Consider the following 288,358-nt stretch of genomic DNA (forward strand, 5'->3'; position numbering starts at 1 on the left):
TAATCGTTATATATATATATATATATATATATATATATATATATATATATGTGCTAATTGGTGCGTTAGACCATTAAATAATCCCCTAGTGTGCTGAACATACCCACTTACCAATGGTATAGTGGCCCCCTCAGGAACCCATGGACCCTGCATGTCAACAGGGGACTGTACAAGCTGGTAGAGGCTCTGTAATAGCATGGGACATGTGCAACGGCAGTGGTATGGGGCTTCTGATACGTCTAGATACAACTCTGACAGGTGACACATATGTAAGCTTCCTGTCTGATTACCTGTATAGATTTGTGTCGATTGTGCATTCCAATGAACTTTGCCAATTCCAGCAGGACAATGCGACCCCCTTCCCCCACCTACATCCAGAATTGCAATGGAGTGGCTCCAGGAATATTCCTGCATACTTGCCTAGATTTGATTTGTGTCCTTTCTTGTGCAGTTGATGGATTATAGCTTTAGACCAATGTTCTGGTAGTTCTTATTTGTTCCAAATTTTCGTTATGCACTGGTGTAATGGTATCTTCACTGATTCTGCTGCATATGTGCAAAGCTCTGGAAGTTTTTGGTCTCGTCTACTTTGCTGTCCAAAGCCTTGTGGTTTGCTGGTGGTTTTATATTATCTGCCGATGTTTTAAAGGGGCATATGTGTTTATTTGAAGTATTTCTAGTGGATCTTCGCAATTTAGCAATATCTTAAATGTCTCTGTTAAAATTTCTGTATTTTTTATTGCTGTGGGCCATCTTATTATTTTTATCCTTTAACATTAACGTTGTAAGGTCATATCTTTGTAGTTGCCTGCTAAATATTTTGTAATAATCCCTTGAGTGTGTCTTCTCACATTTTGTTTCCATCATTAGAAATTTAGCTTTTGATATTGACGTTAATCCTTCCTATTATTTTCTGGGCTTTCTTTGTTGCAGTTATCCCATATCACTGAAGGGGATTAATTTCTGTTTTATTTCTAATTTTTAATTTTTATCTTTCTTTATTTCTTTCTTCTTGGCACTAGGGGATCGTTTATTGTCTGAGGTTTGCCCCCCTTATCCTACACTTGTTACATCACTGGTAACAGCTGATGTCACCAGTGGCAGTATAACAGACTGTAGCATGAATTTAGTTACAATCATAAGAAATTGTTTCTTATGCAAGTTGTTAACCTTTGGGCCTGGCTAACGTTTTCATTTGTAGTTTAACTAGTATTTCACTTCAGAACGGATACTGATCGTTCTTCCAGCTATTGGGTTTCAGTATAAACTGCAATATACATATCATTCTTTACTTTGGTATTTACTGAGATAGGTGAATAACTTAGGAGTCCGATGATTAGTGGCACACTTTTCCATATCGTTTCTGCTATGTACTTCGGAATCCATGACTTACACAGGTCTTTGTACATGTAATCACAGCTTAGTTAATTAAACCAAGCAAAGTGAGAGGTTTACAGCTCAACTTCTCCACTTGAAGCCATTGGCATAAAAACTTTCTGCTGTCAAGATGACACTTAATGTGGAATACCTTCCGACATAACGAAAAGAAAGATACGCCAACTTCATGCCTACACCAGGCCTATAAAGTTTTAAAACTTGCTGGCATATTAAAGCTGTGGGTCATCCCAGGACTCGAACCTTACCTCTTTGACTTCTGTGGGCAAATCCTCCATCGGCTTTTTTTTTTCATAAATAACTCAATACATTTATTTCTTTGCACATGATGTAGAAATTTTAAGTTGAACTCTTTGATTAAGTGTATTTCTGAAGTCCACTTGTGCTTCTATACAATAATTTGCACTTTACTTCCTCTACCCCCAATAACAAACTTCTCAGATCGAGGTGTTGGACAACGAGTTCCACAACTGCTGTTATAGAATCAATGTTCCTGTTATCCAAATATGCCTCTGCTGTTTTGAGAATACATATAACTCCTTGAAGGAAGTACTCAAGCAGTATTGCTATCACTGTGTGGGATATTAATTTATTGGGAGAAATATCAGATACATATGAAGGTTCATACAACCATTTTCCCTCTTTAGCTTCCATCAAACTTTGGTCCTCAACGTTATAAACTCCATCTCTGCTGAGTGGTGACACTATGTATATCTCGCTGAAAATTCCTCATCCTGACTTCTTTTTCAAAGAATTTTGCCACTCTGGCTTCTGAGAGATGCTCATTTATTTTTGGATTCCTCATCTTTTTCTCAAGATTGTGGTGTATTTACACATTCACCAATTCCAGCGTTTTACTTTGTTTTCGCAGGATCTGCCCTGCTAACAACTAAGAATGAAGATTTCTCTGGATATAACTCAAGTAATTGCATCTAGGTATCCAGGTGTCCAAATGTTGCAAACATCGTGTAGCATTCATTCTGTGGATGTAAACAACCCACATGTATCAAGAGATATTATCTGAGTAGCCTCTTTGATTGGTACAGTCCAAGCACGGTAGGTTATTCCATAACTTTCTTAGATACGGATCATAGTTTTCTGCCAGTCAGTTTATTGACTAAACTCCTTGTACCAGCTTTGGGTGACCAGTAAAAGCAACTTTCACTATTTTCTCTACTTCACACTTGTAGTGCAAAGAATATTCTAAATGTCTTGACAGCTGAAAAGCTATAGTCGAACGCAACAAATTTCCAGAAAATTGCCTCTTACAACTTTTGTATTAACTTAGATACAATTATTAAGGCATTTCACTAGCAAGTTATCGACATTAAAACCACAAAACCTTACTCTTTTCTAAGAACTAAATGCTGCCAGCAACGTAAGTCGTACATTTTCTTTCTCAGGATATACAAAAAAGAAAACAAAAGACGCAACGCGAAGGAATTATCCGAAAGGGACGGAAATCGGTAGATGTGACGTGTATGTACAGACAAACAAATGATTGAAATTTGAAAAAATGGATTGACATCTACATCTACATGGATAGATTGCAAATCACAATTAATTGCCTGGCAGAGGATTCATCGAACCATCTTCCCCAATCTCTATTATTCCAATCTTGTATAGCGCGCGGTAGAACGAACATCTATATCTTTCTGGGCTAGCTCCGATGACGGTGATCATTTCTCCTTATGTAGGTCGGCGTCAACAAAATATTTTCGCATTCGGAGGAGAAAGTTGGTGAATGAAATTTCGTAAGAAGATTCCGCTTCAACGAAAAACGCCTTTATTTTAATGATATCCACCCCAAATCCTGTATCATTTCAGTGATACTCTCTCCCCGATTTCGCGATAATACAAAACGTGCTGCCCTTCTTTGAACTTATTCGATGTAGTCCGTTAGTCCTACCTGGAAAGGATCCCCCAATGTGCAGCAGTATTCTAAAAGAAAATCGACAAATGTAGTGTAAGCAGCGTCTTTAGTAGTTATGTTACATTTTCTAAGTGTCCTGCCAATTAAACGCAGCCTTGGTTAGCCTTACCCCACAACACTTGCTATGAGTTCCTTCCAATTTAAGCTGTTCGTAATTGCAATTCCTAGGTATTTAGTTGAATTTAGGGCCTTTAGATTTGACTGATTTATCGAGTAACCGAAGTTTAACGGATTCCTTTTAGCATTCATGTGGATGCTCTCACACTTGTAGTTATTTAAGGTCAATTGCCGATTTTCGCACAATACAGATATATTTTCGAAATCGTTTTGCAATTTGTTTTGATCTTCTGATGACTTTACTAGTCTATAAATGACAGCGTCATCTGCAAACAACCTAAGACGGCTGCTTAGATTGTCTCCCAAATCGTTTATAATAGGCAAGGAGCCTATAACACAACCTTGGGGAACGCTAGAAATCACCTCTGTTTTACTCGATGACTTTCCGTCAGTTATTACGAACTGTGACCTCTCTGACAGGAAATTACAAATCCAGTCACGTAACTGAGACGATATTCCATAAGCACGCAATTTCTCTACAAGCCGCTTGTGTAGTACAGTTCAAAAGCCTTCCAGTAATCCAGAAATACGGAATCAATCTGAAATCCTTTGTCAATAGCACTCAACACTTGGTGCGATTAAAGAGCTAGTTATGTTTCACAAGAACATTGTTTTCTAAATCCGTGTTGGCTGTGTGTCAATAGACCGTTTTCTTCGAGGCAATTCATAATGTTCGAACACAATATATGTTCCGAAATCCTCTATCGATGTTAATGATATGGGCCTGTAATTTAGAGGATTATTCCTACTACCTTTCTTTAATATTGGTGTGACCTGTGCAACTTTCCAGTCTTTGGGTATGGATCTTTCGTCGAGCGAACGGTTGTATGTGATTGTTAAGTATGGAGCTACTGTATCAGCATACTCTGAAAGGAACCGAACAGGTATACAGTCTGGACTGGAAGACGTGCTTTTGTTAAGTGATTTACGTTGCTTCACTACTCCGGGGATATCTACTTCTACGTTACTCGTGTTGGCAGCTGCTCTCGATTCGATTTGGAATATTTACTTCATCTTCTTTTGTGAAGGCATTTCGGAAGGCTGTGTTTAGTAACTCTGCTTTGGCAACACTGTCTTCGATAGTATCTCCACTGCTATTGCGCAGAGAGGGCATTAATTAAATTTTGCCGCTAGCATACTTCACATACGACCAGGATCTCTTTGGACTGTCTGCCAGGTTTTGAGACAAAGTTTCGTTGTGGAAAAATATTATGATCATCTCGCATTGAAGTCCGCGCTAAGTTTGGAGCTTCTGTAAAAGATCACCATATTGGTGATTTTGCAACGTTTTAATTTTGGCGTGTTTTCTTCGTTGCTTCTGCAACAGTGTTCTGACCCGTTTTGTGTACTAAGGAGGATTAGCTCCGCCGTTTGTTAATTTATTTGGTATAAATATCTCAATTGCTGCCGATACTATTTCTTTTAATTCAAGCCACATCAGGTCTACCGTTACATTGTTAATTTGGAAGGAGAAGTATATTTTTCGTTTATTTTTGGAGGATTTGGAGGTTACAATATTCAATCTCCTACGACAACCCTGTGTTCACTAATCCCTGTATCCTTTTTGATGCTCGTTATTGGCTCAGAATTATTTGTTGCCAAGGGGTCAATTTTGTTTTCACAACTGTTTAGTATTCGCTTGGACTCATTAACTAACAGCAAGAAATAATATTCAGAGAATGCGTTTAGCACAACTTCGAATGGTGCTTTAAACGTAGCTTCGGAATTAAACATGTATTTTAGCCAACGTAAATTAAAGTCATCACCAACTATAACTGTATGAGTGTTTGAAATCAAATTCAAATTCTCTTTCAGCCTTTGTATCATCTGAATTGGGAGGTCGGTAAAAAGACCCAATTACTATTTTATTCTGGTTGCCAAGAATGACCTCTGCCCATACTAACTCACAGGAACTATCTACTTCAATTGCGCGACAAGGTAAACTACTTCTAACAGACAAACACGCCACCGCCAACTGTGTTTAGCCTACGATTTATTAAAAAGAAAAAGTTTCACAAATGGAGGAAATCAGTAACGTGGGCCCGCCTCTGGCTCTTATGCAAGCAATTATTCGGCTTGGCAATGATTGATAGAGTTATTGGATATGCTCCTGACGGTATGAAGGCAAATTCTGTCCAATTTATGAGTCAGATCGTCAAAATGCTTAGCTAGTTCGAGGGCCCTGCCCATAACGCTCGAAACTTTCGCTGTTAGGGAGACATCCTGTGATCTTGCTGGCCCAGATAGGGTTTGGCTGGCACGAAGGCAAGCAGTAGGAACTCTCACCGTATGTGGGCTGGCGTTATCTTGCTGAAATGTAAGCCCAGGATGGATTGGCATGAAGGGCAACAAAATGTGTAGAATATAGTCGACGTACCGCTGTGCTGTAAGTGTGCCGTGAATGACAACCAAAGGGTCCTGCCATGAAATGCAATGGCACACCAGACCTGGTTTTCAGGCTGTATGGCAGGTGCAGGCAGACCGGTATCCCATCATTGTCCAGGGCGCCTCCAGACACGTCTTCGCTGGTCATTTGGGGCCTGGAATCTCACTGACTGGAGTAGATTGAGTCCCGCTTCGAACTGAGCCGTGACCAGTGAGGACGGGTCTGGAGATTCCTTGGAAAGGGCTGGATACCAGACACCCAGGAGTGATGGTCTGGTGTGCCATTTCTTTTCTTCGCGGGACTCTTTTGGTTGTCATTCGCGGCATCTTTACAGCACAGCGCTACATCGACTATATTCTCTGCCTTGTTTTGTTCCCCTTCATGGAAAGTCATTCTGGTCTTATATTTCAGCAAGATAATGCCCAACTCTACACGGTGAGAGATTCTACAACTTGAAACTTCCTGGCAGATTAAAACTGTGTGCCGGACCGAGACTCGAACTCGGGACGTTTGCCTTTCGCGGGCAAGTGCTCTTCCAACTGAGCTACCAAAGCACGACTCACGCCCTGTCCTCACAGCTTTACTTTTGCCAGTACCTCGTCAGGGCTTCTGTAAAGTTTGGAAGGTAGGAGACGAGGTACTGGCAGAAGGAAAGCTGTGAGGACGGGGCGTGAGTCGTGCTTGGGTAGCTCAATTGGTAGAGCACTTGCCCGCGAAAGGCAAAGGTCCCGAGTTCGAGTCTCGGTCCGGCACACAGTTTTAATCTGCCAGGAAGTTTCATATCAGCGCACACTCCGTTGCAGAGTGAAAAAATCTCATTCATATTACAATTTGCCTGGCGCTTGACAAATCCCGCCTTGGCCTTGGCCAGAAAGGTCGTTAGATCTCTTTCAAATAGAGAACGTTTGGAAAATTACGGGCAGGATCCTTCAATCAGCTCGGGATTTTGACGACCTAATTCGTCATTTGGAGATAATTTGGCATGATATCCCACAGGAGGACATCCAATAACTTCCTCAATCAGTACCAAACCGAATAACTGATTTCATAAGGTCCAGAGGTGGAACAGCGCCTTATTGACTTGCTTAATATGTGAATCACATTCTTTTGAATAAATCATCCATTTTTTCTGAAATTGTAATCATGTGCTTGTCTGTACATGTACGTCACATCTACCGATTTCCCTCCCAATCGGATACTTCCTTCTTGGTGTGTGTTTTTTTATTAGAGTTTATTTCGTATTTTTCTGCCTCTCCAAGACGACGTGTTTGCTTTAAGACACTGCCCTTTGATTTATAAATTATAGATTGCAGCAATCAGTCGCCCTTTTTAGATTTTATTATACAAATCCAGATTTCGGTTAGTAGCTAGCCATTCTAAATGCGCTATTTTTTATTCTAAATGCATGTAAGCCCCTGAAAGAACTATGACTGACGCCCGAACAACACGGACTTACATGTATTCAAAAATGGTTCAAATGGCTCTGAGCACTATGGGACTTAACTGCTGAGGTCATCAGTCCCCTAGAACTTAGTACTACTTAAACCTAACTAACCTAAGAACATCACACACATCCATGCCAGAGGCAGGATTCGAACCTGCGACCGTAGCGGTCGCGCGGTTCCAGACTGTAGCGCCTAGAACCGCTCGGCCACCCTGGCCGGCTTACATACATTGAGAATAAAAAATAGCGCATTGAGAATGGCTAGCTACTAGCCGAAATCTGGATTTGCATAATAAAATCTAAAAAGGACGACTGATTGCTGCACTCTATAAGTTATAACTCACATACAGTCGCTCAGTGCATCCACTTTCCCAATGGAAGGTAACCTGACTGCTCTTTAATGTCAATACATCTTTGAACTCCAAAAAGGGAGAAGGTAGATTTGGGTTTAACGTCCCGCCGATTATTGCTAAGACTGAGCTAGCTATCCAGTAAAGCCTCACGTCTCACTCACCCTCTCTCCTCCCTCTAACAACTTTAATTCCGAAAAGTCCCTCCGTCGTACCTACCAAACGTTACGGAAGTTCTCTTTCCTGTCTTCCAGGACTAACACTACTTGAAGAATGGATATTACGAAGAAATGCTTTTCCACAGGCGGCGTGTACGATGACTTGTAACTTCATGGCAGACTGAGACTGAGTGCCACACAGGGACTTGAAAACATCAATCAGCCGATTCTAATGATGAAGCATTAAACTTTCAGTTAAATGACGATGATACGTTCAGCGAAAAAGTAACATTCTTCCTCACGATTGCATCACATTTTGAGCACAGTGTATCTCATGAGAATTTCGAGGCGCAGTTATTTTTTGGAGACCTTGACTCCTGAAATGAAGGGACGTTGGCGGGAGAAGAGACCGATGTCATAAGGTACGGGTGTCTCGGGCACCACCGCGCAGGTTCGGCCGTCGCCGACTCTAGTCGAGCGCGCGCCGGAGCCGAGTGAGTAGCGTTCATCTCGCTTCGTGATAAACACGCATCATCGCACCGAGCTGGAGGTAGCGCGCCCGTATCGTGGCATCTCGAATGGGCACCGCTCCTGCACACGACCTGGACTCTGCCGTACCGGAAAAACAGCAGTGACCCCGTGGTTTATTACGCAGGTAAGACGACGTCAGCGCAGGAAATTTTCCACTCGTTTGGAGCTGATTGTACGTACGGGTACGTTTATGTGGAATCTGCGATAAACGACGATAGCGAAGACAGTAGCGTAGCGGCGGATAGTGTAAACGGCATTCCCACTGCAGTGTCTATATTGTAGCGTGGCTCCGAGTCACGCTTAGTGACAGCGATAAGGACGTCGGTAATCGATTTTCGAATAATAGCAACGATAATCGCTGGAGGAGCAGTTTCTTTTCACTAGTGCCGAAGATGGATGTTAGGAGTTTTATTGATGAAATACTTGACAGGCCTGCATTGCCGGACCGGAAAGACAAAGCAGGTCATAAGCAGGTTCGTTCTGGACAAATTTTGGAATGAAGTTGCAGTTAAATTGAACATCATGTGTGTAAAAAGCGTATTCCTGCAATAGTAATTATACTGGCAAAACACTGGATACCAAAAAAGATAGCTTTTGTAGAGATCACGAATATTTGTGGTCCTTGAATTTGGTCTTCAGGTGGAAGCTTTGTTAGGTGCACAATTACTGGTTGTGAAGTTGATTCCACTGTAAGATAATGCCGAGTAACGTACCTTCTACGTCAATTATTGAAGTATACTGCTAGGTAATCCACTTAACAATACCGTCGGCCACATCTATTTCGTACTCGCATGGCTATTATTCTCCATTTAAAACACATTATACGAGAGGAGAATTCAACAGTTCGTGATCGTGCTACTCTAACGTGGAAACAGTCGTTGTCAGCTTCCCTTGGTGACATTAATATTTAAATATATAAAGACACTGTGTAACACAGTAGAGTAGAGCATCATGTTTGTAATTTTTGAGCATAGAGTCAGAATGAGCTGTGGAAGTAATTCGAATATGTTTTGCGTCTATACTCACGAAGCAATTAAAAAAATTCAAATATTTTAGTAATCATAAACTACTGATATAATCGATTATTGTAGTTTTCATTTTTGACGACTTGACAATCTTCTCATAGACGATTTGACAATTTTCTCATATATGTTTAGTTACCATTCTTGCTATTTTCACGACATTTGCAACGTTAAGGAAGGGCTAGACTGATGGAAGACTGGGCTATAGACAGGAATATGACAAAAAAATTCGAAATTCAATAAAGCAAATGCTCTATTTTCTCAGTTTATTGTGTATTAATGGTTATTCAGTGCTTGTTTCAAGAGCAGTGTACCGTTAATCTCTCGTAGTTACTTTCTTAGCCATTGCAGTGTGAAATTTACGTAAAAGCTTACGTGAAACATTTAGATTTATAGTGGCTTCCATTCAAAAGCCAAAACCGACTCGGTGCTTAATTCTTCCCTCCACGCTGTTCTTTCATGTGAACACTCTTAAAGCTTTTTAAATAAAATAAACGTTATTAACATTCTACATCTTTATTCTTTACGTCTACATATTTATTTTTCAACATAGTCTCCATGGCGACAAACACTTTTCTCCAAACGAAAACTAGTTTGTTGATACCGTCACTGTAGAGTGTTTGACTTTGTTCATGCAGTCACAACCTCACCTCTGCTTGTACCGCTTTATCACTATCAAAGAGGATGCCTCGAAGGCGTTCTTCAAGTTTTGTCAGGGGACAACAGTCGTATGGGGCCAAATTGTGACATTCTGGAGGCTGATCGATGGCAACGATTTTTTGCAGATGTCATAGAGCTCGTGTGTGATCTGGCGTTGTCATGGCTGAAAGAGAGAGTGCTCCACGTGTGGAAGAATTCTCCTAGGCTTAGAAACTCGGTAACGACACGCCATTTCTCACGCACCGACGTAGTTACGTTAAGTTCGTGTTACACGAACGACTTTCTGGTCAAAATCGACTACGCGAAGTGCATGCGGTTTCCGTTCCTGCTCGTAAATCAGTAACTTACCATGACGCGAGCATGTCTGCAACGTCAGTGGTCAATGGACTGCGCCCGCGTGTGGAGTTCTAATTTCGGTGTATGCTGCGTACTGCCCATGCGCGGAAACAAGGGACTATGACGAAGTCTGCTAACAACTCAAGTTAATATACTCTGGCCTAACTCCCTCATATTACAGAAATGGATTGTGTGCTTTCGTGTCTTCTAAGCATTTATTCTATTGTTTGCTTTGTTTTTCGTAGCACATTGAAAAGCTACGCAAGGTCCTTATATTTTATTCCACTAGTATTCTACAGGAGAGGCGAAATATCTGAAACAAAAATGGTTTATGTTTTACAGAGAAAGCCTACACAAGCATAAATAGGAATATAAATATACCAACGCGTTTCCAAGAAAATTATATAAACAGTGAAAAAGTCGGGATTATTTGCCGCCGGCCGGGTGGCCGAGCGGTTCTAGGCGCTACAGTTTGGAACCGCGCGACCGCTACGGTCGCAGGTTCGAATCCTGCCTCGGGCATGGATGTGTGTGATGTCCTTAGGTTAGTTAGGTTTAAGTAGTTCTAAGTTCTAGGGGACTGATGACCTCAGAAGTTAAGTCCCATAGTGCTCAGAGCCATTTGAACCATTTTTTTGATTATTTGACAATAAAAGTAATTGTCGGTGTTATTTGGGATTTAACAAGAACACAAGACACAAAGGATCATCTAGATATTGTCGTGTTTGCAAGTACGTCTTTTCGAGAGCAGATAAATGTGTATGTACTGAAATTTTTGGATGACACTTTTCCTATTATTTCAATTCATAGGAATGTAAAGAATTTACCACACGACCTTTGGCAAGAACTTACACTATTTAAACCTGCTTTGGTCATCAGTCAACCCTATTATAATTGCTTGTTCCTAAATTTTGTTACTATATTGCCTTTTTTCGTAAAAAGGATAGTCCCTCATAGCCTACTTTCACCGTTCAGATGGCAAAATGGTTCAAATGGCTCTGAGCACTATGGAACTCAACTTCTGAGGTCATCAGTCCCCTTGAACTTAGAACTACTTAAACGTAACTAACCTAAGGACATCACACACATCCATGCCCGAGGCAGGATTCGAACCTGCGACCGTAGCGGTCTCGCGGTTCCAGACTGTAGCGCCTAGAACCGCACGGCAACTCCGGCCGGCAAAATGTACAGCAGACAGCTCTCATAATACATAACTTTGTTGCTGACGTGTAAACGAAAATGACCACTCGGAACAGACGAGTCACAGTACGGGAACAAAACGCTAGCGCCGCTGAAGTAGACTCACTTGTCTCGAGTAGTTAGTTGAGACGAAGAAAATCGATCGCTTAGAAGGGGCCTTAATCACCGCCATGTTAAACGCTATAATTCGGAGTCCTCTAACGGGAGAGGGTTGTAACTTGCGTCAACGAAGCGTAAAAGTGACCGAGTGATATGGATGACATGTAACACCTCAAGCGATTTTGAGAACAGAATAAAAAATTCGGGGCCATTATTTTCAGCCCACTGTCTTAAAACTCCGTCAAGGACGCCTCATGGAAACTGAGAGACACGCTTCGCCATAGACACTGCTCTCTTCGACCCGTTATAGTTCATCGCAGCTCCACCACAACTAAGTCTTAACTCATTAATCAGGGGCTGTTCTTGACTGACGACGCTTTTGTGTGTCGTAGTGTTTGTGAATGTACACTAGTAATGTTTCCGCTCCAAATCGCCTAATGGGAAACTTATCCAGGAAAAGAAGCTGATCTGAAGACTCGCTGTCTTATCACACCTACCGTGCGTTTGGAGCAGTGCTAACTGTTTCCACAAACTGTTGTCGACTGAAGATAGCCGCAAAATTCTTGTACTGAGATTACTCTGGGGTGTTACAAGGAAAATGCTAGTGACTTTAGAACTGCAGTTAATTTTCTCACTTTCGTTCCAAATTATTTTCAGGGCTTATATCGTGTACCGCAGTACAGTTAATGTGGCATTTCAGCAGTTGAGCGAGTAACTACAGTCAGTAATAGCCGCGCGGGGTAGCCGCGCGGTCTCAGGTGCCTCGCAACGGTTCGCGCGGCTCCCCCCGAGTCCTTCCACGTGCTTGGGTGTGGGTATGTGTTGTCCTTAGGGTAAGTTAGTTTAAGTTAGACTGAGTAGTGTGTAAGCCTAGGAACCGATGATCTCAGCAGTTGATCCCATAGGAACTTACCACCACCACAGTTAGTTGGTTCAAATGGCTCTGAGCACTAAACTGCTGTGGTCATCAGTCCCCTAGAACTTAGAACTACTTAAACCTAACTAACCTAAGGACATCACACACATCTATGCCCGATGCAGGATTCGAACCTGCGACCGTAGCAGTCGCGCGGTTGCCGGCTGAAGCGCCTAGAACCACTCGGCCACTCCGGCCGGCAGTTAGTAATAATGCTGGCATATCAAAGTTACAGACAGAAGTCTTTTATACCTTTCAGTTTAGCGCTATCGTTTTTTACTGTCGGATGCATCACAAAGGTCAGCTGCAGCAAGCTTCCCAACAGCTCAATTCTTTGGCGTAGTTTGAAGCACCACCTATAGTTAATAGTTTCAGCTGGTTCTGAACAGTATACGAAAAAGTTCATTTGTATTATTTACAATTAAAATATTGTCTGATTAGGGTAAATCGTAAAATGCCATCAGCGTTAAATTGCTTTGAAATTTTTTGCACGTGAATTACCGAATAATAACACAAAACGTGGAAAGAGCCACTTACTTTGCGCAAGCTTAATTATGACTCATAATTGAAGCACCTACTCGAAATAAATCTATCTGGAACTTTAAATTTAATCAAAATACACGAACAATTATAGGAAGTAAATCGACTGCATTCCTCTGCTGCACATGTTTGTTAGTTGTTTATTCATCCAGAGATCATTTGTAAAATATCAGACATCTCATCTTAAATGACAAATGAAACAATTTTTTTAAAAAATTCAGTAATTCATATGTACGGTAACATTATCTCCTGTAGGACTACGTTAACGTGTTGGGTTGTTAATTGTTATGTCTTGTATATAGTGTCTTTTCGTACATATTTTCAAATAATTTATCACTGTTTATTGCCCATACTACACACACACACACACACACACACACACACACACACACACACACACACATGCACATACACATACACTCTTTCTGTTTGCCTGACGACCTTGACGATACTTCCGTTATTCTACTAAATTCTTCGCGTTTACTCCTTGGTGCGTCTGAAAGAAACTAGGTCAACATCTCACCACAATGTGTGAGACGTGTAGCTCAGGAAAATGGAAAGAGATTAGAATTATTCATGGCTCTGAGCACTATGGGACTTAACATCTGAGGTCATCAGCCCCTACAACTTAGAACTACTTAAACCTAACTACCCTAAGGACATCACACACACCCATGCCCGAGGCAGGATTGGAACCTGCGACCGTAGTGGTCGCGCGGTTCCAGACTGTAGCGCCTAGAACCGCTCGGTCACTCCGGAGATGCTGGGCAGAGGATTTTACAGCGAGTTTCATTACACTACGACAGCTTACTGCAGAATGGCAGTTGTTTATTATTAAATAATGTTAATTTCCTGCCGTTCCCTACACTCCTTTATCTAAATAACCGTTGACTTTCTGTAAAAATTATTTAAAAGCTGTGCTTCAAAAGATTTTTTAAATATTTTGATTTTAGTTGTCTTTTTAATCCCCTTTGGCTATTTTTTATACAGTTTTGTTCCTTTGTTGAATGCTACCTTACCCAGAATAGACGTTTCTGGCAATTTTCTTCCATTTTTCCTTGTCCTACGTGCAGTCATCTTTTAGTCAGTTTTCCCTTTGATTTCCTCGAATGCGATGCGCCCACCTCTTTCTAGGCATTTCTCTTTCACTGGCGCCTTTTATTGCCACCTCCATCACTCTTGTTTCAACACGAGTTTGGTCTCTTTTCATTATATCCCCACACCATTGAAATCTTCTGTACTGCAATTTCTTGGATATTTCAGCCACTTTTACAGTTCCTCGGATGTTCTCAGTTGCAATCCGGAACATTTAAGTGAATCTTCACATCCACTTCACCATCTTCTTCTTAGCTACATCTAGCCTACGCACTGGTTCTTAGTTATTGTCCATGTTTCATCTCCATACAGTAATGTTGACCTTACCACTGCCTTATATACGTTCCCCTTGACTTTTGACATTTATTTTTTTTGTCGCAGATGTTTCCCGGCATTTTTTTTTCCAATTGCTTCATCCAGCTAGCACTCTGTGAACTATCTCAGAATCCAGATGTTTGTTACTGGCCAATGAACCGGTATCTTGAAGCTATCTATCCTCCTTAGGCACTCCCCATTTATTATGACTGATTAACCTTCCTTGTTTCTCACGCATAAATGCACCGTTTTACTTCTGCTGATTTTAAGCCCTTTGTCCTCCACCGCTTGCCTCCAGTCTTCCAGTTTGCAGTCCAAACCATCTTTGCTGCTGCTGCACAACGCAATATCGCCTATAAATGTGGCTGCTGTTCGATGACCATGAATGACCCTGTTTGTGAGATAATTGCTGATGTTCTTCTTTATGTGCATAACATATTTGTAGATGTTCAAACACCTGTGTAAACAGATGCTTAAAGGAAGCTCGGTTCCTACGGCTAGTTATTATCCTAATGGTCCTTTTCTGTAGTTTCAAGGCCACGTCCTATTTTTTGCATAGGACACCCGGAAAATGATTCCATAGGTAAAGGTGGAATGCATAAGGAATAGCATACAACTATACACTGATCAGCCAGAAGATTACGACCACCCACCAAATAGCCCGTGTGTCCACCTTTGGCACGGATAACAGCGGTGACGCGTCGTGGAATGGAAGCAATGAGGCCCTGGTAGGTCGTTGGAGGGCACAACATTTGCACGCATGTCACCTAATTTCCGCAAATCCCGATGAGTGGGCGATGAGTTATGACACCACTTTCAGTCACATCCCAGATGTATTCTATGGAGTTCAGATCTGGCAGATTGGAGGAGTGGGGGGGGGGGGGGGGGGAGCAGCACATGAATTGGAACTCGCCATTATATTCCTCGAACCACTCCATCACACTCCCGGCCTTGTGACAGGTCACATTATCTTATCGAAAAATCCCACTGCCGTCGTGAGAGATTATAGCCATGTAACCAGTGTACGACACTCCTTGGCTGTCAAGGTTCATTACATGAGCTCCATTCGACCCTAGGATGCTCACATGAATGTTTCCCAGAGCAAACTGGAGACGTATCAAGGAGCTATTCTCCTGGAGGACGACGGATTCACGCCCTCCCATCGGCATGATGAAGAAGGTATCGGGTTCATCAGACCATTAATCCTTCGACCGTGTTCGACGAACTGGGATCGGGAGCCATTGCTGCCTTGTTGTCATGTTCGGCTGCGTTCATCCAGTCGTGCTCTCTTGCCGGGTGTCCTCGTCGAATTGAGTTCGGCTGCCTTTTGGCGCTATGGTACGTGCTCGACGAACGGCCCTCGGGTGTGCAGTCGGCCGCCAACGAAATTCGCTAGAGTCCCTCTACAGTGTAAAATTCTTTCAACGGAGGTGGCTGGTGGTCTTTTCTGTGAAAATATATATTTTGTGAGACAGTAGAATTTTCCATGTGCAAATATGTCGAAGCTCGCATCTTCTTCGTCTTTGCGTGATGAAGACATTGAACTATTATTAAACCAAAGCGATAATGAGTGGTCTAAGTCTTTCGAGCGGTGGAAGAGACAGTGATGACAATTTCAGTGATAGTGATACAGAAACGTCAAGTGTGGAAGAGGACGTCGCAGAAGAGGTGCTGACTGCTGATCTTGACTGCTGACCCCAAGGTCTTGGTCAGTTAAATGTAGTGCTGATAGAAGTAAGTTTCCGTTCACAGGCACTCCAGGAGTAAACATCAGTTTCGACGATCCTCCAGATCCATTAAATATTTTTACCTTCTTTATTGATGACAGCTTGTTAACAATTATATCAAGTGGAAGAAACAAATATGCTGAACAACTTAGATATTCATATGCAGACAAACTGAAACAACGATCTCGTGTGCACAAGTGGCTACCTACAAATAATGGAGAGCTCTGTTCGTTGTTTGCATTGCTATTTTTCCAAGGAACTGTGCAAAAACCCGAATTCGAAGTGTATTATTCGTGAAAAGTTGAAACTCCAATTTTCCGAAAAATTATGTCTGAAAGTAAATTTAGTCATCTCTTGAAGTTCCTTCATTTCAGTGACAATACTTCGTATTGGCAAAACTGTGGAATTCCTTCCAAACTGTTCAAACTGAAACCTGACCATTAAAAAAAAAATGAAGAGGCTTATACTTCGGAACAAGAATTGTCAATTGATAAATCCCTCCTACTGTGGAAAGAGCGGCTTTCCATGAAGCAGTATATTCCATTCAAACGTGCTCGTTTTGGAATTAAGTCATTTTGTTTGTGAGAAGCAAAAAGTGGCTATTTGTGTCGCTTTATCATTTACAGAGGGAAAGACACAGTGTTTGAGCCACAATGTACTGTATACTCTTTAGCGTCGAAAGTTGTTTTGTCGTTACTCGAAGGGTATTTTGACAAGGGATATACAATTTTTACTGACCGATTCTATTCAAGTCCCCACCTGTAATATTTTCTTGTATCTAAAAGCTCTGACTGTATTGGAACAGTTATGGTGAACAGAAAAGATATGCCAGCAGCTTTGAAGGAAGGAAAACTCGAGAAGGGTCAGTTAAGACCTTTTATAGAGGACAGTTGATGGCGATGCGATAGCGAGATAAAAAAGATGTGCACTCTTTATCCAGTATCTACAGTTACGAACCGAAACAAACTGAGGAGAACATTAGAAACAAAGCCTGAAGTTATAGTGAAAGACAATGACAGAATGGGCGGTGTTGATTTGGCTGACCAGTACATGACAAATTATACTGCCACAAGAAACCTCCTGCGAAAATGTTATATGAAGCGCTTTCGCTATTTCATGGACGAGACAGCTCCCAATTCCTACCTTATATATAAGAAACGTGGTGAAAAATTGGGAGACTTGATTTTCAAATTCGTCTAATCGAAAGTTACTGGAAAAATACAGTGCACATGTTGTTTCGTCCTCTCAGCCCGGTAAGATTGGACGCCCCTGCCAAGTTTCAGCCCCAACACGTTTGGTAGGCTGCACATTCCATCAACTGAAAACAAAAGGGCGCCGACACGAAAATGCCGAGTGTGTTGCAACAAACTGGATGACAACGGAAAAAAATAAGAATAGAAACGCGTGTGTATTGTGAAGAGTGCGACTTTGGATTGTGTGCAATGCCATTCTTTGAGCTATACCATAGTAAGAGTAATTTCCAATAAATATTCTTCAAGAATCCGTATTTCCTTTAGCTCTACCACTAAAACCCTTCCTCAGAATATAAAAATGAATAATAAATAATTTTTATTTCAGCAGCAGCCTTACTAATGTGAAAACGTTCGAATTGTCAGATATTCAGTTGTTAGATAATCACTTGCCTATCGCACATGTTGTTGTTGTTGTGGTCTTCAGTCCTGAGACTGGTTTGATGCAGATCTCCATGCTACTTTATCCTGTGCAAGCTTCTTCATCTCCCAGTACCTACTGCAGCCTACGTCCTTCTGAATCTGCTTAGTGTATTCATCTCTTGGTCTCCCTCTACGATTTTTACCCCACACGCTGCCCTCCAATACTAAATTGGTGATCCCTCGATGTCTCAGAACATGTCCTACCAACCGATCCCTTCTTCTAGTCAAGTTGTGCCACAAGCTCCTCTTCTCCCCAATTCTGTTCAATACCTCCTCAGTTATGTGATCTACCCATCTAATCTTCAGCATTCTTCTGTAGCACCACATTTCGAAAGCTTCTATTCTCTTCTTGTCTAAACTATTTATCGTCCATGTTTCACTTCCATACATGGCTACTCCATACAAATACTTTCACAAACGACTTCCTGACATTTAAATCTATACTCGATGTTAACAAATTTTTCTTCTTCAGAAACGCTTTCCTTGCCATTGCCAGTCTACATTTTATATCCTCTCTACTTCGACCATCATCAGATACTTTGCTCCCCAAATAGCAAACCTCCTTTACTACGTTAAGTGTCTCATTTCCTAATCTAATTCCCTCAGCATCACCCAACTTAATTCGACTACATTCCATTATCCTCGTTTTGCTTTTGTTGATGTTCATCTTATATCCTCCTTTCAAGACACTGTCCATTCCGTTCAACTGCTCTTCCAAGTCCTTTGCCCTGTCTGACAGAATTACAGTGTCATCCGCGAACCTCAAGGTTTTTATTACTTCTCCATGGATTTTAATACCTACTCCGAACTTTTCTTTTGTTTCCTTTATTGCTTGCTCAAGATACAGATTGAATAACATCAGGGATAGACTACAACCCTGTCTCACTCCATTCCCAACACTGCTTCCCTTTCATACCCCTCGACTCTTATAACTGCCATCTGGTTTCTGTACAAATTGTAAATAGCCTTTCGCTCCCTGTATTTTACCCCTGTCATCTTCAGAATTTGAAAGAGAGTATTCCAATCAACATTGTCAAAAGCTTTCTCTAAGTCTACAAATGCTAGAAGCGTAGGTTTGCCTTTCCTTAATCTTTCTTCTAAGATAAGTCGTAGGGTCAGTATTGCCTCACGTGTTTCAACATTTCTACGGAATCCGGACTGATCTTCCCCGAGGTCGGCTTCTATCAGTTTTTCCATTCGTCTGTAAAGAATTCGCTTTAGTATTTTGCAGCTGTGACTTATTAAACTGATAGTTCGGTAATTTTCACATCTGTCAACACCTGCTTTCTTTGGGATTGGAATTATTATATTCTCCTTGAAGTCTGAGGGTATTTCGCCTGTCTCATACATCTTGCTCACCAGATGGTAGAGTTTTGTCAGGACTGGCTCTCCCAAGGCTGTCAGTAGTTCTAAGGAATGATGTGTACTCCGGGGGCCTTGTTTCGACTTAGATCTTTCAGTGCTCTGTGAAACTCTTCACGCAGTATCGTATCTCCCATTTCATCTTCATCTACATCGTCTTCCATTTCCATAATATTGTCCTCAAGTACATCGCCCTTGTATAGACCCCCTATATACTCCTTCCACCTTTCTGCTTTCGCTTCTTTGCTTAGAACTGGGTTTCAATCAAAGCTCTTGATATTCATGCAAGTGGTTCTCCTTTCTCCAAAGGTCTCTTTAACTTTCCTGTAGGCAGTATCTATCTTACCCCTAGTGAGATAAGCCTCTGCATCCTTACATTTGTCCTCTAGCCATCCCTGCTTAGCCATTTTGCACTTCCTGTCGATCTCATTTTTGAGATTCCTTTTTGCCTGCTTCATTTACTGCATTTTTATATTTTCTCCTTTCATCAATTAAATTCAATATTTCTTCTGTTACCCAAGGGTTTCTACTAGCCCTCGTCTTTTTACCTATTCGATCCTCTGCTGCCTTCACTATTTCATCCCTCAAAGCTACCCATTCTTCTTCTACTGTATTTCTTTCCCCCATTCCTGTCAATTGTTCCCTTATGCTCTCCCTGAAAGTCTGTACAACCTCTGGTTCTTTCAGTTTATCCTGGTCCCATCTCCTTAAATTCCAACTTTTTTGCAGTTTCTTCAGTTTTAATCTACAGTTCATAACCAATACATTGTGGTCAGAGTCCACATCTGCCCCAGGAAATGTCTTACAATTTAAAACATGGTTCCTAGATCTCCGTCTTACCATTATATAATCTATCTGAAACCTTCTAGTATCTCCAGGCTTCTTCCATGTATACATCCTTCTTTCATGATTCTTGAACCAAGTGTTAGCTATGGTTAAGTTACGCTCTGGGCAAAATTCTACCAGGCGGCTTCCTCTTTCATTTCTTATTCCCAATCTATGTTCACCTACGAAGTTTCCTAATCTTCCTTTTCCTACTATCGAATTCCAGTCAGCCATGACTATTAAATTTTCGTCTCCCTTCACTATCTGAATAATTTATTGTATTTCATCATACATTTCATCAATCTCTTCGTCATCTGCAGAGCTAGTTGGCATATAAACTTGTACTACTGTAGTAGGCGTGGGCTTCGTGTCTATCTTGGCCACAATAATACGTTCACTATGCTGTTTGTAGTAGCTTACCCGCACTCCTATTTTTTATTCATTATTAAACCTACTCCTGCATTACCCCTATTTGATTTTGTATTTATAACCCTGTATCCACCAGACCAAAAGTCTTGGTCCTTCTGCCACCGAACTTCACTAATTCCCACTATATCTAACTTTAACCTATCCATTTCCCTTTTTAAATTTTCCAACATACCCGCCCGATTAAGGGATCTGACATTCCACGCTCCGATCCGTAGAATGCCAGTTTTCTTTCTCCTGATAACAACGGCCTCTTGAGTAGTCCCCACCCGGAGATCCGAATGGGGGACTATTTTACCTCCGGAATATTTTACCCAAGAGGACGCCATCATCATTCAATCACACAGTAAAGCTGCATGCCTTCGGGAAAAATTATGGCTGTAGTTTCCCCTTGCTTTCACCCGTTCGCAGTACCAGAACAGCAAGGCCATTTTGGTTAGTGTTACAAGGCTAGATCAGTCAATCATCCAGACTGTTGCCCCTGCAACTACTGAAAACGCTGCTGCCCCTCTTCAGGAACCACACGTTTGCCTGGCCTCTCAACAGATACCCCTCTGTTGTGGTTGCATCTACGGTACGGCTATCTGTATCGTTGAGGCACGCAAGCCTCCCAGCCAACGGCAAGGTCCATGGTTCATGGGGGGAGGCTATCGCACATAAGCGTGTCAAATACGCGCCGCTACAGTAAGCGCTAGAGGCGCGGAAAGAAATACACGCGCGCGAACAGTTGTAGGCGCCAAAACTACTCGCCTGAGCAGCGGTGCAGCGGCCGACAATAGTCCGCCAATGGGCGCTTTTCGCCACAACAAACAGCACGGTCGAGAGGTTACACGCTCTGCCACTGCGCCAACGTCCAGTGCCGATGGTTACGTGCTCATTTCAGTCGTAGTTACCAATGTCGTGGTATTAACATTAGCACATGCATGGGCGGTCACCTGCGGAGGCCTATCGTTAGGAGTGTTCGGTGCTCTGTGTGTTCAGACACACTTGTACTCTGCCCAGCATTAAAGTCTGGTTTTATTTCTGCCACAGTTCTCCGCCCATCGGGTTTTACCAGTGTGCCCAGACTACGACATCCTACATCTGTAATGAGTGTTGGCCACCCAAACCCACAAGGACTAGACGTGATTCCACCTTGCTTTCGCCATATGTTAAAGACACACGCCACAGCACTCCCGAGGAATCGTGTAGTTCGTGGAATGCTCGACCCGAGCCTACGGGGCATTACAATCTGCCTTCGGTCGGTCTCAGATCGCGCATCTTCCCCATTCTACGCTCGACAGCACGCTCCCTGATACGTGTTACGTGCGTGTGTGTGTCTAGCAGTCATTCTTTGCCAGGTGACGCTGCTATCGTCTGGACGGGTTTATACCGATAGTATGTCGGTGGTCGTAATATACAGGCTGATCAGTGTAAAGCAGTCTCTTACAGAGAAATGTCAGGACTCTAAAAGGCACATTTTCTTTGCTAATGTTTTTCTGTGTTAATTCTCCTTGGGTGACAGTCAATATTCAGTCATAAAAATTTTATGTTTGCTGTATAATCTAAGAAATTTTCGTTTACATTCAGTTTACAGAATTATTTGTCCTCTTTAACAAACAATTCTTGCTGACTGTTTTCTACATGTTCTGTGGAAGTTATTGCGTAATGACTAATTACTATCTTCCATTGGGGGTTTTGGTGTTTTACCTGTGCTTACAATGTTGCTGCCATCACCAGACAACTTTTTCTCAACATCTAACAACATCAGGACAGTTATTGATATTACACACATCAGAAAAAGTTTTGCATCGCCTCGGTTCCGAGAATTCCGGAACTAGAACAGAAAATTGGAATAGAGGTCAACATAAACATCATTTCCGCCCTTTTATTGCTCATGAAAACTACACATTGTACCACCATACAGCGAGACCTTCAGAGGTGGTGATCCAGACTGCTGTACACACCAGTACCTCTAGTACCAAGTAGCACGTCCTCTTGCATTGATGCATGCCTATATTCGTCGTGACATACTATCCACAAGTTCATCAAAGCACTGTTGGTCCAGATTGTCCCACTGCTCAACGGCGATTCGGCGTAGATCCCTGAGAGTGGTTGGTGGGTCACGTCGTCTATAAACGGCCCTTTTGAATCTATCCCAGGCATATTCGATTTCATGTCTGGAGAACATGCTGGCCACTCTAGTCGAGCGATGTCGTTATCCTGAAGGAAGTTATTCACACGACGTGCACGATGGGGGCGCGAATTGTCGTCCATGAAGACGAATGCCTCGCCAATATGCTGTCGATATAGTTGCACTAGCGGTCGGAGGATGGCATTCACGTATCGTACAGCCGTTACGGCGCCTTTCATGACCACCAGTAGCGTACGTCGGCCCCACATAATGCCACCCCAAAACAGCAGAGAACATCCACCTTGCTGCATTCGCTGCACAGAGTGTCTAAGTCGTTCAGCCTGACCGGGTTGCCTCCAAACAAGTCTCCGGCGATTGTCTGGTTGAAGGCATATACGACACTCATCGATGAAGAGAATGTGATGCCAATCCTGATCGGTCCATTCGGCATGTTGCTGGGCCAATCTGTATAGCTCTGCATGGTGTCGTGGTTGCAAAGATGGACCTCTCCACGGACGTCGAGAGTGAAGTTGCGCATCATGCAGCCTGCTGCGCACTCTTTGAATCGTAACACTACGTCCTGTGGCTGCATGGAAAGCATTATTCAACATGGTGGCGTTGCTGTCAGGGTTCCTCCGAGCCATAATCCGTAAGTAGCGGTCATCCACTGCAGTAGTAGCGCTTGGGCGGCCTGAGCGAGGCATGTTATCGACAATTCCTGTCTTTCCGTATCTCCTCCATGTCCGAACAACATCGCTTTGGTTCATTCCGAGACGCCTGGACACTTCCCTTGTTGAGAGCCCTTCCTGGCACAAAGTGACAATGCGGACGCGATCCAACTGCGGTATCGACCATCTAGGCATGGTTGAACTACAGACAACACGCGCCGTGCACCTCCTTTGTGGTGGAATGACTGGAACTGGTCAGCTATCGGACCCCCTCCGATTAATAGTCGCTGCTCTTCAATCGTTGTTTACAATTTTGGGCGGGTTTGTGATATCTCTGAACAGTCGAAGGGACTGTGTCTGTGATACAATATACACAGTCAACGTCTGTCTTCAGGAGTTCTGGGAACCGAACTGATGCAAAACTTTTTTTGATGCGTATGTATTAAGAACAATAGTTGCCCTAAGATGCAGCTGTGAGCGATTCCTACGTTAATATGCTTGGGGTCTGATAAGTGTTTCACTGAAAGTTTCCTTTTTTAAAGTCTGTGCCACTTCTACCCATAGCACACTGTTCTACAGGTATGTTCTAAACCAGTCATTGGTAGTTCGTAATATTCCAAACGATTCCAGATTTTTAATAGAATTGTATGCTCAACACTATCAAAGGCATTCGAGAGATATAAAAATATACCTGCGACATATTCATTCTTGCCCACTGCATAAATACCGCTGCTTTAAATTCTACTACGTCTGATTTTATACTTCTACGACTCTGAAAACCGAACTGTGCTTCTTTGAGGAGATTACATTTATTCAAGAAGTTAGTCACTCTGTATTTCAGAAGAGATTTTTTAAGTACACCACCGGCGAAATGGGCCTGTAGGTTTTGTACATGTTCTGCATCACCATTCCTTACTAGAGACACAACTCTTGCGTATTTCAGATGCTCCGAAAACTTACCTGAACTGATAGTCTTACTTATTATGCTAGTTAATGAAGCTTGAATACTAATTAACCATTATTTAAGCACACATACAGGCACTTCATATATGCCTGCTGACTATTTGTTTTTTAATTTTTGTATTTTTTTCCGGACTTTATACTGTGGGATGTGTAACAACATCAACCAAATTCAGAAAACAGTGTTTGAAGGATAATTATGAAATTCTACTCATTACAAAACATTTTTCGCGGAACAACAATTTTTATGGCAAATGATATTAAACAATATTTATTCTTCATAAATACTTGAAACGGTCCTACGTTTTCACGTCGTCAATAACATAACTACCTTGAAAATCGTAAGTTGAGCTTAACAACATTTACTTGAAAAATAATTTTCTAACAGTGGCCACACAAAATTCACACCGTTGTCTCCTCGCATTCTCTACCCTACCAAATTGAAAACTGCTTACGGAACTGTTGAAACGGCTGGTCTTGTGGAATGGTGGGTCTGCATTTAATAGAGGCCTTTCTCATGAATGATCACGGCGCCTGTGACTGGTGATGATCGCTCGCGTTCGATATGTCCGCCGCGTTCGACTCTTTGATCATATTTCACCATTTTATGCATAGCTATCATGGTTTCAAGCACAGAGATTTCGAGACACTCTCTCTCCTCTGCTGTCTTATCAGCATTCAGTGTCATATCTCTCACCGACCTTAACGGTATTGTCTGAACAATACTGAAGACGCATTATTTTCCACCAGAGTAAAACCTTTCGTCTGTCCCACACCGCTTCCTCGAAGCCATTTTCAGTAACAGGAAACTCGACTCTGGAATAACCTCCCTCCTTACATCAGAGGACCGAATAACATATCCACTTTCAAAACATAGTTAACGACATAGCTACTGAAGCACCAAGAATGTGTACCTTCGTTCCTGTACCCGTTGCCCCATTGTATCCTTCCTTCCTTCCTCCGACATCTTCCTCGTTTCTCAACGCGCTTAGCTGGTGCAGTCTACCTAAATTTCTCTCCCTCAGAACTCTTTATATCAGAAAATATCACTTTTGTGCACCTACAAATACATTTTGTTTATGCCACTATTATCATTATCGTTATTTTTATTGTTATTATTATTATTAGCGGCAGCATCAGCAGTAGTAGTGGTAGACTGCTAGTATTAACCTTATTAGTTATCAGTCACTACTATTATTTCACATGGTGCCTACATACATTCAGATCAGTTTTTACTGTGTTAGAACCATTTTATTATTATTTATCATATTAAAGTTGCTGTTACTTCTTAGATAATTATGATGTATAAATATTATATATGTGAAACCCTTGTCGGATGTAACAGAGAGCCTAAAGCCCATAATCTAATCAGATTAAATAAATATAAAACAAATTACAATCTGTCTTCATTAGCTGCGTTGGCTTGCACTGCAGGGCGCGCTCTTTTATTACTTCGGCAATAATTATACGTGGTTCGTCGCTGTGGGACTGGTCTCGGGTAGAATGATGGACATTAACACCCTCCAAAACTATTTTTGGTTGATCAGCTGAGTTAAATAATTATTTTAGTTGATCGCCGGCGGTGTTGCAATTTGACGATCTGTAAGTGGAGAGAATATTTACCTGACTGTCTCATATCTTAAGAAAGACCCCAATAACATCAGTAGCTGATTCATCCATATTAATTGTGATAGGAATGTATTTTTCTAAGCCAAGTAAAAAAAGCTCTTCCTCTATACCAGATGACGACATAGCTATGAAAAAATCTCTTCTAGGCTTCATCACTGCTAACTATTAACTTCTAACTGCGAGTCCTTCCAGCCACAGAGTCTTACAGAGTGCGCATAGCGCTGTCAGTGATATTAATGCAGTCTAAAGAGCTGACAACATACAAACCTATAAACAGGCTATTTACATAGTGAATTTCTTTTCCTATGTATGCGTAATATGTTATATTTATTTACGTTCAGGGTCAACTGCCAGAGTCTGCACCCATTCATCAATTCTCTGCAGGTCGTTCTGCAAATTCTTACTATCTGCTGGCGTTGCTACTTTGGTATAAACAACTGCATCATCTGCGAATAGCCTTAAAGAGCATCCGACGCTTTCTACTAGATCATTAATATACACTGTGAACACCAACAGTCCTACCACAAGCCGGCCGCGGTGGCCGTGCGGTTCTAGGCGCTTCAGTCCGGAACCGAGCGACTGCTACGGTCGCAGGTTCGAATCCTGCCTCGGGCATGGATGTGTGTGATGTCCTTAGGTTAATTAGGTTTAAGTAGTTCTAAGTTCTAGGGGACTGATGATCTCAGATGTTACGTCCCATAGTGCTCAGAGCCATTTGAACCAGTCCTATCACACTCCCCTGTGGTACTCCTGATATTACCTTTACATCTGTCGATGTAGTTCCGTTAAGAGCGGCGTGTTGAGTTCTATCTGCAAGAAATTGAATCCAATCGCAGGTATGCTCCGATAATGCGTAAGCTCGTTTTTTTGCATTAAACGGCAATGTGGGACGTTGTCAAATACCTTATTGAAATCAAGGAACACGGCATCAACCTGAGCGCCGTTGTCCACTGCGCCGGATTCTCAAAAAGAATTAATTATCAAGGTGCAAAGGATATATAAAACCTCTGAACAAAAATTTAAAAAACGAAAGCTACTTACACCTAAACTCACATATTGGCGACGACAAATTTCAGAGCAAAGAAGCTCATGTCCAATATCACGGTAGGTGTGACCATCAGTAAAATCGAATAAAATCAATTAAAAAAGCTTTTCCATTGGAGCTGGGCACCGGCCCGTATGTGGCTGGAAACATCCGTAAGTGGCGTACCTGCGAGAAAACGTACGCACATAGTAAACAGATGAAGTGTGAAATATCGGCACGCTGTATCGAAAAGACACTGAGAAAACTTTTTAGGTAGAAAAACGGGGAAGGTTGGAGGCAGGAAGAAGAAGAACTTTAAAAATGAGTTGTAACAGTAAAAAGGAGGATAAACAGAAACAGACAAACTAGTTTTGTGTAAGGAGGTTAAAGGGTGGAAATTAGACTTATGTGAAGAACTGATATTTTTTAAACACGCACTCAATAGGGATGATAACATGTTAAATGATCAGCTGCAGCTTGCGAGGCGACAGTGTCTTGGACGTATGAAGCCGGGTAATGTTGTCAGAGTTCGTTGGTGGCCTCTACTTCATTCTCACCAAAATTCTATTTTTCTTGTAAATATTTTATTTCTTTCTATTTATCATCCTTTTTACTGTTACAGTTCATTTTTAAAGTCCCCCTTCTGTCACTACCTCCCATTTTCCCCCCTTTTTCTACCTAAAAAAAATTCTCAGCCCCTTTTCAATATAATGCGCATATATTTTCACGCCTGTACGTCACGAACAGATTTTTCTATCTCGTGCACTTCAAAAACTTTGCCACTCGCTAAGTGGCACCAGTCACATAGGGGCCTTTCCACTGCCCTTTAATTCCTAGTACATTGGAAAGTGAAGACTTTTACGCTTAATCCAGTTCCAGTTGATATTTTTATTGGACTTAATTTATTTTACTGATGGTCACACATGTTACCAGACATGAACTCCTTTGTTCTGAAATTTGTCGTCGCCAGTATGAGATTTTACGTGTAAGTAATTTTTATCAAGTAGTTTTGTTCATCCTTTACTCTTTGATAATTCTTTTTAACTATCATGTATAAAATTTCCTCAGTAGGTCCGTATACTTCTCAAGAATACAATTTTACTATACTTGAAACCATGCTCAACGGTTGTTAATTAAGCTTTATACCTCCAGCTGGTTAGCTGATTTTCTCAGATCATTCAAAATTGAAGCAATTTGTAAAAATACGGTCCAACTTAAGACAGAGTGGTAGTGACGAAGGTTGTTTTTAATGAAAGGAGGGTTTTTGTTAGAACTGAGTTGTGATACAGGCATTGTTAGTATTAGCAAGTAATACTTGTATGTTACTGGTGTGTAGAGTTGTGGACAGCGAATACCACTTTCCACTTAGTGAGCAAGAATTTTTTAAGACTTGGCGAACGCCTTTGTTATGTTTCGTGGAAGAATTATAAATAAGAATGATGTGGCAACAAATTAATATTTTTATGCAGTATAGTTGCATTAGCGTGCGAAGTTTGAAAAAATCATCCACCGATGATCCAGATTGCCGTCATGTCTTCTTTTTTACTTTAGTGGCTTTCGGAACGTGCGCTGACAGACATCTCAGCACTGTAATTGTTATGCTGGAGTTTGTTTTGATGGTTAGGGTATACATTAGTTTATGGCACACCCGGCTACGAAGTTAGAGAGCCTTAACAAAGGGCAGATTCCAACACAACAGAAATTTTACATCCACAGTATACCGAAAAAGTAAACAAGAAAATGTAACACACGATACACAGACGTAGTAAGCTAGTGGTAAAACAATAAGAAATGATAAATCGCCTTTGAAGCACATTTCGAATATACCCAATACAATCCATGTTTAATGACTATGTACCTAAATTAGTCATAAAATGTTCTTTTGTACGTCGTGCAAAAACGTTTTCGAAAGCTGCGAGCAGAGAAGTGAATATTTGTGCAGGTCTTAAGTACCAACTTGAGAGCAGTAGATAAGATCCATATTTCGGAATTTCAGCCATACATCTTTGCCGTCGTGATCCTTGACTTCTCAAAGGCGTTTGATACAATTCTGCACTGTCATCTAATGAACAAATGTGAGCGTTCGGAATATAAGATCAGCATTCGTGATTGGCTTGAAGATGTACTAGAAAATGGAGGTAAATAAGTCATTGTTAACCCAGCTAAATAGTCACACGTATTATTAACTTCTGCTGTACTCCAAGGGAGTATTTTAAGCACTCCGTCTTCAGGCCACGAGTGGCCTACCGGGACCATCCGACCGCCGTGTCATCCTCAGTGGAGGATGCGGATAGGAGGGGCGTGGGGTCAGCACACCGCGCTCCCGGTCGTTATGATGGTGTTCTTGACCGAAGTCGCTACTATTCGGTCGAGTTGCTCCTCAATTGGCATCACGAGGCTGAGTGCGCCCCGAAAAATGACAACAGCGCATGGCGGTCTGGATGCTCACCCATCCAAGTGCCGACCACACCCGACAGCTCTTAACTTCGGTGATCTCACGGGAACCGGTGTATCCACTGCGGCAAGGCCGTTGCCAATGGAGTATTTTAGGGCTATTTCTATTCGTAGTACATATTAATGACCTAATGGATAACATCGAAAGCTTCATGAAGCTATTCGCGGATGACGCTGTCGCACTCGGACGTTAGGAAGTCATGGAGCTACAAAATTGTAGCGAAATGTAGAGGATCGACGCTTGGTGCTGGTTTTGCAGTTTGCCATCACAAATGTAAAGTATAGCAAATAGGCTGAAAGAGCCGTTATTGTTTCATTAAACTATTGCCGCACAATGTTTGGAAGCAGTCATAGCCATTACATATTTGATAGTATGTGTACGTAGAAATTTAAAGTGAAACGGTCACATTAGAATTCTCGTAGGAAAGGCAGACATCAGATTCATTGGATGAATTCTCGGCAAGCGCAATCCATCCAAGCAGGAGAGTCTTACAAGAATACCATCCGACCGACACTTGAGTGTTGCTCCTCTATATAGGACTATTACAGGGTTTATTTGGCGTATAAAAGTACGAAGAAATACGATAAAAATACAAGAAAAAACAAGACATAAATACAAATTATACATTAAACTAACAACCAATTGTTACATGTTAATCTCCTGCCTTCTTATACAGTAGAGGGCTGATGGTGTAGCCATGAAAAAATGGTTTGGACACCCAGGTAGGCTCTCAATTTACACTCCTCGATAATGTGGCGGATAGTCTGGTTTGGCGCTCTACAATCACAGTTCAGGACTGCTAACTCAGTTTTTAAGGTTTGTATTCATACACTACTTGTCCTATATTGAAGGCGATTTATTTTCTTATACTCCAAGGAGGTAAAAATATAGAGAAGGTGACATTATCTATGCCGATCAGAGACTTCTGTACATTACTTGTTGAAAGTCTGTTACTTCCTTATTGAACCACTTAGGTTACTCTGTCACTGTGTTAAACATGTTCTGTTAGCACTAATGCGCTAGACTGACAGTGAGTTTTGAGTGTGTACTTTGAAACAGTATATTTTCGTGGATGAATATTCATCATCAGACAGTTGAAAAAACAATTATTTAATGCCAAATGTCACTCGTCGAGCAGGGTGTACACTTCTTCGGCGTAAGGGCGTCTACCATATTCTAATCTCCTTCTTCGAGTAATGCTATGTGAGTTCAAAGCACTTGGGTCTCTATAGAGGGTCAATGTCACGGTTCATGAGGAGCATTCGTAGCCCAGGTTTCACGTCATTTGCTGTTAATAGTGTTTCTAATAGCAAGCTGTTGCCTGTTCAGAGGTAGACTTCTGGAACAGTCGGTATTTTGTCAACCTGGGAATACCTTCATGGGTGGGAAGTTGAAGATTATTCACTATTTAAGAATATTGTTTTAATAGGGCTTCTTGTGTTCTGTACAGAGGGGCTGTGTATTCGAAGCCAGCGTAGTGGATAGCTCTTATGCAGACACAGATTCTCTTGGCTGCGTTGCAGTGAGTGTCCAACTTACGTGAGAGCTGTTGAACCACAGCGGAGCACGATATTTAGGTAAAACTGCCAGAGAAAATATAAAGTATCCAAAAAAGTGCGATACGTTTCCTTGCGGGTTCGTTTAGCAAACGTGAAAGTGTCATGGAGATGTTTGCCAAACTTCAGTGGCACACGCTACAGGCGCATCGCATTCTGGTTCACTGTTAAAATTCCGAGAGCGTCAGTCAGTCTGTATCTTATAAACACCTCGAAAGCAAAGTTAAATAGATCTGAGTTCATTCAGAGGTTTACCATCAGTCGTTTTACCTGCACAACATTCGCGGCGGGAGCAGGAAAAGGAGGAAGTTGGAGCGGTACACGAAGTACCCTGCACCCCTCACGATAAACTGGTTTGCAGAATATAGATGTCGATGAAATTACTATTGAATAACTGCCAGTAAAAGACTTTGTTATATATTTAGTTTCATGCTGATGGACCATTTGCACGTTATATCGTAACGATGTGGAATGAGCTATTTTATATTCAGTCACAAATTAATTTGAAAATAAGGCTACATTCTGCACGTTAATAAGGTTTTTTCTAAATATTCAGACGTGAGTTATTAATGCCTATCCACCATATTTTACACATTACTGTAATATAAATTCTTCTGCGGAATAGAAGGAGTTTACAAAGAGGAACTTTTTCACTATATTTCCAAATTTTACTTTACTGTCTGTCAGACGTTTTATTACCCTGGGTATATGATCAAAAATTTTAGTTACAATGTTGTGCACGGCTTTTTGTGCTAAACACAACCATGATCTATAGTAACGAATGTCATTTTTTTCTTCTCGTATTGTAATTATGTACATCATTGTTCCTTTTTAACAGAAGAGGGTTTTTAACAACAAATTTCAGGAGGGGATAAATGTACTGTGAAGCGATAATCAAAATTACCAGCTTCTTAAGCATATGTCTACAAGATAATCATGGGTGAGCAGCACATATTATTCTTACAGCAAGTTTTTAACAATGAAGACTTCCGTTGTTAAGGATGACTTACCCCAGAAAATTATTGTACATGACATTACTGAATGGAAATATCCATAATACGTGAATTTACAGATTTTTATCTCCCCACGATTTGCAATGATTCTAAGGGCAAATGTGACTGAACTAAGTTGTTCGAAAATATGCTTTTTCCAGCTCAAATTCTCGTCAGTATGGTCACTAAAATTTTATGAAGTTTCTACCCGTTTTACTATTTTATCACCATGCGTTACACGAATTGTTTGTGTAGTACCTCTAGGTGTGCGAAACTACTGTGTATATGTTGTGCTTTTTTAAAACTGACAGCAAGATCATTCTCAAAAACCAATGGCACTTTAAAAATTTTTACCATTTCTTCTCGAACAGTTTAAACGGCCTGGATTGATTATAGTACTTGTGTCATCCGCAAAAAGAACTAATTCCGCTAGTTGTATATTTGACGGAAGACAGTACACACATATGAGGAACAATGGCGGACTTAAATTTGGGCCTTATGGAACCGTGTATGTCGTTTCTCCCCAGCAGAATAATGTCCCTGAACTACACTGGATGCATTACTAAGTACAGCTTTTTGCATTGTCTTAGTTAACTATCACATTATCCACTGGTTGGTCGTATGAAGACCTTTAGCAAGAACAGCGAACTTGAGAGTTATTGTGTGTGGGAACATTACAGATCCCTTGGCGACCTGCGACCTTCGTCTTTTGACGCTCTGTATCTCGGCTTTGGCAGTGCCGTCTGCCTGTTACGGTCTTTGTTTCACAGGGTATCGGACGACACACAAGCTAGCCTGCAGACTTTGGATATGATGTATCAGTGCTGATGCTAATACCAGTCATCAAGTCTTAGGCGCTATCTCAGCAGTCAAACACAGCCACTTATCAGGCGTTGTCTCTGCCTAGCAAGAGCTTTGATAACTTCCTTCCGACACAATCGTGAAACTGTAGAATTATCAGCATTTTTTATCTGTACCTGAGCCTCTTTGATTACTGTCAGGTACGAAGATGGAGCAAGACGAAACGTCTGTAAACCTAACATTCCACAACGGCAGGTTTCCTTTAGTCTGAAACATAAAGTGAGACTTCTCTGGAACCCTACATCCGGGGAGTTTTGCTTCTCTGCAGATAAACAAAACACTGCGCACAGCGAATGACCCACAAGAGAGCAGCGAAGCGCACACATCTCCGTATCTTTGTTCAAAGAATGTGTGGAATGTGAAATTTAAAACTTTCCCAGATCACACAGGGTGTCTATAACGATGTACTCTATTTTTTTCAGTTTGTTCCCAACACAAAATTAAATAGAATAAAATAATTTCCTTCTGCATGCCAAGGTAAGTTTTCAAAAACAAATTACTACATCAAATCACAGCACATCCATGTGAGCTCTTGCGATAACATGAAGAATTTCTAGTCCGCATTCAGTTTCCACGCAGGTCCGCAGCTACATATCCACAAGGATGGTAACGATGACTTCCACCATCTGAACACAAAGGTCTTGGAGGGTCCCGCATTGCAGTGCGAACATAGTCCCAAAGAAAAAATCCAGTGGTGTGGTGGCAAGAGAACATGGAGGCCAATTCAAGGGTCCAATCCAGCGTCTGTTAATGTTCAATTCGCAGCTGTCCGAACAGCCAACGACCAGTGCTTTTATCCTATTGGCGTCTGGTGTCCGTTTGTTGTAAACAGAACGAAACTGCTTTTGCACCATAACAATGGATTTAAACTCTGCTTTATATAAGCACAGTTCGTGACTTCTCCAGAAATGTCGCCATTTTCGCTTGGACGGACAACGCTAGAACAATGAAAATGCGTCAAACGTTGACAAAAATTAGGCAGCAACTTTAAGTCCTTCAGCACCCAATGGACAAGTCAGATCTGAAAAAAGATCTATTTTTAAACTGCCTAAAAAAATAGAGCATTTCGATGTAGACAGCCTGTAGGTTCTTCCACGAAATTTCAGGCGAACTACCGGATTCGTGTTAGTGAAATTAATTCAGCTGATAAACACTAATTTTTCTTTCAGCGGTCTGATTGGCTACCTATTCTATTCTCTGTGGCCATTGCCTGTAGTGAAGAGATGTTTTCGCCAGTAGACGCTCTAATGTTCTAATCACTTCCGGCTGTGATTTCCCCTCACAGCTTTTGTGTTGTCGGGGTTCACTCAACTGATATCTGTGTAGTATTGGCAGCGGAATCGTTCTGGATTCACTGAGCAGTTCAGTTTGCATGAGACATACAACGTATTGTCACCGTATGTGAGTGATTCCTATTTGGCATAAGACGGATGATTTTGCCATTCGATATTGATGTGAACCAACGTTCATGTAAAGTACTATATGCTATGTTATCAGCATGCAGTCTAACTTTAAGATGGATGTGTTTGGCTATCACTCATGAACTGAAAGTGAAGCAGTGAGTTTGGTCGACATACCGTTTACCATTTTGTTTACATCCATGCTATGTTCATATTGCCTGTACAGAATTTTAGAGCCAACGTGCGTGATAACCTGGCCTGTCACAGGAACACACCTACCTCTGAGCATGATTTTGTTGCGCTCCTTATCTGTAAGACGGTATTCCCTTACCTTTATGAAGTTTTAATAAAGCTGCAACTCGAGATCTGTTTTGTTACTATGTGGGAAGTAGAGTCCATGCAGAATACCGAGGCTGGTAATGTACAGACGGCAGGGCACGCATGGGGAGAGTGGTAGTGGTGGGGGCTGTGGGCAGGCACTGCGGGAGAAATGATGACCGCTGGAGGGGAAGCGCCGTTCTAAACTCAAACCTACACTGAGGTTTTTTGTAAGTATTAAGCGGAGGTCCTCCTTACCCACACTTGAATGGCGACCATTCAAAAAGATCTGGCACCTCTGCTTTGGTTGGTATGTAAAAAGAATTCCGCCGAAATTGCGACGATATATTTTCCCCTGGCTTGTTAACCACTAGTAACTTTCACAGAAATGTCACGAGTGGCGAATTTTGATTAAAACCTGCATATTTCTCTTGTTTCCTTGTTAAAATTAGCTACTTGTGCCACTTCCCCAACATGTTGTGCAGACGCAATTGCGGGAGAATTCTGAAACAGTGGCTTATTAAGTTTATGAAGTCAGGAACTGAGGAAAAGTAGTCAGTAGTTTATGAGAAAGCAAATCCTCAGTACAAAAAAAGTGTAATGTCTTCACTTATGTTGTTCCAAAATCCATAGCATTTCTCATTTCACTAGTTATCGGTGACCCTTAAAAATTACATTCCTTTATCGAAAAAGTCTGTAGTTAGTGGAATAACACGGTAAATAATGAAGTTTTGCGTAATGACGATATGGCAAAATACTCTTCGCTTTGTGTGCTATCATTAGGAAAAATCTCATTTCGATATCTGAAATCGTTTATGAAATATGAGGAATGTTGTAGATATTTCAAGGTGGCTTTATCGCTGGCGCGGCGCGATCGCAAATGAACGTGCCACGCCAGATCAATTTTCTCGAGATTGGTGACACATAGGGACCTTTAATGTAGTCTAAAGAAAAAGTCAATATTTTAGCTAAATTTCATAAGCAGCAGCTGCACCAAATGCAAAATCATAGAGACTTCTGTTTTTCATTGTAAACGTTTCCGAATTTCGCGCTCTGTCTTACTTCCATTTAAATATAACAATAGCTATGACCATTAACAAAATTATGGGCACGTCATCAAGTAAAGCAAAAATGATTTTTTTAACGATTGGTTTCCGTAAGATCGTTTGAGAAAGGCTGCAGTGAGTGCACCTCGATTCTGTGATCGCCGACCGGCCGAAAGGCGGCAAACACTTGTCGGCCCCTCCTTCCCAACAAACGAATGAACTCGCCCAGCCTTTTCGACTGAAATTGGTCACTGCGCATCTGCCACAGCATCCTGCGCGGCCTGTACAATAAAGAACTCCATTCAGTCACAAATCACAAATACGCCTATTTCGTCACATTATCTATAAAATTTGATTAAACGTTCTTCGCCAAACAGCTTATCTGCCCACAGCTAGAAAAGTAAAACTGTTGAAATTATTGCTAATATAAAATTAACAAAGAATGCCTGAAGCATGGTAGACTCGCTTACTTTCACATGAAGATGAAAACCTGATCTGCCACCCATATAATTAAAAACAAGTCTGAGAAACTGGGAGTCATGTCAGAAATAAAATTCCAGTATAACAAGAAACGTGAAATTAGCAAGTGTTGTTCTTACTATACTATAATCGTGAGAACTAGACGCATATGTTGAAGCACATCTGGAAAGTTAGTGTAATGTAATAGAACTCACATATTTGCCACAGAAGAGTTGTTTATTATACTTTCCAGCTTTATCAGCTGCACACTACGGATAAAATTAGACTAAGCTATCACGTTTATAAAAGATTATTAAACTTTTGCTCGATGCACAGAGTCTGAATTTACCAATAAATTTTAAGGTTATCAAACAGTATAAGTCTCCACATTTGTGACTCTCCACCATCACGCACATACGTCCACACACGACACGCACAGAAAATCGAGGAGTTCAGTCACTATTTGGCAAGAGAGAAACTGCAATGCAGATTTCATCAACCTTAATCGGTTTGAACGAAAAGCGTTCAAAATCACTGCAATCCTCAGGGGTGTTCGGTTTTTAGGGTAAGGTGACCTGTTTTGTGATAGCTAAAGAAATCGAAGGATAAGGTTGGTTAAAAATCAGCTGAAAGCTCTCGAAAATGACTGACGTACGAAAAAGATAATAGATTTTGGTAATATAAAACCTTTTACAGGGAAAGTGAACAGATTACATGTAATAATTTATGTCAAAGAAACTTCTGCATTTTGTGGGTCTACTGAAATGGTGAGCAACTTCAGATAGTGTAGTTCTTAATTTCGGATAGGGTTATTTCATAAGAAAAGTTCAAGATTGCATTCCTACAGGAATATTGTCTCATTACAGAAACTAATATTCCAATTTCATTACAGTAACGATACACTTATAGCTACTTTGGGGCTATCCTTTGCAGTTTTCACAGTTGTACGTCTTCCCCCATGAACCATGGACCTTGCCATTGGTGGGGAGGCTTGCGTGCCTCAGCGATACAGATGGGCGTACCGTAGGTGCAACCACAACGGAGGGGTATCTGTTGAGAGGTCAGACAAATGTGTGGTTCCTGAAGAGGGGCAGCAGCCTTTTCAGTAGTTGCAGGGGCAACAGTCTGGATGATTGACTGCTCTGGCCTTGTAACACTAACCAAAACGGCCTTGCTGTGCTGGTACTGGCTTCAAATGACTCTGAGCACTATGGGACTCAACATCTGTGGTCATCAGTCCCCTAGAACTTAGAACTACTTAAACCTAACTAACCTAAGGACATCACACACATCCATGCCCGAGGCAGGATTCGAACCTGCGACCGTAGCGGTCACGCGGTTCCAGACTGACGCGCCTAGAACCGCACGGCCACACCGGCCGGCTGTGCTGGTACTGCGAACGGCTGAAAGCAAGGGGAAACTACAGCCGTAATTTTTCCCGAGGGCATGCAGCTTTACTGTTTGGTTAAATGATGATGGCGTCCTCTTGGGTAAAATATTCCGGAGGTAAAATAGTCCCCCATTCGGATCTCCGGGCGGGGACTACTCACGAGGACGTCGTTATCAGGAGAAAGAAAACTGGCGTTCTATGGATCGGAGCGTGGAATGTCAGATCCCTTAACCGGGCAGGTAGGTTAGAAAATTTAAAAAGGGAAATGGATAGGTTAAAGTTAGATATGGTGGGAATTAGTGAAGTTCGGTGGCAGGAGGAACAAGACTTTTGGTCAGGTGAATGCAGGGTTATAAATACAAAATCAAATAGGGGTAATGCAGGAGTAGGTTTAATAATGAATAAAAAAATAGGAGTGCCGGTAAGCTACTACAAACAGCATAGCGAATGCATTATTGTGGCCAAGATAGACACGAAGCCAATGCCTACTACAGTAGTACAAGTTTATATGCCAACTGGCTCTGCAGATGATGAAGAAATTGATGAAATGTATGATGAAATAAAAGGAATTATTCAGGTAGTGAAGGGAGACGAAAATTTAATAGTCATGGGTGCCTGGAATTCGAGAGTAGGAAAAGGGAGAGAAGGAAACATAGTGGGTGAATATGGATTGGGGGAGAGAAATGAAAGAGGAAGCTGTCTGCTAGAATTTTGCACAGAGCATAACTTAATCATAGCTAACACTTGGTTCAAGAATCATAAAAGAAGGTTGTATATATGGAAGAATCCTGGAGATACTAGAACGTATCAGATAGATTATATAATGGTAAGACGGAGATTTAGGAACCAGGTTTTAAATTGTAAGACATTTCCAGGGGCAGATGTGGACTCTGACCACAATCTATTGGTTATGAACTGTAGATTAAAACTGAAGAAACTGCAAAAAGGTGGGAATTTAAGGAGATGGGACCTGGATAAACCGAATGAACCAGAGGTTGTACAGAGTTTCAGGGAGAGTATAAGGGAACAATTGACAGGAATGGGGGAAAGAAATACAGTAGAAGAAGAATGGGTAGCTCTGAGGGATGAAGTAGTGAAAGCGGCAGAGGATCAAGTAGGGAAAAAGACAAGGGCTAATAGAAATCCTTGGGTAACAGAAGAGATACTGAATTTAATTGATGAAAGGAGAAATTATAAAAACGCAGTAAATGAAGAAGGCAAAAAGGAATACAAATGTCTCAAAATGAGATCGACAGGAAGTGCAAAATGGCTAAGCAGGGATGGCTTGAGGACAAATGTAAGGATGTAGAGGCTTATCTCACTAGGGGTAAGATAGATACTGCCTACAGGAAAATTAAAGAGACCTTTGGAGAAAAGAGAGCCACTTGTATGAATATCAAGAGCTCAGATGGAAACCCAGTTCTAAGCAAAGAAGGGAAAGCAGAAAGGTGGAAAGAGTATATAGAGGGTCTATACAAGTGCGATGTACTTGAGGACAATATTATGGAAATTGAAGAGGATGTAGATGAAGATGAAATTGGAGATACGATACTGCGTGAAGAGTGACAGAGCACCTAAAGACCTGAGTCGAAACAAGGCCCCGGGAGTAGACAACATTGCATTGGAACTACTGACGGCCTCGGGAGAGCCAGTCCTGACAAAACTCTACCATATGGTGAGCAAGATGTATGAGACAGGCGAAATACCCTCAGACTTCAAGGAGAATATAATAATTCCAATCCCAAAGAAAGCAGGTGTTGAAAGATGTGAAAATTACTGAACTATCAGTTTAATAAGTCACAGCTGCAAAATACTAACGCGAATTCTTTACAGACGAATGGAAAAACTCGTAGAAGCCGACCTCGGGGAAGATCAGTTTGGATTCCGCAGAAATGGAACACGTGAGGCAATACTGACCCTACGACTTATCTTAGAAAATAGATTAAGGAAAGGCAAACCTACGTTTCTAGCATTTGTAGAGTTAGAGAAAGCTTTTGACAATGTTGACTGGAATACTCTCTTTCAAATTCTAAAGGTGGCAGGGGTAGAATACAGGGAGCGAAAGGCTATTTAGAATTTGTACAGAAACCAGATGGCAGTTATAAGAGTCGAGGGGCATGAAAGGGAAGCAGCGGTTGGGAAGGGAGTGAGACAGGGTTGTAGCCTCTCCCCGATGTTATTTAATCTGTATATTGAGCAGTGAAGGAAACAAAAGAAAAATTCGGAGTAGGTATTAAAATCCGTGGAGAAGAAATAAAAACTTTGAGGTTTGCCGATGACATTGTAGTTCTGTCAGAGACAGCAAAGGACTTGGAAGAGCAGTTGAACGAAATGGACAATGTCTTGAAAGGAGAGTATAAGATGAACATCAACAAAAGCAAAACGAGGATAATGGAATGTAGCCGAATTACGTCGGGTGATGCTGAGGAAATTAGATTGTGAAATGAGACACTTAAAGTAGAAAAGGAGTTTCGCTGTTTGGGGAGCGAAATAACTGATGATGGTCGAAGTAGAGAGGATATAAAATGTAGACTGGCAATGGCAAGGAAAGCGTTCCTGAAGAAGAGAAATTTGTTAACATCGAGTATAGATTTAAGTGTCAGGAAGTCGTTTCTGAAAGTATTTGTGTGGAGCGTAGCCATGTATGGAAGTGAAACGTGGACGATAAATAGTTTGGACAAGAAGAGAATAGAAGCTTTTGAAATGTGGTGCTACAGAAGAATGCTGAAGATTAAATGGGTAGATCACGTAACTAATGAGGAGGTATTGAATAGAATTGGGGAGAAGAGGAGTTTGTGGTACAACTTGACAAGAAGAAGGGTCCGGTTGGTAGGACATGTTCTGAGGCATCAAGGGATCACAAATTTAGCGTTGGAAGGATCACAAATTTAGCGTTGGAGGGCAGCGTGGAGGGTAAAAATCGTAGAGGGAGACCAAGAGATGAATATACTGACTGACGGCTCGGGCGTCCTTAGACCTGAATAGGAAATCATTTTTTTCAAAAATTGTTAATAAAAGGGTTTTCTCCCATATGTTGTCGCTCTAGCACAGCAACTAGTGCACTAGTCGCTTCCGTGTCGTCCTGTCCAGGCGGGTTATGGTTGCTGGTCCTGCATTCCCGTGCGTTTTTTTTTTTACGTGGGTGTGACCCCCACCCTACGACTGACTGTCCCGACTGGCATGCATTTATGTCTCCATAATAATTTGGTGGCAGCTGAAGATGAAGCAATAAGCTTCGAAACCGATCGTGGAATAAATTAAGAAACTTAATTCTAAAAAAGGGGTTTATTAATACGAAATGATATTTGCCGGCCGCGGGGAACGGCCCCGCAATTAGCGGCGCTGTGTCACGGACTGCGCGACCCCTCCTGCCTAAGGTTCGAGTCCTCTCGCGGGCATGGGTGTGTGTGTTGTTCTTAGCATAAGGTAGTTTAAGTAGTGTGTAAGTCTAGGGTCCGATGACTTCAGCAGTTTGGTCCCCTAGGAATTCACGCACATTTGAACATTTTTGATATTCGTCACGTAGTTTAACGTTATTTTCAGTTACCGGCTTTTTTTACACGAAGTGCCAACAGTTTGTGCCCGCATTGTTATAAGAGAGATAGAATTACAACACTGTTTTATGAATTCGTGACACAATACTGTTCGTGTCACAGTAAGGAGGATTTCCTAAAGAATGGCCAGCAATGATCCGAGTGAGGCGTCGCACTCTTCACATAACAGCAGTTTTTCAGTCAAGATCATAATGTTCACTTATGTACAGACAAAACGTGATCGTTTATATGTGTTCCTGATGTGATGTAGCTTTTGCTTAAACATAAAGGGAACATTTAATACTTTTGGCTGAAGACAAAAGAGATAGCTGCGTCATTGATGGAACATACTCGGCAGTCTGCAGTCTGGTGCACCTAAAATTTGCTGAAATTCTGGAAAATTTTAATATTAGTACTTGTGTAATAACTTGTGGTGAGTAACTACGTAATTTTTCTCTAAATAAGCTGGCCACTTTGGCCGTATTGAAACAAATTAGTAATCCCGGCAGTAATGGCGGCCATCAACGAAAATCTCCATCTTAAATTAATTCTGCAAATACTCACAGAATTTCAACTTTTACATTAAGAAAATCACATATCACCTTAAGAAATATAAGTTATATGTTAAAGCTAACAAATACATAATTTCGAATAGTATAGACTTTTTTCAACCGATCAAAATAAGAGTTTCAAGATATTACAGCCCGCGTAGCGAAAAAACACAAAGCAGAGTCTATACATTACAAAAGAAACATTGTCTTTAAGTAGTATTTAGTTTGATCGTATCACACATGCGACTGGTGTATCCATTTGCAAACTCCGATAAAATTCCTGTAGCCCGTAACTGTTCAAAAAATGTGTGTGAAATAAGACTTAACTGCTAAGGTTATCAGTCCCTAAGCTTACACACTACTTAACCTAAATTATCCTAAGGACAAACACGCACACCCATGCCCGAGGGAGGACTCGAACCTCCGCCGCGACCAGCCACACAGTCCATAACTGCAGCGCCTGAGACCGCTCGGCTAATCCCGAGCGGCATTACTATTTTTTACATCTTTTCGACACAATCCACATATATTTTGCATGAAATTTTTCCAGCAGACGTTACTTCACGCTTTTGGACTCTCTGCTGGACGGTAAGGTTACCACTTAATGTTTTTTAGAGCGCCATACGTCGTGATACTTCGTAGTAATCTCAAGCGTTTATGTGGACGCTATCATGTCGTTATGATAGACATAACAATATGTATTAACCACAATCCAGTGGGTCATTATGTAATATATTCCCTTATGAAATCATGTCATTCAGTCACTGCGTATTGGCAATGTAATGAATAAAAAAGTGTCACATTACCATAAACATATACATATACCTCCTAAATCATCTCATTGAATCTTAAATTCCTCCCCCATACAATGAATAACCTCTCTCATATTTATCCTTCCTTTCCACTTCGCTTCACTCATAGTATACCAGTATAATTCGGCTGCTAACGAAGACTGATTTCATGAAAATTGTTTTAAAATATTTATACTTATTTGATCTGCTCCTTGGGAACCTCTGAAGTACTTTTTCCCACACTACAGCATCCATCCATCTTACTAAACATGGTGCTGCTGTCACGGCCTTCAGTCTGAAGACTGTTTTGATAAGACTGCGCAAACCTCTTCAGCTCTGCCTAACTACCACAACCTACGTCCATTTGAACCTGTTTACTGTATTCAAATCTTGGTCTCCCTCTACAATTTTTACCTTCCACACTCCTTTCCATTACCAAATCGCTCTTTTAATTTTGGGTTACTCTTTAAAAATATTTCTTAATACGATAATGACGAATGCCGGTAGCAGGAATAAACACCATCCGCTCCGTAAGTTATCAATTACTGGCCAGCCACAACATTATTGCAGCTGCGAGTGAGGGCGCTTCGGTCGTCTTCTCGTGAGTTTTTATCGTGATATTTTACGAGGACAGGCTGAAGCAGCTGATAGTATACGCACAACTGTCCTGACAACGTTCACAGTGCGATGTGTTCTCCGTAGTCGCCACTGTGCTTGTTTACTGAAGCGACATCGCGTGTTTCTGATGACGATCGCGCGACATCAATTACAATAATATCGTGGTTGGGTAGTAATCACCTTTGCTGGAATCTCTGTTTTAAGTAATTGTATGCTTCTTATGTTATATACATTTCATGCTTATTTATTAACCAGTTCCACTAAAAGTTGGTGTGAGAAACTCGCTTGGTTTCACAGTTACGCTCAGAGAAAGCATCTTGAAAAGTTTAGCTGTTGCACTCAAGCAGCGATGGTACTGAAACAAGCTCAGACTGCTCAAATGAACACTACCGACAATTAAAAATACGGTAGAAGCCTTAAACATTATGCTTTTGTTGAATTAAATAAATAAATAATTAAGACTAGTTCGCCTTACTTAACGGAAAAGTGTATAAAAATAATTACCAAATAATTAAAAAATATAATTATCTCCCGTCTTATTACAACGCATGTGTAATTGTTTCTTGATGTCGTCTATACGAAAATTACATTTTCCACATGGGTCTGGGCAACAGACACATTTACTGACAATATCTCTACAATTTTTGTCAAACAATCTTCTTCACTCCATAACATATAGTTGATCTAAGTAGATTAGCAAACCATGCACACCACTGAGCTCTCTATCTATTGCCTTCCCTCTTACCGAGAACTGCAGTTGACTTACTAGAATGCACACAAGGTGTTTAGAACTTGGGGATCAACCAAGTATTTTTTCCGAATGGGTACCTTTCAAAATAACATATAGGACCATCATATCTGTAAGATCTGTAAGTCCACGGTAATGGTGATAAGTTGAGAAAACCGTCCCAAAACACATATGCTACAAAACTCCACTGTATCCTGCGTATATACCCCGACATCAATGTGGGATATGATCATCATGCGCACGTACACAGACCGCACAACGGGTTGGCATACTCTGGATCAGGTGGTCGAGCAGCTGCTGGGATATAGCCTCCTATTCTTGCACCAGTGCCTGTCAGAGCTGCTGAAGTGTCGTAGGGGTTTGAGGACGTGCAGCGATACGTCGACCGAGAGCATCCCAGACGTGCTCAATTGGGTTTACGTCTGGAGAACAGGCAGGCCACTCCATTCGCCTCTTATCTTCTATTTTAAGGTACTCCTCCACGATGGCAGCTCGGTGGGGCCGTGCGTTATCATCCATCAGCAGGTTCAAAAATAGTTCAAATGGCTCTAAGCACTATGGGACTTAACATCTGAGGCCATCAGTCTCCTAGACTTAGAACTACTTAAACCTAACTAACCCTTAGGACATCACACACATCCATGCCCGAGGTAGGATTCGAACCTGCGAGCGTAGCAGCAGGGCGGTTCCGGATTGTAGCGCCTAGAACCGCTCGGCCACAATGGCAGGCCCATCAGGAGGAAGGTGGGACTCACTGCACCTCTGAAAAAGTGAACATATTGGTGCAAAATGACGTCCCAATACACTTGACATGTTACAGTTCCTCTGTCAAAGACATGCAGGGGTGTACGTGCACCAATCATGATCCAACCCCACACCATCAAACCACGACCTCATATAGGTCCCTTTCAAGGACATTAAGGGGTTGGTATCTGGTTCCTGGTTCACGCCAGATAAAAATCCGGCGAGGATCACTGTTTAGACTATACCTGGACTCGTTCGTGAACATAACCTGGATCACTGTTCCGCTACGGTCGCAGGTTCGCATCCTGCCTCGGGCATGGATGTGTGTGATGTCCTTAGGTTAGTTAGGTTTAAGTAGTTCTAAGTTCTAGGGGACTGATGACCACAGCTGTTAAGTCCCATAGTGCTCAGAGCCATTTGAACCATTTGAACCATCACTGTTCCAATGACCATGTACTGTGTTTTTGGCACCAGGCTTTACAGGCTGTCCTGTGACCAGGGCTCAGTGAAATACACGTTGCAAGTCTTTGGGCGAATAAACCATGTGTGTTCAGTCGTCTGTAGACTGTGTGTCTGGAGGCAACTGTTCCAGTGGCTGCGGTAAAGTCCCGAGCAAGGTTACCTGCAGTACTCTGGGACCATCTGCGAACACTGATTGTGAGATATCGGTCTTCTTGTGGTGTTGTACACTGTAGGTGTCCCATACTGTAGCGCCTGGACATGTTTCCCGTCTGCTGGAATCGTTGCCATAATCGTGAGATCACACTGTGTGGCACACGGAGGGCTCGTGTTACGACCTGCTGTCTTTGACCAGCCTCCAATCGCCCTAGTATTCTACCCATCATAACGTCATCAATTTGTGTTCTTTGAGTCATTTTCAACATACAGTCGCCATTAGCACGTCTGAAAACGTCTGCACACTTACTCGCTGCCCCGTACTCTGACACGCACCAACACACCTCTGCGTATGTGAACTGCTGCCAGCGCCACTGCGCAACGACCGGAGGTCAGAAGCACCGCATGTCCATACTCCAAGGTGACTTAAAAACCCGCAAACCGCCCACCAGAGCGTTGTTTCACCATGTAGCAGCATTATCCTTAATTTATGAGCATGAGTGTAGAATTTCTAAGCTTTATCTACTCTGAACTCCTTCCGCCAAGAATTTATTGAAATTTATCAAGTGTTTTACAATTATTTTGAGACACGAATTCTCACTGCGTACCATCACTTCTTAGGCAGTCCGCAGTAAATGTGATTTTCTTTCTGCCTGACCATTCCTTAGGAAAGACAAAGACGTCCCGAAATGATTTTAAAACTGTAACAAATGTAAATCATTTACGTAGTCTGCAGTTCGCTGAACTGGTCGCAGACGAAGGAAATGCAATGCAGAGAAAACTAGAAACCAGTATTCCTTCATTTATTTATCCATTTTTACGCGTTCAGTGTTAGTCATCACTAGAATCTGTGTAGAAAAAGGGAATTTATACGTAATACAAATGTATGGAGACACTTACGGCTATCATATAGCAAACGAAGGTACGTCAAATAATTACAGATAAGTAGCAAAATGGAACCATACTCTACATGAAGACTAGAAACATCCAGATTTTACAAAAGATACCTACTCTGGCTCAGGCAAAAAGTAGAGGATTACGTAGTTATGTGGTTGACTTTCAGCGAACAAGAGCAGATTGGCAGAGTCGAGAGGCACAACAGCATGGCTGTTAGGTGGCGCCACAGTACATTCATGCTGACAGTCAGCGCCACCAAAGAAGGACTACGGCAACACAATTAACAGTTTATAGCTCTGAAATAAGTCGGTAACGATATTGCATAAGCTGTGTAGATAAAATGAAACTAGTGCAATGGCCAGAAAGTTAAATTATTTTAACATACGGTACACAGTTATCCGACGTCTGAAACATTTGTATAAAAAAAAAACAAAGACAGTTCTTTATTGCTACACGGCATACGTATAGTGAATGACCACAGTGGTGTGAACTGTCATATTATGTTAACAATAATCACTATAAATGGAGAGAAAGGATAAATGTAATAGAGGATATACTACGAAAACATAAGTACATGATACACGACTAATAATGCCTTTTAAAGTACTGGAACAATAATAAAATTTACTTCATCGTAAGTAAAATGACGGGAAACTTAGAGGTAACAATATAACTTTAAAACATACTGTCAGTGACTTGGTCACCTATTTTGAATGTTATTGTACGAAATTATTTTTTTTTTGGGGGGGGGGGGGCCTAGTTCGAAGCGGCACACATCACTGAAGACAACTGTACTCCAGTCAGTGAGATTCCAGGCTGCGATGACCAGCGAAGACGAGTCTGGAGGCGCCCCAGACAACAGTAGGATGCTAACCTGACTGTGTTCCGCCATATGGCCCTACAACCGGAGTGATGGGCTGGGGCGCCATTCATTTCATAGCAGGACCTCTTTGATTATCATCCGCACCACCCTTACAGCCCAGCGGTAAGTCGACGAGATTCTACGCCCCGTTCTGTTGCTCTTCAGGCTTCTTGGCAAGATATCGTGAGCTTACATTTCAGCAAGATAATGCTTGCTCGCACTCGGAGAGAGTTTCTACTGCTTGTTTTCGTGCTTGACAAGCCCTATCTTGACCAGCAAGGTGTCCGGATTTCTCTCCGACTGAGAAGGTTAGGAACATTATGGGCAGGGCCTTCCAACTAGCTCGGGATTGTGACGATCTAATGAGCCAATTGGACAGAATTGGGCACAATATCCCTCAGGAGGACATACAACAAACTCTATCAATCAATGATTTGACTTACTTGACTTAATTCCTTTGGCCCCTATGGGGGCATAGGGCATCCAGGAGAACTCGCCATCCGTCTCTGTCTTTGGCCATTTGCCTCAATTCTGCCCAGGTCTTACCAACTCTTTTTGCTTCCCCTTCCACTGTCCTCTTCCGTGTGCCCCTTGGTCTTCCTCTCTTCCTTTTTCCCTGGGGATTCCATTCCAATGCTTTTTTCTCGATGGCTCCATCTGGTTTTTTCAAGGTGTGCCCCAACCAGCCGCACTTTCTCTCTCGTATCTGGTCTTCTATAGGTATCTGGTTTGTTATTCGCCAGAGCTCTTCATTACATATTTTTTCTGGCCACCAGATATTCATGATGCGTCGTAGACATCTATTTATGAAGCTTTGTGACTGGGATGTTATCTTTTTATCCATTTTCCAGCTTTCACTGGCGTACACAAGGACAGCCTTCGTATTTGTATTAAAAATACGGATTTTTGTTTTGAACGTGATATTTCTGTTTTTTCATATTGGATACAATTGTATGAAGGCAGCATTTGTCTTTTTAATGCGGTTTTTCGCTTCATCTCCAGCCCCACCATCTTCCGCCACTATACTACCCAGATACAGGAATGACTTGACAGTGTCCACCTGCTGCTCACCTATTAACAGTGCCACCTCCATGTTCCCTGAATTTACTCTCATTTCCTTTGTTTTGCCTGTATTTATCTTGAGGCCAGCAGTCTCTGCTTCTTCTTTCAGCAAGTTTAATTTAACTTGCATATCAGTCAGCCTTGGAGCTAATAAAACTATGTCGTCTGCAAAATCCAAATCCTCCAGACGTTCATGGATCCCCCACTGGATTCCTCGTCTCCTTCCTGCTGTGACTTCTCATAACAGAGTCTAGAACGAGTAGAAAAAGTGTTGGTGACAAAATGCAACCCTGCCGGAGTCCAGTTGTTACTTTTATGGGCTCTGTCATATTTGCCTTGTGGAGTACGCAGCATTTGTAGCCATCATATAGATATATGATGTTTAAGATCTTCTGTGGTATGCCATACTTCAGCAACACCTGCCAGAGCAGGAATCGAAGGCCTTTTGAAAATCAATGAATGCAGATACATGGTTGCTTGGAATTCTTTGCTTTGCTCTAAAATGATTCTAAGAGTGTTAATAAGAACCGGCCTGTTCTTTACGCAGTCGCTTTTCAAGAGATTCTTTAATTCTGTTTAAAATAATTCTGGTGAGGACCTTACTGGGCACTGACAACAATGTAATACCACGCCAGTTGTTACAGTCTGACAAATTTCCCTTTTCTGGGAGCTTTACCACCAAACCATTTTTCCACTCCTTTGGAGATTTCTCTTCAAGCCAAATATGCTTCAGCAAAGGATGGAGCATTTTAACAGTACTTTCAGTATCGGCTTTTAAGAGCTCCGGTGCTATGTTGTCTAGGTCTGGAGCCTTTGTATTTTTCAGTGTTTTCAAGGCAATCCTAATTTCGTCCATTGTGGGGCACTGCAAATTTATATCTTGATCTTCTTCGACTTCCTCTGGAACATCTCTTACCTGTTCCTCTTGGTTGTCTTCACAATTTAACAGTTCCTTGAAGTGCTCCTCCGATCTCTGTAGCTGTGCCTGTTGAGTTTTAAGCATCACCCAATCCTTGTTCTTAACTAGTCCTTCATGTCTGAAGTTTTTCATTGACAACCGTTTGGTAATATTGTAGAGCTGTTTCATATTTCCTTGTCTCGCTGCCTCTTCTGCTAATTTTGGTTGCTCATCTATCCATTTCCTTTTATCTCGACGTAGCAATGTTTTCACTTTTTTGTTCGCCTCCATGTATTCTTTATGCGCTTCGCTCTTCTGCGCTTTTGTCTTACAAAAATTTAACTTTAGTTTTAGTTCTTTCCTGTGGCTGATTTCATTACATGTAGCATCGGAGATCCATTCCTTCCTTTGATGTGCCTTAAATCCTAAGATTTTTTCTCCCACATCTAAATAACTGTCTTTGATTTTTTGCCTGCATGTATCAATTCCCTTTTCTTCAGAGAGGACCTGAAATCTGTTTTGTAGTTCAAGGGCAAATATTTCTTTGATCTGTTGGTATTTTAATCTTGCCACATCTATTTTCTTGCACCTGTGATTGAGCTTGGTTCTATTTGCCACTATCTTCAGTCTGAATTCGCCAAAACTAAGTGGTGGTTACTTCCAACGTCTGCCCCTCTTCTATTTCTGACATCTAACAGAGTGTGTCGGAACTTGCGGCTTATGACTATGTGGTCTATTTGATTTTCGGTAACGTGGTCTGGAGAAACCCACGTTACCTTATGGCAGTTACGATGTGGAAACAATGTGCCTCCAATGACTAGGTCATGTTCAGCGCATGTATCTATCAACATTTCACCATTTACATTACTGATACCCATGCCATGCACGCCCATGATATGTTCAAGCCCTTCATTTTCTGAACCAACTTTTGCGTTCAAGTCACCTATTAAATTTTTTATGTCCCTAGAATTTGTTTGTCTAAGGACTCCGTTAAGCTCTGTATAAAATGCATCTTTTAATTCTCCTTTAGCTATTTCAGTAGGTGCATAGCATTGAATTACAGTGACATATGGCACATTTGTTTTAAAGCGTGCGGTTATTATCCGTTCTGAGACTGGTTTCCACTCCAGTAAGCTCTTATCGCTGTTTTAGATAGTAAGAGCCCTACACCATTCCTCTGCATCGCGTTCTCAACTGTCTGACCCGCATACAGCAATACTCCACCATTTTGTGTTTGGGATTCCCCAGATTCTGGCCACATTACTTCACTTAGTCCCAATATATCTAGTCGATAGTTCTCCATCTCCTTTTGAACCTGTCTTAGCCTCCCTGCCTCTCTCAACGTCCTTACATTCCAAAAATCGATACGGGTTTTCCTTTTCAGGCCAAAGGTCATATCCTTAAGATCCATCCGGCTGTTTATCCTTTTAGTTACTGTGACATGTGTTTTTTGGTGGTGTGGGTTATCAGCCCACAGCCCCCAAGTGTCGTGGTGGGGCTGTCACCTCATGGCCTGGACACCTGCCAAGGTTTTATTTCAGGGCCTTAGATAGCTTGTCTTCACCACGACTACAGGACGCTATCCATCCCTTCGCAGTAAGGCCTATGTGCATCAACGTTGTCCTAGTTTCCAAGGATCTTCCACTGTCCACATTAGGGGACTGTGTCCGCTGCCACACAATCACAAGGAGGAAAAGGAAAGGAAGGGAGTGTATAGAATGGTATAGAACAGAATAGGATAGGACATGACAGGACAGGACACTAGACAGGACACTAGACGGGACGGATGCCATACCGAATAATTGCTTGCATAAGGGCCAGACATTGACCACTGCGTTACTGGCTTGCTCAGTTTGTGGAGTTCGTTCTCTTGAATTATCTCTCATACGACAGTACAGAGATCTCTTGAATTTTTCCGAAACTGTAATCATAGTTTTGTTTGTATATCTTCATTACATCTACCGATTTCCGTGGCATTCGGATAATTTCATTGTGGTGCGTCGCTTATTTTTGTCTTAGAGCGTATTTAGGGGTAATAGTAAGAAACAATGTGAACTTGGACGATCACGTAAAATCAGTAGCAGCGAATATCAATGGAAGACATAGATTTATTGGAGTAGTTCAGGAAAAAAACACTTCATCTGGAAAGGAAATCATATACAAGACTGAGATATTCATGCGTTAGTATTGATAGCTGCTGCTCATTAAACTTCTCTGTTTTTTGTATCATAATGACGACTTTGGCAGCGTTCTACCAGAGGCTGTGTAGCCGCTAGCCGATGGGTGTCAACCGCATGTACATTCGCTTCTGCTCTTAATGTTTACATTCTGTTCTGCATGCTAACTAGGGTTCCTCACTGAGGACTGATGTCTGGCTCGTCGTGTTACGTACAGGTGGTGCCTGTCATATCTGAAGAAATATTGCTTCTCTCTGCTTTCATGTTTGCGGGTTTGCGTCTACAGAGTCAGCACGTTCCTTATCTCTTATACAGTTAAGGAGTAGAAAGAAAACGGTGTTACGTGTGACCAAAGTACTGGTTGTGATATGCGAAAGCCGGCCTGTGTGGCCGAGCGGTTCTAGGCGCTTCAGTCTGGAACCGCGCGACCGCTACGGTCGCAGGTTCGAATCCTGCCTCGGGCATGGATGTGTGTGATGTCCTTAGGTTAGTTAGGTTTAAGTAGTTCTAAGTTCTAGGGGACTGATGACCTCAGTTGTTATGTCCCATACTGCTCAGAGCCATTTGAACCATTTTTGATACGCGAAAACCTTATTCTCTGAGCGAGGCTTGTTATCGTGATTTAATTAGGTTTCTCGTATACAATGCTTTCTAACTTAGACTAGTGTCCATCACATTGGTCTTAGCCCCCGTGTATAGTGCATCAGCGTTCGGAGTTACCAGTACGCGCCCGACTTGTTTTAAGTCTACTTGTGAGGGGCAAACAGTAGCTAGATTTTAATGCTGATTGTTTTTATACAAGTGCTATTTCTGTATTAATCTTTTTTAAATTGTGCGCTTTCTCTTAAAGGCCTACGTGTTGAAACGGTTACATGTTAAACTTTTGAAGTACTTGTTCTCATTTAAATGTTCATGTGTTAAATTGTGACAAACATTTTCAAGGTCACTGAGCCTGACAGGGCCGTATGAGATTTGTCACCGTGCGATTTGTGATACATTTCTGTCCTTGCAACCTTGTAGATATATGATGTTTAGATTTTACCCTATGCGTGTTTTAGAGTTCTTAATCTGAGGTGAATGACGGGACCGAGCGATGTCTGGGAGAAGCTCAAGCTTATCACATTATGTCAACGTTAGAGTAATAAGCTAATGTGTATATTTCAGCTCCTTGAACAGTGATAATTCCGTCAATGTTTTTATTATTTATATTTTGTTAATATTGATTATCTCACTATTTATCGAATTCAAAATTCGGTTGTGATTAACTTTAGAATTTTCTTTAAGTGTTTAATAATTAGCAGTCCCATTCTCATTATGGGATTCATTAATAACTTTATGGTGGATCTTATACTGCTGGTTTTGAACTGTTCAGTTTATCAGTGTTGCTTAAATGACACTGAGGCGAATAAATGTTATCCGAAGTCCTGTTTCTTTTGGGTTAAGCTCCTTACCTGTCCCAGGTCAATGCTCCGCGCCACTTCAAAGACGCTAGGGAGACCAATTCTAGAATATTGTTCTACTTTCGGTGTCCGTACCAAGTATGCACGACGACAGATACCGAGCGAATTCAGGAACTGGTTGCACGGATCGTTACGGGTCTGTATAGCCTGTAAGAAAGTCTGACAGAGACAATGGAGAAACTTAAACAGAAATCCTTAGAAGAAAGATTATGCTATTGGGTAAATCCCTTGATGCCTCAGAACATGTCCTACCAACCGATCCCTTCTTCTAGTCAAGTTGTGCCACATACTTCTCTTCTCCCCAATCCTATTCAACACCTCCTCATTAGTTATGTGATCTACCCATCTAATCTTCAGCATTCTTCTGTAGCACCACATTTCGAAAGCTTCTATTCTCATCTTGTCTAAACTATTTATCGTCCATGTTTCACTTCCATACATGGTTACACTCCATACAAATACTTTCAGAAACGGCTTCCTGACACTTAAATCTATACTCGATGTTAACAAATTTCTCTTCTTCAGAAACGCTTTCCTTGCCATTGCCAGTCTACATTTTATGTCCTCTCTACTTCGACCACCATCAGTTATTTTGCCCCCCAAATAGCAAACCTCCTTTACTACTTTAAGTGTCTCATTTCCTAATCTAATTCCCTCAGCATCACCCGACTTAATTCGACTACATTCCATGATCCTCGTTTTGCTTTTGTTGATGTTCATCTTATATCCTCCTTTCAAGACACTATCCATTCCGTTCAACTGCTCTTCCAAGTCCTTTGCTGTCTCTGACAGAATTACAATGTAATCGGAGAACCTCAAAGTTTTTATTTTCTGCTCCATGGATTTTAATAAGCTTGAGAGTATTTATGATATTTACAAATTTATTAGCTCGTGCACCACTACCTTAGTGGAATATTGTTATTCAGTCAGACTGCATCAGATGTACAACTGGTAAATAATGGTGCATGTATGTGTGTGTGTGTTTACTTTGAGTCATCGACAATCTCGTCATTATCGCCACTTGGTGCAAAGCCGATGTCGAGATACTACAAACTCTCCCGTTAGTTCGAACACAGCAATCACAATGGAAGTGTGTACCCTATCGTTGAGTCCACTCATGAACCCGTCTTAGGCAGTTGGGCGAGGTGTGCCACGTCAAGAAGCCCCCTGTGACGCACACGCCGGCTCAGAGGGTGACGCACACAGTGGTGGAGTCTTTACCAGACCAGCCACGAGGCGGACACGGGCCTACAGCCTTACCTTCTCCCCTCGTGACAGCACGTACCAAGACTTGTAGAGGTGAGTCTCACCTAAGGGAATCAAACGTAGCAAAACTGAATAGCTCCACTCTGTATAATCGTGTTCCTTATATGAAAACTACTTTTTTTCCTTTCTTTCTCTCTCTGTTCCATATCTAGTATATGCCAGGCGTGTTCAATAAGTAACGATAATTTTGCAATGTCGGGTGTTTTCTCCGACCATTTCGCTCGATTTTGTTGTTGTTCTGTTAATTAATATTTCTGAAGAGAATTTATATACACTACTGGCCATTAAAATTGCTACACCACGAAGATGACGTGCTACGGACGCGAAATTTAACCGACGGGAAGAAGATGTTGTGATATGCAAATGATTAGCTTTTCAGAGCATTCACACAAGGTTGGCGCCGGTGGCGACACCTGCAACGTGCTGGCATGAGGAAAGCTTCCAACCGATTTCTCATACACAAGCAGCAGTTGACCGGCGTCGCCTGGTGAAACGTTGTTGTTTTGCCTCGTGTAAGTAGGAGAAATGCGAACCATCACGTTTCCGACTTTGATAAAGGTCGGATTGTAGCCTCTCGCGATTGCGGTTTATCGTATCTCGACAATGCTGCTCGCGTAGGTCGAGATGAAATGACTATTAGCAGAATATGGAATCGGTGGGTTCAGGAGAGTAATACGGAACGCCGTGGCGGATCCCAACGGCCTCGTATCACTAGCAGTCGAGATGAGAGGCATCTTATCCGCATGGCTGTACCGGATCGTGCAGCCACGTCTCAATCCCTGAGTAAACAGATGGGGACGTTTGCGAGACAACAACCATCTGCACGAACAGTTCGACGACGTTTGCAGCAGCATGGACTATCAGCTCGGAGACCATGGCTGCGGTTACCCTTGAGGCTGCATCACAGACAGGAGCGCCTGCGATGGTGTACTCAACGACGAACCTGGGTGCACGAATGACAAAACGTCATTTTTTCGGATGAATCCAGGTTCTGTTTACAGCATCATGATGGTCGCATCCGTGTTTGGCGACATCGCGGTGAATGCACATTGGAAGCGTGTATTCGTCATCGCCATACTGGCGTATCACCCGGCGTGATGGTATGGGGTGCCATTGGTTACACGTCTCGGTCACCTCTTGTTCCCATTGACGGCACTTTGAACAGTGGACGTTACATTTCAGATGGGTTACTACCGTGGCTCGACCCTTCATTCGATCCCTGCGAAACCCTACATTTCAGCAGAATAATGCACGACCGCATGTTGCAGGTCCTGTACAGACCTTTCTGGATACAGAAAATGTTCGACTGCTACCCTGGCCAGCACATTCTCCAGATCTCTCACCAAGTGAAAACGCCTGGTCAATGGTGGCCGACCGAGCAACTGGATCGTCACAATACGCCAGTCACTACTCTTGATGAACTTTGGTGTCGTGTTGAAGCTGCATAGGCAGTAGTACCTGTACATGCCATCAAGGCTCTGTTTGACTCAATGCCCAGGTGGTTGTTCTGGGTACTGATTTCTCAGGATCTATTCACCCAAATTGCGTGAAAATGTAATCACATGTCAGTTCTAGTATAATATATTTGTCCAATGAATACACGTTTATCATCTGCATTTCTTCTTGATGTAGCAATTTTAATGGCCAGTAGTGTAGTATTAGATTTATAGGATATATAGTCTGTTGTCAGCTGTCAATGAGCGTTTTGGTAGCATCAGCGGTTATTTACACTGTCTGATAAAAAAAGTGAAGGGCCTAGACGGGGAGGAAATAACTACGCGAAACTTCACGAGTAGAGGTGATATGTGACGATATTTCAGTGGTTACAGAATCGAGTGAAATTTACAAAGAACTTGGCAGCATAAGTCCACTTGTCAGTACGACGCTGCACTGACTCTGCCTGGACGCTGGCAGTGATCCGTTGTGAGGAGTGTCATAAAGCCGTTTTGTCCTCTCCAGATATAAGGTGGTCCACAACTGTTGCAACTGGTCCTTGATAACCTGGCTAAGGCACTGGAATGGAGTTGACTATGGAGGTGGTAGCACGCATTTGATACTGGACCACAGGAGTACCTCAACATCACAGAGACTGTTCACAATGACACGTGACATGTGTGTACGAGCATTTCCCCACTGAAACATAGTACCAAAGTACTGTCGTATGAGAGATAACCCATGAGGACGCAGACCTGACGTCATTCCCGATCAGATTCTTACACCATGATGCCAGGAGTAACATCGATGTACCTCTTCAAAGCATTGGAAGAATGGAACGTCTCCCCAGGGTGCCTCCATACACGCCGACGATCGTCGTCTGGGATAGAGCAGACCCTCGATTTACGTCATTGTTCATCCGTCCACTCTTCCAGGCTACGGCACCACTCCAAATGGAGCCATTTGTGCTGTAGTGTTAACGGCAGTCAACGCATGGGACCGTAATTCCTGGTCCGGCAGCTGCTAGTCTCTGATCAACAGTGTGGGCTGACTGAGAGTGTATAGGAGGGTCTGTTACTAGTTCTCGATGAGAGGCGCAGATGTGAAGAGACTACAGTGAGCTTGGGGCACAACACCGTGATCCTTCTTTATGGTCGACTGACGTGATTAGCCTTGTTCACGAGTATGTCTGCCCTCAAGTATCCATACAAGTCAACATCGGGCCACTGCCACATGCGAATGCCCACAAACCAGGATATTGCACGGTTTGACCAGTCGGCCAGATGGAAGCTCATAATGGGACTCATTTCAACGTCTGTCAACGGCTGCCTCACACTAGCAAGTTGCCTCTCCGTGTCCTTCTCCTTGATCACTCAACATCTGATGTCGTTCACGCCCCCTAATTACCCTGTCAGGCCTGACAACGGCACTGGACATGAGTAACATTAAGTTAACCCGGTGGCCGTTCTACCTGTCACACAGAATCGCAACCCTGACCATTTACATACGTGCCGATGATGTGTATGAGCCGCGCGGTCTAGGGCGCTGCAGTCATGGACTGTGCGGCTGTTCCCGGAGGAGGCTTGAGTCCTCCCTCGGGCATAGGTGTGTGTGTTTGTCCTTGGGATAGTTTAGGTTAAGTAGTGTGTAAACTTAGGGACTGATGACCTTAACAGTTAAGTCCCATAAGATTTCACACACATTTGAACAATTTCTTTTTTTTTTATGTGTACGTGTACGATGTTTCTGACATTCGAGATTTTCTTTTGCTTGCTTCACTTGTCAAGCAGCGTAGTACTTTTTTCTTTTCTTCCGCTCCCCCCTCCACATGTACCAAGTACGATATACGTTCAAAAAGTAACAGGAATTTCGTAATTTCACGTATTTCATTAGTCCGACTAGCTATATTTTTCGTTTTTGTGTTCTTAAACATGTCTGAGAAAGATATGTACAGCCTTTAGCCATATCAAATATTTTGTGTTATCAACTGTCAACATTTATTTTCGTAGTAACTGCGATTATTTATGTTGTTGAAAAATGGAGCAGAAAATTTGAACTAAATTTGTCATCACAACGGAGTAAAGACAGCAAAATTATGTTAAATAATGTTTTGGGTGAGTTTTTTTATGAGTAACACAAAAGTTTACGCCTAGCATTAGCGTTCCGAAGAAGGCCGTGAAGATATTGAAGCCTAGTAGATTATTAACCAATGAAATTATGGAAAAAGGGAAAGAAATGATTACGCTCGATCGCCGAAACCCAGTCAGAGTAATCGCTAGTGATACTGGCGTATCTGTCGGCTCATGACATGATTTTTTGTCGGGTGTTTTTGGTATGGAACGTGTGACAGCACAGTTTGTTCCAAAATTGCTGAACTCCGAACAAAGTGGAGAAAGTAAGTTGCTCAGGAGTCGCTGAATGAAGTCAACAACGACGCCGAACTCGTGAAACGTGTCGCAGCCAAGTTATGAAACATGGATTTACGGCTGTAATGTCGAAACTAAGGCTCAATCGTGGCAGTTGAAGCTTTCTGGGTCGCCAGTACCGATAAAAAGTTGCCCAGGGTTAAAGCTGCATGCCTAAACTTCCACTACATAAAAATAACTCATCATTTAGTCCCTTTGAACATTATACAGAACACAGTTAAACAAAATAACTTCAAGCTGTAATGTATGTATGTATTATCTAGTATTTCTTCGTTTCTGTTATACTGGTTATGTAAGATCCCCGTATTTTATAATTTCCTAAAAACCATGTTGTGTGCTTCTTTAAATGTGTGATGTGCTAAAAAATTCAGTCAGTCTCCTTTGTTCATTCACTGAGTTACGGTAAAAGATTGACAAGAGGACCGTCATCACCAATTTCGTCAATATTTATGGTGTATGCAGGTTCAAATGGCTCTGAGCACTATGGGACTTAATTTCTGAGGTCATCAGTCCCCTAGAACTTAGAACTACTTAAACCTGACTAACGTAAGGACATCACACACATCCATGCCCGAGGCAGGATTCGAACCTGCGACCGTAGCGGTCGCGCGGTTCCAGATGTAGCGCCTAGAACCACTCGGCCACCCTGGCCGGCGTGTATGCAGGGCTTGGCCGGAAATGAAAGTGACACAAATCGGAACTCCAAATGGCCAAATGCTTACAAAAAACAGCAGTTTTGTTCTGCAAAGCATTAGCCATTTATGTTTGCGTTGATTTTTCCCAGCGACTGGCGCAGCTTTTTGATCAGATCGTTTACCTGCCGACAAATGTACACAACGTATGGTTGCATTAGCGGGTATTGGGGCAATCACTTTAACACAGGACGATGGCAACCCTCCTTCATCCTGAAAAATCCCCTCTTATAGTTGTGGATTTTTCGTCTATTAACAGAAGAGATTTACGCTTCTGCACGTAGGGCTTCATCAGATCACTGGAAAATTTTTTGTACAAGGCTGCTGTGTAAGTGTCAATTTTGCATGATTTCCAATACGTTCTCGTATTACTATAAGCGAAGAAAATTGGCTTTATAGTATTACTGACGTATTTTGCAGTCAAAGGCGCCAAAGATATCAGACAGATAGCTTCGTGTATAATTTTTCTTTGGTTTGGCATTGTTTTCGATCTCTATGTTTTTTCCGCCCGTTACTATTATACTGCACACATAAAAATAAATTGAAGAGCCAAAGAAAATGTTACACCTGCCTAATATCGTGTAGGGCCCCCGCGAGCACGCAGAAGTGCATCAACACGTCGTGGCATGTACTTGACTAATGTCTGTAGTAGTGCTGAAGGGAATCGACACCATGAATCCTGCAGGGCTGTCCATAAATCCGAAAGAGTACGAGGAGGTGGAGATCTCTTCTGAACAGCACGTTGCAAGGTACCCCAGATGTGCTCAATAAGGTTCGTGTCTGGGGAGTTTGGTGGCCAGCGGAAGTATTTAAACTTAGAAGAGTGTTCCTGGAGCCACTCGGTAGCAATTCTGGACGTGTGGGGTATCGTATTGTCCTGTTGGAATTGCCCAAGTCCGTCGGAATGCACAATGGACATGAATGGATGGTGGTGATCAGACAGGATACTTACGTACGTGTGACTTGTCAGAGTCGTGTGTAGATGTATCAGGGGTCCTATATCACTCCAACTGTACACGCCCCACACCATTACAGAACCTCCACCAGCTTGAACAGTCCCCTGCTGACATGCAGAGTCCATGGATTCATGTGGTTGTCTTCATACCCGTACACGTCCATTAGCTCGATACAGTCTGAAACGAGACTCATTCGACTAAGCAACATGTTTCCAGTCATCAACAGTCCAATGTCGATGTTGACAGGCCCAGGCGAGGTTTAAAGCTTTGTGTCGTGCAGTCATCAAGGGTACGTGAGTGGGCCTGCGGCTCCGAAAGCACATATCGATGATGTTTCGTTGAATGGTTCGCACGCTGACATTAATTGATGGCCCAGCACTGAAATCTGCAGCAATTTTCGGAAGAGTTGCATTTTTGTCACGTTGAACGATTCTCTTCAGTCGTCGTTGATCCAGTCCTTGCAGGATCTTCTTCCAGCCTCAGCGATATCGGAGATTTGATGTTTTACCGGATATTCACGGTACACTCGCGAAATGGTCGTACGGGAAAATCCCCACTTCGGCGCTACCTCGCAGACACTGTGTCCCACCTCTCGTGCGCCTACTACAACGCCACTTTCAAATTCACTTAAATCTTGATAACTTGCCATTTTAGCAGTAGAAACCGATCTAAGAACTGCGCCAGACACTTGTCGTCTTACATAGGCGCTGCCGATCGCAGGCCATATTCTGCCTGTTTATATATCTCTGTATTTGAATACGCATTCCTATATCAGTTTCTTTGGCGCTTCAGTCTATATGCTGCTATGATCAGTCCTAATGGTCCATTTTGACCAGTAACAAGACTCAACCGAAATTTCCGGAGCACAAGATGAAATGCCAGTATTTTGCCCGAAGAATGTTTTGATAGAGTCATCGAGCTCTGGAAGAATGAAATTTTAAACCTTTAATTTTTCCATACATCACCATCTTGTTCTGTGTGGTAGAATAAAACCGTTTTTAATTCTAGTGTTGTGATCAAATTATAAAAATTGCGAAAAAAAATGTTCAAATATGTGTGAAATCTTATGACACTTAACTGCTAAGGTCATCAGTCCCTAAGTTTACACACTACTTAACCTAAATTATCCTAAGGACAAACACACACACCCATGTCCGAGGGAGGACTCGAACCTCCGCTGGGACCAGCCACACAGTCCATGACTGCAGCGTCTGAGACCGCTCGGCTACTCCCGCGCAGCCAAAAAAAAAATTTCGAATCATTATCGATTTAGTTTCGAAATTACTCTGACAAAAAAATAGAGATTCTTCATATTCCACTTAGTTGCCGTCATAGAAGAAATTTTAAAGATTCTTTGCTATTTGGCATTGATGTGACAATGATACAACCATGTCGCACAGTATGCGAGTTAAATTTACCGGTATTGCTTACAACATATACTTATAAAATTATCACTTTGTGATCGTTCTCTTTGTCATATACAAGGTCGTGCTGAAAAGTAATACCTCCGTATTTTTTATTCTGTTTTCTATACCGGCTGAGGTATTATAAGTCATTCACATTACTCGGTCGGCTTCCCTGCTTCGCTGACAAGTTACAACCCTCTGTCGTGAGGGCTTCAAAGTGTAGCGTGTAACATGGTGGTGTGAGGCGTAACTATGTCGGTGCGCGGTAAACAGCGTCCTGTAATCGAGTTTCTAACCGCCTGCAATGGAAATCCATAGAAGAATGTAAGTTGTGTACGGGTATGATTGTATCGACGTCAGTAACCTGCAACGTTGTGTTGTTGGTGTTCACTTTGGTAGTGATGTAACGGTGCAAGTAGAGGTGAGGTTGTGGCTCCGTCAACCAAGTCAAACACTGTAGAGTTCCGGTATGAACAGTCTGGTCTCTCTTGGAAGAAATGTTTTCCTCACCAGAGTGACTATCTTGAGAAATAAATATGTAGAAAAAAGATGTAAAGTGTTAGTAGAGTTGGTTTTATTTAAATGGTATAAGAATTTGCTCATAAAAAATTCGGAGGTATTACTTTTCAGCATGAACTCGTACATATGCATACTCGACACGCACTATCGCATTACAGTTCTTAATGCAGCACTTCCTATGTGTAAGTCAACACAGATTCTATTTTTTAATACCGAGCGAGGTGGCGCAGTGGTTAGCACACTGGACTCGCATTCGGGAGGACGACGCTTCAATTCCACGTCCGGCCATCCTGATTTAGGTTTTCCGCGATTTCCCTACATCACTTCAGGCAAATGCCGGGATGGTTCCTTTGAAAGGGCACGGCCGATTTCCTTCCCTATCCTTCCCTAATCCGAGCTTGTGCTCCGTCTCTAATGACCTCGTTGTCGACGGGACGTTAAACACTAATTTCCTCCTCCTCCTCCTATTTTTAATACTTGACTGTGCCGGTCGTGTCTCATCTGCCCTCTCTCTGCAATAAGGATGTTCGGTGGTAGTTTGTAGATCATGACTTTGGCAGTAGACAGAGGCATTTTGATGCTGTGACGCGTAGCGTGCATTTCTAATTCAGCAGCTGTTGAAGCAGGATATCAGTTGCAAACTTTTGTTGTTGGCTTGCGAACACAGTGTGGTTAATGTCCTCTTACTCTTCGCTCTCACAATGCAGCAAATCCACCTTCCCAAATCTATCCAGATCGTATTTAAACCGTTCACAATTATAGGGGTGTTACTGTTATGTAAAATTTGTGGCATGATTCGTTTAGTATTCCATTGGCATGCAACTATCTTCATATCTGCGCCGCTACTACTATCCACATCCATTGGAATCTGCTTACTGTAGTCAAACCTTCGTCTCCATCTACAATTTTTTCCCCTTATACTTTCCTCTACCACCTATTTGATGATTTCCTGTGTGTCAGGATATGTCCCAGCAACTGATCCCTTCTTTTATTCCACATGTGACATTAATTTATTTTCTCCTTTTTCGATTCAGTGTTAGTTCACCCATCTAACTCCAGCACTATTCTATCGCATCACTTGTCAACAGCTCTGTGCAGTTTGTCATTCAGCGGTAGCGTTCTCGCTTCCCACGCCCGGGTTCCCGGGTTCGATTCCCGGCGGGGTCAGGGATTTTCTCTGCCTCGTGATGGCTGGGTGTTGTGTGACGTCCTTAGGTTAGTTAGGTTTAAGTAGTTCTAAGTTCTAGGGGACTGATGACCATAGATGTTAAGTCCCATAGTGTTCAGAGCCATTTTTTTGTCATTCACACTTCACTGACTTATAAGGCTACCCTCCAGATAAACACTTCCAAGAAACACTACTCAACATCTAATCTTACTTATGAAACGCTTTTATTGTTATTTTCAGTTTATATCGTAAGATATTTTGCTGCCCGAATATCAACTCTTATCCGTCCACGGCTCGTGGTCTTGCGGTAGCGTTCTCGCTTCCCGCGCATGGAGTCCTAGGTTCGATTCCCGGCGGAGTCTTTCATCATCATTTCGTCCTCATTCACTCGCAAGTCGCCGTAGTGGCGTTAAAGAACTTGTGGAGCGGCGGCCGGACCGTTCCTCGAGGGGTCGCCCGGCCACCAATGCCATACGCTCATTATTAACTCTTATCCGTTACTTTTAGTATCACATTTCTTGATGTTCTCGCCTCAGGATCGCCTGATTTAATTCGACTATACTGTTATACAGTAGAGGTGCATGTCTGCAGGAAACACACTGACGGAAAAAAATCGCTGCACCAAGAAGGAATTGTGTGACATAAACGACAGTTGGTAAGTGTGTTTCTACATCTGAAAGATGGTGTTTATTCAGATTTCGGATCAGCTGCACAAGAGTGCCGGGATCGCCTGATTTAATTCGACTATACTGTTATACAGTAGAGGTGCATGTCTGCAGGAAACACACTGACGGGAAAAAAATCGCTGCACCAAGAAGGAATTGTGCGACATAAACGACAGTTGGTAAGTGTGTTTCTACATCTGAAAGATGGTGTTTATTCAGATTTCGGATCAGCTGCACAAGAGTGCCGCTAGTAGTACCATTATAAGGATGCAAATAAGATTTGCTATAAATAGACCGCGTAACCGTCATGAGCGTCAATTACCTTGGAGGCTGGACTTGCTAAGTTGATGATAATAGTCAATAACGCCTTTAAGGCGTCAAAGGGGCCATTATCAACTGCTCACTGTCTTTTAGCGAGGTAGTATAACAGGCCTACGAAAAACTCGATGTTCCTTCTGCGATACTGCAGAAAGATTTGGCAGGAATGTAGCCACTGTACACGATTGGTAGCAGCAGTGGTCACGAGAATGTACGGTCGCAAGAAGACCGGACTCGAGATGGCCACTTGGCATTACCGAGAGGGAAGATAATCGTGTTCGGCGTACGGCTCTGGCGCATCGCACTGCAACAGCAACCTGAGCAGCAGTTGGCACCACCGTAACACAACGATCTGTTACAAATCGGTTAGCCGGCCGCGGTGGTCTAGTGGTTCTAGGCGCGCAGTCCGGAACCGCGGGACTGCTACGGTCGCAGGTTCGAATCCTGCCTCGGGCATGGATGTGTGTGATGTCCTTAGGTTAGTTAGGTTTAAGTAGTTCTAAGTTCTAGGGGACTGATGACCACAGAAGTTAAGTCCCATAGTGCTCGGAGCCATTTGAACCATTTGAACAAATCGGTTACTTCAAGGACGGCTCCGAGCCAGACGCCCTATTGTGTACATTCCACTGTCCCCAAACAACCGCCATTTGCGCTTTTCAACGGTGTCAAGTGAGACAGAGTGGAGGTCTGATGTGTTTTCTGATGAAATCTCGTTCTGCTTCGGTGCCAGTGATAGCCGTGTGCAGCTTAGAAGGAGGGTAGTTGAGGGCCTGCAATCAATCTATCTGCGTGCTAGACACACTGGATGTATATATAAAGATAGTAAGTGTTCGCGAAGGAACAGATACCATTGACGACCGTGCAAATTCTCTAGAATAAATGATAATTAATTTAAACCCTCAGCTGCCGACAGGTGTTGTTGATATACCTTGATGGGGACAGCTGAAAATGTGTGCCCCGACCGGGACTCAAAGCCGCGATCTCCCGCTTATACGGCAGTATCTGTTCTTTATGGAACAGTTACTATCTTCATATATAGTTAAAGGCTACCCGACCATTGACCTTTGTCTGTGCGAATGCGCACAGGTAGCTTGAACTTACGGGCATCGTCACCTTAGTGGGCGCGAGTAATGAATGGATGGGCAAAAATCTATTAGGTACATTACGTATGTGGATTGTGGACAGTTGGGAATGTGGGTCTCACAGGAAGCGTGCAAGAGATAAGACCCTGCAGTCGCGCTGTTCATCTGTGTTCTCCGTGGCTCAGATGGAAAGAGCGTCTGCCATGTAAGCAGGAGATCCCCGATTCGAGTCCTGGTCGGGGCACACACTTCCAGCTGTCCCCATCGAGTTATATCAACAACACCAGTCAGCAGCTGAGGGTTTCAATTAATTAACATTTACACTGGATGTATACCTGCAGTTACGGTCTGAGGTGCTATTTCGTATGACAGCAAGAGTACACTCGTGGTTATCCCACGCACCCTGCCTGCATATTTGTACGTCAGTCTGGTGATTTGGCCTGTTGCACCGCATTTCATGAACAGCATACCAAGGGGTGTTTGTAATGCTCGCCAACATACCGCTGTCGGCGAGACTGTCGACATGTGGCCTTGGCCTTCTCGATCACAAGATCTGTGTCCAGTCGAGCACATGTGTGAGATTATCGGACGATAACTACAACGCCATCCACAAGCTGCGTCCCGTCCCTGTATCGACCGAACAAGTGCACCAGGCATGGAATTCCATTCCACAAACTGACATCCGGCTCCTGTAGGACACAGTACATGAACGTTTGTGTGCTTATTCAACATTCTGGCGGTTACACCGGTTACTAGCGTACCATCATTTCACATTTTGTTGTGGCTTATCCCGCTTACGTTAACCTGTGATATTGCAATATTAATCACTTAAATCTCTCATCTAGACAAACGTATTCCCGAAATTTCATTACTCTGCATTAACTACTCTTTGGTGCTGCGGTTTTTTTCTGTCAGTGTATAACGGTACTGGATTCCCCTTGATCTCAGCGGTTCGCAGTACAAATATTGCAATGCCGTGTTGGCTGATATTACACGGGCAGATCAACCAATAACAATAACCCAGAGTTTTGCCCCTGCAACAACTTAATATGCTGCTGCCCCTCTTCAGTAACCGATTAATTTCGGCTCTCCACAGATAGCTCTCCGATGTGGTTTCACCAACGCAACGGCATAGCTACCTTTATCGTTGAAACACGCAACTCTGACCACTATGGCTGGGTCCATGGCTTGTGAAGCATTATACAGGGTATTTAATATTAATATCAGGTAATGGATATTATTGCCTGCAAATAAGGTTGGTTGTTTTTTTGGGGGAAGAGACCAAACTGCGAGGTCATCGGTCTCGTCGGTTTAGGGGTGGACGGGGAAGGAGGTCGGCCGTGCCCTTTCAAAGGAACCATCCCGGCATTTACCTGGAGCGATTTAGGGAAATCACGGAACACCTAAATCAGGATGGCCGGGCGCGGGATTGAACCTGCAAATAACGCTTAGAATAAATACTTGACATATATTACGAGCGAAGAATGATACACAGATCGCTGAACGATCAAAGAAGTTCGCACCAATGAAGTCAAATGAGAATTCTTGGAGAGTTGTATGGTACTCGGGAGACTGAGAGAAGTCTCCACTGCTGCAGAGTGCGTTATGCGTACACGACCGTTCCGTCATAACGCGTGACGAAAGCTAATGGGAGTGACATCACGGAGCTGAACCCGTTGGCAATGTCGTTTGCCTTGGGACTGGCTGTTCGCTATGGCACAGCTGAAGCTGATGCGGCGTTATGTTTAACAGACCTGCGGAGGTCACAGTCACACGTATTTCATTCCCTGTTATCCGTCACGTTACTTTCATGTTTTACTCCATTTCCACTTATTTTTGCAGGTAATTTTCAGTCAAGTGCAGTGAAGTTGCTATACAGAAATCGTATATACAATATTTCAAATAAACAAAGTCTACACACAAGCACACGCACGCACGCATGTACACACACACACACACACACACACACATACACACACACACACACGAAAAATACACTAAAATCTGCAAAGACGCACCATTTACACACAAATAGGAATGTCATATAAAAGACAACATACGCAGCTAAGAAACACACAGAAAACACACACACAGACACGCACGCACACACACACACACACACACACACACACACACACACACACACACACACACACACACGCGCACACACACACAAAGATAAAGTGCAAATAAAATTCAAATTTGGCGCCGAACTCTCTGGTGAACAAATGAACACTGACTGGGCTGGGACACACAACAAACCACAATCACACTACGTTCTGGTGTAGTGAAAAGCGTTTTACTGCGTTATTTGTGGAAAATACTTGTTATAGCTACGTATGCATCAAAACATCTTAGCATGATGCGGAGAATGGAAGTGCTTGCCACACGAAAACGTACGTAAATACGAAAATAGGCGCGAAAACATTGCGAAAAACTAAACCACACTCTACACACTCTAGAAGATAGGTTAATTCGCAGCTAAAAAAAAAAAAAAAAAAAAAAAAACTATTTCATCAACATCGTTTGGTTGCAGATGACAAGGTACCTAATCTATTTCATCAACATCGTTTGGTTGCAGATGACAAGCTACCTTTAATAATTAACACAAAAGTGGTCCTGAATATTCATCCTCACCAAATGTAAAGGTATTTACAAAAAGAAACGATCTGTTGTTTGAACTAAAAATGCACATAATTTTATAATCAAGTAACAAAAATGTTCACATTGCAGAAAAAATAAAAACGAAAACCCACTGATGGTGGCACAGTGGTGCCGAAGCATGTTTGGGTACTGAGAAAAACGGTGTTTTGCGTAACTGGTGGACCTCAAATCCCAAAAATTTCAAATAAAATTGAACAGCACAGAGAACGTGCCAAACCACAGCTACACTCTCATCAATGTTTTTAAGCTCCCACTATGTGCGTGGAAGTATCAAACAATTGTCTGTCATCTCCCATATATGCTGTCTGATCCAAAGTATCCGGACACCACAGTGTAATGCGGACCTGACCACTAGATGTCGTGAGAGGCACATAAGCCAGTGCAAAAGGAATCGGACGGACGGGGACCGTCGAGAACTGCGGAGGGTGGTTGTAAGAAACTGTGTGAAATCAGCGGAAGAAATCCCACGAGAACAAAGTACAGCCAGCAGTTAGACTAGCACAATGACCGTCCGGCGGGAGTTAAAAAGAATGAGCTACTATGGTCAAACAGCTCCTCATAAACGAACGTTTTTGTAGTCAACGCTAAGTGATGCTTGAGATGGTGCAAAGACGAATCCTACTGCACAGTGGATGACTGGAAACGAATAACGCTATACACTGTGACAATCCAATGGAAGGGTTTGGATTTGCGAATTCTTGGAGAACATTACATCCCATCATGTGCAGTGCCAACGGAAATGCAGATGGGCGGATGGGGGTGTTTCAAATGGTTCAAATGGTGCGCACTATGGGACTTAACATCTGAGGTCATCAGTCCCCTAGAACTGAGAACTACTTAAGCCTAACTAACCTAAGGTCATCACACACATCCATGCCCGAGGCAGGATTCGAACCTGCGACCATAGCGGTCGCGCGGTTCCCGACTGAAGCTCCTAGAACCACTCGGTCACACCGGCCGGCGGGGTGCTCCAACTGGTTACGATGTAGTCCTCATATTTTGCTTAAGGAGACTCTAAGCGCGGAAGGATATGAACAAATTATACAGGGTGTACGAAAAGTCTTTCCCTGATTACATAAATTGATAACTCAGGCTAGAAGTAAGATACAAATATGAAACTGGTGTCTAATTGTTTACAAATTATAGAAGCCTTTTTCACACATCAGTAAACTTCCACATGGGCACCCTTGGTAGCACGTAGCACATCTAGGCGATATTCAATTTCCGTCCACACATTAGCCAACATCACTGGAGGGATAGATTCAACGACTGTGGTTATCCGTTGCCGCAGGGTTTCAAGATCTGGTACACGAGTTCGGGAGACCTCGTCCTTGACATAATCCCACAAAAATAAGTCTAATGGGGTTATGTTAGGAGAGCGTGGAGGCTAAACTGTTGGCCCATCACGACCAATCCATCGCCCTGGAAAGGTCATATCGAGATAGGCACGGACGTCCAAACCCCAATGGGGCGGTGCACCGTCTTGCTGAAACAAGACAACGGGTTGATACAGAAGCAGCTGAGGAACAGCATACAGTTGCAACATGTCCAGATACACCGCAGATGTGACGGTTGCCTCAGCGAAGAATAATGGTCCGATAATTCGATCGTGCAATAGCGTGCACCAAACATTCACCTTTGGACTGCCTCTGGTGCACTCCATGAGCTCGCCAGGGGGTTGTGAACCCCAAATGCGCACATTATGGCGATTCACTACTCCACTGACAAAAAAGGTCGCTTCGTCGGAAAAGGCAATTCGTCTGACATAACCATCATCGTCCTCAATACGTGATAGCATTTCGACTGCAAAGTCATATCGACGTGTACAGTTATTGGGCAACAAGGCCTGAACGATTTGCACTTTGTATGCACGAAACAATAAACGTTTGTAAAAAATGTCATGGAGACAGCTTTTTGGCATCTGTAATTCACGTGAGGCCCTGCGCACCGATTTCTTCGGACTTCACAGAAAAGACTGCCTTACAGCTTCCACCCTGTCTGCTGAGGTTCTTGGTCGACCAGACCTCGGAAGATCAGCGACCGATCCTGTGTTCTTGAACTTCTCATACCAGGCTTTAATGCTCTTGACATCAGGTGGATTCCTTCCAAATGTTGTCTGGAACTGTCTCTGCACTGTGGTTGGTGATCGTGTCTCATGGTGCAACAGGACACACTGTGCCTTCTCCTGATTGGTTAACATGGCTTCTTGGGCACTGCACCTCATCCACTACTTACGTACTGCGAACCTAAAACAGAAAAAAACTTTGATAGTTGTAAACGATTCGACACAAGTTTCATATTTGTATCTTACTTCTAGCCTGAGTTATCACTTTATGTAATCAGGGAAAGACTTTTCGGACACCCTGTATATCGTTATCTATAGCGTGCGATAGAGGAGATGATGAATGGTTCTATCACCATGACAATGCGTCTTGGCATAAAGCAGCAATGGTGAAGCAATAGTTTGTGGACAACAACATTCCTGAAATATACTGGCCTCTCCAGAATCCCGACCTGAATCTATGGTACACCTTTGGATTGAGTTAGAACGTGGACTTTGCTCTAAACCCAAGCGTCCAACAACACTACCTTCTTTGGTTTCGGCTCTTGAGGAAGAATGAGTTGTCATTCCTCTACAGAGATTAGATACCTCATGGAAAGCGTGCTCAGCAGATTTCAAGCTGTCATAAACGTGAAAGATGGACACACTCCACACTACTGTCCACTGATTGATGTCAGGTTATTTTTGATCAGATAGTGTAGTTGATACTACATCATTTACAGTCAAATAGATAACGTCGACAATCCATGATGTTTGGCTACGAATGTTGTCATCTTTAACGCACATCCCCAAAGTTTGTTACGATAAGGTTAGACTTCAACGACACATTGATAATGTGGTCTTTAGAGACGCTATTGGGGGAATAATTTCATTGCTACATGATCACGAACGAATATGTGATTCTTTCACAAAGTAAGTTTCCTTATTTCTTTTTTAAAATAAATATACTTAGCCAAAAATGTAGTGTATGCCCGACAGAGCTATGACGAAACGATCTTACGATGACCGAACAAGTTTTGTCTGTTGGCAGAGGTGCTGTGACAGTGGCTGAAAATGGGAGCCGCCTATGAGTTCCAATCTGAGACACTCTTAATGGACAAAACACAATGCCGATCTGAATTCATCGACAGCTGTGAAATTTGAGCAGTCCGAAGGTCATCTGCAAATAAATGACGCGTCTCTGATCTGGGATACTTTCTGAAGTTCGTCAAAGAGTCCATATCAAAGATGACCGTGGCCAATGGTCCCTCATACGTGACGATCTTGTGGAGCTGGTGCGACAGCGTACACTTAGGTCACTAAAGTCATGGAACACCTCCTAATATCGTGTCGCACCACCTTTTGCCCAGCATAGTGCAGCAACTCGACATTGTATGGACTCAACAGTTCGTTGGAAGTTCCCGGCAGAATTATTCAGCCAAGCTGCCTCTATAGTCGTCCATAACTCCGAAAGCGTTGCCAGCTCAAGATTTTGTGCACGAACTGCTTATGTCCCATTAAAATTCGATGGGATCTATGTCGGACGATCTGGGTGGTCAAATTACTCGCTCGAATTCTTCAGAATGTTCTTCAAATCAATCGCGAAAGATTGCAGCCCGATGAAGCGGCGCACTGTCATCCATAAAAATCTCAACGTTGTTTGGGACCATGACGTCCGTGAATGACTGCAAACGGTCTCCAAGTAACCGAACATAACCATTTCCACCAGAGGACCCACTCCATTCCACACTATTACAAAGCCACCACCAGCTTGCACAGTGCGTTGTTGGCAACGTGGGTCCACGGCTCCGTGGAATCTGCGCCACACTCGTACCCTACCGTCAGATCTTACCATTTAAAATGGGCACTCGTCTTACCAGGCCACGGCTTTCAATTCGTCTAGGGTTCAACCGATATGGTCACGAGCCGAGGAGAGGCGCTGCAAGCGATCTCGTGCTGCTAGCAAAGGCACTCGGGTTGGTCGTCTGCTGCCACAGCCCATTAACGCCAAATTTCGCCGCATTGTCCTAAAGGATACGTTTGTCGTACGTCTCGAATTGATTTCCGCGGTTATTTCATGCAGTGGTGTTTGTCTGTTAGCACTGACGACTTTACACAATAGCCGCTACTGTCGGTCGTTAAGTGAAGACCATCAGCCACTGCATTGTCCGTGGTGAGAGATAATGCCTGAAATTTGGTATTATCGACACGATCTTGGCACTGTGGGTTTCGGGATACTGCATTCCGTAACGATTTCCGAAAAGGAAAGTCCCATACGTCTAACTCCAACTACCATTCCTCTTTCGAAGTCTGTTAATTCGCGTCGTGCGGCCGCTATCACGTCGAACACCTTTCCAAGTGAATCACGTGAGTACAAATGATATCTCCGCCGATGCATTGCCCTTTTATATCTCGTGTAAGCGGTACTACACCATCTGTATGTGTGTACAGGGCTATTACAAATGATTGAAGCGATTTCATAAATTCACTGTAGCTCCATTCATTGACATATGGTCACGACACACTACAGATACGTAGAAAAACTCATAAAGTTTTGTTCGGCTGAAGCCGCACTTCAGGTTTCTGCCGCCAGAGCGCTCGAGAGTGCAGTGAGACAAAATGGCGACAGGAGCCGAGAAAGCGTATGTCGTGCTTGAAATGCACTCACATCAGTCAGTCATAACAGTGCAACGACACTTCAGGACGAAGTTCAACAAAGATCCACCAACTGCTAACTCCATTCAGCGATGGTATGCGCAGTTTAAAGCTTCTGGATGCCTCTGTAAGGGGAAATCAACGGGTCGGCCTGCAGTGAGCGAAGAAACGGTTGAACGCGTGCGGGCAAGTTTCACGCGTAGCCCGCGGCAGTCGACGAATAAAGCAAGCAGGGAGCTAAACGTACCACAGCCGACGGTTTGGAAAATCTTACGGAAAAGGCTAAAGCAGAAGCCTTACCGTTTACAATTGCTACAAGCCCTGACACCCGATGGCAAAGTCAAACGCTTTGAATTTTCGGCGCGGTTGCAACAGCTCATGGAAACTTGTTTTCAGTGATGAAACAACATTTTTTCTTAATGGTGAAGTGTTTAAGCCTCCTCTACCAAGAAACGTGCCAGAACTGCGAGCTCGCATCAACGATGCTTTCGAACTCATTGATGGGGACATGCTGCGCCGAGTGTGGGAGGAACTTGATTATCGGCTTGATGTCTGCCGAATCACTAAAGGGGCACACATCGAACATTTGTGAAAGCATTGTGAAAATATCCCAAATAATAAAGTTATTGTAGAGCTGTGAAATCGCTTCAATCATTTGTAATAACCCTGTATAATGCTGTCCCATGACTATTCTCACCTCAGTATATAATGGAGAACTGCCACTCCACGATTTTGGATATTAGCAAACATTTTCCGCAGGTTTCGCACTACTTGTTTCATGAAATTTTACTAAGCCCCTGCTGTTCAAGAACGTGTGTGTCAGATGGGTGCCAAAGAACCTACCAGCCAAACAGATACCATGTTTCTTCCAACCCATCAGGGTGCATCATGAAAGAGATTGGAAAACTTAGTTGTATCTACTGTCACAGAAAACATATTGACTGGGAAAAGCACATTTCAGATATTCAGGACGTCATCGATTCCATACCAAACGACTCTACTATGCTTTCGCCATACCTTGTGTTGAAAAACATAGATTCACCTAACAGAATTCGTGAAATTGTTTCTTTTCCTACAACAAGAAGATTACGCCACCATGAAATTATAGACATCGCACGTAACAATATAAAGCGCTCAGCACAGCGCTGCAAACATAAACAAAAACAGATGAGTAACCTCCAGGAATTCCGCATAGGACAAGAAGTATTGATACGCACTCACTACCTATCCAACAGAGGAAAACATCGTTGCAGTAAATTTGAACTTTTATATTCTGGACCTATTGGGATACGTATCTTCCCCATCCCAATGTAGTTCATACTGAAACTTAACGCACGAGAAAACCACGAGGCAATCATCACATCAACAACGTCAAGCACTTTATAGAATAACTTTTGCTTTGATTCATTTCACGTAGCTGGATAGAAATTTGATGATCACATAGCACAACTATTTATTTTTCCGCCTTTCAGCTCTGTATAAGTTTTTTTTGCTATTTATCAGAAATTATGCTAATTGCCAATTTTTTTTTTACAGATGTGCGTATTTATATTGCCAGCTTTCATATATGTTTATTTTGATTTACACACGAGTGTACATAATAATATGGCACAACATAGATCTTTTTTACCTGATGCGTTTACTATGCTTATACAAATTCTATTGGTACCTTGTTTTTCACGATTTCTCGATTATTCGGCATTTTATTAGGTGGTGACGTGCCTGGTAGGGAGAATCTTGAAGGTCGGTTCTCTTACCGTAAGTTTAGGCCTTGCACATTTTTCTTTTTTCATACGCATGTGCATTGAAACAACAACTGAGAGAGACACCTTTTTTGTTGTGTTGGAATGTGTCCAGCGTATCACATCCCTTCGTTGGTCTGACCACTGCAAATGGTAATTCAGACATTTTTTTTTTTCATAATAAGAATTTGTGTCCTTTGGAATATGGCCTCAATATATCTTAATTTATTTCTGATGCTATTATATCTTTGCTGATACCATGCAATGTGTTTTTGTGATGCTATGCTCTTCCACTCTGCCATTATTACACACCCTATGCAAGATAGTATTACTACTGACATTTATGCTATTGTCTGATGAATTGTTATTACATTTTTGTTAGGTTAGTCACTCTTTGTACTTTATAATGTTGCCATGTTTCATTTATGCCCAGTCTTGTGCTGTAATTTGATGTATCTCTTGTACTTAATGATGTCACTTGTTCACTTGCTTTCACGTATGTAGTATTAAGAAATCAGTGTAACCTGTAACTCATGTCCATTGCATATACTCATCTATTTTGTATATTTTGCAGAACCAATGTACCAAAGTCTCACTGTACCCAAAGGAGACATTATGGTCATAAATAAAAGCACATGAAAGTGTGAAATGTGCCACCCATTAAGGTGTGCAAGAAATGCATTACACAGAAAGCATTACATAAGCAACTTATATGAAATTCTAAACACCACTGACACTTCTCACACTGTTTCCTGGAAGGCTTTTCTACACATTTTCCTGTTAGTGTACTATGTAAATTAGGCAGATTGCCTGTAAAGATTTAGGATTGAGGACATTTTTTTCTTTGCATTTTGTGTTAGATATAAGAGAAAACACAAAAATAGTATGAAGAACGTTACAAACTATAATCGAGAAATCGCTGTAAACAGTAACTGTCGTACAATACCAAGGTGTCAGTTACCAGCATAGAATTTTTTTTTTTTTTTTTTTTTTTTTTTTTTTTTTTTTTTTTAGCCAGAACGGTTTTGTAACAGTTTAGGCATGGAAATAGCATTAGGGCACTAAATTTGAAAGTCCACATTCAAGTTTCAGGACACAGTATTGACGGATGTGTGTGTGTGTGCGTGTGTGTGTATGTGTGTGTGTGTGGGGGGGGGGGGGGATAACATTGTGTCATGACCTAGACATTTAATTATTTGTGTCGCTGGCGTGTTTATGCAGACATTTCAGACCTGACAGAACATTGTGACACTTGACAAGCATCATAAAACAATTTAGCTACGGAAATATTAAATCTTAAGGTGTGTTGAGCCTTACACCAGGTGTAGGCTAAAAGTTGTATATTGTGACTTTCATCAAACTGATACTGATTTTGTAGGTCTATATGTGCGGCCAGGTAACGTGCAAATACCGTTTACGTTGGTACATCTAATTTTTGGGCCTACACTTGGCATTAGGCACAATGGACTCTCATTTTCATATCCAAACAGTTATGTAATGCTTGCAAAGTGTTACAATGTTAATTCTCTTTCCAAGACATCTGCAAACATACGTATATTGTTTGCAGTTATATTATATTGTTGACAGCATAATAATATATATTGATTATATGTGCCCATTATTGTATATAAGACATTTGTGATTAGTGCCTCTTTCGACATTTTGTAAATTCAGAAAACTTCTTCACACTTTTTCCAGAAATGGGAGCCCATCAAAAACTCCATGGAGTAGCGAGACTGAAGAGCAGGCCACAATATGGAGTTGCAGTGTTGATGTTGGCGTCCTTGGCAGTTCCGCTCTCCAGATGTTCGCCGGTGAAAATTCCCAAGTGCTGCCCTCTGCACCAGCAGCTGTCGTACGACTTTGATTCGTGCATCGATTACGAGTAAGTAACACGCAATTTTGCCACAAAGTACGATATCAAATATAAGCGAACAATTAGCAATTCTGTGAGCTTCCAAGCTGTTGTTATATGGTATGGTGTTCCATAGCATATGCCAGAGACTGAGATCATGAAATTGTTCTCCAGACAAACTATGTCTGAAGTGAACGTGCCCACTTACAGCAACGCTGTCAATCACGACTCCATTAGCATGCATTGCTTGTATAAGTGCCCACAGCTTTAAACAAACAATTAAAATTGAGTTAGTACACTGTTTCCAACTTGTTAACTCAGACAAGTCACAGCGTTAAGATCCAATACTCTGTTTCTTCAGACAATCAATGTGTCTATCTCTCTTCAAGAGACATACACATTCCACTGGCTGACACAGGCAATGTAGTGAGTTTTAGCAAGTACCATCTCATATTGTTAAGACTTGTGTATATGTTTGTGAAGGAGGTTCTCTTTGGACTGACCCATACTGTCGCCTCTTTAACATCGGCGCTTTGTGTGCTAGTGCAGTGCTAACATAGAGAACTGGACTGAGGTCTATCACCTGTCTTGATAATCAGATTTACTTTCTTCATTGTTTCCCGATGTTGCTTGGGGGGAAAATTCTAGATTCTTTCTGTTGAGAAGCACATGAACCCTTCCCCAATTAAAGATTATGCTCCATCTTTAATGACCAAGTTGTTGTTTGCCCTTAATACACTTCCTTCTTTCCATCTTAACATTTGGACATGTATTTCCAAAAAACCCAGAACAGTTCCAAAGGTCATATTTTTCCATAGGAAATGCGTAAAATTTCAACACTGAGACTATAGGACGATTTCTATGCTCGTCAATTTTGTGTCTCTCATACGTCGCTGAGAACATGTAACTTGGGCATAGCTTAGGGCACCGTATAGGCTTTATTTTATAAAAATAGGATCAAGGAAAAAAGTATTGTAAATGGAAGTTTTATTCATAGTAATATTATGAATGCGAAATGACTCTGTTACATCTTCGTAATTTACCCCCTCAATAATTTATCCCCTGAACAGATTTCGATGAAATTTCGTACTACAAAGATAGCTTGAACCCTGAGGAAGAACTAGGACTATTTAGAATATCTGGATACTTATTGATTTGCAGAATATTACGGGAATTAGGCAAAATATTTATTCTTTGCAAAGCTATTTACTCTTTGACTTCTAAACTTTATAATATTTGTGAAAATGCTTGTAGTGGTGCAATTAAAAGTACAGTATGTTTAACCCACACATCCACAGTATTTGTTGCATAATGCACACATCGTACAATGTATAGTTACATCAATAGCATGATATGTAAAGATGCCTGCTCCTACCTATCCCCATCTGTACACACTGCTCGGCAGCGACGCTGCGCATGCACTGTGTATTGAAACAGTGTGGGACTAGGGAGAGTTGGGTGCACTTCACGAGCTACGCTTACCCAAACAGGCAGACACGTGAGGGCAGCTGATGTTGTTGCAAGTACAAGAGCTTGCTTACTCATCATCACTGATCATAATTAAACTACTGATACGCATGCGTAGCTGCAGGAGATAACAACTTAAACATAAAACTGAAATAACGGTAGCCATATACGCCGACAGAAAAGAAATCCCGACACCAAAAAATAATGTAGAGTAATGAAATTTCGGGAATACATATGTAAGCGGTTAACACTGCAATATCACAATTCAACGTAAGAGCGAGATAAGCCAGTGAAAATGTGAAATGCTGGTACAGTAAAACCGCTGTAATCGCCAAAATGTTGCGTACAAGCATGCAAAGTGCATGTATTGTGTTGTACAGGCGCCAGATGTCATTTCACAGCCTGTTGCACATGGTTGGTCTATACAGGGACGGTTAATGCTGGTTCTGGATGACACTGGAGTTGCCATCCGATGTTGTCTACATCTGCATCTACATTTATACTCCGCAAGCCACCCAACGGTGTGTGGCGGAGGGCACTTTACGTGCCACTGTCATTACCTCCCTTTCCAGTTCCAGTCGCGTATCGTTCGGGGGAAGAACGACTGCCGGAAAGCCTCCACGCGTGCTCGAATCTCTCTAATTTTACATTCGTGATCTCCTCGGGAGGTATAAGTAGGGGGAAGCAATACATTCGATACCTCATCCAGAAACGCACCCTCTCGAAACCTGGACAACAATCTACACAGCGATGCAGAGCGCCTCTCTTGCAGAGTCTGCCACTTGAGTTTGCTAAACATCTCCGTAACGCTATCACGCTTACCAAATAACCCTGTGACGAAACGCGCCGCTCTTCTTTGATGTCCCATATGTAATCGATTGGAGGCAGATCTGATGATTTAGCAGGCCAAGGCAACATGTCGACACTCTGTAGAGCACGTTGGATTACTACAACGGTATGTGGACGAGCTTTATCCAATTGGGAAACTGCTGCTGGGATGCTGTTCATGAATAGCGGCACAACAGGTTCAAATGGCTCTGAGCACTATGGGACTCAACTGCTGAGGTCATTAGTCCCCTAGAACTTAGAACTAGTTAAACCTAACTAACCTAAGGACATCACACACATCCATGCCCGAGGCAGGATTCGAACCTGCGACCGTAGCGGTCTTGCCGTTCCAGACTGCAGCGCCTTTAACCGCACGGCCACTTCGGCCGGCGGCACAACAGGCGAGGTCACCATACTGACGTACAGATTTCTATTCAGCGTGCGTGCCATACCGACGAGAGTGCTACCGCTGTCACACGAAATCGCACCCCAGGCCATAACTTCAGATGTAGATACAGTATGCCTAGCATGCACACAAGTTGGTTTGAGGCCCACAACTGGCCTCTTTGTGATCAAAATATGGCCATCTCTGGCATCGAAGCAGAACTAACTTTTTCAGAAAACACAACACACATCTAACCTGCCTTCCAATGAGCACTCACTTGACGCCAATGAAGTCGCAAATGGCGGAGATTTGGGGTCAATGCTATGCTCGCTACGGGGGAGCTGGGTCGGAGTTGACCTTGGAGTGACCTATTTGTAACAGTTCGTTGTGTGATTGTGATGCCTGCTGCCGCAGATGTAGTTGATGCGCCAGACCCATACGCCGAACATAGTGGCGGACTGGAGAGCGGTCTTCTTGCGACGGAACATTCCCAAAACCACCAATCATGTACAGTGGCTACATTGCTGCAAAATCTTTCTGCAGTACCGCAGGAAGAACATTCAGCTTCTCGTAGCCCTATTACATGACCTCGTTGATAATGGCGTCTTTGTTGCCTTAAAGATATTCTTCACTAACATCAATTCACCACGTCCAATCTCTAAGGTAACTAACGCTCACGGCCGTTACAGCGCGCATTTAAAGCAAACTTGATTTGTATCCTCATAGTGGAGCTACTAGCGCCACTCTTATGCATCTGGCTTGAAATTTGAACAGACAACATCTTTCAGATGTAGAAACACGCTTACGACCTTTTGTTTGTATCGCGTTACTCCTTCTTGTTGTTACGATTTTTCACCATAAGTTTATATTTTTCCTCTGTTGTGTCAAACCTATATTAATATGACACTGCACCAAATGTCTAAACAAACACAGAGAACAAAACATGGAGACGTGACGCTAATACCGTGTCACTCTGCCTCTAGCCTTGATAATGGCTTCAGTTCCGGCGAGGAACAGGGTACACAAGTTTTTTCAGGGATGTCATATCCAGCAGAAGCCATTTGTTGCTGATTATTACATTTCACCCACTTTTCCAAATAGTCCCAGACATTTTCTGTGGGACTAAGATCGTCTGATTTAATACACCAGTCGATGTCCAGTAGGGTGTCTGAGTGTTCGACAAATCAGGAATGTATATGTGCCGCTCTGAGGACATATCTTTGAAGGCGGGTGTGTGCACAGCGTACTCGTCACGGTGTAAAAGAACAGGCAACGCTAGGTCACCGAGAATGCATAACCTGTTGCTCAATCCATGATACGAGAAACAGCCACAACGTCACAGAACCATCTCCGGGCTGCACTACTGACTGACTGATTTGGGAGAGGGGACCAAACAGCGAAGTCATCGGTCCCATCGGATTAGGGAAGGACGGGGAAGGAAGCCGGTCGTGCCCTTTCAAAGGAACCATCCCGGCATTTGCCTGGAGCGATTTAGGGAAATCACGGAAAACCTAAATCAGGATGGCCGGACGCGGGATTGAACCGTCGTCCTCCCGAATGCGAGTCCACTGTGCTAGCCACTGCGCCACCTCGCTCGGTGGCTGCACTACTCACTCCACACAGTGGGATCAAACGCCTCATTGGTCAGTCACTCGCACCATTTGAAAAGAGGCAAAACAGCATCTCGTCACACCAGGCTACACTCCTCCACTCACCTATTGGCCGACTGAAGACGTGCAGCTTTGTGTGCTGCTGTGAGAAATGGACTTCTGTGAGCTGCCTGACTTCACTTCACACAGTACCTTTCGCAATGTCGCTCGGAACGTGTTTGAGACGGACCTGCTATCACGGTCAGCAATTATTCCTGTCAGGATTGATGCAGTTTTCCTTGACAGGTGTCACATTCTCTCTGGTCCCTGTCGTGTAGGGTGCTTTTATACGACTTCTGTTCTTATGACATGTTTCATGGTTGCTAGTCGCACTCCATTCCTTGTAGATACGAGGTTAAGTCAATTATTATCCGCAAAGAAGTTATAAAATTTTATTGTAATCAAACAGGATACTTACAAGAACATCATTTTTCGACATAGTCTCCTTGCTTTTCAACGCACTTGGTCCATCGTTGTAAAAGCTGCCTGATGCCCTCATAAAAGGTTCTCGGCTGAACTGCGACCCAGAATGCACCGCTTCTTTCACTGCTTCGTCCGAGGCATACCGACGGCCCCTTAATGCCTGCTTGAGTGGACCAATCAAGTGATAGAAGGGGCAAGCTCGGGACTATACGGAGGATGATCCAGTACATCAAATTTGAGTTTCTGGAGCGTTTCAGCAGTGTGGGTAGCAGTATGCGGACGGGCATTGTCGTGCAACAACACAACACCTTTTGACAGTAATCCTCGACGTTTGCTCCGAATTGCAGGCTTTAGTCTGGCAGTAAGCATTTCACTGCAACGTACACTGTTTATTGGTGTGCCCCTTTCCCCATAATGTTCCAGTACTAGACCTTGTGCGTCCCAAAAAACTGTAAGCATCAGTGTTCCTGCGGACGATTGGGTCTTAAACTTTTTCTTGCAGGGTGAATTTGGATGTTTCCATTCCATGCTCTGCCGTTTACTCTCCGGCTCGTAATGATGGATCCATGTTTCGTCACCAGTAATGATTCTGTCTAAGAAGTTGTCCTCTTCGTTATCTCAGCGATCCAAATGTTTTTCGCAGATCTCCAAGCGCGTTTGTTTATGCAACTGTGTTAATTATTTTGGGACCCATCTTGCACAAACTTTATGAAACCCAAGTCTGTTGTGGATGATTTAGTAGGCAGAACCATGATTAATTTGCAGACGATGTGCCACTTCGTCAATAGTTAATCGTCTGTCTAAGAGAATCATTTCACGTGAACTTTCAATGGTTTCTTCATTTGTGGCGGTAAACGGCCGGCCGGCTCCTTCATCGTGCGTAACGCTTGTGCGACCATTTCGGAATTTTTCAATCCATTCGTCGACTCTCCGTTGTGGCAAAACACTGTTCCCGTACTGTACAGAAAGTCTTCGGTGAAGTTCGGCCCCTGATACGCCTTCCGGCAGCAAAAAACGGATCTCTGAACGTTGCTCTTCTTTGAAATTAGAATTATATTAATACCGTCAGCTGCCCACGGGTGTTGATATATATCAACGGGGATAGGTGAAAATGTGTGCCCCGACCGGGACTCGAACCCGGGATCTCCTGCTTACGTGGCAAATGCTCTATCCATCTCTTTTTTTCCCGTTGCATCTGCTCGGTGCGGACGTCGTAAGACATTCGTTTAAGTTCTTTGTTGATCGATTAACTCATTTTTTTTATTACAGAGGGTAGCTAACCCTCTGACCGAACACGCTGAGCTACCGTGCTTCTGAGCCTCCGAGGGCACAGAGGATAGTGCGACTGCAGGGACTATCTCGCGCACGCCTCCCGCCAGACTCACATTCTCACCTTGTATGTCCACACACTACGTCCGTAGTGTCCCACCCCAACACACTCATTACTCGTGGAAGACATTCTTTCCAAGTCCGCCGGCCGCGGTGGTCTAGCGGTTCAGGGCGCTCAGTCCGGAGCCGCGCGACTGCTACGGTCGCAGGTTCGAATCCTGCCTCGGGCATGGATGTGTGTGATGTCCTTAGGTTAGTTAGGTTTAAGTAGTTCTAAGGTCTAGGGGACTGATGACCATAGATGTTAAGTCCCATAGTGCTCAGAGCCATTTGAACCATTTTTCCAAGTCCGGTAAGAGTTCGGGGAATATGTGTGCATCTGCACAGAAGAAGAAGGTCATGACCGCGTTTGCCAGAACTATATATTTATATGGATATAGTGTCTGTTCTTTCTTTCGGACATGTCCGAAATATGTGACACCGAAGATTATAATTACAATGCTGCTAGTTTCAGTCGCAGCAATTTAACCTAACCACCATCTCGGATATTGCAATGGATTTCGGAAAAAGTCCACATGTGCTACATTCTCTGACGAGAAGTATCTGGACAACGCTATGCGGAACTGACTACTAGATGTTGCGAGCGGCGGACACGCCAGTATAAAAGGAGGCGAGGAGGGCTGTCTTATTGGCCGGACATGGGGGTTGAACCCCTCTACCATCCTCCACACCTACAAATCCTTAATCCGTCCCATCCTCTGTTATGCCAGTCGCACCTGTATATCCGCCCCCCCCCCTCCAGATTCTATAGCTCCTTCCAGATCTTCGAGTGCCATGCACTCCGCCTTGCCTTTCGTATACGCCTCCCATCCCCTATGCGGATCTATGACCTGATACCTTTCCCCCATCTGCCCCTATTCCTCGAACATATCTGCATACTCTACACCTCCCGCCGCCTTGATCCCCCTCACCCCCTGGTTGCTCCTCTCCTCTCCCATCCCCGCCCCCTGCCATGTCTTCACTGTTGTGTCCCTCCAACCCTCCATCTCTACACCCTTCATCTCCTTTCCCAAGGTGGCTTCTGTCAACTACCCCTCCCGGATGATGCCCTCTCTCCCTCTATTTATCCCTCCTATCAGCTCTGATCCCTCCCAGACTTTGTCCTTTTCCTGGGCTCCCTCTCGCCCCCTTCCTTCCTGTTTTTTCCCCACCTACCCTCTATCTGCCTCCCTTTCTCTCCCCCGAGTCCTTTTGCATTTCCACCTTTCCCCATTCCCTCTCGTGTCTGCCCTGCCCCCCACCCCCCATGAGTCCTCTCCCTCCATCGGTTCCCCCCCTTTTCGTTTTTCCTCTCCTCCCCCCTTTTTTTTCCCTCACCTGTCCAGGTCCCCCCTCCCCCCCCCCCTCCCCCCCCCCCTCTGCCCTTGGCTGTGGTGTGTCATCTTTGTGCCAACTTTTTAGTCCAGTGTTTCCAGTGTCCGTTAAGTGCTGTACGTCTTTTCCAAAGTGTTGCGAACAGACATCATGCTGTCGCTGGGTGTGATTTTTATATTTCTTGTGAACAGAAACCAGACTGTTGCTGTGTTTTTTAATTGTCTGTCTACTGTTTTACCTGTCTGCTTCCTGTGTATTTTATTAGCAACGTCCACCCTTTGTTTTACGTTTTAACTTTCCACATTTTCAGCCGTTTTACAATTAATGCCACCATTTTATCGCCTGCTTTTATTGGTTCTTATCTTCTTATGTTTTCAAAATTCTGTAGGCTGAAGAGCAGCGTACTAAGCTGCTGCCAGCCCGCTCCCTTCATGGGGAATCGAAATTCAATGGAGGAAAAAAAGCAAAAAAAAAATGTCTTATCCCCCCTCCCTTCTCCTGAGCGGCTTTCCCCCTCCGACGCCCCCTCCCTCTCCTGTGCTCCCTTTCAGTGTCTCTGCACTCCCTCCTGCCTTGTATTTCCTCTTCATCTCCTGCCCCATCTGTCTCCTGCCTCTTGGTGCACCCACTGATGCCCCTCCTTTTTTTAATCCCGCCCCATCCCCTGCTGCACCTTGCTCTCCACTCCTTTTCCATCCTCTCAGGCCTCTCCCTGGCAGGTCCCACCTGGCAGTTTTATTATTCATCACGTGTGCCCCAAGTGGATTTAAAGTGTGTTGTTCTGGAGTGTTTTTAATACTGTGGCCAACTTTTACCCCGTGCATGTCACTTCAGTGTCTTTTTTGTGTTCTACGAATTGCCGACTGTGTTTTTTATGTCGACTTTTTTAATTATCCCCCCCTCCACGAACATTACCTCCATTATCGCCCCTTACTCTGTTTCATATCCCACTTTTTTATCGCCTTATATGTAACATTTTCTTCTTGTATTAACAGTCATGTCACTCGGCTGAAGAGCAGTGGATTGTGTCACTGACAGCCCTCCCCTGACCATATGGGACAGGGGAATGAAATCACAATAAAGAAAAAAAGAAAACTGTCTTATCGGTAGAGACTAGTTACAGAAGAATGGGTCTGTCAGGTGAATTCAGTGACTTCGAAGGTGGGCTAGTCATCTAGTCATTGGATGTCACCTGAGTAACAAATAAATTAGAGACATTTCAGACCCTCTACGCCTGCTCAAGTCATCTGTTGGTGATGTGAGTGTGAAGTGGAAACGCAGAAGAACAACCCACAGCTACATCAAGATCAGGTAGACCTCATGTATTGACAGGCAGGGACTGTCGATGATTGTGGAGGGTAGTTGTAAAAAATCGCAAGAAATCAGTGGAAGGGTTTACTCGTGAGTTCCAAAACGCTACCAGTAGTCAGTTTAGCACAACAACTGCGCGTAGGAAGTGAAAAAGAATCGGATATAGTAGTCGAGCTGCTGCTCGTAAGGTACACATTTCTCTAGTCAATGGTAAGTGAAGTTTCAGATGGGATAAGAGTAAAGCCACTCGACAGTGGCTAACTGGAAACTGAATTATGCTATACCCCGCGGCAATCTAATGGAAGGATTTGGGTTTGGCGAAAGTCTGGTGAACGTTCCCTGCCGTCATGTGTAGTACCACCAATGCAGTACAGATAGGTGGTGTTATAGTATCAGAGCGCTTTCCGTGGTTAGGCTTTGGTTCCCTTATTGCCTTTAATATAACTCTAAATCCGGAAGTGTATGAACACATTTTACAGCATTGTATAGTCTGTGGAGTGGAGAAAAAGTTCGGAGCCGTTGGTTATTTGTATTAGCATGACACACATTCAGTCATCAAGCAGCAAATATGTGGAAATGATTTGTAGACAACAATATTCCTGAAATGAAGTGGCCTATCTAGAATCCCAACCTGAACCCAAAGTAAATCTTTTGGGATGAGTCAGAATGTCGACTTCATACCACACCACAGCGTCCAAAATCACTACCTTCTCTGGTTTCAGGTCTTGGGGAAGAACGGGCTGCCATTCCTCCACAGACATTCAGACACTTCATTCAAAGCGTCCCCAACACAGTTCAAGCCTTCATAAAGACGAAGGGTGGACACAGCCAATGATAGCGATGACGAGAAGGTGTTCAGATACTTTTCATCAGATAGTGATCATCATGTAACAAGATCTCATTGCAAATGAAAATTATTGCAATTTACTTGTTTATTTATTTACTTTTTAACGCAACAGCACCCAAACAAGTCCCATTTAGCTCACATACACTGAGGGGGCAAAGATCATCGGACAGCTCCTAATATCGTATAGGACCTTCTTTTACCCGGCATAGTGCAGCAACTCGACGTAACATGGACTCAACGTCGTTGGAAGTCCCCATCAGAAATATTGAGCCCTGCTGCCTCTATAGCTGTCCATAATCGCAAAAGAGTTGCCGGTGCAGGATTTTGTGCACGAACTGACCTTTCGGTTACGTCCCATAAATATTCGATGGGATTCATGTCGGCTGTTTTGGATGGCCAAATCATTCTCTCGGATTGTCCAGAATATTCTTCGATCCAATCGCGAACAATTGTGGCGTGATGACATTGTGCATTGTCATCAGTGAAAATTCCATCGTTATTAGGGAACATGAAATCCACGAAAGGGGGTAAGTGGTCTCCAGGTAGCCGAACATACGGATAGTGGGCACAGTCAATTCCATATAAACACAGCTAACACCGCTATGGATCCACCATGAGCTTGCACAGTGCCTTGTTGACAACTTGGGTTCTTGACTTAAGGGGATCTGTGCTACATTCGAAATCTACCATCAGTTCTTACCAACTGAAATCGGTACTCATCTACTGTGAAGCATGGGAGTTGGGGAGTAGTAGCTGCCATTGCTCGAGCACTAGAGGGTAATTCTAGCCAGACTTGTCAATACCTGTTGGACGTAGAAAGGATATTTTCGCTATTAGTGTAGCACTAGAGATTTCCTCCAGCTAGTCTAACCTATAGGCTTATGTGGGAAGGATGGTTAAAAATGGCTCTGAGCACTATGGAACTTAACTTCTGAGGTCATCCGTCCCCTAGAACTTAGAACTACTTAAACTTAACTAACCCAAAGACATCACACACACCCATGCCCGAGGCAGGATTCGAACCTGCGACCGTAGCGGTAGCGCGGTTCCAGACTGTAGCGCCTAGAACCGCTCGGCCACCACGGTCGGCAAGGATGGTTAATAATGACGACAAACTATCACTAAAATGTAGGGGAACTGCCTCCAGCTGATCGACAAGTGAATAAGTGTTGGGAACAGATGACAGTTTCCCATTCGTCTAGGGTGCAACCGGTATAGTCATGAGCCCAGGAGAGGCATTGCAGGCAGTGTCATGCTGTTAGCAAAGGTGTTTTGTTCGGTCCTCTGCTGCCATAGCCCATCAGCACCAAATGTCGCTGCACTGTCCTAACGCATACGTTCGTTATAGGTTGCATGGGGGCTTGATTAAATATGATTGAAAATATTTTTAGTAGCTGTAAGTCCGATTACGCTGTTTCGTAAACGGTTGACCCTGACTAGTATTATTACGCTATCTGACTGCAAAGAACAACAACAAAGAATGAAATGAAAATTTTCGTTAACACAGTTAATTAATTAAGTCCCCAGCAACTATAAAACCTACAAAACCAAAGCACAAATGTAATTGTTCTGTGTGTGGGAGTGTGACTCAACGTACACATCTGCCACGGTTCTTCTTCAACAAGACAAGAAATTTCAAATACCATTTATACTGACGTGATAAAAGAAAATTACAAATACTATAATTGCGTAAGGAAAGCAGAATTAAACTCTAATACAAGAACACACGCCAGATGCTTTGTTGACTGAACCTGTAATGACGCATTATTTAGGACATTGAAATAAAAAGAAACGGAGTTAGTTACCTCATTTTTATTGATGAAAATCACTCTAATCCTTACAATATATCTCTACACCGATTCTCTACTACCACATCTCAACAAGACTCTTCAGTATCACATGTCAGCAAGCACTGCCTACTAGCACATCTCAACAAACACTCTCTGCTACGAGTTCTTAACAAGTACTGACTGCTACGAGTTCTTAACAGGCACTGACTACTACGAGCTCTCCCCAAGCACTATGGAGGCGGCAGAATAATACTCTTTGGCGCAATCTCTGGCGCAGTGGCTCAGTGTAGCCACCTTTCATATGCCCCTCCTCCACAGGCCAGAATTTGATGGTATTTTTGCCAGCATTGGTGGTGAAAATACCACCAAATTCGTTCACAAAAATACAGACAAAAATAAAAGACAATATTAATACCTAAATATCACATAATTAGTTAAAATTTTGGGTTTGCACTGACCTTCAATAACCTAATATATAAAATACAGTAGGCAATACAAATTCTTTTCATACATGTGGCTTTACATAATAGTTTACACAATACACAAAAAATCAGTTTATACAAATGTTCACATAAAATACTTTTAATTATTCAAAAAAAAAAAACAAATAGTTGATAGTTCCAGCCCAGCAATGGTCAACAGGTGCAAACACCAACAAGTGACATCATTTCAGCAGAAGCAGTCCATCAGTGGCACCCAGCAATGTTGAGCAGGTGCAGACACCAACAAGTGACATCATTTCAGTAGAAGCAGTTCCATCTGTGGCACCCAGTAAAGTTGAAGAGGTACACACAGCAACAAGTCCCATTAGTTCAGTAGAAGCAATCCATCAGTGGCACCCAGCAATGTTGAGTAGCTGCAGACAGCAAGAAGTAACATCATTTCAGTAGACACAGTTCTAACAGTGGCACCCAGCAATGTTGAGTAGGTGCAGACACCGGCAAGTGACATCACTTCCATAGAAGTAGCTTCATCTGTGCACCCAGTAATGTTGAGCAGGTGCAGACGCCAACAAGTGACTTCATTTCAGTAGAAGCAGTTCCATTAGTGGCACCCAGCAATGCTGAGTAGGTGCAGACAGCAACAAGTGACTTCATTTCAGTAGAAACAGTTCTAACAGTGGCACCCAGCAATGTTGAGTAGGTGCAGACACCGGCAAGTGACATCATTTCCATAGAAGTAGCTTCATCTGTGCACCCAGTAATGTTGAGCAGGTGCAGACACCAACAAGTGACTTCTTTTCAGTAGAAGCAGTTCCATTAGTGGCACCCAGCAATGCTGAGTAGGTGCAGACAGCAACAAGTGACTTCATTTCATTAGAAACAGTTCTAACAGTGGCACCCAGCAATGTTGAGTAGGTGCAGACACCGGCAAGTGACATCATTTCCATAGAAGTAGCTTCATCTGTGCACCCAGTAATGTTGAGCAGGTGCAGACACCAACAAGTGACTTCTTTTCAGTAGAAGCAGTTCCATTAGTGGCACCCAGCAATGCTGAGTAGGTGCAGACAGCAACAAGTGACTTCATTTCATTAGAAACAGTTCTAACAGTGGCACCCAGCAATGTTGAGTAGGTGCAGACACCGGCAAGTGACATCATTTCCATAGAAGTAGCTTCATCTGTGCACCCAGTAATGTTGAGCAGATGCAGACACCAACAAGTGACATTATTTCAGTAGAAGCAGTTCCATTAGTGGCACCCAGCAACGTTGAGCAGGTGCAGACACCAACAAGTGACTTCATTTCAGTAGAAGCAGTTCCATTAGTGGCACTCAGCAATGTTGAATAGGTCCAGAGAGCAGTCCATAATACTCACTATCACTGATCACACTGTTCATCAGAGTATATAAGCACAAATTAAACATGTCCTAGTGGCACCAATCATGTAGAAAAAGTACAAGTAACAGTCCATAATATTTACTATCACTGATCACACAGTTCATCAGCAGAAATTAAACATTTCTAAGTGTCACACATCATGTTGAAAAGTGCAGGTAACAGTCCATAATATTCACCATCACTAATCAGACAGTTCAGGCATGAACAATAGTTTGAATACACATACAAATGCTTTTACACACTAAACATATAAATTCTAATAAACACAAAAATGATATCAGATAATTGTCGTATTAACTATTACAAATACACAAATACCAGTAAACCTATAATATTTATGGGTGTCAGTGCAAGCCACAACAAACAAATAAAATAATATTTAGGAGATAGGTGGGTAGGATTAGGAAAGGAAAACACACAAAACACACTCACTCATCTTTCATCCACATTAAGTACTACTGTGTAACTGAATAGTGTTAACTGTGTAAATGCAATTCTGTCAAAATCTGATGTTCATCTTGTGTATCAAGTAGTAGTGGCAGCAATGTATAACAGTCAATAATAGTTAGTCAACGTCATAGTCATCATGTCAAGACCAATGTTTGCCAAGCCAGATCAAATGTACTGTTGTTGAACAACTGTCAGTGAGCCAAGATATGCAAATACTTCCTCTCTTCAAAAAAAATACTGCTTAGTGATTTAACAAAGTGTGTGTAGACAATCTCCCTTCCACTTTAGTGTTCTAGTCTGCTATCTTCATCCTCCTTGTTCCATATAGACCAACAAAAAAAATATGCTCCTCACTTACTTTACCTCTTATATACCAAAACTCCAATAATCATCAGCATCACATAATCTCAATACTTCAATAATGCCTCTTACGTCGATACATATAAACCTTATCATCAATATCATTTACCTTGCCTCTTGTCCACAAAAACTCCAATAATCATCAACTTCATATAATCTCAATACCTCAATAATATCTCTTCAATACGTCGATATATATGAACCTTATTGCCAATATCATTTCACTTCCATAACAACTCTTTCCTCTAGTCAGTCTCCTCGAACAAGTACAGATAAAATCCTAATACAAACCTCATCATCCCATATAATCCGAAGACACACTGTCAACACACAACCTCTGTGTAATCCATCTGACCCAAATCTTCTATTCATTATGAATTATAAACAAAAGAAATGCATACATGACCTCTAACAGACTTTGTTCGAATAACTCTCAGTAATTAAGTACAATTACGGAGTGTGAATGATCATAATATTTCACCGTGTGTTCACCACTTTAAGAATTATGGCAGAAGCAAACATGTGGAGTATTTCTTGTGTCTAGTGTCACTTCCTATTTCAATTGCTCACGAAAAATGCAGTGTAATGACTGTCAATGGTCTAAACCTAGTTTCGGTATGTCATGTCGTTAGCTTCCTTCCTATTAGCATAAATTTATACAGCTTCCATAAAACCTCCAGCTCATGTGACTTCAACGAAGTTCTTTGTACTAATGTCGTTTATGTCGAATTATAGCAGTTCATTTTCCTATCTTAAAAATATAAGGCACTGAGCGTAAGCAAAACAAGCAATAGCGAGTAAATATACCAGTAGAGAACAGAATGTCAACAAGTGGATGCAGCACAATTCTTACAACGAGGATCTGCCAAGCGAACAATCTATAATTAACACCATACTGTGGCCTAAACTCCATGTTCGCACACCTTACATCAGCATTTCTATATACCAAATTAAAGAGTAGTTATGACAACAAAACAGAAATGTATAAATATGCAATCCATACGCAAAGCAGTAAACATGTCATTAGCATCATATCAGCATAAGCAAATAAATGTTCATATGTCATCTTAATAAGTAAACATGAAGGCGCAAGCAGATAAATCACAAAGTATAACTTACATACATATCAGCACAACTAATCAGGTGACAATTATAATTTAAATAAATAAGCACAGTAGGCACATAATAAAAAAAAAAATATGACATCAGTGAGAAAGCAGTGCAGCCAAGCGATGCATAATATACACAAGTTACAACCCAGTTCATTAATAATCATTGTCAAAATCAGTTAACGTATGCAAGCACGTCGCTTCACAAGTAATTTCATAGAACATGAAATTAGCACAAAGCATGAATCACGTAATCGCGAGCAGCAAATTACGTCTAAAGTACGTACCTAAGTGGAAATATGTTACCTGAAAAATAAACTCAATTAATAGTTACCTTTTTAGTTTATTAGTTTCTTCTTCGAAATTACATTCTTCCTGAAAATTTCTCGATAGCAAGTCGTCTTAACGTCGGAGACACACAGAATTTACCTGAAGTTCTTAAATATTTTATAGAACCGTATCCTGAAAAATACTGAATGTTAATAACATAATTCATCAAGTCACTATAGCTTTATACTGAATTTAATCGGAGAAATTAAACTGTGTATTTGTTTACGGCTGTCAGTGCATTCGCACTGAGCGCTCGATCAGCTGTAGGCGCGTGACGTAGGAAGCAATTGTTCGCGGTCAACGACTGCCTTGTGCGGCGCGCAGACTTGACTGTTGCTTTGAGTATGTGCCGCCGCCAAAACACAGCGCGGTATCCTTGTGCTCTCCGCATGTTTACATGTAGCTGTGAGTTTCTCTAAAGTATGTCATTCCACAAAAATTTTTCAAAGGTATATCATTCCACAAAAATTTTGGAAACTACGAACCTCACGTTTTGTGGTAGGAACAGCATAATTACGAATAGCTTCTAATTTTTCTGGATCAGGAAGAATACCTTCTGTAGAAATAACGTGACCGAGAAATTTCACCTTAGAACGACCAAATTCAGATTTTTCTAAGTCCACTGTAATGCCAACTCTTGCAAAAATACGTAATAATGAATCCAAAATTTTGTTGTGCTCACTCCAAGAATGTTTAGCAATAAGAATATCTTCAACATAAAAAGTGATATTGTCACGAAGATAAACAGGTAAAATTTCGTTTAAGCTACGAATGAATGCTGCAGAAAGTATAGTAAGTCCAAACGGTAAATTCCAAAGTCACTTTTGGGTAAAACAGTCATATCCGGTTATTGTTTATCTACTGTCTAGATAGATTGATAGTAGAAGAGTTGTTTTTGACAGATGCAAAGAATAGTAAAAGAGTAGGCAGCGGTGCAGAAAACTAAAAGGGAAATAGCACCACTACAGCTCGGGGCCCTATGCTCGCTACGGCACATATTCACTTAGAGTAGTGAATCCCCTGAGGACCTTAATAGCCGCACATAAATTCCAGTTTGTGACTTAGTGGCCAATTTGGTGGAAGTGCGTACATAAATTGATCTAACCATGCACATGGATGTATGTCATTCTTAGAGTTGCGGAAGATCTTAAATTTCCGAACAGTCAAAAAGTGTTTATAGTCAAAATTTTCGCCTCGTGGCGACAAAGACCTACCGCGTCTGTCCCAGTCCCAATGACGATTATTGTCAAGTTCGCGCGCCTGGCGCTCTCTTGTCGCATCCCGTAAATGAAACAAATTATTTTCTTCTAACCCCTCTGATATTTGTGATTCCAAATTTCTTTTGCTGTCTTTTCCTACAATTTCGCCTTCGATCTGTTTGACTTGCTTTCGTAATGCCTCAACTTCCTTTTTAACGCGTTCATTAATTTTTCCCTGATTTTCAACATGTTTATTTATGTTCTGGTACTCTTCGGTTTATGCGAATGGTAATGGAGCTGTATCATCCGTATCTCTGTCCCCATGTAAGCTAAGAGTTGTCAATTTACCTGAAATCTCCTCAACTCTTTCCGATAAATCACCTATTTGTTCTTTCTGTTTATTTACGTCTTCCGTAAGTGTCGCGACTCGGGTTTCAGTATTGACACATTTGGTAGTTAACTGTTCATATTGTTGTGTTAGATTATTTATTCTGTCATTTGGTACGAATTCCTCGATTCTTTCAATTATTTCTTCCTTATCGTGTGTGCGTTGTAAATTTAACTCTGAATATTTTTGCACTATCACGCGATCTTTTTCTTCCCGTTCTCTGTCCTGTTCCTCTTGTCTAATTTCTGTTGAAATTAAACTATTATTGTGAGCATTCAAAATTGGTTGCACTTCTTCTCTAATTTATTTGTTTGATTCATCTTTCATGTTGAAACATGTCCCTATTCGTGAACTTAACCGTGTTGCCATTGCTTCCATCTCTGTTTTTAATTCAGATCGTAACTGTGATCCCATTGTTTTTAATTCAGATCGTAACTGTGATCCCATTGTTTTTAATTCAGATCCCACTGTTTTTAATTCAGATCCCACTGTTTTTAATTCAGATTCCAACTGTGATCCGAAATTTAATATAGCACCCATCAACTGCTCCATAGTAACTGGTTCGAAACTCTTTTCACCCTTAACGTTTCCCGCGAAATCGACTTCTTTCGTCATAGCTGTAAAGCTATCTTTGTTCGATACTATTACAGAATCTTCTATCGCTAATCTCGTATTCTGTGAATTTTCTAATTGAGAAAACTTTTGAAATGGTTCCGGACTGTCTTCCCGACTTATTAAATTGTTTTCAACTCCATTATTCATCATACTGTTGTCCTGTGTTGGCGAGTTCGCCATGTCAACAATTTCGTTATTCTCACTATTCATCATTTTTGCCTGTATCATTGACCGCGTAATCATCTACAAATCATACAAAACTCGTTACTATATGAAAATTGCACACAATGACACTTTATCTCCAACAATACCATTTACATGAAATGTTTCCCTCAAACACGATTAATCGAACAATTGAAATAATTGCACTAAATTGTCAAACCCATAGACGAGACAACAAATTTAAATTTTGGAAAATACCATTAGAAGAATCTACACATGCAAAATAGACTACAATTACTAAACTACAAATTACTACAACAATACTACGGTCTACTATTTTTACAATCAGAAGAATTCCAAGGGACGATCCGAAGCAGCGGTCGCCACGTGCATGGGGGCTTGATTAAATATGATTGAAAATATTTTTAGTAGCTGTAAGTCCGATTACGCTGTTTCGTAAACGGTTGACCCTGACTAGTATTATTACGCTATCTGACTGCAAAGAACAACAACAAAGAATGAAATGAAAATTTTCGTTAACACAGTTAATTAATTAAGTCCCCAGCAACTATAAAACCTACAAAACCAAAGCACAAATGTAATTGTTCTGTGTGTGGGAGTGTGACTCAACGTACACATCTGCCACGGTTCTTCTTCAACAAGACAAGAAATTTCAAATACCATTTATACTGACGTGATAAAAGAAAATTACAAATACTATAATTGCGTAAGGAAAGCAGAATTAAACTCTAATACAAGAACACACGCCAGATGCTTTGTTGACTGAACCTGTAATGACGCATTATTTAGGACACTGAAATAAAAAGAAACGGAGTTAGTTACCTCATTTTTATTGATGAAAATCACTCTAATCCTTACAATATATCTCTACACCGATTCTCTACTACCACATCTCAACAAGACTCTTCAGTATCACATGTCAGCAAGCACTGCCTACTAGCACATCTCAACAAACACTCTCTGCTACGAGTTCTTAACAAGTACTGACTGCTACGAGTTCTTAACAGGCACTGACTACTACGAGCTCTCCCCAAGCACTATGGAGGCGGCAGAATAATACTCTTTGGCGCAATCTCTGGCGCAGTGGCTCAGTGCAGCCACCTTTCAAGGTCCCACGCTGATTTTTGGGGCTATTTCACACAATGCTGCTGTATTTCAGCACAGAACTCTGCACGAACACCACTGCTCTCGGTCATTAAGTGAAAGCCATCGCCCACTGTGTTGTCCACTCATGGCACTATAGATCACGGAATACTGAATTTGCGAAGTGGAATGTCCCATGTGTCTAGCTCCAATTACTATTCCACGTTGAACATCTGTTAATTCCCGATGCAGTCGTAATCACGTCGGAAACCTTTTCACGTGAATCATCTGAGTACAAGTAACTATTCAGCCTTGTACAGGCGACACTACTGCCTTCTGTATGTTTGCGTTTCGGTGTCCCTTGGCTTTGGTCACCTGAGTGTATTTTCTGCAAGAGGTGATACACCTGCCAACATTTGAAACTATTTCGTAGATTATCTGGAAGACGAGCTACACACCGTTTGTTTACTGTTACCAACCTTCCTCCTACCCGCAATAATATTGATGCTCAGCCCATCAGGAAATAAGCACGGCAGTCATCATATTTAGTAGGTGTTCGTAATGATATGTGTGAGAAGATGTACGAGTGGTGCGTTGCGTGTTGTTTGTTGCAGGAGTGCGGCCGCCACTGACAACGACACCAGCTGGTGGCTGTCGCCCGAAGTGATCGACCAGATGGACGCTGAGTGGGTGGTGGGCCCGGGACAGCGGCAGGCCTGTTCTGCAGCCGAGTCGACGCTGTGGCTGCAGGAGTTGGGAGACGTGGTCATGACGGCAGGGGGCCGCCTGGAGCTGGACGTGGGTGGCGACAGCGAGCCGCTCCAGCTGGAACTGGACCCCCACCTCTACTGCCTGGACAGGACGCAGGTCAGTTGGTGCTCCTTTCCCTCAGGGTCTGACTCACACAGTGAGGTGGCAAAACGTAAATTTTTCATCCAACTTGAGATCCCACTGGTTTTCTACTGGAATTTGGTAACAGTTAAAGGGCCTACATTTTACTGCTTTCATTGTTTTCATGTTTACTGTATGCATGTACTGGTATACAGGGTGGTCCATTGATCGTGACTGGGCCAAAAATCTCACGAGATAAGCGTCAAACGAAAAAACTACAAAGAACGAAACTTGTCTAGCTTGAAGGGGGAAACCAGATGGCGCTATGGTTGGCCCGTTAGATGGCGCTGCCATAGGTCAAACGCATATCAACTGCGTTTTCTTAAAATAGGAACCCCCATTTTTATTACATATTCGTGTAGTACGTAAAGAAATATGAAAGTTTTAGTTGGACCACTTTTTTCGCTGTGTGATAGATGGCGCTGTAATAGTCACAAACATAAGGCTCACAATTTTAGACGAACAGTTGGTAACAGGTAGGTTTTTTAAATTAAAATACAGAACGTAGGTACGTTTGAACATTTTATTTTTGTTGTTCCAATGTGATACATGTACCTTTGTGAACTTATCATTTCTGAGAACGCATGCTGTTATAACGTGATTACCTGTAAATACCACATTAATGCAATAAATGCTCAAAATGATGTCCGTCAACCTCAATGCATTTGGCAATACGTGCAACAACATTCCTCTCAACAGCAAGTAGTTCGCCTTCCGTTATGTTCGCACATCCATTGACGATGCGCTGACACATGATGTTAGGCGTTGGCGGTGGATCACGATAGCAAATATCCTTCAACTATCCCCACAAAAAGAAATCCGGGTATGTCAGATCCGGTGAATATGCGGCGACCAATCCACCTGTCATGAAATATGCTATTCAATACCGCTTCAACCGCACGCGAGCTATGTGCCGGACATCCAATAGTGCATATTATGCCGGTTTACGTTACCGCTGTTGGTGAATGACGCTTCGTCGCTAAATAGAACGCGTGCAAAAAATCTGTCACCGTCTCGTAATTTCTTTTGTGCCCAGTGGCAGAACTCTACACGACTTCAAAGTCGTCGAAATACAATTCCTGATGCATAGAAATATGGTACGGATGCAATCGATGTTGATGTAGCGTTATCAATACCGACGTTTTTGAGTTTCCCGATTCTCGCGCAATTTGTCTGCTACTGATGTGCGGATTAGCCGCGACAGCAGCTAAAACACCTACTTGGGAATCATCATTCGTTGCAGGTCGTGGCCGACGTTTCACATGTGGCTGAACATTTACTGTTTCCTTAAATAACGTAACTGCGGGCCGGTGTGGCCGTGCGGTTCTAGGCGCTTCAGTCTGGAACCGCGTGACCGCTACGGTCGCAGGTTCGAATCCTGCCTCGGGCATGGATGTGTGTGATGTCCTTAGGTTAGTTAGGTTTAAGTAGTTCTAAGTTCTAGGGGACTGATGACCACAGATGTTAAGTCCCATAGTGCTCAGAGCCATTTGAACCATTTTTTTTTTAAATAACTTAACTATCCGGCGAACGGTCCGGACACTTGGATGATGTCGTACAGGATATCTAGCAGCATACATAGCACACTCCCGTTGGGCATTTTGATCGCAATAGCCATACATCAACACGATATCGACCTTTTCCGCAATTGGTAAACGGTCCATTTTAACACGGGTATTGTATCACGAAGCAAATACCGTCCGCACTGGTAGAATATTACGTGATACCACGTACTTATATGTTCGTGACTATTACAGCGCCATCTATCACAAAGCGAAAAAAGTGGTCCAACTAAAACATTCATATTTCCTTACGTATTACGCGAATATGTAATAAAAATGGGGGTTCCTATTTAAAAAATGAAGTTGATATCCGTTTGACCTATGGGAGCGCCATCTAGCGGGCCAACCATAGCGCCATCTGGTTTCCCCCTTCAAGCTAGACGAATTTTGTTCTTTGTAGTTTTTTCGTTTGATGCTTATTTCGTGAGATATTTGTCCCGGTCACTATCAATGGACCACCCTGTATATTAGGTTTCCTTGTCAAAAAATCTAAATCACCAATACATTGTTTTTTTAATTAGAGTTGTTCAAAATGGTTCAAATGGCTCTGATCGCTTTGGGACTTAACTTCTGAGGACATCAGTCCCCTAGAACTTAGAATTACTTAAACCTAACTAACCTAAGTACATCATACAGACTGTAGAGCCTAGAACCGCTCGGCCACCCCTGCCGGCAGAGTTGTAAAATACTAACATGAGTTATTTGCAGAAGTATGGAAAAGCTTGGAGAACCCAATTTTGGGGAAGATCACTTTGGGTTCTGGAAAAATGTATGAATGTGTAAGGCCATACTATCTCTACTCAAATCCTAGAAAATAGGTCCAATAGAGGACTCTCTCTGATGTTATTTAATCTGTACATTACGCAAGGCAGTAAAGAAGACCAAGGAGAAATTTGGTAAGGGAACTAAATTTTAGGGAGGAGAAACAAAAATTTTGAGATTTGTCGGTGACATTTCAGTTCTGTCAGAAGTAGTAAAGCACTTGGAAGATGAATTGGTCTTTAGAGTAGGTTATGAGATCAACAGCAACATTAGGAAAATAAGGGTAATGGAATGTATTCCAACTACATCAGACGATAGGACGGAATTAAATTGGGAAATGAGAAACTAAAAGTGTTGAGTGAGTTTTGTTGTATCAACAGCGCAATACACTGACGGAAAAAAATCGCAGCACAGAGAAGGAGTTCTGCGACATAAAAGAAAGTTGGTAGGCGTATTTCCACAGCTGATAAATGATGTCTGTTCAGATTTCGTGCCAGTCGCATAAGAGTGGCACTAGTAGCACCACTATGGGGGTGCAAATCAGATTTGCTTTAAATGCACGCTGTAACGGTCGCGAGCGTTCATTACCTTCGAGATTGGACGTGTTGGTATTAGTCAAGAATGCCTTTAAGGCGACTAACACGTCATTATCAACACCTCTCCTCACTGATTTCGAAGGAGATGTGCAATAGGGCTACAAGCAGCTGACGTGCGTTCCGCGATACTGCAGAAGGCTTGGCAGGAGTGTAGCCACTGCACATGTTTACTGGCAGCAGTAGTGATGAGAATGTACGGTCGCAAGAAGACAGGGCTGTGGACAACCACGTGGCACCACCGAGTGCAGTACCATCGTATTCGGCGTATAGCACTGGCGCGTCGCACTGCATCTGCAGTAGCAATATGAGCAGCAGTTGGCACCACAGTGACAAAACAAACTATTACAAATCGGTTATTTAAAGGACAGCTCCGAGCCAGACGCCCTGCTGCGTAATGACCGCAAACCACGACTATTAGCGTTCAGTGGTGTAAACCGAAAGCTTACTGGAGGGAAAGGTGGAGAGGTCTGTTGTTTTTTTATGATGAAAGCTGGTTCTGTCTCGGGTTCAGTGACGGCCATATGTTGGTTAGGAGGAGGCCAGTTGAGTACCTGCAACCAACCTGGTCTGCTTGCTACATATTGGACCTACACCTGGAGTTATGGAATGCTATACGATTTCGTATGACAACAGGAGCACTGTCGTGGTTATCCCACACATACTGTCTACCAATTTGTACTTCAATCTTATGATGCGACCTGTTGTGCTGCCATTCACTAACAGTTTCCCAATAGGATAACGCTCGCCTATATACCCACATTGTAACACAGCTGCTCTACTGAGTGTTGACATGTTGCCTTGGCCTTCTCGGGCACCACAACTGTCTCCAATCGAGCACATATGAGACACTATCGGACGACAACTACAGCATCATCCACAACCAGCATTAACCGTTCCTGTGTACACCGACCAAGTGCAATAGGTATGGAACTCCATCCCACAAGCTGACTTGCGGCACCTGCACAACACGACACAATGCATGGATGTTTGCACTCTTGGATTTCAACATTCCGGCGGTTACACCGGTTATTAACGTAACAGCAGTTCACATTTGCAATGGCTTACCTGGCTCTTACATTAACCTGTGATCTTGCAATGTTAATCATTTAAATATGTCACCTAGACCAATGTATTCCCGAAACGTCATTGCTATTCATTAATTATTTTTCGTGCTGCAATTTTTTCCGTCAGTGTATTTGAATTAGAGAGGATAATAACGCAGAGTAGCAATAACAACAAAAGTGTGTCTGAAAAAAGGAAAGTAGGGCTATGCTAGCTATCACACTGCACGATATTCTTAGTGCTGTTTAGGCAGTTACTAACGACCTTACGATAGCGATTAACTGTGTAAACATGATAGAAGTGGAGAGTCATTAGTCAAACGAGTAAAGTCTCGCGTGGCAGAATACTTTAAAACGTTTCGTTAAGCGGGTGTAATTAATGATCGTCTGTGTGTTTAACTTCCTGTAGATTTTCCGACTTCAACGAGAGAAAGTGTTGGTAAGAAGATTAGTGGCTCCCTGAAATCTGGCGTTACACACATATCGATTTGATTGGAACGTAATACTGCTATACTGCTATCGAAATCTACTCGGACCGCCATCCAGATGGCTGCATTGAAACTCTGTCGTCACTCAGGTGTACGGGATGTCTCAAACCTTTTCGAGCAAATTGAAATAAGTGATAGTGGTTCCACAAGCGATTATATTGAGATAGGGAACCAATGGTCCGAAACGCATATTTATTGTGTTATGGACATACAGAGCATACACCGCGCAACAACAACGAAGCTCGTAGTAATTATTCACAGTGACGGCCGCCAGTCTCAATGGATGAGTGGCAACGGCGCATGAAATTCTGGCACATTCTCTCAAAGATCGCTGCTGTCTGTTGTACCAAGAGACAGGCACCTTGAACACTAGCAAAAAGGTTTTCATCCGTTTCCACTGGGATTTCACACACCAATGTGTTGACAAAACCACCAAGGAAAAAGTCCAGAGATGTGAGATCAGACGATCGCGTTGGCCATCGGACAGGACCTCCCCTTCCAATCCAACGATGAGGGTACATGTTGTTTAGGTGCGGTCATTAACATCGAAGTGGGCTGGTGCACATCGTGTTGAAACGACATCCTTTCGCGGAAAACAAGCGGTACAGTCTTCAGGAACTGTGGCAGCACATCTCGCAGCATCACCAAGTAACGTGAACCAATCAAACGGGGAGGCAGCAAATAAGATCCTGTTAGGTAACTTTGGACAACGCCCGCCCATACGTTGGCATATAATCGTTGTTGGTGGCCACCGACGTGGGTGCCGTCGGGATTGTCCTCACTCTAGATATAGCTGATGTAACTGTTGGAAACTCCATCACAGGCGAATGTGACCACATTCGTTAACAATACAAACTGTACGAAGTTCGCCACGGCTCAAAATCCGTTGGTGTCAGTGCTTGCACACACTCTTTATAATAAGGATGTAACACTTGCTCCACCAGTATCCTTCGAAGTGTGTATTTCACAGACAATAATGCTGGATGATCGGCCACATGGTCCAACATCATATCCTCAAAGTCTGGTGTTCGGACAAGTCTCTGGCAGAAACTTTGGCCTGCTCTCCGTGAGGTGAACGACCCCGTCTCTCGTAAGTTGATATTGATATCCATGGAGGTAAACTTCTTCCGATTAGGATGACTCGTGTTGCTTTAGAGGCACTACATCCTGGCCGGCCGGTGTGGCCGAGCGGTTCTAGGCGCTTCAGTCTGGAACCGCGCGACCCCTACGGTCGCAGGTTCTAAACCTGTCTCGGGAATGGATGTGTGTGATGTCCTTAGGTTAGTTAGGTTAAAGTAGTTCTAAGTTCTAGGGGACTGATGACCTCAGATGTTAAGTCGCATAGTGCTCAGAGCCATTTGAACCATTTTAAACTACATCCTGCTGTGGTACATAAATGCATGTCTTCCAACTCCGTCTTTGACTACGTATCATGCGCTGTACACAGTAACACACCTCACCGTGCACACATCAAAGATGTCTGATGCAATGGACAATTCACGGCAGGGATAGTGGCGTGCATGTGGCACACGTTAATGCGCCGGTGCGATACATGCTATCGTCACATGACACACGTGCTATGAGCTAAGTTGTGGACGGTGTATCTGTTTATGGTCAAGGGTGTACGCCGTTTATCACCCGCTGTCTCTTCCAGCGTCCAGAAGACACCCAGGGTCTTTGCAGAGTGCGGCAGAACTGCATGCGCCGTTGAAATACATGTATGACACTGGCGGTCGTCGCTTTGAATAATTACTATGACATACGTTGCTGTTATGCAGTGCACACTATGTATGTCCATAAAACAATAACTACTGGTTTCTCTGACCAGTACAATCGGTTGTGGACCCACTATCATCTGCTTGAACATGACGCTAAACATTTGAAACACACAGTATACAACAGGGCTTTAAATCAAACGTCTACAGATTGTACAACACGTCATGGGGAACAACTTTTGTTAGAGACGAAATGTTTCGTGATGCTCCCCGCCGACGGTAGGTATCCTTTTGCACTGGTTATGCCACTGAGTGACGGCAGGGCGTAGGCACGCTGTGGTGTGCGTATGCCTTGTTGTTGTGTGTAGTGGTCTTCAGTCCAGAGACTGGTTTGATGCAGCTCTCCATGCTATCCTGTGCAAGCTTCTTCATCTCTCAGTACCTACTGCAACCTACATCCTTCTGAATCTGCTTAATGTATTCATCCCTTGGTCTCCCTCTACGATTTTTACTCTCCACGCTGCCCTCCAATACTAAATTGGTGATCCATTGATGCCTCTGAATATGCCCTACCAACCGATCCCTTCTTCTAGTCAAGTTGTGCCACAAATTTCTCTTCTCTCCAATTCTATTCAATAACTCCTCATTAGTTATGTGATCTGCCCATCTAATCTTCAGCATCTTTTGTAGCACCACATTTCGAAAGCTTCTATTCTCTTCTTGTCTAAACTATTTATCGTCCATGTTTCACTTCCATACATGGCTACACTCCATACAAATACTTTCGGAAGCGACTTCCTGACACTTAAATCTATACTCGATGTTAACAAATTTCTCTTCTTCAGAAACGCTTTCCTTGCCATTGCCAGTCTACATTTTATATCCTCTCTACTTCGATCATCATCAGTTATTTTGCTCCCCAAATAGCAAAACTCATTTACTACTTTTAGCGTCTCATTTCCTAATCTAATTCCCGCAGCATCACCCGATTTAATTCGACTACATTCTATTACACTCATTTGGATTTTGTTGATGTTCATCTTTTATCCTCCTTTCAAGACACTGTCCATTCTGTTCAGCCCCTCTTCCAGGTCCTTTGCTGTCTCTGACACAATTACAATGTCATCGGCGAACCTCAAAGTTGTTACTTCTTCTCCATGGATTTTAATTCCTACTCCGATATTTTTCTTTTGTTTCTTTTATTGCTTGCTCAATATACAGATTGAATAACATCGGGGATAGGCTACAACCCTGTCTCACCCCCTTCGCAACCACTGCTTCCCTTTCATGCCCCTCGACTCTTATAACTGCCATCTGGTTTCTGTACATATTGTAAATAGCCTTTCACCCCCTGGATTTTACCCCTGCCACCTTCAGAATTTGAATGAGAGTATTCCAATCAACATTGTCAAAAGCTTTCTCAAAGTCTACAAATGGTAGAAACGTAGGTTTGCCCTTCCTTAATCTTTCTTCTAAGGTAAGTCGTAGGATCAGTATTGCCTCACGTGTTCCAACATTTCTACGGAATCCAAATTGATCTTCCCCGAGGTCGGCTTCTACCAGTTTTTCCATTCGTATGTAAAGAATTCGTGTTAGTATTTCGCAGTCGTGGCTTATTAAACTGATAGTTCGGTAATTTTCACATCTGTCAACACCTGCTTTCTTTGAGATTGGAATTATTATATTCTTTTTGAAGTCTGAGGGTATTTCGCCTCTGTCATACATCTTGCTCACCAGATGGTAGAGTTTTGTTAGGCCTGGCTCTCCCAAGGCTGTCAGTAGTTCTAATGGAATGTTGTCTTCTGCTGGCCGGAGTGGCCGAGCGGTTCTAGGCGCTACAGTCTGGAACCGCGTGACCGCTACGGTCGCAGGTTCGAATCCTGCCTCGGGCATGGATGTGTGCGATCTCCTTAGGTTAGTTAGGCTTAAGTAGTTCTTAGTTCTACGGGACTGATGACCTCAGCAGTTAAGTCCCATAGTGCTCAGAGCTATTTTGTTATCTACTCCCGGGGCCTTGTTTCAACTTAGGTCTTTCAGCGCTCTGTCAAACTCTTCACGCAGTATCATATTTCCTATTTCATCATCGTCTACATTCTCTTTCATTTCTATAATATTGTCCTCAAGAACATCGCCCTTGTATAGACCCTCTGTATACTCCTTCCACCTTTCTGCTTTCCCTTCTTTGCTTAGAACTGGGTTTCCATCTGAGATCTTGATATTCATGCAAGTGGTTCTCTTTTCTCCAAAGGTCTCCTTAATTTTCCTGTAGGCAATATCTATCTTACCCCTAGTGATATGCGCCTCTACATCCTTACATTTATCCTCTAGCCATCCCTGCTTAGCCATTTTGCACTTGCTGTCGATCTCCTCCTGCTTAGCCATTTTGCACTTGCTGTCGATCTCATTTTTGAGAAGTTTGTATTCCTTTTTGCCTGCTTCATTTATTGCATTTTCATAATTTCTCCTTTCATCAGTTAAATTCAATATCTCTTCTGTTACCCATCTTTTTACCTACTAGATCCTCTGCTACCTTCACTATTTCATATCTCAAAGCTACCCATTCTTCTTCTACTGTATTTCGTTCCCTCATTCTTGTCAATTGTTCCATAATGCTCTCCCTGAAGCTCTCTACGACTTCTGGTTTAGTAAATTTATCCAGGTCCTATCTCTTTAAATTCCCACCTTTTTGCAGTTTCTTCAGTTTTAACCTACAGTTCAAAACCAATAGATTGTGGCCAGAGTCCACATCTGCCCCTGGAAATGTCTTACAATTTAAAACCTGGTTCCTGAATCTCTGTCTTACGATTATATAATCTGAGACCTTCTATTACCTCCAGGCTTCTTCCATGTATACAACCTTCTTTTATGATTCTTGAACCAAGTGTTAGCTATGATTAAGTTGTGCTCTGTACAAAATTGTATCAGGCGGCTTCCTCTTTCATTTCTTAGCCCCAATCCATATTCACCTACTATGTTCCCTTCTCTCCCTTTTCCTACTCTGGAATTCCGGTCACCCATCACTATTAAATTTTCGTCTCCCTTCACTATCTGAATAATTTCTTTGATTTCATCATACATTTCTTCGTCATCTGCAGAGCTAGTTGGCATATAAACTTGTACTACTGTAGTAGGCATGGCCTTTGTGTCTATCTTGGCCACAATAATGCGTTCACTATGTTGTTTGTAGTAGCTTACCCGCACTCGTATTTTTTTATTCATTATTAAACCTACTCCTGCATTACCCGTATTTGATTTTGTATTTATAACCCTGTATTCACCTGACCAAAAGTCTTGTTCCTCCTGCCACCGAACTTCACTAATTCCCACTATATCTAACTTTAACCTATCCATTTGCCTTTTTAAAATTTCTAATCTACCTGCCCGGTTAAGGGATCTGACATTCCACGCTCCGATCCGTAGAACGCCAGTTTTCTTTCTCCTGATAACGACATCCTCTTGAGTAGTCCCCGCCCGGAGATCCGAATGGGGGACTATTTTACCTCCGAAATATTTTACCCAAGAGGACGCCATCATCATTTAACCATACAGTGAAGCTGGATGCCCTCGGGTAAAATTACGGCTGTAGTTTCCCCTTGCTTTCAGCCATTCGCAGTACCAGCACAGCAAAGCCGTTTTGGTTAGTGTTACAAGGCCTGATCAGTCAATCATCCAGACTGTTGCCCCTGCAACTACTGAAAATGCTGCTGCCCCTCTTCAGGAACCACACGTTTGTCTGGCCTCTCAACAGATACCCCTCCGTTGTGGTTGCACCTACGGTACGGCTATCTGTATCGCTGAGGCACGCAAGCCTCCCCACCAATGACCAGGTCCATGGTTCATGGGGGGGGGGCGTATGCCTTATGTGTTGCAAATCATCAGCTCCGTATGAAAGGGTGCAAGGACGAGCAGTACGAAAGTTACCTGATTCGATTCTAAAATATCTTTCTCCGCTTAGAGAGAGTCTTCCTTAAGGTTTTCTTGTTGAAAATCATTCTATCAATTTTCTGGGGTAGGTGGTATGCGGCACACCTGGTTTGTCTTGTTGATGTGGTGAATTCTCGTCGTCCCAATGTTAGTGAGGAACAAAGGACGCCTGGCATCACCAGGTAGCATTAACGAATATTTTGTCCGTAATAAAAATTGTTCAGTGTGACGTGACGTTTGATGCAAAAACTCTGAAACATACTGTATATGGGACGGCTGCGTAACCTCGATATTGCAGGAAGGCGATGAGAGTGAAACTTTCCGAAACGCCGCGGAATTTCAACACAGATATTCGGATGGAAGCTCGAGATAATTTCTTCAGCACTGTACTTATGGATAACAATTCAACTGGAGTACAAAGGCCTCACTTTCTCTTGAGCCCTCAGCCTTCTTCTGGTTTGATGTTGTTCGCTACGAATTCCTCCACTGCGCTAACTTCTTCATGTCAAAGCAACATTTGCCGCCTACGCCCCCAATTGTGTGTCATATGTATTCCGATCTCTGTCTTCCCCCACAGTTTTTACCCTCATAAGCTCCCCCTAGTGCCATGGGGCTCATTCCCTGATGCCTTAACTTATGTCTTAGCATACTGTCCCTTCTTCTTGTCAGTATTTTCCACATGTTCCTTTCTTCACAGATTCTGCAGAGCAGCTTCTCATTCCTTACGTTAGTAGTCCACGTAATTTTCAACATTCTTCTATAGCACGGTACCTCAAACGCTTCGATTCTCTCCTAGTCCGGTTTCCCGTCCCTGATTCACTACCATACAATGATGTGTTCCAAACGCACATTCTGTCAAATTTCTCTCTGAAATTCAGGCCTATGTTTGATACCAGCCGACTTCCCTTGGCCTACAAAGCACTATTTGCCTGTGCTAAACTGCTTTTTATATGCTCCTTGCTTCGCCCATCATAGGTTATCTTGCTTCCAAGGTAGCACAATAACTTAACTTCGTCTACCTCAAGCCTAATTTGATGTTAAATTTCTCTCTGCTCATTTCTGAGACTTGTCATGGCAAAAATGGTTCAAATGGCTCTAAGCACTATGCTACATAACATCTGAGGTCATCAGTTCCCTAGACTTAGAACTACTGAAACCTAACTAACCTAAGGACATCACACACATCCATGCCCGAGGCAGGAATCGAACCTGCAATCGTAGAAGTAGCGGGGTTCCGGGACAGAAGCGCCTAGAACCGCTCGGTCATAGCGGCCGGCATATAGAGAACAGCAGCGGTCCTATCACCATTCCCTGGGGTACTCCTGACGATAGCCTTGTCTCTGTTGAACACTCACTGTCGAGAAGAACATACTAGGTTTTTTACTTTAAAAAATCTTCGACCAACTCGCATGTCTGTCAACTTATTTCATATGCTCGTACCTTTGTTAACAGCCTGCAATGGGGCCGCGTGTCAGATTCTTTCAGGAAATGTAGAAATACGGAATCGGCCTGTTGCCCCTCATCCACTGATCAGACAACTTTGCGCGACCTTTTTGCGATGATGACAGACCCTTCGCCAAACGACTCACCGTGCATTCGTTCACTGCCAGGTCTCCGTAGACTTTCTGCGAGCACTTACGAATTTCTGCGGTGCTCTAATTTTCTGACAACAGAAAGTGACAACTCTCTGTTTGGAGCACATCTCGGTTACACACGTCATTTTGAAGGCTGCGTATAGGTCGCCACCTATCGAATCTTATGAAACTATAGGGGCTGAAGGGAGGGAATATTGCACGATGTCTCACAATAAATTCCGCGTTTTTTCAACCGAAGCTGACCCAGGAAAAAATGTATTACCTACTTTGTCACTAAACTTTGAAAAAACACACTAGATGCAGTTCAGAACTTGTAAAGATGTCCCCCGAGTATATGCCTAACATATGATGACAAGCAGATAGAAGAAGTGGACAGTGTTAAATTCTTGGGATTACAGCTCGATAATAAATTCAGCTGGGAGGAGCACACCACAAAACTGCTGAGACGTCTTAACAAATCTCTATTTGCATTGCGAATTGTGTCAGACACAGGGGATATAAAAATGAAAAAGATGGCATAGTATTCTTACTTTCATTCCATAATGTCATATGTGATTATTTTTTGGGGTAATTCATCAAGTCAAGCTAACGATTTCCGGGCACAGAAACGTGCAGTAAGAGTTACGTGTGGTGTAAACTCAAGAACATCCTGCAAAAGCCTCTTTAGGGAACTAGGGATACTAACTACTGCTTCCTAATATATTTATTCCTTAATGAAATTTGTCATTAAAAATATATCACGTTTTCAAACCAACAGCTCAATTCATGGAATCAATAATAAATATAAGAATAATCTTCACAAGGATTTAAAGTCACTTAGTCTTGTACAAAATGGTGTGCATTATTCAGGAACAGACATTTTCAATAACTTGCCAGCAGCCATAAAAAGCTTAACAACCAATGAAATTCAGTTTAAGAGAAGCCTAAAGGATTTATTGGTGGCCAACTCATATATATGCACGATTTCAGTGCAATAATGTGTTCATTGTAAATAAGTGTGTGTGTGTTTGTGTGTGTGTATGTGTAAGTACAATCTAACTTCTGCACCATTTCAGTGCAGTAATGTGTTCATTGTAAATAAGTATTATAGTAGTTGTATTACACGTTTATTACCTTATAAATAAATAAAAAACTTTTTTTATTTTTAATTCAGTGCATTAGTATTTGTAAAATGATTCTTTCATATAGTGTTCATTAAAAAAATGACGATCATTCCACTTGGGACCTGTGGAATGGTACATTAGATTATTTGTTCGAGTTGTAAATATTTGTCATATATTATTGTTTTCTTCACATGTTCTACATCATGGAGGATCTCCTCACTACGGATCAATTGGAATGTAAGGAAATCTAATCAAATCTAATCTAAACTGAACGCTCCTCGTACTTATTTACTGGCCAGCCAACGTTTTCCCTGGCTTTTCATTTGATTCAGAGTGTAGGAATGCGTCTTCTGAAGGATCCCAACGTTGGAGGAGCTTGTAGAGTGAAAGATAGGGGGGCGGGGGGGGCTGAGTTTACAGGTTACAGTGTCACTGAGCTCAGAGGCTCGTGTAACACAACAGGTGGGTGTGAGCGTGTTACCGTGCGTGCCTGTAGCTTTGCTGGTCACCACAGCAGTGACTCCTTTGGTATAGAGCTGTTGTATTTGTACTTTCACACAACTTGTAGAAACCGTTCCAAGATTTGTAAGTGCACTACTGGCCATTAAAATTGCTACTCCACGAAGATGACGTGCTACAGACGCGAAATTTAACCAACCGGAAGAAGATGCTGTGATGTGCAAATGATTAGCTTTTCAGATCATTCACACAAGGTTGGCGCCGGTGGCGACACCTACAACGTGCTGACACGAGGAAAATTTGCAACCGATTTCTCACACACAAACAGCAGTTGACCGGCGTTGCCCGGTGAAACGTTGTTGTGATGCCTCGTGTAAGGAGGAGAAATGCGTACCATCACGTTTCCGACTTTGATAAAGGTCGGATTGTAGCCTATCGCGATTGCGGTTTATCGTATCGCGACATTGCTGCTCGCGTTGGTCGAGAACCAATGACTGTTATCAGAATATGGAATCTGTGGGTTCAGGGGGGTAATACGGAACGCCGTGCTGGAGCCCAACGGGCTCATATCACTAGCAGTCGGAATGACAGGCATCTTATCCGCATGGCTGTAACGGATCGTGCAGCCACGTCTCGATCACTGAGTCAACAGATGGGGACGTTTGCAAGACAACAACCATCTGCACGAACAGTTCGACGACGTTTGCAGCAGCATGGACTATCAGCTCGGAGACCACGGCTGCGGTTACCCTTGACGCTGCATCACAGACAGGAGCGCCTGTGTTGGTGTACTCAACGAGGAACCTGGGTGCACGAATGACAAAACGTCATTTTTTCGGATGAATCCAGGTTCTGTTTACAGCATCACGATGGTCGCATCGGTGTTTGGCGACATCGCGGTGAACGCACATTGGAAGCGTGTATTCGTCATCGCCATACTGGCGTTATCACCTGGCGTGATGGTATGGGGTGCCACTGGTTACACGTCTCGGTCACCTCTTGCTCACATTGACGGCACTTTGAACAGTGGGCGTTACATTTCAGATGTGTTACGACCCGTGGCTCTGCCCTTCTTTCGACCCCTGCGAAACCCTACATTTCAGCAGGATAATGCAAGACCGCATGTTACAGGTCCTGTACGGGCCTTACTGGATAGAGAAAATGGACTGCTGCCCTGGCCAGCACATTCTCCAGATCTCTGACCAATTGGAAACGTCTAGTCATTGGTGGCAGAGCAACTGGGTCATCAGTATACGCCAGTCACTGCTCTTGATGAACTGTGGTATTGTGTTGAAGCTGCATGGGCAGCTGTACCAGTACACGCCATCCAAGCTCTATTTGACTCAATGCCCAGGCGTATCAAGGCCGTTATTACGGCCAGAGGTGGTTGTTCAGGGTACTGATTTCTCAGAATCTATGCACCCAAATTGCGTGAAAATGTAACCACATGTCAGCTCTAGTATAATATATTTGTCCAATGAATAGCCGTTTCTCATCTGCACTTGTTCTTGGTGTAGCAATTTTAATGGCCAGTAGTGTAGGCAGTGGAAGGCAGCAGACAATTGTGGGTGGCTGCAGATCGCCGGCGGGCGGCTCGTGGCGCTGTCTTGCCTGTGCGGCTCGGCGCCCCTGCGCTGCTGGACCAGCTGCTGCCCCGGCGGGTCGTCCCTCAGCTTAGTGGGCGAGCAGGCGGCGAGCTGCGTCTCCTCCCAGCACGAGCTGCCCGGCCACTGGGTGCCCCAGCCGCACCTCTTCACTCCAGGGGGCGGCGTGCCCTGGAGGGTCACCACTCTGCCCCAGGTGCGTCACAGTTTCACAACACTACGAAACTTGGCTACTACATTGTATCTTTCGATGTTTAATTTGCTGTTTTACAATTCAAGCAGAGATGCCATACTCTAGCATCAACTACAAACAACTTACGAGGAGAACACCCCAAGTGACATAACCTGATTTACCAGCAACTTCGCTCAGTGGAAGAGGAGTCAAAATAAGCGAACACGTGATCGGCAGATACTCCAATGGCTCTGAGCACTATGGGACTTATCTTCTGAGGTCATCAGTCCCCTAGAACTTAGAACTACTTAAACCTAACTAACCTAAGGACACCACACACATCCATTCCCGAGGCAGGATTCGAACCTGCGACCGGAGCGGTCGCGCGGTTCCAGACTGTAGCGCCTAGAGCCGCTCGGCCACCCCGGCCGTTCTGAGAAAACGACGGTCAAAATTTTCTAGGTACTTTATGTGTTATTTAGCGATTTAATAGTTCACTCGAAGTTGTGACACAGAGACTAATCCGCGGCTTTACACTTTTGCGCCCCGTGTTTGAAACCCGAGTATAAATTTTATTTTTATTTTTCAGTTATCTACCCATCTCCGTAGATTACCACGCGAATGTTTTCCTATGTATATTGAAATAACGTTGTCCTTACTCGTTTGCTAATTGTATATCTGGTGAATTGATTAAAAAAACAATAAATGACAAATTGTATTGAAATTGTTTTTAGTCAAATTCCTGTGCTGTATCTTGATCTATAATCAACAAAAAGCGCCAGCGTTTGAAAAAGTGTCCTTTACGCATGGTTTGTAGCGGAACTATAGCCAACGTGTGAATCCTTCAGCAGCATTAACGACGTTTCTTTGTCGACTGAGATGCGTATTAAGAAATGACACTGTGGAAACCCTGCTTTCACGTGATGCTCAAGGTGTTCGGAATGTCTATGTTTCGAATGTATCTACGATGAACCAAATCTTCCTGAAATGAAATGTCATATGGCTAATGCCTCCCCTCGGGTACACCGGTCGCCTGGTGCAAGTCTTTCGAGTTGACGCCACTTCGGTGACTTGCGTGTCGATGGGGATGAGATGATGATATGATAAAGCTAACACAACACCCAGTCCCTGAGTGGAGAAAATCTCCGACACAGACGGGAATCGAACCCGGGCCCATTGGCATGACAGTCTGTCGCACTGACCACTCAGCTGCCCGAGGCGGACACCAAATCTTCCTGAAGAATAAACATACGAATAAAATGTAAGAATTAATATAAGGATTGATATGAGAATTTAAAAAGATTTCGACCCCTGAAAATGCCACATACACCCATATTACAAAAATGGATGTGTGTATGTGTGTTCCACATTTCCTCCTAAACCATTTGACACATTTCAACCACATTTGGTGCACATGTACCTCACTGGCAGGCAACAATCGCTGTGGGGTAAGAATTACCACCTATCAAAGGGGTGAAAAAGTGGTATAGCCCATGATGCGTGCCGGCAGTGGTGGCCGTGCGGTTCTAGGCGCTTCAGTCTGGAACCGCGTCACCGCTACGGTCGCAGGTTCGAATCCTGCCTCGGGCATGGATGTGTGTGATGTCCTTAGGTTAGTTAAGTTTAAGTAGTTCTAAGTTCTGGGGGACTGATGACCTCTGAAGTTAAGTCCCATAGTGCTCAGAGCCATTTGAACCATTTTGAACCATGATGCGTATTTATTGATCTAGTATTTGAGAAACGGTTCAAATCGCTCTGAGCACTATGGGACTTAACTTCTGAGGTCATCAGTCCCCTAGAACTTAGAACTACTTAAACCTAACTAACCTAAGGACATCACACACATCCATGCCCGAGGCAGGTTTCGAAACTGCGACCGTAGCGGTCGCGCGGTTCCAGACTGTAGCGCCTAGAACCGCTCGGCCACTCCGGCCGGTAGTATTTGAGAATGAGGGCATTTAGAGACATGCAACAATCTTAACACATAATTTCAAACCTTTACGAATTTTTTCTCGCTGACAACTTCTACATGATGATGACAGGAAAAAAAATGTATTGTTTACTACTTTTCCGCTGTTCATGCAGTAAAAGTAACGCATGAGGCATGATGTTATAATTTATTACTTCTTACTGTATTCGCGACACATCTTGCATACAATATGCACATATAGCATTGAATGTAACTGCACAGTTATATCATTGCATGACTTATAGGAGATATGACGTCATAAACAATGAGATGCATGAAAAATTGGCGCATCACGCATGACGTTCAAATTTATTACTTCTTTGCTGCTAACTATTCGGAACAAATTTCTCAGACAGTAGCTACATACGTCGCTCTGAATGTACCTACCATATTTTATGATTGTATGACACACAGTTCAGGACATATGACGTCATCTAGATGCGTGGAAAACTGCAACACCGTGGATAACGCTTAAATTTATTACTTCGTAGCTACCAACTCCATTCGCAACAGATCTGCGTGCGTTTTCCAGCAGATGGCAGTGCACCAATGAATGAAATAAGATTGTCGTTGGGGCAACGCAAGTTCGCATTGAAGTGGTACAGAAAGTGCGGAAACGTGATGGAGGTACAACGGCAATGGTGTAATGTGTACGGAACTCAGCCAGAAACGCGTAAAATAATTTTTTGTATTCGGAATAAATTTTAAGCTCAGAATACGCATAAGGGAAGATCTGGCCGATTAAAAACAAAAACAAGTCCAGCTTCCAGCGCTGTTGGGCTGCAACATTTTACTAGTTCACCTCAAAAATCTATGAGCCAGGGTGCACTGGAAAGCGGGGTAAGCCGATGAAGCGTACGATGAATTCCGAAGGCTGCAACGTGGAAAGTGTACATTCCAAGATCGCTGCACGCTATGAACGAGAACTACCCGGATCGAAGGATGGAGTACTGTGAATGGTTTGAAGGTATTCTTCCGAAGGATGAACGGTTGCACGGTAGGTTATCTGGTCTGACAAAGCGCAATTCAAGCTGAGTGCTATGAACCGTCACAACTGTGTGTACTGGGCTCCTGAAAATCCGCACGTTCACGAGGACAAACATGTCGTTGCAGGATTCTCGAACATATTCTCAGTTCGAATATAATGAATTTCCTTGAGACAGAGGAGTTGCTGTCCATGCATCAGCACGACTTTAGAAAGCATCGCTCCTGCGAAACGCAACTCGCCCTTTTTTCACATGATATCTTGCGAACCATGGATGAAGGGTATCAGACGAATGCCATATTCCTTGACTTCCGGAAAGCGTTTGACTCGGTGCCCCACTGCAGACTCCTAACTAAAGTACGAGCATATGGGATTGGTTCCCTAGTATGTGAGTGCCTCGAAGACTTCTTAAGTAATAGAACCCAGTACGTTGTCCTCGATGGTGAGTGTTCATTGGAGGTGAGGGTATCATCTGGAGTGCCCGAGGGAAGTGTGGTAGGTCCGCTGTTGTTTTCTATGCACATAAATGATCTTTTGGATATGGTGGATAGCAATGTGCGGCTGTTTGCTGATGATGCTGTGGTGTACGGGAAGGTGTCGTCGTTGAGTGACTGTAGGAGGATACAAGATGACTTGGACAGGATTTGTGATTGGTGTAAAGAATGGCAGCTAACTCTAAATATAGATAAATGTAAATTAATGCAGATGAATAGGAAAAAGAATCCTGTAATGTTTGAATACGCCATTAGTAGTGTAGCGCTTGACACAGTCACGTCGATTAAATATTTGGGCGTAACATTGCAGAGCGATATAAAGTGGGACAAGCATGTAATGGCAGTTGTGGGGAAGACGGATAGTCGTCTTCGGTTCATTGGTAGAATTTTGGGAAGATGTGGTTCATCTGTAAAGGAGACCGCTTATGAAACACTAATACGGACTATTCTTGAGTACTGCTCGAGCGTTTGGGATCCCTATCAGGTCGGACAATTTAGAGGCGGGCTGCTAGATTTGTTACTGGTAGGTTTGATCATCACGTGAGTGTACGGAAATGCTTCAGGAACTCGGGTAGGAGTCTCTAGAGGAAAGGAGGCGTTCTTTTCGTGAATCGCTACTGAGGAAATTTAGAGAACCAGCATTTGAGGCTGACTGCAGTACAATTTTACTGCCGCCAACTTACATTTCGCGGAAAGACCACAAAGATAAGATAAGAGAGATTAGGACTCGTACAGAGGCATATAGGCAGTCATTTTTCCCTCGTTCTGTCTGGGAGTAGAACAGGAAGAGAAGATGTTAGTTGTGGTACGAGGTACCCTCCACCACGCACCGTATGGTGGATTGCGGAGTATGTATGTAGATGTAGATGTTAATCGACTGGGTATTAATGTGTGATGTGGTCTCTCATCGCGCAGTTTGATTGCCCATTCTTCTTTGAAGGTACCGTGACTGGTGAGATGTATCTTTATACAATGCAAACATCGATTTTACCTGGAATCCGAGAGGTGTTTGGAAATGCAGGATTTTACCTACAACAAGATGGCACTCCGCTTCTCTATCACAGAGATGTCAGAGCCTACTTGGATGAAAATCAACCTGGACGATCGATAAGTCAAAGAGCAGCTGTTGAGTACTCACAACGGTCTACGGTTTGAGTACCCACCACGGTTCCAGACCTTACGCCTCTTGACTTCTTCCTGTACGGGAGCTTGAAAAACAAAGTTTATCAACAGAAGACAGCTACAGTGAACGAGCTACGAGAAATCATTGAAGCGTCCTGTGCGGCTTCCACACCGGCAAAACTGGCAGCCGTAGTTTGGTCAACAATTCAGCCCAGTCGACGTTGATTGGCTGCTAATGAGCGTCATTTTGAACACTTAAAATAACCTTCCCCCTATGCAAGAATTGTGACGGTATGTCATTTTGTTCCAATAGTACTGACTATCAAAGAGAGTCTACAGTTTTCTGGACCACTCTGTAGTTCAGGAGATAAACAGTAAGCGCAAGGCTAGACGCTGCAAGCTACAGATGTGGACTCACAGCATACCTCGGCAACGCCGCGTTTCAAAAAATGGTTCAAATGGCTGTAAGCACTATGGGACTTAACATCTGAGGTCGTCAGTCCCCTAGAGTTAGAACTACTTAAACCTAACTAACCTAAGGACATCACAGACATCCATCCATGCTCGAGGCAGGATTCGAACCTGCGACCGTAGCAGCAGCGCGGTTCCGGACTGAAGCGCCTACAACCGCTCGATCACAACGGCCGGCACGCCGGGTTTCTCTGCTAGTATGTTATATAATAAATGTATGACATATGATGTGAAATCCAGCTGTAATTTAGCAATGACTGTAACACCTCTATATCCTCTGACTTGATAAAAAGCACTCGTGTAATAAACTTCTATGGACATGGGTGGAAAAATGAAAAAAATAAAAACAATAATCGGGATTCGAACACAGGGCGCAAAAGTAAGAAGCCGCGATGCTGGCTACTATGCAACATAAAAATAAAATAAATAAAAACATTACTCGGATTATGAACACGGGGTGAAAAAGTGAGAAACCGGGATGCTGTCCACTGTGCTTCCATTTCGGTTGAGATTATCGCAAGCTAAAGGCATCTATAGCACCTCGAAAAGTTTGACTCCTTTTCCATTAAGTGAAGTTTGTGGGAAATCGGCTTATCGCAGTTGTTGTGTTTCCGTCGTTAGTCAATTTGGAGCTAGTATGTGAGACACCCTTGAATGTCTTCTTTGAGCTCTACGTGAACAAACTAATGAGATCTCTGTCCGCATGCTGATAATGCTGGGGCAGGGTTGGAATAGCTTCTCTAGTGTTTGTGTCGTGTGGAAGGAACATGTGCTCGATGTGAAACACCGTGATTGCTATGCTGCTATACGGAGAGGTTCTAACATGTGCATGAGATTGTCAGAAGTATTAAAACACCACAAACACATTAATATGCCTAACTCGGTGTAGGAAAATCTTTGGCATTCAAAACAATTCTACCATTCTTTCTGCAAAACAGTGGTAAGTTTTGGTAACAATGATGAAGGTGAATAACGATGACGCACTCTTCTCTCCAGAGTAGACCACAGAGGCTCAATAATACTGAATTCTGGCCAGAGGAGAAGCGACAATTTATCCTCGTCCTCTTAAAACCAAGACCACTCCTGGACGATTCGAGCTGTGTGAACAGGGGCCTAATCAGCTTGGAAAACATCACCACTGGGGAACAAATGTTGTACCACTGGATGGAGCTGACAGTCAAAATGGTCCCACAATCCTTGTCAGTAATGCGAAGTTGCATAGTAGCCATGTGGCCACCATGAAATGGCTGCCCTAATCACCAACGAAACCCCGCCATACTTCATCCTTGGAATGTAAACTTGGTAGGAAGTTGGAAACAGTGTGAAACAATACTCATATGACTAAATGACTGTGTTGCGTTGCTCCACAGTCCAGGTTTTATTGCTTAAACTACATGTTTTGCTGTTACGGCCATTTACATCACTACCGAGTGGATTTGGAATCCTAGCTTGACCTGCATTTTCCTGCTTATGGAGCCCCCTTCGTGTTGTTTTAGTGCGACATTGAGTTCTGCTGTAATCTTTGCAGCCTTCGTCCCTTATTTTTCGCCACAAACCTCTTCAATGACCATTTGTCACGATTAATCAACATACATTTTCGTTCGCGTTTTGATTTAACGGTAGATGTTTTTGCACCATCTCTGTATGCGGTATAATTGATCTTCGTTACGGTGCCTCAGTTGGTTACGTAAGCACGCATCGTACAAACACCAACAATTTGCTCACGTTCCAGTTCACTTGGCACCGACATAATGCATTCACAATTACGCAGGAGATTGTTGGGACCACGACTGACACTTTCAACGCGTTGAGGTCATCGCGCAGGTGGAATTCGCCGTCAATTGCAAGAGCGCAACCTGCAAGTTGGTTAGCATCTGCACGGCGTTTCCTTATTTTTTGTTGGTTGGTTGCGTGCAGGAAATGCACACTTGCAATATGATTTCGCTATTCATACACGACGTACATGTGTTTCAGGCTAAACTTTTTCTTCATTTGCATCTGGAAGTTGCTATAACTTTAATGGTTCAAATGGCTCCGAGCACTATGGGACTTAACAGCTGTGGTCATTAGTCCCCTAGACCTTAGAACTACGAGGGTGAGTCAAATGAAAACCTTAAATATATTTTTGAATATTATTTATTGTGCAGAAGTGGTAAAAAACTGTATCACTTTTCAACATAACCTCCCCCACGCTCAATGCAAGTCCTCCAGCGCTTACAAAGTGCATAAATTCCTTTAGAAAAAAATTATTTTGGTAGTCCGCGCAACCACTTATGCACCGCGTGGCGTACCTCTTCATCAGAACGGAACTTCTTTCCCCCCATTGCGTCTTTGAGTGGTCCAATGATGTGAAAATCACTTGAGGCAAGGTCTGGTGAGTATGGTGGATGAGGAAGACACTCAAAATCCAGGTCTGTGATTGTTGCAGCTGTTGTACGGGCAGTGTGGGGCCTTGCATTGTCATGGTGCAAAAGGACGTCTGCTGACAGCAAAAATCGTCGCTTTGATTTGATTGCAGGCCGCAGATGATTTTTTAGGAGATCTGTGTATGATGCACTGGTGACAGTCGTCCCTCTAGGCACGTAATGCTCCAAAATGACGCCTTCTTCGTCCCAAAAGAGAGTCAGCATAACGTTCCCTGCTGATGGTTCTGTTCGAAACTTCTTTGGTTTTGGTGATGAGGAATGGCGCCATTCCTTGCTCGCTCTCTTCGTTTCCAGTTGGTAGAAGTGAACCCACGTTTCGTTCCCAGTAACGATTCTTGCAAGGAAGCCATCACCTTCTCGTTCAAAGCGCCGAAGAAGTTCTTCACAAGCATCAACAAGTCGTTCTCTCATTTCAGGAGTCAGCTGCCGTGGCACCCATCTTGCAGACACTTTGTGAAACTGGAGCGCATCATGCACAATGACTTGTGGAGTCACAAGTCATTGTGCCTGACCTGGACGAGGAGCATCTTCCACTGAAGTCACACCATTTGCGAACTTCGTACTCCATTCATAGACTTGCTGCTGTGACAAACTTGCATCACCGTGCTGAACCTTCATTTGTCGATGAATTTCAGTAAGTTTCACACCTTCACTACGCAAAAACTGAATAACAGAACGCTGGTGCAAGTCGCAAGTGGGGCGGCCATCTTTATATTGATACTGCGACGGTATGTGTGCATCTGCACTGTGCTGCCACCGACAGGTCATTCTGCACGCTGTTTGGAGCACGCTTACCAACTTACAGGATAACCGCGCGAAATTTAGATTTGTTATTACAAATTTAAGGTTTTCATTTGACTTACCCTCGTACTTAAACCTAACATCACACACATCCACGCCCGAGGCTGGATTCGAATCTGCGACCGTAGCAATCGCGCGGTTCCGGACTGAGCGCCTAGAACCGATCGGGTACCTCGGCCGGCTTACTTTAATGTGTTTGACTTGCGTCTCACCTGTGTTTATCGACTCTTTGTGGCAGTATGAGGCGGGGTGTTTCGAGGTTCTGTACAGAAGGTGCTTGCTATTAATTTATCATCAAGGTGATACACTCAGTTTAGCCGCACTTCCTATTAGTGAACCTTTGAAAGTGCAATGCTGTCTATATGGATCATACTTTGTTCGATTTTATTAAGTTGCGTCACTGGTGACCGGCGCTCATCAAAATAAGCATTCAGGTTTCGATGTATTCATAAAGCAGCGTCGCGGGCAGCAACAGTTTGGAGTGCGGTCGTGTGCGCCGGCGAACAGCGGCGAGGAGACAGGGCCTTCTTCCGAAAGCTCCGACAGAGGAAAACCAAACGTCTTACAGAGAAGCCACGAGGCGGAGCCACTGAGATCGGCTATCGAGATTGTAACTAATAGTTGTAACCCTCCCGTATAAATAAAAAAATATTAAATAATGATGTGTAACCTTCCCGAACAGAAAATAAAAATAATTAAATTTGGATAATTTAATTCTGACGTATGAAAAGTGATAAATCTTAACTCATGAAAATTTTTTACGTAAGCAGCGCTATTCCATGGCCCTGTGGAATCAATCTGAATCCGTCCGTGAGAAATAAACAGAAAAATTCTTACGTCATGATGGCGTCGCCGGATAACGCTGTCTATATATCTGCTCGTAAATGGCACAGCTTAGCGCAATGCTGGCCTGTCTATTGATACTGGACAACATTTGCCTGAGATCTGAATTACGAGAAAAACTGACTTTACTTAGTTCAAAATGGCTCTGAGCACTATGGGACTTAACTTCTGAGGTCATCAGTCCCCTAGACTTAGAACTACTTAAACCTAACTAACCTAAGAACATCACAAACATCCATGCCCGAGGCAGGATTCGAACCTGCACCGTAGCGGTCTCGCGGTTCCAGACTGTAGCGCCCAGAACCGCTCGGGCACCCCGGCCGGCCTTTACTTAGTGACACAGTTGCTCGTGTGATTACTAAATAGCACATGACTATGATCTGACAAAAATTCTGGAATATTTTAATTTAGATAAATGACTGGATCGGGACTGGCAATGACTTAAGGGGAAACTATACTTTTATAGTTGACTGGTAAAATCAATTATATTCTGAAAATTTTTTACTTAATTGATAAAGATCTACAATCCATTACACGGGAAAATTGAATACATTACAAATCTGGGTCAATTGGTGCTGACGAATCACAAAAGTAAAGATTGAAACAAATTCAGATTAACATCTCCGAAAACTGACTTTACTACGCGCATGCCAATAAAAAAAAAAAAAAATTTACCATACAATAGGTGGATGGCTTAATTACTCTGTTGATTTTTCATTATATTAACAGTTATTCATTTGTTCATCATCATCTCATTCCATGGTATCATTTAGCTCTGCGGCTGATCACAATTATTCAGTTCCATATAGTTCTGCACTGTGACTTTAACAACTACTAACTATAAACTGCGTTGTACCGGCGACAAGCTACAGCTACACTGTAGCAGCGAGCGACTGTTCTCACCTGCGACTCTATTACAGCTATCTTTTAACAGGGCCAAAGATATTTTATGTCTCAGGCAGCGCCTGTGAATTGTCGTTCTAGCAAGTGAGCAATACATCGAGATTACATTTACTCCAGCAGGGTGGTGAACCCCTTACATAGTCACTGTTTTGTTAATTACCTTACACTAACGATTATGTTTCATTTTGTTGTCATTCTGAAAGGTTTCGTTTTAAAGATGTGATGTTACTTTTAAACTATTTGGAAATTTGTGGTAAGTTCCTACGGGATGAAACTGCTGACGTCATTGGACCCTAGGCTTACACACTACTTACTCTAACTTAAACTAACTTACGCTAAGGAGAACACAAACACCCATGCCCGAGGGAGGACTCGAACCTCCGACGGGGCGATCCGCGCGAACTGTGGCAAGGCGCCCTAGACAACGTTGCTAAACTTTTTATTCTGGCTTTTGCACAGTTGTGTACCTTTTACTTTGCCAGGCCAGGAGCTTCTCGTCATTACTCTTTACATGTTTTATGTTCATTTTAAGTATGAATCTAATTCCACATGTTTTATGTCAATTCATGTTTTATTGTCCGACGCTCCTGCTGCCATATGAAGTAATTTTAATTAATGACTACGCATACTGCACTTTAACTATCAAATACACTGGACTCGCATTTGGGAGGACGACGGTTCAATCCCGCGTCCGGCCATCCTGATTTAGGTTTTCCGTGATTTCCCTAAATCGCTCCAGGCAAATGCCGGGATGGTTCCTTTCAAAGGGCACGGCCGACTTCCTTCCCCGTCCTTCCCTAATCCGATGAGACCGATGACCTCGCCGTCTGGTCTCCTTCCCCGAAACAACCAACCAACCAACTATCAAATTTACGATACTGGTTACTCATGTACCCTAGCCCCAGCGCCCTCTGCTGGCCTCAGTTATTTGTATAAATAGGGCTACTGGACGCATCCAGGCAATCACCAGCACTTACTATCTATCTACCTACATAAACAGATTTGGCATTGATTGCGACATCCGACGATTTTATAGTATGTATGGGTGGCATGCATGGCTGCTCATCATATAAACAGTTTTTTATTTTTCTTATGTATCACTAGGCCTGTTGCAGATTTTGCTTCAGCTAACTCAACGTAGCTGGTTACACCACTGTTTTTTTTATTTATAATAGATCTGAAGATGGCAGTAACCGAAGCCTGTAATTGTGACTTGGACAGTTAATGTGATCAAGATGGACCTTTACAAATAAACTACGATACCATAGCGTGATCGCAGACTCATTTACAGACCTTACGTCTTTAACTGATAAAGCCTTTACAGCCATTCTCCTTGCCACAATTTCTATTTAAACGAATTAAGTCGAGTTGTAATGAACCTGATTTGAAACGTGTTATTTGGCTACCTCAGGTGATACAACTTTCCGATTTTCTCATTGCAGTTCATGTCAACAATAGCACTAATCACTACGAATATTATACTTCACATTTCTGTCCATGTTTTAAGCAGACTCGGTAGGTTTCGCTGCTGATGCAGGTCTCATAAACGCAGCGCTTTGTTCTTCAGAAAGTCTTTTTATACGATTTCTTATATTTTGTGTATCATTAATACAAATTGACAGCACATCTGTTCTCTTATCTCATTACACATTTTTTCAATCCCTTCTTCATCTACAGAGCTACTTGGTATATAAACTTCTACTACTGCGGTAGCTACCACAATCTGTTCCCTATGCTGTTCATTGCAGCTTACCCGTGCTCTTATTTTCTTTTTCCTTATTAGATCTAGCCCTTTTTGATTCTGTATTTATAAACCTTTACTCGCATGACCAGTAGTCCTGTTAATCCTGCTACTGAACTTCACAAATCCCCACTATATCTAACATCAACCTATCCATTTTTCTTTTCACATTTTCTAACCCACCTACGTTAAGGGATCTAACATTCCATGCTCCGATTTGTAGAATGGTAGAATGTCAATTTTCTTTTCCCTGATGTCATTATCCTCCTGAGTACTCCACACCCAAAAACCCAAATGGAGGCTATTTTCCCTCTCGAATATTTTACCCAAGGAGAAGACCTGCATGTCTTTAGGTAAGAATATCGTCTGTAGTTTCCATTGTTTTCAGCTGTTGGCAGTACCAGCACAGCAAGGTCATGCTGGCTAATGTTACAAGACCAGATTAGTCAATCATCCAGACTGTAGCCTCTGCAACTACTGGAAAAGCAGCTGCCCCTCTTTGGGAGCCACATGTTTTTCTGGCCTCTCTTCATATACCAGTCCACTGTAGTTGCACATACAGTGTAGATATCTGTATCCTGAAGTTCTCAAGCCCATCCATCTCTGCAAGGTCCATGGTTCATGAGGGACTGTGATAACTAATCTACAAAAACACGTTTTAAACCAGTTTCTGAATTAAAGGCTTATTACACAACTTCTAAGGATTATTATTTGATTGTAAAAAAATTTTCTATACATTTTATGATTTAATGAATTTATGGGGCAAAATTGAAAATTGGGATCAGTAAGGTATTCGGCAATCTTTATTAACGTAATTATTAAGAAATACAGTTTTTAAAGTAGAACTAATAGTTGAGATTCATGTCAATGCACAAATTTAATACTTAGTTTGTATTTTATGCCAGTTTGTAGTAATACATTACAAGTAGAATTCCTGTATTTGATCCGTTATTTTCCCTCTAAAAATCGTGGTCGACATGCCATCAATTAGATGCAAATTTGTAGTAAGGCCTAATGGGACAAACTGCTGAGGTCATTGGTCAGGTCATCGGTCTCTAAGTTTACCCACTACTTAATCTAATTTACGCTAAGGACAACACACACACCCATGTTAGATGTTATTGATCTTAAGATACCTTGTACTTTTCCTGCAGTATCTTGTTAACAAATTAAGTTAAGTGAAAATGTTTTTGACAGCTTCAGGAGCTTGTCTTACAACATGAAGTAGGAGTTTTACTAATGCTGATTTGGATTTCATGAGGTACAGAAGAAAGTGGATTTTCGTGAAACTGAACTCTATTCAAACAGCCAAAGTTTCATTAACCATTCTTTCAAAAGTGTCAGCCATCTAGCCAACTGATGTATCATGCATTTGAGTGGAACCATAGGAAATTTGAAGTGTAGGAACAGGTGGTTGGGAGAAGAATGTTGACAGTCCCATAGAACGTATGTAAGTTTACGTTTTTAACAGTTACTAGAGGAACGTTACCACAATATTAAAATAAACTAAAGGAAAAGAAAACACCATGATCAGGCCCTGAAGACCACATCTCCCATTTAAAAAGCTGCAGGAGCTCTCGGGTACGTTTGGTCGTGTGTGGGCGTGCGTTGTCGTGAAAAAATAAAACTTTTGCGCTACGTTTTCCCTGACGCTTGTTTGTAACACCCACCTTAACTTTGTCAGTGTTTGGCAATAGACCTCTGAGTTAACTTTTGTGCCGCGCTCAAGAAAATCAACGAGAATCATTCCCTTCGAGTCCCAAAACACAGTAGCCATTATGTTGCTTCTAGCAGTGTTTGTAAACACGTCCTTGGTTTCTTGGGAGAATTTGTATCCCCCCAGGCTATCGACTACCTTTTTGTTTTACTGTTGACATGCTTCATCCAAGTCTCATCCCCAGTTACGACACGATTCATAATTTTGTTACCATTTTTCTCGTAATCTTCGAGGAAGGTCAGTGTTGCAGCCCTCTTCAGTCACAAGGCCAAGCCATCACTGTGGTCCTCATCATAAATATTGGTATGGTTGTGTATAAAATCAGCGCACTATTGCCACAGTTGACTTTCGCTCATTATTCCTTTTCCGTACACATAACAAAGGTTGCGATTAAGTTCCGATGGCTTGCAACTTCTTTCCCAACTGAAACTTAATGAGACAAGGTACGTCACAAACGACGGGACTTTCTATTGCAGCGCGCAAATACGTCACAGACAGCAAAGTAGTAGAGACACAGAACACACGCTGCCAACACTGGATCCGTACTGAGTGTAGGAACGTTATGGGACCAGGATGGCGGCTGCAGCCCCACCCACCTACGCGATAGACCCACTGTTACTTTCTGGATAATCCTCGTAAGCTAGCGATAGCTAATGTGCATTTCGTTGTTTGGCGCAGTGTGAGGAGAACGAACACGTAGTGGTGCTGCCTGCTGGTAGGCGGTACCGGCTGCTGGCCGATGGCGACGCTGCTGTGGAGGATGGGGAATCCCCAGAAGGGAGGCGCCTGTCAGCCCACCAGTACTGCGCAGACGCGGAGCATTTCCTGTACTGCAAGAGCAGGGTGGCCAACCCCAGCAGCGGCGAGCGCACCAGGCGCGTCGTCTACGTCTGTCTGCTGGTGCTGGGTACAGCCTTTCTGCTCGCCACTATCGCCATTTACTCCTGCTTCCCAGGTAACGCTCAACAGTGACTACCTAACCTAAACAGTCCCAACTATTGCTCTGTGTACATTTGGTATTCGAATGTTTGCTTTTAAAGTCCTGTGTCATATATTTACTTTCATGGCATGCACTACACATTTTAAATAATGACTAAAGCAATGTGGTGATTTAAACCATTTTAACCCCCCATTTGTGAAGATGGTCCAAGACCGTAACCGGTATAATGAGGGTTTAAAATTAAAAAAAGTAGTCATGGTTCAAATATGCATTTTATACAGTTAACAGGTTCCATAAACGTATTAATCATTTTATAGTTTCCACATAGTTCGTGAAGTAACTTGAAACCAGCAAAATAGTTCGTATCGCTGTAGAACTTCGTCTGTGAATTCACGAGCTTAATTGTACAGAAACCAGATGGCAGTCGAGGAGCATGAAAGGGAAGCAGTGATTGGGAAGAGACTGAGACAGGGTTGCAGCCTCTCCCCGATGTTATTCAATCTGTATATTGAGCAACCAGTAAAGGCAACAAAGGAAAAATTCGGAGTAGGAATTAAAATCCATGGAGAAGAAATGAAAACTTTGAAGTTCGCCGATGACATTGCAATTCTGTCAGAGACAGCATAGGACCTGGAAGAGCAGCCGAACGGAATGGACAGTGTCTTGAAAGGAGGATATAAGATGAACATCAACAAAAGCAAAACGAGGATATTGGATTGTAGTCGAATTAAATCAGGTGATGCTGTGCGAATTACATTAGGAAATGAGACGCTTAAAGTAGTAAATGAGTTTTGCTATTTGTAGAGAGGATATAAACTGTAGACAGGCAATGCAAGGAAAGCGTTTCTGAAGAAAAGAAATTTGTTAACATCTAGTATAGATTTAAGTTGTTGTGGGGCATGGATGGTCGAAGCTGGGACTCCAGATGGCCTAGCTGAAGCCGGGACCCACCGTGCCATATTTCGTCAGGGGGCCAAGCAAGTTCGTCAAGGGGCAGTGCAGAATGATACAGTGGTATTCGGAAGCGTTTCTTTATTCACATAATTCGCAGTACTCCGATGGGTGCAGTGTAGGGTCGGCGTGTCGCCCACAGCGTTGTCCTGCGAGTCCAGCTGGCTCAGGACCTCCTGGTATGCTGACACCGCTGCTCATCAAGACCACTCAGCTGGAAATCAGCCGCGCTCGCCCCGGTCGCCGCCCGCTGATGCGTCACGTCTTGTGTCGTGTAGCTGCCTGTGATTCCGGCGACTGCTACAGTCCCTGGTCCTCGCCGCCCTGTGCCCCTTTTGGCCTGCTCTGTCTGACCATGGGACAAACGTGGACGTACTGGTCACCCATGACCCTCGGCCACTGCTGCTACGAGGACAGGACCGGACTCGAACCAGCGCCCTCCTGGATGCAGTGCTGCAGTTTGCCACTAGTGGTGCTTGCTGGATGACAACACCTGCCACTGTCTCTGGCGTTGCTTCAGTGCTGCCACGCCTCCCGCAGCATACGCATCGCCTGGACCCAGGTACGCCAGATGGGAAGTGAATGTGGCCCATCCTGGACCCATTGCAGACTGCTGTCACTGCCCTCCTTCAGGCAGACTGTGCAGTCTCCAAGTACCTGGCTGCCATTCTGTCTGGCCCTGGTGTTGTGTCCCAGGAGGCGGAATACAGCCCGAACAAGTACATGGAAACAAAGAGCAGATTTACATTGAATATTTACAACATTATTGCACAGAATGGCTCCTATAAGTGTAGACCAGCACTGGTCCGACCCCACTCTTGACTGACCTGGCACACCTCCCTTCTGATGTAGTGTCAGAGAGAGACAGAAACTATAGCAGTCACTTACACATCGCCCCCCTGGCTCTGGCCTAGCGCCCCGCCTCATACATCGCAATAACTTCCAACAACGCTGGGGGTTTTCCTGCCTTGTTGTTGCACTACTCAGAACAACTCGTACGTGCAATACGCCGCTGCAGCTCCATGCCTTGTTTAGTTTGCCTGGCCTACTAGCTGCCGACTGTTACCACATACGGCCAGCGGCCCTAGACTTCATCGCCCAACCGCGCCTTTAGTGAATTTTAACAAAATTCCCCTTTCCTGTGACCAAGACTAATTCTAGCGCTGCAAAGTGTCAGGAAGGCGTTTCTGAAAGTATTTGTATGGAGTGTAGCCATGTATGGAAGTAAAACGTGGACGATAAATAGTTTAGACAAGAAGAGAATAGAAGCTTTCGAAATGTGGTGCTAGAAAAGAATGCTGAAGATTAGATGGGTAGATCACATAACTAATGAGGAGGTATTGAATAGAACTGGGGAGAAGAGAAATTTGTGGCACAACTTGACTAGAAGAAGGGATCGGTTGGTAGGACATGTTCTGAGGCATCAAAGAATCACCAATTTAGTATTGGAGGGCAGTGTCGAGGGTAGAAATCGTAGAGGGAGGCCAAAAGATGAATACACTAAGCAGATTCCGAAGGATGTAGGTTGCAGTAGGTACTGGGAGATGAAGAAGCTTGCACAGGATAGAGTAGCATGCAGAGCTGCATCAAATCAGTCTGTGGACTGAAGACCACGACAACAACAACAGTTCTCTGAATGGCTGTTTCTTGCCTGTCATGCTAAAGTTGTGTACTGTGTACTTATGTAAACTTATTATTATTATTATTATATGAAACAAATGATGTATTTATTGTTATTTTTATTAAAATCGTGGGTGTCTGCGTAACATTAAAATGTCTGGCGACCACAAGTACGATTTTTGAGGGAGGCTGTGAAATACTATGATCTCCTCTCCCCAGAACCGTTGGGTTCACACTTGCTCTGAGGGGATAGTGCCAAATGATGGTGCGCTTGCTGTGAGCTGCGCTGTAGTCTTCTGCCATGTTACAAGATGGCTAATCCCTCGCCATGCTGTGTTGTTCCAGTGCTGCTGAGCCGGGTGTTGTCTCGTGCCCTGGTAGCACACTGCTGCTCTCTGGTGGCGGCCTACGTCACTGCCGCCGTACTGCACGCTGCCTCGCATATCCCACACCCTGCCTGCACCATCACAGGTAGGATGAGCTGCTCCAACACTGAACCACAGTGTGCGAATCCGAGTATTAAAAATGATGGTTGTGAGTTATTTAATTAATTTATATTCCATTTGTTGCGAACTGCCATTACTTACAGTGGTGGTTGTGGAATGCTGCCCAGTCGTCTCGTATAGGGTGCCTAAAGGATGCTGTGTTCTTGGAATGCTGTACAAAAATTCAAGCAAATAACATTAGTAGTTTTATTACGAAAAAGAAGAATGACAAGACTTAACTTGTATTTACAACAAGTGTCGCAAGCGATGGGTGACATGCAAACAAATGTTCTTCGCCATAGACAATATCCAAACAAGCAATGGATATGGAAAACAACTGTTCTGCGAATGTCGGTCTATAACTGTGCGAATACTGTCCCAATACTGAGCGGCCGCGGCTGGCAGGAGTGGCGCTTATATTCTCTTCTTGCTGATGTCACTCCTGTCGTGGTGCGGTCCTAATTAGAGAACCATTGGCCGACATCGTTTCACAGGCTTCTCTTGAGTTCTTTGTCTTCCTTCCGCCGCTTGTGGTATGCCAGAACATTGCCCCCCCCCCCCCCCCCCCCCCACACACACACAAAGCGACGGACCGTCGTCGTGTAGGGAGTGCGACCACGGCGGGGGAGGCACGAGTGTGGACGCATCGCCTAGCCGGAATCTGTGCCTCCAGGGAACGTCAAGCTTCCGACCGTACCCTGCAATCCGGCCTGCACACTGGCGGAAAGGTCCTCTGGAAAACCACCAGAAGGGTACGCGTCCACCTCCTGCTGCCATGAACCAGATGAAGGCGGTGACTGCTGCGGGGTGGGCAGGTCCAGCTCCATCGCTAGGGCGAGAGGAAGCAGAGGCGGCGAAGGCTCCGTCTCCGTGGGTTCATCCCGTGGTGTAGTGAGGACACCCGCTGGTGGTTGCTGTGGCCGCGCTGTCCTCTGGACCCGAGAATCTGGGGGAAGAGAGATTGAAGGATCATCGTGTACTTGACAGAGGCGAAGTTGATTTTGATGGCGGCGCTGCAAGCCATCTGGACCTGAAAGAAGATACATGCAAGCGTCTAGTCGACGGACGATCTCGCTTCACGCCCGCCGTCTGCTGTCGCTAAAAACCGTGTAAAAGACAATATCACGTGGCGCGAAGCGATACTTCCGGCCTTCCTTCGGCGCCGGATGCTGAGGAGGGTTGAGCTGTGTCCGATGGCAGCGGCCGTGAAGCAATTCCGCCGGCGATGGTCCATGTCGTGGGTGCGAATGATATGAGGCGATAAACTATTTCAATGCTTCATCCGTGGTGTGTGCGGAGCTAAGTTTGTCTGTCTGCTGCTTGAAGGTTCTGACAAAACGTTCCGCTTCGGCGTTTGACTGTGGATGGAACGGTGCACTAGTTAGATGCTGTATGCCATCATGTTCACTGTATGTTTCAGATTCATTTGATGTGAACTGAGGGCCTTTGTTTGACACTATTACTTCAGGTAAACCTTCGAGACAAAAAATCGATACCAACACCTGAATTGTGCTACGTGAGTTGTCGAGGTCATTGGCACAGCAAAAGGAAACTTGCTGTACGAGTCAACTAAAATCAACCAACAGGTGTTCCAAAATGATCCCGCAAGGACTATGTGCACACGTTGCCATGGCGATTGTGATTTAGGCCAAGGAGAGAATTTTTGTGCTGGAGCGGACTGATTTTCCGCACATGCGTGTCACTGTGACGTTATCGGTTCTATTTGGGCGTCCATACCCTGCCAAGTACAGTGTCGACGCGCTAACTGTTTCGTACAATCCCCCAGTGTCCTTGGTAAAGTAACTGCAACACTCCTTTTGCAATGCTTCAGGGATCAACACACGTGACTCTCTACCGTCATTTTGAACAAGGAGCGTCGAAGTCTGTATCAGGGCCAATCGGAAGACGTGAAAGTGCGTCCGCATTACCATGTTGAACTGTCGGACGGTACACAATCACGTACTGGAACTGAGACAACAACAAAGCCCCTCTGCAACTTTTGGGCAGTCCTTACAGGAACCGGTTTCGTCGGATGAAACAAGGACTGCAAAGGCTTGTGGTACGTTACCAGAACAGAACTGTAATTTTCTTCCTGTTTTATTATTTCATGGAAATGAGAGACCAATGAAGCATTGCACATTATTGTTATGCCACATTGTAAAAGTATTTTCAGATAACGGTTGGTGCTATTCTGCAACACAACAAATGTCTGTCGACGACAGTGGCAAACTACCGTATACACCAAGCGGAGGCAAGCCTTCTACACTGCTACAAGCCACGACACGTGGCTACAATGAGATTAGGGTCTCAGCAGTGCTGTACCAATTCCTGTGCCATGTATTTGCTGCTCGTTTCTGTAGGCATTGTTATTAAAATAGCTCTGATAGCTTTTCCCATTTTCTATGATAACGCAGTATTTCAAACCAACGCATATTTTACGAACGAAAGTTACATCGTCTTTTTTCTTAAAAAAATTTATCTAAAAACGCAAAGTTTTAGGACCTCTATTAGAGGCAATTCATTTTTTTTACTTATCTGTTGGCACAAGTAAAAAACACACTGGTATTGTTGTTGTGGTCTTCAGTCCTGAGACTGGTTCGATGCAGCTCTCCATGCTACTCTATCCTCTGCAAGCTGCTTCATCTCCCAGTACCTACTGCAACCTACATCCTTCGGAATCTGCTTGGTATATTCATCTCTTGGTCTCCCTCTACGAGTTTTACCCTCCACGCTGCCCTCCAGTACTAAATTGGTGATCCCTTGATGCCTCAGAACATGTCCTACCAACCGATCCCTTCTTCTAGTCAAGTTGTGCCACAAACTTCTCTTCTCCCCAATCCTAATCAACACCTCCTCATTAGTTATGTGATCTACCCATCTAATATTCAGCATTCTTCTGTAGCACCACATTTCTAAAGCTTCTATTCTCTTCTTGTCTAAACTATTTATCGTCCATGTTTCACTTCCATACATGGCTACACTCCATACAAATACTTTCAGAAACGAATTCCTGACACTTAAATCTATACTCGATGTTAACGAATTTCTCTTCTTCAGAAACGCTTTCCTTGCCATTGCCAGTCTACATTTTATATCCTCTCTACTTCGACCATCATCAGTTATTTTGCTCCCCATATAGCAAAGCTCCTTTACTACTTTAAGTGTCTCATTTCCTAATCTAATTCCCTCAACATCACCCGAGTTAATTCGACTACATTCGATTATCCTCGTTTTGCTTTTGTTGATGTTCATCTTATATCCTCCTTTCAAGACGCTATCCATTCCGTTCAACTGCTCTTCCAAGTCCTTTGCTGTCTCTGACAGAATTACAATGTCATCGGCGAACCTCAAAGTTTTTATTTCTTCTCCATGGATTTTAATACCTACTCCGAATTTTTCTTTTGTTTCCTTTACTGCTTGCTCAATATACAGACTGAATAACATCGGGGAAAGGCTACAACCCTGTCTCACTCCCTTCCCAACCACTGCTTCCCTTTCATGCCCCTCAACTATTATAACTGCCATTTGGTTTCTATACAAATTGTAAATAGCCTTTCGCTCCCTATATTTTACCCCTGCCACCTTCTGAATTTGAAAGAGAGTATTCCAGTCAACATTGTCAAAAGCTTTCTCTAAGTCTACAAATGCTAGAATCGTAGGTTTGCCTTTCCTTAATCTAGCTTCTAAGATAAGCCGTAGGGTCAGTATTGCATCACGTGTTCCAATATTTCTACGGAATCCAAACTGATCTTCCCCATGGTCGGCTTCTACTAGTTTTTCCATTCGTCTGTAAAGAATTCGCGTTAGTATTTTGCAGCCGTGACTTATTAAACTGATAGTTCGGTAATTTTCACATCTGTCAACATCTGCTTTCTTTGGGATTGGAATTATTATATTCTTCTTGAAGTCTGAGGGTATTTCGCCTGTCTCATACATCTTGCTCACCAGATCGTAGAGTTTTGTCAGGACTGGCTCTCCCAAGGCCGTCAGTAGTTCTAATGGAATGTTGTCTACTCCCGGGGCCTTGTTTCGACTCAGATCTTTCAGTGCTCTGTCAAACTCTTAACGCAGTATCACATCTCCCTTTTCATCTTCATCTACATCCTCTTACATTTCCATAATATTGTCCTCAAGCACATCGCCCTTGTATAGACCCTCTATATAATCCTTCCACCTTTTTGCTTTCCCTTCTTTGCTTAGAACTGGGTTTCCATCTGAGCTCTTGATATTCATACAAGTGGCTCTCTTTTCTCCAAAGCTCTCTTTAATTTTCCTGTAGGCAGTAGCTATCTTACCCCTAGTGAGATAAGCCTCTGCATCCTTACATTTATCCTCTAGCCATCCCTGCTTAGCCATTTTGCACTTCCTGTCGATCTCATTTTTGAGACGTTTTATTCCTTTTTGCCTGTTTCATTTACTGCATTTTTATATTATCGAAACCAAATACCGAAAAATACCTGTTATTCGGAAATAAAACACCGGTATCGATTTTAACAGGTCGGTTTTTGCCCATCTCTAGCCCTGACCAGAGTCATCTGACATCGTTCGGGAATGGGGCTATAGCATAGGCTCCCCGCCAAGCAGCCCCGTTGTACGCGTTCTTCGCATGCGTTAACCGCTTGGCCACATCTATGGCCACGGAATACAGGCCGATGAACTACGATCATGTGTTTGCCCAACTGTGCCCGCGGGCGCCCAGCTGTGTGCCACAGGGCACACGAGCTTAAACATTCTACTCTAACATTCCGAATTTCTAGTCCTAGTTCACTGGACCGTTCCTTTTGCGCTTGTATACATTACATACACTGCCTTGGACGCCAGATCCAACGTTCTCCATCGGTAGGAGGGGCAGAGTCAAACTCCACAATTAGGAAAGGCTGAGGAAGAGTCAGCCAACCCCATACTCAAATTCCGCAAGTTGTCCTTTGGATGTCAACTGGAGGCACATGAGATGAAACAGTTTGCTCCAACATTTCTAAACCTCTCGTTCTAGCTGACTGGTAGCAATCACGGACCAGTCGTCGTGTGGTTGCATGCATTACATACACTGTTTTGGACATCTCGTATCCACACTGGACTCGCATTCGGGAGGACGACGGTTCAATCCCGCGTCCGGCCATCCTGATTTAGGTTTTCCGTGATTTCCCTAACTCGCTCCAGGTAAATGCTAGGATGGTTCCTTTGAAAGGGCACGGCCGACTTCCTTCCCCATCCTTCCCTAATCGATGAGACCGATGACCTCGCTGTTTGGTCTCTTCCTCCAAACAACCCAATCCATCTCGTATCCTAGAAGGAGTAGAGACAAACTGCGTAACTGAGAAAAGGCCGAGGAAGGGTCCACCAACTGTTGAACTCTACTGGTTGCCCTTCAGGTAGAAGAGTGATTTTTCCGCCAAACAGATGCATGTGGCAAGTTCAACTTGGGAGCGAGTAGCTTGTAACTGGTGGCAGAGACGAGCATAGTAGTATTCAATCTAGTACCGACAGAGAGAGAGAGAAAGTTACTGAAAAGTGATGTTAGACATATAGGATAGTGATACTGAAGATGCAGAACACTCTAAAAGTAGTGAATACGGAAGGCGGTCAGACAGTCGTACTTTACTAAAACTTTCATTATAGGAAAGTAAAATTTACATGTGAACACTGTTGGAGATCTTCGAAGTACAAGAAATGTAATGCCAATTTTTTTTAGAGTAGGAACTGAATATGTTTAGTCAAGATGTGTGGCAAATCACGCTCATGATCCGTCACAAGATGGGCAGGAAATCAGTAACAAAATAATTAAAAAAAAGAGAGGAAATTGAGTATGATAAAGGGAAGTGGCTTCATTTCTGCTCCTCCCTTCATGCCAGAACACGCATTGCTCACGGAGCTCCCTGTAAACGCTGCAGAAAACTATTTTTACACGGAAACACATCTTTCTCCTCTGTATTTAGGCAAACGAGTCCTCTGCACTTTGGAGAAAAACAAATGCTTGCGATAGTTTTCATTCTCGCTTTAACAGTGTGTTTGATTTGGCTCACACTAAAATTTGCGATTTGTTGGTAACATGAAAAGAATAAAGACAGACTCTTTAAGAGTCAGCTAAATAACGTCATCTCTGGTATCGAACCCGAAACTGACAAGGAAATCGGAAAAAGACCAGTGTTAGTCCAGAGCAAAGTTGTACACTGGCGAAATGGTGAGATGGATAGATTATATGTTTTGAATTGTGTTTCGTCCAAAACTGAAAACGTTCTTGTGAATAACGGTATTTTCAGCTGAAGTTTGTTGACATGTAATTTCTTTCCCTTAAATTTTTTTCTTCATTTTTCTATGAAATGAAACGAAATGATCGAATGGCATTGTTGGCCAGGAGGCACCATCCGGTTAAGTTCGACCGCCGAGTCCAAGTCTTATTTCAGTCAACGCCCCATTGGGCGGGTTGCGTACCGGTAATGAGAATAAAATGATGATGAGCACAACACAACACTCAGTCCACGAGCGGAGAAAATTTCCAACCCGGCTGGGAATCGAAGCTGGGCCCGCTGCATGGGAGGCATGTACGTTACCACTATTTTTATCTTTTTTTTATTATTTTTTAACCATCTTTTTTTAACCTGGACCCTTTTTTTATTTTTAGAAAGCCCCTTAATAAAATGAAACTACAAAAAAAACCTAAGTGCCACCGCCACTTTTCATCTTATAACAAAAAAATCTGGTCCACTTCAGGCGGTGGCTCCTGACTAAACCTACTCCAGAGAGCTGCCTATATACCAGGGGAAATATGGGAAATCAAGGTGAGGGCTATCCTTACAAACAAAACAAAATCTTCCTTTTTCTGAATTTTATTTTTATTTTTTTATTTAGTTTTGTTGTGTAATTGATCAGAGGCCTTCTGCGCCCCGCTGGTAATATGTTGAGTCACGTCTTCTCGAAATTGATGTGTTCCGTTGAATTGTTCAGAAATGTTCATTGGTTCAAACAGGAAACCTTCTTCTCTCTTGGCTTAACACATTCCAGCTGCGAGGCGGGTCGTGGAAAGCACTCCCAAGGAAGTTCGAGAAAAATTGTCTGTATTTTGGGTGACGGACAACGACATAATAACGGTCATTGAGGTATGTCCAAAAATCGAATACAGAGTCTACAGTTTGTCCAGATAGGTAGTGAATGGCATGCCCGCGAATCCAATTCACAGCATTGGTCTTTGTCCGAGGAAAATAGTCACGTTCTGGAAATAATAAGGAAAGGGGAGTAATCCGATCCGGAGTGTCCCGCGTTAGAAAAGCCACAATACGTCGAACCAAGTGCCAAACCTCCGCCGCCGGTCCGCAAACAAACCGATGTTCATCATTGTCTGGCAATCCACACGTGGAACATAGAGGTGATTGGGCGAGGTGGATACGATGAACGCGAAATTGTTTGATTTGCTTACCATTGACAGTTAGGTACCAGACAGATTGAACATTCGTGTCAAGGTAACAGGCAAACACCGCGCGCCATACATGACGCCAGTCAACCTGGGAGAACTTTTGTTCAATCGGGTTAAATGGACGACCTAACTGGAGGACATTGTATACTGCCTTTGTCTTGAGTAAAAGCTGTCTTGGTAAGGTGAGGCGTAGATAACCGAGTTCAAGAAAGAAGTATCGTATATAATGGAACTGGGCCGGAACATCCGAGATCATCACTGGGGCTGACAGTGAGACCGGCGTATATGCCGACAGGAGGAGACCAGTGAGGCTCGTTGGGCAATGTGTCCATACCGTCATTTACCACTCAGCTAAGCAGGCGGACTTCATTTTTCTATCAGTTAAGATGATAACTTACCTCCTTTTTGTAAATTTTGGCATAAATATAATATTTTATTCAAGTTGGATTTCGTGTACGCCGTCCGCCCCTGGTAGCTGAGTGGTAAAAAAAAAAAAAAAAAAAAAAAAAAAAAAAAAAAAAAAAAAACGTGATCAGCGCAACGGAATGTCATACCTAACGGCCCGGGTTCGATTCCCGGCTGGGTGGAGATTTTCTCCTCTCAGGGACTGAGTGTTGTGTTGTCCATATCATCGTCATTTCATCCCCATCGACACGCAACTCGAATGGCTTGCACCCGGGGAACGGTCTACTCAACGGGAGGCCATAGCCGAACGGCATTTCCATTTTGTGTACTCCGTGGTCGTTAAAAATTGCTGAAGAACAACCAGCCATAGCCAGTTGTGGGTTGTCATGCTCATCTTCAGATGGATAACTTTTCTAGTCTAGTAATGTATTCGTCAGCAGTATGTCGTCCGCTTATGCACTGCACAAGAATAACTGAGTGTTTATCGTCGTTTGATATCTTACTTGAATAGCAAAAACATCTAAAGCGCCTGCCTATGATTAAAGAAAGTGAAACAGTCGTATGCCTTTACATACAGGAACTGGCCAAAAATATGGAAATACCGAGAGAAAAGTACCCTTAAACATAAATGCAGATAATTGAGAAGCCTGCTGGTCGAGCTGTAACACTGCACGACGACCGGCACCTCAGCAATGTCCTCAACACGTTGCAGGTGTCACTCGTGGTCAGAACAGAGTTCAGCATAGTTGTGAGTGCAATATATCGGAGCTAAGTGAATTCGAGCGTGAGCAAATTGTTGATACTGGTGTGGTGAGTGCTTCTGTAACCAAGGCAGCCGAAGTGTCTAGTGTTTCAAGAGGCACCATACCGATGATTTATACCACATATAGGTGGTAGGGTTCCAGCACTTAACTTACGATCCACTTAGCAACTAATAGATACACGAAACCCTCCGTTGCCAAATTTACCTTTATTGTAATTTTAATTAACGTGGGAGCCATAAAAACACCAAACATGGGGACAAAATGTACGCAATTAAAGGCTACTTAAAAAAGGGAATAAAATAACTTAAATTTGTTTCTACAAAAGGTGAATACAACCTCCCAATTCGGACCTCGCTAACGCTTACATTTTACTGACATTAAATATAACAAGATAAATAATCATACATGTGACGAGAACAACTGAATAACACTATCAATTTTTTACAGATGAGAATACGACTATATCTACGAAAGTTCGCGCCCTGGCCAGGGAGATAATCAACTTCAACATATAACGAGATTACAGTAAGCCTTAATTCCACTCGACAAACGTAGTAACGATATAAGCGAGACAAATGTACTGAAGGAGGATAACCGGATGTGCCGTAGTAAAAAGGGCCACTACAAACCCCGTCAGGACGCGACTCTCGTGAACACGTCAGTTTCAGCTACACACAGAGTCATTTGTAGCTTCTTAAAAACAATTAACATGAAAAGGCACAACGCGTAACACACTAATAAAATATAAACAACTACTTCACAGAACTAGCTCCTCTTTAGACATAGCAAGCAACAGAATATTAATAACACGTAAAATACTTCTAACCTATAACAAACTAAGGTACCACCTTATAGAATATCGTCTTGAGCTCATAGAATACTCAGTTTGACTTGCCTGTTGATAGATCTTATAACTCAACAGTGTCAGCTTAAACAAACCCGCGAATACAAAACTCGAAATATGACAGGAATGATGATTGAAGCCACTGACAATGCAAGGCTGCCACACTGAGGAGACAATAGTAATTTACAGCTGCACACAACCGAACTTACATATCCAGTTTAGTATAATCAGAATAAACAATTTTGTGTGTAATAATTACTTAGAGTACCATGACAACCTACGAATAACACTTATTACCGAAGGTAGGTGCTGGTTCAAATGGCTCTGAGCACTATGCGACTTCTGATGTCATCAGTCGCCTATAACTTAGAACTAATTAAACCTAACTAACGTAAGGACAGCACACACATCCATGCCCGAGGCAGGATTCGAACCTGCGACCGTAGCGGTCGCTCGGTTCCAGACTGTAGCGCCTAGAACCGCACGGCCACTCCTAGGGGCTGGTATCGAAAGGCACCTTTAGTAATACAGAGTTCGAGAGTATTCACTTATTGGAAGGGTTTCAACTTTACATCCCTTTCCACATAGCTCTCTGTTTACACACTTCTTCCGCAACTAAAGAAGGGCATATAAATGCACATATAACTGACACAGATTTAAGCAGAATAAAACAGTACCTTAGTATGGTGCAAATGTCTTCATTAGCTTTACAAGTGGGATATCTTCACCATTCAGTAATTCCGAAATATATTCAACAACGCGTGAGAGCAAGTCGTCGCCGTGCTATCAGCTATTTACTTCACATAATTTCCTGCACAGGCACAAGGCAGACGAAGCGTTTTCACATGCAACAGCGGCGAGCATCACACATTTCCTCCGTCACGCCATAGGCACATCTCAGCTTCAATGGCCAGTAACAAGAACCTATACATGCCCTCGCAGCAGAAAAGCCCCAAAACACAATACACCACCGCGATACCAAACCCCAGGTCCCATCAAGTCACTACCGGGTTCTCTCGCTGACAATCCCCATAGCGTACAGGCGTCGTACCACAGGCCTCACGGTAAACGTCAACAAACCACCTCCGCGCCTGCGAATCTCCACTCCGCTGTCCCTTTTCTCTCTCCCTTAACCACCCGACCACCGGCCTGAAACGCGGAAGGCAAAGATGGTGACCCCATGATCGATGGCAGCGATGCCATTCTAAGTGCCCAATAGGGAAAGCGGAAAACCATCTTACGTTAACGCACAGAGTGGACGAAAGTATGTGTTGAATGACCGTTACGAACTGTCATTTAAGAAAATTGTAACAAAAAGTAAGAGAACGACAGCTGCAAAAGTCACTGCAGAGCCGAACGTCGCACTGTCGAACCCTCTAAGCACTGAAACAGCACTAAGGGAGCTACATTAGCAGAGAACAGCAATTGCCTGTAACAGGAAAACACGGTACTGGAGCCATAAAATCTGGACTGTGGAGCAATGAATGAAAGTCATATGGTCGGATAATTCTTGTTTCACACTGTTTACAGCTTTTGCCCAAGCGTGAAATCTGGCGGCAGTTCGGTGCCGACATGTGCAGACATATCGTGGTATTCAATGGGCGCCCTGGTTACTCTACAAGGTGGCATTACTGCCAAGGATTATGTCTCCATTTTGACTGATCAGTTCCACGCCACAGTACAATGTTTGTTCCCAAGTTTGTAAGACGACACAGCCTCTGTTCACACAGCTCGCGTAGTCCAGGACTGGTTTTGTGAGAACGAGGATGAATTGTTGCATCTGCTCTGGCCACACACAAGTCACTTCACCAAGTCTCAATGTTGCTGAACCGTTGTGGTCTGTTTTGGAGAGAAGGGTGTGTAATCGGTAACTGCCTCCCTCATTGTTACCTGAACTTGTCACTAGTTTGCACAAAGAATGCTATAAAATACCTTTAAAAGCATACAGGATCTGTATGTATCCATTCAGAGAAGATTAGAAGCTGATTAGAATGTTAACAGCTTTCCTAGGCACAGCAACCCCCCCCCCCCCCGTCCCCCCTGCGTTTCGAGTTGCGTTCGTCCTCATACTGGGTGGTGCACAAACTGTTACTTGCAAACGGCACGAATATTCTAAATAAATTGCCATGCCACACAACAATTTCGTAACGTTCTCCAGTCAGTTTCGGCGTGAGATATATGCCTTGCATTAGTTTTTTTTTCTTTTTTTTACCAAATCTAGAGCATCAACCGAATAACGATATTATTCACTATCTGTTATGCGAAGGTCTTAAACTAAGCAAAGAAAATGCGTGGGATATGCAATGCGTTAATAACAGAAACAATGAACTCTGAAAAAATTCGTTAAGGACTGTAGAACAAGATGTATTAAGTAAACTGGATGCTCGTCGAGGGTTAACAACCCTCTCCAATATGGTTTCACTGCGTTACCACTGTGCTACCTTGCTCGTTTTAGTTCCCGACGCGTTGGTTACAGTATAACGAGAATAACTGTATAGATGACTGAAAGAACAGATAAAAAAAAGGAAAGAAGAAAGAGAAAGGCGTAACGGCCATTCGACAACAAACTCGTTAGTGGCGGAGTACCAGTTCTAATTGGGGAATGATGGGCGAATGAATTAGGTCACGTATTTTCACACACATTATATTGACATTAACATTATACAAACATTCTTTAACGACATAAGGAAAACCACTGGAAGAAGGAAGTGCAGCAGTCATGCCTGTCGCTTGCTCCCTCCCTCCCACCCTCTCTCTATCTCTCTCTCTCTCTCTCTCTCTCTCTCTCTCACACACACACACACACACACACACAGAGACACACAGAGAGAGAGACGCCGGAATGACGGAAAATAAAGTCACGGAAATTTATGACGCGCCATGCAGTGCAGCACTATGTTGTGTGTAAACAACACTGTTGAAGGTGCAGTGTGTCGTAACGAAGCAGAAATAACCGTGTTGTTACGTAAAAGAAGCGCCTTCTGTTCACGAGGAATTGAGGCTAAGATGTAGCTTTCTTTATTTAATGTTTTTATTCGAAGCTACAATGATAAACAGTTTAGAAGCGAAATTTCTGCAATTTTCATTGAACTGAAATGCCACAGCTGGGTTGTCAAAATACTGTTAGAAAATGCCGCTTCATTAAAAGCCAATGGTCTTTTAGCTTGGCCTAAAAAGGTGCTTACCTGGAGGCACTGCTGATGTCGTCCTCCAGAGGGGAACAGACTCCAGCTAATGAAGACTCCACACGTAAATAATACTTCCTCCCAAGGGAAATAATGCAAAAAAGGAACAAAAGTATCCTCCGCATTCTGTACATTAGTTTGTGAGTTCTCTACCTCGATCCTGGAATCTGGTTAGTAGAGGGCGATCGTATCCAAGCAGTATAAATTTACAGTGCGTAGCGAACCATCGTTTCAGTAAAATACTAACGCCGATTATCTGCAGAATAATGGAACAATTTGTGGAAGCCGATCTCGGGTAAGATCATTTTGGGTTCTGGAGAAATATTTGAGGAACAAATGAAGCAATACTGAAACTAAGACTCATCTTAGAACATATACTGAATAAATACAAACACACATTTGTAACTTCAGAGAAGGTTGGCTGGAACCTAGTGTACGAAATTCCGACATTCTCATGGATAAAATAAAGGGATCTAAACATTAGCTACAGCTCGTACTGTTGCGAATGTAGTAACTGAATGTAGGATTTAATTCAGTTCAAACATCCACAGTAGGAGAGAAATGTTTTTCAGATCAAACATCCACATTAGGAGAGAAGTGTTTTCTGCTGAAGTTACTAAATGGTAGCCATTGCACACTATGATAATTAACATTTGTTTGAGAGGGGTGCTATACCCTGAGGTGATAAAAGTCATGGGATACCTCCTAAGCCGGCCGGGGTGACCGAGCGGTTCTAGGCGCTACAGTCTGGAACCGCGCGACCGCTACGATCGCAGGTTCGAATCTTGCCTCGGGCATGGGTGTGTGTGATGTCTTTAGCTATATTTAAGTAATTCTGAGTTCTAGGGGACTGATGACCTCAGAAGTTAAGTCCCATAGTGCTCAGAACAATTTGAACCTTTTTTGATACATCCTAATATAGTATCCCACCTCTTATTGACTGGCATAGCGCACAAACTCAGTATGGCATGGAATCAACAAGTCGTTGGAAGTGCCCTGCAGAAATATTGGTCATGCAGTGTCTGCAGCCGTCTATAACTGCGAAAGAGTTGCTGACGCACGTGTTTGTGCACAGACTGATGTCTCGATTATGTCCCATGAATGTTCGATGTGATTCATGTCGGGTGATCTCAGTGGCCATATCACTGGCTCGAATTGTCCGGAATGTTCTTCAAGGTAATCACGAACAACTGTGGCCCAGTGAGATGGTGCATTGTCATCCATAAAAATTGCATCGTTGTTGGGGAACATGAAGTCCATGAACAGCTGCAAATGGTCTCCAAGTAACCAAACATAATCACGAAGTTCAGCCACCGAGGTGCACGTCTTTTCAGTCAACACCACACTGACCGATTTATGCATCTATGACGATGAAATGGTGATGAAGACAACACAACACCCAGTCCTCGAGTGGAGAAAATCTGACCTGGCAAGGAATCTAACCCAGGCGAGCTGCATGGCAGTCAGACACTGACCCCTCAGCTAAGGGGGCGGACAACAAGCTTGCACAGTGCCTTGTTGACAACTCGGTTCCATGGCTTTGTCGCATCTGCGCCGCACTCATACCATCAGCTCTTACCAGGTGAAATCGGGATTCATCTGACCAGGCCAACGTTTTCCAGTCGTCTATGGCCCAACCGATCTTGTCACGAGCCAATGAGAGGCGCTGCAGGCGATGTTGTGCTGTTGGCAATGACATTCGCGTCGGTCTCTGCTGCGAAAGCCCATTAAGGGGAGGTTTACTATCTTTGGCCCAAAAAAAGCATGTATTTGAGACTTTTTTCTCGGGATGTGTTATAGAAATCAATATCAAATTTGGTCAAAATATTTATTGATATTTCCCCTATAAACCGGAATTTTTTCGACCGGAAATGTTGAAGAGTGAAAGTGCCGTTGGAACGAAACAAAATATCGATGTAGACCTCTACGCTCGGTATGTCACAGGTCAGCCGACTCGTCTAAAATCAAAATTGAATCGACTTTAGCGAAGTATATAGGAGTCTTTAGGAGTTGTACCTCGCTTAAGTTATTTGGACCATCAGAAACCAAATGGCGGCCATTTGAAAAAAAAAAAGTTTTTTTTCATCGATTTTTCGACTTCGTCGGCCAAGTAAAAATATTTATAGTTGATGGATCGGTATAAAAGTGATACAACTCCTGGACAATTTAGTTAGATTCGTCGGAAACAATCAAGCCAATCAGTTCAGTAGATTTGAAGTTACCATTATTTTTTTTGGTCATCAGTCTACTGACTGGTTTGACGCGGCCCGCCACTAATTCCTTTCCTGTGCTAACCTCTTCATCTCAGAGTAGCACTTGCAACCTACGTCCTCAATTATTTGCTTGACGTATTCCAGTCTCTGTCTTCCTCTACAGTTTTTGCCCTCTACAGCTCCCTCTAGTAGCATGGAAGTCATTCCCTCATGTCTTAGCAGATGTCCTATCATCCTGTCCCTTCTCCTTATCAGTGTTTTCCACATATTCCTTTCAAATGGTTCAAATGGCTCTGAGCACTATGGGACTCAACTGCTGAGGTCATTAGTCCCCTAGAACTTAGAACTAGTTAAACCTAACTAACATAAGGACATCACAGACATCCATGCCCGAGGCAGGATTCGAACCTGCGACCGTAGCGGTCTTGCGGTTCCAGACTGCAGCGCCTTTAACCGCACGGCCACTTCGGCCGGCCACACATAATCCTTTCCTCTCCGATTCTGCGTAGAACGTCCTCATTCCTTACCTTATCAGTCCACCTCATTTTCAACGTTCTTCTATAGCACCACATCTCAAATGCATCGATTCTCTTCTGTTCCGGTTTTCCCACAGTCCATGTTTCACTACCATACAATGCTGTACTCCAGACGTACATCCTCAGAAATTTCTTGCTCAAATTAAGGCCGGTATTTGATATTAGTAGACTTCTCTTGGCCAGAAATGCCTTTTTTGCCATAGCGAGTCTGCTTTTGATGTCCTCCTTGCTCCGTCCGTCATTGGTTATTTTACTGCCTAGGTAGCAGAATTCCTTAACTTCATTGACTTCGTGACCATCAATCCTGATGTTAAGTTTCTCGCTGTTCTCATTTCTACTACTTCTTATTACCTTCGTCTTTCTCCGATTTACTCTCAAACCATACTGTGTACCCATTAGACTGTTCATTCCGTTCAGCAGATCATTTAATTCTTCTTCACTTTCACTCAGGATAGCAATGTCATCAGCGAATCGTATCATTGATATCCTTTCACCTTGTATTTTAATTCCACTCCTGAACCTTTCTTTTATTTCCATCATTGCTTCCTCGATGTACAGATTGAAGAGTAGGGGCGAAAGGCTACAGCCTTGTCTTACACCCTTCTTAATACGAGCACTTCGTTCTTGATCGTCCACTCTTATTATTCCCTCTTGGTTGTTGTACATATTGTATATGACCCGTCTCTCCCTATAGCTTACCCCTACTTTTTTCAGAATCTCGAACAGCTTGCACCATTTTATATTGTCGAACGCTTTTTCCAGGTCGACAAATTCTATGAAAGTGTCTTGATTTTTCTTTAGCCTTGCTTCCATTATTAGCCGTAACGTCAGAATTGCCTCTCTCGTCCCTTTACTTTTCCTAAAGCCAAACTGATCGTCACCTAGCGCATTCTCAATTTTCTTTTCCATTCTTCTGTATATTATTCTTGTAAGCAGCTTCGATGCATGAGCTGTTAAGCTGATTGTGCGATAATTCTCGCACTTGTCAACTCTTGCCGTCTTCGGAATTGTGTGGATGATGCTTTTTCCGAAAGTCAGATGGTATATCTCCAGACTCATATACTCTACACACTAACGTGAATAGTCGTTTTGTTGCCACTTCCCCCTATGATTTTAGAAATTCTGATGGAATGTTATCTATCCCTTCTGCCTTATTTGACCGTAAGTCCTCCAAAGCTCTTTTAAATTCCGATTCTAATACTGGATCCCCTATCTCTTCTAAATCGACTCCTGTTTCTTCTTCTATCACATCAGACAAATCTTCACCCTCATAGAGGCTTTCAATGCATTCTTTCCACCTATCTGCTCTCTCCTCTGCATTTAACAGTGGAATTCCCGTTGCACTCTTAATGTTACCACCGTTGCTTTTAATGTCACCAAAGGTTGTTTTGACTTTCCTGTATGCTGAGTCTGTCCTTCCGACAATCATATCTTTTTCGATGTCTTCACATTTTTCCTGCAGCCATTTCGTCTTAGCTTCCCTGCACTTCCTATTTATTTCATTCCTCAGCGACTTGTATTTCTGTATTCCTGATTTTCCCAGAACATGTTTGTACTTCCTCCTTTCATCAATCAACTGAAGTATTTCTTCTGTTACCCATGGTTTCTTCGCAGTTACCTTCTTTGTACCTATGTTTTCCTTCCCAACTTCTGTGATGGACCTTTTTAGAGATGTCCATTCCTCTTCAACTGTACTGCCTACTGCGCTATTCCTTATTGCTGTATCTATAGTGTTAGAGAACTTCAAACGTATCTCGTCATTCCTTAGTACTTCCGTATCCCACTTCTTTGCGTATTGATTCTTCCTGACTAATGTCTTGAACTTCAGCCTACTCTTCATCACTACTATATTGTGATCTGAGTCTATATCTGCTCCTGGGTACGCCTTACAATCCAGTATCTGATTTCGGAATCTCTGTCTGACCATGATGTAATCTAATTGATATCTTCCCGTATCTCCCGGCCTTTTCCAAGTATACCTCCTCCTCTTGTGATTCTTGGAACAGGGTATTCGCTATTACTAGCTGAAACTTGTTACAGAACTCAATTAGTCTTTCTCCTCTTTCATTCCTTGTCCCAAGCCCATATTCTCCTGTAACCTTTTCTTCTACTCCTTCCCCTACAACTGCATTCCAGTCGCCCATGACTATTAGATTTTCGTCCCGCTTTACATACTGCATTACCCTTTCAATATCCTCATACACTTTCTCTATCTGTTCATCTTCAGCTTGCGACGTCGGCATGTATACCTGAACTATCGTTGTCGGTGTTGGTCTCCTGTCGATTCTGATTAGAACAACCCGGTCACTGAACTGTTCACAGTAACACACCCTCTGCCCTACCTTCCTATTCATAACGAATCCTACACCTATTCTACCATTTTCTGCTGCTGTTGATATTACCCGATACTCATCTGACCAGAAATCCTTGTCTTCCTTCCACTTCACTTCACTGACCCCTACTATATCTAGATTGAGCCTTTGCATTTCCCTTTTCAGATTTTCTAGTTTTCCTACCACGTTCAAGCTTCTGACATTCCACGCCCCGACTCGTAGAACGTTATCCTTTCGTTGATTATTCAATATTTTTCTCATGGCAGCCTCCCCCTTGGCAGTCCCCTCCCAGAGATCCGAATGGGGGACTATTCCGGAATCTTTTGCCAATGGAGAGATAATCGTGACACTTCTTCAACTACAGGCCACATGTCCTGTGGATACACGTCACGTGTCTTCAATGCAGTGGTTTCCATTGCCTTCTGCATCCTCATGTCGTTGATCATTGCTGATTTTTCCGCCTTTAGGGGCAATTTCCCACCCCTAGGACAAGAGAGTGCCCTGAACCTCTATCCGCTCCTCCGCCCTCTTTGACAAGGCCGTTGGCAGAATGAGGCTGACTTCTTATGCCGGAAGTCTTCGGCCGCCAATGCTGATTATTTATCAAAATTTAGGCAGTGGCGGGGATCGAACCCGGGACCGAAGACGTTTAATTATGAATCAAAGCCGCTACCCCTAGACCACGGGTACCACCCCTTACAGGATAACGAAGCGAAATTTCGATTTGTTATTACAAAGTTAAGGTTTTTATTTGACTCACCCTCGTAGTTACAGCGTCTGCCATAGGCCCTGATAACTTGTTCAATATGTGATGGCATCGATGCGTATGTGACACGAATGGCGTCCTGTGGTCTAGCCATCCATGCTGCTTCATCTGCTTCCAAAGTTCATGTGTGGTGTTTGGCATTGGGTCAAAGCACTGCACCCATAGTTTCACCATATCCCACATATTTTCGATTAGCAACAAGTCTGGTGATCTGGCGGGCCAGGGCGAAACACTGGCATCCTGTGACACCAAGAAGACACGTGTTTGTGCAGCAACATGTGGTCGTGCATTGTCTTGTTGACAAACGGCGTCTGGGGTGTCGTGCAGAAAGGTTTTGGTTGTGGACCGCAGGATGTCGTACACTTTGGCCACACTAGTCACAGTGCCTTGGACAAGCACCTGCTGTGATTTGTGATTGTATCCAATAGCTGCCCACACCAAGATGCGCTGTATGTCTTGTGTGAATGTAGACACTGTGATGTTACCCTACCTGTCTACGGCGAACCAAAATGTGGCCATCATTTTCAAACAAACAGAACCTGAATTCGTCCAAAAATACTATCTAATGCCATTCCTGTCCCCAGTGACGTTGTCCCTTACAACATTGACGTCTAGCATGTTTCTACACATTCGTCAAAGGTAGGCGGAGAAAGGGACGATGCGTACATAACCCATGCCGTAATAAACGGCGACGGACTGTCATCCCTGATAGTGTACGATTTGTTACACTGTTCCACTGTTGCGCCAGAGCCCAGAAGGACGCTAATCTGTCTTGCAAATCCGTTTGGATGAGGTGTCGATCTTCTCAGCGGGTGATCTGGTTTGATCCATCTCGTCGTGAACCATTCTGCACACACCTGTTGCACTGACAAAACGCTTCGTCCTACACGAACAGCAATTTCCCCAATGGATGCATCACATTCTCTCATGGCAATAATGTGCCCTCTCACTGGTTTGATGGGACGCTTCGTGCATATGTCTGCGAGACATCCTGCACATCTGCTCAAGTCACACTGATCCGTTATCCTGGTGATTGTAGCGACAGGCACATTTTAGCGCTAGGAGGTTTTAGGCCACGATATCGATGTTGACCTTGAATCCGCCGGCCTACATGGTTCAAATGCTAATCATTTCTGCAGAACATACTAATAATGTACATCCGATCTGTAGTCGTTCAAGGTGTTCTGTTTTTTTCCTGAACATGAGTGCATTAGCGATCACAGTGCCACTAAGGCGGAATTAAAAATAAAGTTTTCCGAAATTCCTTCACCAAAGAAGAGGAAGTAAATATTCCAACATGAGTAACTTAGAAGTAGATATCCATGGTGCAGCAAGCACTTAAAGTACTTAATAAAAGTAAGTCTTTTGGTCCAAATAACATATCAGTTAGGTTCCTTTCAGAGTATGCTGATATAACAGCTCCATACTTAGCAATTATATACAACTGCTCGCTCGACTAAAGATCTATACCTAAAGACTGGAACATTGCACAGGTCCCACTAATACTCAAGAAAGGAAATAAGAGTAATCGGGTGAACCACAGACACACATCACTGATGTCAATTTCCAGAAGGGTTTTGAAACATATATTGTGTACGAACTTTGAGAACTAATGAAAGCAGTGCTCACCATTTGCAGCATAGTCGACAGGACCGATCGCAGACCTCTGGTACAGAGTGGAGGGTCTGAATCAAAGTCTCAGATGGGTCTGCGACTATGTAGGCTGCAGATTCCTTGACTTGTGACAAAGGGTGGTTGGGCATCGGGTACTACTGAATAGGTCAGTAGTCTACAATACGTAGGAGGCGGCGGTAGTAGGGCAAGGGGGGGGGCAAAAGTGCGTTTTGTTAGTGTGGGTTGCCTATTTAAGGGGCAGGTATGCAATCGAAGGAGGGCAATAGGTTTGCCCTTGATGTAGGCAACTCCCACTAACAAAATGCACTGATGCCCCCCTTGCCCCACTACTGGCAGCTATACAGGTAGCAGGGGATGTGTGGCGTGGACTGGGTGGCTTTTTGGGTTAGATGGCCTCAGGAAAACACCAAAAGGGCTTCAGTCACAAAGGGGGCAGGCCGAACACAGGAAGAACTTAGATACAGGAACCATCAGTATAACAGTTGTAAATTTTCGTAGTTGTGTTGGGAAAATAGCAGAGCTCCATGCGCTAATAGAAGGCACTGATGTTCCAATCGTTATAGGCACTGAAAGCTGGCTAAAGTTGGGTATAAGTTCAGTTAAAGCTGGATATACGCTCAGCCGAAATTTTTGCGAAGAACCTAACGGTGTTCCGAAAGGATAGGCTAAACACGGTTGGCAGTGGCGTGTTTGTTGCTGTTAGAAATAGTTTATCTTGTCGCAAAATTGAAGCAGATAGTTCCTGTTAGTTAGTATGGGCAGAGGTTATTGTTGGCTATCGGAATAAAATAATAATTGGATCCTCTTACCGACCTCCCAATTCAGATGATACAATTGCTGAAAGGTTCGAAGAAAACTTGTGTTTGATTTCAAACATGTACCCGACTCAGACGGTTCTGCGACCGTGTAGGCTGCAGATTCCTTGACTTGCGCCAAAGAGTGGTTGGGCTTCAGGTTCCGCTCGATAGGTCAGGAGTCCACTATACGCAAGAGTTGTTGGTGACTTTAATTTACCCTCGATATGTTGGCGAGAATACATGTAATACATGTTTATTTCCGGAGGTATACATAAAAGATGATCCGAAATTCTGCTATTCACGTTCACTGAAAATTATTATTTAGTTCTGAAAATTATTATTTAGTTCATGAGCCCACGCGAATGGTAAACGGTTGTGAAAACACACTTGACCTTGGCAACAAAAAATCCTGAGTTAATAACGAGCATCAAAACGGATACAGGGGTTACTGAGCACAGCGTTCTTGTAGCGAGACTGAATATTGTAACCCCCAAATCCTCCAAAAATAAACGAAAAATATACCTGTTCAAAAAAAAAAAAACAGGTAAAAATTCACTTGAAACCTTCCTGAGAGACAATCTGCACTCCATCCAAATTGACAATATAAGTGTAGACCAGATATGGCTTAAATTCAAAGAAGCAGTGTTGGCAGCAGTTGAGAGATTTATACCAAATAAATTAACAAACGACGGAGGTTATCCTTCTTGGTACACAAAACGGGTCAGAACACTGTTGCAGAAACAAACATGCCAAATTTAAACAGACACAAAATCTGCAAGATAGGCGATCTTTTACAGAAGCTCGAAATTTATTGCGGACTTCAATGCGAGATGCTTATAATAGCTTTCACAACAAAGCCTTTTATCGAAACTTGGCAGAAAATCCAAAGATATTCTGGGCGTATGTAAAGTATGACAGCCGCAAAACACAATTAATGCCTTCTCTGCGCGATAGCAATGGAGATACTATCGAAGACAGTGCTGCCAAAGCAGAGTTACTAAACACAGCCTTCCGAAATGCCTTCACAAAAGAAGACGAAGTAAATATTCCAGAATTCGAATCAAGAACAGCTGCCAACATGGATAACGTAGAAGTAAATATCCTCTGAGTAGTGAAGCTACTAAAATCACTTAATAAAATCAAGTCTTCTGGTCCAGACTGTATACCAATTAGGTTCCTTTCGGAGTATGCTGATGCATTAGCTCCATACTTAACAATCGTATACAACCGTTCACTCTTCGAAAGATCCGTACTCAAAGACTGGAAGCAGGATTTTGGAACATATATTGTGTTCGATCATTATGAATTACCTCGAATAAAACGGTCAATTGACACACAGTCAACATGGATTTAGAAAACATCGTTGTTTTGAAACAACTAACTCTTTACTCACATGAAGTATTGAGTGCTATTGACAAGGGATTTCAGATCGATTCCGTATTTCTGGATTTCCGGAAGGCTTTTGACACTGTACCACACAAGCGGCTTGTAGTGAAATTGCGTGCTTATGAGGTATCGTCTCAGTTATGTGACTGGATTCATGATTTCCTGTCAGAGAGGTCACAGTTCGGAGTAATTAACGGAAAGTCATCGAGTAAAACAGAAGTGATTTTAGAATTAAGCATATATTCAAGAAGACTGAGTAAAACTTCCTGTGATCTTCCACATGACATAGCTCCGAACAATACTATGCTTAACAAAGTGAATAATGATTTAAAGAGGGTACAATGTTAACAGAGAATTTCTATAAAAGTCAGACAGCTTAATCAGATAATATGTTAATGCATGACTCAGGGAAGTGCGGTGGTCTTTCTCTCAGCTCTGAGCAAGTGAAAAAAGTTAACTAGCTCCCAGTAATCGTTTCTACAAATTAGTGTACAGTGCTCCAGTCTTACCTCAAACTTCTCCTCTTCAAAAAATAAAAACATTATACAAAATTTGTATTCTCCTCCCTATCTAATATATACATCTTATTCATCCTTGCTGTCCTTTACAATCAATCTTTCTTCATCAACCATATACAATCACAATTCAACACAGCACTACAGAATACGTTCATCACCCACCATACAGAATTTCTTGGAATGTGTGAATGTGTTTGTCCCAAGTCTGGTGTTGACGATGACAATATATTCTACACAGCTTGTTCATTTCTCGCATAATACGTTCTGAAGGATTGGACTGAGGCCAATAGATAACATATCTAATTTTGTGACGTTGTAAAGTGCGTAACCAAATATTTGAGCGAAATTGTGGACCGTTGTCGGAAATGGCTTATCAATGTGACCAAATTCTCGTAGAAAATTATTGACATCGGCTTTGGATACAGTTTTGGCAGTAGCTTTGCGTAAAGGAGCGAATAAACGAATTTTGAAGTCAATTCAACAGCAACAAAAATTTAAGCAAACCCATTTAGTGATCTGACAAGAAATGCTAACATGTCTACTGCAGCCAGCTCCTTTGGCTTAGAAGGAATTATAGGAAATAATGGCGCTCGATGTGTAATGGTTGATGGTTTGGCTTTCTGACACATTTGCGTTTTGCTAAAACTTTCCGTATTCTTTTCTGCATATTATTAAAGCAACAAGTTGTACGAAGTTTGTGAAAGCATTTTCTTGGACCAAAATGAGCATAGCTGAGATGTGTATACTAAATAAATTTATTTAGAAAATCATCGCATATGCATATAACCCAAAGAGACTCACTGATTGTACATCTTTTGAAAAGGATGTTGTTACATACCAAATAAAATTGTTTTGTTGCAGTGTTTGTTTTGTCATATCATTTACTTTTTACATCTTTCCAGATAGGGTCTTTTCTCTGTCCCTGCACTATGTCTCATAAAGAAGAAGAGATAAAATTTTCAAATGCTACCTTTGGTATATACAACAAACTGAAATTTTCCTGCAAATTATTTTACGAAGTGTTCTTGGCAAAACCAATACGACATTTTGAGTCCCAGGAATGTGAAAAACAGTAATAACTGTTAAACTCTTGTAAATACAAAGCCTATCGTTTCAAAACGATCATGTTTTACTTTAGACAACATTAAAAATTGGAATGAGTGTACTCCTTCTTATGTTTTTCAAATAAGAAGAACCGAAGTTTAGAAAATGCCGAAATAATTGACAATTCTTCCAACTCGGTTACAGAATAATTTCTTTCAGATTTAGACAGGACACGACTGGCAAAGGCTATTCTTCTCTGTACAGGTACACCATTGCCTTCAAATTCTTGAAATAGAAGAGCGCCAAGCCCACTTTTCGCTCGAGTCCGTTGATAAGGAAAAAAGTCTCGTGGTAACTCAGGATGAGCAAGTATTGGATCATGAAGAAGTGCATCTGTCAAACTCAAACTCTTAACAGTGCTTGTTCATCCCAGGGCCATATGGTGTTCTTTCCAGTAAGAGAACATAATTTAGGAGTGGCAAGAGGTTTTCGTATTTGAAGAACGGCGATAAAAATTTGCAAAACCAAGGAAACATTAGATGAAAGGAGGGGGATTGCCCTAATTGCTTAAAGTTTCTCTGGGTCTTTTTCAGTACCTTCTGATGAAATTGTATGACAAAGAAATTTTACTCTTGCTTTTCCAAAGTCTGATTTTTCTGAGATAACTGATTCCGGAATGCCTAAAAATGTGCAAAAAGCTTATCAAAATAAGGTTATGCTGTGACCAAGCTAAGAATTTTCTGCTGCAAGTTTGTCATCAACAAAGGGTTTTTTGTGCCTTTTCAAGTAGTTAAGTAAAATAGTATTCAAACCTCGAATAAAGCCAGCTGACGACATGTTGAGGCCAAAAGGTAATTTTCGAAACTGGTTGCACAAACCACAACATAAGAAATCAGTTGTTTCCTACAATCTGGATGTAGCTCTATTTGGCCGGCCGAGGTGGCCGAGCGGTTCTAGGCGCTACAGTCTGGAACCGCGCGACCACTACGGTCGCAGGTTCGAACCCTGCCTCGGGCATGGATGTGTGTGATGTCCTTAGTTACGTTTAAGTAGTTCTAAGTTCTAGGGGACTGATGACCTCAGAAGTTAAGTCCCATAGTGCTCAGAGCCATTTGAACCATTTGTAGCTCTATTTGCCAAAACTTACGCGGGGTTCTACAGAAGATAAAATTTGCGCACCATGGAAATTTTGCGATAGTGCTTCCAATGTTTGTGGTTTATCTGTTTCTATTCAAATAATAGTGTTAATCTGTCTAGAATCCAATACAAGTCTAACCGAACCATCTTTTTTCTTCACAATATACAATTGGCTGTTATATGAACTGACTGCAAGTTCTATGATCCCCTTTTGTAGCATAGACTGAATTTCTGCCTTCACTTTTTCTCTGTAGCAAGCTGGGATGATGTATGGTTTAACGGAAAACTTATTGTGCTCTTTGAACTGGAATTTATACTGAAAACCCTTAAAAGTTCCTGCACAATGTGTAAAAGCAGCGGAATATGTACGCAAAATATCAGCAAGATCTTTTCGGTCAGTTTCTGTACACTGTTGTACTCTATACACTTTTTCCTTAATGAGACTATGTATCGATTTCCTGATCCATTTAATCGTAAAACGTATATGGACAACTTGTGTCACTACGAAAGTAGCCTGATGGAATTTGCGATGCATTATCTGTCAAAAAGCAAAAACATTTTATTTCTTCTTCTTGCTTCGAGATCCAGTCTTGAAATGTTAATGAAACTCACTTACCCTCCCCTTCCATTCCTACTTCGGCGTCACTGAAATTCAAAACGGCTTTATATTTGTTTCTACTCCTAATATTATTTCAGTGGACAAGAAAGGAACAACCAAGAATTACATCGAAAATGTATAGCCTTGACACAAAAAGTCAAAATAGGTCTGATGCTTCACGTCAACACTTTTTCCAGAAATTGCTCCTTGTACGAGGGTGAGTTAAATGAAAACCTTAAATTTGTAATAACAAATCGAAATTTCGCGCTGTAATCCTGTAAGTTGGTACGCGTGCTGCAAACAGCGTGCAGAATGGTCTGTAGGTGGCAGCATAGTGCAGATGCACACATACCGTCGCAGTATCAGTAGAAAGATGGCAGCCCCACTTGCGACTTGCACCAGGGAAGAACAGCGTTCTGTTACTCGGTTTTTGCCTAGTGAAGGTGTGAAACCTATTGAAATTCATCGACGAATGAAGGTTCAGTACGGTGATTAATGTTTGTCACAGCAGCAAGTCTACGAATGGAATAGGAGTTTGCAAATGGTGTGACTTCAGTGGAAGATGCTCCTCGTCCAGGTCAGGCACAACGAGTTGTGACTGCACAGAACATTGCAGCAGTTGAAGCCATGGTGAAAGAAAACCGCCGAGTGACACTGAATGACATTGCAACATGTTAACAGATTAGTCGTGGGTCAGCACACCACATTGTGCTTGATGTGCTCCAATATCACAAAGTGTCTGCAAGATGGGTGCAACGACAGCTGACTCCTGAAATGAGAGAATGACGTATTGATGCTTGTGAAGAACTTCTTTGGCGCTTTGAACGAGAAGGTGATGGTTTCCTTGCAAGAATCGTAACTGGGGACGAAACCTGGGTTCACTTCCACCAACCGGAAACGAAGAGAGCGAGCAAGGAATGGCGCCATTCCTCATCACCAAAACCAAAAGAAGTTTCGAACAGAACCATCAGCAGGGAAGGTTATGCTGACTCTCTTTTGGGACGAAAAAGGCGTCATTTTGGAGCATTACATGCCTAGAGGGGCCACTGTCACCAGTGCATCATACACAGATCTCCTAAAAAATCATCTGCGCAATCAAATCAAAAGCGACGTGGATTGTTGTCAGCAGGTGTCCTTTTGCAACATGACAATGCAAGGCCCCACACTGCCCGTACAACAGTTGCAACAATCACAGACCTGCATTTTGAGTGTCTTCCTCATCCATCATACTCACCAGACCTTGCTCCAAGTGATTTCCATATGTCTGGACCACTCGAAGACGCAATTGGAGGAAATAAGTTCCGTTCTGATGAAGAGGTACGCCACGTGGTGCATGAGTGGTTGCGCGGACTACCAAAAGAAATTTTTTTCTAAAGGAGTTTATGCACTTTGCAAGCGCTGGAGGACTTGCATTGAGCGTGGGGGAGATTATGTTGAAAAGTGTTATAGCTTTGTACCACTTCTGCACAATAAATAATATTTTAAAAAAAATTAAGGTTTTTATTTGCCTCACCCTCGTATTTTAATCTTAAGTGAAGGTAAAGTCGGACAATCTGTTGTTGTCATACATCTGTGGAATGCAGTGTCACTGGCCACGGAAATAGAGCAGCCAGAGTAAAACAACGTAAAGTGTAGTGTTGCCTACTGAAATGTTTATTTTTGGATGTACTACAGAATTTTGTTTGTCATCAGTCTCTTCCAGTAAAATGTCTGTAATGTCTTCAAAACGTACAAAGTTCCAGTTTCGGAAACAGCGTGTTTTGTGTGATCCACAGAATTGGTTGTTGCCAGGGTCGCAAATGATTGTCTTGTATTGCTTCCTCGTCGTTGATTATCTCGTGGATGTGGTGATCTGACTTCAATTATTTCTATGTGTCGCTCTGGGCCTGCACTTCCAGAATTTTGCCACTGCGAATTATGATTTTGATTACTGTGATTGTGTTGGCTTTGATTGTGTTGGTTGCTGTTTGCATAATAGTTGTTGTGCCATGTGTTTTGCAGATTTGCTCTATCTGAATTGTGTCCATGAAAATTTGCATGATTACCACCTGGGTTAGAGTATAGTCTATGTTTACTTTGTTTTTTATGGTAATTGTGATTACGCCCATTTCCATTACCATAATTCTGGAGATGTCTTCAATTGTGCTCATCGTCAGAGTTCCGGAAATTACCACATTTATCACAATAATCATTATTCAACAGCGAGAATTGTGCGTCATACGGGCGAAGTCGCTTATCCCGTCTGTAAACGTTTCTGTGGTTGTGTTTGCTATGCGAGTTCCCACAGTTTTTGTTTTCACGCGCTAAAAATGCCTCTTGCGTGTCCTAGTTACGGTTGAGATTTTTATTGTGTCTTTACGTTAAACCATTGTCACTGTCCATTTCCTGCAGTATTGTTTGAAATGCTTCTAAATCATCTTTACTTCTGCGAGCCAAAATTACGTGTCTCAAATGGGTGTGTAAATTTGTTCAACAAATGCGAATTAGCTATAACGGACTGTATGGGTTTGATAAATACAGATTTCTGCGTACCATGTCTTCAAATTATTTTGCTGGGCTCGAGCAGTCAGACTGTTCAAATTTCCGTTAACATTACAATGCTATGTTTTACTCGATCTCGTGTACCCTACGGCCAATGCTCGATAAAAATCGTTTGTTGTTGTTGTGGTCTTCAGTCCTGAGACTGGTTTGATGCAGCTCTCCATGCTACCCTATCCTGTGCAAGCTTCTTCATCTCCCAGTACCTACTGCAACCTACATCCTTCTGAATCTGCTTAGTGTATTCATCTCTTGGTCTCCCTCTACGATTTTTACCCTCCACGCTGCCCTCCAATGCTAAATTTGTGATCCCTTGATGCCTCAAAACATGTCCTATCAACCGATCCCTTCTTCTAGTTAAGTTGTGCCACAAACTTCTCTTCTCCCCAATCCTATTCAATACCTCCTCATTAGTTACGTGATCTACCCACCTTATCTTCAGCATTCTTCTGTAGCACCACATTTCGAAAGCTTCTATTCTCTTCTTGTCCAAACTAGTTATCGTCCATGTTTCACTTCCATACATGGCTACACTCCATACAAATACTTTCAGAAACGACTTCCTGACACTTAAATCTATACTCGATGTTAACAAGTTTCTCTTCTTCAGAAACGATTTCCTTGCCATTGCCAGTCTAAATTTTATATCCTCTCTACTTCGACCATCATCAGTTATTTTACTCCCTAAATAGCAAAACTCCTTTACCACTTTAAGTGTCTCATTTCCTAATCTAATTCCCTCAGCATCACCCGATTTAATTTGACTACATTCCATTATCCTCGTTTTGCTTTTGTTAATGTTCATCTTATACCCTCCTTTCAAGACACTGTCCATTCTGTTCAACTGCTCTTCCAAGTCCTTTGCTGTCTCTGACAGAATTACAAAGTCATCGGCGAACCTCAAAGTCTTTATTTCTTCTCCATGAATTTTAATACCTACTCCGAATTTTTCTTTTGTTTCCTTTACTGCTTGCTCAATATACGGATTGAATAACATCGGGGAGAGGCTACAACCCTGTCTCACTCCTTTCCCAACCACTGCTTCCCTTTCATGCCCCTCGACTCTTATAACAGCCATCTGGTTTCTGTACAAATTGTAAATAGCCTTTCGCTCCCTGTATTTTACCCTTGCCACCTTCTGAATTTAAAAGAGAGTACTCCAGTCAACATTGTCAAAAGCTTTCTCTAAGTCTACAAATGCTAGAAACGTAGGTTTGCCTTTCCTTAATCTAGCTTCTAAGATAAGTCGTAGGGTCAGTATTGCCTCACGTGTTCCAACATTTCTACGGAATCCAAACTGATCTTCCCCAAGGTCAGCTTCTACCAGTTTTTCCATTCGTCTGTAGAGAATACGCGTTAGTATTTTGCATCCGTGACTTATTAAACTGATTGTTCGGTAATTTTCACATCTGTCAGCACCTGCTTTCTTTGGGATCGGGATTATTATATTCTTCTTGAAGTCTGAGGGTATTTCGCCTGTTTCACATCTGTCAACACCTGCTTTCTTTGGGATTGGAATTATTATATTCTTCTTGAAGTCTGAGGGTATTTCGCCTGTCTCATACATCTTGCTCACCAGATAGTAGAGTTTTGTCAGGACTGGCTCTCCCAAGGCCATCAGTAATTCTAATGGAATGCTGTCTACTCCCGGGGCCTTGTTTCGACTCAGGTCTTTCAGTGCTCTGTCAAACTCTTCACGCAGTATCTTATCTCCCATTTCGTCTTCATCTACATCCTCTTCCATTTCCATGATATTGTCCTCAAGTACATCGCCCTTGTGTAAACCCTCTATATACTCCTTCCACCATTCTGCCTTCCCTTCTTTGCTTAGAACTGGGTTGCCATCTGAGCTCTTGATATTCATACAAGTGGTTCTCTTCTCTCCAAAGGTCTCTTTAATTTTCCTGTAGGCAGTATCTACCTTACCCCTAGTGAGACAAGCCTCTACATCCTTACATTTGTCCTCTAGCCATCCCTGCTTAGCCATTTTGCACTTCCAGTCGATCTCATTTTTGAGACGTTTGTATTCCTTTTTGCCTGCTTCATTTACTGCATTTTTATATTTTCTCCTTTCATCAATTAAATTCAATATTTCTTCTGTTACCCAAGGATTTCTATTAGCCCTCGTCTTTTTACCTACTTGATCGTCTGCTGCCTTCACTACTTCATCCCTCAGAGCTACCCATTCTTCTTCTACTGTATTTCTTTCCCCCATTCCTGTCAATTTTTTATGCTTTGGAAGTCTCTCACTATGAAGCGCACTCTTGCTGCAGGTTCGTTTTCCAAATAACCACAGAGAAATTCTAATTTGTGTTCAAGTGGACAATTTGGTGGTGAGGAATATAGGGACTGATCAATCCAAGCTTGAGGGTGAAGTTCGTTGCTATAATTCCTGAAAACTTTGAATTTACGTACTGTCAGATAGTGTTTGTAATCGAAATTACCATTCTTGTACGAAACAGATTGTTCCCTATTGCACCACATCGGCGGTTCGTTATCATATCTGGATGTGTGATACTGTTCTCGTGGGAATTCACCTAAACGCCGTAAATTTGTGTGGTGACCAAGGTTTTCTGAATACGAACGTACGCGTTCAAATTCGTCATTTTCATCGTCACGGTTAAGCTTTCTTTCAAGACACTCGACTTTTTCATATATAGTGTTCCTATAACGCTTGTTTTCCATATTAATTCTCTCTTGGTTGTATTTAAAATTTATTAATGACTGATATTCTGCTGAGTCTGAAAACTGTACCGGCATTGTGTCACTCGAATCTCTGTCTGCACTGGTTGGCAGGTTTGCCATTTTCGTTGTCAGGTCATCAACTTTTTCGCTTAACTGTTCTTCAGAATTTAATGTCAAAGTTTCCACCTTTTCGCCAGTTTCTTTTACCGTTGCATTAAGATGAATGTTCTGTTCTTTTATCTATCTTAACTATCGCACTCAGAACTACAGTGCTGACTTTAGCTAGCAATTCGTCCTTATCATCACGCTGATCTGTTTTCATGATTTGGTGCTCTGTTTCAAGATAACGTGTGCAAGTTGCAAAAGTGCTCATTATTGCTTGAAGGTCATTTTTTATTTCTTCCCTAATCTCACCTGATAAATTTTGTTTTCAATTTCATTTCTTCCTGTAATTTCCTATTTTCATTCTGTGACTTGTCAATCTTCGCACTTATTTCGTCTTGTGTTTTGTTCATTTTCTTCTCTCATTAAGCATCTGACGAATTGATTCTAGAAAATTTGTCTGTGCCTTGCAGTGTGGTGCTGTATAATTGTTCACTAAAGGTGATGTGTGTTGTGCTCGTTCAAAAGACATTGGCGCTAAACTTGAGTCTGATGTGTCTGTTACGAGTCGTAAAATTTCGCACGACTGTGACTAGTTTGGAAAGCTTTCTCTAGACTGTGGCGACCTATCACCGACCGACTCATCTTCAGAATTTGCGTGTTCATTATCTATCGTTTGTTCTGTTTCATTATTGTTCGCTAAACTGCTTAATATATGCGGATCCGTGCAATTTCCTGCAATATCATGTAAACTATTGGTATCTGCTAATTGCTCAAAGTGGTTTATCTCATCTTGTACAGAATCGGATTTTCATATTGTTTCCTGTTGTACCAAACACGAAGAAACACTATTTCTTGGAGAAACAAAATTGCCACAATGATCAAACAAACGAAAATAGAAACTGTACTATTGAACACGCAAATACTCAACAATGAAAGTAATCCACACAATATCTGGCTATTATGCCGACCGTTTCTGTAAAAAGGTAATCAATAATCGTCACACGACACAAAATTTTGCAAATTGGACACACAATTTTAAATTCATTGCCTGAAAAAGAAGTATGACATTAATAAAATTAGTGCAGTGGCATTTCTTGCTTTCGAGACATCCAACACAATCTGACTACGTATTACCGAAAAAACCCAACGAACAACACAAGGTCGAATATGTAACCTCCCCACCATATTTGTTTATGTTTGAATTTTAGCCCAACTTTACCTAACACTCTTTTAGTCTACGTATTACTAAAACTATGTCTCCACAAACGTTTAACCAACTTAAGCTCGTATGCTAACCTTTGATTAAACAGAACTTAATTTTAACTGAAATGTAACAGATCTGACTGCAACTTGTCTTTACATTAGATGTGCCACTGATGTAAAAAAGAGTTATACGGCCCTAATCAAAAATTCCACTTTCCTCGCATCTTGACAACATTGTAGCAGAGTTCTCGACAGCATAACAACAAACAGGTAGCGGCTACGCTAGATTTCTATTTCTAAACAAAATTTCCAATTGTTGCACATCGTGTGTGATAATGCATAATGATAAACAGTGGGGTGAGGAGAGTAACTATTCCTGTGAAGTGGTATTCCAAGACAATTATTCTAGAATTAAGTATATGTTCAAAAACGCAGAGTAAAACTCCGCGTGATTTTTCACAAAACATAGGTCCGAACAATACTATGATTAACAAAGCTAACAATGATTTAAAGAGGGCACAGTGTTGCCGGAGAATTTCTATAAAAATCAAACAGCTTAATTTATATGTTAATGCCTGACTCAGGGAAATGCGGTCGTCCTTCCCTCAGTTCTGAGCAAGTGCACAAAGTTAACTGGCTCCCAGTAATCATTTCTACAAATTAGGTGCGCAGGACTGCAGTCTTACCTGAAACTTCTCCTTTAAAAAAAAAAAAATCATTATTCAAGGTATAATATACACATCTTATTTATCCTTGCTGTTCTTTACAATCAGTATTTCTTGATCTGGCAGATACGATCACACGTCAATACAGCACTACAGAACACGTCCATCATCTACCACACTTCAACTAAGAATGTATCATCTACATCTACATCTACATACATACTCCGCAGTCCACCATACGGTGCGTGGCGGAGGGTACCTCTACCACAATTAGCATCTTCTCTCACTGTTCCACTCCCAAACAGAACGAGGGAAAAATGACTGCTTATGGCTCTGTACGAGCTCTAAGCTCTCTTATCTTTGTGGTCTTTTCGCGAAATGTAAGTTGGCGGCAGTAAAATTGTACAGCAGTCAGCCTCAAATGCTGGTTCTCTAAATTTCCTCAGTAGCGATTCACGAAAAGAACGCCTCCTTTCCTCTAGATACTCCCACCCGAGTTGCTGAATCATTTCCGTAATGATCAAATCCACCAGTACCAAACCTAGCAGCCCACCTCTGAATTGCTTCTATGCCCTCCCTCAATCCGACCTGATAGGGATCCCAAACGCTCGAGCAGTACTCAAAAATAGATCGCACCAGCGTTCTATAAGCGGTTTCCTTTACAGATGAACCACACCTTCCCAAAATTCTACCAATGAACCGAAGACGACCATACGCCTTCCCCACAACTGCCATTCTGCATAGAGGCAAAGACTGTGCCACGACAAGATCAAAGTTTGTTTAGCAGTAATGTAACTGGCTCCCTCTCTCTGACGTGCACACCGACAACATACAAAAACCAAAATGACATAACTACTTACAACAGTTAAACACTATTAACTAAATTTGCTTTTTTTTGGTGGTGCGCATGAAGGAACCCAACCTCCTTGGTATTACATATTACTAACAATGCGCCGGTATTACTGGGGTTAAGTAATGTAACTTGCACAAAATATCTTGTAACAGAAAGAAACTTCAAGGATTATTTGAAAAGTAATTTCGAGAGAAGTATATGTAAATGAGGAATTTCATTATAGCTGTCGTCTTACAATTATTAAATATTTTTGTCCTCAATTGGGATAGACATCTATTTATTTTTTGGGATTATTAACCCTCTTGCAATTAGTTATCTGGCTTTAACTCAACTATAAGTGAGGACTATACATACATGGTTTCCTACTGACATTCTGAAAGACGAGAATCAGTTCGAAAATTGTTCGCATCGGAAAGCCTGGTCTTCTGGAGATTCTATTAATTTTTATAGGTCCAGAATGAGATTTTCACTCTGCAGCGGAGTGTGCGCTGATATGAAGCTTCCTGGCTGATTAAAACTGTGTGCCCGACCGAGACTCGAACACGGGACCTTTGCCTTTCGCGGCCAAGTGCTCTACCATCTGAGCTACCGAAGCACGACTCACGCCCCGTACTCACAGCTTTACTTCTGCCAGTACCTCGTCTCCTACCTTCCAAACTTTACAGAAGCTCTCCTGCGAACCAGATGGTAGAGCACTTGCCCGCGAAAGGCAAATGTCCCGAGTTCGAGTCTCGGTCGGGCACACAGTTTTAATCTGCCAGGAAGTTTCAATTTTTGTAGGTATATCTACAAAAAATGAACCGACGGAACTTCTCCTTAAGACAAGAATTAAGATGAGATTTATTTCGTTCGTTCTCTCGTTCAATTACGCTTCACCAATGTCTGCCAAAGCCGCAGCGAGAAATGTTGAAATGTGCCACGCACATTAGATGCTTGTTGCCGATTGTTCACTGCATTGTAATTTTGAGACATTTACAAATGCCTTTGCCACATCGCGTCGGCACAATGGTAAGTTGTTTGCTACAACGACGAATATCTTAGGAGATACATCTGTTTATGGCTTCATACTTTCAGACGAATGACCTTACAGCGTGAAAATGTTATAAGAATTCATTGTCTTGTTAACTATGTTAGGTTTTTTAAAGAAATTTACAGGCTTAATTGTCATTATAACTGTCACAAATCGGTCAAGCGACTTCATAAACAACGGATTCGATATAAATAGCGATTCTATTATCTTTGTATGTCACAACCTCCACATTCGCAGCCCACGTCTAAGGATGCCAGACAGTAAGGTGTACAGGATGATTCCATGATGATGTTTCAAGTTTCAGGAATGATGAACAGCAGTACATATATCAGTTTGAGGTAAGGAACCATGGTCTCACAGTATCGAAAAATTCTGAGTATTATATTCTAAGACTTTGCTTTCGTGGCGAGTAAATTCCATGTCGCAGGGAGAGGGTATATAACATTCTAAGTGACCAATTCGGGGTACAGTGCTTACCATCCCGTACACCAAATCTTGTTCTGAAAAATCCGTTGCATAACTTTATTAATTAGCATTGGATCCTGAGGAGAGACCTGCTAATAGAATTAGACCAGTCGTTTCAGATAGGAGAAGTACAATCATAGGGGGACGTCTCGCACTGTGTCCATTACTTCTGCAAGTGTGGTGTACATAAACTGATGGACATTTGGTCAAGTAAGTGTTCTCGCAGAAGTGTGGGTACTGAAATATAATTATTACTTGTTTCAGCCCGAATATACGAAGGAAACCTTTTCATCTCAGAGTAGTAATTGTAACGTTCGTCCTCAGTTATTTACTGGATGTATTCCAATCTCTGTCTTTCTCTAGTTTTTACCCACTACAGCTCCCTCTAGTACTATGGTAGTTATTCCTTGATGTCTTGACAGATGTATAATTCTGTTCCTTCTTCTTGTCAGTGTCTTCCGTTTATTTCTTTCCTCGTCGATTCTGCAGAGAACCTCCCTGTTTCTCACCTTGTTACGTTAAATTCAGTTACTCAGACGCATGTTTGAACGGTAGGGGCGAAAGGTTAAATCCCCGTCTTACACCTTTTTCAAGCCGAGCCCAGTAGTTTATGCCTATTTTTCTCGGAATTTCGAACATCTTGCACCATTTTACATTGTCGAACACTTTTCCCGGTCGACAAATCCTACAAACATTTCTTGATTTTTCTTCCGTTTTCTTCCATTACACTGATCAACAATGAATATGTTTCGGGCTCAAAAATTGTTAATTCTTACGTATTTCCAGCTACTGAATTAAAAAATCCCCATAAAAATGATAGATTAGTTATTGATTTGGAGATAAAGTGACATTTCTTTCTTATAGTCAACATTTTCAGTTTGGAGGAAATTTTGTTTTCGGAGTTGGCGCACCTGTCCAGTAACAAAACACAGGTGCTCTCAAGGTGTTTGTAAGTCATAAACATAAATACTGTTGCTGTGACTGAGTTTCATACAGTTTCTGCCGTAATTAAAGCAGAATTTCTGGTTTGAGAATGTTTTTGTGGTATAAAATTCGTAAAAATGCTACGAAAATGTGTAAACAAGGTGAATAATTTTTGTTAAATTTTTGGTGAAATAACATTTTCCTCACAGTAAGACAACCCGACGCCTCTTGTGAAGACTGCCTATTCGCAATATTTCGGTATGAAAGTAGGGGACCAGGATAAATCTTGGGCTCAACATATATTTTGCAACGCATGTCCAGTTACACTGCGAGAATGCCTGAAAAATAAGAAATGATCTATGGCTTTTGCTGTGTCTATGGTTTAGCGGGAGCCTACAAACCGTACAGATGACTGCTATTTGTGCTTGACTCCACCTATAAAGGCAGGATTTTCTGTGAAGAAAAAAAGAACAGTTCAGTACCAGAATCTTCGATCTGATAATCGACCCATTCCGTATTTAGATAGGTTTACCAGTTCCTACTCCGTCCGAAAATTGTGTGTTTGAAGTAGAAAATGAAGACAGTGTGAAATAAGAATAAAAAGAAGAACCAAACAAGCCTCCGCATCCCATGACCCTAATTTCGAGGGAAAAGATGATAAACCGCACAGACTGAGTCAAGCTCATTAGAGCCATTGATCTGTCCGAGAAAAATGCAGAAAATCCTTAGGAGTCGACTACAGCAATGAACTATTTTAGAAATAGATGTCACTGACACACAGTACAGAAAAAGTCACATGGAACTGCTTCCCTTTTTGGAGAAAACAACAACCTTGTTGTTGAGTGTGACATTAATGGCTTGTTAAAATCTTTACCGCCCACTGTGGCCGAGCGGTTCTAGGCCCTTCAGGCTGGAACCGTGCGACCGCTACGGTCGCAGGTTCGAATCCTGCCTCGGACATTGATGTGTGTGATGTCCTTAGGTTAGTTAGGTTTAAGTAGTTCTAAGTTCTAGGGGACTGATGATCTCAGATGTTAAGTCCCATAGTGCTCAGAGCCATTTGAACCATTTTTAAAATTTGGAATTTGTACCATGACCCAACTGAATGGAGGCTATTCACAGACTCCTCCAAGCTTAGTTTGAAAGCTGTGATACTTCATAATGGCAACCGTCTTCCTTCTGTTCCTGTTGGTAATGCAGTTCACATGAAGGAGACATATGCAAATATGGAAGACCTCTTGGACTAAATCAAATATCATGAACACAAATGGAAAATTTGTGGTGATCCAAAAGTCATTGCCTACTCTTAGGAAAGCAACTGGCGTACACAAAATATGCTGATTCTTATGTAGACTATGTGATCAAAAGTATCCGGACACCCCCAAAAACATACGTTTTTCATATTCGGTGCATTGTGCTGCCACCTCCTGCCAGGTACTTCATATCAGCGACCTCAGTAGTCATTAGACATCGTGAAAGAGCAGAATGGGGCGCTCCGCGGAACTCACGGACTTGGAAAGTGGTCAGGTGATTGGGTATCACTTGTGTCATACGTTCGTACTCGAGATTTCCACACTCCTAAACATCCCTTCGTCCACTGTTTCCGATGTGATAGTGAAGTGGAAACGTAAAGGGACACGTACAGCACAAAAGCGTGCAGGCCGACCTCTTCTGTTGACTGACAGAGACTGCCGACAGTTGAAGAGGGTCCTAATGTGCAACAGGCAGACATCTATCCAGGCCATCACACAGGAATTAGAAACTGCCTCAGGATCCACTGCAAGTACTATGACAGTTATGTGGGAGGTGAATAAACTTGGATTCACGGCCGAGCGGTTCCGCATAAGCCACACATCACGCCGGTAAATGCCAAACCACGCCTCGCTTGGTATAAGGAGCGTAAACATTGGACGAATGAATAGTGGAAAAGCGTTGTGTGGAGTGACGAATCACTGCACACAATGTAGCAATCCGATGGCAGGGTGTGGGTGCGGCGAATTCCCGCTGAACGTCATCTGCCAGCGTGTGTAGCGCCAACAGTAAAATTCGAAGGCGATGGTGTTGGGGTGTCGTCATGTTTTTCATGCAGAGAGCTTGCACCCCTTGTTGTTTTGCGTGGCACTATCATAGCACAGGCCTACACTGATGTTTTAAGCACTTTCATGCTTCGCACTGTTGAAGAGCAATTCGGGGATGGCGATTGCATCTTTGAACACGATCGAGCACCTGTTCATAATGCACGGCCTTTGGCGGAGTGGTTACATGACAATAACACCCATATAATGGACTGTCCTGCATAAAGTCCTGACCTGAATCCTATAGAACACCTTTCGGATGTTTTGGAACGCCGACTTCGTGCCATGGCTCACCGATCGACATCAATACTTCTCCTCAGTGCAGCACTCCGTGAAGAATGGGCTGCCTTCCTCAAGAAACCTTCCAGCAGCTGACTGAATGTATGCCTGCCAGAGTGGAAGCTGTTATCAAGGCTAAGGGTGGGTCAACACCGTTTTGAATTCCAGCATTACCGATGGAGGGCGCCACGAACTTGTAAGTTATTTTCAGCCAGGAGTCCGGATACTTTCGATCATATAGTATATGTGGGAGAGTAGGGATAGGAAATTGCATTAGGTTAAAGCAGACTGGCCTGCAAGAAACCTTAACCCTAACAAGGAAAATGTCATTCCCGAGTCTTTCGTGGGCCCAAAAGGTATTCTTATTCAAGCCTTGCATATCAGGCTGGGTTTGATGAAAAATTTTGGCAAAGGTATGAACCACGAAGGATGGCCCTGAAGTACATAAGAGAGAAATTTTCTAAATTAAGTGATGCAAGTTAAGGAAGATATTTTTATCGGGACACAAATTCGAGAACATGTGAGGGATCCTGTATTTCACCAAGTTTTGGAGGGGGAAGGAAAGTAAGCTTGGGAAGCCTTCAAGGGAGCTGTTCGTAGCTTTTTAGGCAACAATAGGGATGAAAACTACACTCAGTTCGTGACAGTGCTCCTGCAAAAATACGATAACCTTGGATTCCACATCCCCCTTAAAATCCATTTTCTCCACTCCCACCTAGACTTTTTCCCTCCTAGTTGTGGAGCTGTCAGTGAACAACATAGGGAAAGACTCCATCAGGACATATCTGTTATGGAACAAAGATATCAGGACCATTGAATCAATGCTTGCAGATTACTGTAGGGATGATCCGGAACTTCGTTACAAGAGGCAAGCTAAAAGACGACGATCTCATGCGGCCACCACATGCTTCTCTTCAGACCTAACCATTTACGAGGTTTTCTTCCAGCAATTTAGAACTCTTAAAATGTAACTACCATTTTAAAAAATTCAAATAGACTTTCAGTATTGTTAGCATATGTAATTAAAATATATCTTTTTCTCCCAATCTGTTAATATGAAATTCTTCCACCTAGTGTGTATCGCGGAAACTAGAATTAAGGCAAATTTTTCATTGCCATATTCGTTTTTCTCGGCCCGAAATTAATAGGAATTGCCTCATGAAGTGCAGGAAACATTAAAATTTTTTTTGTTAAGCAGTGTTACTGCCTTTCTAGCGGCTCCCAAAGCCAAACTGATCGTCACCTGACAGATCCTCCGTTCTCTTTTTTGTTCTTTTGTTTGTTGTTCTCGTCAGTAATTTGGATGCATGAGCTTTTAAGATGATTGTGCGACAATTCTCGCAATTTCCCAATATGGTAGGTGGGCGATACATTTTACACAGTAACGTGCATAGTCGTTTTGTTGCAACTTACACCAATGATTTTAGAAATTCTGATGGTAAGCACTCCGTCTTCAGGCCACAAGTGGCCCATCGGGACCATCCGACCGCCATGTCATCCTCAGAGGCAGATACGAGGGGCGTGTGGTCAGCACACCACTCTCCCAGTCGTTATGATGGTTTTCTTGGACGGGAGCCGCTACTGTTCTGTCGAGTAGCTCCTCAATTGGCATCACGAAGCTGAGTGCACCCCGAAAAATGGCAGCAGCGCATGGCGGCCTGGATGGTCACCCACCCAAGTGCCGGCCACGCCCAACAGCGCTTAACTTCGGTGATCTCACGGGAACCAGTGTATCCACTGTGGCAGGGCCGTTTCCGTAAATTCTGATGGAATGTTATCTATTTCTTCTGCGTTATGTGGTCTTAATTCGTCCAAAGGTTTTAAAATTCATATTTTACTTCTGGACCCCTATCTCTTATGTTGATTCCTGTTTCTTCTTCTATCATGTCATCAAACAAGTCCTCCCCCTCATAGAGGCCTTCAATGTACTCTTTCAATCTGTCTGCTATTTAGTAGAATTCCCATTGCAGTCTTTGATGTTAGTGCCCTTACTTTAATTTCACCGCAGGTTGTTTTGATTTTTCTCTATGCTGAGTCAGTCCTTCCGACAATTTCTTTTTTGAATTCTTCACATTATTCGTGCAGCCGTTTCCGCCTTAGCTTCTCATTTATTTCGTTCGTAAGGTACTTGTCTTTCTGTAGTGCTGAATTTCTTTGTACTTCCTTCTTTCGTCGATCTCCTAAAGTATTTCTTAACCATGGTTTCTTGACAGCTACCTCCCTTGCAGCTACGTTTGTCTTTCCAACTTCTGTGATTGCCGTTTTGGGAGGTCAGTTGCCCTTCAATTGAACTGCCTGCTGAGTTATTCATCAACGCCGTATCTACTGCCCCAGGGAATTTCAAGCGTATCTTTACATTCCTTAGTACTTCTGTATCCCACTTCTATTCTGCACTGATTCTTTCTGGCTAGTCTCTTAAACTTGAGCTTATTCTTCACCATTACTCAGTTGTGATGTGAGTCTACGTATGCCTTACAATTCAATATCTGATTTCGTAATCTCTGTCTGACCATGAAGTAATCTAACTCAAAACTTCCTGTATCTCACCGCCTTTTCCAAGTATACCTCCTCCTCAGGAGCAGGATGAGTGGCATGAGCACAATTTTGATATTAAATTAGTATCAAATTGGTATGCAGATTAATTAAATTGATCAATTAATAGCCCCCACCTCCACCTGTACCCCTACCCACGCCGACCCCATCCCACCCTTAGATGACGTCCTGTATTTTCTTCTGCTTGCACGTGAATCCCCTCCCCACCCCTCCCCATCGCCCACCTACCATATTGGGAAATTGCGAATTTTGAGAGGAATTTCGAATTCTGTTGGGAATGTCTTTGTCCCAGGGCTGTGCTGATGTCCCATCCACCCACCACCTGGGAATCGGAGGGAAATTAAAAATAGTGGTGCCCTTTCCAGGGCTCTCCCCCTGATCCTTCTGAACAGCCCAAGTACACGCCTCCCCCCCCCCTCCCCTCCGAACACGTGGAAACTATCCAGATGCAGAAGAGGCAGATTAGGTTAGTATACTTTATTTATTTTGATTGGGAAACTGAAGTAAATATCGGTCCTAATTACGCAATTAATTACACTACTGGCCATTAAAACTGCTATACCACGAAGATGACGTGCTACAGACACGAAATTTAGCCGACAGGAAGAAGATGCTGTGATATGCAAATGATTAGCTTTTCAGAGCATTCACGCTAGGCTGGCGCCGGTGACGACACCTACAACGTGCTGACATGAGGAAAGTTTCCAACCGATTTCTCATACACAAACAACAGTTGACCTGCGTTGCCTGGTGAAACGTTGTTGTGATGCCTCGTGTAAGGAGGAGGAATGCGTACAATCACGTTTCCGACTTTGGTAAAGATCGGATTGTAGCCTATCGTGATTGCGGTTTATCGTATCGGGATATTGCTGCTCTTGTTGGTCGAGATCCATTGACTGTTAGCAGAATATGGAATCGGTGGGTTCAGGAGGGTAATACGGAACGCCGTGCTGGATCCCAACGGCCTCGTAGATAGATGGGTGAGGGGAAGCTATGGGGAGTGGCTAGGGGTCTTGGCAGGGACCCACGTGAAGGGTGAAGAAAACACATGACATCATCTGGGAGTGGGGGGGGGGGGGGGGGAGGTGGTGGTGAGCCTGGATGGGGGTGGGGCTAATTAATTGATCAGTTTAATTAATTTGCATATCAATTTGGTATCAAAATTGTCCTTAAGCCGCTCTTACTGTACTACTATCCTCTTGTGATTCTTGAACAGAGTATTCACTATCACTAGGTCATGTTTATTGCAGAACTTAGTTAGTCTTTCTCCTTCCTACTGCCAAGCCCATATTTTTCCTTTACACTTTCTCCTACTCCCTCCCCTACAACCGCATTTCAGTTCAACATGGATATTTGGTTTTCATTTATCTTTAACGACTAAATTACCCTTTCAATATCCTCATATACTTTCCCTGTCTCTTCATCTTTTGCTTGTGACATCGGCATATATACCCAAACTATTATCGTTGGTGTTGGTTTGCTGTAACTCACTCTCTGCTGTACCTTCCTGTTCATAAGGAATACCTACTCTTGTTATATTATTTTCTGCTGCTGTTTATCCTATAATCACCTGACCAAAAATACTTCACTTGTTTAAATTTCACTTCAGTATCCCCCACTGTATCTAGATTGAGCCTTCACATTTCCCTTTTCAGATTTTCTGGTGACCTACTATTGACATTCCACTCCCCGATTCGCAGAATGTTACCCTTTCGTTGGTTATTCAATTTTTTTATCATGGTTACCTCTCACTTTGCAGTCTCCTCCTGGAATCCGAATGAGAGTAGTCCGGAATCTTTTGTCAAAATGTTCAACTGTGTGTGAAATCTTATGGGACTTAACTGCTAAGGTCATCAGTCCCTAAGCTTACACGCTACTTAGCCTAAATTATCCTAAGGACAAACACACACACCCATGCCCGAGGGAGGACTCGAACCTCCCCCGGGACCAGCCGCACGGTCTATGACTGCAGCGCCCTAGACCGCTCGGCTAATCCCGCGCCGCAATCTTCTGTCAATTTAGAGATCAGCATGACAATTTCTCAGTTACGGGACACATGGTCCGTGGACACACATTGTGTGTCTTTAATGCAGTGGTTCCCATTGCCTTCCACATCCTCATGCCGTCGATCATTGCTGATTCTTCGACCTCCAAGGGGCAGTTTCCCATCCCAAGGGCAAGAGAGTGCTCTGAACTTCTGTCCGTCCTCTGCCCTCTTTGAGAAGGCCTTTGGCAGAACAAGTGTGACTTCTTATGCCGGAAGTCTTCGACTGCCATTGCTAATAATTTTTGTTAAGAATATAAGCAGTGGCGAGGTTCAGATCTGGGACTAAGGACGTTTAGTTTATTAGTCAACATCGCTACCCTCCTTTTCTTTTAAAGTAACAAGCTATTTACAATATCCAAATGGTGTGAAATAAATGAAGCACTAATCCTTTTAATTTCTTTTTTTATTTTTTGTTTTGTAGGGTCACACTCAGCTACAGCCCGTAGGGGACAAGATGGGCAGGGGTCGAATCCCGAGGACTCGTCACGATGCCTCCCACTTCCCACCGCTGAGCTGCATCCTCATACGGCTTTTTTTTTTTTTGCACATGTATACGCTGGAAAAACAAATTAAAACTAGCCACCCATTCGGAACCCAGAAAACCCAGTAAGGCGATAAAGGATGACAGGCGAACCGAGTCCAAAGGTTCTGTATACACATGAAATGTTGAGTGCTATTAACAAGGGATTTCAGATTGATTGCGAAGTTCTAGATTTCCAAAAGGCTTGTGACATCGTACCACACAAGCAGCTTGTACTGAAATTGCGTGCTTGTGGAGTATCGTCTCAGTTATGTGACTGGATTCGTGATTCCCTGTCGGAGACGTCACAGTTCGTAGTAACTGATGGAAAATCATAGAATAAAACAAAAGTGATTGCTGGCGTTCCCCAAAGTAGTGTTATAGGTTCTCCGCTACTCCATATACACTCCTGGAATTTGAAATAAGAACACCGTGAATTCATTGTCCCAGGAAGGGGAAACTTTATTGACACATTCCTGGGGTCAGATACATCACATGATCACACTGACAGAACCACAGGCACATAGACACAGGCAACAGAGCATGCACAATGTCGGCACTAGTACAGTGTATATCCACCCTTTCGCAGCAATGCAGGCTGCTATTCTCCCATGGAGACGATCGTAGAGATGCTGGATGTAGTCCTGTGGAACGGCTTGCCATGCCATTTCCACCTGGCGCCTCAGTTGGACCAGCGTTCGTGCTGGACGTGCAGACCGCGTGAGACGACGCTTCATCCAGTCCCAAACATGCTCAATGGGGGTCAGATCCGGAGATCTTGCTGGCCAGGGTAGTTGACTTACACCTTCTAGAGCACGTTGGGTGGCACGGGATACATGCGGACGTGCATTGTCCTGTTGGAACAGCAAGTTCCCTTGCCGGTCTAGGAATGGTAGAACGATGGGTTCGATGACGGTTTGGATGTACCGTGCACTATTCAGTGTCCCCTCGACGATCACCAGTGGTGTACGGCCAGTGTAGGAGATCGCTCCCCACACCATGATGCCGGGTGTTGGCCCTGTGTGCCTCGGTCGTATGCAGTCGTGATTGTGGCGCTCACCTGCACGGCGCCAAACACGCATACGACCATCATTGGCACCAAGGCAGAAGCGACTCTCATCGCTGAAGACGACACGTCTCCATTCGTCCCTCCATTCACGCCTGTCGCGACACCACTGGAGGCGGGCTGCACGATGTTGGGGCGTGAGCGGAAGACGGCCTAACGGTGTGCGGGACCGTAGCCCAGCTTCATGGAGACGGTTGCGAATGGTCCTCGCCGATACCCCAGGAGCAACAGTGTCCCTAATTTGCTGGGAAGTGGCGGTGTGGTCCCCTACGGCACTGCGTAGGATCCTACGGTCTTGGCGTGCATCCGTGCGTCGCTGCGGTCCGGTCCCAGGTCGACGGGCACGTGCACCTTCCGCCGACCACTGGCGACAACATCGATGTACTGTGCAGACCTCACGCCCCACGTGTTGAGCAATTCGGCGGTACGTCCACCCGGCCTCCCGCATGCCCACTATACGCCCTCGCTCAAAGTCCGTCAACTGCACATACGGTTCACGTCCACGCTGTCGCGGCATGCTACCAGTGTTAAAGACTGCGATGGAGCTCCGTATGCCACGGCAAACTGGCTGACACTGACGGCGGCGGTGCACAAATGCTGCGCAGCTAGCGCCATTCGACGGCCAACACCGCGGTTCCTGGTGTGTCCGCTGTGCCGTGCGTGTGATCATTGCTTGTACAGCCCTCTCGCAGTGTCCGGAGCAAGTATGGTGGGTCTGACACACCGGTGTCAATGTGTTCTTTTTTCCATTTCCAGGAGTGTATATTGAAACGATCCAGGAGACAATCTGAGCAGCCGTCTTACGCTACTTTCCATTAAAATTGCTACAACAAGAAGAAATGCAGATGATAAACGGGCATTCATTGGACAAATATATTATACTAGAACTGACATGTGATTACATTTTCACGCCATTTCGGTGCACAGATTCTGAGAAATCAATACCCAGAACAACCACCTCTGGCCGTAATAACGGCCTTGATACGCCTGGGCATTTAGTCAAACAGAGCTTCGATGGCGTGCAGCTTCAGCACGATACCACAGTTGATCAAGAGTAGTGACTGGCGTATTGCGACGAGCCAGTTGCTAGGCCACCATTGATCAGACATTTTCAATTTGTGAGAGATCTGGAGAATGTGCTGGCCAGGGCAGCAGTCGAACATTTTCTGTATCCAGAAAGGCCCGTACAGGACCTACAACATGCGGTCGTGCATTATCCTGCTGAAATGTAGGGTTTGGCAGGGATCGAATGAAAGGTAGAGCTACGGGTCGTAACACATTTGAAATGTAACGTCCACTGTACAAAGTGCCGTCAATGCGAACAAGAGGTGACCGAGACGTGTAACCAATCGCCCCGGGTGATACGCCAGTATGGCGATGACGAATACACGCTCACAATGTGCGTTCACCGCGATGTCGCCAAGCACGGAAGCGACCATCATGATGCTGTAAACAGGACCTGGATTCATCCGAAAAAATGACGTTTTGCCATTCGTGCACCAGGTGCGTCGTTGAGTACACCATCGCAGGCCCTCCTGTCTGTGATGCAGCGTCAAGGGTAACCGCAGCCATGGTCTCCGAGCTGATAGTCCATGCTGCTGCAAACGTCGTCGAACTGTTTGTGCAGATGGTTGTTGTCTTGCAAATGGCCCCATCTGTTGACTCAGGGATCGAGACGTGGCTGCACGATCCGTTACAGCGATGCGGATAAGATGCCTGTCATCTCGACTGCTAGTGATACGAGTCCGTTGGGACCCCCCTGAACCCACCGATTCCATATTCTGCTAACAGTCATTGGATCTCGACCAACAAGAGCAGCAATGTCGCGATACGATAAACCGCAATCGTGATAGGCTACAATCCGACCTTTATCAAAGTCGGAAACGTAATGGTACGCATTTCTCCTCCTTACACGAGGCATCACAACAACGTTCCACCAGGCAACGCCGGTCAACTGCTGTTTGTGTATGAGAAATCGGTTGGAAACTTTCCTCATGTCAGCACGTTGTAGGTGTCGCCACCGGCGCCAACCTTGTGTGAATGCTCTGAAAGCTAATCATTTACATATCACAGCATCTTCTTCCTGTCGGTTAAATTTCGTGTCTGTAGCACGTCATCCTCGTGGTGTAGCAATTTTAATGGCCAGTAGTGTAGTTTGTTTGCAGATGATAGTGTCGTTTCTCGTCTAGTATGCTCATCAGAAGCTCAAAACAAACTGCAAAACGATTTCGAAAAGATATCTGAAATGGTGTGGAAATTGGTTATTGACCCTAAATAATGAAAAGTGTGAGGTCGTCCACACGAGTGCTAAAAGGAGTCCGTTAAACTTCGGTTCCACGATAACCCAGTCTAATCTAAATGCCTTAAATTGAACTAAATAGTTACAATGTAAATTGGAAAGAACACATAGAAAATATTGTGGGGAAGATAAACCAAAGACAGCGTCTTATTGGCAGAATACTTAGAAAATATAAGAGATCTATTAAAGAGACTGCCTACACTACGGTTGTCCGTCCTCTTTTGGAGTAGTGCTGCGCGGTCTCGGATCCTTAGCACCTAGGATTAACAGAGTACATCGAGAAAGTTCAACGAAGAGCAGCGCGTTTTGTGTTATTGTGAAGTAGGGGAGAAAGTGTCACGAACATGATGCAGAATTTGGGATGGACACCATTAAAATAAAGGCGTTTTTCGTTGTTCCGCAAACTTCTTACGAAATTTCTGTCACAAACTTTCTCCTCCGTATGCGAATATATTTTGCTTTCGTCGACGTACATAGAGAGGAACGACCATCATAATAAAATAAGGGATATCAGAGCTCGCACGGAAAGATGTACGTGTTCGTTTTTTCCACGCGCTGTTCGAGAGTAGAATGATAGAGAAGTGTTGTGAAGGTGGTTCGATAAACCCTCTGCCAGGCACTTAATTTGATGTGCAAAGTATCCATGTAGATTCAGATGTATATGTAAAAGGGGTAGGCGAGTCATGTTTCGTTCCGAATCGCGCGGGTGCCTGGCACGGCGTGAGTTTGTCAGCTTAGTGGGGTAGCGGTGAAAAACGCTGTTAAGACAACTGGCAAAATACGCACGACAACGCGAACAACTCGCAACCTCCGCATTCACAGCCTGCAAGTATTGCAAAAAATCGAGGCACGAGTGATAAGTACTCCATATAAGGTTCGGACGCCGGATTGATCACGTTTTTATCACTAGTCATTGTCACTACCACCAGATCAAGGATGCAGCACTTTTTGATATAAAAATTGGAATTAATCCTTACTTATGAAAAGTAACATTTCTTCTTTCAGCTAATTTCGAATTACATCGGTAGCAGCAACAAACAACATAATTGCTATTACTAAAACAGAGTAAATAACTGCAATATTAAAGTTTCAGTACCAGTGAAAAATGAAAACAACGTTATACGGAAGTCACGTTCCAGTTTCGGACTGTTGTTGACGATGTGTGCAGTATGTTATGCTCGCTTCGTAGATATTCGTGCTCTGACAGCTTAGACGCAGAAACGACTAATCCTGAGTTGGCAGGTGTCTCGTACCTGTGTTAACTCAAAACAAACGATTGGCATGGATATATTCCTGACTAAAAGAACTGTCATCAAATTTTGTCGATGTCATTCTGAAACACATCAGAAAAGGAAATTCGTATATTCGGGTAAAAGATAAGAGCTGTAATTACAAAATGTCCTGTAACACAACGAACACATTTAAAAAATATATTATATTTCACGTGCAATGTATTTAGTGAGAGAAGGGAAAGAAATTTCCAGTCAGATACTTTAGAACTCTGCTGAGAGGACTAACTTTTGTTCTAACCACTTTGGTGAAATGTGTGTTTCAAATTAAAGTCACCACCAGTCAAGTCTCGGTGTAACATATAAAAAATAAAAATGAAATGATACAGAAATTTCTGATTACTTCTACAAATAGTGCAACAGTGAGTATAATAACCCAAGCAAGTTATTTTGCTCTTTTTTTCAGCATTCGTCATGCAGTTCTCTTACCTGGCCGCATTCTTCTGGCTGAATGTGATGTGCATTGATATAGCACTGGCAGTGAGGTGAGTTTAGGTAGCCACTAGCAATATAAATCTAAGTGAAGATATTCAAAGTACAAGAAATTATAGATCATAGGGTGTAAGAAGAAAACAATTTGCAACAATGTCATCCCTACGAAAAGAAGTGGTTACGTTAGGAAAGTTAACCAGTTCCTTCACAGTTATGAGTTTCAGCGTTTATATAAAGACCAGACTGCAGCTTTCAAGGATCTGCTGGAAACCACTAATAATGTAGACGTATTATGTTAGAAATGAACAGCTCTATGGCTTATGTAAATTACATATAGATGGCGTTCCAATACACACAGTAATTTACTTCTTCCCTGTTCCATGTTAGTCGATGCTGTGAGAACCAGATTAAATATTAAAAAAGAAAACAGAATTGAAACCCATGTTTCGCGCTAGAAATTACATTACTCATGTTGATAAAATTGAACATATTATGACCCCAGCCAGTCTTAAACTAGTAACATTTCACTTCACAAACTTATTTACAAATTGAGACATGCGCGGTAAAACGGGCTAACCCTCAAATATAAAGCTGGGTTCTATCAAAACTAACATTGGTCTCACCCCTAAATCTCACTTAAGGGTGAGACCAATGTCAATTTTGAAAGTTCCCGTACCCAGAAACAGGTGGCAACACTTAGCTCTAAGCTTTTACATTTGAGGGTTAGCCAATTTCAATAAGTCATGCTGAATTACATGACATAATCATTACCACTCAACCATGTGTAAAACAGAAATATGTACAGTTTGTGAACGCATATTATAGACAGTCAGACGGTATATCTATGAGTTCCGCTTGTGGTGCAGCATTGGCGTGCGCTATTGTTACTCCTTGGGAGCAATACAGACACTCAACAACAGCGAAAGTAGATTGCTCTAGAGACGCTCTGAAAAAAAAAAAAAAAAAAAAAAAAGCTTTGCTACCATTATCCGCACAATGCTACGCTTTTATCAATCTCAAGTAACTATAAGCGTGTTCGAATACCTTACATGTAAATTTTAAAATTTTCCCTGCGAATTGAGTGTTCAAACAAATTTCAGACTGCGAACGGCTCACCTGAAGATGACTGGCAGGTGCGCAGTTGAAATGTCGTGCGAAGTATTGAACGACGACCGGCTGCAAGCCCGAAATTTGTTTGAACACCTTATATGTACTTTATAAAAATTAAGTAAATCAACATTTTTATTTCACCCAGTAATATATTCAGCATCTACAAATGTCTCCTACTCGGTATTATGTTAGAATTTACCTTTCAATATTGATTAACTAATATTAGGTCTATATGTCAACTATGAAGAAAGAATTTTTTTTCCCTTTTCACCCTTTCTTTGCCAATCAAAAAATGTGGCAACAATCCATCGATATTACCCCAGTGGGAGGTAGCTATGGAGGTAAAAATCCGGTTTCCGCATGGAGGTAAGAAAAGAAGGGAGACTTAAGCTGTACGTTGGTTTGAACCAAGAGTTGGCAGGGCCTGCCCCCATCTTAAATAGCCCAAAACATTGGCAGACAATTTCATTAGTGTGCACGCAACAGGTGTTTTAAATACTAAAAATTACAGTGCTTACATGAATAATATAGTGTAAGGAAAGCAATTTTGAACGTTTTTCTGTTCATGAATGCTTATACGACGCTTTTGGCTTCGTTAATGAAACTTGTGTTTTGTTGACATACTTCGAATAAGCGAGAAGGATGTGATGTGAAAAGGATGCTTTAATAATGCATTTAATTCCACTTGTACTTTATGTCGATAGCAAATGAAGCTGGAACTCCGAAACCAGTGCTTGTTTGCTTACTGGCAATGTTTCTTGTTCGCCACATTTTCGGCTTTCAATTCATATGTACAACATTTTTATTGCTCACGTTTGCAAAAAACTTACCTACGTGTTCTTCGCTATGCCATAAACGTGCGCTATGAGGAAAGAAGCGAGGCATATAATAGTATTTTGTGCATATCAACAAAGTGAATGATTATGAAAAGTCAAAGAAACAGAACTACATAGAGGTGTACCTCCATGCAGAATAGAGCTCTTGTGTTATAGTACGTACATTAGTCTCACCGTAGTTTTCACATCTTCTTACTTTGAAATCTGACGTATGATGTGTCTTTTTGATCTCCTTACTATGAAATCTGACGTATGATGTGTCATTTAGTGTGTGGTCAATAATAGCAATTTACGGGTTGAATAAACGATATAATTTTTTATACAATGCTGTAAATGTGATTAATGGACTGGCTTCAAATACTTAAGACCCTGTTAAATGAATGTTTTCCTTTAACTTGTATTAAAGTCATTTTTTTAGTAACGATAGCCTAACCTATGTAACATGGAGGCCTACCTTTCCAACAGCCGTCTGTTTGCTTCTTTTCCCGGAGTATTTCTCGCCATTAACTCTCAGTTTTTTAGGAATAACCAAAAAATCACAATTGGAATGCATGTCTCCTTTGATCATCTGGTTGATTTTACTTTTGAATTTCATTTTGAAGTTTTCAAAGTATATAAGCCTATACCAAGCTTTGTGATATAACAATAATTAGTCAGTTAGTTTCATGTTCCAAGTACACTGATGTGCCGAAACATTGTGACCACCTGCTTAATAGCTTGTTTGTCCGTCTTCGGAACGAAATACACCACTGATTACACAGTGACACGTTTCCATTTATCGACAGTAGGGTTCCAATGGTCCCATGCCCACTGCAAACCTAACTGATGATGTCATTGGGCCAACCTGTGAACACGTAGTGATGGTCTGCTGCGTAGCTCCATTTTAACAATGTACGATGAACGATGTGCGCGGCACCAGCATTGCGGTCTTTCGGCGGAGATGCCACAGATCAGCATCTATCCTACTTTACAGAGCAGACAAGCCTCCGAAGCCACGTTCTCTGAAGAGTCGTGGACGTCGAACCATTTAGTGCTTAGCGGTAGTTTTACTGTCGTTCTACCTCTTGCCGTAGATGCTCACGACAGTAACACGTGAACATTCGACCAGCTCCGCCGTTTTCGAGATACCCGTTCACAGGCTCTGCGCAATAATAATTTGCCCTTCGTCAAAATCACTTAAATAGATATTTGCAGCCCATATCTTCGCTGGATGATACCCCGTCCTTGTGTGCTCCGCTTACATGCTTTTGTTACAGTGTCACGTGCCCACAAAATAGGAATACGCCATAAACTTTCCCCCGTCATCGGTTTTTTTTGGGGAGGGGGAATGCAGGCGGATGTCAGCGAGTAAAATGTCACAAAGGTCGAAACTAATGTGTAAAGTTTGTTGAAAGTCGCTAAATGCTCATTATCAACTACTCGATGAGTGAAGCCTGGGTAATTTGCGCGGTGTGTGTCACGCTTTCTCAAGAAACACACGGCTTCTAAATGTAATACTTATTCTCTTAAACTTTAACATAACATCGTAGCTCTTAATGATCAGTTTATGACAGCATTTTAAATTCGCACAATAACTGTATGAAATATTGAAAAGTCCCTGGAAGTCATTACATAGGTAACTTGAAACTTGGACCGTGTCCCGGGTTAGCCACTAGGTATTAGGAATTCAACAGTTCCGACAAGCTGGGTAACTCCTGCCTCCCCCGTAGACTTCTAAACGTTGTAATAAAACGGTTTTATTAATTCACTATATATATATATATATATATATATATATATATATATATATATATATATCACATTTTACGTCATTTTCATTAATATTCAACCAAAAATTTATCTGCACGTAAGGTGATACAACAGCACTCTTACATGACGTGCTATTCTCATTTTGCCCGCCATACTCTCTTAGACCTACATCATCTGATATTTTTTGGTATAATTTAAACAATATTTCTTACAGGAAGAGCCACTGAGTTACAAATTTAAATACTGGACTAATTCAAGCATCACTTGCAGAGGATACAACGACCATTGAAATTAATGTACAAATTAAATACTACAGATCGTGTACTATTTGATATATTGCTTGTATCACTCTATAGACGAAATCTTCAGTTCTTCATTGTAGTGATGAGAACACTTTGAAAGTTCAAACTCACACTCAGTACCATTGACAATTCAAAGACTTTTGGCCGCCGGGAAATAGTTAATCAGAGCGATGCGTGACATAAAAAGTACTTCGCCGGAAAAAAAACTGTGTACCTCATGTTTTATGTATATTCTGGCCTTGCGCGTCGCCCTGTTAACATAATGCTGAATATATACATCAAGAAATTTCCTTCATTCTATAATTTTGATGCTACTTCTGTGTATCTAGATACAAATGATTTATGTCGTGTGACTAGAGCCTCCCGTCGGGTAAACCGTTCGCTGGGTGCAAGTCTTTCGACTTGACGCCACTTCGGCGACTTGCGCGTCGATGGGGATGAAATGATGGTGATTAGGACAACACAACACCCAGTCCCTGACCGAAGAAAATCTCGGACCCAGCTGGGAATCGAACCTGGTCCCTTAGGATTGACATTCTGTCGCGCTGACCACTCAGCTACGAGGGGTGGACGTACAAATGATAATGAGTGGACATGTCCTGTGATTAATGATTTTTAATGTCTGAGGATGATATACTGTTTGACCAAAATTGGTAGCTTTCGTAATGTGACATACAGCCATTGCATCAAATCACGATTTTTCAGTAATATTAGTACTACTGGTGAGACTTTTGCCAAGATGCTGAAACAAAACATTAGAATTCCAAACAATGTGAGTGAAGATGCTAAGACCTAGAGCAATAGCACTTTCAAAAATCAAAAGTGAGGAGGATGCTGATCTAGTTTTTACAACAGTAGCGTCATTTACAGTGAATCTGTGCTATAGGATAGAACAGTAACAACGAATTCAATCAGTATGTATGAAAACGCGTGCTCTCTTGAACTCTCCAAGTTTCCTCTGGACTCTGTACCTCTCGTGATGTTTACCTGTGGCATGATAACGCCTCACCTCACTTACCAGCTATGAATCTACAGTTCCTCGACATAAAGCAAATCTCAGCGTTTCACCATCCATCTCATTCATCAGATTTGTCACCTCCGTAATATTTCTTCTCCTGAGAATCACAGATCAACTAGGGTGAGGAGATTCAGAAGGCTGTGACTGACAACCTCAGGGGAACTCGAAGATATGACTTCTCTGATGCAATGTGAATACTGAGAACTCGTAATAAGCAATGTATGGCTCCCAGTGGATCTCTTTAGAGTAAACAGTAAAATCTCATGTCTTTGAGTTTCATTTTTTTTTCTTTTTGCCGTCGTCAGAGAACTTAAGGCTCGCGCTGTTTAGGTTAAGGTACAGAGATTTAGGAAGAGAGTTCAAAATTTCATCCTAATGATATATGTACTTGACTGAAGGAAAAGCAAAAGCTTAAAGATATCGATGTTCTAACATTGGAGACAGATGATAAGCAAGGAAGCAATGGACGCTGCAGCAGGATAATTATTTACATTCGTCACCATCTTCTCTGGTTTTGGCTCTTGAGTAAGCATGGGCAGCTATTCCTCCACACATGTTAAGACGCGCCATTGAAAGTGTTCCCAGCAGAGTTCAAGCCGTCATAAAGGCGAGGGATGAACAGGCATCACATCAATGTCCACTGACACGTGTCCGTATACTTTTGATCAGATAGTGCAAGATGTTCCACAACCCTCCTCTACACGGAGACCACAAGCAAGGAATATGTGGGCGTAACATTCCGCGGTTGTTTTCATTTTCAGTAAAACTTTTCCGGGTATGTGACCACGTCGTCATACTGATGAAGACCACATGCAGCAGTGGTCGAAACGCTGGTGTGTATAACAAAATGAGAACGGGGTCACATATCCGCGGGAGAATTCTATTGAAAGTACAAGAGTAGCTCACCAGTGAAAGAATTCCAGTCACCTGGCGTGGACTGTTACATACAATACGTCATTGTACTACGCAAGTCAAATTACTTCACGAAGGCTGCCGCAAGCATGTTTCACGAGCAGAAGGAATGAGAGCGAGAAAACATCGTTCGTAGCCTTGATCTTTTTGTTATGCTTATTTACTGGAGACAAGGGGTCATTAGATGAACCCGCATTACAGAGTACTGACGCAGGTGCTATTGTATGTATAATTTGATAGCCTGAAGCGATTCTCATGTTAAATGAAGGTTTCTAGGCGTGTGTAATGATCGCATCTTCAGAGTGTTCGAATATTCTTGACAACAAAACATTGCAAAAAGTTCGCATGAGCATGGTTCGAAAATCGTTCGCTAGGGAAGTATGCAAGGAATACCCGGGTGTGTTATTTACCTCAAATGTGCATTTTTACTCACTTTGTTACTTATGATTGGTCATGGCATTTGTTTTGTTTTGTCTGAATGTCATTTGTTCTGTTTTAGAGTAACTTCCATCTCAACACATCACAATGATGTATTCACTTTCTGAAATGACGGATGTACACTACATGTGCGGCTTAGCGATTCGGAATGCGGACGTGGAACGTCAACTTTATGTTGAACGCTATCCTGGGAGGCAGCTACCCTGTGCAAAAACGGCTGCGAGAGACAGACCCTTTTGAGAAGAAGATTGCTAATTGTGGAAGACCACGCGGTTTACGAATGCCTCAACTTAGAGACCGGGGTTCTTCGTACTGGGGATGAAACTCCATTAACTACTACAAGGAGAACTTCGAGAAGGGGTGGCGTTAATGACATGACAATCTGGAATATTCTCTTCAACAAGTGCAAAAATTAAATGAGGCAGACTTTCAGCCAAGAATAATCTTACGTCAACGCGAGATAAGCCAGTGTGCTGTTGTTTGTCCATTTCTTAATATGTAGCTTATTCACTGGTGAGGGTGGTTTTTCACTTGATGGATTCTTCAATTACAATAACAGTCACATCTGGGCTTACGAAAATCCTCTTGAACTGCGTCTAGACAGATGTAATAAAGGTTCAGCCTCAATGTGTCGGGTGGAATCATTCATGATCGTTTCAACGGGCTTTACCTAAACGTCTTACTAGTCAAAATTGTCCACAGTTTCTCAGTCATAAGTTGTTTCATGTATTTGACGTAGTGCCTCTAGACGCTATCCAATGGATATGGTTTAAGCCCGATGGCGCTATACCTCATTTTACACGGGTGGTTCGCCAGTATCTCCATAAACAACTACCGAACAGGTGGACTGGTCGATGGGATCCATTGCATGACCTGTTCGATCGCCATATTTGAATCCAATGGATTTTTTCCTTTGGGACATTTAAAATACTTGCTGTGTTCAACTCCCACATCCAACGTCGATGTTCTGAGTGAGCGTATCGAAAATAGATTTGACCAAATGTGGAACACACCCAGAGTTTTCCACAAAGTATGGGAAAGTATGGAACACAGGCACGGCAGATGCGTGGAAGCAGAACATGGCCACGTCGAACTAGTTTTATAAGTGAAGGATGTTCAAAAGAAAAAGTACGAAACAAAACTCAGGGTATAACTGAAGTCTTTATTCAAAAGTAAACACCAGAGGTCTAAGCGCAATTATCCTATTGTTTCACGAGCCGAAGGATTCCCTGTTCGGACAATTCCAGTGGCTGTTGCAGGAGCCAGTTCTCCACTGTGTCCTTCAGTTTGTCGTCCGAGTTGAAGCTGTTCTCTTTTGGGTAGGTTTTAGCGGAAGAACTACTTAAACCTAACTAACTTAAGGACATCACCCACATCCATGTCCGAGGCAGGATTCGAACCTGCGACCGTAGCGCTCGCGCGGTTCCAGACTGAAGCGCCTAAAACCGCTCGGCCACACCGGACGGCCTTCCGGGCTGTAGGGCGGATGCTCAAGTTGCTCCCATTTGAAGTCGGCCAATACACTGTGTGTGACCTTGGGAATATCGTGAAGCAAAATCACTCCCTTCAGTCCTGATGGACTAGGGTAGGGTACGAATTGTCTCACAGTATACACCACTTTTAATGGTTTATCGTGTTCGAGGAATTCGGTGAGTGTAGCACCCCGAACGTCGAAAAAAAATGGTGAGCATCACCTAGCCCGCTGAGGGCACAGCTCTGAATTTTTTATGGGGATATGACGCATGCACACAGCCACGCCAGACACTACATAATCGCCCCTCTATGTTATCCCAAAGTAGCATATGCAAATTTCAACTGGTTTGGTAGTTAAAACATTTCGTACCTTTTCATTCGAACGCTCCTTATAATAGTATAATATTAGTAAACATACTGGGAACAGCAGTGATCCTAGGGAACTAGTAATAAAATAGTATATATAACAGTCTTTATCGCATAAAAACACATTTTATACGTAGGTGGTGAAAAGGTTTTGACGCAGTGTGGATCGTCTTCGACCCATATATCACTGATGTGTGGAGATGATGACACAGAACAGGAACTGCGGATACCAACCGCTGCTGACTGTCTGCGAGATATGTTGTGAATAGAGTTAGTAGTAAAGAAGCAATAAATCAAAACTTCATACATAGTGCGGCAGTTTTTCACGCGTATCAGTGTTTATCGGGTCATATCTCCTGAACTATATGTCGTACAACGATATACACACATCACAAAATTTTTTGCATCGCCACGGTTCCCAGAACTCCTCAAGATAGACGTTGACTGTGGATATTGTATCACAGACACAATTCCTTTGACTGTTCGGAGATGTCACTAACCCCGCCCAAAGATGTAAACAACCATACATAAGCAGCGACTATTAGACAGAGGGGGTCTGACAGCCGATCAGTTCCAGTCATACACGGCTCAAACCCCCGGCTAGTGTTGTCTGTAGTTCAACCATGCCTAGACGGTCAATACCGCGGTTCGGTCGCGTCCGAATTGTTATTTTGTGCCGGGAAGGGCTCTCAACAAGGGAAATGTCCAGGCCTCTCGGAGTGAACCAAATGCTAAAACTTCCTGGCAGATTAAAACTGTGTGCCGGACCGAGACTCGAACTCGGGACCTTTGCCTTTCGCAAGTGCACTTGCCCGTGAAAGGCACAGGTCCCGAGTTCGAGTCTCGGTATGGCACGCAGTTTTAATCAAATGGTTCAAATGGCTCTGAGCACTATGGGACTTAACATCTGAGGTCATCAGTCCCCTAGACTTGGAACTACTTAAACCTAGCTAACCTAAGGACATCACACAATCAATGCCCGAGGCAGGATCGAACCTGCGACCGTAGAAGTCGCTCGGTTTCGGACTGAAGCGCCTAGAACCGCTCGGCCACCGCGGCCGGCTCAGTTTTAATGTGCCATGAAGTTTCATACCAGCTCACACTCCGCTGCAAAGTGAAAATCTCATTCTAGAAACATCCCCCAGGCTGTGGCTAAGCCATGTCTCCGCAATATCCTTTCTTCCAGGAGTGCTAGTTCTGCTAGGTTCGCAGAAGAGCTTCAGTGAAGTTTGGAAGGTAGGAGACGAGGTACTGGCAGAATTGAAGCTGTGAGGACGGGTTGTGAGTTGGGCTTGGGTAACTCAGTTGGTAGAATACTTCCCCGCGAAAGGCAAAGGTCCCGAGTTTGAGTCTCGGTCCGGCACACAGTTTTAATCTGCCAGGAACTTTCATATCACCACACACTCTGCTGCAGAGTGAAAATCTCATTCTGGTCACAGACAACTGTTATGCACACATACTGAGGAATACTATGCAAGTTTCGTTCGAACGGGTGTTTTGTATGCAACCTCCTTAATGGGCGGAATGCACTCCCTCAGGATTCTTCCAACGAATCTCAGTCTATCGTCTGTCCTTCCTGCGATTAATTTTATGTGCTCGATCCAGTATAAATTGTTCTGTAGCTCTTCTCCTAGATATTTAATAGGCTTGTTGTACCGTTTTGGATCCTTCCGTCTACTCATGCACAAAACTTTACATTTGTATATGTGACGAGTTAACTGCTAATCCCTGCATCAAACTTTCTTCCTCTTTAGGTGAACATCACTACAATTTTCTAGAGTTGTGATCTGTTTGTGTATAAGGGGCGATCAAGCAGTTTCCGTTTGAGGGCGTTGCTGCGGGGTATAGAAAACATATCGCAACACTGATGCAGCTATATAAGCACCGACATAGAGGCAAGGGATTAGTGTGGCATTCGTGAAAACGCGCATTTGGTAAATGCGGAAACGTGAACTATGACGAAGTTATTACCAAATGCGTCCACACAGGACTGACGTGCTATTACTCTTTTCTTGTCTGCCAAAGGACGTTATATTATATTAATACTTGTTCCATAGATCATAAATACGACATTTCGTCATGATGTGGACATGTCAGTTTAACAAAAGTTTTCTTTACACAATATAAACTTTTTTACAGTTACTGGTACATATCTAAAAGAATCATCTACTGAGTAGAAAGAGTTGTCACTCAGAAATTCTTTTAATTTCTTTTTAAATGTTGGTTGGCTATCTGTCAGATTTTTAATGCTGTTTGGCAAATGACCAAAGATTTTTGTAGCAACATAATTCACCCCTTTCTTTCCCCAATTCAGATTTAACCCAGAATAGTGAAGATCACACTTTCTTCTAGTGTTGTAGCTATGCACTTCGCTATTACTTTTGTAGTACTGGGATGGATTATTAATAAAAATTTTCATAAGTGAATGTATGTACTGCGCAGGTACTATGAATATCCTAAGTTCCTTAAGTACATAAATGATCTTGGGTGGGCTCCAGCTATTGTTCTGATTACACATTTTATGCAATGAATACTTTTTCTCTTGATGACGAATTACCCCAAAATATGATGCCATATGAAAGCAGTGAATGAAAATAGGCATACTAAGCTAATTTACTTATATATTTGTCACCAGAATTCGCAATAACCCTAATAGATAAGTAGGTGGACCTAACTGTTTCACCAGATCAGTAATATGGTTATTCCAATTCAATTTCTCATCAATGCACACACCCGGAAATTTTGAATATTCTGCCTTAGCAACAGATTCTGTTCAAAGTCTATATTTATCAATGATGTTAAGCCACTTACTGTACAGAATCATAAGTACTGTGCTTGCTTCAAATTTAGTGAGAGTCCGTTTGCAGAGAACCACTCAATAATTTTCCAAAAGACATTACTTACTATTTCCTGAGCTGACTCTTGTTTATTGGGTGTGATTACTATACTTCTATCATCAGCCAAAAGAGCTAGCTTTGCGTCTTAGTGAATATAGAGTGGCAAGTCATTAATATATATTAAGAACAATAAGGTACCCAAGACTGAACCCTCTTGGACACTATTCTTGATACCTCGCTAGTTAGAGGACTCTGTTGATTTTTGCAGACTATCTGTACTGCTAATTTGAGCCTTCTACATTGTTCCAATTAAATATGAATCAAACCATTTGTGCACTGTCCCACTCATACCACAATATTTAAGGTTATAAAGAAAAATCTCATGATTCATACAGTCAAAGCCATCTATCACAAAGCGAAAAAAGTGGTCCAAATAAAACATTAATATTTCTTTACGTACTACACGAATATGTAATAAAAATGGGGGTTCCTATTTTTAAAAAAACGTAGTTGATATCCGTTTGACCTATGGCAGCGCCATCTATCGGGCCAACCATAGCGCCATCTGGTTTCCCCCTTCAAGCTAGACAAGTTTCGTCCTTTGTATTTTTTTCGTTTGACGCTTATTTCGTGAGATATTTGGCCCGGTCACGATCACTGGACCACCCTGGATACAATGACTAACATTCCCTCACAGCTAAGGTGTGAGACGATGACTATCAATGTGGGAGACTAGAGCACAGTGTGAGGTATTGGGAGATTGAGACAGTTCGGCCGGCGGCGGCGGCCTGTATGCACGCTGTCCAAGGAGCATTATTGGCGCATAGCTGAGGGCATGTCTTTGTTTCCTCTTGTCATAGGCATGCTTATTTCAGCGCCTGCTATACAATGTTTCCTAGTGGTGACTGGTGTGCTGGCGAAGGCGTATTCCTCCCTCCCAAAATGCTGTACCGTTGTCGTGTACTGGAGATGCGAACGACAATGGGTGGGTGGGGGGGGGGGGGGGGGAGGCGGGACACAGGAAGCTGATGAGCCGGGAGCCATAGCTGTGGAGGATGGCATGCTCCCAGACGTATCCAGCCATCTGGCTTGCCAGAGCAGAGGGAAGTCCTCCCAAAAACACTGCTCAGGATGCGTGTCCAGTCCTGAGGGTGTCTCCTGGGGCGATAACTGCGACGGCGACGGCGATGGCGGGTCCAGCTCCATAGCGTTGGAGAATGGCGACAGTGGAGGCGAGCGGCTATGTCTTTTGGCTCGTCCTGGTGTGCTACAGCCCCTGTTCTCATGTGCAGGAGGTGCGAAGCTTGGCCATTTGTTGTTTCAAGGTGCAAACAAAGTGTTCTGCTTCTCCGTTGGACTGCGGGTGAATTGGAGCACTTGTTAGATGACGAATGCCATTTTGTTCACAAAATTCTTCAAAGTCAGGGGATGTGAACTGATGTCTGTTGTCCGTAGCAATGACTTCAGGCAATCCTTCAATCTAAAAAATTGAGGACAACACTTGAATGATGCCACGTGACGTGGTAGAGTTCATAGGCACTGCAAATGGGAACTTACCAAAAGAGTCTACCACAATGAGCCAACGAGTGTTCCAGAATGGTCCTGCGAAGTCTATGTGCACTCGTTGCCATGGAGATTGAGTCTTAGGCCAAGCTGAAAATGTCTGTGCTAGGGCTGATTGTCTACGCATGCGTGACACTGTGACGTCATCTGTTCAATGTGGGCGTGCATGCCCTGCCAAGTACAAAGCCGTCGCACTAACTGTTCAGTGCGAACAATTCCCCTATGTCCTTGGTGAAGCAGTTGTAATACATCCTTTTGCAACACTGTAGGAATGAGCATACGTGACTGTCCACTGTCAGATTGTACTAAGGTCACACCTTATTGTACCGGAGGTTATGCTGACGAGCGAAGTATCGGCGCACTACTGAGTTCTGAATACTGTTCAATGAGCGAGGCCAAGTCTTGCGAATGTAATACAAAAAAATCTTCAGATCAGGGTCTGCTTCCGTGACCTGTGCAATTTCTCTGTAATTAAAAAAAAAGTTCAAATGTGTGTGAAATCTTATGGGACTTAACTGCTAAGGTCATCAGTCCCTAAGCTTACACACTACTTAAACTAAATTATCCCAAGGACAAACACACACACACACACACACACACACACACACACACACACATGCCCGAGGGAGGACTCGCACCTCCGCCGGGACCAGCCGCACGGTCCATGACTGCAGCGCCTTAACCACTTTTTCTTTTTTTTTTTTTTTTAATCTCATTTTGTTCTGTATTGTTCGTTGAATTTGTTCGTGGCGGACGTCCGATGACACTCGTTCAAGATGTTCGTTGATCCGTTTACTCAGTTATTTTATTAGAGAGGGTAATTAAACCCTTTGACCGAACACGCTGAGCTACCGTGCCGGCGAAATTATATCCACTGCACCAGATGTGACACGACCGCTCGGCTAATCCCGGCGGCTCTCTGTAGTTCAGTGGAAAAGGTTGCAGCAATTCAGAGTCCTGCTCATCGATCTGGCACCAAGATGTGTGAGAGGGATCAAAATCAGAGTCGGGGCCGATCGTAAGGCGAGGGAGGGCGTCTGCATTGCCATGCTTTGCCGTAGGCCTGTACACAAGTTCGCACTGATACTGGGATGGAAGCAAAGACCAACGTTTCAATTTTTGAGCACTACGTGTAGGAAACGGCTTTGACGGATGAAACAAGGACTGCAAAGACGCGTCTGGTCTGTCACTAAACAGAACTTGCGACCAAACAGATAGTGATGCAATAATGTCACATCATACACAGTAGCGAGAGCTTTTTCAATTTGTGAATAATTGCAGTGAGTTTGAGTAAACAACTTTGAGAAAAAGCAATAGGTCAGTCTTGTGCACCAATTCCGTGCGAAAACACAGCGCATGGCAGGATCAAAATGTACTTAACATCTGTCACCGAACAAGCATTTTTGAGTTTCTGAAATGCGTAGTGACACTCTTAGGTCAATTTTTCCGATGCAAGCGATCCAGTGGAGCCGCGATCTATGAAGTATTAGGAATCAAAGGAATGTAGTATGTTAACTTGCATAGCTCGGACTGCAGTTCAGATACATTGAGAGGAACAGACTGGTCACGCAAGCAAATGAGATAGGAGAGGGTGCACACCCTGACTGTTTATCACATGACCTAAGTACTGCAATTCCGTCTGAAAAAAGTCACTCTTTTCGAGACGACACATGAGTCCTGCATCGAACAACACTCGAAAAAGAGGACGCAAATTGGCAGTGTGTTCCTCTGGCGTACGACCTGAGACAACAATATCGTCAAGGTAGCTCAAACAGAAGGGCACTTGGGCAGTCAGCTGTTCCAAGTAACGTTGAAAAATGGCGGGTGTGGAGGCATTGCCGAAGGGCAAACGCAAATACTTGCACAGGCCCTAGTGTGTATTAACAAAAAACACTTTCTGTGATTCTTCAGCTAGTGGTATTTGCAAATAAGCATCACGCAAATCTATCTTAGGAAAGTGACGGCCTGCGCAAAGCCTGTTAAGTTCTTCAGGGCAAGGCAAGGGATAAGTGTCAATTAGCGTCTGCGAATTGACTGCAATTTTGAAGTCAACACGACAGCAAGCAATTTGTAGTGTTACAAATAGTTTGTTGGAATGGCGTCGCACTGCGCTGGAGCCAGATGGGGGCACAACCTTAAATGAATTACTGCTAAAATCTGTAGTAGGTTTTGAAAACACTGCATCCACAGAATGTGCATGAGACCTGTTGTTGCGTGAGCGGGCAGAATTGACGTTGTTTTGCCGTTGCAAGCAAACTGCCTGGACATAGCCCTTCTTTTCACATAACATGTCGCGTTGCACGACGGCTAATATTGCCGCTTATGGCAAGCAAAACAGCGAGGGCAAGGCTTCACTAGATTTACAAGGCTTGGCTACTTATTTACTAGGCTGTCTGTTTGTTGATGATACAAGCATAATTATTAATCCAGTAAAAGAAAGTCCGATAGAAAATGATACAAAATAAGGTCTTTGGAAAAGTTATTAATTGGTTTTCTGCTAATGGGCTTGCTCTGAACTTTGAAAAAACACAGTACATCCAATTTTCTGCTGCAAAAAATATAATTTCTTCAATAAATAATACACATCAAATGAAGTCAGTAGCCAGGGTAGAGCCTACTAAGTTTTTGGGTGTACATATAGATGAGAATCTGAATTGGAAAATTCATATTTACAATCTCCTAAAGCGACTAGGTTCAGCAACTTTTGCAATCAGAATAATTGCCAATTTTAAGGATGTAGAAATTAGTAAGGTAACATACTTTGCATACTTCCACTCTCTGATGTCATACGGAATAATATTCTATAGCAACTCAACACTTAAGCAAAAGCTATTCACTGCTCAAAAGAAAGTAGTTAGAATAATGTGTGGTGTTCATAGTCACACATCTTGTAGGCATCTGTTTAAAAGGTTAGGAATTCTTACAACTGCTTCACAGTACATTTACTCAGTAATGAAATTTTTTATCAACAACATGGACCAGTTTAAAATCAACAGCGACATTCATGATTACAATACCAGAAAAAAGAAAGACATACACTATCCCTTACTTAACCTATTTTTGGCACAAAAAGGGGTAAAATATGCTGCTATAAAACTTTTTGATAAATTACCAGATGAAATAAATTGTCTGACAGACAGCAGTAATAGTTTCAAAAACAAATTGAAATCATTCCTCCTTGACAACTATAATGTAAACAAAAAAAAAAAGAATAAAAATGAACTTGTTTCCTGTGCTCATTCCTTGTGCATTTGACACGTTCCACATCATAACGGTTTTCCGTGCTATTGATCAATGGAACACGTAACTAACTAACTAACTCTGTGTGCATGCTTGTGGTGGCGGCTGAGTGGGGCAGTCACAGGCAAGAGAAGACTCAACCCGACAAATCCGGACCTGATCAAATTTATTGGCGGTTATGGTGCTGGAATCGAATTGTTCTATTATTTACACTTCTATTATTTACACTTGATAGAGCGAAGGATCTGAGTACTTGAGATCTCTCTAATTCTGCTATCAGGGATATTGAATGTGATTGCATCAAGGATCATCATGTCACTATAAAAGTTTCCACAACTACACTTGAATTTACACTTCCCAGTGAAACCCTCTAAGTCGGTATACCACTGACGATACGTCTGTTCCGGCTATTTCTTAAGGTGAAAGAACTGAAATCAGCTAATGCAGGAGTAGGTTTAATAACAAAAAAACAGGAATGCGGGTAACCAACTACGAACAGCATAGTGAACGCATTATTGTAGCCAAGATAGACATGAAGTCCACGCCTACCACAGTAGTATAAGTTTATATGGCAACTAGCTCGGCAGATGAAGATATTGATGAAATGTATGATGAGATAAAAGAAGTTATTCAGATAGTGACTGAAGACGAAAATTTAATAGGCATGGGGGACTGGAATTCGATTGTAGGAAAAGGAAGGGAAGGAAAAATAGTAGGTGAATATGGAATGGGGGTAAGGAATGAAAGAGGAAGCCATCTGGTAGAATTTTGCGTAGAGCATAACTTAATCATAGCTAACACTTGGTTCACGAACCATGAAAGAAGGTTGTATACATGGAAGGGGTGGAGTCACTGAAAGGTTTCAGATGGATTATATAATGGTAAGACAGAGATTTAGGAAACAGGTTTTAAATTGTAAGACATTTCCAGGGGAAGATGTGGACTCTGATCACAATCTATTGGTTATGAACTGTAGATCAAAATTGAAGAAACTGCAAAAATGTGGGAATTTAAGGAGATGGGACCTCGATAAACTGACAGAACCAGAGGTTATAGAGAGTATCAGAGAGAGCATTAGAGAATGATTGACAAGAGCAATGGAAAGAAATACAATAGAAGAAGAAAAAGAATGAGTAGCTTTGAGAGATGAAGTAGTGGAGGCAGCGAAGAATCAAGTAGGTAAAAAGACGAGGCTAGTATAAATCCTTGGGTAACAGAAGAGATATTGAATTTAATTGATGAAAGGAGAAAATATAAAAGTGCAGTAAATGAAGCAGGCAAAAAGCAATACAAACGTCTCAAAAATGAGATTGACAAGAAGTGAACAATGGCTAAGCAGGGGTGGTTAGAGGACAAATGTAAGGGTGTAGAGGCATATATCACTAGGGGTAAGATAGATATTGCCTACAGGAAAATTAATAAGACCTTTGGAGAAAAGAGAACCACTTGTATGAATATCAAGAGCTCAGATGGAAAACCAGTTCTAAGCAGAGAAGGGAAAGTAGAAAGATGGAAGGAGTATACAGAGTGTCTATACAAGGGCGATGACTTGTGGACAATATTATGGAAATAGAAGAGGACGTAGATGATGATAAAATGGGAGATATGATATTGTGTGAAGAGTTGGACAGAGCGCTGAAAGACCTAAGTCGAAACAAGGCCCCAGGAGTAGACAACATTCCATTAGAATTACTGACAGCCTTGGGAGAGCCAGTCCTGACAAAACTCTACCATCTGGTGAGCAAGAGGTATGAGACAGGCGAAATACCCTTAGACTTCAAGAAGAATATAATAATTTCAATTCCAAAGAAAGCAGGTGTTGACAGCAGCGAAAATTACCGAACTATCAGTTTAATAAGTCATGGCTGCAAAATGCTAACATGAATTCTATACAGATGAATGGAAAAAACTGGTGAACCCGATATCAGGGAAGATCAGTTTGGATTCTGTAGAAATGTTGCAACACTTAAGGCAATACTGACCCTATGACTTATCTTAGAAGATAGATTAAGGAAAGGCAAATACAGGGAGCAAAAGGCTATTTACGATTTGTACAGAAACCATATGGCAGTTATAAGAGTCGAGGGGCATGAAAGGGAAGCAGTGGTTGGGAAGGGAGTGGGACAGGATTGTAGCCTCTCCCCGATGCTATTCAATCTGTATATTGAGCAAGCAGTAAAGGAAACAAAAGAAAAATTTGGAGTAGGAAATAAAATCTATGAAAAGAAATAAAAACTTTGAGGTTTGCCGATGACATTGCAATTCCGTCAGTGACAGCAAAGAACTTGGAAGAGCAGTTGAACAGAATGGACAGTGTCTTGAAAGGACGATATAATATGAACATCAAGAAAAGTAAAACGAGGATAAAGGAATGTAGTCGAATGAAGTCAGGTGATATTTAGGGGATTGGATTAGGAAATGAGACACTTAAAGTAGTAGATGAGTTTTCCTATTTTGGGAGCAAAGTAACTGATGATGGTCGAAGTAGAGAGGATATAAAATGTAGACTGGCAATGGCAAAGAAAACGTTTCTGAAGAAGAGAAATTTGCTAACATCGAGTAAAGATTTAAGTGTCAGGAAGTCTTTTCTGAAAATATTTGTATAGAGTGTAGCTATGGTAGCTATGTATGGAAGTGAAACATGGATGATAAATAGTTTAGACAAGAAGAGAATAGAAGCTTTTGAAATGTGGTGCTACAGACGAATGCTGAATATTAGATGGGTGGATCACGTAAGTAATGAGGAGGTACTAAACAGAATTGGGGAGAAGAGGAAATTGTGACACAACCTGGCTAAAAGAAGGGGCCAGTTGGTAGGACATGTTCTGAGGCATCAAGGGATCACGTTTAGTATTGGAATGTATCGTGGAGGGTAAAAATAGTAGAGGTAGACCAAGAAATCAATAAACTAAGCAGGTTCAGAAGGATGTAGGTTGCAGTAGGTACTTGGAGGTGAAGAAGCCTGCACAGGATAGAGTAGCATGGAGAGCTGCATCAAACCAATCTCTGGAATGAAGACCACAACAACAAAAGTGAAACCCTCTAATGGGGTATACCACTGACGATATGTCTGTTTCGGCTTATTCTTAAGGTGAAAGAAGTGAAATCTGGCTGCCGTGACATTAATCTGCTGTTTGTAATACTGACTTAATGCACCTACTACTTCATCATAGGAGTGTGTATTGGGAGACGACGTAGGTAAGAGTTTTTGAATTAACCAAAACACAGGAGTTCCCACAGCCAACAGGAAATAATGAGGTTTCACAGTACCTTGAATTCGATGGCCTTCACAGTAGGCCTGGAATTGGGTGAGATATTCAAGCCATTCCTTTTGTTTTTCATCAAATTGCCAAAACAGTGAAAAGTTGTTTGGTGGGACTTATTGGATAGGTTGGTTGGTCAGTTTTGCAGCCAACACACCTTGTGCGGCAAGAAATTGCTGGACAGTAGACAGCAATGTGGCGATTTGATGGCTCTGGAACTGAAAAATCTGATTTAGTTCCAGAACAGGAGCAGTCTGCAGCTGAGGTGGAGCGGCAGGGGGGTGGATAGGGCAGCATAGCCATTCTAATGCTAACAGATTACAGCAAAATATGAAAAGACAAATAGCAAAGCAATGTGTAAAGCTTCTGAAAAGAGAAATAGATTAGTTCTGCAGCTCCCTTCCTGTAATACAAGCAACAGCAAGAACAAATGAGCAACTAGAATCACTGCAACAACAGCTCCCCTGAAGCAATCTAGAACACATGTAAATTAAGCAAAACTTGTTGATCAGACTCAATGCCACTTACTGTGGGTGTGTCCTCTTGTAAGGTTTTGTGATTCCTGGCTGAATGAGGAGAGGGTGATATGATAGGTGGGTGGCCAGTTTCCTCTCACTGCAACACAAAATGCTCATGCGGTTAAAATACACTTTATTACAGGAGCCAATTGAGTAATTAACTTTAATCATGTCCAGTCTGAAGTTCTGTGGTTAACAACAGTCAATAACATGCACTAAATCATGAATCTTGTCCATATCCATATCACAACTATATACAACTTCTAACATTCCCTCACAGCTAGCTAAGATGTGAGGCCATGACTATCAACTGTACAGTGCGACTTACTGAGAGACTGAGGCAGCTTGGTACGTTGGCAGTGGCAGTGGCCTATATCCAAGTTGCCCAGGTGGTGTTATCGGCGCATAGCCTGGGTGTGTGTCTTGGTCTTCTCTTGTTCTAGGCACACTTAGTTCAGTGCCTGCTATACAGTATTTCTTAGTGCTGACTGGTGTGCTGGTGGAGGCATATGCCAGCACAAAAATATTTTCTACTTCTGACTTTTTGTTAACAAATTTTTCATTGAATTTGATAGAAATGCAGTCTTCCTGTGCTCTCAGTTGCCCTGTTTCACTTTTAACAATATTCAAAAATTTTTAAATTTTGTTATCAGACATGCTAATCTCAGACATAATGCACATACTTCTGAAATTTTTAATAACTTTTCTTAATACAGTGCAGTAGTTTTTATAAAGTTTCACTGTTTATGGATCATTACTCCTTCTACGTGTGAGATACATTTCTCTATGCTGTTTACAAGGTATTTTTATTCCTTTAGTAAGCCATGCTTTTTTTGATGCTTTTTTCCAATTATATTGCACTGTTTTCTTAGGGAAACTGTTTTCAAATATACTCAGAAAAGTATCATGAAATAGGTTAAATTTTAAATTAGTGTCAGGTTCTCTGTACACCTCACCCCAGTCTAACTGTTCTAACCTTTCCCTAAAATTTGCAATGGTTAAATTGTTAATTGAACGTACTATTTTTGAGGATTGTTTTGCAAACACCTGCAGACATCAGTGGGAGAATGAAGAATGTGTGTGGGTGGAATGGTGCGCTAAGTCCCTTATTGGTTGCAATTTGACACAAGATACCAATCGATTTGGGAATCCAGCCTCATCCATTATAGACAACAACAAATGGGAGACACCCATCCTAAAGTCCTGACATCTCCCACTGAGATTATCTCACCTTTGTTTCCTTAAATAAGGGCTTCAAGTGTCAACCATACCTGTCTGACGAGGATGTGCAGCTGGCAGTTACGGACTTCTTCAAGCAATATGACATCACTTTTTTAACAAAAAATAGGTGTCCTCAACCTGGTGAGTGAGTGTGATGATTGCCTCAATGCTGATGACCATTTTACCTGATTGACATACTGATTCTAGACTGTACAACTTTTGAACATAAAATTTTTCATCATCTCTTATACATGGAATGGAACTGGATGGTGGCGGGGAGGGGGTTGGAGGAAGGGGGGTAGCCCAAGAAAAATTACCAAAAGAACTGAAGAATAGCCAGCCAAGAGGCACGCCACTGCACACGTGTCCCTAGTTCAACAAACTGTCAGGCACCTTATAGCATCTTGGCTCATTGACTCACCTGATCTTAGTCTTGTAGAAGAAGTTTGTGGCTAACTCGAATAGCAGGTGATATGTGGCAATCAACATTCCTGCAGTCTGATAACTCTGCATGTCCTAATAGAATGAGTGGCTTCAGTGGCCAAATTGAGGCCCCTATTTATGCTGGAGGCAATATCACACAGGATGAGTGAGCTGTCTCTGGGGATGACAAATTTTTTGTCCTACGTGCTCACCTAACCTGTTTTTGTAACCTACTAGGAACCATTGATGCTATAACGATCTTATGAGTACTGATTCATTGCTCTAAATCAGCTGTATGTGTATTCACATGTGTGTTTGCAGCCGGAGGAGCCGCCCCCAGGAAGGCAGCACACACAGGGAGCGGTGCAAGTTCCTGCTGTACTCTGGGTATGCCTGGGGTGTACCAGCCACTATTTGTGCCATCACAGCTGCTGTGGACTTCTCTCTGGCAGTGCCTACCACCAGCCAGCTCAAGCCCAACATTGGCACCAGAACTTGCTGGTTCCAAGGTACCATATGCCCTGAGGCAGTTCAACTGTATTTCACACTTAGTACACTGTCTGATTTAAAAGTATCCAGATGACACCCCTATGTAAAGCAGAATTGATGAATAAGTGTATGAGAGGCATAAAAAGGGACAGAGAATACTGACCATGGAGAAGCATACTGGGTCAGTAAGGATAACTCAGGGAATCTGAATGTGGATTAGTCATTGGATATCACCTAAGCAACAAATCCATCAAGGACGTTTCAACCCTTTTAAAGTTGTCCAAGCCAACTGTTAGTGATTTGAAGGAAATGTGAAGAAACAATCACAGAAAATCAAGACTGGGCAGGCCTTTTGTACTGGTGGATGGGGACTGGTGAGCATTGTAGAGGGTGGTTCTAAAAAAGTTCATGAAATCTGCATAAGGACCATGAATGAGTTACAAAGTGCTACCAGCAGTCCAGTTAGAAAACTGACTGCTTGTAGGGAGTTAAAAAGAATGGGGTACAATGGTCAAGTGCTTGAGGTGATGTGAAACAGACACTATTCAACAGTGGATGATTGGAAACAAGTGATTTAGAGTGATGAAATACATAATACCCTGTGGAAGTCTGATGAAAGAATTTGGATTTGGCAAATGCCTGTTGAAAGTTCCATAATGTCTAGTGCCAACAGTTAAGTATGGAGAAGGTAGTGCTATGGTATGGCAGTGTTTCTCATGATTGTGATGTCTCATTATTGTTCTTAAGATAATGCTAAATGCGTAAGGATATAAACACATTTTATAGCATCATATAATATGGATGTCAGCCTCCACGGGTGACTGCAATGCGGAGGACCTGGGTTTGATTCTTAGTACAGCCAGAGAGTTTTCCTTAGTGGGTAGAATAGGGTGTGCACACACCATGATGCCAGCTGAAGAACTACACTCCAGATCACAAAAACTTACAATGGCCGACTGACTCCACACATTGCCATGCCACATCTAATGACACCATTGGTGGAGGATGGTATGATGGTCAGTTGGTACTGATGGGCCCCAAGGACCTGTGTATGGATTTAATCTGGTAAGTACTAGACACAGCAGAAAGACAATTCAGAGATGATGATTGATTGTATCCCCACAACAATGCACCCTGTCATAAAACAACATCTGTGAAGCAATGGTTTGTAGACAATAATAGTCCAGAAATGGACCAGCCTGTACAAAGTCCTGATATGAATCCCTGCATGAGTTATAATTATGACTTTGCTCTGAACCCCAGCATCCAAAATTACTCCTTTTTGTTTTTTGTCCTTGGGAAAGAATGGGCTGGCATCCCTCCACAGACATTTAGACACCTCATTGAATGTGCCCCCAAAAAAACTGAAGGTGGCATAAAGGCAAAGGTTGAAAACATCCCATATTAATGTTCAGTAATAGGTGACCCAACACTTTGGGTCATATAGCATAATACACGCTACAGGTACTGCTCCATTACGGGCAGGACTCTACTGACAGAGTGATGAGGGAGGTGCAGGAATAGATGAGTGCAAAAATTGACATGAAAAAACTAAGAAAGAAATACAATATAACTGGGAGAGGTATGTGAGTTTTACTGTCCACCATGTTCCTATCTTACACCTGTGAGAAGAAGCCTCTCGCTCAGTCTGTGACTAAGTGCACACTCTTATCATAGTAGCATTTCGTTCAAGCAGCATCATAAGGAAAATAGTACTTCTGAACAGACCATGATCACTAACATGGTTTATCTGGGGACTGTGTACTTGATCAACTAAGTTGCCGTCTACACATCTCACTGTTCAATGGTGGAATTCATACTGCTACTTTTCTGCATTATTGTTGGGACTTAAAGGTCAGCTAGCCACTGCTATCTAAACAAATGCTTTGGGTTTATACTGACTGAGGATGAGTAACATGGGAATGTGGATGAAAAGGGCAAAAAAGAGTGGAGGTGATATGTAATTTAGTTGTCCCTTCAGCCAGTACTTTTGCTGCTCCCAGATTTTGTTTTTTAGCATCTGCTGTGTGGATAAACAAGATAGCTGTTTAAAAATAAGCCTTATGTAGCTGACTAATAATGTTATGGCAGTTGTTAGTGACTGTGCCTGTAGTCAGTGATACTCTGTTATCTAAGTTTAACCCTTTGTGTAAACAAACACATCTTCTGCCATTAGTAACCAGTGTATTTAGTGTTGTAAGATCACTGTAAGTAGGATCTACATGTGTATTAGGTATTTTGTTATTATTCTAGTGTGACTGAAACACTGACACTTTGTAAGGCTTTGAAAGTCTTAAGATCTTTTCATAATCACTGTGCTAAATGACTGACCAGTAGCTATGCAGTACCAGTATGAAGAAAGGTGTATGTCCGGCGACACATCACTTCCAGTGATAAGATAACTCTTTAACTGATAACTAGTAGTTATCTAGTGTGTGTTCTCACTCGGATTATGATTTTACCTCAAGTTTGGAGGTATCAGGTTACAACTGAGGCAGATGGGCAAGATCATCCACACTCTCCTTACCCAGGAAAGCACCTTGCAGCCTGTGCACCAGAGGCAATTGTGCACAGTCAACCTGGGGAGCCCCCACTCTACCCATACACCTGAGGCAATTGTATGTCGAACATGTCAGATCAGGACATAACTTGTGTGTGCGTTGTAATTTTTTTCATTCTATTTACACTCGTTACTCCTTAATGCAATACTTAAATTTTAACAATTTCCTTTCTGATTGATTTCAACATTCTGTGTACAGTATTCATATTGTAATCATTTCTTTCTAATCATATTCCTGTATACTACATAAGGAAAATGGGGACTCATAGCTGCAGGTGAAGAAAACACACACACACACACACACACACACACACAAAAATAAATTAACCGACTACACACTCAGTCAGTCAATGAATAATGTGACTACAATACTGGAAAATGATGCATCATAAGAAAAAAATGTTGTAGGTGAAAAGTTAATATTAGTATAGGGAACATTTGTCTGTGCTACAACAGGCCACCTCCTAACCACCCCTTCTTTGTTGGTAAAGTCAATTTTGTATTTTCAAATGGGACCACCTCCCCTCCCCATTTTTATTGCATGTTCAGACTTTATGCCAAAAAATATGTATGGTTTACTCAACCATCGTTTTCCATTATTGGTAGATTGACAAATATCAAGTGTGCCTGTGTTTACAATTAACTGATGAATTTTATTCTACATTTCATTTACTATATAAATGTACACCTTTGTGTTCTAATAGTTGTGATTTGTTCCAAAATTTACTTTATTGTTGCAAATTTCATTTTATAGTACAGTATGGTTAACCTTATCTTGGTTAGAAACAACATTTAGCATGATCCAGGAAAAACAATATGGATGTAACAGTTTTCTGTTCCCATTGTGGTGCCTGAATTTGTTGAGACCCCTTGCTTTTCATCATTTTGATGAGTTCCCTTGCCTCTCACCCTTGGAATGCTTGATTTCGATGAGTATTCATGGCAGATGCGACTGTCACTGTTACTTCATGGATATTTTACCTTATTACAGTGTTTGTGGTTTGTATTCTGCTGGTAGCCTAGAGTTATGGCAGCTGGAGGGAAACACACACTGAAATCAGTCAGCCTGATGGTGGGGTTCAATTGTGGCCCCCAAAATTAAGTGTTGCGATGGTTAGGGTACTCACAATGAATCAACCCCTTAGAGAACAGGAAACAACATTATTTTAAAAGCAGTTTATTTGCTTTAAATGCCAATATACAGTCATATTATCTGTACTGAACAATCACATTTCAAACAATGGAAAATCCAGGATGGAATATAACAGTATTATGAAAAGGAAAGCTGCCACACACCAATAGCAGAGATGCTGAGTCGCAGACAGACGCAACAAAAAGACTGTCACAAATAAAGCTTATGGACAGCAAGGTCTTCATCAAAAAAAAAAGATGAGACACACACACACACACACACACACACACACACACACACACACACATACAAAATCACGCAAACACAACTCACGCACACATGGCTGCAGTCTTAGGCAACTGAAGCCACACTGTGAGCATCAGCATCAGTGCATGATGAGAGTGGTGACTGTGTGGGGGTGAGGGGGGGGGGGCTGGGGACTGGGATATGGAGGGGGAGGGATAGTAGGATAGGGGTCATGGACAGTGAAGTGCTGCTGGAGAGCAAGCAGGGATGAGGTGGAGAGAGGGTAGGGCAGCTATGTGCAGTTGGGAGGTTAGACAGGGGGCAGGGGAGAGGTGGGGAGGAGGGGGGGGGTGGTAGTGGAAAAGGAGAGAAGTAAAAAGACAGGGTGGGTGCAAAGGTAGAATGAGGGCTGTGTAGTGCTGGAATGGGAACAGGGAAGGGGCTGGATGGGTGGAGACAATGACTAATGAAGGCTGAGGCCAGGAGGGTTATGGGAACGTAGGATATATTGCAGGGGAAGTTCCTACTTGCACAGTTCAGAAAAGCTGGTGTTGGTGGAAAGGATCCATATGGCACAGGCTGTGAAGTGGTCATTTCTGCAAAATGAGCTCCTCATTATCTTCTTTTTCTGGCTTGCTATCATCTACATCCATGCCCTAAATGTGAGCTGAATAATTCACATTCTGCCTCTCAAATTTTAATAGTTCTTGATGTTTTATGGGAATGAGATCTTCAAAGTTAGGATGTCTGAAGATGTTTGATATGTTGTATATAGTTGTAAGCTCAATATGAACAATACTTGTATAATATGTATTGCAATCCACAAGGGACCATGAGAAACAAAATTCGTCCTCCTCGGAAGTACTCTGGACATTAAGACATGCCTGTTTAGCGGCAATATTTTTTGGAAGAGGGATGAAGCTGGATCCCTTTGTAAGTGAATCAAAGACACGTGAGTATACATCAAGGTAGAGTACTTGGCTGTGTGCCTTACCAACTCTTGTTCCTGGATTTCAGAAAAATGGCCCAATATGACACTCTTGGTAAAGGTTCTGAACCACTTTGTAATGAAACACCCTGCAGTATCATGCTATGAGGCCCTCAGATTTGAATGATCCTCTTTTCCTCACCAGCATCACTACCTTCTTTTTGGGAATGTGTGAGTTCACACTACAGAACTTACTCGCACTTAGTGACGGGATACCATGGGTCACTGATGATTCAAGGGCACTCCTTTTTCAAAAGAGCTTGACAAACTTTGAGGAAAGTGGCAGGATCTCAATACTACACATTATTATGTGTGCTCAAAATTGCTGAATTGGTTGCTAAACGAAATGCCAGTAGTTAAAAATCCATTTAACAAGGAATTCAGCAATTTTGCAGCACTAATATTAATTTGCAGTATGGCTGTATTTGTCTTGCATGGCTTTAGGTCACAATTACAATTTCACATTAGTGTTGTAAATGCGAGCTTGTGAAATTGTGTCCCCAAAAATGCCAGCAACCACAGAGTAGTCCAGTGCAGCAGCATTATCTGCTTGATGATCGGCAACAGAGTGGGCAGGTGAACTGCTACTGCTAGGCCAATGAAGATGTTGAGGTCATGCCCAATGTCAATATCACTGGATGATGCATGATGCAGAGACCATGGCTGTATTGGCAGAGGAGCTGATGTCATCAATTCATACCACAATAATGGTGATGGGCGATGCTGTGGTGGTGTTTGCAGCAGCTGTGAATCCACCATTGATAAACCAGGGCGTAACAACAAATGCATCATCATTGTGTCACGACATGGAGTTATTTTTGGATATATAATGAAGACACATATACATGGAGATAAAGAAATCGTTTTAAATACATACCTCTATTGTCACTGTAGAGCCAAATTGGGGGTGATTATTAGTGCTTGATTACCATTATCAAAACCATGTTCAATATTGGACTTCATCTTTGCTGATGCTTTGAGGCTTGCTGATGCCTTAAGGCTTGCAGCATGCTGTGTCTGTTACCTGTGGAGCTCTGCCAATGCCTTAGATGCCAATAGACCATTTTTTCTGGCCACAGTTCATTCTGGTGAGTGTTGGCACGACTCTGTGAATCTATAAAAAAGGGGAACATACACGTCGAACATCAGCAAGGACGCAAGTGTCAGGTGTCATACAGAGTCTAGTAGCTATCACAGTATGCACGATTTGTCCAATAATATTAATGGAGGGCAAACAGTGAGAATCTTTTACTCCACCAGTAAGACAACACATTACAGCTGCATAACACCCATCTCTTGCACCCGGCCTGCCTACATCCTGTTGTTGTTTGCTATCTGGAAATAGAGACACACATCTATATAAAGGTGCTACTAACTTCAGATACATGCTAAAATATGATACAAACCCAAATCAAACAATGGAAAATCCAGGATGGAATGTAACAATATTATGGAAAGGAAAGTTGCTACTCACTGTACAACGGAATGCTGAATCACAGACAGGCACAACAAAAAGACCTTCACAAATAAAGCTTTTGACCAGTAAGGTCTTCATCATAAATAGACAACAGACGCACACACACACTCATGCAAACACAACTTACACACACATGACTGCAGTCATGTGTGTGTGAGTTGCATTTGTCTGAGTATGTGTGTGTGTGTATGTCATTTATTTTGGATGAAGGCCCTACTGGACAAAAGCTTTATTCATGACAGTCTTTTTGTTGTGCCTATTATGACTCAGCGTCTCCGCTATATGGTGACATACAAACCCAAATGTTTCACCAATATCAACCTGCAAGGAAGGTTAGGACGGACACCTGAAGAGCAAATTTTCATATTTGAGAGAGAGATTGAAAATGTGGCTGCTGGTTCTGTTGAGAGATATTTCTTGAAAACAGAACTGATGTATCCCACCCATTTGCATGATGGCCACAGTGACTTGCTGCTGTATTTGTTATGACTAGTCCTGCGAAATGATTCCATCGCCAAGCTGATAAAAGTGCTGGAGAATAAGCAGAGATATCTTCTGCACTACAGAAAGCTCCAGCAATACCTCAGTTTGGGGATGTAACTTGTTAGTATCAACAAGAGCATCTCCTTCAAGCAGTGTTGCTAGTTGAAGGAGTACATTGATGTAAACACTGAACAGAGGACTCTTGTGATGTGTGACTTCAAAAAAGATATTTATAAATAATTCAGTTTTCAGGAAAATGATGGAAAATGTTAGACAATACCTCCAAATTTGTTTGGTTTACTGATGGATGTTTTGGTGCAAGAGATTACATTGCCTGGGCAAATCTCAAATGGGCCACCACCTCTAATAAATGACTAGTTCCTTGGGTCATGTTTCAGTGCAGTTCATGAAGCCTGTCTATGTTAATATATGTGTTCTGGACCTCACCAATCTCCACCTGTGTGTGTGTGTGTGTGTGTGTGTGTGTGTGTGTGTGTGTGTGTTTTTCTTCACCTGCTGCTGTCAGTCCCTATTTCTCATATATTGTGCATAGAAAAATGTTCAGAAAGAAATGATTAAAATGTAAATACAGTATATAGAATGTTCAAACCAAACAGAAAAAAATGATTAAAATGTAAATATAGTAAAAGACAGTAACAAGTGTATAAGGAATGAAAAAAATCCTATTACAAAGTGCAAATTCAATGTGAGATGTGGTATTTAAGATCTTATCATCTTTACCAGTTTTACTGAAAATGATGTAGGGAACATGCAGCAGTCCTCAGCAGTTAGGAGGCCTAGGTCAGTTGTAAAGTCTAACAGAAAGAACAAGGTTCTGTTGCTAGGTAGTTCGTGCGGTAGAGGTGTGTGCCAGCAGTTGCAGGAAGTGTTGGGGAGTGAGTACCAGGTCACCAGCATTGTGAAGCATAGTACTGGGTTGGCTCAGGTGACTGGCAACATAGGAAGTTATGTAGGAAGTTTACGAAGGAGGTTCAGGTAGTGATAGTGGGTGGAGCAAGGAACAGTCTTGATAGGGACTGGGAATATGATGTAGATGGTTAGCTGTTAAAGATAGCTACTGAAACTGGTAGCACTAATGTGCATATCGTGCAACTGTTTCAGCGCCATGATCGGCCTCATCTTAATACACCTGTTTGGTACGTTAACATGGGGCTGGAGAGGGTGCTGATGGCAGAGGCCATGGGTCATATTTCAGTGGTGCCAGTTGGGTCTGTCAGTAGATCAGGTTTCACTAGGCATAGCCTGAACCTCAATAGGTATGGGAAGGGGAGGCTGGCAAAGCTTATAGGTGACAGTGTAGTGGGTGGTGGTGGGATCACTCACTCCTGTAGGCGTAGAGCTGCACCTTTTTTAGATTGAAGTGAGCCGATAGGTATATCTGCTTAAAGGAAGTGTCTCTCTCTCTCTCTCTAACTAAGGGCTCACCTTCAGAGGGTGTCATGTTACCAAATAGAGAAGGAATTAGCATCAAAATATAAGAGGTATTAGAGATAAAATTAGTGAACTGCTTATAAATTTTTACTCTTGAATTATTGGTATAGCGGAGCACCACTTAAATAATTTGACTATTCAGAGGCTTCCTTTACCAGGATACAAATTTAATGGCTGTTTTTCAAGGAGATCCTTGTGGGGTGGGGGAGTGGCTATGTAAAAAACAGTATTCCATTTGAGTCCATAGACATATCATGGCACTGCACTGAATAGGTATTTGAATGTTATGCAGGGGCAGTTCAATTTAGTGAAATTAAACTTCTAATTGTTGTTGTTTATAGGTCCCCTAACTCTGACTTCAGAACGTTTCTGCTCAAGCAATAGAGCGTTCTTGATTCACTTTGTAGGAAGCACCAGAAATTAGTTATATGTGGTGACTTCAATATAAATTTTGTATATGATGGTGCAAGAAAAAGGATGTTGATAGATCTCCTAAATTCATATGATCTGATGCAGACTGTGTTTTTTCCAATTAGGGTGCAGGGGAACAGTAGCACAGTGATAGACAATATTTTTATTCATTCTTCATTGCTAGATGGGCATTCAGTTAGTAAAAGGGTGAATGGCCTTTCAGACCATGATGCACAAATTTTAACACTAAAAGGCTTTTGTACTCAAATAAACGTCACATATAATTACAAACTGTGTAGGTAAGTTAATCCAATAGCAATAGAGAGTTTTTTAAACCTTGTCAAGGAACAAGAGTGACAGGATGCTTATAGTGCCAATAACATAGATGATAAATATAATGTTTTCCTTAACACATTTCTCATACTCTTTGAGAGTTGCTTTCCATTAGAATGTGTTAAACAGGGTACTAGCAGTAATAGGCAGCATGGATGGCTGACTAGTGGGATAAGGATATCATTTAGAGCAAAGTGGGAATGATATCAAAATGTTAGTAAATAAAAATAAAAAAGTAAATAGAAATAAATAAATAAAGTTAGAAGTAGTCACAATCAAGCTACAGTAGCCCATTACAGGCAGGTACTAGAAGTAATAGGCAGTGTGGGTGGCCAACAAGTGGGATAAGAATATCATGTAAAACAAAGTGGGAATGATATCAAAATGTTAGTAAATAAAAATAAAAAAGTAAATAGAAATAAATAAAGTTAGAAGTAGTCACAATCAAGCTACAGTAGCCCATTACAGGCAGGTACTAGAAGTAATAGGGAGTGCGGGTGGCCGACTAGTGGGATAAGAATATCATGTAGAACAAAGTGTGAATGATATCAAAATGTTAGTAAATAAAAATAAAAAAGTAAATAGAAATAAATAAATAAAGTTAGAAGTAGTCACAATCAAGCTACAGTAGCCCATTACAGGCAGTATTGCAAGGTGCTTAAATATGTTATTAGGAAGGCAAAGGATAAAATTAAACCCATATGGTCAGTTGTGAAGGAAGTGTCTGGTTAGCAGCACAAGGTCGACAATATAAAGTCAGTTCATAATAAAAATATTTCTGTTACTGATAATCAGATATATGTACAGTATTTAACAATCATTCTCTGAGCATTGCTGGTGAATTAAATAAAAATTTAGTTTCTACAGGGAATCATATAACTTTCTTGGCAAATGCCTTTCCGAGGTTGATGTCTGAAATACTCCTCTGTGATACAGACAAGGGGGAGATTGAGTCAATAATTAAATCCCTGAAGACTAAGAACTCTCATGGATATGATGGAGTGCCTAGCAGAATATTAAAGTACTGTGTTGCACATGTTAGCCGTATATGTAGCCATATTTGTAATTTTTCCTTTAGGAGTAATCAGTTTCCTGAACAAGTACTCAGTAGCAAAGGTGCTTTACAAAAAGGGAGAAAAGAATCATGTAGACAATTTTAGACCTATTTCTATGCCATCAGTGTTTGCTAAAGTTATTGAAAAGGCAGTGTATGTAAGGATAATTGATCATTTTATGTCACACAATTTGTTATCAAATGTACAGTTTGGCTTTAGAAGTCATTTAACAACTGAAAATGCTATATTCTCTTTTCTCTGTGAGGTATTGAATGGGTTAGAATGAATGTAGAATGTAGTTTATTCGTCTCATAACGTACAGTTATAAATCAAAGATTTTTTGTACTGGAGACACATCAAATTACTTTAAAAAAACGTTACAATAATTAACATATTTCAGCAGGCATTTCTGTATTTTTACACATGAACAATTTAACAAGAACATATATAACACTTATGGTCATTTTGCTGCTTGCAATGCAATTTATACAATGTACACTCCTGGAAATGGAAAAAAGAACACATTGACACCGGTGTGTCAGACCCACCATACTTGCTCCGGACACTGCGAGAGGGCTGTACAAGCAATGATCACACGCACGGCACAGCGGACACACCAGGAACCGCAGTGTTGGCCGTCGAATGGCGCTAGCTGCGCAGCATTTGTGCACCGCCGCCGTCAGTGTCAGCCAGTTTGCCGTGGCATACAGAGCTCCATCGCAGTCTTTAACACTGGTAGCATGCCGCGACAGCGTGGACGTGAACCGTATGTGCAGTTGACGGACTTTGAGCGAGGGCGTATAGTGGGCATGTGGGAGGCCGGGTGGACGTACCGCCGAATTGCTCAACATGTGGGGCGTGAGGTCTCCACAGTACATCGAAGTTGTCGCCAGTGGTCGGCGGAAGGTGCACGTGCCCGTCGACCTGGGACCGGACCGCAGCGACGCACGGATGCACGCCAAGACCGTAGGATCCTACGCAGTGCCGTAGGGGACCGCACCGCCACTTCCCAGCAAATTAGGGACGCTGTTGCTCCTGGGGTATCGGCGAGGACCATTCGCAACCGTCTCCATGAAGCTGGGCTACGGTCCCGCACACCGTTAGGCCGTCTTCCGCTCACGCCCCAACATCGTGCAGCCCGCCTCCAGTGGTGTCGCGACAGGCGTGAATGGAGGGACGAATGGAGACGTGTCGTCTTCAGCGATGAGAGTCGCTTCTGCCTTGGTGCCAATGATGGTCGTATGCGTGTTTGGCACCGTGCAGGTGAGCGCCACAATCAGGACTGCATACGACCGAGGCACACAGGGCCAACACCCGGCATCATGGTGTGGGGAGCGATCTCCTACACTGGCCGTACACCACTGGTGATCGTCGAGGGGACACTGAATAGTGCACGGTACATCCAAACCGTCATCGAACCCATCGTTCTACCATTCCTAGACCGGCAAGGGAACTTGCTGTTCCAACAGGACAATGCACGTCCGCATGTATCCCGTGCCACCCAACGTGCTCTAGAAGGTGTAAGTCAACTACCCTGGCCAGCAAGATCTCCGGATCTGTCCCCCATTGAGCATGTTTGGGACTGGATGAAGCGTCGTCTCATGCGGTCTGCACGTCCAGCACGAACGCTGGTCCAACTGAGGCGCCAGGTGGAAATGGCATGGCAAGCCGTTCCACAGGACTACATCCAGCATCTCTACGATCGTCTCCATGGGAGAATAGCAGCCTGCATTGCTGCGAAAGGTGGATATACACTGTACTAGTGCCGACATTGTGCATGCTCTGTTGCCTGTGTCTATGTGCCTGTGGTTCTGTCAGTGTGATCATGTGATGTATCTGACCCCAGGAATGTGTCAATAAAGTTTCCCCTTCCTGGGACAATGAATTCACGGTGTTCTTATTTCAATTTCCAGGAGTGTATTAACAATTTATTATACAATACATAATCTTTATTGTTTCTTTTCTTTTCAAATTGCCAAACTGTCCTGCATGAATTCTTCAATTGAATAATAACATTTTTCCACTAGTGCATTAAATAACAATCTTTTTGGTGGGTTAAGCTCCATATTTAACAGATTTGTGTTGTTTAATGTATTGTAAATTTTTAATCCCATGTACAATGGTGTATGAGCATAAAGTTTTAAATTATGAGAGGAAAGTTTGAAACTGTCTCTGTGATGAGTACTGTAATTAACAGACAGGGAAAGGTCATTATTCACAATGTTGAGAATTGCTGTGATGTGGGGTCTGAGTGGGGTACGGTCAAGTGGGGAGTGCCTCAGGGATCAGTGTTGGGGCCACTCCTGTCCCTTATTTATATAAATGATATGCCCTCTAATATCACGGGTAACTCTAAAATATTTATGTTTGCTGACGATACTAGACTGGTACCTAGTATAGGATGTTGTGTGCAACATTGGCCCAGTTTCAAATAGCGTAGTTCATGACCTAAGTTCATGGCTTGTAGAAAATAAAGTAACGCCAAATCACAGTAAGATTTAGGTTTTAGAGTTTCTAAAACACAGTTCAACAAAACCTGACATTGACATTTTAATATCACAGAATGAGCATATGATTAGTGAAACCGAGCACTATGGGACTTAACATCTGAGGTCATCAGTTACTTAAACCTAACTAATCTAAGGACATCACACACATCCATGCCTGAGGCAGGATTTGAACCTGCGACCGTAGCAGTCGCGCTGCTCCGGACTGAAGTGCCTAGAACCGCTCGACCACCACGGCCGGCTATTTTCATTCACTTATGTTGCATGGTATTATATTTTGGGGTAGCTCTTCCCATTCTAAAAGGATATTTTTGGCTCAGAAATGTGTGGTTTGGGCAGTAAGTGGTGTAAGTTCACGAACCTCTTGTCGACCCCTGTTCACGAGTTTGGGTATTTTGACATTGGTCTCTCAATATATACATATTACTTTCTGTCCTTTCTTGTTAACAATATTAGCTTATTCCCAAGAATAAGCAGCTTTCACTCAGTTGATACTCAGCAGAAATCAAACCTGTATTTGGATCATACTTCCTTAACTCTTGTGCAGAAAGGTGTGCAGCATACTGCTGCATCCATTTTCAATAAGCTACCACTCAAATTCAAAAATCATAGCAGTAATCCGAGCGCTTTCAAATCAAAACTGAAGAGTTTCCTCATGGGTCACTCCTTCTAGTCTGTCGAGGAGCTCCTTGAAAAATTAAGCTGATTCGTGTTGCATTGTTCATTGTGTTTACTTAAACTTATGGATTGACTTTTTTGGGTTTATAAACATTTTATTTTTATCTGTTATTACTTTTATGTTGTAATTTCATGCACTGGTATGTTCCATGACCTTGGAGATTTGCTCCTCAATTCACTCTTATGGAACTTGACACCTAAATTTAAAAAAAATGATAGTATTATTTCAAAAGACATATATAAGTATGTAATCTATCAGAGAAAAATTATAAAGAATAGCTTCATAAATTGTTATAAATAAACCAATGTACGGTATATATGTAATCAGATACTTTGAGATAAGAACATACAGTACATAACTACTGCTTATTGGTTACATTGTTATCACTGGAAGTTATGTGTCACCTGATGTATACTTGTTCTTGAACTGGTGCTAAATAACTACTTTGACCCAAGCACTTTTTGTATAATATCTCACTGGACAGTCGGATTCACTGTGCTTGATTTTTGTTAAACCAACTCACAAATTAATAGATTTACTAAATCCACGTATGCAACATTGCAAAAATATAGTTTTACAGATAAAGCTGAGGGTGGGAAGGGTACGTCTTTGATTGTTCTCTGTTCTGCCAAGGTTAGAGGATCTGCTTGGGATGGAGGGATAGGAGTCCCCACAGTCACATGCCTAGCATTTTGTAGGAAAATTTAGTCTTTGGCAGTTTTGACGTGAAACTAATTATGTTTTTTAGTACTCATGATTTTACAATGTTTTTTAAACACTGGAAATAACAGGTGTTCTGAAAAAATGCACACATTTTGAAACTTTTTGAGAATACATTTATGAAAGTCACAGTTTTACTACACAATGGTATTTTAGAAAAAGACTTAAACTCCTTGATGAGACCCAGAGAACCACCCAATGCTGATTGTCACTATGTCATCCTTTGTCATACACCATCATTCGAAGCAGTATGGATGGACATGGGGTAAGCACATCACTCTCCTGGCCATTGTTAGCTTTCCAGTACTTGGAGCCACTACTTCACATTCAGGTAGCTTCTTGGTTGGCTTCACAAGATTGAGTAGAGGTCTCATGAAAAAAAGGATCTCTGACAGTGCTGCTGATTAGGCCAGCGTCTTCTGAATGGGTAATAGACAAGCTACTCATTCAGCTACAGAACTTAATTACATCTTTTTTCCCACTCTGATATGCTGTGTATTATTAGAAATGTATGTCACAGTATTGTCTACAGAGATGGTATGTTGTATAATAAATTAAAATGGATTAAAAACAGTCTTGACTGTGGTCAAGACTGTTATTAATCAGGTTTAAGATATTTTAGGTAGACTGATGATTTTCTCCACAAGAAAGGTTTTCAAAAATTACTGGTTGTAAAAAAGCCTACCTAAAAATTGTAAAATGATATGTCCCTCCACCAAAGGACAAATGCTGCGTCGTGAAATTTTAGGACAACCAGTATACTTCCAAAGTCCGGCAGCTTTTAGTGTGAATGAAAGTACTTCAAAACAGCAATTACTGGTTTCAACTTCTTAGGTCATCATGAGATGATTTGAATATCATTCATAATTAACGGTCATAAAGATTCATATGGCTTCTGAATAAAAGTTCTACTGGAGTGCAGAATGTATCCTTGATATGAATTACTATGTGACATATTCAAATTGTCTGATAATTGTTTTCTAAGGATTTCAAAAATTAGTGGTACCATTTGTGTGGGTTGACACTGTAAAAGAATTTTGTTAGCACTGTGATTCCTTAAACAGCATTCTTAGCCTATGTCTAAAGTTATAACTTTATACATATTGAACATTGGGAGGTGAACTTCAACTTCAGAGCTTTAGTGCAGATCATTACTATCTGGTGATCAGCCAATATGTGGTATCCTCATTGCATAGCTGTGCAGTTGGCAGTTGTTAACATGAAATGTATTGCATGCAAAAATTCTCTTATTACCTTTCTTAAGTGTCTCCTGCTACCAACTCCTTTCTTGTCTTTTGTATGTTCTTTGATGAAAGTCATATTGGAAAATAGATTAACAATTATTGCTAAGTGAATCTATTTCTTGAACATGATATTCATATTTCAGTAGTTCGTGTGTTTGTCAACATGACTTTCCTTTGGATAAAAAGAAATCAGTAAGGTACATATAGTTACTCTGAACAGCACAGGTCTGGAGCTTGAATAACAGGTAAAAAGTAGTCACTATTTGATCTGTCACAGACACTGAGCTTTTCGTGAACATATCAAGGATGGGAGAAGAAGTCAACTGGTCCTAATAAATGAAACATCCTGGAATGAACCTGAAATGATTTAGGAAATGATGGGAAATCAGAATGTCTGTTTGAGAATAGATATTTTCTGGTAACTGATTTAGGTGTATGTGGATGTCTTTGAAATCCATCTTGTACATGAAGTTTAGGCAAATAGGTTGGTAAGGAAGAGGTTTCACGACGCATCTCATTAACTATTTTTCACACATTGTAAAAGTAGCAGATATTATAAGGTGGTGTACCAAAGGCTGACAAGTGTTACTAGGAAAGACTGGAGACACTGTTTTCTCTTTAATCGAAATGCATTCACAATTGGAAATGGTTTCACATATTTGTTTGTGCTGTTCAGTTAGTGGTATGTTGCACAAATACTGAAAACTAGAAGCAATGGACTTGGCAGAAGTATATGTGCACATTCAAGGGGAAAACTCTCCTGATAAATATAGAATGGATAGCCGAGGGGAAGAAAAATAACTTTTTTAACATTTTTTGGCTTCTTTAACATACCATTACTATTTGTCTGCCTGCATGCAACTTTACACTATCATTTGCAGAGTACAATATCTTACATGGATTTCTTGTTTTACGTACTTCTGAAATAATTCTTCTCAATATGCCAGAAGTAATGAACTTTGTTCTAGTTTTCCTACAAACATGAAAAACACACAATCATTAAAGGAATAGCACCAAAGCTTCCACTGAAACTATGTAATTACAAATTATTCTATGTGGGTCTTAGTAATTCTGTAAGATGCTTATTGAAGCAAGCTAATGAGAAATAAGAAGGAAATAAATGTCCTGTGGAAAGGATATGCAACTGACAAACTTCATACTAGTCATGAAAATTAAATCACTTAAGGTTATGGGAAGCGAGAGAAGAATTTACTAGTTATTTTTAATTGCAACACTGTTTTGTATTACTAAACCACAGATCCATATGTGTAGATTTCTAGATGTCATCAGAACACTGTTTCAAATGGGTACCTATAAATTTTGTGATTAAAACCTAACTGCCTTTAGCAGGAAATTGTGTTAAGTAAGTATATTCTACCATATTAGTAATAGAGCCACTATTTTTTATTCATTTAATATTTCAGGTGAGACAGCAATGCTGATATACTTCTATGGCCCTGTCTCATGTGTGATGGTTGTGAACTTGTTGCTGTTCATTTTAACTGCTGTAAATACTACAGTTAAAAGTGAAAACCATGGTGATGGTACTCAAACAGGTACTATCAAGCTCAAAAAGAGGAGACAAAGAGAAAGGTGAGTCATTTCATATGAGTGATACAGTTGTTGAGGACACTGATAACGATACATGAAATGTTTGATGACTGACTGATATTTTCCATTGCTGTGTGCTAGGTAATTCTGAAAGAGGATGGGTCTATAATTCTGTTTAAATCTATATGATGGTAAATTTAAATCATAACTCAGCTGCCAGACTGAACCCTGAGATCTGAAAATTTAGTTTTGCAATGAAACATAGTCCAGTTCATTAGATAACAGATTGTACCATGAAATAATACACACCTAACAATCAGAACTCTCTTACACTGTGTTGATTATTTTTATAGTTTTTATACTAATTGACTTTACACTTTGAAGTTCTTCCATACCCATATGTATTTTATAGTAACTAACATGAAGTTGTCAGAACTGTTACCAATAAACTACACATACCAAGCTATAACTTCCATCAAGTGACCTCATGTAACATTGCATTATTTTACCACCTAGAGTAAAAATACAAAATAACACTATGCATGCAAACAAGAGAATGCTAGTTAACAAGAATGCTTTGACTTAGTCACACAGTTAGAACAGACAATGCAAGCCTTCATTATTGCAACAAGGACTGCAGTGTTGCGTAATACTTCTTTGAATTCTTTCCATAAATTATTGAACCTGAGTACTGACCAGTAGAATTTTTTGTTGACATGTTCCATGGATCAATTTGTCAATAGGTTTAAAATGAAGATATATTTTCTCAGTAAAATCATTGTACAAGCTGATCTACATCTACATCTACATTGATACTCCGCAAGCCACCCAATGGTGTGTGGCGGAGGGCACTTTATGTGCCACTGTCATTACCTCCCTTTCCTGTTCCAGTCGCGTATGGTTCGCGGGAAGAACGACTGTCTGAAAGCCTCCGTGCGCGCTCTAATCTCTCTAATTTTACATTCGTGATCTCCTCGGGAGGTATAAGTAGGGGGAAGCAATATATTCGATACCTCATCCAGAAACGCACCCTCTCGAAACCTGGCGAGCAAGCTACACCGCGATGCAGAGCGCCTCTCTTGCAGAGTCTGCCACTTGAGTTTATTAAACATCTCCGTAACGCTATCACGGTTACCAAATAACCCTGTGACGAAACGCGCCGCTCTTCTTTGGATCTTCTCTATCTCCTCCGTCAGACCGATCTGGTACGGATCCCACACTGATGAGCAATACTCAAGTATAGGTCGAACGAGTGTTTTGTAAGCCACCTCCTTTGTTGATGGACTACATTTTCTAAGCACTCTCCCAATGAATCTCAACCTGGTACCCGCCTTACCAACAATTAATTTTATATGATCATTCCACTTCAAATCGTTCCGCACGCATACTCCCAGATATTTTACAGAAGTAACTGCTACCAATGTTTGTTCCGCTATCATATAATCATACAATAAAGGATCCTTCTTTCTATGTATTCGCAATACATTACATTTGTCTATGTTAAGGGTCAGTTGCCACTCCCTGCACCAAGTGCCTATCCGCTGCAGATTTTCCTGCATTTCGCTACAATTTTCTAATGCTGCAACTTCTCTGTATACTACAGCATCATCCGCGAAAAGCCGCATGGAACTTCCGACACTATCTACTAGGTCATTTATATATATTGTGAAAAGCAATGGTCCCATAACACTCCCCTGTGGCATGCCACATTATTGGAGTTTTGCTTTAATTTAATCTACAATAAAATTTAATAAATGTAAGACAACCACATAACACAATATCAAAAGTGCTTGGTGAAATATACATAATTTTAGGTGTAAAGATAACAACTCATTGAAGTGTGAAGGTATTGAGTCATCCATAGGCACATAAACAAGAATGATCACTCTGTTAACTTACAGACAGACCTGCATGAGTGAATATGAGGTTATGGAGCTGGGTGAGATGGACCTGGGAAGGAAGCTAATAGGGGCTGAGCACAGAATAATTATGAGATTGCAAAATGTTTCACAAAGACAACTCCCATCTACATAATTAACTGAAACAGGTGTCATAGGGAAGGATACAAATGGCACGGACTGTGAAGCAGAAATTGAAACTGAGCATGTCACACTGTAACAGCGTTTTCTGCCTCTGGATGGTCAACTCTGCTCTTGGTTACAGTTTGATACTGACCATTAATTCTGGTAGACACCTGTTTGGTGGTCATGCCCACATAAAATACTGTGCAGAAATTACAGTATAGCTAGTATATGATTTGACTTCTTTAGCAAGTGGCCCTGTCTCTGACATGATAGGATAAGCCTTTGACAGAAATCTGGGTGGGTGTATGGGACAGATCTTGCATCTACATCTTCCACAGAAACAAGGAGTTATGTATAGGTTTGGCATGAGGATGGAGTAGGTAATTCATAAATGAGATGGGTTGCAGGCTACTATTTTGGGAGTGGTGTGAAATATTGTGGATAGGATGTCCTTAATTTCTCAGAATGATGATAAGTAGTCAAAGCCTTGACAAAGAATATGGTTCAGTTGTTCCCATCCAGGATGATGTTGGGTGATAAAGGGTTGCTCCTCTGCAGTTAATTTCAGAATTAGGTTGGAGGATTAGGGGCATCCATGGATATGGAACAAGAAGTTTGACTGTGAAAGCTATCAAATTTCTTAGCCTTGTTTATGTGCCTATTGCTAACTCAGCTCCTCCTTTTTTGATTTTTTATCTTCTATTTGTTTTGTTATCTTCTCTACTTAAATTATTTATGCATATATCTATTATCTGCCCAGGAATTAATCTATTGCAGAAGTTGTCAAGCAGAAATGATTCAGTTCGTTTTTAAAACTGTTTTCATTGTCTTCTATCACTTTTAACAGACATAATAGGTGGATAAATACTGTGCAGATTAACTTGTGGAAAATGGAGATCATTATTGTTCCCATTACTGTATTTATGAGTGCTACTACTATTTTTAATTATGGTTGGTTCTTCACAACAAATATTATGAAAGAGTAAATGGACTGTGAGGATGTTGTTAATGTGTCAAATTTTTGTAAACTTTTTATAAACAATTGCCTAAATGAAATTCAGTAGCATTCTGTGTACTACATGTTACTCCAGCAGCATAGTTCTGTATAATGGACAGATTGTTTTTATGTGTAGAATAGCCTCAGAAAATGTCTTCAAATAGAGCATACACTGATCAACTCATATGTTTGAGATCTCTATTGTGTTATTCTCAATTCATGTTGAGATCAATATGCACATCCAGAAGTTCTGAACATTCAATTTTAGACATTTCCTTTCCCCTGGGATTTATTATTATTGATGGTGATTTATCCTGGCTTATACAGAATTGAATGTATCATGTTTTTATAAGTTAAGTGGTAGGCCATTTAATGAGAACCATTCAGCATTTTTTAAATATTTAATTTATTGTTTATTTTGTGTCAGTCAGAGGTGACATTTGAAACAGATGAATTCATTTATGGGTAAAGAGTAATGTAAGAAAGACTGCTAAGCAAAGTATTAATAACATAGTTTTTATTTTAAGCTTTTTTAATAACATATCCTCAATTAAAATTAGGTGGAAGCAAATGCTTTGCAAACCTACAATAGGCCTCATTGTAGCAGTTACCACAATCTAATACAATGGCCTTGTGTTAGCTAATTCTCATTTTGAGCACAAAAATATTACTGTAGGAAATTGATCATGCTATACAGTTGCACTTACTCAAACCTTGTTAAGTTTAACTTATATACCTAAATAAATAGTTTCATACGTTAAAGTAATTGGCTTGCAAGCAGATGACATACACATTGCTGCAACCATTTCCACATAGTATTCATAATTTGCACCAAATGTTCTTGTAGGTAGATTTCAAAACAATTTCATCAGTAAATTGGTTGTATTATCCCCACTGCCAACATAGCCTATGCATCTACGTGTGGATCTCAATCACTAGAAATCTATGTATAAATCAGAGACAAGCCAGTAAATTAAATGGAGTACTATTATTTTTATTTATAACAGTAGAAAGTAACCAGAGGCAAAGGTCTGTCTATTCACAGTCTGTTAAGTAACCTGTGTGGTTACTAGTAATGCTTTATTGTGACTGCTTTTTTCCCATGAGTTCCTCTCTGTATGACCAGTCACCCTTTTTATACCTAAAAATATTTTATTGGTTGCATTGTAAAAACATTAATACTTCCATTATCAGCATTTATTTCTCCAACAGGTTGTTAATGTTTAGCAAAATATTCATCTTGATGGGTCTAACTTGGGTAACTGACATTTTGTCATGGATTTTTGGTGGACAGCACAAGTATTATTGGATTGTGACTGACACAATAAATATTTTGCGTCCCGCTTTCATTTTCTATATCTTCTGCTGCAATCGAAGAATTCTGGAGATGCTGGCAGCTCACCTGCCATGTACCTCTGGCTGTTCTTCAAACCACACTAGCTCCAGTACAGAATCAGGTATGTTACTCTATTATAGAGTATATGTCATTTATTAACTGCTTCAAGGAAATTCATACTATACTATATCACAGTTATTGTAGTTTAGTGATTCTCAGATAAAGTAAATTTATGCAATTTATTTTCTACAGTGTGTGTGTTTGCTTGAGATTGATAGTAGGACAGAATCTATGAGAACTGCTAAAATATTTCAGATGGTTCTGAATACTAATATACTAGAAATCTGCTACAAGTTTTAAGATTTGTCCGTGTAGAAATTTGTTCATTTTGTTCAAGAAAATGAAACAATGAAGCAGGCTAGTCCTTCAAAATGCGTAACAATAAGTAATTTTAAATAATTAAGTGTCTTTAAAGAAAGGGAGGGAACAGATGTACTTACAATCAAATATAAATTGACAAAACATCAGTTCACCAGCCAAGATGGATACAGAACCAGACATATTTGTCACCTCATGGAAATTGTGGCCTCTTCATCTCACAAAAGAGAAGCAGAAGAGGTGGAAAAACCAAACTGCACTTGCATAAGGCAAGAGATTCACTTCAGACACAACAAAACAAAATCAGAGAGAAATGAATAACATGCATATGGTAGCTATGAACTTGGTGACTGTCCCACCACATAGGTGATCTGGATTTTGGGATTGTGGCTGCTTTCTCTTTTCACATTTTTCCATTCTTATATATTTTGGAGTTTAATTTGTTGTGTTTTCTTTTGCAATAATTTTAAGTCTACTGACAATTTGTTTCCTTTCTTCCCTTGCAGTAAACGCAAAAAAAGGCAAAATTCATGGGATTGTGGACCCAGAGGAATATGGATTGGGTCAAATATGAGACATGACTACTCTAAATTGAGTAGAGGTTGTTATATATTTAAGTCTTTCAAAATCTGCATTAATAAGCAGGAAATCATGAGAGCATATTATGAAAATTTTCATTGACACTAAATAAATAAAACAGAATAAAACATTTAATTATGCTCTGAAATAACTCTCCTGTGACATTGTGCTATTATGTCTACATCTACATATACATGACTACTCGGCAAAACACACTTAAGTGCCTGGGAGAGGGTTCATCGAACTACCTTCACAATAATTCTCCGTTATTTCATTGTTGAACAGTGTACAGAAAAAATGAACACCTACATCTGTCTGTGTGGGCTCTGAGTTCCCTTATTTTATTATGATGATCATGCTCTCTATTTAGGTCAACATCAACAAAATATTTTTGCATTCAGAGGAGAATGTTGGTGATTGAAATTTTGTGAGCAGATACTGCCGCAGTGAGAAACAGCTTTGTTATAATGATGTCCACCCCAATTCTGTATCATGTCTGTGACACTCTCTCTCTCCTATTTCTGGATAACACAAAATGTGCTATCTTTCCTTGAATTTTCTAGATGTACTCCATTAATCCTGTCTGGTAAGGATCACACACTGCACAGCAGTATTCCTAAAGAGTACAGACAAGCATAGTGTAGGCAATATTGAGTTATTCTAACATTTTTCTGCATATATACATTGGAAATGTCCTTCATGAAGAAATTTGTAATTAGCATGAAAAAAGTCCAGACATTGACAGTTGGCATATGGGACAATTAGTTAGTTATTATTCCTACAAACACAGAAAAATACCAAAAAGACATGAAACTACACAACAAATTACTATTAGTATAAAATCCATTACAAATGGAAAATATTTCAGAAATAAATAAAAGCATACCTACAGTAACAGTCCTACTCAATTACTGAATATTTGGATGATAAGTAACAGTGTGTATGTATGTTCTAAGTTGTAAACTATTTAATAGAATGTGTAATAGTAAATTATAATCTTAGTATTATGTTGTCAATATTATATAATAAACTGAACTGTAAATGATTTAATGGAGAGATAACAAGTAAATAAACTTTAATTTACAGCCAAAGATAAAAATTTATTAATAGCAGTTTACTGTTCAACAGGATGCAGCCTGAATGTTTACAGAGTGTGTTCTAATAATGACAGTCATAGCCCAACAGTACAATATAGAGCACTCACTGGTAGAGAAATTTCACATGGAGACCATCATCCATGAAAAGCCTCAGCAACGATAACAAGAAATCTACAAGGCCAATAATAAAATAAGAAACACTTGAGCAGAACTTGAAAATCTGAAATCAAACAATATTCAGCTTTCCATTCTGTTACTGGAATATGACTTTCTGACTAAGAAATTTGGATAAAATAACTGGTAGTAGGATGAACAATGAAAAAATTATACCGAAGTACAAATTAGGGTTATTAATGAAATATGTAAATTAAAGATCTGATGCTGTTACAAGTTGAGGAAAATGGAGATTTAGGACATCCATGGAAGTTTAAAATTGTGGAACACCATAACTCATGGTTAAAGTTTTACTTTATGCATGGAGTTGCCTAAGTGTGTATCATGCACTAACTTAAAATTCAGTTTTGACTACCTCTCTGTTAGAGTTTTAAATGTGCTAGCAAACTCACCAATGTGTACCCTACATCAAACTACTAAATATGCAATTGCTTCTCCCAGTTGTTCGCAACTAAATTTGTTTAGATATAATTGATGACTAAGCAAATAACCGTGTGAATGTGATTGTAATTTGTCGTATGCTACATTTGTTTGTGTATGAGTGTGATCTGTTGCTTTCATAGATTGCCTATAAGTAGCATCTTTAGGTGTGATCTCATTCCTCAAAGCAGATGAGTGGAATTGGACACTAGAATTTGTCCACAAAGACAGGGTGCTCTGCTGTACACAGTACACAGTGCTGTGAAATGTGTAACATCCTTCATTTAACATTTTCTTAAGCACAACAATAGGACCACACACTAACAATGAAAAAGACTTCCATACTTTCATGCATCCTCCATACTTCATGTTGGAATGCCAGATGATGGGATGTAACTTTCACCAGGCATTTGCCAAACCTGAATTCTTCCATTGGATTCATTACTACATATCACTCATTTGCAATCAACACTGTGTAGCAGTGTTGATCTATACACAACTTCAAATGTCCCTTAACACTGACTACAGAAATGTCTGGCCTATAAGGAACTGCTTGATGATCATACCCCTTTCTTTTTCAACTCCCTTCACACAGTCATTGTGCTAGCTGGACTGGTTGGTAGCACTTTGGGGCTTGAAAGTGGTTCCTGAGTTCATATGACTTTTTACAATCACTCTCCTACACAGTAACAGATTGTCCCTGTCAATCAATATATGAGGTTTGGCTGCTCTTGGCTCTAGGTGTTCCTTTGCATTTCACTTCACAATCACATTATCAAAAATCAGCTTGGTCAGCTTTAGAAGGGTTGAAATATCCCTGGTGGATTTGTTACTCTGGTGACATCTGATGACTAATCCAAGTTCAAAGTCATTGAGCTCTCTTGACCAACTCATTCTCCTGATATTTTTTCTTCACTTCTCATGAGATCTGGTGGTCAATTCTGCATTACATAGTGGTGTACAGACACTTTTGATCTGACAGTGTGTTTACTATAGTCAACATAATGCATGTTATTTGATATTTGTAAGACAGCTTTCTTTAGTAGATAATAAACAACTAACAGAATATAAAAAAGTAACTCATTTTCAACTGCTTTTGGACAGAATCGCTGGCCACTACTTTCTCAAACAATACAAAATTTTCAATATGTAAAATAGGAAGCATTTTTACCACACTATAAATTGCTTGTTTCATATGAAGTGACACATTTCATTGAATTCAGTGTTAATAGATCTAGATTCTTCAGTCTCCACTAAATGGTTCTAGTCATTGGTAATACCTGTAACACAAAACACGTTACTGTTTCCTATGTTGTTAAATAAAATTCCAAGTTCTGGAACAGAATTTTTTTGCTGATGATACTTTTTACATTGTATAATGTGAGTAATGTATGGTGAAAAGAGTGGTTAAGGAAGAAGAATAAAAATCATATTCTGCTGGTAACTGTCTATCAGTAGGATGAGATTTTAAAATTATTGTTGTTCACTCACTGTTACCTTCAGAGCTAGATAAAATAAGATTTCGACATTAGTGATAAATCTAGTTGACTGAGGAGCTATGGTTTACACACGAGGCATGAGTGACACAGTTCAGCATCATGTTATGCAGTGTAGAGTAGTGTTGTTCTTGTGTCATTGATCTTGGGGATGGTATCCATACTGGCATGACACTCAGCCTGAATAACAGTAAGGACATTTCCTGGGGTGCCAAACATAACGGTATAATCTGGTTACCAACAGTGGCACATGCTCTCACTATAAGCGATCCTGTGGACATAATTAGAATTCAGCCCAGGACATTAGTGCATAATATGGTGATCAGAAGATATAAACCACCTCATCTTCTTCCTCTGGCTGCCAAATTCAGATGATGAAAATTTCTTCTTTCATTTGAAATATACTAGGGCATAACAATTAATTAGCAAAAACTTGTCTTTAATTCTCAGCACTCAATGATTTTAAGGTAATTGTAAATTTGCTGCAACTTACTGAGTTTTTGACAGTGTATCTATAGATTTGGTGATGCTAAGAGAAATTTCAAGAAATTCAGATTGACAAAATATTACACAGTAAAACCTGTGATTTTGAAAATCACAGGTTTATTGCATAATACTGTAACAAAACTGGCTCATGAAAACTTTCAGAAATCTGACACTGCCATGATTGATTTGCCACTGCCTTATGTATTTGTAACAACTGCTGCCTATGTCATGTTATTAGAAACAGAAAATGTGTGAATTACAATCAAGATCTTGCTAGTATACACAGACTGTCATCATTCAATTACACATTAATTCATTTCTCTCACATTGCAACGTAAGGTTTTACATGGCTTTTAGCCTTTAGTACTAAAATTTGTAACATATGTTTACTAATGATGTTTTTTTAATAAAGTTGCTTATATCATGAAGATTATTAGTTGCAAAATGTTCCTAACATTTCTATGAGTGTATTACACAAACAAAAACAGAATGCTAATTTCTATCCTTATAAAAACTATACTGGAATTACAAAATGAGAATTGTTTACTTTTTATGTTCAAGTATTGATTAATAACAGTTGAACCATCACAGAGATATATGTGTGCTTACTAAAGTAGGAATGAAATTAATGACAGAATATGAAGCAATATAATAAATTGAATTCTAAATGACCAGATAACTGAAATAAGGTTGTTGCAAAATGTATATAAGCCTGTAAATGTGGCAGCCTGACACCTGTGGTCAACACTTCATGTCATACTTTTCCTAATGATCATATATTGCTATGCTCCAACACCTGCACCCACAGAGCTATTATAGACGAGAATCAGAATGGTATTCTGTCGCCGGCCGGTGTGGCCGTGTGGTTCTAGGCGCTACAGTCTGGAACCGCGTGACCGCTACGGTCGCAGGTTCGAATCCTGCCTCGGGCATGGATGTGTGTGATGGCCTTAGGTTAGTTAGGTTTAAGTAGTTCTAAGTTCTAGGGGACTGATGACCACAGATGTTGAGTCCCATAGTGCTCAGAGCCATTTGAACCAAGGTATTCTGTCAAAACTAAAACTTCAGTCAATTACCAGCAACATAGCATAAAATTGTCCAAAAATCACCAGTCAGCACAACATGAAGTTGACTTCAGTGCACATAAAATGTGGCAGTGAGTGTATACCAAATATGCAAAAATTGTAACCACACACTCAAAATAAAGTTTAACACAAAAGTTTAAACCTTGTCCATTTCCATATAAGCTGAAAAAGAAATGAATGAGCCAATTACAAAAAATCATAAAGAAAAAACATATATATTATTTTTGTATGTTTGCCTCACTGCTTGAGAAGATTCCAATCCATTTGTGGTAACTCCTGCTTCCCGTCTTTTTATAGTGCTCTGGTGTTTCCAAGCACAAAGTCTGTGCACAGTAATTTCTCCAAATAGATACAATTGACTTCTAGTAACTTTTCACCACTGCAGCATAAAAGAAACAGAACAAGAAAAGTTGTATGTGATTGATGCTAAAATACACATATATAGTGCTTGTATTAAAGTCTCATATTTCATTATCATTACACAAATTGTTTCATAGGCAGTAGCTTCGTAGCAAGTTAAGTTTTGGTCAATTCTACCAATATGGGTGCATGACTTCCTCAAACGGCATTTGTGGGTAACCTTGACATTCTTAAATAATACCTCTAAGACAGAATAAAAGTTAAAACAGTGCATATATACCAAGATAATCAGTCTGCATTTTAATAGATATAAGTTATTTTCAGTTTCTTTGCGCATTTGTATATTCATTTTGACATGATACTTCCCTTCTCTCTCTGCAAACGTAGAAAACGTCAAAATATTAACTTTTCTTTTTCTGTTTTTTCCCAGAAAATGGAAACACTGTGAAGGCATGCATTTGCGCTAGTGCCCTTCTCATGCCAGCAAAGTAAACTGTTAAAATTGTGGTCACCTAAGATAAAGACTACTGCACAGGAACATGCTTTCATGCAAATATTCATCATATATAGTGACAAATCAATATGTTCAGTGTGCAAATTATATCATTAACAATTATTAGTCCTGTCAGATGTGTCTCCACAAGTGACAGCTTATATGCAAAATCTCTTCATGTAACTTCCTTTCTGATGCAACAAAGTTACATTACAGTAAGGCAACAACTGTCCTTTTGCCATAGCTCATCCAAAGCAACCCTTCTGTCAGATTCCCTTAAATGTACTGTATAAATAGCATTACTTGTGTCCGTCATACAATTTTATTTTTGACATAATATATTGGAAATGTAGTGACAGGGTTCAATAGCAGACATGCATTTCAGCATGTCATTCACATGAATTTTGCAATTAAACACCTCTCAAAATGCAGTAAAAATGAAACCTGAGTATACAAATGCATCTCTTGACAAAAAATTCAACCGAAGTATGAGTTTACAAGTGCCTTTGCCATGGTAAAATGTGAAATAAAAGTGTACTAAAATACCATAATACACAACAAACCTCTCCAATCGACCTGATCCTTGACCATTGGTCTTGCAATACATGAAAAGTGAACAACTCTTAAATACTAGAAAGTAAGAATGGATGTATCTGACAAGAGCATTGGCTAAATGGCTTCACAAACTGCTTTGACTCACATCAGTCAGACAATATTTTCTGTATGTTATTCAATATCTCTTTGCACAGATTCTGTATCTCTTTGCATGGACTCTCTCTCTCTCTCTCTCTCTCTCTCTCTCTCTCTCTCTCTCTCTCTCTCTCTCACTCCCTGTGTGTGTGTGTGTGTCATAAAACATAGATAATTCATGTTTCGGCAACAAGATATTACCAATAACATAACAGGCTATATACATTCTGCTCAGTTAAAATCACTTTTTAGTAGTATGCACAGAGTCAAAATGTAGAACTCCTCTATGTGAACATATTTGAGACATTTTATTGATGAACACCAATGTCTTCTTCCTAATAGTCTTTCAGTCACTCAGCAGCTTGATGGCAAGAAAAGTAGTACAAACATCAAAAAAAGTTTTGCATCACTCCGATTCCCGGAACTCCTGAAGATAGACATTGACAGTGGATACTGTATCACAGACATAGACCTTTGACTGCTCAGAGATGTCACTAAACCTGCCCAGAGAAGTAAAGAACCATGCATGAGCAGTGCCTATTAGACTGAGGGGGTCTGACAGCCGATCAGTTCCAGTCATTTCATCACGAAGGAGGTACATGGCTCATGATGTCTACAGTTCAACAAGCCTAGATGGTCAATACCAAGATTTGATCATGTCCACATTGTTACTTTGTGCCAGGAAGGGCTCACAACAAGGGATGTGTCCAGGAGTCTCGGAGTGATCCAAAGCGATGTTGTTCGGACATGGAGGAGATACAGAGACAAAGGAACTGTTGATGACATGCCTCGCTCAGGCCGCCCAAGGGCTACTACTGCAGTGGATGACTGCTATCTATGGATTATGGCACGGAGGAACCCTGACAGCAATGCCAGCAAAGTTGATGTGCACACCATCCCAGACATACTACTATGTACGCTATGGTGCAGCAGACTGCCAGCACAAGTCAAGGCCATAATCACATCTCAAACCAAGATGCCTCAAGATGTTGTGACTGATCTGGCTGACCAAATACAGGACACCATCATACTACCTTCTGTTCTGACCTGATGGTGAAATGGAAAGAAATGTCATGTGGCTAGGGCCTCACGTCAGGTAGACCTGTTGCCTGGTGCAAGTATTTTTAGGGAACGTCACTTCAGTGACTTGTGTGTTGATAGGGATGATATGATGATGAAGACAACACAACACCCAGTCCCTGAGTGGAGAAAATGCTCCAACCTAGCCGGGAATCAAACCCAAGTCCCTTTGCCTGGCATCCTGCTGTACTGACCGCTCAGCTATCGAGGCAGATGACCTGATAGCAATATATGAAAGTACTTTGGTGGATGTCAAATCTGATTGTGATAAGTTTACGAAAAAAGTCATAGCACTGGGACAGCAACTGAATGATGACCAGGTGAACGACGCTGATCCACTAAGCAAACAACTAAGTGACCTTCTTGCCAACCGCCATGGTAAAGGCAGATACAGAGATAATGGAGTTGTTCTGCATCAAATACTTCTCATCATGCCGACTCACGAACATCTAACTTACGCTGATTCCATCAGAGGTTCTGTGAGCAAGCTCATTAAGTGTAATCTGCTGTGCAAATATGTCAACCTTAAGCACCAGGCAGAAGTCGACATGTCTGTTTGTTCCTCTGCTTGCCTATTTATGACTGACTGCAAGATGGGGTGCAAATGTTTGGTCGACACAGGATCAGACTTGAGAATTTTACTGAGAGACAAACTGCATAAGTGCCACCCAGCCACATACTTCAGACTGTCAGTGGCTGACAACTCCACCATCCAGGCATATGGCATGTAACATGTGGAGCTAGTTCTGGGATTGCAATGTGCCTTAGCATAGAATCTTGTTTCACAGATGTGACAGAGTCAGTAATTGGGGCAGATCTGCTAGTGCACTACCAGCTGCCCCCAGATGTCGCAAACTCCTGGACGCCCTCACTGGTCTGTATACAGATGGGTTCTAATGCCACATAGCCGGCTGTGATACCAAGGTCATCCAGGTTGCAGAAGGAGGTTGCAACAGACTACTCGACTAGTTTCTGTTGCTCAGAAGGCCTCCCAGGGCCCAAAACAGGTATGCCATGATACTGTCCATTATATCAACACCACCATAGGTGTCCTAATGTCATGTAGGTCCAGATGGCTGGCCTCAGACAAATACACCATTGCAAAAGTGGAATTTGATACCAATGCTGGGTGAAGGCATCATTCACCCGTCCAGTGATGCATGGTCTTTACCCCTCCATCTCATACCCAAGAAGAATAGTACATGGCAGCCATATGGTGATTATCATGCCTTATATGTAAGAACCATCCCTGACTATTTCATTGTGCTGCATTTGAAAGACTACAACCATGCCTTAAATGGAAAAAAAAGTGTTCAGCATGCGTGATTGTGCCAAGGCATATGCCTAGATTCCTATTGCCAAATGAGATATTACTAAAACGGCCATTATAACACCTTTTGGCCTATTTGAAAGATTATTTATGACCTTTGGCCTGAGGAACACAGCACAAATGTAGCAGTGATTTATAGACTTGGTGCTATGAGATTTATCAAATTGTTTTATGTACTTGGACAATATCCTCATCTTTCCAGAAACATTGGAGGAACATGAGCACCATCACAAGGAAGTCTTTGAGCTCCTTGCCACACATGGTATCATCCTGAACATTTCTAAGTGTGTGTTTGGCCAACCTGAAATAACTTTCTTGGGTCACACACACCCCTTACCAGAGAAGATTGAGGTGATATTAAATATACCACATCTGGTAACAGCAAAGATTTCTTGGTGCGCTCAACTTTTCCTGCTGCCATCTGCTGCAGGCAGCCAGACTGCAGGAGTCACTCACAGCTACACTGGCCAGCCCAAAAGCAAAAGGCAAAGCACAACCAGTGATGACTGACTCACTCGAAGTGGCCAACAAAAGCTGCACTACTCGCTCATCTGGCAGCAGATGTACCCCTAACAATAGTAGTGGATGCTACCCAGACAGCCCTTGGGGCAGCACTCCAACAATATGTAAATGAGACATGGCAACCCCTTGCCTTTTTCTCATACAAGCTAACACCCACACAACAAGCATAACATGTGTACAACAAAGAATTGTTGTGCACAACTGGAAGTAAGGGTATTTAAAATCTATATGAACCATAAACCCCTCATGCAAGCCTTCCCCCAAAGCAATGACAAGGGCTTGCTGAGACAATTCAACCATCTTGAATTTGTAACACAATTTTTGATGGATACCCAGCATGTTCAGGGTTGAATAAAGTTGTAGCTGACTGCGTGTCATGAGTCAATGTCATCAAAGAAACTGTTGACTTCTTACACCTGTCCAATGTGTGACAATATGATCAGGAGCTCCATTACCTGCTCAAAGAAGGGAAAAGCTATTAATATGCACTACACTAATACAACCGGTGTCTCATCATAATGCCATACAACAAATGGCTATCTTAATTTAACAAGAAATTTATTCTCATACTCAAATAGCTTTACCAGACTACAATCTAAATATGACAATGAGGCTCAGAGTAGTTGCTGAATGAAACACAGTTAACAAAGTATTCAGTGATACAATGGAAATGCTTACGGCCATGTACATTCCACCTAATGTTATACACAGTCTGTACTGAAATTCAGATACAATTAAAGATGCCCACCTATTGAAAATGACAGCAAACTACCAACACACAGGTTGTAAACAACAACTGCAACAATAGCACACTGCAGCATTTCTCCTCTCATGTGCGGGCAAACTTACAATCAGTGTCCCCACTGCCACAACCAATGACACGCATCCTGATCACTTCATGACAACAGACACTTTAACCCAGACATCAAGAGTCAAGAGCCAACACTAGCCAAACCCACTTCTCATTACAGTTTGCCTATCCATTGTCCTATGTGATTCACGCCATACTAGATGTGTGCCACCACTGCACTGCACTGCACCAGCCACCGTACACTAACATCTCACATGCCTCATAGAAGTAAACCTTCAACCATGCCCCCCTCTGCACTCCAGAGGAGAGGGGGGGGGGGGGGGGAGGGCCTCTGTGGGGATATCAAGTCATTGATACAAAGAGAATCACTGACCAGCACCATCAAGTGGCGATTTAGAAACTCTGTGACTGAGATAGCACTTCAGAACCAAGTGATCATACATCGCAGTTACCTCTTGCGTTCTCGTATGTTGAATAAATGTATATCAACATTAACAATGTTAGTACTTTATTATTACATCACCTATCACCATATAGAGGTGTAATTCTACAAACTTTTACATGTGTCCACCTTTGTCGACCTCTGGCAGCCAATGAGATCTAGTCTCCTTTTGGTTACCTTGTTGTGTGCAATGCTGGAAGGCAGTAACTGCTGTCTTCCACACTGTGCCATGGCCATGCTTCAGGGGATATGTAATTTCATTCAAAAACTCTTGCGACTTTAACAAGCTCAGCAGGGACATCAGGCATCAAAGGTGAGTTACTAGTGAAGCACTGATTGTCTGTCCATCCAAAGAGTGCATCCTCTGCCTCATTGCCAGTAATGTGAAGATGGTACCAAGCACATAACATGAGTTGGCAGAAAGACAGCAAGGACATCGCATCTGCTACAACCAAAACAAACGAAGAAGTTTTCCTGCATTGTAAGGCCAATATTGGAACTTAGGACTCCCTTCCCTTCTGCTACCCCCACCCCAACAACCCACACTCACATGTATTTGCAAGTGGAACTCCCAGCTAACTGGGACATAGTAGAAAATAATGAATAAGCCTGTAGTGACACATCCTACACTGCAGGATAAAAAATAGAATACAGAAAAAAATACCAGATTGCTGCTGATTGTGCATCTTTGGACTGGTCAAAAACATTCTTTGTACCTTCTCTACAGGCATTCACCAAATGCAACGAGTTAATAATTTCATGGACAATGCCATGTAAGTTCAGGAAAGTGCATGCCTTTAAAATGGGTAAACTAAGTGAGACAATACATGAGTTGTCACTAGTTTGGGTTACGGTACTTCAAATACACCACAAAATAAGTAAAACATTCTGTCATTGTCTGGTATTGCATAGAGTCCATCACCAGATTCAGTGCTTAACGAAACTACTACACAGCAAATGTCTCCATCATCAAGTGCCAGTATGACAGAAAACAAATGGTCTTAAAAACCATGAGATGTGCACAAAGAGAGAGAGAGAGAGAGAGAGAGAGAGAGAGAGAGAGAGAGAGAGAGAGAAGGGGACATAGAGAGAGAGAGAGAGGGAGAGAGAAAGAAGGGGGGGGGGTGGGAGAGAGAGAGAGAGAGAGAGAGAGAGAGAGAGAGAGAGAGAGAGAGAGAGAGAGAGATAGAAACAAAAGAAAAACACTATATGTCTCAGTATCATCAACTTGTGATGTTCGCCTGCTTTATTTCTTTGTTGATGATTCTCGGTATCAGTGTACTGCATTGTTATACTGGCTGAAAAATAGAGGGAGGTGGAAGTTTAACACTGACTTCTTTTTAAGTCATGTAGTCGATAGGTGCACATTTGTGTTTCACAGTTTTTTACTTTCACTGTTCACAAGACCTCAATAATACACAGTTATATGGCCAGTGCAGTATTGTTTAACTTTTGATAAGCCTCATTAATAGTTTGTAGGCATACGTCAGCATTTGTATTATATGTATTGTATGTTAACCGGGGACCTAGAAACGACGGAGAGGCTCCATCCCCACCGCAGCCGCAGTGGTCCACAACCCCACGACGACTACCGCAGTCCACTTCACCCCTTCACCACCCCACACCGAACCCAGGATTATAGTGCGGTTCAGCCCCTGGTGGACCCCCCCCAGGGAACGTCTCACACCAGATGAGTGTAACCCCTATGTTTGCGTGGTAGAGCAATGGTGGTGTATGTATATGTGGAGAACTTGTTTGCGCAGCAATCGCCGACATAGTGTAGCTGAGGCGGAATAAGGGGAACCAGCCTGCATTCACTGAGACAGATGGAAAACTCAAATCCGCCAGGCAGATTCGTGCTGGGGACCAGGCGCTCCTTCCCGACCAGAAAGCCGTGCGTTAGACCACACGGCCAACTGGGCGGGCCTACGTCAGCATACTGCTATAATAGTTTACTGTTGGATATCTATGAGCAGTAAAAACCTAACCACACAGTTCACAAGACTTGCAGAATGTTATGAAGAAACACTCTCATTTTTTTAACACATGGCCTAATTGTGTTACACTTATTTCACAGTTAGGTTGATGCATTGTTGTTGTTTTAACCATCTCAGGTTTCTTGTTTGAAACTTGGCCGTGGACTGTCTGTCTCAGGACCAAAATTCGGGCCCTTATATATCCTCACACAATAACAGGCACTGTAACTATATACTGTTTGATGTTTAATTTACAGAAATTACAATTGAAACTTAACTCAATCAATTGACTGCATATATAGAAACATTCCGTCTATTTAAGAGTTTCTTCTACTACAAGGGTTAAGCATTCTTATTTGTTTAAATGATGAAATTAACAGATATAGTTATACAAACAATACTTTTGATGAAATTGGTAATTACTTTGGAATGCATTAAGCTCTGGCTTTGCTAACATGTTTCCAAATAGAGCCAAATAAATATGAATACTATTAATTGTTCCTCCAAATGTTTGTAATTAGTACAGTATTTATATTTGTTTATAATTCAACAACAGAATTTAAATCATGAAACAATTACTGATTTCACTCTATAACAAAAGATATTAACTAGGAATAGTCAAAATAAATTAGAAAATCAATTACATACATAAAACTAAGCACGAAGTTAGGTCCAGTGGTATATTCTTTGAGACTGAGGGCCAACCTTTTCTCTTTTATGGAAATGCAGATTATACTCATGCATGTTAATAGTAACTGTCAAAAATGAAAAATGAATTTTAAGGAGGCAGATGGCAAAACAACAGGGGAAGTAAAATTATTCCAGCTTGCTTCATCATGAACAACATGGACAAATAAGCTAAAGCAAGTTTTGTGAATCCAGTGGATTGATGGACTGACTCATTCATTTGTCATGTGCTGAAGAACCAATTATCGAGCAAGAGACATCTGTTTCTCTTGATGCTGTAATTAGCCTACTATGATTAATATTATGTGAATAATAAAGATTTTTATTTTTTTGTAATATAAAAAGACAAATGATGTGTACCACTCAATTAGTAGAAGAGGTAGTAGGTAGTCACAAAGCTATACTTTGCTTGTATGTTCATTATCACATCAACAATGGATGTCCAAATCTGTTTGCCATGGATTCTTGGTGTAAAGCAGTTAGACATTATTTCAGTATTCTGTTAATAATAAAACTAATATACACAATACCTCAAACTTTGATTATAATTTGATGAAAAATAGGTACTTTTTCCACAATGCTTTTAAAAACAAACTAAGCCTGACTTCTGACCCAGCCAATCATAATTTAGCTGAAAACTGCCGTGAAATGAACTGGTTTTATCATATGTGTTATATCTCAGTTTGCAATTCAGTTGTGGTTGTCAATAAAATGAAATAGTTTAGTTGCTAGAGGACAATGTGGTCAGCTGCGCCGGCCAGCGTGGCTGAGCAGTTCTAGATGCTTCAGGCAGGAACCGTGCGACTGCTACGGTTGCAGGTTAGAATCCTGCCGCAGGCATGGATGTGTGTGATGTCCTTAGGTTAGTTAGGTTTAAGTAGTTCTAAGTTCTAGGGGACTGTTGACCTCATATGTTAAGTCCCATAGTGCTCAGAGCCATTTGAACCATTTTGATCAGCTGCATCTTTTTTTCTTCCTATATTGAGACTGGACAGGTTGTTCCAAAGGACAGCTGATCTATGTCTACTATCGGTTAAGGTATGGATATGACTGAATTTTAGAATATCTAACAGCTTGACTGACTCTGTTGCGCTTCTGCTTGTAAGCGATATGGGTTTCAGGGTTGGGGCATAATTAATTTTTTCCATGTGCAGCATCGGTGTGATTCATGAGATGGTGTAAAATGTTCAAATGTGTGTGAGTCCTTAAGGGGCCAATCTGCAGAGGTCATCGCTCCATAGACCTACGCACTACTTTGTGGTGTGCGTACTGTAAGACCTTCAGTACACACACCATCAGATTATTTGACTTGTCGCTCTAACGAAGTAGGTGAGTGTCAGCAATATGTCTCGTGGTCTTATCGTGGCGTGTTTATCTTCTACCGTTAGGTCAGACGATAGAAATGCCACTTGCACGTTCAGATTGACGGTGACCAACTTTAAACAGAACTTGATTAATTTTCACACACATTTATTAAAATAATAACAAGCATAAACATTACTTAACTTGATTCTGGATGCTATTTACAATTGACAATCTGAAGTTCCTGTGGTCTGGGTACGTTGATCTTATTCTCACATATCTCTGATACTTGACAAAGTGTCTATACATTTATCTTCATGGCTATGTACAGGAATATGATAATCTTCTTAGGTGCAGACTGAAACTTGACTATAGACTGGTACAGACTAATGCAGACTGGTACAGACTGGTGCAGACTAATGCAGACTGGTACAGACTGGTGCAGACAAATGCAGACTGACTAATCGAAGGTCTGTACACTCATTATAATACCTCGCGCGTTCAGGTATCACTGCGCGAGTGTGATCTGCGAGGAGGAAAGGTTCTACGTTAGCAGCAGTCTCATTGGCTGCGTTACATATTAGTATGCCGATCGGCGGAAGCAGAATTTGGTCCGTCTCTAAGGCAGTGCCATCTCGTAGTGCGGAGATGGACGAGCGCTGCGCCTGCGCTGTTGTGCTTAGCGGGACGTGCTCTAGTGGGAAAGTTGTGTACGCGCTGACTACGCGGAACTATGTACACAACATACTTAAACTAAGCTATGCTAAGAACAACACACACACACCCACGCCTGAGGGAGGATTTGAACCTTCGGCGGGAGGGGCTGCATAGTCAGTGACGTGGCACCTCTAACTGTGCGGCCATGAGCTTGTGTAACTCATCCGTTAGCCAAGGTGTGGCGTTCTTTATCAGTTTCCCGGTGTATGTTTGTCATACAGTCGAGTAATACTTTACTGTAGTGCAATGTCTGTCTTTTACTGTATAACAGGAAGCAATGCATGCATGTCCGAAGAAGCACTGCTTCAAACCATACAGCACAACACAGACACTGCAGGACAGTACAGTATTTCACGCCATATCAGGCCAATGAGACAATAGAAAAATAGTACCTCTAGCTGTGTGGGAATCACGGAAGTATAGTACGACCACTGGAGAATGGAGACACGAGGACAAAAGGAAGTTTGTGTCGCTCCTATAAGTGTGCTAAGAAGTTGTTGAGGTGACTGCTCACGACATGTGGGAAATCCAGGTTTGAGTCCCAGTCCGTTACAAATTTTCATTTGTTCTGAAATATTCTACAGCAGATGTGGAACCGTAATCGCAATTTGTGAATTATTTCTTACTGGGAGAGCAAGTTCGTTAGTAACTCTCCGAAGTATGTCGTTTGACTTCGGAAATGGAGTGGAACTCATTTCCCAAACTATTTCACGTGTGTGAGCTGATACTTCCGGCACACTGATGTGTTTATAATTTCTGTTCCAATTTGGCTGCTATTTTCTTCTTGGATGTTGTAGAGAGTACACCACGAAAATTCTGTCGTGCACAAAGACGCTAGGTACAAATGTTTGAGGAGTTTGGGGATTTCGTTACAAACAAATCTAAGAGAGTGTGACCATGCAAGGCGGTGCTCTTCAGAAGCCAAATAGTCTGAGATTATCGTGTATCTGATATTGTTCGAGCTCGTCAGATCTCTGTTCGAGCAATTGCGGCTTATGCACGTTTCCGTTTAGTGATTTATTCAAGGCAAAGAAAACTCTCATATTCCTCTCGAGCGTTTTCTGCGTTTGTTCCAACGCTGATGCAGTGACGGCATCTGTAACGGTCCGGACAACGAGGCCCGAGTGTGGCCTGCCCCTGCTGCACATCGTGATGTGGAACTGGAACAGCTTGATGACATCAGCGGTGCAGGGCAGTGTGGCCGCTGTTGCTACGTGAAGTGCACGCAGAAGAGGTGTGGCGCGGACGTCTGCATGCGGCGTGGCCCGTCTGTGGCGCGGATATGGCGTGGGCGGAGCTCATTGGAAGAGTGACAAGACCATGCTACAGAAGAGTGGCAGACGTGCCGTCTAGATCAGACGCAGACAGTAGCGCACACGATATTTGGCAACCCGTAGACTCCGAGAAGATATTGAATTCTTCCATTATACTTGAAAAAGGAGAAGAAATATAAAACTTCCTGGCAGATTAAAACTGTGTGCCGGACCGAGACTCGAACTCTGAACCTTTGCCTTTCGCACACCAGTGCACTACCGTCTTCTTTTTTGTTGATCTCATTTTGTTCGTTATTGTTCCTTCTACGAGGTGTGATTGGAAAGTTTTAAGAATGGGCCTGTAATTATAAAATAGTCGTACTTACATGCTATTGTGATGCATCTCCTTCAAAATAGTCCCGTTCCGACTGAACACACCGACTCCAATGGTGTTTCCACTTTTGGAAACATTCCTGGAATTTTTTTTCCTGAAGTGTGTTAAGGACACTCTCCGTATTTGCCTGGATGTCTTCAATCGAGTCAAATCGCTTCTCTTTCAGTGAAAATTTCAGTTTAGGAAACAGGTAGAAGTCCGCAGGGGCCAAATCAGGGAAATATGGCGGTTGTGGAAGCACAGGAGTTTTGAATTTGGCCAAAAATTCAACGACAGAGAAGGCACAATGAGCCAGAGTATTGTCATGGTGTAGCACCCCAACTCCTGTCTTTCCACAATGCAGGCCTTTTCTTCCACACCTTCTCGCGCAAACAGTCAAGGACACATTTGTAGTATTCCTGGTTAATTGCCTGTCCTTCAGGGGTAAATTTATGATGCACAACACCGGTAGAATCGAAAAAAATCACCAACATTGTCTTCATCTTCGACCGACTGTGCCGTGATTTTTTCGGTCATGGTGAGCCTGGGGTCTTCCACTGGGAAGACTGCACTTTGGTTTCAGGATCATATCCATATACCCACGATTCGTCATCTGTAATAACCCTATTTATCAAATCTGGGTCATTTTTAGCCTGATTAACCAGTTCTTGTCACAATTCAATTCGATAGTGTCTCTGGTCACTTGACGACACTTTTGGAATGAATTTTGCGGACACTCGAAGCATGTTCAGGCCTTCAGTTAAAATTGACTCAACCGCATAGAAACTTAAATTAAGTTCATCAGCCATCTCCCTAATTGTAAGTCTACGATCAGAGCGCACTAAGTCGCGAACTTTCACAACATTTTCATTCGTTTTGTAGGTGGAAGGACGGCTGGACTGTGGTTCATCTTCACATGATTCGCGGCCATTTTAAAATCTGTTGAACCAGACAAAATCATTTCACTGGCTTATACAATTGTCTCCAAAAACTGTTTTTAATAGTTCGTAAGTCTCAGAAGCTGATTTCCCGGTTTTAAAACAAAATTTCACACGGCCTCGTTGCTCTGTTTTTACGTCCATTTTCACGCAGGCAGAATCCGGCATCTGGCAACAAGCCCTAACAGACCCACACTCAACTACCTGCCACAACGAACTGAATAAAGAAAACGCAGTTTCCTGTCAGAGGACATTCAAGAACAAGGCAATGACTCACTCCCCACCCTCCATGTATCTGCCTGCCAAACCAGTAAACAGTAGCGGATCCATTCTTAAAACTTTCCAATCATACCTCGTATTTGTTCGGAGTGGACGTCTCATGACGTTTGTTCAAGCTCATCGTTCATCCATAAATTCAGTTTTTTATTACAGAGGTTTGCTTACCCTCTGACCGAACACGCTGAGTTATCGTGCCGGCACCATCTGAAGCACGGCTCACAACCCGTCCTCACATCTTTAATTCCGCCAGTACCTCATCTTCTACCTTCCAAACTTCACAGAAACTCTCCTGCCAACCTTGCTGAACTAACACTCCTGGAAGAAAGGCTATTGCAGAGACATGGCTTTGCCACAGCCTGATGTTTCTAGAATTTCGAGAAGAAGCACATTAAACATGAATTCCTTCCATTTCCAGATATTCCTTTCCTCTCCGATTCCACGAACAATATTATCGTTTCTTCTGCTATCAGATCACTTAATTCTCAGACTCCTCTACCACCAAATACACTGATGAGCCAAAATATTATGACCACTGCGCTCCGCGAGATTGTATGCAGCCTGGTATCGCTGAGGGCACGTGACTCGGTATATGAGCGGAGCAGAGGCGAATGGGGAATCATCCTAGAGACGATAAGTGGCGCAGATGCGGGAATCAGCTGATTTAAGCGATTTTGACAAAAGCCAGATTGTTGTCACCCACTGCCTGGGATGGAGCATCTCGGACATGGCGAAGCCGTTCGGCTGCTCGCGTGCTACTGTCGTGAGCATCAATGGCAAGTGATTGAAGAATGCTGAAACCACGAGTAGGCGACCTCATCACAGACCGTAGAGATCGAAAGCTTTCCCTTCCTCTGAAGCAGGATAGGCGGTGGTCTGTGGCAGATCTGACGACGGAGTACAACGCTGGCGCAGGCACAAGTGTTTTGGAGCACACCGTATAACGCACACGGCGTTGAACATTGTGTTCCGCAGCGTGACCTGTACAGGTCCCCTTGTTAACCCAACAAAATCGTCAGTTATGATTACGGTGGGCACGGGATCACCGAGATTGGACCGCGGATCAATGAAATCATGACGCCTGATCGGATAAATCTCGTTTGTTGTTAAACCAGGTCGATGGTCGTGTCGAGGAACACCGTCATCGAGGCGAGCGGCTGGTCGAAACATGCAGCACGCCACGGACGCAGGCCGGTGGGAGCAACATTATGTTACGAAGGACATTCACCTGGGTTTCCGTGGGACCTACGGTAGTAGTCGGAGGCACCATGACAGCTGTGGACTGCGTGAAGAGTATTAGGGGACACCTGTAAGCCCTGAGCCTTGATGTCTTCTCCAACAGCGATGTCATGTTCCAGTAGGATAAGTGTGAACGTCACAAGGCCAGAATCGTGCTGCAATGGTTTGAGGAGGATGATAGTGAACTCACGTTGATTTCTTTGACACCAAATTCGGCTTATCTGAATCCCATGAAACCCAACTGGAACGCTGTTGGGCACTTGCTCCTCTCCCACAAACCAACCGCCCGTAAATTACGCGAAGTGTGTGATCTGTGCGTCTGCATCTGGTGCCACAAACCTCTGGAAACCTGTCAAGTACTTGTCGAATTCATGGCACACAGAATCACTGCTGAACTGCGCTTCAGAGGTGGACGAACACGCTTTTAAGTAGGTGGCTCATCAGTATATCAGATGCTTCGTTACTTTTTTTTTTTCACTTTCCTATACTCCTATAGAGTGCTGTAGTTCAGACGTACATTCTCAAATATTTTTTCTCAAGTTCAGGCCTGAAGTTGAAGGCATTGTAACGGGCGTGGAATTCGCTCTTTATGGTGATAGCCTGCTTTTCCCGTCTTGCAAGGTAGCAGAATTCGTTCGCTTCGTCTACGATGTGCCCCCTCCCCCCCCCCCCCCCCCCACTCACACACACAATTTTAAGTTAAGCTCGTCACTCATCTCATTTCTGCTGCTCATTAATACTTCCGATTTTCTGTGGCTTACGCTGAACGCCTAATCTGTACTCAAGTAGCCTGTTCATTCTTTTTAACGTATCCTGTACTTGTTCCTAATTTCCACAGATTATAGCAATGTCATAACGAATGTCATCATTGATCTCCTTTCACCACGAATTTTGAACGTATTTCTGAACTTTTATTTATTTCATTGCTTCTTCGACGTACAAGTTGAACAGGAGAAGAAAAAGACGGCATCCCTGCCTTAAGCCCTCTTTAATCCTAATATTTCTCATTTGGCCTTTCAATTCTTACGGATTCTTCTAGGCTGTTATATATACAGTACATTATTCGTCTTTTCCTATAGATTATATCTATTTTCCTGATAGTCTGTGTCATTTTTGGCACTGTTATACATTGGAACGCTTTTTCTAGGTCGACAAATACCAAGAAACTTGATTGTCTCATTACGCGTAATGTGAGAACTTCTTTTCTAAGTCACACTTGCCGTCACCTAACAAATCCTCTATTTCCCTTTGTTCTGTGTGCTGCCTTAGCGCCCGCAGCTTCGCACGCGTTGACTATCGTCTGCACAGACTTTTTTGTTTTCCTTTAATACTTTGATAGCATTTATATGTTGTTCACAAATTGCCACGTCTTCTACACTTTGCACGCTAAGTAAGTCCATGGAACCATAGTCCTTTCCGAATGTACTTCTGACCAAAAAGCGATTCTTGCAGCTAGCATCGAAGATATTTGTTAACCATGCCTTTTGATTTCTTGTGGTGATATTTCCATAGAAACCTTGTAACGCGTTTTGCTATTGTTATTGTTAGAAAAATCTTTATTCAGTCGGTCGTCGAAATTTTGAAATAAAAGTTATTGTGGATGTCGCGTAATAAATATTTCGCGTGAAGCGCTGTTGCGACACAGGCAAAGATCAATTGTGGAAACTAAGCCACTGAATATTACAAATAATGTTATTAAAGAATACGCCGACTGACTTCATCAAATAAGAGGGCACGTACATTCGCGAATGAGCGCTCAAAAAAAAAAAAAAAAAAAAAAAAAAAAAAAGAAAAAAAGCGTTAATACTGTGTAGGAAATGAGTCTTAAATGTAGTTACGCTTGTACACACTCAAATGTATGAGAACATACGAATGGGAAAGAGGCACGTACATTTTGAGTGCAATCATCCCCCGTGGCCTGGATAAAAAGAATTGCAGTTAAATGCATTTATCCATCTTAGAACCTGGACTTCGAAATTAAATGAAAAGAAAGACTGCAGGTTCTGAATATCGCGGCAAATATATTGAAATAGACGGTAGCGGCCACGAAAGGAAAAAGATGAACACATTCAGGTACCTCTACTGTTGAGCAGCGTCGCCGTGAAGATCGTCGGCTCCATCTAAATTCTCTGCATAAAATTAAAATAATAGTAATAACTTTCCAGAATTTCAGGAGCTGGGATCCATGTTATCACAAAAGACGAAATCGCTCTGCTTCAAAATCACTTCCATTATTTAACCCAATTTTATCAGTAAGAAATGGCACAACACGTCTTAACACTAGGACAGGATAACAGCAAAAGGTAACTTATTCTGAAACTAATAAACGGAGTGTAAAGCTTCTTTTGTTCAGCAAATGCTTTACGCACTAATCTCTGGTAGTTGAACTAGGGTCTATATATTCATAAAAAAATTTTATATAACTCCTTTACAACTTCCATCCCTTAACACGTATTTCTTTAGAACACAAATACAGATTTTCATAGATTTAGCTTCTAAAATGTTTTTATATAACGAAATATGTACGTAAAACTTTTCATCCCTTATTTCAGCCCCTTAGGGTTAAATGTCCAAAAAAACACACGTATTTTTTATTTCTAGCTGAGAAGCGAAATTCAGATTTTTTAGGTTTTACCTAAAAACGCTTTCGTAAGGTTTCGCTATTAATGCAATTTTGAAGCTAGAAGCACGAAAACTGATATGTAGTTTATCAGTCGTAAATACAATAATACCTCCTTCAGCATTTCTGGACATTTGAGCATTAGTGGGATAAAATAGTGGGTGAATTTTTTTAATAAATCGTTATTGAAGTGCTATTATGAAATATTTTCATAAAAATTTGCATCTTCTATTTCACCCTCTTAGAGGTCGAATTTCCAAAAACAATGAAAAACATATTTTTTTACTTCTAACCAAGAAATCAAATACCAATTTACACACATGTAGCTTCAAAAACTCTTTTTAGTACATTCCTGCAAGTCTTTCTGCAGTATCGCAGAAGGAACATTCAACTTCTAGTAGCCGAAGTACACGACCTCGTTCAAACTTGATAACGGTGTCTTTGTCGCATTAAGTGCATTGTTGACTGACATCGACTCACCACGTCCACTCTCAAATATAACTAACGCACACGATCGTTGCAGCGTGTATTTAAAGCAAACGTGATGCGCATCCGCATTGTTGCACTAGTAGCACCCGACAGGCTCGAGATATACAATGAAGAGCCAAAGAACCTGGTACACCTGCCTAATATCGTGTAGCGCCCCCGCGAGCATGCAGAAGTGCCGCAACATGACGTGGCATGGACTCACTAATGTGTGAAGTAATGCTGGAGGGAACAGACACAATGAATCTTGCACGGCTGTCCATAAATCCGTAAGAGTACGAGGGGGTGAAGATCACTCCTGAATTGCGCGTTGCTAGGCATCCCAGATATACCCAATAATGTTCATGTCTGGGGAGTCTGGTGGCCAGCGGAAGTGTTTAAACTCGGAAGAGTGTTCCTGGAGCCACTCTGCAACAATTATGGACGTGTAGGGCGTCGCATTGCCCTGCTGAAATTGTCCGTCGGAAAGCACAATGGACATGAATGGATGCAGATGATCAGACAGAATGGTTATGTATGTGTCGCCTGTCAAGAGTAGTGTCTAGACGTTTCAGGGTTCCCATATCACTCCAACTGCACACGCTCCACACCATTACAGAGCCTCCAGCAGCTTGAGCAGTTCCTAGCTGACATGCAGGGTCCATGGATTTATGAGGTTGGCTCCATACCCGTACACTTCCAACCGCTGGATACGATTTGAGTACGAGAGTCATCCGACCAAGCAACATGTTTCCAGTCATCAACAGTCCAATGTCGGTATCGACGGGCTCTGGCGAGGAGTAAAGCTTTGTGTCGTGCAGTCATCAACGGTGCACGAGTGGGCCTTCGGCTCCGAAAGCCCATATCAATGTTGTTTCGTTGAATGGTTCGCACACTGACACTTGTTGATCGCCCAGCGTTGAAATCTGCAGCAATTTGAAAAAGGGTTGCAGTTTCGTCACGTTGAACGATTCTCATCAATCGTCGTTGGTTCCGTTCTTGCAGGGTATTTTTCCGGCCGCAGCGACGTCGGAGAATTGATGTTTTACCCGATTCCTTATATTCACGGTACACTCGTGAAATGGTCGTACGTGAAAATCCCCACTTCATCGCTACATCGGAGATACTGTGGCTCATCGCTCGTGCGCCGACTATGACACCACGTTCAAACTCACTTAAATGTGGATATCCTGCGATTGTAGTAGCAGTAACAAATCTAACAACTGCGCCAGACACTTGTTGTCTTTTATAGGCGTTGCCGACCGCAGCGCTATGTTCTGGCTCTTTACATATCTCTGAATTAGAATATGCTTGCTTATACCATTTTCTTTGGTGCTTCGGCGTAGAATAGACAACATCTTTTAGATGCAGAAACACACCTAGCAACTTTTGTTTATGTCGCTCAGCTTCATCTCGGCGTTGCGATTTTTTTTTCTGTCAATGTATATTTAGAGATTATTATGATTCCATATCCCTCCGAACAAACTAATACACCCAAAGTTAATCCACGGTTCATGGCCGAATCAGAGTGCGTGCTAGTGATAATCCAAATTCACCACGGTCTCTCAATCCTAGGAATCACGCTACACATTCTAGAATCTCTTTTATTTCTTAAATGATTATGCCTTACATATATTACGTGACCTGTCAAAACGTAGTAAGTAACCACAAAATAGTGTACACATACACGAATAAAATATAGTGGTACGGTGAAAAGACATATATCTACAGACATACAGTATATGAGAAAATATAAGAAATAGCAAATAGTGCACAATTTTTATGTGTAGCTAAAATCTTCAAAGGAGCACTTATGACATTGTAACAGCCAGCAGGGATCCATAAGTAATCGTGTAGTTTTGAATCTAGAGGGAAGGAATATAATTTATGTGCCACTGTTAGAAGACTGAAAACAAATTAGTAAAGTAGAGTAATGACGATGCTAAAAAAAGCAAACATTACAGGCTGTCTATGATACGCTTGGCTATACCATTTCAAGATACCTGACACGTGCTTTCCAATAACACACGAATTCGCACGAAGATGGTTGCTATACTGCGAACGTCTCCACGTACTGTACTGTTCTTCGTAATTGTAGTCTTTCTCCGACTTCACTCAGCTTTCATAAGCTACACTACTTAAAAATCACAGGAGAAAGTAATCCAGAGTGTTTCGGTCATCAAAGCTTACGCAGTAACAGGTTTCGACATGTATTCCCGGGTCTCACATCACAGATATATCGCGGAGCCCTCCAGTCGTCCTATTTACAACAAACTGCAACTGAAAGACGGACTCGGCTGCAGTTGCATTCGTTGGATAGAAAAGGGAGTGTGCGCGGCCTTGGTGAAATCCAGTTTGCAGTCTACCGTGTAGCTAGGCTGCGAGTCGGATGGTTTCGTTCTGCTGATAACTAACGTGACTGAGTTACATCATGGCTGTAGGTAGACAAATCGACGCGAGTTTCCGGTTATGTGGAAGACTATTTATGGCTACAGGCAGTGGCCCAGGCCCAAAAAATTTACGCAGCAAAACACTAATCCCTACAGTGATGTGGTAAACCACTATGATCTCTCTATAGTGTTTACACAGTTCCCTCTAGTAACATGAAAGTTATTCCCTGATGATTTAACAAATGTCCTACTATTCTGTCCCTCCTTCTTGTCAGTGTTTCTCATGAATTCCTTTCCTCGCCGATTCTGTCGAAAACTTCCTCATTCCTTATCTTATCAGTCCGTCTAATTTTCAGTATTCTTCTGCAGCACCACATTTCTTCTGTTCTGGTTTCCCCACAGTCAGTTTCACTACCATACATTGCTGTGTTCCAAATGCACATTCCCAGAAATGTCTTCCTCAAATTAACGCCTATGTTTGATACCAGTAAACTTGTCTTGGCTGGGAATGCTCTTTTTGCCATTGCCAATCTGCTTGTTATGTCCACCTTGTTCCGACCGACATGTGTTATTTTGCTGTCTATGTAGCAGAATCCTTAGCTTCGTCTCCTTCGTGACCACCAATTTTGATGTTAAGTTTGTCGCTATTCGCATTTCTGCTATTTCTCATTACTTTCGTCTTTCTTTGGTTTGCTCTCAATCCATATTCTCTACTCCTTCGACTATTCATTCCGTTCAACAGATCTTCATTTTCACTGAGGATGGCAATGTCATCAGCGAGTCTTATCACTGGTATCCTTTTACCTTGACCGATGAACTCGCTGTATGGCCCCCTTCCTCCAATCAACCAACCAACCAACTTTCACCATGAATTTTAATTCCGCTCTTGAACCTTGAAAGGTGGCTACACTGAGCCACAGCGCCAGAGATTGCGCCAAAGAGTATTATTCAGCCGCCTCCACTGGCAGTGCTTGGGGAGAACTCGTAGTAGTGAGTGCTTGTTGAGAACTCGTGGGAGTCAGTGCTTGCTAAGATGTGGTAGTGAAGAGTGCTTGTCGAGAGGTCGTGGTGGAGAGTTCTTGTTGAGGTGTGGTAGTAGAGAGTCGGTGTGGAGATATATTGTAATGATTAGAGTGATTTTCGTCAATATATGAAGGTAAAAGAAAAAAAAATTTTTCCTTTTCTTTTTATTATCTCAATGTCTTAAATAATGCAGCATTACAGGTTCAGTCAACAAAGCATCTGGCTTGTGTTCTTGTATTAGAGTGTAATTCTGCTTTCTTTACGCAATTATAGTATTTCTATTTTTTAATTACTTCAGTATAAATGATATTTAAAATTTCTTGTCTTAGTGAAGAAGAACCGTGCCAGATGTGTACGTTGAATCACACTTCCACACACAGAACAGCTACACTTGTGCTTTGTTGGCTTCGTAGGTTTTATAGTTGCTGGGGACTTAATTAATTAATTAATTGTGTTAACGGAAATTTTCTTTCATTCTTTGTTGTTATTCTATGCAGTCAGATTGCGTACAAAAACTAGTCAGGGCCAACCGTTTGCGAGACTTGAGTAATCGGACAGACAGCTACCAAAAATAAAAAATTATTCAAATTTAATAATAATTAAGCCCCCATGTCACCTTTCTTTTATTTCCGCCATTGATTCTTCGATTGATAGATTGAACAGTAGAGGCAAAAGAATACATCATTGTGTTACCCCATTACTTTCTTGGTCTTCCATTCTTATTGTTCCCTCTTGGTTGCTATAAAGATTGTACAATAAGAACATAAAAGTCATGGTATACCTCCTAATATTGTGTCAGACCTCCTCTTGTCTGGCGTAGTGAAGCAACTCGACGTGGCATGGACTCAACAAGTCGTTGGAAGTCCCCTGCAGAAATATTTAGCCTTACTGTCCACAACTGCAAAAGTGTTGCCGGTGCTGGACTTAATGCACGAACTATCCTCTCGATTATGTCCCATAAATGTTCAATAGGGGTCGCATCGGGCGGTCTCGGTGGCAAAATCATTCGCTCCAACTGTCCAGAATGTTCCTCAAACCAAATGCGAACTTTTCTGACGCCGTGACGTGCATTTTCAACCATAAAAATTCCATGAGTACATGAAATCCATGTATGGCCGTAAATGGTCTCCAAGTAGCCTAACAATACCATATATAGTCTACACAATACACACCATGTGGAACCACCACCAACTTGCACAGTGCCTTGTTGACAACTTGGATCCTTGGGTTCGTGGGGTGTGCGCCACATTCGACCTACCATCAGCTCTTACCAACTGGAATCGGGACTCGTCTGGTAAGAGTACGGTTTTCCAATCTTGTAGGCTCCAACTGATATGGTCACGACCCCAGGAGAGGTGTTGCTGGCGATGTCGTGCTGTTAGCGAAGGCACTCGCGTCGGTCTTCTGCTTCCATAGTGCAATTCCGCTGCACCGTCCTAACGGATACGTTCGTCGTACGTCTCGCATTTATTTCTGTTGTTATTTCAAGTAGTGTTGCTTGTCTGTTAGCACTGACAACTCTTCGCAAACGCCGCTGCTGTCAGTCGTTAAGTGAAAGCCGTCGGCCATTGCGTTGTTGCTGGTGAGAGGTGGTACCTGAAAGTTGGTATTCACGGCAGACTCCTGACACTGTGGATCTCGGAATATTGAATTCCGTAACTATTTCCGAAATGGAATGTCCCATGCTTCTAGCTCCAACTACCATTCCGCGTTCAAAGTCTGGTAATTCCCGTCGTTCTGCCACAACCATGACGGAAATCTTCTCACACGGATCACCTGAATACAAATGACAGCTCCGTCCATGCACTGCCCTTTTATACCTTGTGTACGCGATACTTAAGCCTGCTTTTGTCACCTCAATGTGTATTACCCGTTTCTCCCTATAGCTTACTCTTTTTTTCTCTGAGTCTCGAACATCTTGCACCATTTTACATTCTCGGACGCTTTTTCCAGGTTAACAAATACTATAAACGTGTCTTGATCTTTCTTCAGTCTTGCTTCCATTACTATTCGAAACGTCAGAATGGCCCTCTGATGCATATACACTACTGGCCATTAAAATTGCTACACCATGAAGATGACGTGCTACAGGAAGAAGATGCTGTGATATGCAAATGATTAGCTTTTCAGAGCATTCACACAAGGTTGGCGCCGGTGGCGACACCTACAACGTGCTGACATGAGGAAAGTTTCTAACTGATTTCTCATACACAAACAGCAGTTGACCGGCGTTGCCTGGTGAAACGTTGTTGTGATGCCTCGTGTAAGGAGGAGAAATGCGTACCATCACGTTTACGACTTTGATAAAGGTCGGATTGTAGCCTATCGCGATTGCGGTTTATCGTATCGCAACATTGCTCCTCGCGTTGGTCGAGATCCAATGACTGTTTGCAGAATATGGAATCGGTGGGTTCAGGAGGGTAATACGGAACGCCGTGCTGGACGCCAACGGCCTCGTATCACTAGCAGTCGAGATGACAGACATCTTATCCTCATGGCTGTAACGGATCGTGCAGCCACGTCTCGATCCCTGAGTCAACAGATGGGGACGTTTGCAAGACAACAACCATCTGCACGAACAGTTCGACGACGTTTGTAGCAGCATGGACTATCAGCTCGGAGACCATGGCTGCGGTTACCCTTGACGCTGCATCACGGACAGGAGCACCTGCGATGGTGTACTCAACGACGAACCTGAGTGCACGAACGGTAAAACGTCATTTTTTCTGATGAATCCAGGTTCTGTTTAGAGCATCATAATGGTCGCATCCGTGTTTGGCGACATCGCGGTGAACGCACATTGGAAGCGTGTATTCGTCATCGGCCGGCGTGATGGTATGGGGTGCCATTGGTTACACGTCTCGGTCAACTCTTGTTCGAATTGACAGCACTTTGAACAGTGGACGTTACATTTCAGATGTGTTACGACCAGTGGCTCTACCTTTCATTCGATCCCTGCGAAACCCTACATTTCAGCTGGATAATGCACGGCCGCATGTTGCAGGTCCTGTACGGGCCTTTCTGGATACAGAAGATGTTCGACTGCTGCCCTGGCCAGCGCATTCTCCAGATCTCTCACCAATTGAAAACGTCAGGTCAATGGTGGCCGAGCAACTGGCTCGTCACAATACGCCAGTCACTACTCTTGATGGACTGTGGTATCGTGTTGAAGCTGCATGGCCAGCTGTACCTGTACACGCCATCTAAGCTCTGTTTGACTCAATGCCCAGGCGTATCAAGGCCGTTATTACGTCGAGAGGTGGTTGTTCTGGGTACTGATTTCTCATGGTATGCACCCAAATTGCGTGAAAATGTAATCACATGTCAGTTCTAGTATAATATATTTATCCAATGAATACCCGTTTATCATCTGCATTTCTTGTTGGTGTAGCAATTTTAATGGCCAGTAGTGTACTTTTTAAAAAGCCAAACTGATTGTTATCTAACAGGTCCTAAATTTTCTTTTTCGTTCTTCCATATATTTTTCTTGTTAGCAATCTCTGTGCCTGTTAAGCTGATTGCACGATAATTCTCGCGCTTGTCGGCGCTTCCAATTTTCGGAATTGTGTGAGTGATGTTTTTCCAGAAGTCTAACGGCATATCGCCAGACTCATACATTCTACACACCAGCGCGAATAGACGTTTTGCTGTCAGTTTCCCCAGTGGTTCTAGAAATTTCGGTGGAAAGTTATCTACCCCTTCTACCTTATTCAATCTTAACTCTTGCAAAGCTCTTTACAGAAAATATCTGATTCTAATGCTGGATCTCCTATCTCTTCCCGACTGCTCCTGCTTCTTCTTCTCTCACGTCATCAGACAAGCCCTCTGGGTGATACTTATTCGAGAAACCCCTGGTAGATTTACAGAGATGAGTGGCACCATACTTATACACCGGTCACGCATTTCCGGCAAATTACAGGCCTGTAGTCTGTGGGTGCAGAGCTGGCGTTCCATAGTGTCTCAGACGTATTCCATCGAGTTCAGATCAGTCGAATTTGGAGGCCACAACACCAACGTGAGTTCATTGTCACGCTCCTCAAACCACAGGCTTGAGACATGGACAGTCATCCTGCTTGGACGATATTGCCGCTGTTAGGGAATATATCGAGCGTGAAGAGATGCAAATGGTCTGCAGTAATGTTCACGTCTTCCACAGTTGTCACCGTGCTTTCGAAAACTACCACGGGTCTCATAGAATCCGTTATCACCTGACGAAGCTACAGTCGTCCGGTTATAACTATGGGTTCTTTGACTGCTCTGAAAGATGGTTGATCAGAACTACAACATATGAACTGTTAATTCTCTTTATTGCAAGAATGATACAAAGATTTACTGAACTTTATATAATCCATAATCACAGGAATGTGTCCAATATTTGCAACTGTCTTTGAATATGAAAGCTTCACTTGATGCACACATTTATTAAACTCCTCTTTCGAAGTGCAGAGTTCTCAATGTTCAAAAGTATAGTTCATGTAAGATATGAGTAACATATTTTCAGTATGTGGTGCCCCACAGTTCTTAAATATTTGATGTCAGATCACCTCCTTGAGCTGCTGGTAAAATTATTTATACAACCAGTTTGGGTCGTCTGACCATCGTCAGGTTCCTAAAAGTATCAACACTTCGTAGCAGCCGGCCGCTGATGGCCGAGCGGTTCTAGGCGCTTCCGTACGGAACCGCGCGACCGCTACGGTCGCAGGTTCGAATCCTGCCTCGGGTATGGATGTGTGTGATGTCCTTAGGTTAGTTAGGTTTAAGTAGTTCTAAGTTCTAGGGGACTGATGACCTCAGATGTTAAGTCCCATAGTGCTCAGAGCCATTTGAACCATTTGAACTTCCTAGCAAAGTATGGATTGACGACGTAATTTAGGTTATGATATGAAAACAGTGTGTTATTCATGTTTTCATCACCTGAATATAACGATTTTACACTGACGGAAAAAACTCGCCAAATAATAATTTATGTAGAGTAATGAAATTTTGGGAATAGCTTTGTCTAGATAGTATATTTAAGTGATATAGGTTAATGTAAGAGCGAGATAAGCCATTGAAAATTTGAGAAGCTGGTACATTAATAACCGGTGTAACTGTCAGAATGCAGATGTGCATGCACTGTGTCAGATATCAGTTTTTGTGATCGAGTTCTATACCTGTTGCACTTGGTCAGTCATTACAGGGACGATGAATGCTGTTTGTGTAAGACGCTGGAGCTGTTGTCTGATGATGTCCCATATGTGTTCGATTGGATACAACAAGACCAAGGCACTATGTTGACACTCTGTAGAGCGAGGCAGGTTACAACAGTGGTATGTGGGTGAGCATTATCCTGTTCGCCCCATGGAATGCTGTTCACGAACAGCAGCACAACATGTCTAATCACCAAATTGACGTACAAATACGCCGTCAGAGCGCGTGCGATATACTGCAGTCCGAGAAAATTGTACAGCCGACCATAACTCCAGGTGTAGGTCCAGTGTGTCTAACACGCAGACACGTTGGTTTGCATGTCCTCTTTCTAACCAACACACGGCCATCACCGGCACTGAGGCAGAACCAGCTTTCATCAGAAAACACAGCAGACCTCCATCCTACCTCCAATGAGCTCAAGCTTGACACCACAGAAGTCGCAAATGGCGGTAGTTTAGGGTCAGCAGAATGCAGGCTGCTGGACTGCCTCGGAACTACCCAGGAAGTAACCAATTTTTAACAGGTCTTCGTGTCTCTGTGATGCCAGCAGCTGCTCAAAATGCTGCTTCAGGTACAGTACTAACACTATGGTCTTTTCTCTCGGTAGTGCCACGTGGCCGTCCGGAGCATCGTCTTCTTGCGACCGTAGGTTCTCGTGACCACCGCTGCCAACAATCATGTACAATAGCTTCATTCCTGCCAAGTCTTTCGGCAATATCTGAGCTTTTTGTAGCCCTATTACCCGGCCTCGTTCAAACTCAGTGAGGTGTTGGCGTTTTTGTGCCCTTAAAGGCACACGTGACTAACATCAACTCACCAAGTCCAATCTCTAACGTAACCAACGCTCACGACCCTTGCAGGATGTGTTTAAAGCAAACGTGATTTGCATCGTCATAGTGGCGCTAGTAGTGCCACGCTGATGTGACTGGTGCGAAATTTGAATAGACGTCATCTTTCAGATGTAGAAACATGCCTACCAACTTATATTTACGTCATACAGCTCCTTCTTGGCATTGCAATTTTTTTCCATCAGTGAATATTTCGCCCAGTATGATGCAGTGAGTAGTTTTATCAATCTAATGATAGCTAGAAACTGAAACTGGTTGTATAAATGTTCTACCAGCAACTCTTGGCAGTAATATGACTTTTTTCACATCGGTACCACATGAGCCCTAAATAGTTGATGTTGTCTTGTTGATTGGAAGTCTCGAACTGGGGCTGACAGTGAGCCTACTTCTACTCAGCTGTATGTTGGTCTGCGTGCAGCGGCGTTGTAGAGCTGGGAACGAGGGTGTGGCTCCGCCAGCGCCCCCCATTCATAGGCGAGGCTTGCAGCAAGACATCACTAACTTCTGTGGTACCGATGCGAGTTGTCGTCTTTGGTATGGCACCGCCTTCTTTGGATGATACCACAGAATCCTAGGTGAACATCATTATAGCTTGTTACTGCCCCCAGTAGTCTGCACCCGTGGCGTACTGCATATTGTGAGCAGCCATTTTCTGGGATGACACCGTATGTGGACACGACCATCGACCTGGTGTAAGAAGGTAAGTGATTCATTCGCCCAGACAACGTGTTCCCATTGATCCACGGTGCGATCACAATGGTAATGTGCCCATTGTATGATGTCATCAGCTCAACATTTGCTGCGAAGTCTCATGTTAAAAAATGTGCACTGTATGGTGAGCTCTCAAAAACTTGTGTCTGCGCCAGCGCTGAAATCTGTCATCACACCTGCTGCAGATCGCCACCTATCTGCTGCACAGCATGGGCAAGCTTCTGACTTCCACAATTTGGTGATGAGGTGTTGATGCCCAAAACCTTAGCACCTACTCATGGTTTCTCTGTCATTCAACCACTTTCCTTAAGTGCTGACGTTCTGACGACAGTAATATGCGAGCAGCTGACTACCTTTGTCGTCACTGAAATGCTTGTTCCCATGCACTGGTTCATAATAATCTGACGTTTGTTATAGTCGCTTGTATCAGTGTATTTACCAGTTTGCAGTCCATATCGTAGCTAAAGTCATTCCCCATTTGGGTCTGCTCCACTTCTACACTTCCGCATACTGAGTCATGTGGTCTGCAACACGATTTGGTGGCATTCATTCTCGCAGTTGGTAGTTTTCATAACGTTTTGCCTCATCAGAGTACGTCAATAAAACACTTTAATGAAACAGTGAAGTATTTGTTACTTGTGCATATCACTTCTACATTATTACTGATGTTCGGTACGAAACACATGAAGCACGTGTTGTATCAGCACTGTGTGAGGGTGGGAGGTGGGAGAGGAAGATGGGGGAGGGGAGGGGTCGCCAGTTAGCGGTGCACCACTTTTAACCCTACAGCAGTGTATGGTATGACCATCATAGACTGCTTTCTGACTCTAAACCCCCACTCCTTCCCCTCGGTTTACTACGCGTATAGGAAAAGTCTGATGTTCAAAAAGTAGTGCAGCCTACACGAAAGACGAGCAAACTTCCCTGTTTGCAAGCTGGTCTGAGTGATTGGCATTCTGATAGACTGGTAGCCAAGCCATAGCAGGAGAAGAATCTCTTGCCAGATCAAAAAGCAAACATAGAAATGTGAACTATGGGAACGTTATTACCAAATGCGTCCCAAGAGGACCAATGTGCTGTTATTCTTTTCTTGGCTGCTGAAGGACAAACACTGATAGACACCCATCATAGAATGAAGACTATGTATGGGGCAGTATATCTGTCGAAAACCACCATTGTGGAATGGTGCCCCAAGTTCTGTGCTGGTCGCGATTCGACACAAGACACCAGTCGACCTGGAAGACCAACCTCATCCATTATGGGTCAACTAAAATGGGACACACTCGAGCACCCGCAATGTAGTCCTGATCTGTCCCCATGCGATTGTCACACTTTCGGTCCCTTAAATATGGACTTGAAGGTTCGAAGATTCCTGTCGGTGAAGGATGTGCAGCAGGCAGTTACAGACTTCGCCATGCAGCAGGATATAGTGTTTTACCGTATGATTATCTTCAGCCTAATGTGTGGGATGCTTGCCTCAATGGTCACAGTGATTTTGCCTGATTGTCACACTGATTCTGGACTGTACAGCCTCCAAACAGAAACTTTTTGATCGCCCCTTATGCTGTTATGCTCTAAATCAATCAAGTCAAATTTCAGATGGTCCAGCACACATACAATCTTCATGCAAATGGATATATTTTGAACTTGTACTCCACAGCTGTAACACGAGGGTTGTCCAGAAAGTAAGTTCCGATCGGTCGCGAAATGGACACCACAGTGAAAACCCAATGAAGCTTTGCACAGTTGTGTTGATGGGTAGTGTCTCTAGTATGACTGTCGATCGCATCAAGATGCTCTTTTCAGTTGTGAGTGCACTGTTAGCGAGTAAAGGTGCTTAGAACAACAAGTCACCCGACAAGTAGGAGGGCCCGCTGAGAGGCTTCGCCTTAATGAATGCAGCCCACCTAACACAACTGCCACGCACTTCCTTCTTCATGGCAATTCTCAGCCGCACTCTGCAGGGGCAGTGAAGACGCTCCTGCAGCCTTTTCGATGGGAAGTGTTCGATCACCCACAACACAGTCCTAATTGGCTCATCCTTAGTATCATCTGTGTTCACACGAAACGCTGGATATGAAGACAACACTTGGGCGCGGGCTACGTGCTATAGACCAGTGTAGAGAATTATCGTAAAGCACAGGTGGCTGCCTTCAATGACGATGGTGTTGGAAATTTGGTATAACACTCCGACAAAGGTCTAAGTCGGAGCGGCGACTATGTAGAGAAGTATCTGAAAAGTGTAGGCTGACTCTTGCAATTAAAATGTTTCTGATTTTCACTGTGGTTTCCATTTAGTGACCGATCGGAACTTACTTTCTGGACAACCCTCGTACATTTAATGAAGAATATAGTGTAAGTACGCTGTTTGGGTTTTTATGTTGGTAACTTCACCTAGCGCTCTGTATGAAAATCACTGGCTGTGCTGTGTGCAGTCTGTGGCTGGTTGGCATTGTTGGAATATTCGCTATTGTACAGGGTTATTACAAATGATTGAAGCGATTTCACAGCTCTACAATAACTTTATTATTTGAGATATTTTCACAATGCTTTGCACACACATACAAAAACTCAAAAAGTTTTTTTAGGCATTCACAAATGTTCGATATGTGCCCCTTTAGTGATTCCGCAGACATAAAACCGATAATCAAGTTCCTCCCACACTCGGCGCAGCATGTCCCCATCAATGAGTTCGAAAGCATCATTGATGCGAGCTCGCAGTTCAGGCACGTTTCTTGGTAGAGGAGGTTTAAACACTGAATCTTTCACATAACCGCACAAAAAGAAATCGCATGGGGTTAAGTCGGGAGAGCGTGAAGGCCATGACATGAATTGCTGATCATGATCTCCACCACGACCGATCCATCGGTTTTCCAATCTCCTGTTTAAGAAATGCCGAACATCATGATGGAAGTGCGGTGGAGCACCATCCTGTTGAAAGATGAAGTCGGCGCTGTCGGTCTCCAGTTGTGGCATGCGCCAATTTTCCAGCATGTCCAGATACACGTGTCCTGTAACGTTTTTTTCGCAGAAGAAAAAGGGGCCGTAAACTTTAAACCGTGAGGCATCCAGAAGCTTTAAACTGCGCATACCATCGCCGAATGGAGTTAGCAGTTGGTGGATCTTTGTTGAACTTCGTCCTGAAGTGTCGTTGCACTGTTATGACTGATGTGAGTGCATTTCAAGCACGACATACGCTTTCTCGGCTCCTGTCGCCATTTTGTCTCACTGCGCTCTCCAGCGCTCTGGCGGCAGAAACCTGAAGTGCGGCTTCATCCGAATAAAACTTTATGAGTTTTTCTACATATCTGTAGTGTGTCGTGACCATATGTCAATGAATGGAGCTACAGTGAATTTATGAAATCGCTTCAATCATTTGTAATAGCCCTGTAGTGTTGGGCAGCTGAATGTGAACATATGTAAGTAGGCTGTTTAGGTTTTTATGTTGGTAACGTCATGTATGAAAATCACAGACTGCACACAGCACAGCCAGTGAGTTTCATACGGAGCACTACGTGACGTTACCAACATAAAAACCTAAACAGCCTACTTACAATAGTTACATGCACCTCCATTATGTGTATAAATACGTATTTCATTTTGAATTTGCATGCCAATTTTGTGAAATTTCTGAATGAAGATTATCACAGATCACTCCACCTTTTGCTGTTCTTTACTACGTAATGAGTGATCTGTATTGTGGTTGATTGGTAAAATATTGATAATTTTTTCATTCCTCTTGTTTTGAAACGAGATCAAGCTTCCTTTCAAAGGCGTCTATGATGAAATGAAATTCTATTGAAGTCAGCAAAGAAATCAAAAGCAGTATGCAACTGAAGATCAGAAAATTCTAGGAAACCATTTGTGTTTTTGTTTCTTTCTCCAAAAACAGAACCGCTTCTTCTCACAGCTGCTACTCTTGCATAGCAACTTTTCCCAAGACAAGCCACTCAACATTTGTCTGATGCAGAACATCTTTACGATTGGCTTCAGCGTCCTCCAAAATCGAGATGATCTGCTAATGTTTCAGATTTCTTGCAGCATCTGGAGAAGACGTTATGGTACATGTGAAAGTATTCTCTCAGAATGATTAAATACGAGAGAAATTTCAGTGGAGTTTGTGGCACGAATGTTTCAAGACGATCAGAAATAACATTGCATGGAAGTCTACACGGAACTTAAACAACTACTTCAAAACAACCCAAACTTTATTTCAAAGGTTATCTATCACTCGTGACGAAAGGTGGGTTTACGGCCATAAGCCTGAAACCAAGGAGCAGTCGTTCTGCATGTCGGCCAAGAGAGGGTCCACCAAAGTGGCGCAGGTACGGCGAGGTGCTCCAGCATGGCAATGCACAACAACATACGGGCTACATTAGTCAGGAATTTTCGACTAAAAACTAAATGAAAGTTGTTCCCCACGCACCGTAGTCACCATAGTTAGCTTCATGTGACTTCTTCTTCTTCCATAAGATGAAAGTAAGAGTGAAGGCACAAATATTTGAACAGTGGAGAGATTTATGCGGTTTCACAGAAGATACCAAAAACCTTAAATAACAAGGAAACGTCACCAACTTAACCACATATGCTATGGAGAACAAAGCATACGTGCAAGATGTTAGCCCCAGAAATTGACCTCCCTTGAAAATCTGGGCCAGAATTCTGGCTGTACGCAGTTGGTGCCTTCCGAAAATATAGCTTTTTAACTTTTGCGTGCACTGGTTGTTTCTCATCCGCTCCGCCCCACCGCAGTCTATGGATGTCGGTTATCGCTGAAACAACCGGTTTTCAGTTATATGGGTTTCTTTCATTACCAATTTTATCTGACTGTTAAAATCATTCAAAATACTCGTTTCTGAAACAACCGATATTCGATTTTTGATTCCTATTATTTCTTATACTAAACGCAGAAATCGAATAAAGATTGAAAAGTTTTGATTCCCTCAGTTTCGGGGTACATAGAATCAACATATTAAATTACATAGGCAAATAAAAGAAAACTTAGTCCGTCTGCTCTTGGCTGCTTTTTTTTCGAAAAGTGATAAGTGGTTGAATATTACACAAAAATCACCAGTATTCTCCTACTGATTCTAATTTATTGAAGCTCCGCTCAAATATCGTGCTGTAATCGAGTATCACACCACTATTTGTGCATTAGAACAGCCGGTGCTAAAAGCTGAAAACTGAGGCTGAAGAACTCTATTTTTCGGGTTAATTTTTCCATTTACAAGCAGGTAAAGGCCTATTATGTAGACATAGGCAGCAGATCAACTACGTTCAATTTTTGCTTTAAACGATGAATGAAGTGTCAAGTTTTAAGTCTTTTCCTCATATGATGTCGCAAGTTTGTTCTAGCTCCTCCTGTTTTTCATCATTTATAGGAAATAGAACATTGATGCCGCACTTCGAAAAATACCTCCAGACTAACGATGACGCCATTGGATAACACAACAAATGTCTGACGACGACAGTGAGAAACTGCCGTGTAGACCAGACGGTGCAGGTATGCAGGTGCAGGTATGGACCATCCAACAGATCACGCCACTTGATGTACTTTATCACCTCATCAGTGCCGCACCACTTCTGGTGCCATGCATTTGTTGCTCGCTACTGTCGGCATTGTTACTAACATAGGACTAATCGCTTTTCCCATGTTTTATTATAACGCAGTATTTCAAAGCAATGGAAGTTTTACGAATAAAAATTACACGTTTATTGAAAAAGGTTTATTTAGCAACAAACATTTTTAGCACTGCTGCTATGGCTAATTGTTATTTCGGTCTTTATATTCGGTTATTAGTGAACCCCCCCCCCCCCCTCCATGAACTATGGACCTTGCCGGTGGTGGGGAGGCTTGCGTGCCTTAACGATACAGATAGACGTACCGTAGGTGCAACCACAACTGAGGGGTATCTGTTGAGAGGTCAGACAAACGTGTGGTTCCTGAAGAGGGACAGCAGCCTTTTCAGTAGTTTCAGGGGCAACAGTCTGGATGATTGACTGATCTGGCCTTGTAACACTAACCAAAACGGCCTTCCTGTTGTGGTACTGCGAACGGCTGAAAGCACGGGGAAACTACAGCCGTAATTTTTCCCGAGGGCATGGAGCTTTACTGTATCATTAAATGATGATGCGTCCTCTTGGGTAAAATTTTCCAGAGGTAAAATAGTACCCCATTCAGGTATCCGGGCGGGGACTACTCAGGAGGACGTCGTTATCAGGAGAAAGAAAACTGGCGTTCTACGGATCGGAGTTTGGAATGTCAGATCCCTTAATCGGGCAGGTAGGTTAGAAAATTTAAAAAGGGAAATGGATAGGTTAAAGTTAGATATAATGGGAATTAGTGAAGTTCGGTGGCAGGAGGAACAAGGCTTTTGGTCAGGTGAGTACAGGGTTATAAATATAAAATCAAATAGAGGTAATGCAGGAGTAGCTTTAATAATGAATAGGAAAATAGGAGTGATGGTATGCTACTACAAACAGCATAGTGAACGCATTATTGTAGCCAAGATAGACACCAAGCCCATGCCCACTACAGTAGTACAAGTTTATATGCCAACTAGCTCTGCAGATGATGAAGAAATTGATTAAATGTATGATGAGATAAAAGAAATTATTCAGGTAGTGAAGGGAGACGATAATTTAATAGTCATGGGTGACTGGAATTCGACAGTAGGAAAAGAAAGAGAAGGAAACGTAGTAGGTGAATATGGATTGGGGCTAAGAAATGAAAGAGGAAGCAGCCTGGTAGAATATTGGACAGAGCATAACTTAATCATAGCTAACACTTGGTTCAAGAATCATGAAAGAAGGTTGTATACATGGAAGAACCCTGGAGATACTAGAAGGTTTCAGATAGATTATATAATGGTAAGACAGAGATTTAGGAACCAGGTTTTAAATTGTAAGACATTTCCAGGGGCGGCTGTGGACTCTGACGGTTGTGAACTGTAGAATAAAACTGAAGAAACTGCAAAAAGTTGGGAATTTAAGGAGGTGGAACCTGGATAAATTGAAAGAACCAGAGGTTGTACAGAGTTTCAGGGAGAGCATGAGGGAACAATTGACACGAATGGGGGAAAGAAATACAGTAGAAGAAGAATGGATAGCTTTGAGGGATGAAATAGTGAAGGCAGCAGAGGATCAAGTAGGTAAAATGATGAGGGCTAGTAGAAATCCTTGGGTAACAGAAGAGATACTGAATTTAATTGATGAATGGAGAAAATACAAAAATGCAGTAAATCAAGCAGGCAAAAAGGAATACAAACGTCTCAAACATGAGACCGACAGGAAGTGCAAAATGACTAAGCAGGGATGGCTAGAGGACAAATGTAAGGATGTAGAGGCTTATCTCGCGAGGGGTAAGATAGATACTGCCTACAGGAAAATTAAGAGACCTTTGGAGAAGAGTGAACTCCTTGCATGAATATCAAGAGCTCAGATGGAAACCCAGTTCTAAGCAAAGAAGAGAAAGCAGAAAGGTGGAAGGAGTATATAGAGGGTCTATACAAGGGCGATGTTCTTGAGGACAATATTATGGAAATGGACGAGGATGTAAATAAAGATGAAATGGGATATATGATACTGCCTGAAGAGTTTGACAGAGCACTGAAAGACCTAAGTCGAAATAAGGCCCCGGGAGTAGACAATATTCCATTAGAGCTACTGGCAGCCTTGGGAGAGCCAGTCCTGACAAAACTATACCATCTGCTGAGCAAGATGTATGAGACAGGCGAAATTCCCTCAGACTTCAAGAAGAATACAATAATTCCAATCCCAAAGAAAGCAGGTGTTGACAGATGTGAAAATTACCGAACTATCAGTTTAATAAGTCAGAGTTGCAAAATACTAACGCGAATTTTTTACAGACGGAATGGAAAAACTGGTAAAAGCCGACCTCGGGGAAGATCAGTTTGGATTCCGTAGAAATGTTGGAGCACGTGAGGCAATACTAACTCTACGACTTATCTTAGAAAATAGATTAAGGAAAGGCTAACCTACGTTTCTAGCATTTGTAGACTTAGAGAAAGCTTTTGACAATGTTGACTGGAGTACTCTCTTTTAAATTCTGAAGGTGGCAGGGGTAAAATACTGGGAGCGAAAGGCTATTTACAATTTGTTCAGTAACCAGATGGCAGTTATAAGAGTCGAGGGACATGAAAGGGAAGCTGTGGTTGGGAAGGGAGTGAGACAGGGTTGTAGCCTCTCCGCGATGCTATTCAATCTGTATACTGAACAAGCAGTAAAGGAAACAAAATAAAAGTTCTGAGTAGGTATTAAAATTCATGGAGAAGAAATAAAACTTTGAGGTTCGCCGATGACATTGTAATTATGACAGAGACAGCAAAGGACTTGGAAGAGCAGTTGAACGGAATGGGCAGTGTTTTGAAAGGAGGGTATAAGATGAACATCAACAAAAGCAAAACGAGGATAATGGAATGTAGTCGAATGAAGTCGGGTGATGCTGAGGGAATTAGTTAGGAAATGAGACACTTAAAGTAGTAAAGGAGTTTTGCTATTTGGGGAGCAAAATAACTGATGATGGTCGAAGTAGAGAGAATATAAAATGTAGATTGGCAATGGCAAGGAAAGTGTTTCTGAAGAAGAGAAATTTGTTAACATCGAGTATTGATTTAAGTGTGAGGAAGTCGTTTCTGAAAGTATTTGTATGGAGTGTAGCCAAGTATGGAAGTGAAACATGGACGATAAGTAGTTTAGACAAGAAGAGAATAGAAGCTGTCGAGATGTGGTGCTACAGAAGAATGCTGAAGATTAGATGGGTAGATCACATAACTAATGAGGAAGTATTGAATAGAACTAGGAAGAAGAGGAGTTTGTGGCACAACTTGACTAGAGGAAGGGACCGGTTGGTAGGACATGTTCTGAGGCATCAAGGGATTAGCATTGGAGAGTAGCGTGGAGGGTAAAAATCGTAGAGGAAGACCAAGAGATGAGTATACTAAGCAGATTCAGAAGGATGTAGGCTGCAGTAGGTAGTGGGAGATGAAGAAGCTTGCACAGGATAGAGTGACATGGAGAGCTGCATCAATCCAGTCTCAGGACTGAGGACAACAACAACAACAACAACAGTAAAAAACAAAAGAAACCTATCTGTTATAATCGCGGCCAAACAAATGGCGACAAATGTCGTTTATTCAGAAATAAACTACCGTTAGAGGTTTTAACCCGTCGGTTTTTTCCCATTGTTACCACAGCATCTTAATGGCCGTGCACGAAGTACGTACTTTGCAGTGGAGTGAGCAAGAGGTGTAATGAATTACTGTTTCGATGTTTCGGCATTGGTAACATGCTTTGATCATTGCGTAGAAGTGTGAAGTTTCTAGAAAGTAGCTTGTGCCAAAAATCTCTTTGCTTTGAAGGATTTTATGTTATGATTCACATATGCAATGTAAAATGAATGAAACGAATTAGTGTGTCATTAAAGAAATGGTGTAGCATTCTTTAATTGTTAATATTGCTGTTGTGCGCTATTTTCTTTGGATTTTAAAGGTGGCTCTGGTAAACTGAAGAATATTTGCAGGAGATGCGCTATTCATTCAACCTGAAGACAGCTGTAGAGAATCTTCAATACCGACCTGTGTGCATTATCAAAAAGGACGCAGGATATGGGTTTAAAGCTCAACGCATCCAAAACCCAAAGGGCACTGGTTGGTCATTCTAGGCCCGTTAGCCTACATGGGACAAATATCACCTTCTCTCTTTGGGCTAAGAGTCTAGGAGTACTAACTAAAAGAGGAAAATCTAAATTGAACAGAGCACATAACTGCAACCTGCAAGAAGGGATCAGCATGTCTCCATGCCCCACAAAAGTATAAGAAGCTCTTCCCTCTTGATGTGAAAAAGGAACTTGCAGAAACACTTATACTTCCAGTTATTGATTACAGCGATGTTATCCTGCAAGGTCTTTCTCAGCAAAGCTGACAGCGCATGGGACCGTTTATGAATGCCTGTGTTCGTTATGTCTGCGGTGTTCGACTCTTTGATCATATGGCACAATCATATGCACGGCTATCCTGGCTGCGTGCAGACAAACGAAGAGATTTTCATACCTCTGTCTACTCCACTGTCTTATCGACGAACACTGTCTCGTTTCTCTCTTCGACCTCAACCCTCTCATGTGAATAACATGTCGAAAACAACCATCAGAGCAAAACTCTTTCTGTCCCATTCCATCGTTCAGCCACTTTCTCGAAGTCCTTGTCAGTGGCAGGAACTCAACTCTGGAATAAATTCCCACGTTATATTAGGGGACTGAATAAAATCTCCCTCTTCAGACTACAGTTAATGACATATCTACTAAATATATAAGGAATATCATTGTCCTTGTACGCACTCTTTATCCTTGTACATTCTTCTTTCCAGTCAGATCTTCCTCATTTCCCATTACTCTTAGCTGGTGTGGTCTACTTAAATTTCCTTTCCCCAGAATTCGCTATATCAAAAATCATCTATCTTGTACACCTATAAATTCTTTTTAAGTCTGCCACCATCATATTTCTTGTTATTATTATTACTATTATCACTATTAGTGCAGCAGCTGCAGTAGTACAAGTACTGCCAGCATTAACTATATTAGTTTATAGACAGTATAATTTACTCACACAACCACTTCAGACACTTAAATCATTTTAATACTGTCATAGTCAAGTTGTTTTCAGAAAACTATGTTATAAAAAGGTACTGTATGTGTGAAACCCTGGGCGGATGTAAGAGAGGGCCTGATGGCTACAAATAAATCACGTTAAAGAAATAAATAAATTGTAAATAAAAAGCAATTAACTTCATTCCATAACAATTTTTTCATTTGTATAGGCTTCTTAATTATGATTTTGAGGAACAGACATAGAAGCACAATATCGGTACGAGAAATCTTTAAAATAATACTGAATATACACACGTAAAAAAAGGTTTTGCATCACCTCCATTCCAAGAGTTCCGGAACCTGTACGGAAAATTGGAATAGAGATCAACATAAACATCATTTTCGTCCTTTTTATTGCTCATGAAAACCACACATTGCATGTTGTACCACCATACAGCGAGACCTTCAGAGGTGGTTGTCCAGATTGCTATACATACCGGTACCTCTAATATCCAGTAGCATGTCCTCTTGCATTCATGCATGCCTGTATTCGTCGTCGCATACTATCCACAAGTTCATTGAGGCACTGCTAGTCCAGATTGACCCACTCCTCAACGACGATACGCCGTAGATCATTCAGAGAGACTGGTGTGTCGCGTCGTCCATAAACAGCCCTTTTCAATCTATGCCAGGCATGATCGATAGGGTTTATGTCTGGAGAACATGCTGGTCATTCTAATCGAGCGATGTCGTTATCCTGAAGGAAGTCATTCACAAGATGTGCGCGATGGGGTCGCGAATTGTCCACGAAGACGAATGCCTCGCCAATGTGCTGCCGAAATGGTTGCGCTATTGGCCGGAGGATGGCATTCGTTTATCGTACAGCCATTAAGGCGCCTTCCATGACCACCAGCGGCGTACGTCGGCCCCACATAATGCCACCCCAAAACAACAGGGAACCTCCACCTTGCTGCGCTCGCTGGACAGTGTGTCTAAGGCGTTCAGCCTGATCGGGTTGCCTCCAAACACGTCTCTGACGATTGTCTGGTTGAAGACATATGCGACACTCATTGGCGAAGAGAACATAATTCCAATCCTGAGCGGTCTATCCGGCATGTTGTTGGGTCCATCTGTAACGCGCTTCAGAGTGTCGTGGTTGCAAAGATGGACCTCGTCATGGACGTCGGGAGTGAAGTTGCGCAACATGCAGCCTATTGCGCACAGTTTGAGTCGTAACACGACGTTCTGTGGCTGTACAAAATCACTATTCAACATGGTGGCGTTGCTGTCAGGGTTCCTCCAAGCCATATCCGTAGGTTGCGGTCATGCACTGCAGTAGTAGCCCTTGGGAGGCCTGAGCGAGGCATGTCATCGACAGTTCCTGTCTCTCCTGTCTCTCTGTATCTCCTCCATGTCCGAAACACATCGCTTTCCAAAAACAGACATAATCCAGAATGAAGTTTCAACAGACATAATGTCTGATGGGATAGCAGCAATCAGTGATTGTATGATGTGACACAGCATGTGAAAGTTGCTGGACGGGTTACTCCTGTAACTGAAATATCAGATCTGAAGATGGTTCTGAATGAATCGAAACCGGTCATATGAATAAAAAATTTTGCAATCAAGACGGATTATAAGTAACATTAAACATCGCTTTGGTTCACTCCTAGACGCCTGGACTTTTTTCAGAGGCCTTCCTGACACAAAGTAACAATGCAAACGCGACCGAACCACGGTATTGACCGTCTAGGCATGGTTGAACTACGGAGAACACGAGCCATGTACCTCCTTCCTGGTGGAATGACTGGAACTGCTCGGCTGTCGGACTCCCTCCGTGTAATAGGTGCTGCTCATTCATGGTTGTTTACATCTTTGGTTGGGTTTAGTGACATCTCTGAACAGTTAAAGGGACTGCGTGTGATACAATATCCACAGTCAACATCTATATTCAGGAGTTCTGGGATCAGGGGTGATGCAAAACTTTTTTTGATGTGTGTATATATGTACTCATATTGCTTATTATTCTTCGCGTAGAATAACATGTTCTCCAACAAGATTTCAGAATACTTTGAGAGATGTGTCCACCGCCACCTCTACTTACCTCCCCTTCACACACCACGAATAGGAGAGGAGAGCTCTGGTTGTGACTCCTCTGTACAGTACTTGGCACTCGGGCGTTAGGCGGCTGCAGTTGGGTGAGCGTGCGATAAACAACTGGTGCAGGTGAAAGTTTAAAAGTTTAAAAGCTGTACATTCAGAAAGTCACACCTGCGAACTTTCAGAATTACGGCCCAAATCTTCGAGTGGGATTGTTCTCTTGGACTGATATGTTGCAAATGTGCGTTTTCAATCTTAAAGTATGTGGTCAAGTTGCTGATGATGCCTTGTGAGACACTCTTACTGGATACATCTGAAAAAAAAAATGCAGAATCGTTAGGGTAGGTATAATCGGTCCCAAATGGACTACGCTGATGGTGTAGGTAAGACGTAATAATTATAATTAATGTACGCTACTAATAAAAGTTGTGAAGATTTTACATACATGTAATTTTCAAATTAGTAGCTTTTTACAAAAATAAACTTACTTTACAAAACTGTCCGCATCATCTCGCATGGAAATGAATTCGAACCTTAGAAGAGAGATAGTTTCCTTCCTGTCGTGTACAAAAAACTATAAAGAAGCGCAAGACTGAAGAGCATCTTGCTGCACATAAAAAATGTTTTCTTGCACTTGATATACGTAAGTAGCCCGGGTTCCCACTCTTGCTTCACAGCGTTTCGACATAGCTCGAATGACCTTTCGAATGAAATCCCGTCGCATTTCCTGCCATTCCATTAATATGACTCCTTGTCTCTGCAGTAGCGTTCTTGAGGATTTGCACGGGCCCTAACTCGTCCCATACATGCTCTGTGGCGTTTAGGTCGAGACTACATGCTGGCCACGGTAGAATGTTGATAGTGTGTCGCCGAAAAAGTTTTGCGCTTGGGCTGCAGGACGGGCACGAGCACTGTCATGCATTAGAAGAAAGTCTTCCTTAAGTTCTTGTTCCAAATATCGTACATGAGGACCAAACATTTCGTTGATGCACCTCTCCCCCCTTAGACCTGTGCAATTCTTTCTGTGGAGCACAACCAAATTTCTGGTTTCCACTGTAATTTGTCCCCATAGCATTATAGACCCACCTACAAAAGGGACTGTTGGAGACACTGTAGATTCCACACTGCGTTCCCCACGAGTCCCCAGTACCCTGGTATACCATCGTTCGCTCTAATTTCGTCACAGGACAGCACTTTCCTCCAGCGCCGTAACTGCCAATGTCTATGGCATTCGCCAAAGCGCAGTCACCGTTGTAATCTGGTCCGTATGTAATCCGGTTAAACGAGGCACTTAATTCTGCCACGATACTGTTGCACTTGGCCTTCAGTGACTTATCGGAAAGGCGCGGTGACATTAATTTTTTTGATTGTCGTATGCGCTGTGGAATCCTGAATAGCCTCACGGGCGAGTTGTTTGGTCGTTAAACAGCGGAGTACATTGTGATCGGCTTCAAGCGCACAGGTAAACACACGGCCGACCGAAGAGCTGCCACTCCAAGAAAGTCACACCTGCGAGGTAGTTGCACAGTACGTTTACTGATACCGGTGTAGTCTACTACGCATTGTTTGATCACTTCACAGTTGTCCAGTAGCTTGGCGAAAGTCTTCTCGAAGTTCAGGTGCTGCTTTTGTGCGGTTCCTTGATCAAAGGATTCGAAGACAGCAACAGTATGCCTTTCATTGTGTTTCTACAACTTAGATATTGTATTTTGATTTACACCAACCTCTCTTGTCACATACTGCTGTAAATGATAGTTCTGCAGAACAGTTACTCCACGACTGACTCCCTCCACTGTTAATTGTCTGTTTACCCTGTCACCGATTCTGCTTTGCCCTTTCACGCCCATGTAGGTTGTATGCTGTGTTTACAATCTCTAAAACAGTACACACTCGCTCCGTTCTGAGCGCTGTGTATTTCAGTTCCATCTGTTGACATGATGAGTAAATCTACAAGGCTAACAAGGAACTCCTTGGGTGCGAAGTCGCAAAAGGCATTGGACGCCCAACAGATTGTCTGCCATGCAACTACAATATTGGTTGCTAATGGTAACAGAGGCAGGACTGGAGGTACCTAGTGCTGAGCACAGCATTAGGCTACTGATGGTAGTTGAACTGCTTAGACGACGAGTAACTCGCAACGGCGTCGGTACAAAGCAGAGCAATGGCAACGTTAAACACAGAAAATATTCCATTATATCTACAACGACAATTGCCGAAGTTAGGAAACTACTGCGAAAGCAAAGAGAGCTCCACTCCAAGTTTAAACGCAGCCAAAACCTCTCAGACAAACAGAAGCTAAACGATGTCAAAGTTAGCGTAAGGAGGGCTATGCGTGAAGCGTTCAGTGAATTCGAAAGTAAAATTCTATGTACTGACTTGACAGAAAATCCTAGGAAGTTCTGGTCTTACGTTAAATCAGTAAGTGGCTCGAAACAGCATATCCAGACACTACGGGATGATGATGGCATTGAAACAGAGGAAGACACGCGTAAAGCTGAAATACTAAACACCTTTTTCCAAAGCTGTTTCACAGAGGAAGACCGCATTGCAGTTCCTTCTCTAAATCCTCGCACAAACGAAAAAATGGCTGACATCGAAATAAGTGTCCAAGGAATAGAAAAGCAACTGGAATCACTCAATAGAGGAAAGTCCACTGGACCTGACGGGATACCAATTCGATTCTACACAGAGTACGCGAAAGAACTTGCCCCCCTTCTAACAGCCGTGTACCGCAAGTCTCTAGAGGAACGGAGGGTTTCAAATGATTGGAAAAGAGTACAGAGAGTCCCAGTCTTCAAGAAGGGTCGTCGAGCAGATGCGCAAAACTATAGACGTATATCTCTGACGTCGATCTGTTGTAGAATTTTAGAACATGTTTTTTGCTCGCGTATCATGTCGTTTTTGGAAACCCAGAATCTACTATGTAGGAAACAACATGGATTCCGGAAACAGCGATCGTGTGAGACCCAACTCGCTTTATTTGTTCATGAGACCCAGAAAATATTAGATACAGGCTCCCAGGTAGATGTTATTTTTCTTGACTTCCGGAAGGCGTTCGATACAGTTCCGCACTGTCGCCTGATAAACAAAGTAAGAGCCTACGGAATATCAGACCAGCTGTGTGGCTGGATTGAAGAGTTTTTAGCAAACAGAACACAGCATGTTGTTATCAATGGAGAGACGTCTACAGACGTTAAAGTAACCTCTGGCGTGCCACAGGGGAGTGTTATGGGACCATTGCTTTTCACAAGTGTCGGAAGTTCCATGCGGCTTTTCGCGGATGATGCTGTAGTATACAGAGAAGTTGCAGCATTAGAAAATTGTAGCGAAATGCAGGAAGATCTGCAGCGGATAGGCACTTGGTGCAGGGAGTGGCAACTGACCCTTAACATAGACAAATGTAATGTATTGCGAATACATAGAAAGAAGGATCCTTTATTGTATGATTATATGATAGCGGAACAAAGACTGGTAGCAGTTACTTCTGTAAAATATCTGGGAGTATGCGTGCGGAACGATTTGAAGTGGAATGATCATATAAAATTAATTGTTGGTAAGGCGGGTACCAGGCTGAGATTCATTGGGAGAGTGCTTAGAAAATGTAGTCCATCAACAAAGGAGGTGGCTTACAAAACACTCGTTCGACCTATACTTGAGTATTGCTCATCAGTGTGGGATCCGTACCAGATCGGTCTGACGGAGGAGATGGAGAAGATCCAACGAAGAGCGGCGCGTTTCGTCACAGGGTTATTTGGTAACCGTGATAGTGTTACGGAGATGTTTAATAAACTCAAGTGGCAGACTCTGCAAGAGAGGCGCTCTGCATCGCGGTGTAGCTTGCTCGCCAGGTTTCGAGAGGGTGCGTTTCTGGATGAGGTATCGAATATATTGCTTCCCCCTACTTATACCTCCCGAGGAGATCACGAATGTAAAATTAGAGAGATTAGAGCGCGCACGGAGGCTTTCAGACAGTCGTTCTTCCCGGGAACCATACGCGACTGGAACAGGAAAGGGAGGTAATGACAGTGGCACGTAAAGTGCCCTCCGCCACACACCGTTGGGTGGCTTGCGGAGTATAAATGTAGATGTAGATGTTCGTCAGAAAGGAGCCCAACGAATTTCGCAAAGTGAAAAAGTAGTGGCAGCTGAAATATTAATCTTTCTGCAAGATGAGTCAATGCAATGTGTGTTGTCGTGTACGCACGACCGTGCGGACAATGTATGTGAGGAGTACAAGGATGACGATACGTGGTTAACAAGTGAAAGTGATACTGAAACAGGTGTCGAGCCATGTAGTTCATCAGCTTTGGTGAACAGGGAGCCATAAATCCCCTCTCCAGTGAAACAATCGTTGTCCAAGGAGCGGTTACTAAATGTAATTTCGTAACTGAAAGGTAATCCGCAGCGTAGTAAAAAATCGATTATGAACAGATTTCTAATAAGTCCGCAACAATATGACCGTGAAGTGAATAAGAAAAACTATGGATATTCAACGGACAACAAGGCGCGCTTGATACAAAAACTGGTGTTGCGTGTTTCAAGGATGCTTGATACAATTTAGAGAATGTGCGTGGTTATGCACATGAAATTGCGCGCGACATACAGTGATTTCAAGGCAAGTAGTGGATGACTTCATAACTTCAGACAGTGCTACAGAATTGGAAGACGTAACGTAACGAAATTTCAAACAAAGCGTCAACTCGACGATGCACAGCAAACTGCGGAATCGGCCCGAACTTTGTAGACGAGGTAAACAAACTAATCCCACCCTTCAATAAGAAATTTCTTTTTAAGTCTGACCAATCGGGATTTGAAGAGGAAATGCATACAAAAGGAACATTAGAAATTAGAGGTACCAAGAGAGTCGTATTAAGATCAACTAACATCAGTGGCTTAACTCATTTGTATACAATTAGGCTGACTGTTAATCTGGATGGTAAATTGCCTGGAAAGTTATTTATTGTGCTGTGGGAAGTTGGAGGTGCTCTGCCCACTATGATTCTTCCTCGTGTTTGTGATTTCGCCATGGCGATTGGGAATATTTACGCCTCAGCAAGCAAGAGTGGCAAAATGGGAGTGAGAGAACTACAAGTACGATATGAGCACTGCTTTTGGACAGCTGATGTTCAAAATATCGTGTTTTTGCTTGATTACTCGACTGCGTATAAAAATCATACTCCTTTAGAGCAAACTACACTGAAGAGCCAAAGAAACTAGAATACACATGCCTAATATCGTGTAAATGGTTCAAATGGCTCTGAGCACTATGGGACTCAACAGCTGTGGTCATCAGTCCCCTAGAACTTAGAACTACTTAAACCTAACTAACCTAAGGACATCACACACATCCATGCCCCAAGCAGGATTCGAACCTGCGACCGTAGCAGTCACACGGTTCCGGACTGCGCGCCTAGAACCGCGAGACCATCGCGGCCGGCCGTGTAAATGGCCTAGTGTGCGAGCAGGAGTGCCCTAACACGACGTGCAATGGATCCAACTAATGTCTGAAGTACTGCTGGAGAGAACTGACACTATGAATCCTGCAGGGCTGTTCATAAATCTGCAAGAGTACTAGGAGGTGGAGATTTCTTCTGAAAAGCACGTTGCAAGGCATCCCGGATGTGTTCAATAATGTTCATATCTGGGGAGTTTGGTGGACAGCGGAAGTGTTTAAACTCAGAACTGTGTTCCTGGAGTGTGGTGTCATATTGTCCTGCTGGAATTGTCCAAGTCTGTCGGAATGCACAATGGACATGAATGGATGCAGGTGATCACACAGGATGCTTACGAACGAGTCGTATCTAGATGTATCAGGGCTCCCATATCACTCCAACTGTACACACCCCACACCATTACAGAGTCTCCACCAGTTTTAACAGCCCCTGCTGACATGCAGAGTCCATGGATTCATGAGGCTGTCTCCACAACTGTACACGTCCATCCGCTCGAATCAATTTGAAACGAGACGCGGCGGACCAGGCAACATGTTTCCAGTCATCAACAGGCCAATGTCAGTGTTGGGCCCAGGCGAGGAGTTAGCCTCGTGTCGTGCAGCCATCAAGGGTACACGAGTGGGTCTTCGGCTCCAAAAGTCCATATCGATGACGTTTCGTTGAATGGTTCGCACGCTGACACTTGTTGACGGCCCACGATTGAAATCTGCAGCAATTTTCGAAAGGGTTGCACATCTGTCTCACTGAACGATTATTCTCTTCAGTCGTCGTAGGTCCCGTTCTTGTAGGATCTTTTTCCAGCCGCAGCGACATCAGAGATTTGATGTTTTGCCGGATTCGTGATATTCACGCTATACTTGTGAACTGGTCGTACGGGAAAATCTCCACTTCATCGCTACCTCAGAGATGCTGTGTCCCATGGCTCGTTTGCCGACTATAACACAGCCTTGAAACTCACATCAATGTTGATATCTTGCCATTATAACAGCAGTAGCCGATCCAACAACTGCGCCTGACCCTTTTTGTTTTCTCGTATAGGCGTTGCCGATCGTAGCGCCCTATTCTGCCTGTTTACGTATCTCTGTATTTGAATACGCATGCCTATGCCAGTTTCTCTGGCGCTTCAGTGTATCTCTTCTGAAAGATATGTGACATTGCAATTTATACCACCTGGAGACATTGGACAAATTCAGCCTCTGGATGCTAGTTTTTCCGTGTCTACAAAACGTATTATCGCACTCTCTGCAGCCACGCGTTGTGAGGTAGCTACTTTCACGATAAGCTCCACGACAAACTGTTCCGCATTCAGTTGCATGCCTTCACATTTCATCAGTTCTCATCACCCCGTTACACTAATATGACTCGGTATGCATTCTTGAAGAGTGGCCCCCTAGCGAAAAGTCCTGCACGGTTTATAATCCCCAAGGAACTCGCCTTCGATAATTGTGGTGCGAACCTTTGTGGCAGCTGTGAAGCGCCATTTTTCATTCGATGTTCATGGTGTAAGTTAATGGTTTGTTTTGAATGTTTCTTGAACGTCGACGATGTCCATGTTGTGAAGTGTAATACATAGATCCCATAGAAGGTTGATTTCTGCACCTTCTGGACACTCATTTTCTGTCGCCCTCCTGATGCCCATGATGAGTCATTAGCAGGTAATACTTTTCCCGTCATAATTGTTAATACAACATTTTCAAATCAGCCTTACTAAAGACTGAACTTGCGACCCCGCGCTCAACGTGTTGAAACGTCCCCTTAGAAAAATTAGGAATGACAGTGCTGGAAAAAACTCTTACATTATTTTATTTTCAAACATGTGAGCAAAACTGAACGTACTCAGATAGTTCTCTCTTTACTTATTCTGATCATCACTAAACTGACACACAATATTTCTTAGCGCAACGCAATCTGACTTTCAATAATCCCCACAAAAGAATCGCCCTGACTAACAATAACCTATACCTTTCATGAATCACTTACCTCACAAAAATCTTCGTTACTCGAACTAATGCAATACAGCGAGCGCCAATGCTGCCAGCTAAATAAAAGATTCTGACTACTGGAGGCACCAACTACGGATAGGCATAGTTAGCAAATGAAAGATTTTGATAGCGAAGAAACAATGCATTTACCTTAATAATGTTCAAAAGTCATCGTAAATATATCTATCAATTCATAACATCCATCTTTACAAATTTCCTTTTTGTGGCGGACACACGTCCAGATCGTCAGCTTATAGTAACCTCTCAAAACTCTGGCATCTCTCTCTCTACATCCACCACTGCTGCGGGCTCACCTCCAATTGCCCAACGCTACATGCTGTTCACATCCAACTGCCCAACACTACACAAGCGAATATTCCAACAATGAGTCTAACCAGCCACACAGCTCAGCACAGCTACGTGGCGTTACCAACATAAACACCTAAACAGCCTACTTACTGTGTTTCTTGTAAGACTCATGTAAATGTGAGGATAGTACCGTGCATTTGTCAATGATAATGAAAGTGCTGCAATAGGCATTATTTAGTCGTGCGCACAAGACCTCAAAGTAGCGACAACTTTTTTTTTGAGTAGCGTATTTCGAAAACTTTTGGTTTCCATCTATTAATAGTGGCCGGTCGGTGTGGCCGAGCGGTTCTAGGTGCTTCAGTCTGGAACCGCGCCACAGTTACGGTCGCAGGTTCGAATCCTGCCTCGGGCATGGATGTGTGTGATGTCCTTAGGTTAGTTAGGTTTAAGTAGTTCTAAGTTCTAGGGGACTGATGACCACAGATGTTAAGTCCCATAGTGCTCAGAGCCATTTGAACCATTTTGACTCATGTAAATGTGAGGATAGTACCGTGTATTTGTCAATGATAATGAAAGTGCTGCAATGGGCATTATTTAGTCGTGCGCACAAGACCTCAAAGCAGCGACAACTTTTTTTTTGAGTAGCGTATTTCGAAAACTTTTTGTTTCCATCTATTAATAGTGGCCGGCCGGTGTGGCCGAGCGGTTCTAGGTGCTTCAGTCTTGAACCGCGCGACAGCTACGGTCGCAGGTTCGAATCCTGCCTCGGGCATGGATGTGTGTGATGTTCTTAGGTTAGTTAGGTTTAAGTAGTTCTAAGTTTTAGGGGACTGATAACCTCAGATGTTAAGTCCCATAGTGCTCAGAGCCATTTGAACCATTTATTAATAGTGTCAGTGTGCTGTCCCATTGGTGGTGGAAGTGGGTGCTGGTGGAGAGGCTCCAATAGTACAACGGATACAGTGGGGTCTAACATAGATGCAAAGAAGCATACCCAGTCGCCAGTATCTCACAGTTTCGTTGAATGATACCCTTCATCGAACTGATGTCACGGCACAACTGTAACCTGCAGTTCAATTTGAACGAGCTAGCTGTGCAAAGCTTCCTGCTTATTCGTCTGGAGGTGCACAGTCGCCTCGCGAGCGGAATGGCCTTGAAGGTCGCCGTGGGAGCTCCAGAATGTGGCCTCCGGTGTCCTTGTGGCCAGGCGCGTCGGAAGACTGCCGCTGTCGTTTCATTCACGGCAGGTATCGGCGGGAAATACGGCGCCGGCAGGAAAACGACCCGCCTGGTCGCCCTTCTCGTGCCGCAACCGAGCGCAACCGACAGGGCGATCTCGGCCGGCCCTCGCCTAAAGTGGAGTGGACTCAGTTTCTGGTGGGATCGTAAACGTAAATTCCGTCCACAGGCCCTGGCGGACGTAGCGGTGCCGACGGGCCGCCGTGTCATCCTTAGCGTCACTGGATGCGGATGTAGAGGAGCATGTGGTCAGCACACCGCACTCCCGGCCGAGACCGTGAAAGGTATGTACGGAGGTCTGATCAGGGTAGATTCAGAAAATAAAGTCGATAGTTGCCAACCGCAAAGTGGAATGAGTATAATATCTTCGAGTAGGAGGATCTTTGATGGTTAAGAGAGCCGGGCGCGCGCAGTAAAAAAACTCCGTCGTCGCAGCTAGGTGCCCAGAGGAAGCAGGCGTGTGGTGACAGGGTTAAGGTAGGATTCGCGCTATGCAGTTTTCAGGTTAGCACGTTAATGGGAGAAGCTATAAAATGATTTCAAAATGGTTTTTGTTGGATAATGTTCGGAGTTAGGATCTGTATCTCCAAGCTTTGACGCAGTAAGTGCTTTGTAAAATTTTTTAGTAAGAGTGATTCGTGCTACAAAAATGGTGGAAATGGTAGTTTTTATATATGACTTAAATTTTTAACAATATATAGATCGACATTGTGTTTAAATCTAACAGCCTGAATCATAATACACATCCTTTGCTTGTTTTGAATATGAAAATGAGTAGTTAAGTTATCCACCAAATGAAAGAACGTAAAGAAAATGAGGCCTCTATGCAATGTATATGTGCAGTTCATTGTTTGAAATCGATTTTGGTATAACTAAAATTATCAGAGCAAAGTTATTTCAAATAACTAATTTTATGTCATCGCACAACTGGCATTATTCAAGATAAAATTTCATTAAGTAAACATCAGGGCCAAAAGTTAGTTTTTCAGTACCATCTTAATGCCATTGCACAAACGGCATTATTCTCTTAAACTTGATTGCTGAGTCAAATACTTGTTTCATTATTGGAAAAATGGAGGATTGCAAGAAACAAGTTCGCAGACGCAGTCAGATGCAGGTTTTGTTGAATAATTATTTTGGAACAATTTTATCTTTGATACTTTCACTAATTAAAAAGGACACAATTTTGGTTAGATACCTTCACTTTTAAAGATAATTTTGGACATGATACTTTCAACCGGAGCCGCTACTTCTCAGTCAAGTACCTCTTCAGTTTGCCTCACAAGGGCTGAGTGCACCCCGCTTGCCAACAGCGCTCGGCAGGCTGGGTGGTCACCCATCCAAGTGCTAGCTCAGCCTGACAGCGCTTAACTTCGGTGATTTGACGGGAACCGTGTTACCACTGCGGCGAGGCCGTTGGCTCTGGTGGGATCAAGGAAGTTAAAATCTATTGTAAACTCCTAGGGCGGTGTGCCACAAGGCCTGTGTGCTCGGAGGCCAGTGCTGCATTGCGGCTTTTGCTATTAAAGCGACGTCGAATGCACCTGAATGAGCTATATCTGTTCCAAAAAGAACGGAGAGAGTACTATATACTCTTTCTTCAGTTACTGAAATAACTAAACAAATTTTACGAAAATATGAGACGAACGGGAAACGTTCTGTTACATGGTCGGTGTCGCGTCTCCCCATCGCGCACTTTTGATTTTATGTGCAGTTTATGTTGCATAACATTTTAATTAACTGTATATTGCTTATAGTTGCGAGCACAAAAGATAACATGCGATTCTCACTGTTAGTTTCTATAGTTGAAAAACTTTAACTTTGTGCACCTCGACCTATTATGTGGGAATACACACAACACTAAAAGATTTCCTGCTGTGAACGTGTGATCTTTAATTTGCAAACTATTTTCATATAACACTGATCTGGCCTGTCAGAAATGGAACACGGTATCATTACTGTAACTAATTATGAAATTAAACATGTCCTTTTCTACTTTCATCTCTGAAATGCACTGAAAATTACTCTTATTTACACGTACAGATGTTACAGTATGCTATGTTCGCTGCAGTGGATTTTTTAACATATGAACACTATTGATTGCCACGACTAACACGAGAGCATGAAACAAAAAATGAAATTTGATTTTAATATTATTATTAGCCAGAACAGGTTTCAGCACAGCAGTCTTTGAAATCACACACGTAAAGTTTTACCACTCAGATTTACATAAATTATTTACGTCACTGAGATTGTATTAGCAGTTGCTCATGTCCATCTGAAAATGACATAACAAAATCCACAGTTCACCTCTGAGGTCTCCGGGAAGCTGAAAGAAATAATTTTAATGTACCATTACCTGCCCGTTTAATTGCGGGAAAACTGCTTTCATTCAATTATAATTTGAATTTGCCGCGGCAGCGTCTGGCGCGATCGCGGCGCAGCTCTGCTTCATGAAAAATCCTAAATTTGCTGAAAACGGCTAAAAATGTGGAATGAAATACTGGGCAAGCTAGTAATAAATTATTACAAGTATTTTTAACAATTTCTGTATTCAAAAATCAACATAAATTCAAAGTACACCTTTTTTATACATCAGCCTCCAATGGCGTCTTTCTCGAACAAAGAAAGGAAGAAAGCTAACCAAGCATTCAAGCGAGCGTCACAGGCTCTTACAACTTTAACGGCTACAAGAAGACAGAGAGAGTAATATTCAAGCCTCCACTGTTTATAATCAATTCAGTACGGTAATAAATATCTTTGTTAATTTTTTCAATTATCATTGTCTGCTTAGATTTCCACACCACGCCGATCACAGACGTTATTGGCAAAATATAGACACACAAGTCAAATTTGGCAACAACTGCAAGCAGGACTTTTAAAAGCAGCTGAAACTGTAGCACCGCAAACAAGAACACGTAAGCACCCATGATGGACAGATGAGTGTGACCAACTGATAAATCTCAGACAACAGGCGTGGCAAAATTGGTTGTGCAACAAAAATCAAAAGACCCTGGAAGATCTCAAAGATACCGGGAAAACAGTCACAAAAGCAATACGAACAGTCCGTAAACAACACGAAGACAAAAAATTGCAAGACATAGAAAATGATTTCAAGAAAAACAATTCCCGAAATTTCTACAAAGTATTCAAACAAAAATTAACAGAGTACTCCCCTCCAATTGAAGAATGAGCATGGGGAAATTGCCCATACCAACACCGAAAACTGTGAAATTCTTGCAAAATACTTTTCTAAATTACTGAATTGTGAAAAGCCTGCAGAAAAATTTGAGTTCCATCACACACAACGAAACCCAGACTCAAAGCCATCAAGTTTACAGGAGATTAAAGAGATAATTCAGTCAACGAAAAATAACAAAGCCTCAGGAGAAGACCAAATCATCGCAGAATTATGGAAAATGCAGGAGGAAATCTTATTGCAAAACTCAAAGAAATTATACATGAAATCTGGAAAACTAAAAAAATCCCCACAGATTGGAAGACAGCAATCATACATCCTCTGTACAAAAAAGGAAGTAAAAAAGACCCCAACTATCGTGGAATCTCTTTATTGTCAATAACATACAAAATTCTGTCTAAAGCCCTACTAAACCCAGCAGAACCTCAGCTGGATTCAAAACTAGGCGAATACTAAGGTGGATTCAGAAAAGGTCGATCATGCGTAGAACTAATTAACTTGAAAAACTCAATGAAATATTTGCATAATACTTCAAACAAACGTTATGTCACACATTTGTCGACTTTAAAAAAGCATATTACAGTATAGACCTAGAATCCGTTTTTGAAGTATTAGCAGAATTTGGGCTAGATCAAAAGACAACAAACATCATAAAAGAAACACTCACCGAGACCAAATCCAAAGTAAAATTTATGGAAGAATTGAGCACAGAATTTGAAATAGACACAGGAGTACGACAAGGGGACGTACTGTCCCCAGTGCTCTTCAATTGTACTCTTGAAAAAGTTGTTAGAGAATGGAGAAAAGCAGGTGCACCAGCACACAGACTGGGACCAAGACGTAAAGGCATAGAATTAGACTGTTTGGCATTTGCTGATGACATGCAACTGATCGCATAAGACATTACCGATGCACAGAAACAGCTAGAATTATTACAAGAGCAGGCAGCAAAAATAGGATTACAAATTTCATTTGAAAAAAACAAAATTTATGACTGACATCAAAGATGCACCTTCTGATCTCAAAATTGGTAATAACTACATCTCTCGAGTAAAAGAATTTAAATATTTAGGTGAACGGATTGCAGAAAATTGAATGAAAAGAAATCTGTCAGATCAAGAGTCCAGAAAATGGAGACGGCGTTTCAGTTAACAAAAAACATTTACAACAAAAAGAGTCTCTCGTGGAACTGCAAAATACGACACTACACAACAGTAATTAAACCCGAAGCCCTCTACGCATCTGAGACACTAAACCTTCAACACAGAACACTAAAAGAGGAATTAGAAGTGAAAGAACGTAAAATAATGAGGAAAATCCTAGGACCAAGAACTAAAGATGGTGTGCATTATCCAAAACCCAATGCAGAAATATATAAAAATATCTCCAAAGTAACAGACACAATGCGCATGAGAAGAATCCAATTCATGGGGAATTTAGAAATAATGGACTCATCTACATCTACATTTATACTCCGCAAGCCACCCAACGGTGTGTGGCGGAGGGCACTTTACATGCCACTGTCATTACCTCCCTTTCCTGTTCCAGTCGCGTATGGTTAGCGGGAAGAACGACTGTCTGAAAGCCTCCGTGCGCGCTCGAATCTCTCTAATTTTACATTCGTGATCACCTCGGGAGGTACAAGTAGGGGGAAGCAATATATTCGATACCTCATCCAGAAACGCACCCTCTCGAAACCTGGCGAGCAAGCTACACCGCGATGCACAGCGCCTCTCTTGCAGAGTCTGCCACTTGAGTTTGCTAAACATCTCCGTAACGCTATCACGGTTACCAAATAACCCTGTGACGAAACGCGCCGCTCTTCTTTGGATCTTCCTTATCTCCTCTGTCAACCCGATCTGGAACGGATCCCACACTGATGAGCAATACTCAAGTATAGGTTGAACGAGTGTTTTGTAAGCCACCTCCTTTGTTGATGGACTACATTTTCTAAGGACTCTCCCAATGAATCTCAACCTGGTACCCGCCTTACCAACAATTAATTTTATATGATCATTCCACTTCAAGTCGTTCTGCACGCATACTCCCAGATATTTTACAGAAGTAACTGCTACCAGTGTTTGTTCCGCTATCATATAATCATACAATAAAGGATCCTTCTTTCTATGTATTCGCGATACATTACATTTGTCTATGTTAAGGGTCAGTTGCCACTCCTTGCACCAAGTTCCTATCCGCTGCAGATCTTCCTGCATTTCGCTACAGTTTTCTAATGCTGCAACCTCTCTGAATACTACAGCATCATCCGCGAAAAGCTGCATGGAACTTCCGACACTATCTACTAGGTCATTTATATATATTGCATGAAATAATGAGAAAAAAAGTAACGGAGTTTGTTACCTCATTTATATTGATGAAAATCACTCTAATCCTTACAATATATCTCCACACCGACTCTCTACTACCACATCTCAACAAGACTCTTCAGTATCACATCTCAGCAAGCACTGCCTACTAGCACATCTCAACAAACACTCTACTACGAGCTCTCCCCAAGAACTGACTACCACGAGTCCTCGACAGGCACTGACTACTACGAGCTCTCCCCAAGCACTGTGAAGGCGGCTTAATAATACTCTTTGGCGCAATCTCTGGCGCAGTGGCTCAGTGTAGCCACCTTTCATATGCCCCTCCTCCACAGGCCAGAATTTGATGGTATTTCTGCCAGCATTGGTGGTGAAAATACCACCAAATTCGTCCACAAAAATAGCGACAAAAATAAAAGATGATATTAATACCTAAATATCACATAATTAGTTAAAATTTTGGCTTTGCACTGACCTTTCAATAGCCTAATCTATGAAATACAGTAAGCAATACAACGTCTTTTCATACATGTGACTTTACATAAGAGTTCACACAATACACAAAAAATCAGTTTATACAAAAAAAAAAAAAAAACACCAACAGGTGACATCTTTTCAGTAGAAGCAATCCATCAGTGGCACCCAGCAATGGTGAGTAGGTGCAGACAGCAAGAAGTAACATCATTTCAGTAGAAACAGTTCTAACAGTGGCACCCAGTAGTGTTGAATAAGTGCAGACACCAACAAGTGACGTTATTCCAGTAGGATCAGTCCATTAGTGGCACCCAGCAATGTTGAGCAGGTGCAGACAGCAACAAGTGACATTATTTCAGTAGAAGCAGTTCATCAGTGGCACCTAGCAATGTTGAACAGGTGCACACACCAACAAGTGACATCATTTCAATAGAAGCAGTCCATCAGTGGCACCCAGTAATGTGGAGCAGGTGCAGACACCAACAAGTGACTTCATTTCAGTAGAAGCAGTTCCATCAGTTGCACCCAGCAATGTTGAACAGGTGCAGACACCAAAAAGTGACATTATCTCAGTAGAAGCAGTTCATCAGTGGCACCCAGTAATATTGACAGGTGCAGACACCAACAAGTGACATTATCTCAGTAGAAGCAGTTCATCAGTGGCACCCAGTAATATTGACAGGTGCAGACACCAACAAGTGACATTATCTCAGTAGAAGCAGTTCATCAGTGGCACCCAGTAAAGTTGAGCAGGTACACCCAGCAACAAGTCACATTAGTTCAGTAGAAGCAGTTCCATTAGTGGCATCCAGCAATGTTGAGTAGGTGCAGACAGCAAGAAGTAACATCATTTCAGTAGAAACAGTTCTAACAGTGGCACCCAGCAATGTTGAGTAGGTGCAGACACCGGCAAGTGACATCATTTCCATAGAAGTAGCTTCATCTGTGCACCCAGTAATGTTGAGCAGGTGCAGACACCAACAAGTGACTTCATTTCAGTAGAAGCAGTTCCATTAGTGGCACCCAGCAATGCTGAGTAGGTGCAGACAGCAACAAGTGACATTATTTCAGTAGAAGCAGTTCCATCTGTGGCACCCAGCAATGTTGAAGAGGTGCACACAGCAACAAGTCACATTAGTTCAGTAGAAGCAATCCATCAGTGGCACCCAGCAATGTTGAGTAGGTGCAGACAGCAATAAGTAACATCATTTCAGTAGAAACAGTTCTAACAGTGGCACCCAGCAATGTTGAGTAGGTGCAGACACCGGCAAGTGACATCATTTCCATAGAAGTAGCTTCATCTGTGCACCCAGTAATGTTGAGCAGGTGCAGACACCAACAAGTGACTTCATTTCAGTAGAAGCAGTTCCATTAGTGGCACCCAGCAATGCTGAGTAGGTGCAGACAGCAACAAGTGACATTATTTCAGTAGAAGCAGTTCATCAGTGGCACCTAGCAATGTTGAACAGGTGCACACACCAACAAGTGACATCATTTCAATAGAAGCAGTCCATCAGTGGCACCCAGTAATGTGGAGCAGGTGCAGACACCAACAAGTGACTTCATTTCAGTAGAAGCAGTTCCATCAGTTGCACCCAGCAATGTTGAACAGGTGCAGACACCAAAAAGTGACAGTATCTCAGTAGAAGCAGTTCATCAGTGGCACCCAGTAATATTGACAGGTGCAGACACCAACAAGTGACATTATCTCAGTAGAAGCAGTTCATCAGTGGCACCCAGTAATATTGACAGGTGCAGACACCAACAAGTGACATTATCTCAGTAGAAGCAGTTCATCAGTGGCACCCAGTAAAGTTGAGCAGGTACACCCAGCAACAAGTCACATTAGTTCAGTAGAAGCAGTTCCATTAGTGGCATCCAGCAATGTTGAGTAGGTGCAGACAGCAAGAAGTAACATCATTTCAGTAGAAACAGTTCTAACAGTGGCACCCAGCAATGTTGAGTAGGTGCAGACACCGGCAAGTGACATCATTTCCATAGAAGTAGCTTCATCTGTGCACCCAGTAATGTTGAGCAGGTGCAGACACCAACAAGTGACTTCATTTCAGTAGAAGCAGTTCCATTAGTGGCACCCAGCAATGCTGAGTAGGTGCAGACAGCAACAAGTGACATTATTTCAGTAGAAGCAGTTCCATCTGTGGCACCCAGCAATGTTGAAGAGGTGCACACAGCAACAAGTCACATTAGTTCAGTAGAAGCAATCCATCAGTGGCACCCAGCAATGTTGAGCAGGTGCAGACAGCAACAAGTGACATTATTTCAGTAGAAGCAGTTCATCAGTGGCACCTAGCAATGTTGAACAGGTGCACACACCAACAAGTGACATCATTTCAATAGAAGCAGTCCATCAGTGGCACCCAGTAATGTGGAGCAGGTGCAGACACCAACAAGTGACTTCATTTCAGTAGAAGCAGTTCCATCAGTTGCACCCAGCAATGTTGAACAGGTGCAGACACCAAAAAGTGACATTATCTCAGTAGAAGCAGTTCATCAGTGGCACCCAGTAATATTGACAGGTGCAGACACCAACAAGTGACATTATCTCAGTAGAAGCAGTTCATCAGTGGCACCCAGTAATATTGACAGGTGCAGACACCAACAAGTGACATTATCTCAGTAGAAGCAGTTCATCAGTGGCACCCAGTAAAGTTGAGCAGGTACACCCAGCAACAAGTCACATTAGTTCAGTAGAAGCAGTTCCATTAGTGGCATCCAGCAATGTTGAGTAGGTGCAGACAGCAAGAAGTAACATCATTTCAGTAGAAACAGTTCTAACAGTGGCACCCAGCAATGTTGAGTAGGTGCAGACACCGGCAAGTGACATCATTTCCATAGAAGTAGCTTCATCTGTGCACCCAGTAATGTTGAGCAGGTGCAGACACCAACAAGTGACTTCATTTCAGTAGAAGCAGTTCCATTAGTGGCACCCAGCAATGCTGAGTAGGTGCAGACAGCAACAAGTGACATTATTTCAGTAGAAGCAGTTCCATCTGTGGCACCCAGCAATGTTGAAGAGGTGCACACAGCAACAAGTCACATTAGTTCAGTAGAAGCAATCCATCAGTGGCACCCAGCAATGTTGAGTAGGTGCAGACAGCAATAAGTAACATCATTTCAGTAGAAACAGTTCTAACAGTGGCACCCAGCAATGTTGAGTAGGTGCAGACACCGGCAAGTGACATCATTTCCATAGAAGTAGCTTCATCTGTGCACCCAGTAATGTTGAGCAGGTGCAGACACCAACAAGTGACTTCATTTCAGTAGAAGCAGTTCCATTAGTGGCACCCAGCAATGCTGAGTAGGTGCAGACAGCAACAAGTGACATTATTTCAGTAGAAGCAGTTCCATCTGTGGCACCCAGCAATGTTGAAGAGGTGCACACAGCAACAAGTCACATTAGTTCAGTAGAAGCAATCCATCAGTGGCACCCAGCAATGTTGAGTAGGTGCAGACAGCAATAAGTAACATCATTTCAGTAGAAACAGTTCTAACAGTGGCACCCAGCAATGTTGAGTAGGTGCAGACACCGGCAAGTGACATCATTTCCATAGAAGTAGCTTCATCTGTGCACCCAGTAATGTTGAGCAGGTGCAGACACCAACAAGTGACTTCATTTCAGTAGAAGCAGTTCCATTAGTGGCACCCAGCAATGTTGAGTAGGTGCAGAGAGCAGTCCATGATATTCACTATCATTGATCACACTGTTCATCAGAGTTTATAAACAGAAATTAAACATGTCCTAGTGGCACCAATCATGTAGAAAAAGTACAAGTAACAGTCCATAATATTCACTATCACTGATCACACAGTTCATCAGCAGAAATTAAACGTTTCTAAGTGGCACCCATTATGTTGAAGAGGTGCAGGTAATAGTTCATAATATTCACCATCACTAATCAGACAGTTCAGGCATGAACAATAGTTTGAATACGCATACAAATGCTTTTACACACTAGACATATAAATTCTAATAAACACACAAATGATATCAGATAATTGTCATATTAACTATTACAAATACTCAAATATCAGTAAACTTATAATATTTATGGGTGTCAGTGCAAGCCACTACATACAAATAAAATAATATTTAGGAAATAGGTGTGTAGGATTAGGAAAGGAAAACACACAAAACACACTCACTCATCTTTCATCCACATTAAGTACTACTGTGTAATTGAATAGTGTTAACTGTGTAAATGCAATTCTGTCAAAATCTGATGTTCATCATGTGTGTCAAGTAGTAGTGGCAGCAATGTATAACAGTCAATAATAGTTAAGTCAACGTCATAGTCATCATGTCAAGACCAATGTTTGCCAAGCCAAATCAAATGTACTGTTGCTGAACAACTGTCAGTGAGCCAAGATATGCAAATACTTCCTCTTTTCAAAAAAAGTATGTACTGCTTATTGATTTAACAAAGTGTGTGTAGACAATCTTCCTTCCACTTTAGTGTTCTAGTCTGCTATTTTCATCCTCCTTGTTCCATGTAGACCAACAAAAAAATATGCTCCTCACTTACTTTACTTCTTATACACCAAAACTCCAATAATCATCAGTATCACATAATCTCAATACTTCAATAATACCTCTTACGTCGATACATATAAACCTTATCATTAATAGCATTTACCTTACCTCTTGTCCACAAAAACTCCAATAATCATCAACTTCATATAATCTCAATACCTCAATAATATCTCTTCAATATGTCGACACATATAAACCTTATCACCAATATCATTTCACCTCCATAACAACTCTTTCCTCTAGTCAGTCTCCTCGAACAAGTACAGATAAAATCCTAATGCAAACCTCATCATCCCATACAATCCGAAGACACGTTGTCAACACACAACCTCTGTGTAATCCATCTGACCCAAATCTTCTACTCATTATGAATTATAAACAAAAGAAATGCATACATGACCTCTAACAGTCTTTGTTCGAATAACTCTCAGTAATTAAGTACGATTACGGAGTGTGAATGATCATAATATTTCACAGTGTGTACACCACTTCAAGAATTATGGCAGAAGCAAACATGTGGAGTATTTCTTGTGTCAAGTGTCACTTCCTATTTCAATTGCTCGGGAAAAATGCAGTGTAATAATTGTTAATGGTCTAGACCTAGTAATGGTATGTCACGTCGTTAGCTTCCTTCCTATTAGCGTAAAGTTATACAGCTTCCATAAAACCTCCAGCTCATGTGACTTCAACGAAGTTCTTTGTACCAATGTCGTTCGTCGAATTATAGCAGTTCATTTTCTTATCTTAAAAATATAAGGCACTGAGCGTAAGCAAAACAAGCAATAGCGAGTAAATATACCAGTAGAGAACAGAATGTCAACAAGTGGATGCAGCACAATTCTTACAACGAGGCTCTGCCAAGCGAACAATCTATAATTAACACCATAATGTGACCTAAACTCTCTGTTCGTACACAGTACATCAGCATTTCTATATACCAAATTAAAGAGTAGTTATGACAACAACAGATATGTATAAATATGCAATCCATACGCATAGCAGCAAACATATGTTATCTAACATAATAAACGGTTCATTAGCATCATATCAGCATAAGCAAATAAATGTTCATATGTCATCTTAATAAGTAAACATGAAGGCGCAAGCAGATAAATCACAAAGTATAACTTACATACATATCAGCACAACTAATCAGGTGACAATTATAATTTAAATAAATAGGCACAGCAGGCACATAATTAAAAAATATGACATCAGTGAAAAAGCAGTGCAGCCAAGCGATGCATAATATACACAAGTTACAACCCAGTTCATTAATAATCATTGTCAGAATCAGCAAATGTACGCAAGCACGTCGCTTCACACGTAAATTCATAGAACATGAAATTAGCACAAAGTATGAATCACGTAATCGCGAGCAGCAAATTACGTCTAAAGTACGTACCTAAGTGGAAATATGTTACCTGAAAAATGAACTCAATTAATAGTTACCCTTTTTAGTTTATTAGTTTCTTCTTCGAAATTACATTCTTCCTGAAAATTTCTCGATAGCAAGTCCTCTTAACGTCGGAGACACACAGAATTTACCTGAAGTTCTTAAATATTTTATAGAACCGTATCCTGAAAAATACTGAATGTTAATAACATAATTCATCAAGTCACTATAGCTTTATACTGAATTTAATCGGAGAAATTAAACTGTGTATTTGTTTACGGCTGTCAGTGCATTCGCACTGAGCGCTCGATCAGCTGTAGGCGCGTGACGTAGGAAGCAATTGTTCGCAGTCAACGACTGCCTTGTGCGGCGCGCAGACTTGACTGTTGCTTTGAGTATATGCCGCCGCCAAAACACAGCGCGGTATCCTTGTACTCTCCGCATGTTTACATGTAGCTGTTAGTTTCTCACAAGTATGTCATTCTACAAAAATTTTTCAAAAGTATATCATTCCACAAAAATTTTAACGTTAGATATATGATGTATTCCCTTAGAGCGTCGTGATTTAAGAGTTTCTACTTCAACAGTGTTATCATGAATAATTTTACGAATTCTATATGGACCGTTATAAAGCAGAAAAAATTTGCGACACAAGCCCTTTCCTTTGTGAGACAAACGATGAGACTTAATTAATACCTTTTGACCAACTGACAAGATTTTTAAACGACCAGGACGCTTAGCTGATTTCTCTCTTCTAGCAGCCGCAGATGCAATATTTTGTAGAGCCAGGTTGACAACTTCAGAATGTCGCAGTTTCCGTGAAGGCGGAAAAGGAACGATTTCAGATATGCGATTTGTCGGTGCTTTGTTTTTTAATGTCAGTATAGGCGGTAAAGAAGTTGAATCATTAGGGAGTTCATTCAGAATGTTTTGAAAAATATGAAGATACTGATCCCAAGTTCTGTGATTCTGATGACAATAAAGACGACACAATTTATTGATTTCCTTCATTCATCTCTCTGAAGCGTTAGACTGAGGGTGAAAAAGTGAAATGAAAATTGGTTTAATTTTACGACGCTGTAGAGTACGAAGCCAAATTTTAGAACGAAACTGTGATCCATTATCTGATATAACCTTATCAACATGACCAACTTCTTTAAGAAAATGTTTGATGAAAGCGTTAGATACTGAACGAGCTGTTGCTTTGCGTAAAGGTGTAAAACACACATATTTTGATGTCAACTCCACTGCTACGAAAATGTACGCAAAACCATTAGTAGAACGAACCACTGGACCGAACAAATCAACTGCAGCCATCTCCTTTAATTTCGCTGGAATGATAGGAAACAACGGTGCTCTGTCCGAAATTGTTGGCGGCTTAGCCTTTTGACATAATTTGCATTTGGCCAGAACAGATCGAATACGTTTTTCCGTATTACTGAAGTAGCAATTTTCTCGTAATTTATGAAAGCATTTTCTGGGACCAAAGTGTGCATAACTGAAATGCGTATACCAAATCAGCTTATTAACCCACTCATCAGGAATACAAATTAACCAAACAGAGTTGTCGACCGTTTTTCGTTTAAAAAGAATGTCATTGCGGACTAAATAATGCTGTCTAATCGCTACGCTTTCCTTCCTCCTTCACTTCTCCTTAATGTCCTTCCAGATTGGATCCTTATTTTGCTCCTTAGCGATGTCCTGGAGCGAAGACGAAATAAAGTTCTCAAACGCAACACCTTGAATATACATCAAACAATAATTGTTTTCTATGCAGTCCTCTTCAGCACTTTGTTTCAAACCCATAGGTGCACGCGATAAAGCATCAACAACAATATTTGAAGAACCCTGTATGTAAACAATACTAAAATCAAACTCCTGTAGGTACAACGCCCATCGTGAAAATCTGCCGTGAGTTAATTTTGTTGACATAAGAAATTCCAGAGCTCGATGATCGGTATAAACCTTAGTATGTCTGCCAAACAAAAATGTGCGAAATTTTGTGAAGCCCAAACAACAGCCAAAGCTTCAAGTTCTGTAATCGAATAATTCTTTTCTGATTTAGAGAGAACACGGCTTCCAAATGCAATAGTCTTCTGTACTACAACGCCGTCTTCTTCTATCTCTTGAAATAAG

General features: G+C 42.2%; 1 protein-coding gene across 1 annotated transcript; it reads left to right on the forward strand.

Annotated features, from left to right (window-relative positions):
* The first annotated feature begins 8,277 nt into the window (after positions 1–8,277).
* On the forward strand, positions 8,278–221,111 carry LOC126419353 (probable G-protein coupled receptor Mth-like 4). The gene is made up of 11 exons (XM_050086539.1): positions 8,278–8,438; positions 75,070–75,256; positions 94,799–95,051; positions 109,919–110,140; positions 124,267–124,543; positions 127,445–127,570; positions 176,159–176,237; positions 197,775–197,962; positions 214,654–214,822; positions 219,014–219,258; positions 220,022–221,111. The coding sequence occupies exons 2-11, from the start codon at positions 75,072–75,074 to the stop codon at positions 220,087–220,089; spliced, it is 1,812 nt and encodes a 603-aa protein (XP_049942496.1). The 5' UTR covers positions 8,278–8,438; positions 75,070–75,071; the 3' UTR covers positions 220,090–221,111.
* Positions 221,112–288,358: the final 67,247 nt, after the last annotated feature.

This window comes from Schistocerca serialis, chromosome 9 (genome assembly GCF_023864345.2).
Source record: "Schistocerca serialis cubense isolate TAMUIC-IGC-003099 chromosome 9, iqSchSeri2.2, whole genome shotgun sequence".
Lineage (NCBI taxonomy): Eukaryota > Metazoa > Arthropoda > Insecta > Orthoptera > Acrididae > Schistocerca > Schistocerca serialis.

Coding starts and splice junctions, on each gene's coding strand:
- LOC126419353 (XM_050086539.1), top strand. CDS start 75,072: ATGGGAGCCCATCAAAAACTCCATGGAGTAGCGAGACTGAAGAGCAGG. Junction 110,141..124,266: donor GGGTCACCACTCTGCCCCAG/GTGCGTCACAGT, acceptor TGTTTGGCGCAG/TGTGAGGAGAACGAACACGT. Junction 176,238..197,774: donor GATATAGCACTGGCAGTGAG/GTGAGTTTAGGT, acceptor GTGTGTTTGCAG/CCGGAGGAGCCGCCCCCAGG.